Here is a 229,462-nt window from a genome sequence, read left to right as displayed (position 1 = left end):
GATTCAGTCACTCCCAAGGCCTGCACTAGACTGTGTTCCACTCTCAACCCAGGGCATCTCTTCTCTTTCCAATCTATCCTCCACACCAGCTGTCAAATTGATATTTCTAAAGCTCGCGTCTGGCCATATCACTTCCTTGCTTAAGACTAGAGCCTGTATGGTGTCTCTAGGATAAGATACAAACTCTTCTGATATTTAAAGCCCTTCACAATCTAATGCCCACTCATCTTTCTAAACTGATATACTCCCTCATATATTCTACTAGCCATATTGTTCTACTTGCTACATTAACTACTTTACATGACATTTAATTTACTGTCTTCTTGCTGTCCCCCATGCCTGTGCACCACAGAACCCAGTGGGGCTGGGCCACCTGACATCTCCTGGACCCATACAAACAGATGGCTTCAGTCCTGAGAGACTCTGGCTTGTAAAGAGAGGGGTCAGCCTTCCTGTGCCTCTTTACATCCTCATCCTACAGGCCCTGAAATAATTGCTTAATGCTCAGGTTTGGCTTTTATATAGAGTTTCCTCAAAATGGAGGAATAGAAAGCTATGCATAATGTAGATCAGGTATAGCATAGCCATTCATTTCCTTCATAGAAAAGAAATCCCAAGATTCACAAGTGTACATTGACCAAAAAAAAAAAAAAACCAACCCAAAAGTTACTAATTTAAAACTACTGTTATGCTTTCATGGGAGGTTGATACTTACAACATCAAAACATCAAACATTTTGTGGACTGCTAAATTGGCATTTCACCTTCACCTCCACTCTGTACTGTTTGAACAATTCTCTCCAGCTTAGTGTCTTCTGGTGAGCCAGGCAGGGGCTGGGTTCCCCCTCCCGCTGCTGGTTATATTTTCTAACAAATACTACAGCTGTAGCCAGGGACTCCTCCTAAGGTGCAGTCTGCATTGACTGAGAAACCAGGAGCTCCCAACCTCTCAAGGATATCTCCAAGGCTGGAAATGTCCATCTCAGGATTGATGTGTGGTCACCTATGCTCAGGGAGAGAAAGGAAACAGAGGAGGCCACCCCACACCCAGACTCAGGCTTGCCTAGGCAGGAGGAGTGTTCTCTGCTGCCATGCTACTGAGGCAGAAGTCAACTCCTGCTCCTCCCATTTTTAATAGGGAATCCCCCAAGAGGCATTCTCACCTGCTGTTTAATCTGTATAGAGAAAGAAAAAAAAAGCTGTCTCTTTTTATTAACTGATACAGTGCCATGGGCCCTGCCACCATCACAGAGTAAAGTGGAGAACCAAAGGGCAATTCAGGATTTTCTGGCCCCTAAGGCCAATTCTTCCAGTGCTGAGCCACATGTATCTGCAGCAGTTTCTAGGGGAGTTCTACAGATGCTCCATGGGATGTTCCATGGAGTATTTTCCAATCCACTTCCTGCTACACTTAACCTGCTCTCCATTATCACTTCTCATCCTTCTCTATGGAGACTCAGTTCAAGTACCACCTTTTTATTTGACAACTTTCCTGATCTCACCAATGAGTGCCCAGCCCTCCCTGCCTTGCTCCTTCCCCTCAACTATCTTGCTAGTAATCACTTTGAGTATTTACCAGGCATTGTGCCCTTAGGCACTAGAGATACAAAGACAAAATTAGGAGAAAGTCCCTGCCCCTAAGGAACTGGATTTCTACTGGGGGAGACAACACTTACATGTATGTATAAAGAAACATATATGCTAACTGGACTTAAATAAATTAATTTTTGGAGTGGATGGAGAAATTAAGGTAAGGCCTCATGGAAGTCCTGGTAGCACTTGAGCTATGTCTTGAAGGCAATTAGGGATTCCAAGGGACAGAGGTGAGGAAGAGAGCACATTCCAGGTATCAACAGACTCTGCAAAGGTATGGAAGGAGATGGATTGTTGTTTATCGAGAACAGTAGGTTAGTTTGTCTGGAAAGTAAAGTGCAGAGAGGAAGTAAAGAGATAATTTCACATTAGGAAATATAGGATGAACTCTATTCAAGAAACTCGGGGTCGCCAAGCCAGGATAAAGTACCACAGTCACAACTGTGATTCAGATGTGAGAAATGGTGGAAGCAGTTTTGTTTCCACAGAGTTGAAAGTATCTTCCCCACCTTCAGCTTTAGCAGAGTCAGTAAGTCAGGTGACTGGTTCTAATCAGAGCTGTGATCTAGCAGATACCAGACTTCTGATCTGGTGGAAGGTTAGAAGCTTGTACATATGCTTGATGAGCCATTTGAGGAGGGCATGAAGCAGGCAGAGGTTGCATCTGGCCAATGAAGAGCCAGGCAGGAGATTCAAATAGGGAGTTGTGTGGGATGAAAGACCCTCACCAATTAAAAAAGTTAATTTATAATAAGGAGCCATCTCAGGGTGGGAACAGAAATAAATTTTATTCAATTCTTGAGAATAGGGTATCCTCTGCCAGAACAGATCTAGAAAAGGAGGCAGAGTACAAGAAGCAAAGCACCAATAATTATACCTAAGGCAAGAGAATTTCCACCCACCTCTGACCCTTCTCACCATTGGCTGGGAGGTGGGCTTATAATCTGAGCACAGAAAAACTACACAAAGAACCGGGAAACCAAGGCACAGAAACTCCAATTCCCATTCCCTTAGTTAATGATCACAACTGAGGTGACATCTATAAATCTGAAGGAGAATAGGATAAGGGGAGGGGGAGACCCTCTCCATTCTTCTACAGTACTTTTACAGTAAAGGAAAGCAGGTCACAGTGATCCTATTCTTACTGAGCAAATCTTTAAACCAGAACCATAAGAAAGAACAAAAAGTTTCAGGGTAAACTTTCCCAGAGGCTGAGCAATCAGACTCTCATGGCCTCAACAGAATTTTTCCACTTCCCTATTTCTTGATTTTTAAACATTTCTAAGTATAGATATGAATAGATATAGATATATATTTATACATATCTTCCCTGTGAAGTCTTCACATTTTATTTACCTCACACAGAGTCAATGAAAGGACTGATGTTTGTTTGATTCTTTGTATCCTCCTGTACTCTGTTCAGGGGACATACCCATTTATTGAGAAGGAATAAATGTAAGACATAATTAAAACCTTCCTGGCTTTCCAGTGAGTATTGTTTATTCTTAGACTAAGCATGTTTCTAACACAGATATTTAAAAAACATATTTTGTTTGTATATTGTCAACCATTTACCAAAGGTTTGGTCCAAAGAAACAAACAGAATCAGTTTCCCCCTTAACCGAAGTATTTTGTCTAACAAGACACAAGATGTGAAACTATTCCTCTTTAGCCCGCACCGACAGTGAACTTAGTGACAGTTTCACAGTAAAGACCACACCCCCTAGTAACCTCCCTGTGGGCTATTTCGTAGAGAACTCTGGGTAATATGCCTGCGCAATATACTGAATGTGCATGTTCCTTTAAGAACTAACCACTCCTTGAACACACCCTAAACCACTCTTTAATCCCACCCCCAAACACCTAACTGACATGTCCCCCACCTTAATCCCCTGTTAGCTTCCATAAAGATTCCCCCTTCACCTCTGTATGGTTGCAGGTTCCCTAAGAACTCTTGCCCACTGAAAAAGTGTAATAAATCTTTGCCTCCTTGACTTAAAGAATGCTTGCATATGTGAATTCATTCCAGGTGGCCCCTTCCTGGGAACTTTGGTTTGGAATCCCTGCACCCCTGGGTTTCTTCTCCCCCTCTTACAGATGCTTTCCTGCTGATTATGAATTGTGATTTGGTCTGTTTATATTGTGTATGTTTGTAATTTGTATTTGCTCTGAAATTCAGGTTGTTGGTTTTTCCTCCTGAACTAAGTGAGTGATATTTGTATGTTGGATTAAAGTAACATTGTTAACCTCTCAAAGTTACCTTCCTTAGTTAAGTAGATCAAAGAACCTATGCCGGCAGCTGTTGTTGCTGGTCTTGTTGGGTCTTACACCCCACAACAGCTGCTAGCTGAATTGTTGTTACAAGGGGGAACCCCATTCTATTTGTTCTAGGGCAAACCTTTGGTTAAGGTGGAAGCTGATTCTGTTTGCTTCTTTGGACCAAACCTTTGGTAAATGGTTGACAATATGCAAACAAAATACGTTTTATAATTTTCATGAAAAAAATCAACCTAATACTTGTTTTGTTGAGGTTAGGGAACCATATGTTAAGGTTCAGGGGTGCTTGAGACCGTAAAATACTGTGTGAGGTAGTGAGAGAATAAAGTGTGAAGGCTTCACAGGGTGTATATATATATATATATATATATATATATATATATATATATATATATATATATATATATATATATATATCTATATATATATATATGTGTGTGTGTGTGTGTGTGTGTGTGTGTATGTATATATATATATATAAAATATATGTATTTATTTATATCTAAAAAGTTTGAGAATCAATATTTAGAGAAAAGGGAAGTGGGATAAATTTGAGTCTGTGGGAATCTGATTATTTAGCCTTTAGGAATGTCTTTCTCCCCCTCCTTCTTTAGGTTTATAGATGTCACCTCAGCTGTGAATGGAATACAAGATTGTGAAAGCTGCCCTATGAATAACTCAGGCAAGGCAATATTCAAATAGAGATAGTACAAATTTAGTTAGGATGTGAACCTCACCAGGCCTGAGTTTCGTTTTCCTGTAAATCATATGATTTCGGGGAAACCAGATGATATTCCCCTCTCCCCCTCCCCTAGCCTACTTACAAATGGCCATCTTAGAATTAAAGTTTCCCTATAAGGTAATTCTGTAGTTTCTGTGCTTACATTGGGTAAAAATTTATTCCTGGTTAGATTGTGAGGCCACTTGTCTCCGAAAATGGGGACGGGGATCCATCCTCTGGGGTAGGATTTCTTAGAATTGTTTGTACAAGGGTATATATCTCCCTGCTTGCCTTCCCTCCTTGCCTCTCTTCACTGCTATCTCCACCCTGGTAGTGGGAGATGCCCAATTCTGGAGACTTGATCAAATAAAGCTTCTGTTTTTTTTTCTGCCTTGAGAAACTGAGACACCTGTTTTTTTTTTTTAACTTGAGTCAGCGGTCTTTTGACCCACACGATACCAACACGCCAGGTCCTGCCAAATGAATTCGACTCAAGCCTTCTTTCAGCCAAAGAGAAAAATGAAGTTTATTAAAGATTCACCATATTGGGTGATCTGGCCAGAGGACCAGATCAATGTGAGCTCAGCTAGGTTGAATCTGAATATGGAGGCAAGATGGAGCTTATATACAGAAAGATTGTGGGAGGGACCTAGGGGTGGTTCTGGGGTGATGGGAGGAGGGGTTTAGGGAGGGTCTTGAGGAAGAGTCTAAGGAGGATCTTGATGGGACTGGAGCAACTAGAGGTCAGTTGCCTAGAGGTCATTACCAGGAATGAGATTAAGGGTGGGAAACAGCCAGAGGCAATCTGGAGGTAATCAGCCAATGGAGGTCTAGGCTAGTTTTAGGGTAAAGGATTTGGGTACAGATATAGGATCAAGGGTGGGAAGTAGCCCCACTTATCTTAGACTAGGTTAAGAGCAACAGAGCAAAGGCCTCTTTAAGTGGGAAGATTCAAGGAGAATTGAAGGGAGCACCCAGAGCCCCCCATTAGTTGGAAATGTTTCCTAAGCATAAAACACTGTTAGAAACACACTTGGCACAGGGATTTAGGTATCAAGGACAATTTATTATTGAGGAATCCAAAAGGGATGGGCTTGCCCAGAAGTGGGCTTTGCTCCTCCTTGGGAAGAGGAAGCAATGAATGCAGAAGAAGCAAGATCAGCTTTATACTGTTAGTTTGATGCAGCATCAGCACAGTACCACCCTTCAGAGAATGGATTGGCCCACTCCCCTTTGGGGTTACAATCTTCCCTACAGGCCCCTTACATGCCGTTCCTTGATATGTTCCCCACCTTCAATATATGTCCCATGTTCAAAAATGGTAGCAAACTCCTCCCTATGGGTGTGTAAGATAATATGCAATTAGCCAATTAAGTATGCATAGTAGCAATTTGACCCTGTTATCTTGCTGGTTTATACCAGTTCTGCTGATATCCTGGTCTGTGGTTTTCAGAAAACTAGTAGTTGTTTTCTGATTGGCTGGGCCCATCTGCCTTAGTTAATTTTTATTTCCTTGCTCAAACTGACACTTCACTAATTATTCTGTGGAAACTTAATTTTTTGTTAATCTCTCACAACACCAAACATCAATCACTTTATCTCAGATTTTCCCAGAGAATATCACTACCTCTCTTGAGGGATACTGTTTTGTGATTAATCTAGTTAGATGTGAAAGTTATCCAAGATTCTGAAAGGACATGTTATTCCCTCACTATTTTATACACATGATTTTTATCAATATTTAAAGTATGTCAATTATGCACTGATGATGCATGGCTTCAAAGGGACAGATTGCATAATATGACAAGGGTGTATCTGTGCTTTTCCTTTTAATCTGAAAAGAAAAATTCCTATTTGGTCTCTAGTAACTAAAGTCATCAGCTGTGCCGGAGTGTGGTCTTACCCAGAACCAGGTAATCTGTGGGTAAGCCTCTCCTAAAAAGGCTCGTTTATCTTCACAAACAAGAGAAGTCAAAATTGATAAGACATTCAGATGATATGGGTTAGAAATTTACTTTGCTTGGAATATACAGGACACATACTCAAAAATGTTATAATCTATGGAGGCTTGATATACTACAGTGCTATGAGCCTTGGTTCATAATACTTGTACTACACACCTCATAGGGTCATTGTGAGCAAAGCGCTTTGCAAACCTCAAAACACTATGCAACCATGAGTTATTATTCATACTGTTGCAAGGTCATATAGCCTAACACCTCTTACTAATGTGGGAATTGCAGCTTTTGCAATTGATCACTTCCAATGTCAGGAAGCTTGACTACTTCACTTTCAGGCAGTGCTGTCAGTGGATCAGCATTTATTAAACAATACAGACTAGGCACTAAGAATACAAAGAAAAAAATTAAAGGTCTTGTACTCAAGAAACTTTACATCCTATAGGAGGAGAGATACGTATATACATAAGTTAGCAAAACAATTATAAGGTAATTAATTGTAGTTTGGGGAGGTGGTGGAGGTATGGGAAGTACACTAGCAGGTAATCTGGGAAAGCCTAAGGTAGGAAGGAAACTAGGGACTCTAAGATGGAGATAAGTCATGAATTTCTTTTGTTGAACTAAATTCTATCACCGGAGAGCTTCAGCCCATTATTCCCAGGACATTCCCTTGGAGGTGAGCAGAATTCAACCACTCAATTCGACAAATATGTTAAACACCTACTATGTGCTTAAAGCATTGTGCTAGGAGATAAAATATTTCAGTCTTTACTGTCAAGAAATTTACACTGTACTGGGGAAAACAACATTTACGCAGACAAGGATTTAAGAGAATCTAGGTTCAAATCTTGCCTCTGATGAGATGCTGGATCATAGATTTACATCTGAAAGGGAAACCGATGGGATCCAATCTCTTCATTCTACAAAAGAGGAAACTGAAATACCGTTTAATTTTTTTTTCCAAAGCTAATTGAGGCAGCAATACCCTGCCCGCTCAGCCCTCCAGTCTCTTGGTCATATTGAATGATATAGTTATTATATATTAATATGCTACATAATTAAGTTGTTTATATATACCTATATACTCTGAATTATATATTCTCATTAGTGTGTGAGCCCCTCGAGAGCAGGGGACGTATGGCCAACTGTCACGTTCCAGTAGTTTAAAGAGAGAAGTGCGCCCCGAGCCTTGTTTCTTCCCAGCTGTGCTTCAGTGCCCCACGAGTGTGGCCTGCATTTCAGTCTACTCTCCATTCAGGGGAGTCCACTCCAGTGTCAGCGTCATTCCTAACAACTGACACCCCAAGCCGCACACTCTGGACCCAGTTGAGACAATAGAGCGCAGCTTCCGAGCCCCTAGTTCCCAAGAACACAGGTTTCTGACAGCAGGGCTTCGCTACAGGGACCCGCTACAGAGCCCCAGGACGGAAGCCGGAAGTTGGCCCTACAGGACACGCCCCCCGACGCTTTCCACGCGACGAGGTTTTGGACCGACCAGCGAAGCCGGTTCTGAATCACCCCGCCTCCTCCTCTCATTCTACCCATCCTCCCCTGCGCCGCCGGTGTCCCTATTTGCTGACGCAAGCCGTCAATCAGCATTTCCCTTGCCCGCCCCTTTCCGACGCCGTCAGTCTGGCCGGGCGGCGGGGCTGCGGGCGGTTTGCGCTTGCGCCGTTCCGCCGGTTTCCCCTCTTCTGCGTGCTGCCAGGCTTGGCGCTGAGGGGGCGGCCGGGGAACCCGTACGCACGCCCCTCCCGTGCTCGCGGTAGTTCGCCCCCACACGCGCGTCCCACCAGCCCGACGAGATGTTGCGGGTTTATCAGCTCACGGGCGTGAGCGCCGCCGCCCAGGTGAGCGCGGGGGGCGCACGGGGCCGTCAACGGAAGGCAAGGGGAGAAAAAGAGTCCGGCGAGGCCCAGGCGGAGCGCCCTCTGGGAGGCCCAGGAGCCCGCTCCGGGGCCTCGCGAGAGGTCGGGGTCGCGGTCGGCCGTTACTTGGGGAGAGTCCTTGGAGCAGAATGAATTAGGGACGATTGCTAGGTGGGGAGAGGGAAAAGGTGGCGGCCGGGCGGGCCGGCGGCAGCGGGGGTGGGGCCTCGGGGAGCTCCGCCAATCCACGCTCGCCGTTCGCTGATAAAGGCCAATGGAGGCCCTCCGGCGCCGGGGTGGCTGGTGTGCCGCGTGCCCGGGTGGCCTCAGCCAGTGGCTGAAGGTCGAGGGGCGGGCTCAGGCGTCCGGAGCGAGGCCGACCTCGGGGACTACAGTTCCCAGCAGGCCCCGGGGTTCCCGAGGCGGGTGCATAGCCTGGCCTTCGAGAGGGGGCTGCCGCAGTGGCTGTTGGGAGCGGTAGTTTGGGGGCTGTCGGAAGCAAGGGTGGTAGTGCTCTGGGACAGCTAGCTGGACTTTCCACTTTTTTCTGCGCAGTTTATTACTGCACCGGGGGTCGGCCCTTTTCTTACTGGGCTTACTTAGAGCTTCTAGCTAGCGTGAAACCCCAAAGATGGGGTCTCGGGGTCATTGCAGAAGTGGGAGGAGGACAGGAGTCGTGACCTTGTGCCAGGATAGGCTTCCAGGGCTGGTGTCAGGGAGCCTTCTGGCAAGAATGAGGGTTTTGCAAGTGAAGCTGATGATTAAACTTTAGTTAATTTAATTAGGGAGCGTTAATTGTCTAAAACTGCACAAAGACTTTGGGGAGACCCTGAACAAATACTGCGACGCAAGGTCTGGTCCAGCATCATAAAGGCAGCCCACACAAATGGGCGGTGGGCAGAGAGTAGAGCTTGCCCTGGAACGTGGTGGGTGAAGTGTAGTAGAGATCCGTTTCCCTGTTCTGGGCAGGTGCTGCTCAGGCAGTGTTTATTATTCGTCTTTGAGCCCTGTACCCCAGCCAGGCCTGGCCCTTCTCAGGATCGTCTGTCTCCTGCCCAGCTGCCAGCATTCTCTGGTTACCAGGGAAGGAGACGTGGGGACCCAGGTTCTGAGGTCCGGCCTCTGTCCAGTTGCCTGCCTAGCCCTCCTCCCTCTCTCCTTTCCCGTCCCTGGCCTGATAGCTTCCTTTATCCTTTAGGGTTAAATTGTTCTTAAATCAAAGGAGTTGGCAGAAATCTATTTGGTATAGATGTTTTGGGGCAAGGAGGCTGGCACTGCCGAGAAAGTAGTTAGAACAGTTTGCTTTTTGTTCTTTTTCCCTTTTCCTCCTCCCAGCTGACTCCAAAAACTCTTGTCAGATGCCAGCTCTTGGATTTCCTCCCAACCGCTCACTTCTCAGGCTTGCGCTTGCACACACCCACTTTTTTTGACTTGATAGGCAAAACCTTCACCCTAAATTTTTTTTCCTGGGGTTTTACTTACCTTGTTTCATCAGGGTGGTGACCTCCTGGTATAGAAACTCCAGTCCCCTGCAGACCTGGGGATTTAGCTGTATATAACTTTTAGTCCCAGGGAAATGCCCTGTGCTTGGACACGGAGAGATGAAGTGGACGTGCCCATAGTCACGCATCTTGTTTGTGTCAGCAGAAGGTTTTGAATCCAGGTGAACTTCTGACTCTGAGGCAGGCCAGAACAGCACTACTCCAGAAGGGTTTTACTGTATTACCCAGGGAAAAGATCTCTGGGCCCCCTTTGACCAGAGGTTAGACTTAGTGGGAGATGAGTTGCTTCTCTTGGCAGAGCTGAGCAAGCTTATCAGCCTATTGTTCTCCCTACCCCTTTAGACCACCAACTTGTAAAATTTATTCTAAGCTTAGAAACCTTCAACAAAAACGTGTTCAAATACAGAATTACAAAAAGATCCTTAAAAATCTAAATTCGGTTATGGATGATGTGTTTTAAAACACATTAGGCTAGAAAAATAAAATGTAATACTACTGTTTCATTCCAGGTTCCCTTCTGATTTTTTTCTTATGTATTTTTTTTTTGAATTTTGTTGCTGTTTTTTCATGTTTATAGTTAGTATATATTCTGATTTTTCTTTTTGCATTCTTCACAACATACTAACTTTTTATGTAGTTGGTTATTTAGTAATCTTTGTTCCTTATATAACTTTGTAAAATTTAATTTTGAAAGTTTAATGAAATTCTGTTATTGTAGGGAGGACTTTTGACTCTCACCTTTCAGAACCCTTTTCTGTGATGTCATGACAACAGCTCTACTAAATAATGGAATGTAAGGTTTGGTAGCCCAATCACATGCCTTGAAGTGTTGCAACAGGCCACCCACTTATTTGATGCCTACTGTTAGACTTGCTGTCACCCACACTGTCACTGGGCGCCTTCCAGCTCTTCTTACCTTTTGAAAAAGTTGTTCTAGGATCATTTAGAGATGAGAGCCATAATCACACAAAAGAGCTTGTTCTATCTGATTATCCACACTAAAAAAACAAGGTGGATGAGAAATACTATTGTCCAGACTCTTATTTGCAGTTGTTGGATGGACAGTCTGTAGGGAGTGAGTGAGAGTGTGTGTGTGTGTGTGTGTGTGTGTGTGTGAGAGAGAGAGAGAGAGAGAGAGAGAGAGAGAGAAGGGAGGGAAGGAGAGAGCGAGAGGACTAAGTAAACTCAGGCTAGATTTGAAAAGGAGTTTGGTCTTGGTTGCCTTTTGATGACTGTTTTTGATGAATTTATGGAAGGACATCGAGGAGAATGGATTATAATCTGCATTGTTTAAAGGGATACTCATAAGAATGAATTAACATAGAGATCCATTGGCATATTAGAGTTCATGGCCCAATTTTGGCACCCTGGACTCTTAACAACTGCTGCTTCACTTGAATGGGATGGGGGAAAACAGTGAATAAGTCATGACTGTTGACATTCTAGTATAAATATGCTCTTAATGATTTTTACAATTTTCAATTACAGTATAGATAAATGTTTTTTCTTTAAAGTTTTATTAATTTTTTAAAAAAATTTTATGAGTCATTTCACAATAGCATCCAGCTACAATCTATCCACATCTCTTGATTCTGTGTCATTCTTCTCTATGCCCTCCCATAAATTCATCAAAAGCAGTCACCAAAAGGCAGCCCAGACCAAACTCTTCCTTTTCAAATCTGACTCTTCCCAGTTTCCCAGTGCCTATTTTATCCTTCTTGTGGCAGAGGAATGTTCTATTACATTTGTAGACCATAATTTGTTGGGCCATTCCCTGATAAGTAGGTGCCTCCTGATTTTCCAGTTTTTGGCTACTGTGAAAAGAATTGCTATGGATATTTTTGTAAATATGGATTCTTTTCCTGTTTGTTTGATCTCTCTGGGGTATAGATAGGTAGTAGCATGACTGCGGCACAGTAAGTGCAAACTCCCGCTTTTTGGAGCTAGTTCTGAATCACTTTCTAGAATGGTTGGACCAGTTCACAGCTCCACTAGCAGTGCATTAGTGTAATACTTCCAAGCATTTGTCCTCTGCCAGGTGGATAGGTATGAAGTGGAACCTCAGAGTTGTGCTAATTTATGTGTCTTGAATTATTAGTGATTTTTCATGAACTTAACTGTTGATAGTTTACATTTCTTTTGAAAACTGCCTAATCGTATACTTTGACCATTTATCTACTTGGGAATAGTTCTTTGTCTTATAAATTTGACTTGTTTCCTGTTGTATCTTGTATATGAGACCTTTAGTACAGAGGTCTTCAGGCAGAGGCTAGTAATCAGTTATTGATCATGTGTAAATTCTTCTGCTGGGTGGACTAGATGACGACTGCTAAGGGGGTAACCATAGTGCACAGAGCACTGGGCTTGGAACCAGGAACATCATCTTCCTGAGCTCAAATTCAGCCTTAGACACTACCAGCTGTTTGCCTCAGTTTCTCACTGTGTAAAATGAGCTGGAGAAGGAAATGAGAAACCACTCCAGTATCTATGCCAAGAAAACCCCAAATGAGGTCACAAAGAATAGGACACAACTGAAATGACTCAGCAACAAAAACAGAACGGACTTGGTGGCCGCTGAGGTCCCTTCTGACTTACAAATTTCATGATTCTGTAATCCAGAGTCCCTTTCGTATTCCTAATACCTGACGTCCTCTGCTGAAGAGAACCAGAGGCCTGTCATTGCTGAAGCTCCCAGACTGCTCAGTCTTAAGGTAACTGAGATGTTGGGCCCTAAGTCACTTTTGTGGGTTTCACTTTCCTCATCTACAAAAGGAAAATGGGTGGACAAAATGATGGCCCTTCCAGCTTCAAAATTGTGTAATTCTTATGACTAAACTCCTGCCAAGTTCTTAGTCTTTCTTTCTGCACGCAGGAGAGTGGTTCTGACTTGTGTGAGAGTTCTTACATTGGTTGTTGGACATTACAGCTGCCTGCCAGGAGCTCTCTTGTTCACTCTTTCCTCTTCTCTCCAGCATATCTCTCTGTCTCTCCTTTCATTTTCAGTGTCAAAAACGATAGGGATTTCCCTCCTCCACACTGAAGCCTATTTTGTGTTTTAGATGCACCTCTTGAGAAGGCTTGCTTTCACGCTAGCTCTGATGTTTCTGTTTTCTCTTTGCCAGTCACCAGATTCTGCTTTTAAACAGGTACAAACCTATCCCATTTTTTGAAAATGAAAAATCTTGATTTGATTTATTTTACTATCCTGCGCTTTCAAGTTGCCATTCCATGTCTCTTCTCAAATTTTCCACGTCTGTCAGTTGGGACATCTTTCCCCTACTCACTTAGAAATCACTTTTTTTTTTTTGAAGAGGGAAGGCAGGGCAATTGGGGTTAAGTGACTTGCCCAAGGTCACACAGCTAGAAAGTGTGTCAAGTGTCTGAGGCTGGATTTGAACTCAGGTCCTCCTGACTCCGGGTCTGGTACTCTACTCACTGTGCCACCTAGCTGCCACTCCCCTACTCACTTTGGCCAGAAGCGTTGATTCCCCAAATCTGAATGAGACCCTGGTCTACTGTACTAAGTGTTGTAGAGAGGTAAGTTATGATCTGCCACTTTTTCTTTCAATTTTTGCTCAATATATCGTGGATTCCCCTCTTCACTCTTTGTACTGTTCCCCTTCCCCTACTCCCCTAACCACCCTAAATATTACCATCACTACTTTTTGCTTTCAATCTGTGTCTTTGTTTTCAGGCCTTTTCTTGATTTAGGTAAAGTGACCCATTAACGCTGAATGCTAAGCCTCATTCTGTCATCCCTCTGTTCAGGTATTTAATAAATGTTTCTTAAAGTTAGGGGACCTCTATAGCCTTAGGCTCCTCAACCCTATAGAACTCTTAGCATACTTGTCCAGAATTTAATCAGCTTAGAATTTTCTTTCTCCTCTTTTTGTCATACTTTTCCCTTCCCCTAAACACTGGAACATTCTTTTGTCTTTAATGTTTATAAACATGTATTTATAGCAAACATAAAAGGTAACTCCTATGTACATCTGATGGTTGTGGAAGAGTCAGTCATCACAGCCTTCTCAGATAACTCTTAACTCATGTTTTCTCTTGCCTTCCTGTCTAGCTTATAGTACTTACTGACCTAAACATACACATTGCAGCTTTTTTTCTGTAAGCTATATGAAATTATCTGATTATTTCATACGTGTAGCCATGTTTGTCCCACCATATGAGTCCTAATCAGCTTCTGTATTCTCCACTTAGTACTGGATGAGCAGGAGCAAACACTGGCAGAGATTTGGTAGCTTTGCCCTGTTCTAGAGCTGTGAAGGATATGGATGTAATGAGGACTCTGGGAACACAGTGTCCACCCCACCCAGAGTTGGAATCTGGCCTGCCAGAGCAAATGGAGTTTTCTGGTAATTCACATAGATTTTTGCCTGGCTGACTTGGACATAATTTTTGTGGCGATAGCGCTATCTAAAGATGCAAAATCCAACTCCAGTGATCCAAATGAGATCAGCGCAAAAAGCATGGTTTACTTACAATATCTACTGTTTTGAAGATTTAGTAATAGTTATATCCCACATCTGTGCAACACACATTTTCCATAAACTTAGAAACTTTTATGTTTATCTGATTTTTTTCCCGATTTTTATCTAGGGCTATCTAGCATCAAAGAACGTGCTGTGCTTTATGAGCAAATCAGAATTGCAGTAGCTCAAAAGAAACGTGAGATTTGCAAATTTAGAGCCTTCTGAGCTCCTATTGGTCTGATCAGCCGCAGTCGGCCCACTGTGCTTTGACCCCAATATAGTGATGTCATTTTGGTCTTCTTTGAGCATAGAGGACAACAACCAACCAATCTAGGGCTGTGAACTCATAATAATCAGTTGAAGGTAACAAAAAAAATAAAGGATTTTATCTAGTTTTTTCCCCCCTTAAGGCAGGTCAGCAAGCAAGCATTTATTAAGTGTTTACTATGTGCGAGGCTTTAATCAGTACTTAAGGATACAAATAAAGGCAAAAAACATGTTCTGTGCCTTCAAGGAGCTCCCAGTCTAACAGGAGACATAGCATGCAAACAATTGTGTGCATACATAGAGGATCTTTGTGGACTAAATTGGAGGTAAGCTCAGAAGGAAGAGCCATGTTTTTGGCTTTGTCTCCCCAGCACTTAGCACAGTGCTTGGCAAGCAGGCATAAATCTTACGTGCCTGCTATGTGCCAGGTACTGTGCTAAATGCTAGGGATACAGAGAAAAGGAAAAAAAAGACCCTGCTCTCAAAGAGCTAACAGTCTAATGGAGAAGAAAATATGCAAACAGCTAATAAATTAGAAATAAAAGAGAAAGTAGAATTAAGCCAGGTCAGGAAAGGCTTCTAGTAGAATGTGGCCTTTCTAAGTGCCTGATGATGATGATATGAAATATGAAGATCCTTTTGGCCCTAGTGAGCTCTGTGGTCCTTCCAACTCTGATATTCTATGATTCTGATTCTCTTTATTTCAAAAGGTCATGGGAATAGGACTGGCCTGAGGTGCAGGCATAGCCAGTGGTGGGCTTGGCACCCTGTGTTGGAGAGATTCATGTTAAAGAAATGTCCTCTTTTAATGATGCCAGTGTCCTGGTGTTCCAGCCGTAGCCCACCCCTAAAACTAACTCAGATGTCCACTGCCCCAGGTCAGGCAAGAAGCATTTATGAAGTGTTTATGATGTGCCAGGCACTGTGCTAATTTCTGGGGAAGCAAAGAAAGACACAAAGGCTCTGCCCTTAAGGAGATCACATTTCTAACAGGAGACAGTGTGTTGTAAATAACCAGGTACAGAAGAAATCAATAAAGTGGAATTTCCTCTCTGAAACAAGGCATGGGGCAAGCTATAAAGGCTCTTGTAGATGGGATTAGAGTTGAAGCCAGGGAAGGAATGGGAGGGAGGGAGGGAAGGGGAGAGAGAGAAAGAGAGGGCCCTTTTTAAATTTACCTTTTTTATCCCTTACACATATTTTTGTATTCCCAGTACTGCCTCCTGACATGCTTTACACATAGTAGTTACTTAGTTTTTGTTGAATTCAGTCTCATTCAGTCATAGAAGTGGAACTTAGATATCCAGTCCAGCTTTCTCATTTTAAAATTCAAAAGGACAGAGCAGCAGGAACAGGACAATGAACTCCTCCTACAAAAACTCCTTCAAACAGCTAAAAATGCACCAAGACAGAATTCTTTTTTAAAAAATATCAATTTATTTTTAGTTTTCAACATTCACTTCCATAAGATTTTGAGTTCCAAATTTTCTCCCCCACCCAAGACAGCATACAATCTGAAATGGGCTTTACATATACATTCATATTAAACATTTTCACATTAGTCATGTTGTAAAGAAGAATTAGAACCAATGGGAGGAATCACAAGAAAGAAGAAACAAAAAAAGAGCAAATAGTATGCTTCAGTCTGCATTCAGACTCCATAGTTCTTTTTCTTCATGTGAATAGCATTTTTCATCATGAATCTTTCGCGAGTTGGAAGACTGAATTCTTAGGGAGAAATCTGGAAAATATCTCATTTGTGAGCCATTTGTCTATCTCAGGTTGGCCTAGGGAGATGAACAGAGAGGTCTGCAGACCTGAGGCCTGAAGCAGGCCAGGAGTGTCCTGCCCACAGAGAGATAGTGTCCCAGGCACTGGGATGGAGATAGGCGCCTCCTGTCAGCTTTGGAGTGCTCCCTGACCCTGAGCCAGTCCCAGATCCAGAAGCCCTGTGTGGTGAACTAAGAAAGGAGGAAGTTCAGAAAGTAGTTGGAGGGGTGCAGCTCAGACCCCAGGAGCAAAGCAGGGTCTCAGTTGTAGCCTCTGGCCCAGCCTGCAGATGTGGAACATCCAGAGCCCCAATCACCCACTAAAGGGGAGCCTGTAGTTGGGTCTCTTGGAACCAGCAGAGCAGTTAGCTGTTGCTCAGACCCAAACCTAGGTCAGGAGCTTGCAGGAATCAGACCTTGCCCTGGATCAGAACACTTGGGGAGCAGTGAAAGCTTATGTAGCGCCCCTGCCTGTCCCTGAGATCCTGGAACAGAGGTGGAGAACCTGCAACCTCAAGGCCACATGTGGCCTTCTAGGTCCTTGGGTGTAGTCTTTTGACTGGATCCAAGTTTTATAGAATAAATCCTTTTATTAAGGGAGGGGATTTGTTCTGTGAAGTTTGGATTCAGTCAGAGGGCCCCACTTGAGGACCTAGAGGGCCACATGTGGCCTTGAGGCTGCAGGTTCCCTATCCCTGTCCTGGAATAACATGATATTTTTTTTAGGTGTTTTTTTTTTTTTTTGGCAGGGCAGTTGGGGTTAAGTGACTTGCCCAAGGTCACACAGTTAGTAAATGTGTCAAGTATCTGAGGCTGGATTTGAACTCAGGTCCTCCTGACTCCAGGACTGGTGCTCTACTCACTGTGCCACCTAGCTGCCCCCAGGAATAACATGATATTTAATATGCAGGAAAGCAGCAACAGGACCAGCCTCAGATTTTCCTTTCAGAATTATGAAGAGCCAAGCTCCAACATCAAGTCTGAAATTAGCAGGTAGGAAGAATGAGCAATGAGAAAACTTCACCACAAAGAGCTTTTATGATGGCGGGGATGCTCCAGACATAAAGAAAGAAGTAATGACTCGAAAACGTCTATGAGCAATGCCTCAGTGGAAAACATAGCTTGGGCACAAACTCAGAATTCCTGGAAAAGATGATGCAAGAGTTAAAAAAAAAAGTTAGAAATATTTTTATGAATGAAATGAGTGTGCTTGAGGAAAAAATTGGAAAAGAAGTGAGAGCTATGGAAGAAAGAATTGGGAAGGGAATCAACGGCTTGACGCAAGAGGTGCAAAACTTTAACCAAACAACAAACTCCCTGGAAAATAGAATGGACCAAATAGAAGCCAACGACTCCATGAGACCAAAAATATTGAAAAAAGCCAAGAAAGTGAACAAAATGGAAGAAAATGTAAGGTCTTCCATAACAAAAACTACTGACTTGAAACAGATTGAACAAAAGAGGAAAAAAATGTAAGACTCATTGGACTGTCATAAGGAGCCCAGATGTCATATTTCAGGGAATCAAAACTGCTCAGATCTTTTGGAACTAGAGGGCAGAGTGGAAATAAGAAGAATCCACAGGTCATCTCCTGTAAGAAACCCTGAAATGAAAACTGCCAAGAATAATCTAGCCAAAATCCAGAACTTCCAGGTCAAAGGAAAAATAGCGCAACCACCCAGAAGTAAAAATTCAGTTACTGAAGAGCCGCAGGAGGATCAGCAGCCACAACTCTAACTAAAGGAGTTGAGAACTCGGAATATGATATTCCAGAAGGCAAAGGTTATAGGCTTACAGGATAGTTTATTATTTCCCTTGGTGACATGGTACATTTAGGAAAAATTTACTCGGAACTTATGAAAGTAATTTTTTAGTGTTCCTAAGTTGAAAATTCAGCCAAGAAATATGCTTTATCTTTGCTGCCTTCAGTTTTGTTTTGGAGGAAATATTATTAGAAGTTCCAAGCTGACAGGTGGGAATAAATCTGAATGGCCATAATAAAACTTGCCTAATTGACTTTTGTCTGAGAGCTCTAAGACAAGGACTTTTTTGAACCTTTTTTGATTGCTTTGATTAGAAGAGGTCAAGTGATGCCTCAGGACTAGAGGAGGGCAAATGTCCCAGTTTTCAGAAAGGGGATTTTCATATTGTATAGGCTGATGAATTTGATCATGATTTCTGGTAAAAATGTAGAATTTATTAAATGGAAGATCAGTGAGCATTTAGAAAGGGAACTTGGCATCTCCAAGGGGCAGCTTGGTTTCATCTATTCAGAACAGGTCATATCAGACTAAGCTCATTTTCTTTTGTGTTGGGTAACAGGACTAGACATGGCAGCAGTCCTATAGACAGTATTCCCAGTATGTACACTAGTATACTTAGGCTTTACAAAGACACTTGATAAAAGCTGTTATTCTAGCCTTCTAGTCAATGGGGGCTAGCTAATGGGGACTGCTGGTTGAATGGCTAGAACCAGAGTTAGTTATTAGTGGTGTGATGTGATCTTGGAAGGAGAATCTTAGAACAATGCCTCAGGGGTTTGTCCTTGATTCAGTTATTTAATATCTTTGTCAGTTATTTGGTTGAAGGTATATATAAATGGCACATTTATCACATTTACGGAGTCTACAAAGCTGGCAGGGTTATGTATGTATGTTCAACACAACTGATAGGTTTCAAAATGATGTTGGTTGACTGAATTGAGTGAAACTTAATAGGCATAAATATTAAGTCCTATGCTCGGGTTCAGAAAAATCAGCTTTCTAACTACAAGAGGGAAGAGGTATGTGTTGGAGCACAATTCATGAGAAAAGTTTAGGGGTTTTTTTTTGTGTGTGAACTAAAACCTCACTATTAGTCCAGAGTGCAACAAGGCAGCCCCAAGCTAATATAACTTTAAGCTGCCTTCAGGGAGGTCCAGTGCTTAGCATGAAGGGGCAGTGATCCAATTCCCCTGTGCTCTGCCCTGGGTAGACTGTGTCTAGGGTCCTGTGTTCAGTTGTGGGCGCCATTTTAGGTAGGACATTGACAAACTGGGAGGGCAGGAAATTGGAGATAAGAAGATTGGGAAGAGGAGGAGAGAGTTGTCTTTAAGTAGTTAAAGGACTGTCAGGTTGAAGAGACATTAAAAGTGTTGTGTTTGGCCCTAGAAGGCTGAACTAGGGTCATTGGATGGAGGGTGAAGAGGCCCAAGTTTTCATGTGAGGAAAAGCTTCCTAATAGGGTGTCATGGTGGGTAGTATAGTGTTACACTTGGTGTCTTAGGAGCTGGAAGAGACCTCCAAGGTCATCGAGATCAGTCTCATTTTACAAATGAAGAAGCTGAGGTGTTCAGAGAAGGTAGGTAATTTGCCCAAGCTCAGGCAGGTAGTAAATGATAGAATTTGAGCCTGGATCCTGTCAATCCAAATCCAGTTTCAGCACCTTTTTAATTCTATCTCTCTCTGCCTGCTTATTAGGAAAATCAGAAAGCCATGGGTTAGACTAATGCTGTAGATAGATACAAGCTGTGTGACCCTAGAGGAATTTCTTGACTTTTGGGGGCCTCAGTTTCTTCATCTGCAAAGTGGGCATAATAATTATCCCTCTGGATTGTTGTGATCGAATGAAATCTTTACAACCCATAGAAATGCTAATCAGCGTTATTCTTATTAATGATGAGATCATTCCAAAAGTAGAATAAGCCTAATAATTTGGGAATGGTTATGAATGTAATGGGATAGCGTAAGACATAACAAATGGGAAGAAATCTAACCTATTCACTTACAGCTGTGTAAAGACATCAAATAGCAACAAAATCCATCTGAAATGAGTTAGATGACTTTGTTACTACCTTGGTAAAGCTAATATACAACTTGTTTCTTTTAATAAATGAGTAAACAACAAATGTGTTGTTACATGTCTGTGTATTCACGATGATGCATTCTTGCTTTCAACTCTTTTTGATACGTTAATATATTTGTTTTTAATAACTATGGAAGTTTAAATGAAATATATTAATAAAACCGTATACACATGTCAGTATAAAGAAGTTGAGTGGGCTGCCATAGGAGGTAATGAAAACTAGATACTACTTGCCTGATATAAAGTCAAGGAGATTTCGGTGTTGGTCCACGTTGGGTTTAGTGCCGTCAGAGGTCCCCAATTTCCAACTCTCTTTTCTGTTTCTGTGTCTTGCCCAAGATTGCTCAGCCTGGTCTCCTCCTAAATCTCAGGTAAATGTTCTTTCCATGACGTCACAGTGTTTATTTCATAGACGGTGGATGTTTGGGGTTGAACTCACTATTGAAAATCGTTTGAATTTTTTAAAATTTATTTTTACAAAATACATTTGTGAGATATGCTTCTGGTATACATAAGCTTGAGAATATATGTATTTTTAATTTACATTTCATTCTATATATTCTTATTCCTCCTTAGAACTGCCTTTGCAGAAAATTTATACTCCGTCCCTTGAGACCATGCCGCAGATATTCTACAACAAGAAATTCTGGGTATGTAGATGAATATTCATCATTCCAAATGGTTTCAATTAGAACAATCAGTAAGCCTTTTTTAATATAAAATTTTATTTCTTAAAAAACTAAGATCTGCCTTTTCTTTACCTCCCCTTTTCCCCAATTGAGAAACCAAGGAAAACGAAATCCCCTGTTAAAATCATGTATTGGGGCAAGTGAGGTGGCGCAGTGAGTAGAGCACCAGCCCTGGAGTCAGGAAGACCTGAGTTCAAATTCGGCTTCAGACACTTGACACACTTACTAGCTGTGTGAACTTGGGCAAGACACTTAACCCCAATTGTCCTGCCTTCCTCCCTCCAAAAAAAAAGTTGTTTAAAAAAAAATCATGTATCATCAAGCAGAACAAATTCCTGCTTTAGCTGGGTATGCTTCAAGTTGTCCTTGAATGAACCCAGCCTCAGTCAGGAGCCCTCATTCCTTGTGATTTCTCCAGAATCATGGTTGGGCATTGTGTTGATCAGAATTGCTAACACATTCAAAGCTAATCGTGGTTAGAACATTCAGGAAGCATTTATGAGGGGCCTTCTCTTGCAGTAGTCTGGGCATGAGGTGATGTGGGCCTGGGTCAGGGTGGTTGCAGTGTCGGAGGAGTGGGGATTGTATAGAAGAGATAATACAGAGATATAAACAATAGGATTAATGGCTCATTGGATAGGGAGTTATGACACCTCAGTTTCAGGTTTGGGTGACCAGGAAGATGGCAGGACTCTCTAGTGGTAGATATTGAGAAGAGAAGAGAGTTAATTGGGGCGGGGATGGGAGGACCAAGATAATGATTTTAGTTTTAGACATACCGAGTATAAGATGTCTTTGGAACCTCCAGTTCAGCCTGTCCAGTAGGCAAGTTGGAGATTCTGGTCTAGAGGTTGGGAGAGAGCTGAGGGTCATAATAATTGAAACCATGGGAGTGGATATGATCATCCCGTGAAATGATGAAGAGGTCCTGGGATAGAGCCAAGGGGGACCACCCCTTCCCATTACTGGATGTGACCTGGATGAAGATCCAGCAGAGGAGACTGAGCAGGAGAGGTCAGACAGAGAGGAGGAGAGCCAGGAGAGAGCTGTGCCAGGAAAGCCTAGAGAGAAAAGGGTGATTGGCAGTGTCAAAAACTGCAGAGACCTCAAGATGGATGAGAATTGAGAAAAAGCCACTGAGAGATCAGAGGTGACTTTGGACAGAGCAGGCTCAGCTGAGTGATGAGGCTGGAAAGAATTACGAGGCAAAAGAAGGGAAGTGGAGGCATGGGGTGTAGACGGCCTCCTCAGCCACCCAAGGGAGGAGAGAGCTAGGATGATCGCTAATAGGACTGGGTGGAGGGAGACATGGCCTGTTTGTAGGCAGTAGGAGGCAGCCAGTAGACAGAGAGTGAGCTATTGAAGAAGAGTGAGAGGGTCAGGCCGACAGAAGGATCAGTCTGCTGGAGAAAACAGGATGGAATGGGATCACTCGTGCACGCAGCGGGGTTGGCCTCGGCAAGAAGGGCCTCCTCATTGCGTGAGGGGCCGGAGGAGGAGAAAGGGTCTGAAGGCATGTGAGCATGAGAGCTGAGCAGGCTGGGAGAAGGGGCAGCTCTCCTAGCATGCTAAGAGATCTGGGGCACATACAAAGGAGGGACAATGCAGTCTTCAGGTAGGGGCTTCCTTCTTTATGTCATGGACTCCTTGAACAGTCTGGTGTGACCTGTGGATTCCCTAACTGAGTAAAATAAAATATATAGAATCACAAAGGAAACCAGTGATTGAAATGCCCCTCCCAGAATTAAAAAAAACAAAGCAAATTCCTGGTCCCAGGTTAAAAAAATCTGGAAGGGGGGGAGGGGGAGGCATGGGAGGGAAGGACCAGAACGGTGCTGGAAATACCGTGTTAGAAAGGAGAGATTTAGCTGAGTCTTGAAGGCAATAATAATGATACAATTTATTCCTATTATTACCGTTATAATAGCTAACGTTTATATGGCGCTCACTGTGTGCCAGGCACTGTGCGAAGTGCTTTACAGCGGTCGTCTCCTTGGATTTCACAACCCTGGAAGGTTGCTGCTACTGTCATTATTCCCATTTTGCAGATAAAGATCCTGAGGCAAGGGAGGGTTAAGTGATCTGCTCAGGCTGGATTTGAACTCAGGTCTTTGTGACTCTCAACCCAACACTCTTATGTTCTGCACTAGCCAGCTACCCCACATCAGGATTTCCCTGAGGTAGAGATGAGCAGAGAGATTTCCAGCTGCTGTGTCCCAACTCTGGCATGCATCTGGAAGGGGCAGATTAGGAGGGGCTTCACCTGCCAAACAGGAGTTTATCTTTGATCCTTAAGGGAATAGAGGGCGGTTTTTAGCGTCTCTTGGTCAGGGGACGCAGTCAGACCTATGCTTGATCAAAGTCATGGTGGTGACTTTGTGGAGTGGGGATGGCAATGGAGACCAGTTTGAAGGCTCTGACAGTAGTCCAGGTGTTGGGGCCTGTCCGTGTGAGTAGGAAGACAGGGTTATAGGTAAGAAGCGTGACATGATTAGTAACCAGATTGGCCAGCTGATTTGGGGAGGGAAATGAGTGAAGAGCTAGGAATCACATTGAGATTTTCCTTGCCCTTGCCCTTTTGGACATCTAATTGGCAAGATGGTGGTGCTTTGACACCATTGTGTGTGATGCCATAGCATGCAGTAGGGAAATTCAGAAAAGGGGTAGATTTGGTGAGAAAGTTCAATTCTGGACATTTTAGTCTGATATACCTATGGGACATCCATTTCTATATATCTATTAGGCATTTGGAGGGGGGAAGGCAAGACAGTTGAGGCTAAGTGACCTACCCAAGGTCACACAGCTAGTCAGTATGTCAAGTGTCTGAGAACTCAGGTCCTCCTGACTCAAGGGCAGGTGCTCTACTCACTGCGCCACCTAGCTGCCCCTCCAATAGGCATTATGGTGACATGGGACTGGATCCCAGGAGAAAAATGAAGTCTCGATATAGAGATCTGGAAGTCATTCCATCCAGGTGATCATTGAGCCCACAGGAGCTGATGACATCACCAAGTGTGAAAGAATATAGAAAGAAAAGAGACCCAAGAGCCTCGAACGGAGGCTTGGGGGGATTCTCACAATTAGTGGGCAGATAAAAGCCTGGCAGAGGAGACTGAGGAGATGGTGAGAGCAAACTCCTGATAGTCCAGAGAGGAAAGAGGAGGGAGGAGAGCAGCTGATCAGTGGGGCGTGAGTCTGCAAGGTTTGGCAAGTGAATGATCGTGGGTCACTTTGGAGGGCGGCCTCAGCTGAGTGACAAACCTCAGAAACCTCTGGGAAGAGAGTGGAGGAGGCCCCAGGTGTGGATGGCCTGGTCCAGGTTAGCCAAGAAGGGAGAATGGATGCCGGCAGGTGCGTTAGAGCCTGGTGAAGGTTCTTGAAGGTTGCTGGGGGCAGGGGGGGGTGGCGTGGTGATGGTGGTGGAATGGGACTAGGGCAAGCTTGTAGGCAGCAGGGAAAAAACCTGGGAAGATATTGATGAAGAGTAGAGGGAGATTTTCAGAGGTGGTTAGGTGGCTCAGTGGATAGAATACTGGGCCTGGAATCAGAAAGACCTGAGTTCAGATTCCCACTCGGACACTTAACCATCTGTCAAGTGACCTTGGGCAAGTTGTTTAAGCTCTGCCTCAGTTTCCTCAACTGTAAAATGGGGAGAGTAATAGTAGTAGCACCTACCTCCCAGGGTTATTGTGAGGATCAGATGAGATATTGATAGAGCCAAGCTTGGCAGCGTGCCTGGCCCATAGGAGCCTCTATTTAGACGTGCTAGTTGTCATCAGCATTATTATTGTGCTGGTTAAAGTCTTTTGCTTCTAAAATAAATGTGTGTGTATGTTTTTACGTGGGGATAGATATTCTTTATCTAAAGACTTTTTCCTTATTTTGGACTAACATACATCTAGGAGTCTTGCAGTGATGGCCTAGGTTCTGTGCTATGAGATTGACTCTAAAAGAAATCTCCTTCCCTTTGAAGCTTTTTTGGTTCTCTTTGTGAGGTTGTAACATTGACCCACCTTATGAGAAAGCTTATTCTGTAATGAATCAGGTTCCGTATATGATGGCTAGCATGCTGCCTGATACATAAAACAGTGAAAAAGTATTGATTAAGCCCTTGCTGTGTACCAGGCATCAAGTCTGGTTTCAGGGCTCTTGTGAAATGCTTTGAGTGCCACCTTCCTAAGCCACTGGAGGAGAGGCATCATTAAGTGGGGAGAAGCTTACAAAGCATTCCCTTGTAAGTTGATTTTATTGAGTGTCTTTAGGGTTCAAAACAAATCTCTCAACCTCTCCTCTGCTCAGGAGGAGGAACAGGTTCATAAATGGCTACTTCTTTGTCATCTTGGGATTCTTCAGGAGCTGAGCAGGCGACTGTTCCCTGCCATAGCATGTTAGAGGTATCAGGTTTAAGGAGAAAACAGCTGATTTCCTTATTCACAGTTTCTGAATTGATCTTAGGAAAATGGTGCTTAGAGAACTCGGAAGAGATGGTTGCAATGGAGAAAATAGTATTCTGAAAATGTTAATTATTTTAAATATTTTGTTTTATCAGATAATATTTAAAAGGAGGTTCTGAATATTAACTATTTGCTATTTCTTTATCTTAGGTTTTCTGCAGGCAAAATTGCAGGAGCAGGCCTCTTGTTTATTGGTGGTGGTGTTGGTGGAACGATTCTGTACGCTAAGTGGGACCAACATTTCCGAGACAGTGTAGAAAAGACCATCCCTTTTTCCGACAAAGTCTTTGAGATGGTCCTTGGTTCTTCCCGGGTAGCACCATTGCCAAAGAAGCCGGTAAGACCAAAAATTTTTTTAATAAAATGAATAATGATCAATACGAGCAAATAAACAAAAGAAGGGGTTACCTCCGATATAAAACCTTAACATTTAATGAGATAGAACCAAATGGATTTAGAAGCAGGCCAAGACAGTCCCTTGGTTTAGGTCTCCTTCCCCACACCAGCTGCCTCCGACTTGCCTGCTTCTCTGTCTCCACCCTCACTTCTTCCTCTCCTGTAGTTTATTGTTAATGAGTGGACAGCCTTGCCTTGGCTGATTGCAGTCGGCTTCTCATCCTTTTGTATTTCCTTGTATAGTTCATGGTTTGGGGTCTTTTATGACAACATTGCTAAGACATAATTAAAAAGATTTTCACAGGAAAAATTTTGTTCATAACAGATTTGTATTTGTCAGTACTATTTGAATTAGCCTAATTTCTCTGAACAGGCTTCTATTTTTTATTGATAAATCATAGAATCATAGAGCTGGAAAGGTACCTTCCTGATTCCCTAGTCCCATGCCTCTCATTTTACAAATGAGTCTCTTAGATGTTATTAATTGTCCCGTATCATGCAATGAGCTAATGCAGAAGTAGGAGTAGAAAAACCCTGGTCTTCTGATTTTTAGTTCATTTTCATTTCTACTCTACTATGCTGTTTTTATTTGAAATTCCACAGTTATTTAGCATGTTAAAAAATGCAATAAAAATTGTTACAATACCCAGAAGGTGATTAGGGGTTAGGGAGGATTGAATCTTGTGAAAGAAATATAACCAGAAATAGTCAATTCTTCCAGCTGTGGATTGGGGAGACCAAGGAGTATTCAAGACAAACAACACATACATTTTTTTTATAATTACTCTAAAAATTTGTTTGGAACCTAACACACACCAAATAAAGTGACTGTGGTCGTGTATGTAGTAAAACATAAAAAGAGGGTTGTATGTGAAATTTAAGGTCTCTGTTGTGTAGTTTGTTTTTCTTAATCTATAGATCCTTCTGAAACCTTGTTATTGCCGATAATGTCATCACCCTTTGTCATCAGATTAAAAAGTAAATGCTTTAAAAAATGTATTTATCAGCATTCTGTATTTCTTTGTCCAGTCTTCTTGTAAAATGTTTGAGGAATACGATATATTCTCGAAAGGCTGCCTAGGTGTAGGCTCTTCTCTCGTGCTGAGATGGGCATCCCCAGCCCCTTCTTGGGTTGTTGGAAGCTGGCATTGCCGGGGGACATCTCCTCTCCAGAGAAGCAGCTCATTCAGACTTGGAAGGTAGAAGGGCTGGCTGGGCTTCAATCTTGTCTTGGCTGTTTACTACCTGTGTGACCCTGGGAAAGTCAAGTGATTTTCATGAGCCTTGGTTTTCTCATCTGTACAGATGGAATACTAATGCTAATAATAGCACCTATCTCATAGGATTACTGTGAGGATCCAGTGAAATAGTTTGCTTGAAGCACTTTGTAAATCTTAAAGGACTATATAAATTTGAGCTCATACTATGACCCTCCCTAACCTCTAGTGGCTTCATGGGCCCCTAGCAGCTTAAAATAGCCATGCCTGTGTATATTGGAGACCAAGCTCCTCAGCTGTCATGGGGGCTGGGCTTGGCTGGCCTAGGCAGCCCTTCTATTTTAAGGTACACGGCCCCAGGGAATGGCTGGAGGAAATGATGAGCCTAGAATCAAGTTGAAAGTGGGTCCATCCTCTGCTTTCCAGGTGTTCTTTCTCGTGGATCTTGGCTGTAGCTCTCAGAGCTTTGAGCTTCGCCTCCTTTGTGTAACTTCCGGATCTCATGGGGCTGTTTCACTTGGGTGACCCAGTATCACTTCGGACTCCTCCTTGTATTTCTTGCTGTTGTTTTCATCGTGTGAATAGCCTCACCATTCCCCACTTCTCCCTGTTTGAATCCTCAGTCATCTTTTTCACAATCCTCTCCTGTCCCCAGTTTTTCACAAGTCACAAGTCCTGTCTTCTCCTTGACAGTGTGTCTTGCATCTCCTCTCCTTTTGTTCCTGTTGATACCTTTCCTGCCTAAGCTGCTGTCAGATGTACGTGTAGCTTCCATTCATTTTCATAAAACACTGGTTCTTTCCTCAGTGGAATGTTGTGAAAACATAACAGTATCCGAAATGCAAAAGTACATACTCTGGGGATCTTTTTGGTGAATCCTGGAAAGAAGATGAGCCTGGAGGATCAGGCCTTGGGAGACAGGAGTGTTTTTAATCCCAGCTCTGTCCTCAGCATGATGTGGTGGAAACAGCATTAGGTTGGGAATTAGGAGACCTGGGTTTCTAGCTCTGATCTGCTCCGTGTCCCTCGGGACAGTCTGCCAAAGCACTTAGCTGCCCTGGGCCAGTGGCTAGCAGCTGTGATCCACATCCGTGAGAAGCTCTGTGACCTTCTGGCCCTTCCCTTTCCTCTTTTAAGTTTGAAATGGGGTGGGGTGGATGGAGGAAGGAGGAGGTTTGCCCCCCCAAATACTCAAGTCCATACTAGCTCTAAGAGACCGATCCTTTCACTGATAGATAGATGTCTTCCCTTCTCCACTAAATTAGATTCTTGAGGTCAGGAATCATAGAAACTATTGATCATTTGAGCTGGAAAGACCTTGGGGAGATCTGCCATGCTCTTGGTCCTATGTTCTTCCTGCCACACCACCACACCACACCTGCCTCACCATCAGTGGGTACTTGGTCATATTTATTGATTAACTGAAAGTGACCTTTTCCCCAACATCTTTCAATGAGAAAACTGACACTGAACTATTGGTGTGATGTTTGGTAATGGGAATAACAGCTACACACATTTAAATGGTCCTTAGAACTAGCCTTACAACATCCCCAATGAGGTAAATAATGCTTGTTTTTCATGAGAAAACTAAGTCTCAGGGCAGTTGTCACTTGTCTATGGGCCCATAGCCGGCACCTGAACCTAGTTCTCTTGACTTCAAGTATAGTAATCTTTTCATTACATCATGATTCAATATCCATTTGAGGCAATGAATACAGCAGACATTTATTAAGCACCTGCTATATGGAAGTCCAGATACCTTATAGGCACTAGGAACAGATGCAATGCAGGGACTGCCCTTCCAAGAGCTTTTACTGTTCAATTTGGATACCAGCATTGCTTGACCAGGAGGTGGGACAGGGAGGGAGTAAACAGAACTATTTGTAAGGGGTACCTACTGGTGAAGGTGCTAGTGAATAGCACTGACCTTAGAAATTGCATGTAGACCAGCAAGTGGAGGGAAGAGGAGGGAGACACCTTGGATAATTCTTAAGTAGCTCATTTTCTGAATGATGGAATGGTGACTGAATATAAATTTCTCATGAAGCATGAATTTAAAAAAAAAAAACCCTAGCGAAAATTGAAATGATTTACTGATAATTTTTAGGTTTATTTTTTAAATTAAATTTTATTTTTTTTTTAATGAGCAAGCATTTATCGCCCCCCCCCCCCCAAATCATTTCAACAACAACAGTAGAAGAAAACCTTTGTAACAAGTACATAATCAAGAAAAGCACATTTCCACATGGGTCATGTCCAGTAACATGATTCTTCTTTGCATTTTGAATCTTTACCTGCACTTTGTTGGGAAGGCTGGGTCGTGTACTTCTGTGAGTAGTCTTTCAAAGGAAAATAAGATTGCTTCTCCGTCTCTCAGAGCTGAGTTCTCATTTTGTGATGTTTGTACATATGCTGTTGATAGTGAAGACACTAATGATTTTGTTTCTTGCACAGCTAGTATTTCTGGCTTTTTTTTTTCATTTTTTCCCAAAAGATTTGATATTTTTATTTTGCCTTTTTTAAAATAAATTTTTATTGATAAACTTTTGTTTTGGTATTACCTAGATATCGCAAAGCTCTCCTACTCCTCCCAGAGAGTCATCCTTTACAACAGGGCTGTCCAACCTTAGGTTATCTTAGGGACGAATTGAAATAAAGTAATAATTCAAGGGCCGCACCCAGAATAAAAAATGCAGTACACTAATGGAAAGTAGGGGAATGTGAGTCATCAGTAGGACAGGGGAAGGCATAAAGTGTGAAAGCAAACACAGAACAACAAAGCAACAACACAGCGGTATAAAGGTAGGTGCACGCTGACTAGTCTGCATTCCTACAGACAGAATGCATCCCACAGTTTGACTGAAAATTCCGTGCCATATGTTCTGTCCGTTATACTGGTTAAAAAAACCAAAGAAAATTAATATCAACGAGACTATTTATTAGTGATGGAATTTAAAAATCTAATACATATTCCATGCAAATTATTATTTTATTTTTTCACTCGTGAAAATTAAAACCCACAGGCAGGCCACATAGAGTCATACTGTGTGCCGCATTTTGGACAGCAGCCCTGTTTTACAACAAAGAATAAAAAAGAGGGGGAAAAAAGCTAGTTCAGCTAAACTAACTAACCAGTCCATGGAAGCCTGATTGACATTATCTGGAATGTTCTGTACTCATATTCTTCAACACCGCCGCCCCCCCCCCAAAAAAAAAAAAGGATCCTAGGCTTGTGGATTTAGGGAGGGACTTGAGAAGTCGTGGTGTCCAACCCCCTCATTTGACGTGGGAAGACCCTAAGGCCCAAAGATACTGGGTCTCAGTGGAGCTCATGTTCCTAGTGGAAACAAGCTGGCCGTTTAGAGTTTGCATGATTCAGTTGTTTTGTTGTTTTTCATTCACCTTCCTTTGTGTAGTCACTGTGTATTTGGCTTTTCTTGTTCTTCTCAAAGTTATTTATTTCAGAAGGAAATTGCTGTGCGTGCCGCTTCAGGACTTTGTACATTTTCTGAAACTGAAATGTTTTTTCTGTTCCCAAGATTCAACCTGGTCCATTAAAAATTTCTGATATGTCAGAAGTAACGAAAGACTCTAAACTCCAAAAACATAAGGGAGACGCTCCAAGTTCTGCAGCTAAAGAACAAGGTACTTACATTTTATCCTGTGATATTTTAAAGTTAAGTATGGAAATCAATACATAGACAGCTTTGATATTTTTGTGCCCGAAAGCAGATTGCCCCTTCCGTGAGTCTCTGCAGGTTCCTCCTGACAGAGGCCAGGGAAATCCTTTTATGATCCTCTGGGTCTCATGTCTGGGCCGTGGGTGGCCTGAAAGGAGGAGACCGAGTGCTGCTGGGCTTGTCTGGCTCACAAGAGCTTGGTGCTGCTTTGTTCTGCCTGCTTTCTTCCCCCAGGAAGCTGCTCTGCTTTTTCCCCTTTCTTTTTTTAAGCCCATTTGATTCTCTGCTCAGCTCCTCCTGCTGCCGCCGCTCACCAGGCCCCTCCGTTACACAGTATTTCTTTGGTTTGTGGAGAAGATGGACTCAGTTAAGCTCTCGGTGTCTAAGAAGCCCCGAGATTATTCAATTTCCTAGGCTCTAGCCCTATAATCAGAATGATGAGGAGTGCGGGAGCTGTCCTTGGGTAGAGCGGCTCCTTCTCCGAGTGTTGCCAAACCTCACGGTGGGTCAGGTTCATTTATGGTGTATTTTACACTAAAAGGTGGTTTTAGGTCATAAAACTTCCTTTCTCTCATGTTGCCTGTTTTTGTAAACCATTCCCCATTTCTCCCAGCTTATATCCCACAGCTACCACCTTCACTGGGGTGCCTCTGATTCGACCCTCTCCTGTGCCTGTTTCTTTTGTGGATGTATGTTACCACCTCAGAAACAGATCTCTTAATGCTTCTTCCTGCATTTTCAGTTCTTGTTGGGGTTCGTGTCTTCTAGGCAGTCTTGGGGGTAGAAAGTTCTCCTTAACTCTTCTGTCTTCTTTGTGTTGCTTTTCACCCTATAACTCCTGGTCTTATATCTTTCCCTTTTCAAACCTTACTCCTCTTTTTGATCTTCTTCCCTCCATCCCTTCCTTCATTTGCAGCCAGACAGGATGGAAGTGGAGAGAATCTGGGGTGCTGTTGCTGTTGCCACTGGCCTCCCAGCCTTGGACTCCAGTGTGCTTCTGTTCCTCTCTTCTCCCCACCATTTCACCCACTTATTCTCATCCATTCTTCCCACCTTCCTCGTTCCACATTCTTTTTTTCTGTCTTGCCCTTGGGGACTCTTGAGTGCCCGACTCTGTTCATTCAGCCTTCCTCCAGGCACTGCTGCCAGGAGCTTTTCCTTTCAGCTAAACACTTACAGGGCTAGTGCTGTGCCTGCTTGACACATTTGTTCCACTTCCTTTTCATTGGGAAGGCATCCACTATGAGGGGCATTTGTTTGGTTCTTTGAGCGCAGATGTTCTGCCAAAACATTCCCTGTATTTGAAGATGCTTGCCAGGTGTGTTGATCATGAATAGTTGCAGATATCTATGTGTTATTGAGGGACAAGCAAGGTCAATATGAATTTGCCTTGGCTAACATCTATTTGTAACATCTACAGAAGCAATTCTGATTATTTCTGCACCAGGTGATGCTTCGTCCACTCCGACTCCTGATGAGCAGCGTGAAAACTTTGTCCAAGTACCTCCTCTTGAACTGCTAGAAGGAAAACAAAAGCCTTATATTTCAGGTAGTACAATTGCTTTTTCATTTGTCTCTTGTAAACTAGGGCACTTATGGAGTAGCTACACACATTGGGATAGTGATAACCTCAGCTCTCTTTGAATTGTGTCACTTTTAAACGTTTGGTCCCCTTCAAGAAGGCTTTTGGAAGAGACTCGTGTCTTGATACTGAGCACATCTTGAAAACGCGGGGGTTAGCAGCCAGGGCCCTTCCGTCTCTGCCTCTGGAGTGGTGCTGGGCAGAGTGAGGCGATGTGGTCAGTGAGCTCTTCCCTCGCTCCAGAGTCATAGTATCTCACTGCTACAACTAGCCAAAGACCCATACCCTGGCAGGTAGGAAACTGGTGTTTTAAGCCCCATCATATGTGTCAATTCTGCATTGAAATGTGGTTCCTTCTGTTCTGTTGCAAGAGGAGAGATATGTGCATGACACATCGTCTTCTAGAACAGAGCAAGTTTCAGAAGAGGTTGCAGCTCGCCAGGCCCAGCGGGAAGCAGAGGAGCGGGACAGAGCGATCCAGTGTATGTGAACAACCCTAGCTCTAAGTATCGGCATGGGGGTCCTCTTTGGCTGCCGCCTCACCCAGGGTTCACACCTCATGACTCTTTGGTTCCTGTCTTTCCTGGGTGGCCGGAGGCTGCTTGTTCTTGATGACTGGGCAGTCTGTGGCCAGCTGGCCTCTCTTCGGCATCTTCATTCCATCATCCCTGTTCTTAGCATCTCGCCTGATCCCCAGGAAAGCGCCTGCTGGTCAGAGAGCCGAATTCAAATTCAGGAAGAGTTTGTGACATGCAGTTCACATGTCACATACATGCTCTGTTGGCACAAGTCACTGAGTATGTAATGTACAGGCTTGTTTCCTCAGTCATGAAATGACGGGATTGGACCACATGTACTACCACCGCTATTACTACCTAGCATTTATAGAAGGCTTTAAAGTATGCTTTACAAATATTTGTCTCATTTGATCCTCACAACAACTCTGGGGTTCCCATTTTACAGATGAAGAAACTGAGGCAGGGGATGAAGTGACTTTTCCAAGGTCACACAGCTTTAATAAGTGTCTGAGGCTCGGTTTGGATTTTGGTCTGACTGCAGGTCTTGCCCTCTCGTCACCGCTCTGTCTCCATCTTTATTGACCTCTCTGGCCCCTTCCATCTCTGCATCTGTCATCCTGTGTGCCTGTGACAGCCTTTAAAGTTCTGGGGATCAGAAGCATTGTTGTTATTGCTAACGGGGATAAGAGCTCACATTTACCAAGCACTTTTACCTTCACTTTGAAATTGGAGACTCATAACTACCTTGTGAAAGAACCCATACAAGGATCTGAGGCCTGGAGAGTGTAAAGGACTGGCCCCAAATCTTTCCCTGTGGGTGGGAATGAGGATCAGTAGCCCTGGCTTGAGAGCCAGCCCCCCACCCCACAGGACTCCATTTGGCCCTGGGCTGCCACAGAAGGGAATTTTCCAAGTGACTGAGGCGTGCCCCTTCAAGTGAGAAAACTTGGAAAGAATTTTAATGCAAATCTTTCCAGGCATATTCTGCACTTCCCTGCCTATTAAAACAGAACTTGTAAAACCATGATTAGCTTTTCTTGTTGCCTCATGAGCTGCTCCTGTGATCCTCAGAGAGTCTCTGGGGCTTCTTTGATTGTGTCTACTTTTTGAAGTTTTCTAGGCTTGCTGGCTGCAAGGATGCTTGCCTCTGACACTGCCCTCTCCCTTGCAACTCCTGGGTGTGTTACCAGGGGGCCTAGGGCCTGAGAGCTTCTCCTCCCCTTCTCTTCCAGGCTTTACTTTGGGGAGGGGTGGTGGTTGGACTGTCATCCCAAGCCCTCCCCTGCCCACTTTCCCCGTCTGGCTGTTTGAGGTGTCACTGGTCTGCTTGGCTTGTCACTGGGGCATTGGCTTTGGGTGTTCCAGCTCCTTTCTTTTCTTAGGAGGCTGTCACCAAGCTCTGCTGACACCTGTGTTGCTTCAGATTTCCTCTTCACAGCCCTTGTTAAAAGCTGTGTCTGCTGCTTTGCGATCACACATGCTTTTGCTCTTAGGACTTGATCCACTCACTTCAGTCAGCATTCAGCAAGCGCTTTACTCTGTGCCACTCACTGTCCTGGGTGTTGGGAGAGACTCCTCTCCTGGTGGGGAGGGCAGGCGGTGGGAGTGCTGCTAATGGTGGGCTGGGAGAGGGGACCTCAGGAGAGGCCTGCTGCATGCCCAGGGAGGTGGGAGAGTGGAGGGAGTGCTGGGCTTGCCCCTGGAATGACCTTGCGCAGATTCCCCTCCCTGAGAGCAGGACTGCTTTTGCTTTTCTTTGTATCCCCAGCGCAGGGCCTGGCACACAGTAAACCTATGTGCCATCTCTGATGCTTGCCAGTTGTGTGACAATGACTTTTCTCATCCTCAGTTTACTCACCTGTAAATTCAGATGTCTTGTTGGGATGTTGTGAGACTCAAATAAGATAATGTATATAAAGTTTGGTAGACCTTAAAGTGCTATATAAATGTCAGCTATTATTTTCCTTAGGCATGTTCTGACTCTAATACATTTTCCATGTTAAATTTAAATTATTTATCTTTTTCTTTAAAAGGATCACTGCTTGTTTAAATTTCTTCTTTTCTACTGTTTTTGTTTCAGTTAAGCATGTCTTCCTTTAAGTTCTTTATCAACCCCCATCTTTGGGAATTCTTCCATTCTTTCCCATGTTCCCTTAATGGCTCTTTGCAAGATTTTCCTCTTTGCCTTGAAATCCTTTCTCAAGACTTGTAAGTCCCAGGGCTTCTCAGGACCCCTAACAATGATGGCATATTAATGATGAATAATTAATGTTCCTAATCTTTATGTTATCTGTCTTTTCCAATGCACTTTCCAGGCCTGTCTCAAGGTGTCTTTTTGCACGGTCTAACACAGTCACTATATGGGCAGAATGCACTATCTTGCTGTGTATAAGTTCATCCACAAAATATTTGGGAATAGGTATCAGTCATTTTTAGCTGTGCCATCTTAGGGTATTTGTGGACATTTTCATCCTTTTGCATATCCCTAAAACTATCCTAAACCAATAAGATCTTTTCTTTCCTTAGCTGTGTCTGTGCTTTGAAACTTTGTAGAAAGAATTCCTGCTCTCCTACCTTCTGTCTGAACAGTTTTTCTTCCTTTTCTGCGTTTTCTTCTTCTGATGTCTCTTAGGTTAGAGAATTGTCATTTTTATTAACTGTCTTTGTTTGGTAGGGGATATATAGTGAGATTTTTTTTGTTTTGTTTTGTTTTTTCCTTTAGGCTTAGTATTTGTCTGTGTTGACACTGTTTCTAGTTAGCTGTGATTTGGGTTATCTCTGGTCTTCTAGGTCACAGCTTCATAAAGACCAGAAATATTGTCATAGGGAAGCCCTTCAGGCGAGTCAGTGTGGGAGGGAAGAGAGGTCATGATGCCATTGAAAAGAAATCCATTCCTCATGATGGGAGGATCCTGACAATTTTAACTCTGGGTTCCTTCAAGCTCTGGCCAAAAACTTGGAAGATTCTTTAAGCCACACGGCTCAGATCACCATGCAGGCAATAGCCGCCCAGAACGCTGCCGTCCAGGCCATCAACACTCACTCAAGCATGTTGAAGAAAGCTATGGACAGTTCAGAGGTAAGCCAGAGCTGTCGTTCAGATTTAATGGGCTGAACAAAAAATTTGTCTTCTTTTAGCGTGAAGACAGCTGAGTACCTGTCTTTACATTGGGTGAAGTCATCTCATTTCCTTTTTCAAGTTAAATTTAATGTCATTGCAATATTGATGATAGGCAACGGCAATATAATTACAACATGCCTGGCGGTAGAATAGGTGCTTAATGAACCTTTGTGGATATGCATTGATCATCTCTTTAAAGAGGGTTGGCTGGGAGTCATTCTTCCATGTTACATTGCAATGACACATGCATTACATTCTACAGTTTAGAAATTACAAATTACAATTAAACGTTCATTGAAGGGCACTTTTGTCTCTTTGTAGGGACACTCCTATGGTCCCTTTCCTAGGCCAGGGTGTTTTAGTTTCTCCTGATTGGAGTGTGTCTCTGGATGGCTCTTGGGCCCTGACAAGGGGTATTATATTCCTTTAAGGAAAAAGAGGACCTTTTTTTTTTTTTTTGATGAATGCTGGGGGAAGAAAAAGGACTCTACACATGTCTAAGCGGTTGTACTCATCCCTAAATTGTGATATAGTTAGGAAGCTACAACACAAAGCCTGGAAGGATGCACAGTGTCACAAAGCGTAGAATATGTAGCTTCTGCTCTGATACCAGGGCGTCCTCAGGGTCCTGGGGGCCTGTGTCGTGGAGTGCTGGCAAACTAGTTAGAAAAGCGTCCTCTTTGGTCTTGGCCAAGGACTGTCTGGGAACTAAGAAGAACCTTTTACTACAAGGTTGGCTCCTGAGGGCGATTTCTTTGATCTACAACTTATTCATGAATCAGCCTGTGCTGATTATAGCATACTTTAACTACATACGCATACCTACCGTGCTTACAGGAAAGTACTTAAGTGGTCTGAATCAATAAATGGCTGTATACTCCTTCAAAACTGTTTAGCATTTTGATGTCTTTGTACGTTTGGACACTTGTTACTTCTTGCTCAAATCTGCCTAACAATAAAGATTTTGCTTTCTAGGTTGCAAATGGAAAATCGATGCAGTGGCGGTCAGTGGAGGATGCCTTGAAGGATCGCAGAAAGGCTGTCGATGAAGCCGCCGATGCCCTTCTGAAAGCCAAGTAATTAATTACTCATTCTTTATGAAAAAAATTAGTCTAAGTAAGAAATCAGCCTGAAACTCCTAATGGAGGATTTTAGATGAAGGAATTAAGGTTTTGCTTGTATTGCTACTTGGTTCTATTGTAAAGCTGAAATTTACTGTGACTGTTCTCTGACCATAATGGCAGGTGTGGGAGCCTTTTGAGCATACTAGACAATCAGAATTGTATGTAGTAGATTTATTTTTATGCAGTATGTTTTATGTGGACTTTATTGAAAATTAACCAGGATCCTAGAAACTGGTGTTTACTTACTGAGAAGCACAGCACAGGAGCTGCTTCTTATCCCAAGATACTCAGGTATGTTTCTAGGCTGCATGACCCACTTGCAGGGATATTGTGCAGTGGCTGGGAGGACAACCTAGAGCTTGAAGGTGTCTCCCAGATCTATGGCTTGGGAATACACATTTTAAAATGTAAGAAATGATGGACTATTTATCTGGCCTGATGATAAACCTGAAGACAACCAATTTGTATTCCAGTGAAACTCTTCCACAGATAACCTCAGATTCTCATCATCCATGAAGAATCCAAATCTGGCCCTAGATTTTGCTGCCTTCCTTGATTTATACTCTGTATTATTATTCAGTCGTTTTTCAGTCATGTCCAACTCTTCCTTACTCCATTTAGGGTTTTCTTGGCAAAGATACTGGAATGATTTGTCATTTCCTTCTCCAACTCATTTTTTAGATGAGAAAACTGGGGCAAATGGGGTTAAGTGACTTCTCCAGGGTCACACAGCTAGTAAAATGTCTGCAGCAGGATTTGAATTCCAGACTTCTAATACTCCAAGGCCAACACTGGCCACTGTGGCCTCTAAGACCTATTTTGATGGATCTCTGATGCTCATCACTGGGTACTCTCCTTTGATACAACCTTTGTGAGACATATCTGTGTTCTTCCATAAGTGTTCCATAGGGTGATCTGGAGACCACCTCTTTTTTTTTTTTTATACTATCTTGGAGATCCAGTGTGTCATAACTGCCCCATTCTTGTTGCATTCTAATAATTGTCTTTTAAGCTATATCAGCTGTTCAAGTTGTGTGAAGTAACATGGTGAATTCTGTTCACCCACTGTGCATCTTGGCTCTTCCCTTTGGGTTACTAATTTTGGTTCTTCTTACATTGTGGTATTTTATGATGTTTAGCCAAATATCATCATTAGGAGAAAAGTGGCCCTGAGTTTTTTCAGGAGTGCCCAGCTTAGGGCTTGTTGAGAAACACTTTGAAATCTTGGGTACAGTGAACTGTCCATCAGTCATGCCAGTCTGAGAGGCACAGAATGAGGAACCAGCTTTATAGGCAGCTCCCATCTGGCTGCATCATGGCACTTTTGGAATTGCTAGGGATGCATGGAGAATACCAATGGTATTCTGGGATTCAGAGTTAGAATTTTAGAGAGTTGTCCGAGACTAGAAAACACCCTAAACTAGACCCAGAAGCCATTCCCCCCAGCAGCCCTTTTCTACTCATGGACACTTATACTGGTTAGAAATCTTTCCTCAGATATGGCTGAAATCTTGCCTATAACTTACGTGACTCCTGATTCTGCCCTCTCAGATCAAGCTGAACAACCTCTTCTTGCCCATCATTCCCTGCTTGGAAACAGCTCTCCTGTCCCCTCTGAGTGTCTTTTCTAGTCTAAATGGCCCCATTCTCTTCAGTAGAACCTCATGGCATAACCTGATGCCATTCACCCTCAGCCTTTCCCTCCCAGCTTATCCATATCCTGCTTCACGTGAAGGGCCCAGAACTGAACACAGTCCACAAGGTCAGATCTGACTAGAGCAGAGCATGGTGGATCTGTCACTTACCTTCCTAGACCTGTACACTCTGTTTTTCTTTCTTTATGCACACTAAGATTGAATGAAATGTTTTGGCTTTCCTGTTATACCACAGAGTCATGGAGCCTATGGTCCACCATAGAATCTGCCCCAGAGTCTCAGTTCTGATGAACAACTGTCTAGCTCCACCTTGTGCTTGTAAATTGTACTTTAACCCAGTCGTAACCATTTCATCTGCAGATTTGTTAAGCATGCCATTTTTAAAAAGTTAATTTACTTATTTTTAGTTTTCAACATTCACATTCAACATCCATAAGTTTTAAATTTTCTCCCCCTCCATCCCCAAGACAGCCTGCAATCCAATATGGGCTCTCCACATACATTCCTATTAACACATTTTCACATTAGTCATGTTGCAAAGAAGAATTATAACAAATGGGAGAAACTATGAGAAAGAAAAACAAAACAACAAAAAAGAAAATAGTCTGCTTTGCTCTGCATTCCAGCTCCATAGTTCTTTCTCTTGGATGCGGATGGTATTTTCCATCATAAGTCCTTTGGAATTGTTTTAGGTCCTTACATTGCTGCAAAAGGGGTAAGTCTATGAAAAGCAGTCATTGCATAGTGTGGCTGTTACTGTGTATAATCTCCTGGCTCTGCTTACTTCACTCAGCATCACTTCACAGAAGTCCAGGTTTTTCTGAAGTCTGCCTGTTCATCATTTCTTTTAGTACAACAGTGTTCTGTTACATTCATAGACCACAACTTGTTCAGCCATCCCTCAATTGATGGGCATCCCCTCAATTTCCAGTTTTTGGCCACCACAAAAAGCCCTGCTATAAATATTTTTGTACATGTGAGTCTTTTTCCCATTTTTATGATCTCCTTGGGATATAGCCCTAGAAGTGGTATTGCTGGGTCAAAGGGTATTCACATTTTTATAGCCCTTTGGGCATAGTTCCAAATTGTTCTTCAGGATGATTGGATCAGCTCACAGCTCCACCAACAATGAATTAGTGTTCCAACTTTCCCACATCTTCTCCCAACGTTTATCATTTTCTTGTTTTGTCATGTTAGTCAATCTGATAGGTGTGAGGTGGTACCTCAGAGTTGTTTTCATTTACATCTGTCTAATCAATAGTGATTTAGAGCAGTTTTTCATATGACTATAGATAGCTTTAATTTCTTCCTCTGAAAACTGCCTGTTCATATCATTTGACCGTTTATCAATTGGGGAATAACTTGTATTCTTGTAAGTTTGACTCAGTTCTCTATATATTTTAGAAGTGAGGGCTTTATTAGAGACACTAGTTGTAAAAATTCTTTCCCAATTTTCTGCTTCCCTCCTAATCTTGGTTTCATTGGCTTTGTACAAAAACTTTTCAATTTAATGTAATCAGAATTATCCATTTTGGATTTCATAATGTTCTCTATCTCTTGTTTGGTCATGCATTCCTCCATTCTCCATAAATCTGACAGATAAACTATTCCTTGCTCCCCTAATTTGCTTATACTATTAGCCTTTATACCTAAATTGTGTACCCATTTGGACTTTATTTTGGTATACTGTGTCAGAAGTTCGTCTGTGCTCAGTTTCTGCCATACTGTTTTCCAGTTTTCCGAGCAGTAATTGTCAAATGGTGAATTCTTATCCCAGAAGCTGGGGTCTTTGGATTTATCAAACAGTAGATTGCTATAATCATTGACTACTGTGTCTTGTATACCTAATCTATTCCATTGATCTACCTGTCTGTTTCTTAGCCAGGACCAAATAGTTTTGATGCTTGCTGCTTTGTAATACAATTTAAGATCTGGTATGGCTAGGCCACCTTCCCTAGCATTTCTTTTTGTTAATTCTTCTGGTATTCTGGACCTTTTGTTCTTCCAGATGAATTTTGATATTATTTTTTCTAGCTCTATAAAATAATTTTTTGTTAGTTTGATTGGTATAGTACTGAATAAGTAAATTAATTTAGGTAGAATTGTCATTTTTATTATATTAGCTCAGCCTACCCATGAGCAAACTGATGTTTTTTCCAATTATTTACATCTGACTTTATTTGTGTGAAAAGTGTTTTGTAATTGTGTTCATATAATTCCTGGGTTTGTTTTGGCAGGTAGACTCCCAAATGTTTTATTAATGTCTACAGTAACTTTAAATGGAATTTCTCTTTCTATCTCTTGCTATTGGGCTTTGTTAGTAATATACAGAAGTGCCGAGGATTTATGTAGGTTTATTTTATATCTGCAACTTTGCTAAAGTTGTTTATTATTTCATATAGTTTTTTACTTGATTCTCTAGGATTCTCTAAATATATCATGTCATTTGGAAAGAGTGATAACTTAGTTTCTTCATTGCCTATTCTAATTCCTTGAATTTCTTTTTCTTCTCTTATTGCCAAAGCTAAAAATAACAATGGTGATAATGGACATCTTTCTTTCACCCCTGATCTTACTGGAAATGCTTCAAGCTTATCCCTATTACATATAATGCTACCTGATGGTTTTAAGTAGATGCTACTTATCATTTTAAGGAAGGCTCCATTTATTCCTATGCTCTGTAGTGTTTTTAATAAGAATGGGTGTTGTATTTTGTCAAAATAAGCATGCCATTTAAAAAAAAGTTTTTTTTTTAACATTCACTTCCATAAGATTTTGAGTTTCAAATTTTCTCCCTCCCCCCTTCTCCTCCCCCTTCCCCAAGATGTCTTGCAGTCTGATACAGATTACATTGATATTAAACATTTTCACATTACTCATTATGTAAAAGAAGAATTAGAACTAATGGGAGGAACCATGAGAAAGAAGAAACAAAACAACAAAACAAGAAAAGGAGAGCAAATAATATGGTTTCTTCAAGCATGCCATTTTTGCATTTATCTAAGCCATCAGTGAAAATGTGAAGCAGTCCAGATAGCAAGTATAGATCCTTGGACAACTCCCCTGGTTGTCGACATCAATGTATTAATGACTCAGGGGAGGGGGAGGTGTCCGTTCATTCAGCCTGTTCTAAATACCCGTAATAGTATCTTTTATAAGAACAGATGTGTGACTGACTCGATGCTGATGCTTAGCTCTCCTTTTCCCCTGTTTACCAGTCTAAGAATTATGTTTAAAAGGGAGTGAGCTAAGTCTGACATAGAGCCTAGTGAGCTCTTTGTGATCACTGCTTCTTTGATAGATGTTCATTAACCATTCCTTTAAGAATATATTCTAGATTTGGAGCAAGCTCACTGGCCTAGTTTGCAGCCTCCATTCTCCTCCCTTTCTTTGAAAATCAGGACACTGGCCCTTCAGCCCTATGGTATTCTTCTTCCACAGTATCTCAGAGTTTACTGACAATAGCTTGGCACTCACAGATTGAATTTCCTATTGCCTGCTGACCTGAGAGGCATAAGCTACCCCTTTTCATGATGGGGGATGAGAGCTGGACCTTTGTCATTATTCACTTGAACATCAACATTCAAAAAAACTATTGTCTTTCTAGAAGGCTCTCTTGGAAGGTTGTTGCTCAAAACATTTTTTCAAAGTCATTTGGATGTATAAGTTGGATTGTGTTTTAAAAACCAACTATAAAGCTTGTATGTGGCTACATAATGCCGTATGATATCAGAAATTACTTCATTTGTAAATATTTTCTTTGACTAAAATACTTTGAGGTTTTGGTTCTTTTCACTCTTACACTTTTTAAAAAAAATTTTTTTAACATCCATTTTTAGAAATTTTGAGTGCTGAATTCTCTTCTCTTATTCCCCTCTCCCTTGTTGAGAAGACAATTTGATATAGGTTATGCATGTGCAGCCATGTAAAACATTTCCATATTAGTCATGTTGTGAAAGAAAACAGACCAAAAAAAAACACAAGATAAATAAAGGTAGTAAAAAAAAAAAAGGGTGCTTTGATTTGCTTTCAGTTTCCATCATTTCTTTCTCTGGAGGGTGATAGTATTTTTTTTATCATAAGTCCTTTGGAATTGTCTTGGATCAATTTCTTGATCAGAGTAGCTAAGTCTTTCACAGTTGATCATTGTACAATACTGCTATTATTACGTACAGTGTTCTAGTTCTGCTTATTTTGCTTTGCTTCAGTTCATTTAAGTCTTGCCCGGTTTTTTTTTTTTTTTGAAAGCATCCTGCTCGTTATTTCTCACAGCACAGTAGTATTCCACCACAATCATATACCCCAACTTGTTTAGCCATTCGCCAATTGATGGCTATCACCTCAATTTCCAATTCTTTGCCACCACAAAAATTGCTGCTATAAATATTTTTTATACATATAGATCTTTTTTTTCCAAAAAAAATCTCTGACATACAAATCTAGTGGTGATATTGCTGGGCCAAAGGGTATACATGGTTTTATAGCTCTGTGAACATAGCTCCAAATTGCTCTTAGGAATGGTTGAATCAGTACACAACTGCACCAACAGTGCATTAGTGTTCCAATTTTCCCACATCTACTCCATTTGTCATTGTCACTCTTTGTCCATATTAGCCAATCTCATAGGTATGGGGTAGTACCTCAGAGTTGTTTCAATTTGCATTTCTCTAATCAGTCATGATTTAGAGTGTTTTTTCACAGGACTATAGATAGCTTTGATTTCTTCATCTGAAAATTGCCTGTTCGCATCCTTTCACTATTCATCAGTTGGAGAATGACTTATATTCTTGTGAATTTAACTCCTATATAGTTGAGGAATGAAGTCTTTATCTGAAAAACTTGTTGTAAAAATTTTTCCATTGTTAGAAGTACTGTGTGTTTCCTTCCACCTATTTTTTTTCCCATTTATTTTTCTCTCTTTCTTTCCTTTCACGCTGTCCCTCCTTAAAAGTGTTTTGCTTCTTACCATCACCTCTCCCAATCCACCCTTCCTTCTATCAGCCCCTTCCCCCCTTCTCTCATCCCTTTCCCCTCCTACTTCCCTGTAGGTTAAGATAGATTTCCATTCCCGACTGAGTGTGTGTGTTATTCCCTCTTTGTGCCAGTTTCAATGAGAGCTGCACCCCCTCCCCCATCTTCCCCTCCACTGTAAAAGCTCTTTTGCCCCCCTTTTATGTAAGATAATTTACCCCATTCTATCTCTCCCTTCCTCCCTTCTCCCATTGGATCCTTCTTTTTCTCACCCCTTAATTTTATTTCATTAAATATCCATTTTTTTCCCTTGATGGATTATACTCAGTTTTGCTTGTAGGTGATTCTTATCTTTGCTCCTTTGCCCTTTGAAATGTCATATTCTGAGCCCTCTGATCCTTTGATGTAGAAGCTACTAAATCTTCAGTTATTTTGATTGTGGCTCTACAATGTTTGAATGTTTTTTTCCTGGCTTCTTGTAATATTTTCTCCTTGACCTGGAAGCTCTGGAATTTGGCTTCCTGGGAGTTTTTATTTTTGGGGTCTTTTTCAGGAAGAGGTGATTGTGGATTCTTTCTACACACACACACACACACACACACACACACACACACACACACACACAGATTTTACCCTCTCCTTCTTAAGATATCAAGATGGTTTTCCTTGATAATTTCTTGAAAGATGATGTCTAGGCTTTTTTTTTTTTTTTTAATGATCATGACTTTCTGGTAGTCCAATAATTTGTAATTTCCTAACTTCTTAGTCTGTTTTCCAGATCAGTTAACATTTCCCAATGAGATATTTTACATTTTCTTTCATTTTTTTTTCATTCTTTTGCTTCCGTTTTATTGTTTCTTGATGTTTCGTGGAGTTCATTACCTTTTGTTTCCTAGTTCTAATTGTTAAGCAGTCATTTTCTTCTTTGAGCTTTTGTTTCTCCTTTTCCATGTGGCCAGTTCTACTTTTTATCAAGTTCTTTTCTTCAGTTAATTTTTGTACATCTTCTTTCCAATTGGCCAGTTCTGCTTTTTATGTCATTTTTCTCTTTTGTGGATTTTTGTGCTCTCTTTTTTACCATTTGGCCTATTCTGTTTTTTAGGGTGTTACTTTCTTCAGTCTTTTTTTTTTTTTGAAGGAGCCTCCTTTTCCAAGCTTTTGATTCTTTTTCAACTTAGTGTTATGCCCACCCTGAGTAAATGGCTTCACTCTTCCAGGCATTCATAAAGTATTCTTAGTATATGAAGGTACTTCATAGAAGAGGCCATTAGGTCTGTTTCATTCTCTAATGGGTAGAGGGGATGTAGGAGGAGGGGTATGAAATAGATTTTATTTTTAAAGAAGCTTGTTTTGAGCTACTTCTGCAACTGACTCCTCGACAGTTACAATTGCTGTGGCTTCTTTCAGCTGACCATAGACCAAAATTGCCTGATGACAGGTGACTCTAGTTTCTACCCTGAATCTCATAGAAATCCTCTGTTGTAACACATGTCAGATTCCTTTGTAGTATGCTGCAGTGTGTCACAATACCAATGTTCCCTTTTTTTTCCCCTATGTCTTCAGAGAAGAGTTAGAGAAAACGAAGAGCATCATTGAGAATTCCAAGAAAAGAACTGAGCTTGCTGGGGCCCAGACTCACATATCTGCTGCAGAAGAAAATCTTCAGAACATGATCGTGGATCTGGATAACGTGGTCAAAAAGGTCAGTTTCCACTGTTCGCGTCACTCAGCCGTCTGGGCTTGACCATTCCTTTGGCGACTTCCAGGAGAAGGCTATGATGCTGAAGTATGTTTAACCCGCTTCCTTCACTAGAAGGAAGTTTTATACCATAATAACCAGCCAAGGTGAAGCTGTTGATTGAAAAAGGACCTTCGGATGCACATAGATTTAATTACCATTAGTGAAAATTAAAACAAAAGACAGGAAAACTTGCAAGTTCTGTGTATGGATTTGTATTCTGGGTTCACCAAATAGCTTTAAGTCCTGAGCAATTCAGTATTATGCAGGTTAGAATGTCGTTTAACTTTGAGGCTTACATTACCTAATGAGATAAAGATATGCCCTCTGTTTTTAATAGAGTATGCAAAGAGATCTCGAGTTCATTTTCTTCCACTCCTCATTTTTGCCACCCACATTAGATGATTTCTCTTGGCTTAGAAAATGTGGAAGCAGGTAGAATTTAGTTGAAAACAATCCTCTTAATGCCATGGAGGAAAAATACCTGACAAAAAGATAGAAAGGACAGGGTTTAGATTTTAGTCATTCTATTTGAATCACAAGGGCCCAGTTTAATTCCTGGCACATAGAATGAACTTAATAAATACTTGTTGATGGATTAATTTCATCTCTGTTTGATTTCTCTCGCTCACTGAGACGTCCAAACCCTGTACCTCTCCATGCTCCCAGACCATTACACCTGCTCTGACTTCACTTCCATTCCTGACCATGTAGTTAGCCATAGTAACATGACAGTCCTCTGCTTTAGAATCTTTCGTCCTCTTTTCTTGTGACCGTTCATCCCTTGCTAGGTTTGGGTTACTGCTATTATCTTCCTCCTTCACTTATACTCACCTAATGATGAATGGAGCAAAGGAGATTACACAGTCATGCTAATTGGGTACATTGTAAATGCACATTCTAAGATTCACCTGGGCTCTCACTGTGGCCAGCCATCCAAGGCAGTCTTTTGATTCTCCCCTAATTTATTCCCTGTTTTAGTCCCCACAAAAACTTTTCTGAATGTTTCTCTTCTATTCAAGCTTTCCACACCTTTCCTTCCTTCCCCCCTCAGCTAAGGACTTTGTCTCTTACTTTACTGAGAAAACTGAGGCCATTCTTCAAGCAACCATCTTCCACTTCTCCTTCTCTTTGTCTAAAAAACCCTTAGGTGTCGATCGTCCCCCACGCTCTTCTGCTCTCCCTTGGGTCTGATGACGAGGCACCTCTCCTCACCAGAGTCAGCCTCGCACACGTCCTATCCCCTTCTGACATCTCCTGTGTCTTGCCTTCTCTTTCCTTCTCTCTAATGGTGAAACTCTGTTGCTGGTTTCTCATTGTCTCCAGATGTGTCCAAGTGCTCCCCGTGCCTCAAAAAGCCTGCACTGAAATCCTACCACCCTCTTCAACTCTGGTCCTAGCTCTCATCTTCCTTTCTCAGTCAAACATTTTGAAAAACTATCTCTACTTGTCTCCACTGGCTGCTTTCATTCCTCTCTTCTAATGTACCTCACAGCCATTTGCAGTTTGGATTCTGACCACCTCCCATGACTGAGCCTTCTCTCTAGAGTTACCAGTGATCTTATTGCCAAATCTGCTGGTCTTTGTTCAGTCATGATCATCTCTTATGTCTGGAGCTTTCGGTCCTCTGGGCCGCCCTGTTGTACTGGATGCTTTCCTGTCCGCCCTCTCTCCTCGTTCTCCTCCTGCACGTCTGCCTGCTCCTTCTCCGTTTCCCTTGCTGGTTCATCACTCACATCATGCTTCCTGGTTGTGGCTGTGCTCCAAGACTCTGTCCTAGGACCTTTTTTCTGTGATTTCTCTTTCAGTAACTTCAACATCTCTGGCTTAGTGCTCATCTCTGTGCCACTAATGGCCAGGTCTGCATGCCCAGCCCCTGGTTTCTTCCCTGGTGATCCAGCATCACCAGTTGGACTTTTCAAACTGGATGTTCTGGAGACGTCTCAAACTGAACTCATTCTCTTTCCCCCCTCCAACCCATCCCTCTTTCAGACGTGTTTCTTTCTGTTGGAGGTGCAGACATTCTTTGGTCTTACCACATTTGCCTTATGGGTGCTCTCCTGACTTTTCCTCCAGTATCATTGCCCCGTGGTTATGTGTTATCAAATATTGGTCGTCAGAGCTTGCCATTTCTGCCTCTACCACGTCTCTCCAATCCAACATCTTGTCTCCACTCACGCGGCTACTACCTGAGTTCAGGTCCTCATCGCCTCTCGCCTGCATTCTTGTGCTAGCCTCCCAGTTGGATTTCCTGCCTCAGGTTTCTCCTCTTTCCGTCTACCCTCCACACTGCTGCCACTTTCTTTAAATTTGTATCAGACCATGTGCCTTCCCCACTCAATAAAGTCCAGTGGCTTCTAGAATTAAATATAAACTCCTTTGTTAAAGCCCTTCACACCACTGTCCCCCATACCCACCCCATCTCAGGGTCTATATTATGCCTATTTTTCTACTCTGTGGTCCTGCCAGCCCTTCTTTCCCTTTCTTGTGGCCACACAGTTTTGTACAATGCCGGGCAAATACACAGCAAACATTTAATAAATGCTTGTGGATCGCTATTTCATCCTTCAGTCCTCCCTGCCTGCAGTGGCCTGCCTCCTAGAATGCCTGTCTTCCTTCAGATAGCTCTCCTCCTACATGAAGCCTCTCCCAGTCACTTTCATAACTGCCTTTTATTTGACTTCTTTGTTCACATTTATTCCGTGTCTGTAAATCCTCCTCATCTCCCCGCCAGCACAGAGGCTCCTTGTGAGTAGCGATTGTTTCACTGGATTTGCGTCTTGGCACCTCTCCCAGGGCCTGCTGCCTGGGGCGTGCTTAGTTAACCCTGGATTGATTTCTCTCCAGTTTGGGTTCATGCTCCTGTGGGACACCTGCGTATTTGATGTTCAGCACTTGAAAACAGCCCGTTTCTCTTTGCTCTTTTTAAACATGAGACGCTTGCGTTTGTTCAGGTCCAGGCGGCTCAGTCTGAAGCCAAAGTCGTCGCTCAGTACCATGAGCTGGTGGCCCAAGCCCGCGATGAGTTTCAAAGGGAACTGAACAGCATCACCCCGGAGGTACTTCCTGGTTGGAAGGGGCTCAGTAAGTATGACCAGAAAATTGGAAAATCTTCTCCCAGTTCATTGTAATGGCATTAAACCTGTGGACTTTGGGGTCCCTTCATTCCCATTGATTGAATACCAGATTTGGCCCCAATGCTTGTTGTCAGGATCCCCTTGTGATGAATTCAGTGAACAAGACATGACTTGTTACCAGGTGCCACTTTATTGGGGAATTGGGGGTCATGGGATTTGGGGTGCTAGGCCGAGAGCTGTCAGAGTAACTAGACAGGTTTGGGTTAAGAGCTTGACCTAGGGAAGGTCCACACTAGGGCATATGGAATAAGTCCATGAGGTCTAAACGAGGTGATCTTGTACTGGAAGAGGATGCTAGAACAAAGCATCTACTGGAAGCTGTCTGATGAACATTTATTAGGCACCTTCTGTGTGCAGGGCAGTAAGACATACAGAGACCTAAATGAAATCGTCTTCTCTGCCCTCTGAGAGCCTTGGGCCTGTGGGTGACGTTTAACCATATAACATACACACAGATAAATAAATAGGCACTAATTCAAGGGAAGAAGGAGTGCTAAACCACAGAGACAGATGAGAGGCTTCACATAAGAGGTGGCATCTTGAATAGAGATTAGAGTTCTGAGAGGAAGTAGGAAGAGGAGATAGAGTGTGGAGCCCACAAAGGGGCTGATGAGAAATAGCCCAGCTTTGGAGCCAGATGATGCAGGACCTTGTAACAGGCGGAGGAATTGGCATTTTCCACAACAGCCAAGGCACCCTGTGCTTTGGGTTTGAGGAGGGTGGCTGGACACATGCCTCAGCAGGAAAGCTCCTTTGGCTGGTGGGTATCAGTCTGATGGGAGAGGGAGGAGACCAGGCTGTGGGCTCACAGCACTAGACCTGCGCCAAGACTGTAGAGGGCAGCAGCAGCCACAGGTGGGAAGAGGAGGACCGGACATCCCTGTCTGTGTCATTTATAATAGTTAGAGTGGAGGACACGGAACATGCCTCTCTCTGGGTGCCCTCTGCCCCATCTGGCACAGAAGTATCGCCCTCTGTCCTCCCTCTCCTCCATTTCCACTGCCACCACCCTGGTTTGAACCTTGGTTGTTCCTTACCTGGGCCATCACAGGAGCCTTATGGTTGTCTCACTGGTCCATGTCCCTGCCAGGCAGATAGCATGTGTTCTCTGCTCTCACACCTGAGTGCTTCCCCTTCTGCCTGATCATACTCAGATGGATCTGTCACCTTGGCTCAGAGGGGCCCTCCCACGGTGCAGACCCTGGCCTGGGGCACTCTTGTCCCTGGGAGTCTTTCACAGGAGCTCTGGCCAGTGTGTTGGAGGCCTCCCTCACCCTCCTCCTCTAACCAGCCCATTGTCTTCTTGTTCTGTCAGACTGCTCCTTGGTGACCTCTTTTATTCTTGTCCTTCAGACTCATCTTTGTTCTATACTGCTGCCTGCTAACACACGTGTGCACGTTTCTCTTGCCTTATGGTGAACACTCCTTTTTAATTCTTTGGAGACAGTTGTATTTCATGTCTGGCTGACATAGAGCAATGCAGGTTTGTTTTGGGTTTTTTTAATGGGTCTTTGTCAGTTGTCAGGTATTTACTCTAAGGAAATCACGGACAAAGAAAGTCCCCACTCCTGCCAAAATACTTGTAGCAGCCCTTTCCAAGCAAAGACTTGGAAACAAAGTCAGTGTCCATCATTTGGGGAATAGCTTAACAAATTGCAGTCCATGAATGCAGTGGAGTATCAGTGTGCTGTCAGATAAATCCAGAGAAACATGCTGGGTGAACAGATGCTGTGAAGTCAGCAGAACAAGAGAACAAGACACACAGTGCTTACAACACCGTCAGTGGAGAGACCAGCGGCCTGTGAAACCATTGAAATTCTTACAGCGTTAACTAAAAAGAAGAGAGCAGCACGCCCCTCCCCCACCCTTTCAGGGTCAGCATCCATGGATTTGGGTCAATGTCAATGTCGATCACTTTTGCTGATTTTTTTTTCTCTTTCTATTTTTATTTAAAAATTTTCCTTAAGGACTGGCTCTGTGTGGGGGAGAAGAGTTGTACAGAGGAAAGTGTAGGGGATGTAGAAAGAAGAGGTGCCAGTAAAAGTCTATGAAATAAAATGGGTCTTTGCTTTCCTGGGAAGCTTGAGAGAGTGAGAAGTGCTCCATTGTTTCTGAAGGCACTCCAGCCCACTCTTCCTTTTCTTCAGCTCTGGGTCCCACTTCCTGTCTGTCTCTATTGTCACAGTTTGCATCCTGATCCATAAGCTTGAAGGCTGAAGATCCGCATCCATGCTGTTCCTCTGCTTGGTCTTTCTTGTTGGGGGGAGGGGGACAGGCCAGATCCTTTGAGTGGTTACAGCTTCTCTTTCATGAGGCCCTGGGCCTGTATGTGGTCACTGCTGTGTCGCCTGGAGACAGTGGCTGCTGCAGGACCCAGCCACAGGGCTGGGCCTCCTCTTCTGAGGTTGGTGAGCACAGATGGTCATTAAACTGGGCTGTTTCTGTAATTGTGACTTCTAAGGAATTGAAAAGGGGGCCTGCTGTACTCTTTTGATGACTTTTCCTCATGAACATCCAGAAAGCACAGTGGCATCTTAAAGTGACTACTTCTTTTAGTCACTTGTAAAATGGTAAATAGGTGGTACTTTGAATATCCCTTGGAGAAAAGCCTGCTTACTCTCTGCTAATCCTCCATTGAGGATGTCTACAGCAATTGTGTGTGGGTTGTAGAGTAGGTTTAGAAGTCTGGTCATTCATGTTCCCTTGTGCCTTCCCCATTGGCTCGGCTTGGGTGTGGATCACTTTCTTGTATAAAGCTGTGATCAGGACTTGGTCCAGAAAGTCCTCCCTGGCCCTTCCACATAGCTCACTCTCAGAAACAGACCTGATATTAGTTATCAGTGGGACTGGCCCTGAGGACCATGGGGCCTTTCCAGCTGATGCCTTTCACATGGGCTGTTTCCCCCCATTAGAACATGAATCTATGAAGAGCAAGGGCTGTTTTGTCCTTTGTCTGTTCCCAGTGCTCATGCATTCATCAAAGCTCCACTCTGGGCTCCCTCTCCAAGAAACCCTCCTGGTTCCCCGTGTCATGCAGTTGTGGATATTTCTGGTCTGTTTAAGTAGAATTCATCCTTCTAGAATTTAGCTGGTGTAGACACTGTCTCCATCAGTTCTGCCCACAGGTCCTTCTGTGTCATAGAAAGATGCTCTTTGGAAAGTCCACCACCTCGTGTCAGCCTTGTGATGAACCTCTCCTGGCTTCATGAGGGTGGTGTTTGAGCATGAGATGGACAGCCTGGGCCTTTCTCCTCGGAGGCTTTACAGCTGTTTGTGGGACCTGCTTGGGCTAATGCTTCGTTGACACACAAACAGCTGCCTTCTCCTTTCCTCCCAGAGCTTCCCATCTAATGGGGCGATCAGTAGGAAGTCATCCAGAAGAGGGCCTGGGGTGGGAAGGAAGGAGGGCACGCATGTGCTTCATTGGCTTCAGCAGCTTGTCGAGGCAGCGTGACCAAGAGCACAAGGCCAGGCCAAGAGCCTGTCATTCTGGGCCACAGTCGCAGCCTGGGACGTGGTTGGTCTCTTTGCCCACGAGGTTGTAACATACTCTTAACAGATCCAGCTGTTAAATAGTGAGCCTCTCCTTGGGGTGAGGGAATAAGCATTTAGGTAGTGGCTGCTGTATGCCAGGCATTGTACCAAGCTCTTTATAAATGTGACCTTACTGCATCCTCACAACAGCCTGTGAGGTAAATGCCATGATCATCCCCATTTTACAGTCGAGGACATCGAGGCAGAACCTGAATGGCTTGCCCAGAGTCACATAGTGATTGTCTCAGGCTGGATTTGAACTTGGGTCTTCTCAATTCTGGGACCAGTGCTCTGTCCTACAGGATGAGTATTCTGGTGGGAAGTAGGGATGATCTTTCATTGGAGTGTAACAGAAAAGCATCTAAAAGACCTCCCTGCCTTTAGGATGCTTATTTTCAATGAGAGCTGTTCAGTAGTAGGCTGGGTGGCCTCCCGTGGTTAGTGGGTTTCTCCCTTTCTGGGGTCTTCTGGCAGAGTCTGGATGATCATTCTCAGGTGTGTGATGGTGGATGGTAGGGAACTCCTGAAGTTTCTCCCTGCTCTGAAATTCTGGGATTCTGTCTTTGGGAAGATAAGGCCATACCATTGAATAATTAACAATCCTCTTTCCTTCCGGCCCTCCCCGACTTAGAGACATTGTGGGTCTCAAAGCCTGGTGTGCAGGCTTCCCTTGGCTGTGAGCCAGAGGCACTGCGCCCTCTGGGGGTGGGGGAGGTGGGGTGGCGTCCTCATTCCCTTGTGCTGTTCGCAGAGGCCCCTGCAGTTCTGCTTATGGGTACACAAGCATCCCATCCCTCTCTGCTTCCCCCTACTTTTGTCCCTTGGCCCCCCTTCTGTCTTCATTGATGGACCCCAGTGACATTATTTGTGGCTGATAAGTAGAAGCGGCTGTTGGGAGAGAAGATAGGTCTGGAAGGGTCCAGGAAGGAGGGTAAGTCTAGAAAAGGAGGCAGGGGAAGAGGCAGTCATGGGTATATCTGTCTTTTTGTTGTTTCTTCTACTTGCTGAGCCCATTTAGGGGGTTCATGCTGACGAGTGGTGGCAAGTTAGGGTTAGGTTGGGAAGGGGGAGCCCGGTGATGGAGGGTCTGAGAAGGGAGCTATGAATCTGGATCTGCTCTCCTCTGTGTCCATTCTTCAAGGCCCAGGTGAAGGTGTGTTGTCGCACTCATCAGTCAGCACCTGAAGGCCCTTCTCCAGTGGGGGAGACAGTGAGTGTGTGGAAGAGTGGATACAGTCTGAGGACAGGATTGATAAACTGCCTCAGTAATGGTGGGGCGGGCTGTAGCTAGAAGCTGGGAGAGGGGTTGGAGGGGCTTAGTGCAGGAGGCGGTGCCTGTTGTGCATCTCTAGGAAGCAGACATTCCCAGGGGAGGGTGGGGGAGAGGGCAGCCTAGGCCCTTGGGCACAAGGGGAGGAGCTGGTATAATTGCAGAGAGTCCAGCCGGTTTGACCATATTGCTGTGATGAGAGGGGGAGATGGGGGGATATTGTAAATGCCAAGGTTTGGCAACTGATGCTACATGTGAGCTGAAGGGGAGTGAGGGTCAAGGTGAAGGCCTCTGGTAAGAACCTGGGAGCCTGACAAATAAGGCAGGTTTAGGGGATAAGACAGTAAACTCTCTGTTGGATGTGGTGAGTTCAGGATTTGTCCAGGCCACCCAGTTTTCAATGTCCAGTAGGGAGCAGGTAACATGGGGCTGGAACCCAGGGGAGAGTGTTTCAACAATCCGGCTAGCAGCTGCTGTGGGGGGTGTAAAACCAACAACAACCAGCTCACAGAATGCTGCAAGCCCAAGTTCTTTTGATCTGCTTTACTAAGGAAAGGAACGTTAAGGGGTTAACAATCTCAATTTAATCCAGCATATCATTCACTTAGTTCAGGGGAAAAAGGCAGCACCCTGAACTTCAGAGCAAATACAAAAAAATTACAAACATTAACAGATCAAATACAATCATAGCTACCAAGAAAACCATCAACATCTGAGTTCAGCTGGAAGGCCCTTGCAGCGGCTGCCCAGAGTCCCGCGCCTCCAGGAGTGAGAGCCTTAAGCAAGTAGTTCTGTTCTCCCCTTTTTATGCAGTTTCAGACATCATCAAACTGTCATCTGAGTGACCAGAATTTAGGCTCCTACAATTGGCTCTGGATTTACCACCTCCCTTCATTGGCCCCACCTGGAGCCCCACCTTAGTTAACAATTCACACCCACATAGGCTTAGCACCTAATAGACAGGGGTTGGGGCCTGGGGCTTAGCACCTAGTAAGACTCAATCAAAGACACTGAATTAATCAAAGGAAGCAAAGGCCAAACTCTTCAAGGATCCCCAATACAGAGAGAAAGGCTGAATCTAGAAATGTGGGGTCATCCCCATGGACCCTAGAGGGCAGCTCACCCCTGGGAGCTGTTGGAGTTAGCATGAGAGTGTAGGGGAGCCCTCAAGAGCCTTCAGCTTGTTTTCCCAACTAGATAGAATCATGCAGGTGGGAACCACACCTTCCATTTGTTTCTCCATCCCACCCCAGAACACAATTTTAAATGCTCAGTGAAGGTACGTCTTAGGGGCTTGTGTTCTGTGGGGGATCAGAGGCCATGAAAGGTGTTAAGCAGAAGAGCTGATGGCCACAGGGGCATTTTGGGAAGATGAGTCTGTCAGTGGCACACAGGGTGGAGAGACGGCGTCCCCAAGTCTGCCTAGAGAGCACGCCATGTCCCATGTGTGATAGCACTGGGCCCGTGACCTTAGGAAAGGAAGGGAAGGACCGTGATCCTTGAGAAATGTCCAGCTGAAATCAGAGGGCATGAGGCACGGCTATCGTCATTTCCCTGCAGTAGAAAAAAGTCCATTTCTTAAATCGAGAGCCCACTTTCTTCAGGGCCTTCCAGTGGAGGCGGATGGGCTGAGGTGTTTGCTGTTCAATGGTGTGGCCGATGCTGCCTTCTTCTACCAGGGGAGATTGAGAACTCCAGCAGGTACAGGCAGAGCGTTTGTTTTGTCCTTGAAGAATCATTTGTGCCTTTTAAAACTTTTTAAGTTGACTTAATCTTGACAGTATCATTCTCAGTCTCATGAAATAATGAGGGGAGACAGTTTGTCTTCATTACAACTCCCTGCCTACACGATAGGAGGCAGTAAAACAATGGGGACTGCATACGCAAAAGTAGATGGGCAGCTGCACAGAGTCAGGAAGGCCTGAGTTCAGATTCTGCCTCACCTAACAGCTGTCACAGAATCTTCTCCCAGCCTCAGTTTCCATGTCTGATAGAATCGTTGATCAGATGAGATTGTGTGTGTGTGTGTGTAAGGGCCTCTAGGCACCATAGTGCACACAGCACTGGGCGTGGAGTCAGGAAGACTCATTTTCCTGGGTTGCCGCGTTCCCCCTAGGCCTCTTCCAGGGCCGGGGGTCGCGGGCAGTCCTCCCCGGGGGACCTCTTCTGCTCCTACACCGAGCCTTCGGTCGTCACCGGCCGGCCTGGCCTCCACCCAGACCGGAATTCACCAGACAGAACGCCAGAGGATCTCGCTCACGGTCTTTATTGGTACATCTTCCACGGCGACTGCTCGACTCTGACTCTCTTCCCCTATCCCCGTACATTATATAACCTATTGCAGCCAATCCAGTGGCGAGAGCTATAACATTGCCTTATATGGACGGGCTTCATCCTAAGCCGGCACCGCCCAGCGATATACCCGGAAAAGCGTTATACCCGGAAAGCTGTAGTCCCTGCCCCACCCTCCACCCAGCCCTAAGCGGCGTCCCACCCCCACCCAAATCCCAACAATTCACCCCTTAAACTAAAATTAAAAGGAAGAAGGGGAAACATAGGGCAGTGCTCATAAAGCGGAATCAAGATCCAACCAACCTGAGGGGTCCTCCCCCACACCTACGGCCCGCAGGGCGCGGTAACCAACCCGCTGGCGGCGAGAAAGCAGGGAGATGCGGGCGCAAAGAACGCGGACCGCAATAAGCAGGGCGAGGAAGGCCGCCGCAGCAGCCAGGTAGGGCCACCAGGAGAACCACGGACCTGAAAGCCAAGAAGGCCACCAGGAGGAGAGGTTGGGCGGGACCCATGGGGAGACCCTAGTGCCATTGATGGCCTGGTACTCCCGCCGAAGGTTGTGCAGCGTGTCCCAAAAATCCTCATCCCAGGTCCCGGTCAGGGCCCGGGAAAGGTTGCGGCTGAGCTCGGCCGCGATAGAGGAGTTAGAATAAGGGGCATTCGTCACACAGAGGCCTTCGCCCACGCGACGACGACAAGAGTGATCTACAAAGGAGTCCAACCGCTCCACGACCAGATCGAGGCGCGTGTTCAGGGTGAGCAGTCCTCCCCGAAGATGGAGGAGGGATGTCTCCACAGTCTGCAGGGCCTGCGCTGTCTGGGCGGTGGCGTTGTTGAGGGCCTCGGCCGTGACCGCAGAGCCAGCCATGGCCGTCGCGGTAAGGCCAAGGGAGGCGAGAGCTGATAAGGAGTCCCACCACGAGGAGAATCACCCCCACCGCCCGCGGCTTACGCTGTTTTCTCCTCCCTGGCGGTAACGGGGAACGGGGGGGGGGCGCAGCCGGATTCTGAGAGGACAGAGGGATGGGGACGAATTCGGGGGCGCGGACCACCACCGCAGTCGGCGCAAAGGAGCCATTCCAGCAAGGGGAGAGGTAACATTCAACCTTTGAACAGTTGAGAAGGGGGGTCGGAGAGAGATGCGTTGATGAAGAGCCAGAAGAAAGGGGGTTGGACGCAAACGTCCTGGGGGGGAACAGTCTGAGGAGTCAAGGTCCAATTTTCTCCCTCTTTCTCCCAAGAGAGAACCGCCGCTCCCGGTGAACGATGAGGAACCCCCAGAGCAGGCGAAGTCCAGGTGTCGGGCACATGGGGCAGAAGTCCTCGAAGGCCTTTGCGACATAGGCAGGGCCATTGTCCGTCTTGATCTCCGTAGGAACGCCGATGTGTGCGAACGCCTGGTAGAGGTGAGCAATAACACAGCGGGCCGTCTCCCCAGGCTGAAAGGAGGCGCTGACAAATCCCGAAAACGTGTCCACTGAGACGTGGAGAACCCGGGAGCCAATGTGCGTCATGTCCATCTGCCAGAGAGCGTTAGAACTGTCCCCTCTGGGGTTGCGAGCTCTTTCAGGGATGCGGGGCTGAAAGGGGGCGCAAGAGGCACAAGCTTTGACAATGTCTCTGGCCTGCTGTCGAGATATTCCGTACAGATGACGGAGAGATCGGGCGGAGAGGTGCCAACGGGAATGGGCCAATTGGGCCGGATCTTCGGAAACCTCATCCGCGACAGCAAGGAAAGTCTCAGGCGGCGACCGGAGGGCGGCGTCCACAACAGCATTCCCCGAATAGATGGGGCCCGCGGTCGTCCGGTGAGAGTGGACATGGAGGAGGTAAACGCGGGCCGAACGAGTCTGCAGAGCCTGTTGGACCTGTGAAAAGAGTGGGTGGAGCGGTACACCGGGAGAAATAAAGGAGTCTGGGAGGCCAGAAACAAGCTCCACGGCATATTTGCTATCTGAAATCACATTAATAGGCGTATCAGGGAACAACTGGAGCGCCTGAAGGATCGCCCACAACTCACTGGGCTGCACCGAGGGATATGGAGAGCGCAGTCGCAGGCACTGTTGCAAATGGGGGATATACAGCGCCACTCTGTGGTCCTTAGAAGCATCGGTAAAAATCTGGGGCCCCTGTACCGGTTGCGGGCTCACCGGGGACGGGGCGAGGGAGATGGGGAAAAGGGGGATGGTCTCCAAGAGTTTGGGCAAAGGGCCGCCGCCCACCGGGACGTCAAGCAGTGTCACCGCCCACGCCCAGGACGCCTGCATCAGTTCAGGAAGGACGGGAACAAGGTACGGTGCGTCCAGGGTGGGCACACAGCCTAGCAACGCTAGGCAGCGACGCCGGGCTGCTATTACAAGGCGAGCCAAAGCGTCCAAGCGCCCCTCCAGCGAGGAGGCCGCGCCTGAAACATAGATCCACTCAATTACTCCATGGGCCTGATACAAGGCACCCCATGGTAATAGGCCGTCTTGCAGGGGCCTAAAATAAACTGTCTTATTTGGCTCATATCGTGTCAGCGCGGACGTGGCTCGAGCAATGATGCGATGCAGTGCATCGTGGGCTGCAGGGGTCCAAGCTCGAGGAGATTTAAGGTCCGTGGGTCCTCTGAGAAGGTCATAAAGGGGTTGCATATCCCCGGGGGGAATAGGAAGATAAGAGCGGACCCACTGCACCGAGCCCACAAGTTTTTGAAAATCATTAAGAGTCTTGCAGCGCGCCTCCTGTAGCACAGGAAAGGGGCGCCGCACGGAGGTCTCCCCCACCACCGAGCCAAGATACTTAGCCGGGACCGTAAGTTGGACCTTCTCAGGATCCAGGAACAGGCCCGCACGGTGTAGCGTCCTCCGAACATCTCTCAAGCAAGGGTCCAACAATTGCTGAGTAGGCGCCGCCACCAGGGTATCATCCATTTAATGAAGAAGGAGAGCTGAAGGGTGGTCCCGACGGACCGGTTCCAGCACCCCGTCCACATGTCTCTGGCACAGCGTAGGGCTGTTGGCCATTCCCTGCGGGAGAACCTTGAACTCGAACCGCCTGTGGGGACGAGAAACATTAGTAGATGGCAGAGAGAACGCAAACTTGGGGGTGTCTTTCGGGTGGAGGGGAATGGAGAAAAAGCAGTCCTTTATGTCCACCACGGCCAAAGGCCATCCAGCCGGAATGGCCGTGGGAGAAGGAAGCCCGGGCTGGAGCTTCCCCATTGGTAACATAATACGGTTGATGGCCCGCAAGTCCACCAGGAGTCTCCAGCGGCCTTTTCCACCGCGTTTTTTAATGACAAAGGCAGGAGAATTGTAAGGGCTAGTGGAGGGCCTAATTTGGCCCTGAAGGAGCAGACCCTGGACAATCTCCTCCATTACGACGAGCTTTTGCAACGGGAGGGGCCACTGGTCTACCCACACTGGCGTGGTAGATGTCCAAGTGATTCGGGGTGTGGGGGTGCCCGTGTCGCGATCAGTGGCCCTCAAGAGTTTAAAGTATCCGGGCCGGACAAGGTAACCTCGAGCTGTGCAAGGATGTCACGACCCCATAGTGCATAGGTGAGACCGGGAACGCACAAAGGGCTAAACTGGCCCTCAAGCGCGTCCCGTCTCCAAGTCATAGGCCTGGCGGCCTCCCATGCCTCCACTACTCCTCCCACTCCCTTTACTGGCTTGCCAGCTCGTCGGCGTGGAATTTGAGGAGGCCACTGGTTGCGGGGCAGCGCGGAGCGATCGGCTCCCGTGTCTACGAGACCCCGCACTGGCTGTCCCTCCACCAGGAGGATCATCATGGGGCGGTCCATTGTGATCTTCTCCATCCAAAGGCAAGAATCAGCCTCTGTGTCCTGGAACGGCACTGCCTGAGCGAGGACCTCACCTGGGAAAATATCAACTAGAATAGGGTGTGGGTTAACTACCAGTAACGGGTCACCGGGGGCCAGCACCTGGGTGGGAACGGTATAGCGAGACTGAAAAGGGTTCCCCGTGGCCAGGAGCACTCCTGCTGGCCCTTGGACCGGGATTTCTATTGCCCCCCACGAGGGAAGGGTGGTTGAGTCTCGGGCCGTAAGGACTGGACCCGGGGGGGGCGAGTTGCCCGCTTTCTCGGCCCCCCGTGCTCGTTTCCCGACTCCTGGGTGGGGTTCCTTTGGTCGGAGCGGCAAAATTTCGCCATATGGCCAGGCTTTCCGCAGCGGAAGCAATTTGGGGTGCCTCGTCCCGACCCGCAGCTTTGTGGACACTGGGCCCGAAAGTGACCCAGCTGACCACATTTAAAGCACCGACGGTCGGATCCGGAGTCCCGGGAGACCGCGAGGCGGTTCAAAGCCTCTACCAGGGCGTCATTTCTCGCGGCCTCCTCTTTCAAGCGATCCCTCCGGTCCCGTTCTATGGCCGTCGCCAAGACTTCCATGGGACAGGGAGGAGCGAGGGACATCACCTTTTCTATCATTTGGTCCGGGGTGGCGTCGGGGGGCAAGGCCGCCAGAGCTGTCTTCGCCTCCCCCCGGAACCCCTCTCGGAGGATCTGCTTAATGATGAGTTCCCGGCCCGGCCCTGCAAACGTGCTGTCCACGTATCTCCGCACTCGCGTGGCAAACTCAAGTGCGCTCTCCCCTGGCTTCTGGCGCATATCGGCCAGGCCAGCTGGGGTTCCTGCAGAGGTACGCCCCAGCCTTTGCCATGCCTGTTGATGCACTACCCGCACATCCTCCAGCTCCTGGTTACTAAAAGTGGCCTGTACCCGGGGATCACTGTATTGTCCCCGGCCCAACAACAGGTCTACCCGCCCCGGGGGCCCCTCGGTGCGCGCTTGGAGCGCTCTAGCCTCCGATTCTTTGATAGCCTGGAACGCCGTGTAGTCCACAGGGCTCAGGACCCCCAACGCGAGGTCATCGAAATCACGCGGGGTCCAGACTGTGGAGACAGTCATATTAGAAAGAAGGCGCTGTGCCAACGGGGAAGCGGGGCCATTCTCCTGCACCGCCTGCTTAAATTCCCTAATGGTCTTCAGCGGCAGGGGCTGAAAAACTCGGGTACCATTATCCAGAAATAATGGAAATGCCTCAGAGATTTCTGAGTCCACCACCTCTCCGGACCGCATAGCTTCGCGGATCGCGCGAGGTATCAGAGGAAGGTACCCGCCTGATCTATCCCCCGGGCTGAGCCGCTCATAGCGGCTTTCGCTTTCGCCGTCAGAGTGGGGAAAAGAGGAAGTAGATCTGCGTTCCTGTTCTGGAGGGCGGGGCAGTGGGCGGCCCTCTGGCACACCACCCCTCCCTCGCGCCTCCCCTTCCCCGCAGGAGGGAATCGCCCGCGACTCCTCCCTCGGCCGGAAACCGGCGCCATCTTTGCTGGGTGCGCCCACCGCTCCAAAAAGTCGAACTGCGCCTGAAGCGTGGTAGCAGTTCTCCGAGACTAGTCTTTTCGTCTCTAAAAGGGGCCATTGTCCTGTATGTTCCGCCTGAGGCCGCTCATTTCCCGCCTCCTGCATATCCTCCCAAGGGTACAACGGGGGAGCAGAGGCCGTGGGCCTTGGCCCAGTTACCACCACCTCAGTCAGATCAGTCTCCCCTCCCGGGCCCCCACCGAGCGGCCGGGTCTCCGTCTGAGTCTCTGCCGTGCTGGTGTCCGGAGGAGGCCTGGGGTCGAGCAACCCCTTAATGGCGGCCATCAAGCCAAAGTCCTCCGGAAGAAGAAAACCCGGGCACTGTTTTTGATAAGACAGCATTTGCTGCTGTAAGACCGGAAAACGGTCCGGCTGAAACCCCGAGTGTATGAGCCACGGAGCCACCACCAGCAACTTTTCCACGAGCCGCTTTAGCTGCTCCGTGGAGGCGGACAACCCCCGTTTAGACAAAGCAGTTCTGACCTGTAAAGTTAATAAGTCCCGATCCTCTGGCCGCAGCAAAGGGAGGCTGCGCGCTTGCCCCATCTCCGGGCCTTTCCCCCGTTACCTGCACGGAGAAGCTGTCTGGTCCGCCCTAGTCGGGCTAGTCCCCCCTATCACCGGGGCTCTTCCGGAACTCTGCAACGGTCCAGCCGTCCTAGGCTGGTCCCTGTTCGGGCGCCAACCTGCCGCGTTCCCCCTAGGCCTCTTCCAGGGCCGGGGGTCGCGGGCAGTCCTCCCCGGGGGACCTCTTCTGCTCCTACACCGAGCCTTCGGTCGTCACCGGCCGGCCTGGCCTCCACCCAGACCGGAATTCACCAGACAGAACGCCAGAGGATCTCGCTCACGGTCTTTATTGGTACATCTTCCACGGCGACTGCTCGACTCTGACTCTCTTCCCCTATCCCCGTACATTATATAACCTATTGCAGCCAATCCAGTGGCGAGAGCTATAACATTGCCTTATATGGACGGGCTTCATCCTAAGCCGGCACCGCCCAGCGATATACCCGGAAAAGCGTTATACCCGGAAAGCTGTAGTCCCTGCCCCACCCTCCACCCAGCCCTAAGCGGCGTCCCACCCCCACCCAAATCCCAACACTGGGTTCAAATCTGGCCTCAGAAATTTCCTAGCTATGCGATCTTGGACAAGTCATTTCACCGTTTGCCTCAGTTTCCTCACCTGTAAAATGAGCTAGAGAAGGAAAAATGGCAAAACCTCCAGTATCTCTATGAAGAAAACCCCCAGTGGGGGAGCTAAGAGGTGGACATGACTGAAAAGTGACTCTGAGGCACTTTGCAAACCTTAGAACACTAATATATGTGCTAGCTCTTAATAATTAGTAGGAAGGAGACTCCTCAGAGGCACTCCCTGTTTGGGTTTTCTCTTTGTAGGAGGCACTTAATAAATGCTTACTGAAGTGAAATGCAGTTAATTCTATTTTAAAATAAAAATGAGGAAGCCATAGTTATGCTAAAAATGAGGTATTCTTGGTGAGCTTAGGAGGACTTTGTTTTCTAAAAATCCCATTTCTTGCATCAGGGAACAAAATGAGAGAACTCTAATTGAGAATCTTCATTTTTATGGACATCCCTATAGAGCTCAATATCTTTTTGACAAAAACTGCAGTTTTTCTGTTATTTCAAATTTAAAACAACTCAATCCAAAAGGTAAACTTCTAACAAAGGTAATTTCTGCAATTACTAAAAAAATTATCTAGAACTGACATTAACGATGTAAACATTTTAAAGTCATCTGGTCTCTGAATGTTTTAGAATGTGCAGAATCCATCAGTGGCACTTCCTTTCCCTTTTACATTCATTTAATAGTTAATTTGTTGAAATGAACATGCATTAATTTTTCACATTTTTTCTTTCTTTTGCAGAGATCTCAGATTTAGGTGAGTAATTCAGTGTTTGGGGATCTTTAAAGACTTTCATTGGAAGACTTAAATTACCTTTTTGTAGATAGTTTGGACCTTTGGAAAAACTCACTTTGTTCTTCAGGCCAACCTTGATTTTAAGTCTCACTTGGATGTTCTGGAAATTCATGAGGGCCACACACTTAATATCCAGAATTATCTGGGTGACAGCAAAGTCTGTTGATGCGTTTACTAGGGGAGAAATTTGGGTTTTCTTCAAGGCAGTGGAAAGAGGGAAGGGAAGGCTTTTGGCTGGACTTGTGGGTTTTGATCAGCAGTGTTGATGAAAGAATATATGAAGGCAACCTCCATTCTGTAATAAACCTTTCTGTCTGGGAAGGTGTAACATGAGCTCTTAGAGAATGAGCCAGAAAGGCCTCCAAGATGGAAGGGCTGGAATTCCTGTCCAAGAAACACCACAGGCTTATCGCTCTAGAGGAGCAGGGCCCCTAGGCCCTAGACCCTTCCCTTGGGGGCTAATCCTCAGAACTTATATTAGCAAACCTATCACTGTTTGTTGTGAAGCTTGTCTTCCAGTGGTTATTTTTAAATTTCCTTCTCTAGCTGAGCAGCTGTCCACCGATGATCTCAACTCCCTCATTGCACATGCCCATCGCCGTATTGACCAGCTAAACAGAGATCTGGCTGAGCAGAAGGTCCGAGAACAGCAGCATATCGAGGCTGCCCTGGAAAAGCGGAAGCTGGAGGATGACAAGATGTTTGAGGCGGCAGTGGCCAAAGCACTGGAGCACCACAGGAGTGAGATACAACTGGAGCAGGACAGAAGAGTAAGGGAGAGGCGTGTGCGCACGCGTGTGTGCGTGTGTGTAGATACGCAGATATCTGTAGAGATATACACACACAGCTAGCTCAAAAATGGCTCTGGAGTCATTGTTTTCTCTGGAAATAGGCGATATCAATGCTCCGTGAACTTTATAACATTAGACTTAGGAAGGGCTTAAATTGGTGGCCAAGGAATCACCTCAGACATTGGATCAGTGGATGTCTGACTCTGGGCAGGACACATGACCTTTGTCTCAGTTTCCTCATCTGTGAAGCAGGAATAATAATGCCCTTCCATCCATCCCAGGCGGACTGTGGGCTCAAATGATGCACTTATTACTTCAAAGGATCCCAGCTCATCCCTAAGTTTAGGGCACCTGCACAGTGGAGACAGAATGACGGCCTGATGGTGGCTGGTGGGTTTGCCTCTGCTTTCAGGTTTGAGTGTCGGGAGAACCCTCTGTGCCATATCTAATTCCCACTCAGTCCTTTGGAATTATTTCTCTCTGATCAGGAGTATTAGTTGGCCTCTTAGGGATTATACCATCTGTCCTATGGCTGAAAAGGTAATGGCTCCTCATAGGATTCTTTTTCCTAAGAGATCTGTGACAGGATGCTCCCTCACCATTGGGCTTGATTTTACAGGTTGAAGAAGTCCGAGATATGATGGAAACGGAAATGAGGACCCAGCTCCGCCGACAGGCCGCAGCCCACACCGACCACCTGAGAGACGTTCTCCGGATCCAGGAGCAAGAGCTCAAATATGAATATGAGCAGGTGATGCCCCTGGGGAGTGCCTGGGCCCTGTGGCACTCCCGTGTCTTCCCTGGATAGCCATTGGGCTCCTGGGCCCTGTGCTGCTCCCATGTCCTCCCTGGATGGCATCCTGGTTTCCTTGATAGTTCCCCTGGCTGCTGTGGGCATGCAGTGGCTGTGTGCTGGGGGAGATGAGACCTGGGCTGTTCTGGGGGAAGGCAGCCAGATTGGCTGGTTTATTTTCAGTGTCTCATTACTTAAAGAGGCCAGTGCTTCTGGTAATGCAAGTCTGGGGCCATTTGTTTAGTAGAACGGCAGGTCTGACCCTGAGGCTCTGCTGGGAGATCCATGGGGCCAAGAGAACTTGCCCCATCCTGAGGCACCTCTTGGTGATTTTCCTTATCCTCAGCCAAAGTCTCCTTCTGTGTGACTCCCACTCATTGGGCTTGCTTTTGACATCTGTGGCCAGTCCTTAGCAGATGGTCCCTTGACTTGGAAGCTGGCAGGGGCTCCTCTCTCACCCCTGCCCACCATCTTGGTGAGGCATGAGCCAAAGTCAGCGCCCCCTCCCTTTCCCTGTGCAGTTCATGGGTACATGAAAGGCTTGGGCTTGGCAGCAGAAGCCTTGAGTTCAGATCTTGCCTCACACTCCTCTTCCTCACTAGACCATGTGGCTGCTCTCAGCCTTGGGGATGCCAGACCTTAAAGCTCCTGAGAAATGCTGCATAGTAGTGTTACTGTCTATACTTTTATGATTACTATCTATCATCTTCAAATAATCCATAAATCCCACTGGTGGGGCAGGCTGGTGCTCAAGGCTGGGTTTTTGGTGCAGTCAGAGGCCAAGATGTAAGGAGGTAGTGGAGAAAATGGTTCTGAGGGGCAGGTGTCAGGGCTTCCCTGCCAGGCCACCCTGCTCAGAGTTGCAGGTGCTACCCCCCCAGGTGGCAGCACATTCAGAATCCCCTCCTCTTGAAATACATCCCAGACTTGGCTTTTCTGGACAGTTGAGCCTTTCCTTCCCAACTTGCAGCTCCCACTTTCTGCAAGGCTGGTCCCTCCGTTTGTTGGTGCTGCCAGCCCTTATCCTGCTGTCCTGTTGCAAGAGGGACTGTGTGTGTTGCTGTGCTCATGTTGGGCTTTTCTGTGGTTGTTTCAGGGCATGACTGAGAAGCTCGCGGAGCAGGAGCTACAGTTCAAACGCCTCAGTCAGGAGCAGGTGGACAACTTCACTCTGGACATAAACACAGCTTACGCCCGGCTCCGAGGGATCGAGCAGGCCATCCAGAGTGAGCAGTGTGGCTGGGCCACAGGCCTGCTGCTGGCGTCCTGGGCATGGGGGGAAAGGACAGGGCGAGTGGGAGCACAGCCTAAGGAGTGATCGCTCCTTGCTTTTTGGGAAGGAAGCGCTTGGACCCAAGGGCCTTTAAGGGCGAGACCCTGCCTTTGTGGTGGATGGGGGTGGGGTGGCACTCACCCCACCCCCCTTGTTGACTGTGACTTCTCCTCCTTTCCCTTGCAGGTCATTTGCTGGCCGAGGAGGAGTCCCGCAAGGCTCACCAGCTTTGGCTTTCGGTTGAGGCCTTAAAGTACAGCCTGAAGACGGCCTCGGGGGATGGCCCCACGGTTCCACTGGGCACGGCGGTGGAGGCCATCCGCATCAACTGTTCGGACAACGAGTTTGCCCAAGCCCTGACCGCAGCCATCCCGACCGAGTCCCTGACCCGAGGCATCTACAGCGAGGACACCCTGAGAGCCCGCTTCCAGCACGTGCAGAAGCTGGCGCGGAGGGTGGCCATGATCGACGAGACCCGCAACAGCTTGTACCAGTACTTCCTCTCCTACCTGCAGTCCCTTCTTATCTTCCAACCTCAGCAGCTCAAGCCCCCGGCCAAGCTCAGCCCAGAAGACCTGAACACATTCACGCTGCTGTCCTACGCCTCCTACAGCATGGAGCATGGTGACCTCGAGCTGGCTGCCAAGTTCGTCAACCAGCTGAAAGGAGAGTCGCGCCGGGTGGCCCAGGACTGGCTGAATGAAGCTCGCATGACCCTAGAAACGAAGCAGGTTGTGGACATCCTGACCGCGTATGCCAGTGCCGTTGGCATTGGGACCACCCAGGTGCAGCAGTGAGGGCACCAGGGCTCTCCTACGAAGTTGTCTCTTTTGGAAGGTTTGCAGCAAGGCTCCTGGGGGCGGGGCTGAGGGAGGCCACCTGTCCGCATCACCTGCCGCCTGCTGCATCCTGTGTTTCCAATTACTATCATGTCAGCCAACTCCAGGCACTTTTCACACCTTGTGTAACATTGGACGTTTTCGGGTTTTACTGATGGGGCTTTTGATGCAATCAAGATGATGTTTGTGATCCCGACCTCTATTGATTTGGCCACTTGGAGCAAACTGAATAAAACACAGTGAAAACAGCTGAGTCGCTCATGTCACTTTTCCCAAAAAGGCCCTTCCTGGCTTCCTGTGGAGAACTGAGGGTGGGGGAGGGGGAGACACAGTGATGGTGTGATGTAAGGACACTGGGTGGGGGTTGGGTCTCACAAGCAGTGTCTACTCCTTGATGGGATGGGGTCCTCATTTCCTTGGTTAGAAACTGCATTTTGTGAGTCACCCAGGGAGAGGTTAAGCACTGGGTTTATGAGGACTCCAGAAACTGGACAAATCAGAAAAATAATTGACTATTCCACAGCTAGGGACATACCTTCTCAGGCTTATTGTATCCCAGGAGGCCTCCCTGTTCCTTACCCAGGGCTCCCCTGTTCTGGTGTTCAGGGTGGGTGGGAAAATCTAAATTTACGTGAAAGGGAGAAGTAGCCTGACTGTCCCTGGGCAGCTCCCTGGGATTTTTAAGTCTCAGAACAGACTCTGACCTCTGCTGGCCTAGGTGGCCTCCTTCCCTGAAATCCCAGGTCCTGTCCCCATCCCTAAATTCACACTGGGGTGTATCAGGGTATAACTGAACAGGAAACACATCATGCATACTGACCAACTTGGGTTCCAGTGATGCCAGCCGAGACACCCAAGAAATGCTCAGTAGTGCCACTGGCGCTCCAACCTCGTATCCCTTTCTCAGAGAGCTCCTGGTTCTCCGGGAGCACCTCGTGATGGATCCCTCTGTTGCTTTCTTTGACCATTGCGTGCCTGGTAAAATCCAGCTTGCAAAGTGACTGCCATCCCTCAATAAAAGTGGGGCATGGCCTCGAAAGGAAGAAAGCTCTTCCCAAGTCGCAGCCCCCTCCAACTCCCTCTACTTGGCCACACGTGCTTGGCTGGCATAGCTCTGGGCCCAGCATCCCAGGATGGGAAGAGCTCAGGACCAGCTGCCCCCGGCACTGGCTCAGAACTACAGAGAGCGCCGAGGCTCTCCCGCCTTTCATTGCCTTTCCCTCTCCAGCCTCAGGTCCTTACCCCCACTTCTGGTCTCTGGAAGAAGAAATTCACTTCCTCTTCCTCTTCAGGTCCCTTTATTCTATTCGAGACGTCCTGCCTTTTCAGTAGAATGGAAGCAGGGACTGTTTTGTGTTTGTATATACCTAGCACTTACTCCTTGCTTCGGAAATAGTTGAATCCAGTGTCTGCTCCTCAGTCTTTAACATAGGCCCTGAACCCTCTTGGATGTGGGCACTCCCCAGCTGATGAACAGTTCACCTTCCAAAAATCCATTTGTAACAGCTCGTATCCTGTCTGGTCTCCCTGTCACGGTGAAAATAATGCTTGAAAACACAAGTTCCTTGACAATAATACACAAGTAAAAAGTCTTGGTTTTAAAATGATTACTCACATGACTTCATGTGGAAAGAGTGTTGCCTTTGGAGTGGAATGACCTGAATTAGAAACCAGATGCTGCTGCTGTCACCTGTGTGACTCTGGGCACGTTAGTTAACTTCTCTGTAGGGGGAGGGTTGGAATGTATGGCCCCTGCCCGATGGTCGATCCAGTGCTAAATCTGATCTTCCCAGGAGGGCACAAGTGGTGCTTGCCTATTGGCAGTTTTATAAAACCAGGGTCAGCCTCACTCCTCAGCCTTTGGCAAACATCCCCTCCTGAAGCTACTTGCCGTAGGCCATAGGTAAGGCTGGCCTGGCAGCATGGCCCTCACCTCCCTTAGGGTCCCACATGGACAGCCCCACTTCCTTGGTCATTGGTGAGTCAATGAGGGTCAGGAACTGGGTTGTTACCCAAAGAGCAAGGAGCAGTCTGGGTCTTTTAAGCTCTAATAGTTGTATTGTCCTCTTGTTGAAGGTGGGGAGAAGGATGGGGTGGCATGCTGGGGTGGCCACGCTGGGGTGGGCCTGGGAACAGCACCTCATCTCCCCACCCACGTGCCTTCAGGAGCTTTGTTCTGAAGGGTGGCTCATCAGCTATCAGTTTTTGCCTTTCTGGCCTACTCTAGTGGAGTCACCCCCTGCTCCTATGTGTGGCCATCTTGTCCTCAGCCTCACCTGTTCCACTTTGGCTATTTGTCATCGGCCTGGTGCCTCTCTGCCCCTTTTCTACCCATGTTCTTGACAGTGAGGATGACCCCACCCTAGACTCATGCCTTATATTTGAGCATCCTGGATCTTGTGTTATCCTATACCTCATGGCAGGGGTCCTGACCCTGAGTGGCATTCACTTACCTGTGTATTGCCCTGCTATGTGGGCACAGGAAAAGGAGGAGGGCAGCCACACTTTGGGAAGTTAAGAAGCATGGGCCTCATCAGTCATCAGAGCGGAAAGAGAACCGACTAGGATTCCTGGCAGCCACAAGCCTGCCTCGGGCTCCTAGCTGGGTGATCCTGGATCACTCAGAGCCTCAGCCTCTCGATTCATCCAAGATCATCCTACCCATCTCACCACGTGCTTGTGAAGGAAGTCCTGTGAATGGGGGTCACTGTGTGCATGAATTCATGGGGCTTGAAGGCTTCAAGGCTGTTCTGCCACTGACTCTCAGTGGGTGAAGTTTTGAAAGTGACAATTTCAGCCCATTTTCTTATCTATAAAATAAGAGGTTGGCTTGTGATCTGAAAGGCACAGGAAAAAAAGGCTGGATTTGGACATGGGGACTCTGGGTTTGAATCTGCTCTTTGCCTCTTATCACCTCTGTGACTAGCTAGGTCACTCACTAACTCCCAGCCTCAGTTTCCTCATCTGTAAAATCAGGGGACCAGGCTAGTTGATCCTGAGGTCCCTCTGCTCTACGTCAGTGCTCCTGAGATTCTGTGCACAGGGTGCCGTGATAGGCTGTGAGGGATAGCAAGGGAAAGGAAACCCAGTGACTGAGTCCTTGTCTCCCAGGCTTTCAGTCACTTCATCACTGCTTGTTGCAGCTTGACCCACCTTCCCAACGGCTTCCAAGGTGAAGAGCACCATCGAGCCTGGATTTGCCTCAATATTGAGTGGGTCTGCATAGCTGTGGTTCAGAGGAATGGGTAAGGGCTTTGCTTTGCCTGTGATGTCTGCACCCCTTCCCCCACCCCCCATAGTATCTGGCCCCAGGCTACTCACTAAACCGTATCCCTTTCTCCTCCAACTCTCCTACCAATACACCGTCGGTCATTGAAGCCTCCCTCCTGGATGGTCCCTTGTAACACTGACAGCAATCATGCTTCAGCCTCTAGTATCTCCATTATGGCTTCTGCCCCAATCTGGGCCAAAGGGAGCTCCATGTGAACCCTGCTCATCCTGATTCAGGCCCACGCCCTGTCGGCAGCAGCCGTAATTCTTCCTCACCTCCTCTTCTGTTCCTTCCTTACTCCAACCCAGAGAGCCAGTAATCACTCCTTGGGATTGTAGCCCCAACTGTCTGCCGGCAAAAGTCATTGAGGGAAGGGGCGAACGGTCCGTATTGCTTCCCCTAGGCCACCTGGTGCATTGTCCAGCTCTGTCCTTGCGCCTGATCCAGTTCGGCCCAGATGCTCACCTACAGCCCTTAGAAAATTAATCCCTTTTGCCTCAGAATACTCTCTCTCCCTCCTTAAAAAACCCAACCAGGTCTAGAATTACTTGTTCTCGTTATTTTTTGAAGATAGATGCTCCCACTGACAATTTTTTAACAAAGAAAATACACATGGGGCAGCTGGGTGGCACAGTGGATAGAGCAGCGACCCTGGAGTCAGGAGGTCCCAAGTTCAAATTTGACCACAGACACACACTGTGTGACCCTGGGCAAGTCACTTAACCCCAATTGCCACCCCCACCCCCCAGAAAAAGGAAATACATGTAAGTCTAGGCTAGATCTCATTCTCTGTGCAATCACCCTGCAGGTGCCCATTCCTCCCCTTCCTGCCCAAAAAAAGGTCCTTAGGACTTGACCAAAAATGCAAATATTAGGATTTTGCAAATGTTCCTTGTGGTCTGTGGGGGCCATTGAAGGTTTCTGAGCAAAGTTAAAGTCCTGAGTAACCTTTTGAGCAAAGTGTTTTAGGAAGACTAATCTGGAAGGGATACATGGGAGAAACTAGAGGAAAAGAGGCCAGAAAGAAGGCAGATAGAAGTAGGTCAGGCATGAAATAATGAGGGCCTAACCCAGGGTCGTGGAAGTAGGAGCAGGTGCATGGGGTGGGAGAAAACTGACAGGATCAGGTTGGGGCAGGGAATTGGGAGACATCGATCATCACCTCGTTGACTGGGAGGGAGGTGGCTGCAGATGAGAACCAGAAGAGGGAAAGCGTGAAGAATGCCTTGTTGAGGAGGTAGCATTTTTTTCTGAAGCCCTGGAAATGGAGATTTTAGCTGAAGTCACTAAGACGGAGTTTAGAGTGGAGGGCCAGCCCCTTGGAAATTGCTGCATATTGGGGACAGGGAGGAAGAAGGCATTACCAAAGACAAGAGGCACAATGTATCAACTTCACTGCATCTTCCGTAGGTGGACTGCTAGCTCGCTGATGCGGGGACTCTCCCTCCAATGGTGTAGATTGTGATCCATCCGGGGTTCGAGTTTGTTTTAATTGGCACAATATGGGAGAATCTAGAGGAAACTCTTTTGTTCTGGATGATCCCCCACAATGGTGGCAAACAACTTGGCAAGTGTAATCTTTGTGCCCTGACTGGTATTAATAATCAAAAGATCATTGAGCAAAGTTCTCTGTGATGTCTTTCAGGGAATCTTGATTTTAAGACATCTGGGATTAAGGTTTTATTTTGCACTGCAGTGTCAAATTGCAGGATCTTTGAATAATTACTTTAAAAATGGAAGGGAGGGGTTAGCTAGGTGGTGCAGTGAGTAGAGCACTGGCCCTGGAGTCAGAAGGATCGGAGTTCAAATGCGACCTCAGATGCCTGTGTGACCTTGGGCAAGTCACTTAACCCCAATTGCCCTGCCTTCCCCCCCACTCCAAAAAAAAAAAAAAGGAGGGGGGAGCCAGAACACCATCTTGTTCATCTCCTCCTCCACCTTCATACAGATGGAGAAACAGAGGTCTAGGACCCTTAGGGCTTCAGAGTCCCCTCAGAGATCCACAGCCACTCAAGAGATGTTTGATGAAAGACAAATGAATGAGATAATGAAAGGGCTACAGGCGAACATAGGTAGGGTGGGAGACCTTGATTTTGAACCCAGGTGTGTACTCCAACTACAAATTTGTTTTTTTCCCTAATAGTCTCTCTTCTAAAAGTCAAGATCTTGCCATGGGTGATCTGACTGAAGGAAGTAGCACCGGTTAGCTTGGGGGTGGGGAGACGGCAGGGCACGGGGGCATGACAGCCTTTCAAACATAAGCCTTCAAGACAGCCATCACTACAGAAGAGGGATTAACTTTGTCTCCAGAGAGCAAAACTTCAGAGTGATAAGCAGTTATAGACTTTTGGTTTGATAAATGTGAAAACTATCAACAAATGAGATCTCTCCTAAACCCTGGGAGAGAGTGGGCTCCCTTTCCTAGAGGTAGTCAAGCAAAGGCTGGGTGTGCGCCTTTTTCAGATAATTGTAGATAGTGAGTAAGTTGGACTGGATACCAAGGTCCCTTACAGTTCTGAGAACTCTAGGAAGGTAAGAGAATGAAGGGACATTTCCAGGAAGGTCAAAAAGCCAATACTGCAAATACCCAAGCACAAGCAAAACGCTACTGGGCCTGGGGCCTAATGGATTATTTCTGATTGTCTTAAAAAGAGCTCCGAGGAGTCTCAAATCAAAATGTCACAGACATTAGGTGGTGAGGAAGCATGGAGATGGCAGATATTACAGGCTGCTTAACATGGTAGGGTGGATGAGAGTATAAAGCCATTCCCCAGTACTGGATTTGCCAATGGGATGGCAGCTAGATGGGAGAGGAAGTGTTGCTTTTGAGTTAGGAAAGAATATTTATAGAGAAAAGTGGGATGCAAACACAGACTGAAGATACTGAAGGCACCTAAGTCCATTCAATCAGTGAGTCTCACTGAAGTGGGTTCTCTCTCGATCAGTGCAGATCACAACCCACTGATGCCTGCCAATTCATTATCTGTGCCTTCATTAAGATTCTGGCTAAGATCCATTAAATGCTGCCCTCCCATAGGTCTTTTAATCAAATTAGCACAGTGCCAGGCACATAAATCTTTAGTACTCTTTCATACCCCGAAGGCTCTGGCAAAGCATTCAACTCACTTCTCTTACCCCAACTCCTTTGATACATTTATTTCCTGAATGTATTTTTTGCATTAGTTTTGGTTAAAACGTTGCAGCCTACTTATACCCAGCACTTTGAAGCCCACCCACCACATGCCCTTTCATTATCTGGGGACCACGCATTCTTCACCCCCTCGTCTATACCTCGTCACTTGCTAAACTCACCTGGAATGCCTGTGGATCTGAGGCGGCTCTGGAATTGTGCTAAGGCGACTGCTGAGTAGAAGGGTGGACCTGAATGAAATCTGTCTCGGTGTGCAGCAGGCCCTCATTGCTATTGTAGCACTGTCCAGCTCCTTTCTGGAGCTCCAGAGCAAGATGTGCACAGCAGAAAGTGAAGAAAGGTGTGGGGTTGAAGTATTTGTGAAGTAGGATGTGGGCCAGGTCATGACCAGTTTTGTTGGATGGCTGGTCTCTTCTGAGACAGAAGGGAGAGTGAATGAGTGTGTGTGGGGGACATCTCAAACTGCTACTGGTGCAATTTAGTCCAACTTCAGAATTTGTCCTTTTTCAGATACACTCCGTTACCCCAGACGGGAGGAACTGGCCATTTGTTTGGCAGGACATGTCTCCAGAGGGGCCCCTGATCAGAGCTGGTGGCCAGCACCATCAGTCATCTCAGGGATGCTCAAGCCAGGAATGAGCTGGTGTGACAGCTGTCTTCTCTAGCAGGAGACACCAGTAAATTTTTAGTGTTTTTTCTCTCTGATTTCACACAACACTTTCCTTGCTGCCAAGGGATGGATGCACACTGAACTTACAACATTAACTAAGTCTGATGATGACTGACTGATGCAGCCAGACTCCCAGAGTCTTCTTTCCACTTCAAAGAACGGGATGCATATTTATGACCAGTTTGTAAGACGTGCTAGCTTTAGCAACGAAGGACAGGAGTGGTGGAAAGTGAAAACGTGTGTGTGAAAGCAGTAAAGAGCCTAAGGAACCAGTCAAGTGAGGAACAATGGTCATCCTGTCCTTACTAACGAACACTAAAGAAAGGCTCCCCCCGCCCCGCCCGCTCCTTTCAGCAGTGACATTTCAGGCGGTGAGAGGATGGGCACAATGCCTTTATTCCCGTGCACCTCTCCCCTGCTCAACTCAGCTCTGGAACCAGTGGAACTTCAGGGGTTCAGGGAGTGATGTCGACCCTCACTCGCTGTCGCTGCTGCTGCTGTCGCTGTCACTGTCACTGGTTGTGCCAGATAAGTCTTCCAGGGCTTTTCTGCAAGGAACAAAACCAACAGTTTCTTAAGACTTTTCTGGGGGCTCCTGCCAACCCCAAACATGTGAGCTGTCCTCAAACATGTGACAAATCACAGTGGTCTGGGGACTTGGCAGTACATACAGTCAGGAGCAGTGCTAAGACTGGAACCCTGTCCATACCAGGCTGCCTCAAGTGCATGTTAAAATGCATTTTTTTATTCAGTTAAAAATGTATCTTAAAATACTACTGATTAAATGATGTGAGGACAGACACTGAGGGAAACTGTGGTAAGAAACAAAGACACCAATAAAAACGTATTTAAAAAATTAACTGCATAACCAAGGAACCATTAATGGTAGGTGAACAGGGTAGTCACCCACAGGGCTCCATGCCATCACAGCCAGGGATCCTGGGCCTCCACTGGCAGCTTTAGTCCTGCCCAAGATTCCAGGCCTAATCCTGGTCCTAAGCAAGGCATCTCTACTTACACAAGGTGTCTACACAGCTTGAGGCCAGGAATCTGTCACTTCCTTCAATAAGCCTTTCCTGATAAAAGGTCATAGGACTGAGAGAGTCAATCTTAGGGATCACCTCCAATCTGGCTACTTCTGTTTATTAACAACTTTGCCCTAAGGCCTCAGGTGGGGGCCCAAAGTCACAGAGCTCCCTGGTACCTGACGTACCTCTTCCCACTTTGGCCAGAGGATTTTATCTTGATTTCTGGCTGTGCTTGGGGCGGCTTCTCAGGTGGTAAGAGCCCAAGGACACGAACCATACTTTTTCCCTAGCAGCGCTCCCACATAGCAGGGGTTTAATAACTCTTTGCTGGACTTGGGGGAAAAGAAAAGAGGAAAGGGAGCCCTTACTTCTGCTCCTTGGAGACATCAAATTCAGTGAGCACTCTCTGGGTGAGGGGCTCGCAAATGGCTAAGCTCAAGGAGTGGGCCAACTTCACCAACTGCACAGCCTGGGCAGAATTGTGGTTTTCCTTTGCACTGCTCATGAATTCATTCATCAACTCGGTTCTGAAACAGAGAAGCTGGATGTGAACTGTTCTCAGGCCGGCCACGTCCATCCACTGAAGATGCAGAAAATCCCCGAGGACAGGTCACTGGGACTCACCTGGGGATTCTGTTCTGCTTCTTGAAATTCTCCAATATCTGCCTGTTTGGGAGAAGATTATGGCTCCTTCAGGGCTGGAATATCCTTCCAGGGCCCAGCCCAGCATTTCCCTAAAAAGCCTGCAATGGTATTTCAACGCTGACTGATGGGGATGGGAGACAGTTAAACAAGTCAAAGATGTGGAAACTCTGTCTTGAGAAGGCGGAAGGAAAGAGAAAGGCGCCCAGGCCTGGGGCAGGTCTATTTTGAGTTGGAATAGCTTGTTCACTGAAGCCTCAGCCAACATTTATTGAAGCCTCCCCTCTGTGGTAGGCATTAGGGATACAAGTACAATGAAGGAAACAACCCTTACTCCCAAGAGAAGTAGAACTCAAGGAGCTATGTAAAATGTGCTAGACCTGAGCTGTCAAATGTGCAGCACGATCTGACCCAGACAAAACTAGGAACTATTTCACCAAGCAAGCAAAAACACGCCCAAAGTCAGATAATATGCACGTTAAAACCAAGGCAATTCCCTGCCAGTTGTAGGTCCTCTGCTCCCCACCCCCCCCCCAACCCGGCACGGTGGCAGGACAGAAGCCCGCACTCGCCATCAGCATGAGGCCCAGGCTCAGATTTCGGCACCAGTCTCATGTAAGTGCTTTCCATCAACCTGCCACACGCAGGAGGACAGAGCCACACATACATTCAGCTCCCATGATTCAGCTGAGGTCCGTACCCCTGCGCCAATCATCACAGCCTGCCTCTATGGAGCTCCTGCTGAGGCTGTCTGCCAGACACGATGACTTGAGACCATCCTTGATGGCCAAAGTCCAGCTAATGAGCAGACCCCTCCCCCTCATGCACATGCAGACATACACACAGAACACTGGTGTTCCTGTGTGGCCCAAGCAGCTGATCCCTCCCTGCTCTGAGCCTCAGTCTCCCCATCTGTCACATGTGGCTAACGTTTGGTGACACAGTGTGGGAACCCTGGCGGACAAACGTGACGTCCAGCATGTGTCACGGACACACGGAGGTCAGCTGTGGGAAGCCTTTCTCTTGCAGAACTGTGGCTACTGAAGGAATCATTTTTCTGAGAAAACACCATACTCTCCGCTCCTACACCTGCACCTCAGCACCTCAGGCCCTCGAACAAGATGAGGGATCGTGTGCCTCTGGCAGGATGGAGAACACCAGCAGCTGGACAGACAGGGCTGTACTCACCAGGCCTCCTGGGTCCTGCCGCCCCGCAGGAGGAGGAGAGCAATACAGTTCATGGGGCCAGTGGGCCACTCCGGCAACATCTTGCCCTCGTCTTCATACGTGGATTTAATATCGGCAGCGCAGTCGGCAAACGCTTCCTGGATCTGAGAACAAGCGGTCATCAGCACAATCACCATGCTAGGCTGGCTTTGATCAGATAACCTACAAGTCACACCTATATGGCCCTTATCTCATAACCACTCTGGGAACGGAGTATCCTCACTTTACAGAGGGAGAAACTGAGATATAAAATGGTTATGTGCTGCCTGAGCCCTAGGCTCCACTGGCTTTAAGGCTGGCGTCTCACAAATGCTCTCCAACAGTGCTTCTGTAGCCAGGAAAGCTGAAGGCCCAGATTCCTCCGCCCTCACACGGAGACATCTACGACCACCCCGACCTTAGAGGGGGAAGCTCAACACTGCCATTCACACCCCAGACCCAGAGAAGATGGAAGCTAAGCTGGCGGCCCAAGAGAGACGCAGGACGCTAAAGCACAGACATGAAGAGCACGGCCTGGCCATTATCCTACCTCTGGGGGATGCTTCTCTCTGGTCATCAGCGTCAGCATCTCCTCCCTCACATCATTCCGTTGGGTGAGCCCAAATTCTCTGCAATCTTGGATAGAAATGAAATGATTGCCTGTCGTGACCATCTCCACTGTCTAAGCAGAAGTGCCTGACCAGCCAAACCCCACCAGCCCTATTCTTCAGGTGGGAAAGGGCACGAAGCAGCTAATTCAGTTTCACAGCCTGCTCTAAGTTTCCAGAAAAAAAAAAGGGATGGGGGAAAACTGAAAAGTATTAAATGCCTGAAATTTGCCCTTCCTCCTAGAGAGAGATGGGAATTGATGATGTGGCTGCATCATTTGGCAGAACGCTTCTGGACAAAGCGCCGACCTGAGCTGCTCCAGGCACCCGGCAGAGGACACCTAGGCCGCCCTAGACCCCAGTCTTGCACAACAGGACTACCAGATACTCAATGCTAATGATGATACCGCTGTTCGGTTGTTTCAGTCATGTCTAAGCGCCACCCCATCTGGGGTTTTCTTGGCAAAGATACCCGAGCGTTCTGCCATTTCTTTTTCCAGCTCATGTTACAGATGGGGAAACTGAGGCAAACGGTGGAGTTAAGTGACTTGCCCAAGGTCACAGAGCTAGTGAATGTCTGAGGCCAGATTTGAGCTCACAAAGATGAATCTTCCTGACTCCAGGCCTGGTCCTCTACTGCGCCACTTAGCTGCCCAACAACCACCACCATTTATTTAGGGCCCATCATTGGCTGGACAGAGAGGGCTAAGCCCTTGACACATTAACTAACTCAATCCTTAAAAACACCCTGGGAGGTAGGTGTTATCACCCCTCTTTTGCAGCGAGGAGGCTGAGGCAGACAGATTGAGGTTAGTCTGAGGCCACATCACAACTCGGGTCTTCCTGACTTCCGGACTGCAGGTCTACCCACTGTCCCACACAGCTACCATGCTACTTCAATAACTCTTGGTGGTCAGAGAGCATCACAGTAAGACTTTCACACCGGAAGAGCCCTAGGCTATCATCTAATCCAACCCTATCACCTTAGGAGGAAACAAGCCCAGAGGGGCTCAATGTCCTGCCCACAGAACTCTGGCTGAGCACTCTGCCTTCTGACAGGGAGCTCACTCTGTCTGGGGGCAGCTCACAGTATTCCATGACATCAAGCCTAAACCAGCCCCTCTGCCCAAACACAACAATGCAGAATTTCAGCTCTCTGAACACAGCCGTCAGCCCACAGCTGCCTGGTCACTCAGTCAGGGAGCAGGGAGGAAAGCCAGGCCCACAGTAAGACACAGCCATCCTGAGAGGACTTTTTTAGGTACCTACGTCTGGTTGTCCTAACTGAATGATGAGCTTTGTCTCATCAATGACAAGGCAGCTGGCTTTGTTCAGGCTGGCCTGCCTGCCTCCAGGAGCTCAGGTGGTGCGTCTCCCAGGCCTCCTCCCAGAGGCACAAGCCCTGTGCCTTGTTTACCTCTCCAGATCTCAGGGATCATTTCTAATCGACTCCCCACATCCAGGGCTTGGAGAAGACTCATCAAGAGGTGCGAGTGAGGAAAGCAGACCTGAGGAAGAGGAACACACCTTCATGTTCTAAGAGTGCAGGACACGAACAGGACATGAAGACAGAGCAAAAAATGCCAGAGACACTCTCTTACAGAAGGGATCAGCTCCTTGTACCACTCCAGGGTGACATCCATTTGCTCCATTAAGCACAACAAACTGAAGAACTTGTGACTGCAGGAAGAGAACGACACACTTGTCTAGGTGCTCAGCGCCACTCAGCAGGACACTCCTGGGATCCCCAGCTGCGACAACGGCCACCCATGCCACCTAGGACAGTTGTGTGCAGCACATTCTGGGCTCACTGAACCTGGAACCAGCCTGCTTGTTCTCACCACCAAGACAGAGGAGGAGATCCTGGACGCTACGGTTCTGTAGAGCTCAAAGCTTTCTACAAGCTCCTCAGGAAATGGTTCAAATAACCTCTGCATGAAGGGAGACCTTCAGGGACAAGGGAACCCCCCGCATTCCCAAGACAGCTACTTCCACACTTGCAGACAGTAAAGTTAAGCCTCTCCGGGGCCCCGTTCCTGCTCCCCCTCTCCCGCCCCAGCCTCTCATATGTTAACTTCTCCTATGATATGGTCTCTCTGCCCACCCTCTGTGCTCCCGCTTGCCCACCTGTTCCTAAGAGAACCAGAAATACAGAGAGCAACTCCAGGGGTAGTCTGGCTACGTTCTCAGCCAGGCTTTTTGCCCTTCTCTCTTGCTGCACAACCCTTCATTGTGCCTTTCAATCCCCCCTTCGTGCCCTGTCTCCTTGGCAGGAAGAATAGCTTGTCTGCCCTGACCCCATCTGTAGGACTGTATTGGCAATCAAAATGGGCTCTTAGCACTTAGTTCAACCAAGTGCCCTTGAAGAGTTTGGTCTTTATTTCCTTGATCAAATTAGGAGTCCTTGATGACCTCCTTGCCTCAAGGGAAAGCCTAGTTTGAGTGACATGTTTGTGATATCAGAGGCTTTTAGACCACATGGGTTTAAGTCACCTCTTTGTGATGATTTTAGGTCACGTGGTTGAGTCACATGTGTGACTCACCCTTGACCCTGAAAAAGATATAAAACCAGGGGTTGGCTTTCTCTTTTTTGGAGCTCTGACCCACAAGCAGTGGTGGCGTGAGTGACTATGGGCCAGCCATTGTTATGAGCTCCTGGGCTGAACTTAGATGTTGGTAACTATGAATTGTATTTGGTCTGTTTCTAATGTATCTTTGTATTTGTATTTGCTCTGAAGTTCAGGGTGCTGGTTTTTTCCCCTGAACTAAGTGAATGGTATTTGTATGCTGAATTAAACTAAGCCTGTTAACACCTTTCCTTGGTAAAGCAGATCAAAAGAACCTAGGCTTTTGCAGCGTTCTGTGAGCTGGTTGTTGTTGATTTTACACCCCCCACAGCAGCTGCCAGCTGGATTGTTGAAACAAGGACTGACAACAGTCTGCTTTAACCCTGCAGTACCATGTGCCTTAGCAGCAGAGGCAAATACACGAATAAAAGAAACACAAAAGAACCAATGTTCACATTTGCATCATCCAACTTACTAATAGAAGGAATTCTGAAAGGCATCCCCAAGTAGTTTCCAGTTGTCACCTGTCCTTAAGATGTTGTGGACTTGGTAGGCAAGGTCAAGGTCTTTCAGCATGAAGCACTGCAAAGAAGTGGGGGTGATGAGCACAGAGCTGCGGGAAGTATCTGCCTGAACCTTGACTAGCAGCACGTGTCTATAAGGCGCCCCCCACCCAAGGGAGTCTGAGGCCAGCCAGTCTGGAGTTCACCAGAGCCACATGGAGCACTAAGGCTGCCGAGAGAGGGCAGGCAGGCAGCCTGGTCTATTAGAAAGGGGACAGGCCTGAGGTGCTTCACTCATCAGAATGCTGTCAGACCCTGGGGCAGCCACTGTACTTCTAGCCTGGGGGAAGTGGGGAGACAGCCTCAGAAAAACAGAGCAAAACAGGCTCTGGTGGTGAAGGGTGTGGACAGCGCCCTGCTGAGGCCAGTGTTGGAGCTGGGCTTCTTCACACGGGCACAGCTGGCCTCGCACCAGAATCAAGGCCTGCCCAGCTGGGGACAATGGACCATAACCTGACCCTCAGAATTAGAAATAAACAAATATGGAAGAAAAACTAGCAATGGAAAGGGAAGCAAAAGGGAGGAAAGGTGGTGAGTCTGAGGGAGAGCAGGGTCTTCTCTGGAAATAGAAAACTTGCAAGAAATGTACTTACCACCTTCATAGCAGATGGAAAGAAACGGCCTAAAAGAAACATAAGGCTTGTATTAGCACCTGGTCAGCATAGACGAAATATCCTCTAAAATTTTTATTTAATTAAAAATGCTGTAGAATCTAGTGAAAATCAGCACAAGCTGCAGGACTTATTAATTCAGTTTATTAAAAATAATTCCTCCCCAGTGATCGTGATCTGAGACAAAGCAAAAGCAAAAACAGACCTAAGTGAGACAGATAATCATGGAAACTGCATTTTGCTAAAAGGTACCACAGACAGTGAAGCACTATGGAAAAATCTTAGTAAGTTTCTTTGATAAAAGTTTCATTTCTCAAATACATAGGGAACCAAGAGAAATTTATAAGAGCCATTCCCCAATTGACAAATGGTCAAAGGACACGAACAGGCAGTTTTGAGAAGAAATCAAAGCTATCTATAGTCCCATGAAAAAATGCTCTGAATCACTCACTACTGATTGTAGAAAAAGGCAAATTAAAACAACTCTGAGGTACCAGATGGCACACCTATGAGAAATGACAAATGCTGGAGGAGATGAGGGAAAATATGTACATTAATGAACTACTGATGGATCTATGAACTAGCCCAACCATTCTGGGGAACAATTTGGAACGATGCCCAAAGGGCTATGAAGCTGTGCATATACCCAGAATCACCACTACTAGGTCTGAATCCAAAAGAGATCAAAGAAAAAGGAAAAGGACCTATATGCACAAAAATATTTACAGCAACTTTTTTTTTGTGGTTCCAAAGAATTAGAAAATTGAGAAGATGCTCATTAACTGGAGAATGGCTGAACAAGTTGTGGCATATGTGACAATACAGTGCTGTGCTATAAGAAATGATAAGTGGGATTATTTCAGAAAAACCTGGGAAGACATACATGTGGTCATGCAAGGTGAAGTGAGCAGAACCAGGAGACCCTTGTACACAATAAGAGCAAAGTTGTAATGGTGATCAACTATGAAAGACTTGGCTGCTCTGATCGATAAATCAAGACAATTCCAAAGGACTCATGATGAAAAAATGCTATTCACCTCCAGAGAGAGAACTGATGAACTGAATGCAAAGTGAAATATAATTTTCTGGCTATATTTTATTTTTTTTTGCAACATGATTAATATGGAAAAATGTTCTGCATGACTTAAGATACATAATTGATATCACTGTTTGTCTTCTCAGTGGGTAGGGAAGGGAGAGAATCTGGAACTCAAAATCTGAAACTATTAAAAATTAAAATAAAAAAAAGTAGTTCCACCCTGATAGAACTTCCTCAGATGACACGCTCTAGTGGTGTCTTCCCTGCAAACACTGCTAAGTGGGGAGAGAAAGCAAACTGAGAGGGAGGTCACTTGACACCTCTACGTATGCACTTACCGTCATCCAGGTCCTGTACGCATAGCTTCTTGCCCTGGAGCTCACTGATGATGTCAGAGAAAAAACTAGAGGAGATTTTGACAGTTGGGGCTGCAGAATAAAAGCAGCATATGAATTTCTTTTAAGAACTTTGGCTGGTCCCTCCAACCTCATGGCACCAATTAAAATGGGATGTATTTCTACTTTTTTCATCTTAAGGAAAACACAAAAGGAGATTGTATATGAACGCTGGAATTCTGTTATGTAGCTTTGCCATTAAAATTTAATACGGTCCTGTTAATTGGGAAGGCACTGAATCCATAAAGGAATTCAGGTAGTTGTCATCTTGATCACGCTGGCATGGCCCAATGATGAGCAGTTAATCTCTCTCCAATTATGTGGGTCTATCTTTAATTCTATAAAAAGTGTTCTGTAGTTTTATGCATCTAATTCTTGTGTCTTGACATCTGTACTCCCAGATCTTAGATATTCTGCAGTTAATGAATGAATGAAACTTTTTTTCCTTAATCTCCTTCATATAGGGTTTTGTTAGTAATGTACAACAGGTAATAATTTCCATGGGTTATATGATCCTACTGAAGTTACTGCTTCCATTAATTTTTTCGTTTACTCTGTAGTTCTCTAAGTAAGTCATGTCCTCTGCCACAAGGGGTTGTTCGGTTTCTTCTTGGCCTATGCTCACTCTCCCAATTTCTCTTCCTTGTCCTACTGCTGTAACAAGCTGGGTCAAGTCAAAGCAGTGACAGTGGTCTTCCTGATTTATCCTGATGTTAAGGGCCATAAGTGATGCTCGGGAACAGGCTACCACTTTGTAGAGTATAAGCTGAAGTTGTAAACTCCACACAATCTAGTATTGCTCTGGGCAGCATCAAACAGGACCAGCCGGAGAAAATTAAGACTTTGCAGTGTGCACACACCACAAGATACTATTCTATGGAACTCAAAGTGAAAATCTCTCATTAAAAAACAAAAAAACTACTTTAATAGCAGGTCTAAAATTGTAATTCATATGCAAGTAAAGTCAAGAAACTATTTACATCTTTTGGCTCAGTGATCTCCTCTTTGGGCATATACCCCCAAGGAGGTCAAAGACAGGAATAAAGGTCCCTCCCCACCCCCCCACCTTAAACACACACGATGCAAATAGTCTTGACACTCGCACACTGATCTAGAAGTAACCACACCCTCAGAAGCCCACTGAGTCTGTTTAATTATGGTTTGCATTCACAGCATTTTTAAAGTTTCTACAGACAGACATAACACAAGGGTATACATACCAGATTTGTAAAACATCTCAAGTATATAGTGATACGTTGAAAGTGAAGGTTCTCAAAATTGCCAGAAAGGAGATAAAACAAAGAAGAATGAAGCTTTAATAGCTGACGTTTCTAGGACATTTTATATTTTACAAAACGTTCTTCTCACTGCCAGCCATGGTAGGTCACATAACTTACCCAGTCACACAGTAAGTGGGAGAGAGAAGACTCAAGGCCCAGTCTCTTGGCTTCTAGTCTAGTATTCTTTGCTTCCTATTCACAAAGTCTAGGCTGCACTAACCACACCATGAAGCTGGGACACAGGTAAATCTTAATTGTAAAGAAACAGCTATGAACAGTTGTATGTTTCTAGTCTTTAGACAGATTCCAGTCTTTAAATGAAAAGTTGGGGGGGGGGGAGTTTTATTCAATATGAATGCTTTGACCATAATTCTACAGCAATCCAGAAGGATGAAATAAACAACTGAGATGCTCTGTGCAAAACGCAAGTTGTTCTGGGCAGTACAACACAGCGGACACAATTCAGGACGACTGTACGGGATGTTATCAGTGAGGCAAAGCTGGTGGGGTTCAGGAGCCGGGCTGTGGCTTCTTCTTTGAGGACACCAACACTAGGCTGATGCTCTAGGTCAATGCCAGGCCCAAGGAGCTCTAAGTGCAACGAGAAAAGCAGACTCTGTTCTGCCAAAGCAGCCGATTAAGGCAGAAGTCACTACAGCTTCCAGATCAGAGAATTTCCAAGTAATCCCACATCCCCAGGAGCCCCCATCTGCTACAACACAGCATTTCTGTGGGTCTAGGACATGTATGAACCTGCTCATTCTAGCTCTAATGCCACAAGGTACCCTAAAAATACAGACACACATTCTGAAGCTGGTTTTTCAGTGTGCTGACTGCCTGGGAAAAGAACAGTGGGAGGACCCTGGGAGACTTATGGGCATGTTTCTTCCAGACTAGACCTACAATTTCCCTGTATAAAGAGCTCCTAAACAGGAACAGTTGCCACCAAGGCAGTCCAGGGAGGGCCTTCTCTAAAGCTTAGTCCTGCTAAGGGCAACAGAGAACTGAAAGGACAGAGACACCAGAAGCAGGCTTTCGACACTCTTGATCTACCATACCATGCCACATCACTTAGTACTGATTAACAACAGTAAGTCAAACCCAAAAATGATTACATGGGTTACATGGGACTACTGCATAACCAGACCCGGCTGCCAAAGTCTACACTATGTCCCAAACCCAGGCTCTTTGGGTCAACTTCTAGGACTCCCACTCACCTATCTTGAGCGCTTTCATTTCACACAGGGTCTGTAAGGCAGGAATTCTTCCAAAAGAACCCATTTTCCTAAGGGCCCGAAGAATGGCGTTAAACGTTTGAAGATTTGGTTTCACCTTTTGTTCAGCCATTTGTCTCAACAAATCCTAGCAGAATTAAAGACCAAGACGTTTGCAAATGAGAGAGTGCAGTTTTATGTTCAAGCATTATCTGAAGGGCTCTGGGTGATGACTCTACAATCTATGAAGCCAAACTGGTTCATCCATGAACAGTTTACTTTCTTTTTCTATATTTCTTGTGGTATTCTCTTTTCACCTACACTAAAAGTCAGCAGTGAGTATATCCCAAAGTTAGCATTCCACCTCTTAATCAGAATTTAGCAAGCCCGTGATGGCCATGCTCAAGAGTCCTCTCTACGCCCAATACACAGGAAGGGACAGCCACTCCAAACAGCAGCCTTTCCCAGAAAGGGGAACATGGGTGGGTTATTTTTTCCATTTCTATAATGTCCAGGATGGTACAAGTCCAATCATTCCATGTCAATGAGAGGAAACGAACTCAGTTTTTCTGACTCATGTTTTACTTCTTTGTTCAAGAATTCTCCGTTCTACTATCACCATCAGCGACTCTGTCATCAATCATCCGGTTCACCTCATTTGCAATGTAATTCATCATTATTACAATTTTAAAAACTGAAATGGAATTTTCAGGTCACCTACGGTATTTCACACAAACTGCTAGAAAATAAAACAACTTTACCAATATAAGATTCCATTTATCTTCATATTTCTCTCTCGTTGAGAATGAAGCTTCAATCAGTGCATTGAAAGTATGAACATCAGCTGCAAAGGGAAGAAATAAAAACCGATTTGGGGATGAAGATGGAAGGTGATGAGGGGATGACAGAGGAAGCAAAGGGTCATCTTGCTTGGCTAATCCTGTCTGACTCAATCCCCTCTGACCACACATCAACTGAGAAAGCCTCCTGAGCTTCTCCACCCCAACTCAAACCTGAGCTCAGACCGCATGCCTCCATCCAGTGCCTGACAAACTTTCTCTATCAGAGGTTTCCATGCTGGAGACACAGCAAGGACATGGCCCCCATCTACACCCTCCTGAGAAGCACTCACCCTGGAGCCGGCTGTTCAGTAAGTCTGTGTACATGCGGAAGGCCTTCTCGTCTGCCTGATACTAGAGAAGGGCAAGAGAAAAGGGAGGCTAGTGAGCAGGAGACAGTTAGCCAAGGAAGCAGAGAAAAGGGACAGCCCTGGGCCTACCTTGGCCATTCCTCGGATCATTGTGCAATAGGAATGAGCGTTTTTCTCTGGCATTAGGTTGAAAATTCTTTCTGCGTTGTTGTTTGCTCTAGATTAAAGAAGAAATCACACATGACGAGGCTGAAAACAGCAGCAGAGCCAAACAAATCCAGGACAGCTGTGGGACCGATGCTCAAGCCTTCTCCTTGAGCTGCTCCAAGCCTCCCCCACTCCCCCATGTCCCTGATGACTCTGGCCCCTTAGGTCTCATGTCAGGCCCTTGGTCTGCAAGGGTAGTAAGCTCTCCAAGGGGAGCAGCACTGGGCTTTGAATTCCAGTACTGACACTAATCAGCTAAGTGATTTGGTGGCCTCCCAGGGCCCTGGTTTTCTTATCAAATGGGGATGATGCCATGTACATCCTCTCTGCTTTCCCACAGAAGCTGTTTGAGGGTGGGGATGGTGACCAAGGGGAGAAAGCCTGGCATCTGCACTGTCAGGCCCTCCTGTGTGTATGGCACCAACTGGCACCAATGAAACTCTAATCAAGTAACCCAGACGCTGCACGTGCAGGGGGACATCAACGTGCTCTGGTTTGGGGCTGAGATCATAGGGCATGTAATGGACAGCACAGTTTAGAACTAAGGTCTCAAACTCTCTCAGAAGAAGGGAGGCAATTTAGAAAAGCCAGTGGTGCTGCTCTGTCATGGACAGATAACAAAGATAACAGTATGGGTGGAATTAAAGTACATTATCTAAAAAAAAAAAAAGGCCAACAGGTGCTTCAATCATGTTTGGAGATGCGCACCCTATCGGAAGTTGAAAAGGCTCCCAACGGCATGTGAGAAGCACTTTCAGAGATCGACAATGTGCCTGCGTAGCTCCTGATCTTTAGAACTCCCCTAAGTGCTCGGTCTTCTTCACATGTAAGTGCAGTCACCAGAGGCAATCCACCCACCTCCAGGTAATCCTGGGCTGTGATGCAACGGCTACCTTTTGTCTGGACCCCTTTCGTGCTGGCTTTTCTTCTGCTTCCTCCTAAAACGGACGTCCCAGAAATAAGAGTACAGGTCACAGCCAACACTGAGAGTAAGAAGCCCAGGCCCAGGGCTGGGGGAGCACAAGACTAGTGCTGGGCCTAAACTTCCTTGCCTGTAGAGAGGGTGTGAAACTTCTGTATTTCCTTCACTACAAGTTGTGAGATGTTTCTAAATCTTAAAGTGTGATCTCGCTGTGAATTCCACTAAAAAGTGGGGAAAAACCCCCAAACAAGGAGAAAAAGTGGCTGTAAAATGACTTTCTTCCTGAATATACCATCAAACTAAAAGGCTCCCAGCTGCTAATGCACACCCACTGGGTAAATTCTCATGGAGCTGGCCAAGAGATGACCGACCAGAGCAAGCCCAGCAATGTTGCAAGGAGAAGACGCTGAACCTGGGAGAGGGAGGAGGAAAAGGCAGAAAACCCCAGAGCTCTAGCAATGCTGGCCACCCAGCGCGAGCTGCCCAAGGCAAAGACTGTCCTGAGCACGGGGGAAGCTCTGGCTTGTTAGTGGAGAAGCAGGAGGGCAGAAGCCCAAAGACAAGGCCTACACCTGGGATGGTAGGTACAGGGAGGTCTGAGCTGAGAATGGCTTGGCCAAATGAAAAGAACTGAGGGAATGCCTCAGAGCGACTAAGCAAAAATGCCTAGTCTCCAAATCAGCTCTGTCTCTGATTATTTAAGTTCTGTTACTTTCAAAAGAAAACATAATTTTAAATGTTAAATAATGAAATCTTAAGATTCACACACTAGGTTCTGAGACAAACCAAACATGCCAGCAGAGAGGGCCATTGCTGTTGGCTGTTGTAGTGAGCCTGGGCATGGCCTCTGAGCATCACTGCATAGATACCACCAGGACAGGAGACAAGCAAACTGAGGAGCCGTCTCCGCTCTGTGCCTCAATCCTGCCTCGCAGTGCCAACCTGGCATCTGTGTCCTGGAGGCCCAACTACCCAAAGCTCTTCAGTTTAACACCCTTCCCTCACCTGCCAGCCACCCCTAAGGATCCCTCCTCACAAGGGTCCCAAATTCAAAACCACATCTGCTTTACCACCTATTTCAACTTCTCAGGTCCTCATTTCAGTCAGGTGTCAAAAGCAAAGAAAACAGATTAAACTCAACTTGTATTTAAATGTCTGAATCAGGTTATTTACATCTTTAGAAGACAAAGGAATCTCCCCAGTCTGAGATAATGTTCTTACAAGAGGGAGGTATATTTTGATTTGTTCAGTTTTTTTGGAAGGGAAGAGAAGAAGGAAAAAATGAAAGAGGACTTCCTTACTGCTCCAGTGACAAAGGCACTGGCACTGACAGCAAATCTGCAGGCAGGGAAGCCTCCTATTTCAGAGTGACCAGCAGAAGCTGGTCAAAAGCCAGTCTGTTCTGGGGTGTAAAGCTTGTAATTAATGCTGACACAACTAAAAAAATTCTCAATTGCTCAAAGCAGTGATATAAGGCAAGGGAAAATGGTGCCTTTTTCTGGTTATAAAGACAAGGTGTCCCAAAAGTCTTATTACAGATTAAATTAGTCTTAAACGCTTAAAATGGCATGAAGACTTCTGGGACACACTGTATAAAGAGACTGAAGCACAGAAAGGAAATGTAACCTAAGGCTATGTGACAAATTCATGGCAGAGATGGAATCAGAAGCACAAAGTCACAAGATCCCCTGCTTCACATAACTCTGAGATGCCCAACGAGGCTTTCCCCAAGTCAGCAAGTCAAGCCTAAGGCCTCTGCAAGAGCTCCAGCCCCTTGTGGCTCAGGTCAAAGCCCAAGCAGAGCAGGGAGTTATTGCTACTTAAAAACTTTGAAAAATTCCAAAAGCAATTCTAGAGAAATATTTGCAATTGTACTCGTAGAATTTTTAAGTGTTATTTAGTAGTCTCTCAGAAACTTCTGCAGCATTTTGTAGTTATACTAAGGTTTCGTTTTCTCACAGATTTTATTCCTGACATACAGAAATGCTATTGATTTTTGCAGATTTATAGATTATCTTACTTTACTAAAGTTATCAGTTGTTCATTTAGTTTCTTTAACGATTCTGTGGTTTTCTGAGCAAGCCATCGGCTCATCAGTGAAAGGGCTCATTTTGTTTGTTCTTTTTTTTCCTCTTAGTTCCCCACTACCACTAATAAAAGCTGTGTGTGTGGGGAAGTGGTGTCCTTGCTTTACTTTTGTACTTACTGAGAATATAACTGAGGTTTCCCCACTGAAAATAATGGCAGTCCCCAAGCTCCCCCAAGCCCCAATGTACTGATCTTTACCAATGCTTCTGATTCATCAATTTGATGAGGTTGTTCTTCTCTTGGGGGCTCTTGGTCACCATAGTAACACAACAGATCTAAGAGGCTGTTTGTTGTTTCCAAAGATACACAAGTCCCTATAAGCAAAGAAAAGAGGCCATGAAAGGTGGAAGGAGCCAAGTACCTGCTGCCAACTATGCTTGCTCATGACGACCTTTTGATAACTGTCTTTTAACATTTGTAAAGCATTTTCCTTGCGATGGTCCTGGAAGTTGCTATGTCCACTCCATTCTATGGGAGGCCTAAACAAAAATCATTCATTCAGGTCACAAAATGATCTGTCCCAGAGCAAGAACCCAAGTGTTGGTCTTTCTGACTCCAATTCAGCATGGTTCTAAGACACAAATGAGAAGCAGTCCCTGTGATGATGGAAAAAACAGCCAGAGAAGCATCCTTCCAGAGCTCAAATTACGTTTCAAGGCAGGAACCGCACACAGAATTTGGTGCCTAATTCACAGAGCTGCTATTGTGAGGCTCAAATGATGTGCAAAAAGCACAGCAGTTATCATTGGCTAAAACTAGCAATGCAGCTGGGGCTAGGGGAGTATTCCTTAAATGAAAAAGGGAGAAAGGAAACTGTGGAAGACTATTTAGATTACATTTACTGAAAGGCAGGATCAAAATCAAGGCACCCAGAATGAGGGAAGAAATCATCTCTGGTAAAGGCACCCAAGACATAGATGGAATTATCACATAGAATCAAGAGCTCATCTCCAGCAAATAAGTAGTCAAAGAATGTGAACAAACAGTTCTCAAAACGAGAATTATGAAATGGTGAAAGATGAAAGACAGTACAAATCTACTAATAAAACAACTAAGAATTCATCTCCAAAACTCAACCCATTGGTAAAACTGACAAAAGATGCCCATAGACAACACTGGAGGGGATCTCAAAAAGACAGGTTCACTAATATAGTGGAGGACCCCTCAAATGGTCAGATTATTCTGGAAAGCAATTTGGAGTGATGCTAAGAAAGTAACTGAAAATCATCCATAGCCTTTGATCCAGAGATGCCAGTCTAGGGATATGAGTTCAAAGACAATCAAACAACCAACATGCATTTATTAATAGCCTAATAAGCACCAGGCCTTGAGTACGTAAATATAAAGAATGAAACAATCACTACTCTCCAGGAGCTGAGAATCTAATGGGGGAGTCAAAAAGTACCTAAGTATGTGCAAAATAAATCCATGGAAGGGCACAGGAAAGACTTCCTGGTGAAGGAGGTTTCTGGACCACATTTTGAATGAAGAGGCAGTGGCTAGAGTTTGATAAGAATACTGGGGGAAGGGGAGAAGGCCTGAAGCAGGGCAGCAGCTGAGAGAAGGGAAGGCACATGAGAGATGTCGTGGAGAGAGAGAACCAACAAGTCTTGGCACCTGATTAGATAAGGGGAGTGAGGGACAGGGAGGAATTGGAAAGGTCTCTGAGGTTAGGAACTCAACGTATGGAAGGATGGCAGTGCTCACAATAGACATCATCGTGTTAAGAGGAGAGGTGGGTTTGGGGGGAAGGTAACAGATTCCTTTTTGGATGAAGGAACGTAAAAAGGAACTCAGAGGTCATCTAGTCCAATGGTGTCCAACTCAAATAGAAATAGGGGCCACTGAACAGTACCTAGGGATCCCTGTGAGCACATACTATTTCCCATTTACACTTTAATCTGGCTCAATCTGCACCTGGGAATGATTTGGTACTTCCTGCTCCCTCTAAAAATGCAGATGGGAGGGACAAAGGAGTTAGGTGATTACTCGAGTCACCATAGAGAGCTGGGATGCCTGCATGAAATCTATGAAGAAATGGACAATAGCTGGCAGAGTGGGGCTGGAGCTCAGGAGAGTGACATGGATTTAGAGGTTCTCTGCACAGATGGTAAATGAATCCATGGGGACTGATAGGTACACTCATACACTGTTTGTGGAGCTGCAAATTGGTAAAGCAATCTGGAATTATGAAAGAAGGAATGACAGAAATAAGCATTTTCTTTGGGGGGGGGGGAAGCAGGGCAATTGGGGTTAAGTGACTTGCCCAAGGTCACACAGCTAGTACATGTGTCAAGTGTCTGAGGCCAGATTTGAACTCAGGTCCTCCTGACTCCAGGGCTGGTGCTCTACTCACTGCACCACCTAGCTGCCCCTCACTAAACATTTATTAAGCACCTCCTGTGTGCCAGGTGTCATGCTAAGCACTAGAGATACAGAGAAAGGCCAAAGCCAGTCTGTGCCTGGAAAAGCTCACAATTCAAGAGTTATCATAGGAGAAACTGGAGACTTCTCCAAAAAACCATGCCAGCACACTAACTTAGGGGTGAGAAAAGGGTCAGCAAGAGGAGCTTGGGGCCCATTTCTAAGAGCTGAGATCAGTTTAAATACTGTTACCTGCTTGAAGGAGCTGGTCAAACATGTCCACAGAAGCTTTGACTTTGTGAAGCCGGATGCGCTCCCGGAGGGCAGCCTCACTTACTTCCTCCAGCTGAGGGTCCAAGTACTCAGGCGTCAGGCACTAAAAACAGGCCAGATGTTAGGGGGAACAGAACTGCCCAATCAGGCCTCGGGGGATCAACTCTCCAAGAACTGTCAATGTTTCCCTCTCTCCTCCATCAGACAAGGATATTGGAAAAGGACCTTGGGGCAACATATTTCTTGAAAAGTTGCTGAGAGTAACCTGTAGAACTATTTGCTAGATACTAATTACCTCATGTTGCCTTGTAATCACACCACCCCTTGTTTGTTCTTAATACAAAAGAGGAAAATAAAGTATTTAAAGGTAGAAGAATCTCTCTTTTGCACCTTCTGCTTCAGCACAATGCTTTTAGAAGATTTCTCCTCAATGGCAAGGCAAATGTTGACCACCTCAGAGAAAACCTAAAAATAAACTTATCTAGAGTGGGAAATGACCAAGCTCCACTTACCGGTATATGTGGTTCAGCTATGTCCTTCTCAAAAAATTTAGGATACGTATTAATAATATATTTTGCTGCCTTCTTTCCAGAATCCTTTGCCAATAAAAACATACGCTGCATTAAAAAAGGAGACAGATTTAGACATTAGCTGGTATTCATTTTTACTTGGATTCAAAGGGTTAAGGAGGAGAAATTGATAGCATTTTTCAGTTTCTTTTTTCTATCATTCATTATTATTAATACAGTATAGGAAAAAAAAATACAGGACCACCTTGATTGTAATGCAGAATGAAGACATTTTAGCTAAGTTTAATTTTTATTATAAGTAATTCTTATCCCCCCAAAGTTTCAACCAAATAAGTCTGCATGTGAGATTTAAAATTCAAATTTCAACCTCTTTGAAGTCAAGGCAGATTCTTAAAACTTGTCCAGAAAAAGTTTAAAAAAGCACAGCCTGGCCACACAGGGAAAAAAACCAAAAACAAACCCAATGCTTTCCAGATGAAGTGGGGAGACTGCCTGGGGAGGTGGACTAGGGGCTATATTGAGAAATGAATGTGATGTTGGCACTAAGGTACTAACACACCCTGATACCACCCCCCTATCCCATGTACCTTATAATTTCCACTTTCCTCACTTCCCCTTCTCTAGCTGACTCCAAAAGTACTTGGTATTCAGTAGATGTTCTCACCCTGTGATAGCTGACCTGACCACGAAGAAGCCTTCTCACTCAGTCCCTTTCCCGATCTTCTCTACCTTTCACACCTTTCTAAAGCAATCACAAACTGGAATTTACCAGTCAACACCTGTACATGTGGGTAAGGCTGAGTGACAAGTCTTATTACGCACCACAGCCTGGTCACCACCCCAAGGACTGGGATACAACAAGGTTACAAGAAAACACTCACAGCTTCTGAAGATGTGACTGGGATGAGGAAAGGATCATCCTGGAATGTGTAATGGGCAGCAGTGGGATCCTGGGGAGAAGACAGATTAAACCTCTTTAGTTTCACCATTCTGGTGATGGTCAAGAATTACTCTGAAGGAAGATTCTAAAATTTTTATTACTCTAAAGGAGAGGACTTGGGACTCAAAGTAGAAATTTCCAGTGAAGTGCAAGGTCAGTGAGCATGGCCTAAAAATTGGCAACCATTAAGCCAAGCAGTAAGAACCATTCAAGGCGAGGACACATTTTGGGGCACAAGTAGTTATGCGATGGCATATAATCTCTAAGTGTTTGCCTTCACCGGAGAGGCCAAGACATTTCAACATGGGCAAGTATTGGGGCTCTCTGGGAAACTGGGATTCCTAAACCTTCCCTTCCAGGGTTTGGGGCATGAACTTTCTCAGGACTTCAAAACAGACTTGGCCTCCCTGGTGTAGTACAGCTCTTGGCACTACATGAGAAGCAAGGGAAGCCTGAACTCTGTTATGCTGGGAAACACTGGACATTCCCACAGCAGAACTGGTTGGGAACTAGGCTAGAGTAGTCTGGAACACTAGGTATTTTTTCTGGGGCAATATTCAAAAGGTACCTAGGTACACTTTGTAAATCTTTAATGTGAGGACGTAAAGTAACATCCAGGCAAAAAAAAGCTTCTATTAACAAGTCTCAGCAATTCCACTTTACTACAAGTAAAAATCAGCCTGTTAAGTTGCTGTAATGCTCCTCTGTGGGAAAGGTGGCTCTCCTCCTCAGGGCCCAAGCCAAGAGCTCATCAAAGTCCTGGGTCAGACTCAAGTTCTGGCTTTTCTACCATGCACAAAGACCTTAACTCTTCCAGTGCTGCTCATCACTGAAATGTGGATGATACTTCAATTACTGACCCCTGTACCAGCAATTTAGATTTGAAGATCTTTCCCACCAATTAACAGGCCATGTAACCTGCTTATGTCACAGGAAGCCTAAGTCACATGTGGTTGGAGGAGCTTCCTGACAGAGGGAGAGATGGGAGGGAGAAAGAGGGAGAGGAGAGAGGGAGGCGGGGAGAGAGATGGAGGGAGAGAGGGAGAGAGGGAGAGGGGGAGAGGGACAGAGAGAGAGAGAGAGAGAGAGAGAGAGAGAGAGAGAGAGAGAGAGAGAGAGAGAGTCTATAGCTCCTAATGGCCATCAGGGGATGGGAGAGGTTTTGGGATGGCCGGGCTCCAGTCTGTTATATGGTGTTTTAAGTTCCTTGCTGTTATGATAAAGTGGGCTGACTGGCTGTGGGAGTTGAACATTTGGTTATGGGATATGGTTCTCTGGTGTCTGAATAAATGTTATACTTCTTTTACCTTCCTTATGGATAGTCTCTCATACCTGCAATATAGGACTACGTAGGCATTTTGACAATTATCATCTACATTATTATTATTGCCTTACCGTTTCAACCCCACAGGCTCAATGAGGAGAAAGTGCTTTATAAAAGGGATTGATTCTCTATTAGATGTGGAAATAAGCTCATGAAATGGAAATCTTACTATTACTAAAATAGACAGCTTAGATGAAGCATCCAAAAAAGACTACTTACCCTCTGGATAGTGGATGCCAGAGCTTGAAGAACTGCTACATTGTCCCTAAAAATAAGAATTTAAACATGGAAAGATGTAACATGAAAAAGTTTCGTACAGTCACCAAGTTATTTAAGGGAGTTTGGCCTTAGGTCTGCTCCCATTCATAAGGCAGAAGTGGTCACAGTATCGATCTACTCTCTGAACTACAGCCACATCTCATCTGGCAGTAATACATGATAAAAAAGGGCAGAGAATGCAGTAAGTGAAAAAAACAATAGGAAAAGTGCCAAAAGGAAGCACTGACAATCCAAAAACAATTTCTATGGGGAAATGAGGTGGCAGAGAGGATAGAGCCCAGAGTCAGGAGCAACTTAGTGTAAATCCTGCCTCAGACACTTTCTTAGCTGTGCAATCCTGGTCAAATCACATAGCTACTCTGTGCCTCAGTTACCTCATCTGTAAAGGGGGATAAGAATACCACCTGCCCCACATTATTATTAATACTGGAACCAATTGTGAGACACATATAGAGTCGCACGATTACCTCCTTCTTCATCTGAGCTGGCAAGCACCTTAGGGGCACAGCAGAATGAGTGACTTATACTAGGCAATTTCCAGCCACATCCCACCCCAAATTTTCTTTTTTCTTTTTAAAATACTCTTGATCAACATCACATGTGAATATATCCATATTCGAACAAGAAAAAAAGATTACATAGCAAACTGTAAATCTATTATGTACAGTTTGTTTTTTTAAAGTATGTATTAAACATGGTAGTACCAACACTACCTTGCTTACCTTCTAAAATTGCCTGTGTGCCCACCTAAATTTTCTTTATGCTTCTCCTATCACAGTGACCTCTCACTCCCCTCCCCTCCCCTCCAAACCTTCCCTTGTAACTAATAAATTTAAATCAAGCAATATAAACATATATACCAGTTGTAACTGATATTGTCCATCTCAGTCTGCACCTCTGGTCCATCATCTCTGCCAAAGATGAATTTGGCAATCTTGTACACAAAGGGAAAGAGATCAGACCTGGGATTTCACTGGTGGACAGAGGTCCCAGGTGAAGAAACTCCCTTCACTAATGCAGTTCAGCACCTTCTTTGAAACGTCTAGTCTTAAGAGACTTGCCTTATCAGTGACTTATAGTACAAAGTAAGCATTTAATAAATGCTTGTTGAATGGATAAACAAAATCTACCAAAATCACAAATCCAGTAAGTTGGCTCACCCCACCCTTGCACTGGGAGACCCTGGCCCTTTCAGTTCAGGTTTTTTTTTTTTGGGGGGGGGGGCAGGGCAGTTGGGGTTAAGTGACTTGCCCAAGGTCACACAGCTAGTACACGTCAAGTGTCTGAGCCCAGGTCTGAACTCAGGTCCTCCTGACTCCAGGGCCGGTGCTGTACTCACCGCGCCACCTAGTTACCCCTCAGTTCAGTTCTTAAGGCTGCCTCTCACACCTCCTGGTTGTTAGGCTCCACCCTCTGACCTATCTCCTTAGCACTCACTTAATGGCACTAACTGCTAAGTAGCATGTGTTGAACTGATGCCTTATAGATAAGCTAATCACCCTTGCTTTTGACATGAAATCTGACTCTAATTTCTTTTGATATCCCCTTTCAAATTCTATGTGTAAAGCAGCTTTTTACAAATATGACACCAGGCTAAGAGGAAGGTCTAAGAAATGTAGATAATTATAGGTAAACTATATTTCTTTAAATCAGCTCACAGTTTACTAACTTTTCATTACATCTCATCATGCTTTTCTCAAGAAAAAAGTCATTTCTACGTTGTTTCAGCTTGGCAATAAAAAAGTGTTACCTTAGCATAAGTATCAAAGCAAATTAGCCATCTTTTCAGGTTGCTGTAAGGATATACTTGCAGCCAATGATGGGGACAGATGGTGAAGCTAGTATGGATTATTGCCACCCTAGCTTAATTAATCTCCTTGCTTCCAACCTCCTTGATCCCACTCCATTAATAAATTAATCATTTCAAAACTGAAAGGGCCGGGTCTCACAGTGCTTCCTGGGCCATCTCCAGTTGTCCTGGTGAATTATCAGGCCGCTAGACCCAGATGGCTCTGGAGCAGAAAGTGAGGCTGGTGACCTTGCACAGCCCTCCCTCACTCCCCAAATGAAGGACAAATACACAATCATTTCTGACATCAGCTTTCATTATGTTATGACTGCATGGAAGCCTACAATTCCTAATGATGAGAGCAAACCCACCATCACAGGCCCTACTTTACCTATGTAACCTCGCTTCTCTTTTATTTTTCTAACATAGTGGCCAGCTCAGCTTCATTAGTCCACACCCCACCACGCCCATCCTAATTTTTACCTCCTTGGCTTTACTCATGACATTCGAGGACTTTGAGAATGAACAGAAAAAAGCATTTATTATGTGCTTACTGTGTGAAAAGCACTTTGCTAAGGCTGGGAACACAAAAGGAAATTTAAGACATTCTAATATGGAGACAACACACATAGAAGGTTTAAGCTTCAAGTAAGATTAAAAGGGCTTGTGGCCTTATAACAACAAAAATAATCATCACACATTTCAAGGTTTACAAAATGCTTACCTCACAATGACCTTGTAAGGTAGGTAGTTCAAGCAGTATGGATTTCATCTACAAAATGGTAAACTAAGGCCCAGAAGGTATAAGTGACTGGCCTAAGGTTACAAAGCTAGTAATTATCAACTCTGGAATGCAAACCCAAGTCACTGTGCTGTAGCAATTCAAATTCTAATGGACACCCACCTCCCCATCAAGGACTGGTTTGAGCTCTATCTTTTTCATGAAACCCTTGGCCTGATGTTATCTGATAGGACCAAGCACAGTACTGGTCACTCAGCTGGGGCTTAACTTGGCTCTACTTTAATGTTATGAAGTCAGAGCGAAAGATGCTTATGCTTCAACCCATGTCTCAAGGAGAAATAGGGGTCCCAAGCTGGGTGATGGTCAAATGGATATCATGAGGTCAAGCCTGGAAGGAGCCTGAATCACTAGGGCATTCCCAGAAATAAACTGGCCTCTCAGGATATTTTAAACTGGGTTTACTATACAGCCATTCTCCTGTGCTGGGACTACCAAATGTGGCCCAGTTCCCTTATTTTCAGAGAAACACTGGGTCAATGAATGGCAAGATCAGCACCAGAAGCTAATTCTTCTGATTCTTTGTCATGCAAGACTCTTACACGGGTATCACCACTACTACAGAGCAACAAACATCACACAAATGCTGATACTATATTTGATTCCATAGATTATCTTGTCATTTCTCTCAAGTTAGAACTATCACTATTTTGAGATAATAGCATCACTTACCATGTTTTTCTCTTTGGAATGACCACTTCTTCAGAGCCTTAAAGAACAGAATGAAAGCCGATGATTTAGTTTTTCTCAATAAAATGGCGAATTACAATTCCAAAATGCCTTGGAGCCAAAATGATGCCACTGGCACACTGAAGGTACTGTACCTGGAAGATCAGCTCCTGCTGCTTCTGGGAGGGCACTTCCAGAATAAAACCTGTATAAAATACGTAAGGCTGAAATGTTCATCACTGAAATACTGAGTTCAACTATGCCAAATACTCCAGTCTGAAGTTATCTCCATGAACATGGATGACAGAACTGCTCAGCTCCCAGAATGTCAGTGCTGAAACAGATCTTGGTAAAGTCTCTAATCCGACCCCCTGATGCCCAGAAAGGAGGAGTTCTTTCTCCCAGATGGAAGAGCCTGGACAAGAATTCTGCTTTCTGAAGCCCCTACTACTAAAACAGTTTGGTATGTCCCACACTGACTTCGGTTTATTTTGTGCCATATTCATCGAACCCACATGTTTTGAGTTATTAGTGTGATTAAAAAATAGTAACATAAATCTTGCTATTCAAAATTTGGAAAGGTGATCTCATTAGACAAACCAATAATAAAACCAAAGAATGTCTTATTAATATTTATGACAGTAGAGTGATTTAATCAGTGGGTGAAAATGCCCAATTTACTTCTGGGATGTGAATAAGTTGATAAAAGTACTACTGATTTAGTTCAGATTTAAAGCTAGATAATAACTCAGAGGCCATTTAATAACAGCTAAAATTTATATGGCCTTTTAAGGTTTGTAAAGCACTTTACACATATTATCTCACTTGATCCTCACAAAAATACTGTGAAATAGGTACAGTATTGTCATCATTCCCACTTTATAGATGAGGAAACTGAGGGTGGGAGAAGTTGCCGGTCACACAGTTAGTGTGTGAAGCAAGATTTGACCTCGTCTTCCCGACTTCTAAGTCCAGCACTCTGTCTAAACTCCCTCATTTTACAGATTAGGAAACTGAGGCCAGGAGAGGCTCAGTACCTGACTCCCAGGTCACAGAGACAGTAACAAAGAGGCAGGGTCTCAATGCAGATCTTGCTCCAAATCCCAAGTTCTTTCCACTGTACTATGATGCCTTTATGCTCTGCTATTCCAATGAAGATGGTACCCTTATCGGACTCTAACATCTGTAATAAGTCACTCAGGATTACCCACTGCATCACACCTATTAGATTCTATGGAGCAGTTACATTCTGATTGAGGGATAGACTTCCTACTGCTACAAAATTTCTCCTTGTAACTTTGTTCATTCTAGGAAATCTTTCACCAAAAATTGAATGTCTCTACACTGTGGGGACGGCCTGGGCAGATTTAAGTGGTGGGGCTCCCAGAAATCTCAACCTACTGTTAAGAGAATCTGTTCACTTAAAAATATCAGAGCATACATACTATTCTTATTTCTCATCCTTTATACCTAATGGCATCTTTACAACTCAGCAAATTGTTGAGTCCAGGTGGTTGCTTATATGTATGATTTTGATGGGAGTCAGGAGTCACTTCTACCATAATTCCAACATTAGAAACTTATTTCTTTCAGCACTGTGGCTTCACGTATAGATATAAGATGTAACAGCTCAAGTTTACTTTACAGTTTACAAAGCTTTTTCCTTATAACTGCCCAGTAGGACAGCTACTATAAATAGTATTATCCTGATTTTGTCCAGTCATGTCTGACTCTGTGACCCCATTTGGGGTTTTCTTGGCAGAGATACTGGAGAGGTTTGCCATTTCCTTCTCCAGCTCATTTTACAGATGTGGAAACAGAGGCAAAGTTGAGTAACTTGTCCAGGGTCACACAGCTTGTAAGCGTCTGAAGCCAAATTTGAATTCGGGAAGATAAATCACCCTGATTCCAGGCCAAGCGCTCTTATCTGCTGCCCAGATTTAGTCACTTTAAAATTGTTCTTGGGGCTCTTCTTCATTGTATCACCAGGAAAAATTAAATCTCTGGCCATCCCTATGTTGAAGCCACAGTACTAAGTTTAGTATTAGAAAGAACCTCCAGGAGATCAGCTTGTCTCTTTTACATACAATTCAAATCAAGCCAACTTAGGACATATGATGCCCTAAGTACCTGCCATGGTGGAGCTCAGTCTAATGGTAAGAACCATATGCAAACAACCAAGAGACAGACAAGGGAAGGCAATCTTACAACCCAGCATTTCTCCTCCTACTCCCCTGCCCAGAGTGTCTGGAATTCGAGATGACCTTGATAAAAAAAAAAAAAATCACGGTTTCCTTTTTCAGTCCACAAAATCGCTGTTAAAGAGTTCACAATTTAATTCGGTGCTTAATGAGGCTCCTACCTCATTGAGTGGTGCTCAGTCCTAGGAAGGAGAAAGGGCCAGCAGGATGAAAAAGATTAGATGAGTAATTACATCCAGGACTGAGGCTATCTTTTGTCTCTTTTTATATCTCAGAGCTGAGCACAGCCTGGCACATAGTAGGTGCTTAAGTACACATTTACTGAATTGAACAAAACATGCAACAGTAGCGACCCTCTGTGTAGGTAAGCAAAATGTCCTTTGTTTTCTTTGAGTAACTCAGTGTATTTCATTAAGCCTTACTAGGTGCTAAGCCCCAGGCCCAAAGACCTATTAGGTGTGGAACCTATGTGGGTGTGGACTGGTGACTGGGGTGGGGCCCAAGGTGGGGCTGGCTAAGGGGAGGGGCCAACTCAAGATTCGGACAGCACTTGATGACATCAAAAACTCTGTAAGAGGAGAGAAGACAGCTTGAAGATTGATTTTCTGTTGGAGCCAGAGACAGCTACAGCCAGAGCTGACCCGCCTGTGGACCGAGGAGGAGTGCTGAGCAAGGACTTGAGGCCAGTGGGTAACCTTCTTACCGGAGAGGGGAAGCATGTATGTGATTTTGTTTAATACCATCATGCTTCTCTGTGGCCTCCTGGTTACTCTTGTAAGGCGGACTTATTGGGCCTGGAAGCTTTTGATCTAAATATCAAAATGGGGACGCTGGTTCGTGGGTCTGCTACTTTGGAGCTTGAATAAATGCTTTAATTCTTCTGCCTTCTACTTAGAGAATTCCTTATATCCTGCGGTTCTGAACCATTCAGACATATATATGATTCTCTTTGAAATCATAAATCCTGCCTTCATAATACACCCTCCAAGACTGGCTAACCAGCAGAAGGATGAGACAAAAGGGCACTGGCTCTGGACTCAGGGTGACGGGACCTGGACCCTGACTCTTCCACGCATCTGGCCCAGCCCACCTAGATCACTTAATAACTTACTTGACATTCCTTTCACAGAAGCTCTTCCCCACCCTGCCCCCGTCCCCCCCCATATACCTACTACTCCTTAATCCCATCTAAACATTCTCAGTCTCTTTTTCTATATATGTATCAAACTCACCCCATCGAGGCGCAGATTTACTAGAAATCTGCCCACGCAGACTCGTCCCGTCCCCTGACATTTCGGGGTTCCAGCACCCCAAACCGCAACAGGACCAGAGTGCAAAACCTAACTAGGTGATTCCCCAAGTGTGACCCCACCAGCTCGTGGCCGCCAGGTCACCTTCCCTGACCCACGTGCCAGTCACGGCGCGCATGCGCACCCCAACGCTCTTCCAGCTCGGGCTGACAGTCATCTATTCTTCCCTTTCCCACCACAGGTTCGAACCGACCCTGAGGGCCACTTTACTTCACAGGCCCATTCCTCATACCTGTTTCCGGTAACTCTTCTCCTTGCATCGGCCCGCCTACCGGTCAACGGCAGCCGGGACCAGCTGCAACCTACGCGGAGGAAACGACTACTTGCTGCCGCCGCCATCTTGGACTTACGCGCAAAGCATGTCGGGAAGAGGTGAGGCCGGGAAAGGAGGAAGTGGACAGAGAGAAAGATACCACTGGGCGGAAAAATAGGGGAGGGATTTAGTCGGGGGGGGGGATGTTCATATTTTTAAATTTTTCATTACCTATTCCTAAAAATTTCGTTTAAATACACAGTAAACTCCGTATGAATCAATAAATATTGTGATAATTAGTATAGAGAGTTAGGTTCTAAAAATTCTTTTACTCCCCCCCGAAAAAATAGTCTAGTCCACTTACTCCTCCCCCTATGCACGTTTCTTTTCGCGCAAGCGTAGTTTGAGTCGCGTGGTGGTTGTGACTGTGAGGTGCTTTTGAGTCGCTGTTGGAACGCCGTGGCCGCCCGTCTCGGCACACAGAACGTGGGCGAGCTACGAAGATGCTGGTCTCCAAGGAGGTTCCCTGGCGGCGCCTTCGGGGCATTTCGTTCGGGATGTACTCGGCCGAGGAGCTCCGGTAAGAGGCTTGGTAGTGGAGGCTGCCGGGTCCAAGGCGAAGCGGGCCTGGGGAACTACGGCTCCCAGTAGGTTGTGCGCGCCGCGGTCCTCGGGGGCAGACGCCGGCTCCGCGCGTCGCCTCCTGGGAGCGGTAGTTCGGTGACCTTGGTGGTGGGGAGGGCTGCGCAGCCGGCGCGAACTTCTCCTAAGTGGGCTCGTGGCTAGCGAGCCGCGTGGGATGTGACCGGATTGATCCGGCCGGACACCTCCCCCGACATCTCTCCCTCAGTGATAGCTTGCTGCGGAAGTGGCTGGAGCGCTGGACCAGGTCTCCGGAAGGGCCGGGACTCCCGCTAGCGATCTGCCCGGGCAAGGCTCTTCAGTGCTGCCTGCCTCCATTTCCTCTTCCGTGAAATGGGCATAGATAGAACCCCTGCCTTCCAGGGTGTCTGTGAGCAAAGCAAGCACCTTGCAAACCCTAGAGCTTTCTGTCAATGGGAAATACTGTTATTGTAGAGAAATAACAAATTCCAGTTCTTGGCAGCTGGACAGTATCAGGTGGTAAATTCCAAGTCAGGTCCCTCCTCGTCTCTCCCTTGTCCTTTCCCTGACCCCAGTGCTGCCCCTTAGCGCCTGATGCATCCCTCACCCATGCGCAATCATCACCGGTCATTGATGGATGAATGAACGAATTAATGAGTAAAAGTCCTAGGGTTGTCATACTGGAATATAAAAGGAAAACTCTTTATTTTCTTCCGAAAAACTGGACCAAGCCACCTAAGTTTCACACTTATTTCCTTCAGTATTTCACACGAAGTCTCTGTAATTGCATAGAGAGGGGCATTGTGGCCTAATGGAAATAGCCCTTAGTCAGGCTCAGATCCAGACAGTGACCCTTCGTGCCTGAGAGGCCGTGGACAGGCCGAGACTAGGCTGTCAGCCCCAGTTACCTCATCTGTAAAATGGCTCATAACCAGACTGCAGGGCCAGACTTACAAGGTTGTTGGGAGGAGGGCGCTTTGTCAGCCTTACAGTGGTAGAGACACGTGAGCTGCTGTTTTCTTTACCTGTCCTGTGGTCTTGAATGTCAGAGCATTGTGATGATTATTGAGAATCCGCTGGAGGGGGGAAAGGGCCCTGGGATGCTTCAAGCCATAGAGCTATATGATCATAGATCTTTATGGAGTTTCGGAGAGCCTCCAAGCCAAATTTACCCAAGATTTGGTAGGTAAATCAACAGCCCCAGAAAGCTACGTGACTCTTGGGGTCGTACAGGTGGTAGGTGGCCAAGTCAGGGCTTGAGTCTTTTCTCCTGTGTTCTTTCCACTGTGTCATTCCTCGAATGCACATCAAGGAGGAGGAAGCAGTGTCCTGGATTCAAATCCAGGTTCTCTTACTAGACAGGCTCCATTGTACGTTGGCAGAAGGTATAAAGGATGAGGACCCGAGAGACGTATCAGTTTTAGGTGATACAGTTTGTGAATTGTCTCCATTGAAGGAGCTGAATGGGAAGGGTGCCTGACATTATCTAGGCCACCCTCCCTCTTTTCACAGCTGAGCAAACATGAGGCCAGGTGACAGGTCAGTCTAAGGTCCTCACAGGTAGTAAGTGCCAGAGTTGGGATTCAAAGCTCTGGCCTCTGGCTCTGAACTTGGCCGGCACACTTTGCTTTTCACCTTCTGCCTCCCAGGTTAACTTTCCCCTAATGCTCATCTCCTCCCCATCTGGTCTGCCTCTCCTCTCTCTTCCTACCCCCCTCCACCTCAAAGGTGGGGGTCAGGGGAGGGGGAGAGGGCCCAGGGAATGCAAACTAAAGTTCAGCTCCTGCAAGTGGCGTTTACAAGAAAACGGGGGAGGGGAGAGATGGAGTTTCATGTGTGTGAGAAATGATCACGGGTGTCATTTTGTGCACATGGTAAATATTCCCCCATGTTTGAGTGTGTTGAACTGCGTGATGCAATTTACAAAGCAAAACCCAAATCACTTACCATCTGTAAAAAGCCAACAAAATTCCCAGGGTCTTTGTGAGGGTCAAATGAAGAACGTGCAGAATCCTTGAAAACCCCCATTTCCTTGTTAGCTGTTATCATTACCATTATCCAGGGGGAGGAAATGGTCCCTGGGAGCTTGTGTTCTACCTGTGGGAGAGAGGGGAGCCTTGGTTGTTGAGGCTGCAGTAATGACAGAGATGGCAGTAGGAGTGGGCAGAGCAGGGTGGGGTAGTGGCCAGCTGATGTTCGGTTTGTCTGCAATGTGGGAAGGGGAGTGTCAGAAGGCTGCAAGCATGCATAGGAGGGCCCCCGCCACCGGACCCAGGAGGTTTCTTGGAAGCTTTTGAGCAGGGGGATGGCCTGGTCAGATGCAGATTATTTTGGCATATTTGCTGAACTTTGGGCTTGCTCTGTTTAAGATCACCATGTGCTGGAACCTTGGCAAAGCAAAGAACGCTCCCTTAATCGGCTGGAAACTGGGTATGATGGCTGTAGCACTGGAGGGGACTTCAGAGGCCATTTGGTACTCACCTACTCTTTTTGCAGATGAGGAAACTGAGGCCCAGAGGTGATAACTGGCTTGCCCAGAGTTAGCAGATAGTCTTGGTAAAATTAGAACTCAGGTCCTCCTAACCCAGTGTTCTTTCCACAGTTTGACCGTCCTGAGTTATGTTCTTGGTATCCTTCCCAGCAGCCAACTTGTAGGATATGGAAAATAAATAGTGGTAGAATGAGTGACAGCAGTCGGTTTTGTAATTTTATATAATGGGTTTCCTTAAAATGAGGTTTACCTGGCTATGAGGATGCGGCGGGGGGGGGGGGGGGGGGGGCGGCAGGTTAAGAGCAGGCCCTTACAAATGGTCTGCTCATTTACACAATGTAGCAGTTAAGCTCCTTCTGTATTATAAATAATACACAGGGCATCTTTCACATCTAACCTGGAAAACATTGGTCTTACCTTTCCCTTCAGGAAACTGAGCGTCAAATCCATCACAAACCCTCGCTATGTGGACAATGTAGGGAACCCCTCAGTGAACGGGCTGTATGATTTATCCCTCGGACCAGCCGACTCCAAAGAAGCATGTTCTACCTGTGTGCAGGACTTTGGCAACTGCCCTGGGCACCTGGGCCATATCGAGCTCCCTCTGCTCGTCTACAACCCTCTGTTCTTTGATGTATGTATGTCCAGCTCTGCTCTCTGAATGCTTGACAGGCTTTACAAGTCAGGCCATCCACAGAACAATAGGCTTGGCTGAACGCTAAAGCCCTTTGGACTAAAGGCCTCCTTAGAATGGGCCAGATTCTTGGTGGAGTCAAGTTCCCCATGGCTTTTGTCAATAACTGAACGAATTTTCATCCATTTCTAACTCATAGTCAGTTTGTTTGAATCCATTCATTTAGGGAAAACAGCATTGAAGGTGACTTAGGCTAAGCTGTAGCTTGGTCTTTGTTCAGCCGACTTCATCTAGATGTGGCTTGTGGGATGAGCAGTCCGTGCAGACAGGAGGGGAGGAGGCTTGGTTCTGAGGGGCGCTTTGGTTTTCACTCTCATGACATTAGATGGCATCTGGGCATGATGAAAGGCACGCTGGATTTAAAGTAAGAAGAGAGTGGTCAGAACCCTCTTTCTGGCCCTTGTGTGATCTCATCTGTAAGATGAGAAGATGGCCCTCAAGGGGGTACCTGGAATGTGCCTGCTGGCACATTATAAAATAAGTGATTCACTCTTTGCTTTAAAAATGTATCTCTTTTGTTTTTGTATCTTGTGGATCCAACCTGCTCCATCCTCTACCCCTATTCTGTAGTAAAAGACAATGAAAGAAGGCAGTTCAACAAAACGACCAACCCATCCGCCAAGTCTGACAGTCCAGGCCATGCTCCGCACCCAAAGTCCCCCAGCTCCTTCCAGGGGGTGGAGGGGGGAAGGGAGGTGTCTCCTCTTTTCTTTGGAGACAAGCTTGGTCAGGGTAATTATTCAGTCTGCTTTTGTACATTTAAGACTTCAGTGCTCATTTCCTACAGCTCTGTCATATCGTTAACTTTGAAGTGAGCTGTTCTTCCTGTGGATTAGAGGAAAAAGGAGCATCACATGTTTACCAACCCTTCAGTGTTGTCTGTGCACACTTGGCCTTACCCATTAACACAGTATTCTCCTGTTTTCTCTTCAGAAACTCTACCTGCTGATCCGGGGCTCTTGTCTAAACTGCCACCTGCTGACTTGTCCCCGGCCTGTGGTTCACCTCCTCTACTGCCAGCTGCGGGTCCTTGAGGTTGGGGCACTTCAGGGAGTCTATGAACTTGAGAGTACCTTGAACAGGGTAGGTGACGTGGCTGTCCCAGAAGTCAGAGGAAAGCCCAGGCTAGAGAAGGAGCGGGGTCCACAGGGATACTCTTTGGGGAAAGGGGTGGGGTGCGGATCTGGAGGAACATGTGTTGTGTCCCACCCTTGGGTTTGCCAGTATATCAGTAAAGCATGGTTCAGCTTTCAGTGAGAAGTGGCTCATGGGTGTGTGAACACCAGACTGCCAACATGGAACAAAGGCCCTTCCTGCTTTCATTTTGTTTTACATTGAGACTTTGAAATGATGACTGTTTGTGTCCCAACTGATGCTTCAAAGAAGGTTGAGGTTTGTGGCCTTTCCCTAGACCGAGGAAGGCCTGTGGGTCTTTTCACTTTTATGGTCGGACCCTTGGGTTCATAGAATAAGCCTTTGAGGCTTTTCTTTTATATCTTCTTCAGACACTAGAGACAGGGCCAACCCAGAGCCCTTGACATTCTTCTGCACTTCCCGAATTTGCCTTAGTCTGAGACATGTGAGTTTTACTCATCTGTTCTCATTCGTGGTAGAAAAAGTCATTGTTGTGAGCATTTGTGCTTCCTTGATCCACAGGGGCCAATAAAGAGGATGGTGAGTGATTGCTCTAGAAGGCTTGTGAAGTACCATCATGGAATAGTAGAAAGGGCCCTGCCATGGGGGCTAGGAGGGTCACTGATTTTCCTTTTATTTTTCAGTTTCTAGAAGAAAACACTAATCCTTCCATCCATGAGATTCAGGAAGAACTAGAACAACACACGCGGGCAATCTTGGAAAATAATCTGCTGGGGGCCCAGGGCTCACAGGTGAGACAGTGCAGCTCCCCGAGCCTTGGCCCTGTGCTCAGGGCTGGACCCTCTAGAGCCACATAGGCAGGAGGCCGCTTTCTGAAGTTCTTTGTTCATGTGTCGCAGGTGAAGAACGTTTGTGAGAGTAAGAGCAAGCTAATCGCCGACTTCTGGAGGATGCACATGACTTCTAAGAGATGCCCCCACTGCAAGTGAGTGGCCCCATAGGTGGGTCTTTCGCACAGCCGTAAACCTCTCTGTTGCCTGGCATTGAAGGTGCTCTCCTTTTTTCTCCCCAGAACTGGGAAGTCGGTGGTTCGGAAAGAGCACAACAGCAAACTGACTGTCACTTACCCTGCTGTGGTTCACTACAAGGCCAGCACAGAAGAGGACAAGGCCAAGAAGACAGCAGGTAAGGCATCCTGGCTGCCTTGGGGGTGGGGGTTTGTCTCCCCTGGAGGAGCTTTTGTTTGGGCAGTTTAACAATTGCAGACTTTTAAGATGGACCCCAGGTATCCCAGGGCTGGCAGAAGCCTCAGAGCCAGTTGTGTCCAGCTGTGACCATAAGCATCAGTCTTGTCTGGGTTTGTCTCCCCTGAAGGAGCTTTTGTTTGGGCAGTTTAGCAATTGCAGACTTTTAAGATGGACCCCAGGTATCCGAGGGCTGGCAGGAACCTCAGAGCCAGTTGTGTCCAGCAGTGATTGTAAGCATCAGTCTTGTCTGGTGTGTCCCCAACTGCAGTGTCATCTAGCTTCCACTTGATGCTCCCCAGTCATGGAAAATTCTCTGTTTAGTCTGTTTTATTTCTGGACAACTCTAAGCATTATCAAAATTTTCCTCTCTGCCTTCCTGTAGCTCTGGGTTGGGTGGGTTCAAATCATGGGGTCAGATCATGCAGCTTTATGGGCCTTGTATGAGGAGCCGGACAGTGGCGGCGGCAGCAGCTGATAGCCTATTTCAGCGGCTCTCTCACAGCCCTAGAACGTAAGGAGGGTGGGTACAGGAAGAGAACCGAGGCCCAGGTGGGTCATCACACCCTGTCGTGGTCACCCAGCTAGGAAGTGTTGGAAGTAGCATTCAGATTCAGGCTTCCTTTCTCCCAAAATGGGTACTCCTTACCCTCCTCCCCATCCAGTCAGGGCATAGCAAGGTGATTGAGCTCCCTGTTATCTGCTCTTCACTTCTAGCCGGAACCATCCCCCTCACCAGGTCCACACCTGTCATCCATGTACTGTGCTTACTGCCCACCCCCTTTCACCTGTAGATGAGTCCCCTCTCCCCAAAAGTGTGGCCAGGAGTGTACAGCTCTGTGACCTGATAATCAGGATAACGTGGGGGCTTTTCCAAGTACTGTCCAATGATAAAGGGGAGGCAGTGTACTCTAGGGCAAAGGGCCTAGCTCTGGGATTAGAGGACCTGAGCTCCGATCCTACCTCTGCTGTCTGTTGAGGTCAACTGTAAAATGAGGGGATGGGCCTGAACACTGTGGAGAGGTCTGTGCCAGCTGTGCATCTAGGATTGGAAAAGGTAAGTGTCAGAGAGCTTGGCCACCCTTAAATCTTTATCTAAATACTTGCTCTTAGCAGTGTTCAGAGTCCTTCTGTATCACAGATACTTTTCCTTAATATTTCCACCCATTCTCCTTCCTCCTTTGCACTGTATCTGGCTAGAATGTGAAGGAATATCCCTCATGGTTTTCAGAATCTCTTGTATTTTTGTGTGCGTGTGTGTGTCTTTGTGTAGAAGTGGTGGGGTGGGCAGAGAGTGTGGACCTCTGGGGTGAGATCTCAGCTCAGATGCATTCTGGGTCAGTGAGCCCAGCCCAGATTCCCTTTAGGGCCTTGGGCGACAAGACAGTGCAGTATATTTAGGCCCAGGAGGAAATTTCATGACAGAGGGCAGGAGAATGGTCATGAGTAGGAAGGCTGTAGGATCAGCCTGTTAAATCATGGAGCAGTGTTACCTGCATGGGGGAGAGAGTGCCAAAACGAGTGGAATCATATTCTGCCCTGCCTACTCTGCCTCCCTCCCCCGAAGTGTGCATGAGCACGAGTGTGTGCATGTGGAAGAGCGTTTGTTTCCTTGATAAAGAGAACAGTGGGAAATGAGAAGGTTAAAGGCAGATGTTTAGTGCAGTCTCATTTGCAGTATCTATATGTCATGGGCAGAGGAATGGTAGGCACCATCCTTTTTGAATTCAAGGACCCTTTGTACAGTTTTTCTGTTAGTATCTCTTGGTTGAAGTGACATGACAGTAGGCTGCTGTTAATTCAGTAGTGTGTGTTAGGCTATGATCCCTGCCTGGGTGAAGGCAGCATTGAAGAAATCACAGATCCTTTGCCATGTACCTTTGTATATTTGTGTGATATATATGAAATGAGATCTGTTCAGTCTTCAGAAGGTGTGTTTGCTTTGTATTGTCTTGTGTCATTTAATGAGTTGGACCCCCTGGGAATCACCCAGGGGCTCTCAGCTGGGGAGCCACAGGTAGAGTATTTGGAAGGATTGAGCCTGTGGATGGCCCAACAGCATAGGTGTGCTCGAGATGAGGAAGGAGGTGCTGCAGATGAAGAGAAGGGTAAGGGCCTGTCATCCCTAGACTTCCTTGTGCTGATTTTATTGTTTGTTTTTGGTTTTCTCTTCCTATCCCCAGAAATCGACGAAGCCCATTTGGGGAAAAGGGGCTACTTGACCCCCAGCACTGCCCGAGAACATGTCTTGGCCCTTTGGGAGAATGAAGGTAAAGTACTCTTCCTGAGAAGTCTTAAGTTCTGTGCAGTCTCTTGCTCATTTGTTTACCAGTGACCGTTGCTGTCCTCTACTGAGGTCTGTCCCTCATGTTGGATCACCCCAAGCTGAAAATTTACACAGCCATTATGTTCCTGAAAAGTTGAATGCTGCGTCCTTGAGGAACATGCTGTTTAAAACCGTTTTGTGCTAAATAATTTTCTGTAGCTGCCTAAGTGATTCCTTGTATAAGTTGGGGTTTTTATATTTTAGTTAAGTAGCATCTGCGGTTATTTCCACATCCTGACTGTGATCCAGTCAGAACCAGCCCAGCCAGGCGGCTCGCTGTGTTGTGGGAGCCTGTGCTTTCAGTAACACCTCAGATTTCTTTAGCTCCTTGAGAAGGGCTTTCCTCACAACATCACTCTGAGGTAGTTTCTGCAAGTAGTAGTATTCCCATTTCGTTGATGGGAAAACCAAGGCCTGTGGAAGTTAAATGACTTGTCTATAGAACAGCCAGTAAGGGTCAGAGCTGGGATTAGAACTCTGGGAAGAGTTTACAGGTGAATCGTTGGCAGTTGGCCATTAAATATGTAGAAACAAAACGTTTAGAGATACATGCATACCTTGCATGATGTGGCATTGCCCTTACCAAATCATTTGTCAGTCCTGCTGTTAATACCTGTTGATCAAACTTCTTTGGAACTACAAAACCCTGCTATAATGTTATTTGGCTTATCATCTATTCTTCTTGTGCCTCCTTAACAGAATTTCACTTAATATGTTTTCGTAGAACTAGTTAACAAATGATGCTGATATGAAAGCAAAAGGAAAATAGACAAAAAAGCTAAAGGCCTTTTAATCGGCAATTCAGAGTGAGAGCATTGGATTTAGACTGAGAGAATTCCTGAGTTCAAATCCTAGCTGTCACTGTGTGACCTTGGGCAAGTCACTCCCAATCTCTGGGCCTCAGTGTCCTCATTTTAAAAGTGAGAATTGGATTAGGTGATATATAAGGCCATGTTCAGCTCTCAGAAGTATCACTTATGGTAGGCAAAAGTAGTACACAAAAGGTCACTTAATTGAATAGGACATTTCCAGTTTTAAACAGCTCTTGTTCATTCTTGTTCACATTAGACGAGACAGACTTTTTTAGGATTCTAAAATAGAAATGGGTTTTGTCAAAGAATTTTCTGCATTTGTTGAAATAGTTTTGTGGTTTCAATATCTTGTTTGTGTTGCTTATGCTGATCCTGATGTGGAACTATTCTTGTATTCCTCATGTGAATCCAGCTTGGTTATAGTGAATTATCTTCTGGCTATATTGCTGTAGTCTCCTTACTTAAAATTTTCATATCAATATTAATTAGTATGATTGGACTATAGTTTTCTTTTTCTGTTTTATCTCTCCCTTGTTTGGAAAGCAGAACCCCAAGAGGATGTTTTGGCAAATGCTTTCATTCTCTCTTTTGGAGAATTATTTTTGTGGCACAGGCATTAATTGCTCTTTGACTGTCTAATAGAATTCACTTATAAATCTGTCTGGTCTGGCTCTTTTTAAAAATTTGGCACTTGATGGTCTATTTTTTTTTTCTGAAGTTGATTTAAGATCTTTATTGTTTTATTCGTTGTAGTATTTTGCATTTTTATGGACTACTTATCACCTTCCTTTGAATTCTTATTGTTGCTGTATAAATTTGTACAGTAGTTTCTGATGGTTCTTTTTGTTTACTCTTTGCTTGTTGTGAATTTACCTTGATAATTTGATTTAGACAGCTTTCCTTATGTTGCAACAGGGAGATTAAATATGTGGCCATTAAGCTCATTAACCACCAAGAGTCTCCTTTCTGATTTGGCTCCTTTGTAGAAATTATTGAACAGTTCTTTTCATTTTAGTGCTCTTATATTTGATTTACTAAGTTTACTTGCTTTCAATCACAGGTTTCTTTCTGAACTACCTTTTCTTGGGATTAGAGGATACTGGCACGGAGTCCAAATTCAGTCCACATGTCTTCTTTTTGGATCTTGTGGTGGTGCCACCTTCCAGGTAACACCTAATTCCACGACAGCTAGTAAGGAGTATTGAATGATACTGTAGCACTTGGAGGGAGGGATGTATAACTCAAGTGTGGAGAAAGATGGCAACAGGCCCTCCCAAGGATGATTCACCAAATCAATAGGGAATTAGAATAAAGGCTTCTTCCATTCTAGACTCTGTTACTCTTGGAGGGCTGCAGCGTAAGTTAGTTGCTTTTTCAGTAACAAAGGTGAGGAGGAAGTTTCTGCTTTTCTTCCTTGCTGTGTTCACCCTTGTGTTGCATTGTAGGTATCGCCCAGTCAACCGCCTCGGGGACCAGATGTATACCAACGGCCAGACGGTGAACTTGCAGGCTGTTTTGAAGGACGTGGTCCTGATCCGAAAGCTTCTGGCTCTGATGGCCCAAGAACAGGCCCTGCCGAGTGAGGGGTTGGGAACAACAGAGAAGGAGATCCAGAACAGCTCCCCAGAGGTACCGTGACAATGCCTGCATTCAAGACCCACCCAGGTCTGGCCCGGTGAATTGTTGAGACAAAAAAGCTGATCGTGCAGTGAAGAAGATGTGGGGGAGTTCTCTGGAACTGACCTGAATTTTGTTTGCTTAGCTCTTTGGAGGCCTTGCACCTGAGAGTTGAGCCTTGAGTTAGACATTGGGGCAGAACGCAAAGAGCCTTGCACTGGGCTGGGGTTCTGGTCTTGCTCAGTTCATTTGGACTGACATTTAGTGAGCATCTGTGCAGGGTGAGGGACTGCCTCTGTCATCCTGGTCAAGGCAAGTCTGTTCTGCCCAACCTATAGAATCAGGGTTCAGTCTAGATTCTCCTGGAAGATTTCTCCTAGCTCTGCATCCCATAATGACTCAGTATGTGAATTAGTGGGCACATTTTAAACCCCATGCTGTCCTTGACCCTGGGGCTGGGCCACCTCTTTGGCCTACATAAGCTCAGGGAAAATACCAACCAACTTTTCCTTTGGAAAAAAAAAATGCTTCTGGTATCTTTTGTTTTTATATCACCTTCATTCCCAGATAGAGCCTCCTCACTTCCCCTACCCAGGAAGTTGTCTCTTGTAGCAAAGAATGAAAGAAAAAGACCGCAGAAGCAGTCCCAGCATCAAGTCTGACAGGGAAAGGTAGACAACATCCCTGGGCAGGAGGGGGAAGGCTCTTGGGCCCTGCCTGCCTGGGGACCTGCCTCCATGTTCCCGGCATTCACTTTAACTTTGTGGTTCTCTCTTCCCATTGTGGTCGTTGTTTTCCTGCACCTGCTTGCTTCTTTCCGTGTTTTCTGAACATTTTTCTTAGTATGCAGTAGCACTCCATGACATTCATGTACCACAGTTTGTTTAGCTTCTCCTCACTCGATGACATGTGCTTAATTTCCAACTGAAAAAACACTTGCTGTGAAATATATTTCCAAGTATGTGAGACCTTCCTGTCTGTGGCCTCTTTGAGGAGGTCTCTGCTTAGCAATGGGGTCTCGGGGTGAAAGGCCATAGAGTTTTCCTGCCGCAGTAACCATATGAAAAGATGAGTTCGTTTAGGCTGTTTCAGTCATTTTGGCAATTAAGAATTTCTTTTCTGAGTTCAGTGAGAGTTAGCTATTCAGAAATCCATTTACTGTTGGTCATATGATTAAGGATTTTGGGTTGTATGAGAATATAATAATACTAATAGCAGCAAACATTTATACAGCAGGTAAAAATCTGAAGGTCATTTATGCTCACCATTTGATCTGTTGTCTAGCCTCTTGTCTAACCCCTTCATTTTACACATGAAATGACAGCCCTCCCAGCCCCCCAGTTTTTAAATAAATTTCAACAACTTTTTTACAGTTTTTTTCTTGTGATGTAAATCAACACGGTGTGGTGAAAAACCATCACTCCACTGGACATCTGGTTACCTGTGTTTTAATCCTGACCTTCCTCCCTTCCCTCCTTCCCATTTTGCAGATCACGGAACACTGGGCAAGGCCCTAGGGTGGTACTAGGTTCAACTAAAACACGGTCCTTGCAGTAGCAGGTGGTTTTGTCAGTTTCTGTGTCCAAAAATCAGATCCTCATCTGGAGGCCAAGGGTCTGTCAAGGGGATCAAATGATATTTTATTTCTTTCTTTAAAAAAATGAGGCTCTTAACATCTCTCAGCAAAGACAAATATTCACATAAACATGAAAAAGATTATGAGTATACACAAAACCAAACCTGGGTCTTTTGTAGACTTTAAAGTTTTAATTTAATATTAACTCTTACCAAGGTAATAGCAGTGAGGGCATCCTGTTTGGGAGGGTCCCCTTGGAGCGCTTGTCATTGTATTATTTACGCTGTCTTGTTGTATATTGCTGTGTCCGTTTATGCTGCTGTAGCAACCACAGTTTGGTGCTGGAAGGAACCTTAGAGGCTCTCTAGTCCAAACTTCAAGGGTGGGGGAGGATGGTAAGTGACTTGCCCAAGGTCACACACAGTTAGTAAATATCTGGTCTGGGATTTGAACCAAGGCCCTCTGAACCTAGAGTGGTTTTTTCCACTTTACCTTGTTCTTTTGGTTCTGGTTTTTTTCCTCTGTTCTGCATCATTTCATACAAGTTTTCCCATGTTTCTGGGCATTCTTTGTGTTTATCATTTCTTATGCTACAATCCTATCCCATTTCATTCAGCACCCATTCCCTAAATGTTACACATCCGTGGTGTTTCTACCGTTTGGCTATGATGAATGGTACTGCTAGGGAGTTTTTCGTATATGTTGATCTTTTCCCCTTTCCAGTAACATTATTAGGAGTGTGGTCATGGTGGTGGCTGGCCTCATCTATAAGATTAGGGGCTGGGGTAGACTGGGAATTTGATTAGTCTGGGTCCCTTTGGCAGTCTGGAGAAGCCTACAGAACCCTTTTCAGAATTTAAAAAAAAATTCTTAGTTGAAGGAAATGCTGAATTCTAGTTAGAAGTTAGTGAAAACAAAGATGCAATTCTTGATGTTTAAAATTTATTTCATTTTTTTGGCGTCCGAGTTCACAGGCTCACTCAAATGTATCCAAGAACCCTCAAGGGAAGGAAGGTCTGTGGATCCCAGGTTAAGAGCTCCCAGATTAGGTGATTCTTGAGATTCCTTTCAGTAGTGATGTTCTCTTGTTCTACAAGCAGTAGCAAAATTGGTACCATATTTTTGTGAAACTGAGTGTTCTTGAAGGATTTTAATTATTATGACCCATCTCACCACTAGGTGGAGCCCATTGTGGTGGACTCCTGCAGGCTTTGGGGCTGTCAGGTCCATTCGGTGCCTTGCTCCAGAGGGATGCATCGGCCCATCCTCAAGCCTTGGTTAAGTGTGGGCCAGGCCTGCTTGGGCACTGCTGGCAGGGGATGTGTAGCACATCTGTTTTGGGCACTTTTTCTTTTGTGATGACAGTGTTTTTTTATAGTATGCATCCACTGCTCCCAGGTCTGGTCCTTTGGGCCAAGCAGAACAAGCCTATTCTAGTTCCTCAAGGGCTGCCTCTGTAATTCTTGAAGCTGAGCCTATCCCTCCCCCTTTCCATTGCTCAGGCTGCTCCTGGTGCTGGCCACCGTGCTTTGGACAGGCTGATGTTCTTCTCGTAGTGTGACTCCCACAATGGAACACAGCTCTCCAGATGTGGTTTCCCAGCGTAGACGGCAGCCAGACTGTCCCCTCTCTGGTTTGGACCCTGAGTTTCTCTTGGTGTGGCCTTGGGAAAGGCAGCATGGCTTAGGGGAGAGAGGGCTGTACGTGGAATGAGGAGGCCCTGACACTAGCTGCCTGAGGGGCCCAGAGCTAGTTTCTTTATCTGGGAGCCCCAGCCACCTCTCTGATGGGCTGTGATCTACATTGGTGGAGGGCATTCCTACCCTGGTCCTCAACCTAGTGGTGTGAAGATCACGGGAGGTTTTGGGGGTTGGTTGTCACCTCACACTTTTGGCTTATTGAGTTTTTGGTGTAATCAGTCTGTTAAACACCAGCAGCTGTCTAGTGGCATCTCCTTCATTCTGACCTTTGTAAATGTGGGACTTTTACGTCTACTATTTAATCTCATCTTAGAGTCTCCCCATTGTTCTGGACTCTCATGGACTTCTGGGTCCCCAATTACCCCCAGCAAGTGAGTTTGCTATCCCCCTCAGCGTTTGTGGGTTTGAAAACCTTGACAGCCTTCCATCCGTGCCGTCATGTGGGTCACTGGGACCGATGATTCTGGGCTCCTCTGAGGTGGACGTCCATCTGTCCATCTTGACTCCTTGGATCTGGTCATTTGACCATCTGCTGCCATCTGCCTTAGCCTGTGTCTGTCCATCTTACCCAGAAGGATATCACACGAGGCTTTGCCCAGAGCCTTACTGATAAACGTATTCTGGTTCTTTCTCTTGGTGTGCTTGTGACCACTGGGCCTGGAGTAAGGAAGTCCTGAGTTCAGATCCTGCCTCAGGCACTTAGGAGATGTGTGACCCTGGGCAAGTCACGTAACCTTTATCTGCCTCAGTTTCCTCAGCTGTAAAGTGGTGTATTGGGAATCAAGATGGGCTCTTAGCACTTATTCAGCCAAGTGCCCTTGAAGAGTTTGGCCTTTGTTTCCTTGATTAAATTAGGAGTCCTTGATGTCCTCCTTGCCTCAAGGGAAAGCCTAGTTTACATGGGTTCGGGTGACATGTTTGTGACATCAGAGGCTTTTAGACCACGTGGGTTTAAGTCACATTTTTGTGACGATTTTAGATCATGTGGGTGAGTTGCATGTGTGACTCACCTTTGACCCTGAACAAGATATATAAACACAGAGGTTGGCTTTCTCTTTCAGAGCTCTGAGCTGCAGCAGGAGTGGTGCGTGACTCTAGGCCAGCTATTGTTACTAGCTCCCTGGCTTTGATGTTGATGCTTCTCCGGTAACTGTATATTGTGATTTTCTCAGACAGAAATCTGTCTGTTGATTTACGTTTATTTTCTCTGTATTTGCTCTGAAGCTTAGGGTGCTGGCTTTTCCCCCTGAGCCGAATGAATGATATTTGTATGTTGGATTAAAGTAAGATTGTTAACCCCTTAATGTTGCTTTCCTTAGTAAAGCAGATCAAAAGAACCTGGGCTTGCAGCATTCTGTGTTCTGGTTGTTGTTGGTTTTTGACCCCCGCAGCAGCTGCTAGCCGAATTGTTGCAACAAGTGTTTATCATAGTAGCACCTGTTGTCTTGAGGATCAAATGAGAGAACTATATAAAGCACTTAGCATGGTGACTGGCACATAGTAGGTGTGTGTGATGAAGGCTTACCTCACACACTGACCCTTCCTTGGGATCATTGTTTCTTTTTCTAAATGCTCATGAATCAGTACTTTAAGAGTTATGTTCTAGAATTTTGCCTTGAAGTGAAATCAAGGTCATTGGCTTACACTTTGAGTAATTCCCTTCATTCCTTTTTTTGAAAATTTTATGTTTCTCTATTTCTAGTCTGGCATTCCTCTGTGATTTTTCTGCAGTCTCATCTATTTCTAATTCTTTCAAGCTGAGAACTTGAAATCATTGAGGATGGCAGCTAGGGCCCATTCTCACCATTTCCTCACTTATGATAGGTTTTAATTCCCTGTTAATCCATTTTGTTCTAGCTTTCCCTGTCTGAAGATCATTCCCTTTGGTAGGGAAAACAGAAGCAAAAGAGGATGCCGTTTCTACAGTATCTAGAGTTTCCCCAATGAAATCCTTTTCATTTGGCCAAAGTCTGGTGAGAAATCATTTTAGAGTAATGCTTAAAAAAAAGGCCAAATCCTCCCTTTTTAATGTCACTTAAATGAGATATTACATCCCTCCAGCCCAGTGGTGAGCAAAGTCCTTGACAAGCCCAGGTTTCCCCTGCCCACGATGACCATTTTAGTAATGTGGAATGACGGCACAGAGCATTGAGGGAGATTCCCCAGAACAGTCTGCCCTGTGGTCTTGTCCTTCCTCTGGCCCCTCCTGGCAAGGCCACAGCCCTGTTTTTCCCCAAGGGGCTTTCTCGTTTTCAGTAACTGCCTTCCCCCCCATCTCAGGTCCATCAGTAATGGGGAGGAGGCTGTTTGTGCTTGTCTTGTTGCTGTTCCCCATCACTGGATGAGGCCTCACTTTGTCCATTTTGCTCCCCTCACTATTATGGTTCTTAGCACCTTCGTTAACTAGACACTCTCCCCCCCCCCCATCCCCTTTCCTTTTATACAGAGAAATGGTGCACTTGTGTACTGGGTTCAAGTGCTGCCTTTAATATGTACTGGCTGTGGGACCCTGGACAAGTCACTTAACCTCTGTAAATTGTCTGTAACCAGATTATATAATCTGCATTGGTAGAAAGGAATTCTTCCCTGGGAGCTCCCAATACTCATCAACTCACAGGTTCTGTGCAAAAGACAAATGACATACTAACATTACTCCTGGTAGATGGAGGAAATTCCCAGACCTTTCATGTAGCCTCCTCCCTCTCTTCCCCCACAAAGCCCATGGAGACCCTCCCTAGCAAGATAGGATTGCTGATTGAGTGAATAATGGGGAGCATTCTTTCACTTACTACTGGGATGTCTAGATCTCCACTGATGAGGGCCTGGCTTTTGCCTTCCCCAGTCCCTCAGAAACTGAGGGACCGTCTCCCTCTGTATTTTATCAAGTGCCTTCTCACAGCTTCCCCTCCTTCCCGCCATGGCCAGCTTTTACTCCTCAGCATCATTAGGTGGTGCTGTAGGGCAGCATGTGATTGAACTCTTGTCTGAAGGGGTGTAGGAGGAGCTAGGACGCTGCTCAGGGGGATGAAGCATCTTGTACCATGCCCTGGCCTTTACACAGCAGCTTCCTTGCCTGGTATGGGCTTTGACATTAGGCAGACCTTGGTGCATCCTCACAGAGTTCATGTTATCTCTTGCCACCCTTTTCTTTAAGCAAAAGGAAGACAGGTGATTAACATCTGTGCTGGACTGGTACAGTTTTTGTACTTATCCTTTGAAAAGGCTGGGTTGTGGAACCTAGCCTCCTTGGGACAGAAATGTCGATGGAAAGGTGAATCTCTGGATCCTAGATTTGGAGCCCAGTGGGCCTCACAGATCAGCTTGCCCGTTTCCTTCAGTGACCTGTCCAAGGTCACATAGGTAGCATGTAGCAGAGATGAGATGATAGCCCTCTCCCCTTCTGCTTTCCTACCTTAATGCACACGTTTGTATTTACTCCCTTAGAGACTTTGCCTTCTTGCATATCCTTAGGTTCCCTCCTAGATCAAAGCTTTCTCTAATTCACCAGGTTTGGTCCAGAATCATTCCTTTTTTTTTCAGGCTGCCTGCCTTTATCTTGTGCTTGATTAGGTTGGTGAAAGCAAAGCTTCTGTTCTTAGATCAGTCATTTCGAGATGCCTCCCTCCCTCCCCCCACCGAGCCTTCCCTTGTAACGAGGAAAGAGCACTTAAGCAAAATCAGCTGATACTGGAGCACATCTGAGAGCATATAATTACCAGCAGCATTCATAGAGAGCTTTAAGGTTCTCAGAATGCTTTCTAAATAGGATCTCATTTGACCCTCACAATAACCCTGGGAGGTAGGTGCTGTTATCACCCCCATTTCATAGTTGTGGGAAATGAGACTAACAGAGGTTAAGTGACTGGCCCAAGGTTAGATAGCCAGCTAGTGTTCATTAAGTGCGTACTATGTACTAGACACAAGAAGCAGCATTGAGGGTACACAAACAAGATAAACCAAAGCCCCTAAAACCAGCCCCGCTCTCAGGGAGCTGTCTCAATGGACTCCCAGGTCGCAGAGCTAGTAGGCACCTGAGGAAGGATCTGATCTCAAAGTATTTTTAAAAATTATTTTTGTTTTGTTAACTATTTCCCAATAAGTACATGTAAAAATTTTTTTAACAATAATTTTTAAAAATTTTGAGTTCCAAATTCTCTTCCTCCTTCCAGTCCCTCCCACCCTTGAAAAGGCAATTTGAGGTTGATTATCCATGTGAAGTCACGCAAACCATTGCTGTATTAGTCAGGTTGCAAAAGAAAAAATAAAAATAAAGTAAAAGGAAGTATGCTTCAGTTTGCATTCAGAGTTCATCAGTTGTCTCTCTAGAGATTTTTTCATCATGGATCCCTTGGAATTGTCTTGGATCATTATCATGATTAGAATAGCTAAGTGTTTCACAGTTTGTCATCCTTTAAATACCAATGTTACTGTGTAACAGTTCTGGTTCTGTTCATTTCGCTTTGCATGAGTTCATATAAGTAAGTCTTCAGTCTCCCCGGTTTTCCTGAAACCATCCAACATGTCATTTCTTATAGCACAATAGTATTCCATCATAATCTTATACCACAACTTCTTTCAGCCATTCCCCAATGGATGGACATCCCTTAAATTTCCAACTTTTTGCTATCACAAAAAGAGTTGCTATAAATATTTTTTGCACAAATAAGTCTTTTTCCCTTTTCTTTGATCTCTTTGGGATACAGACTTAGTAGTGGTATTGCTGGGTCAAAGGGTTTGCACAGTTTTATAGCCCAGTTCCAAATTGTTCTACAGAATGGTTGAGGGTATTTCACAACTCCACCAACAATGCATTAGTGTCCCATTTTTTTCACATCCCCTCCAGCATTTGTCATTTTCCTTTTCTGTCATGTTAGCCTATTTGATAGATGTGAGGTGTTTTAATTTGCATTTCTCTAGTCAATGGTGATTTAGAGCATTTTTTATGTGACTATAGATAGCTGAAAACTGCCTGTTCATATCCCTTAACCATTTGTCTACTGGGGACTGGTTCTTATTTTTATATTTGAGAAATGAAGTTTTTATCAGAGAAACTTGTTGTGAAAGTGCTTTCTGAGTTTCCTGCTTTCTAATTTTGGCTGTAAAGTTTTGTTTGTGCACCGAACCTTTTAATTTCATGTGTTCAAAATTATCTATTTTGCTTCTCGTAATGCTCTCTTTCTCTTGTTTGGTCACAAACTCTTCTCTTACCCATAAATCTGGCAGGTACATTTTTGCATGTTCCTCTAATTTATATTACCCTTTATGTCCAAATCGTTTATCCATTTTGACCTTATCTTGGAAATGGTGTCAGGTGTTGGTTTCTACCTAGTTTTTGTCAAACTACTTTCCAGTTATCTCAACAATTTTTGTCAAATAGTGATTTCTTATCCCAAAAGCTTGAGTCTTTGCATTTATCAAACATTGATCTTTTATTACTGTGTATTATGGACCTAATCTGTTCCATTTATCTACCACTCTGTTTCTTAGCCAGTATCAGATTGTTTTAATAATCACCGCTTTAAATTACAGTTTGAGATTTGGTATGGCTGGGCCACTTCCTTCACATTTTGTTTTCCATGAATTCCCTGATGTTCTTGACCTTTTGTCCTTCCAGGTGAATTTTGTTACTATTTTTTCTGGCTCTATAAAATAATTTTTTGGTAGTTTGATTGGTATGGCACTGAAGAATTTAATCTAAGTAGAATTGTCGTTTTTATTGTATTGGCTCGGTCTACCTCTGAGTGATTAATATTTTTCAGATCTGACTTTATTTTTGTGAAAAGTCTTTTGAAATTGTGTTTTTATAGTTCCTGGGTTTGTCTTGTCAGGTAGACTCCCAGATATTTGATGTTGTCTACAGTTATTTTAAATGGAATTTCTCTATCTCTTGCTGCTGAGCTTATATCCTGCAACTTTGATAAAGTTGTTAATTATATCTAGTTATTTATTTAGTGCTCAAAGATTCTCTAAGTATACCATCATATTGTTTGCAAAGAGTGATAGTTTAGTTTCCTCGTTGCTTATTCTAATTCTTTCAATTTCTTTTAGAACAATATTGAATAATAGTGTTGGTAATGGACATCCTTGTTTCATCCCCTAATCTTACTGAGAAGGGTTCTAGCTTATCTCCATTACAGGAAATGCTGGCTAGTGATTTTAGATGGACCACTTATCATTTTAAGGGAAGCTCAGTTCATTCCTCTGCTTTCTAGTGTTTTTAATAGGAATGGCTGTTGTATTTTCTCGGCAACTTTTTCTGCTTCTCTTGAGATAATCATATGATTTTTGTTGGTTTGTTATTGACATGGTCAGTTATGCTGATCTTTTTCTTAATATTAAACCAGCCCTGCATTCCTTGTGGTACATCGCTGTAATCTCCTTGCTAGTGTTTTATTTAAAATTTTTGCATCAGTATTTATTAGGGAAATTGTTCTATAGTTTTCTTTCTGTTTTTGCTCTTCCTGGTTTAGGTGTCAGCACCATATTTGCATCATAAAAGGAATTTGGTAGGACTCCTTTTTCAATAATTTTTCCAAAGAGTTTATATAGTATTGAAATTAATTGTTCTTTAATGTTTGGTAGAAGTTACTTGTCAGTCAGTCTGGTTGTGGAGATTTTTTCTTAGAGAGCTCTTTGGCCTGTTCAGTTTCTTTTTCGAAGATGGTGTTATTTAAGTATTCTATTTCCTTTTCTGTTAATCTGGGCAATTTATTAATTTCGTAAATATTCATCCATTTCACTTAGATTGTCAGATTTATTGGCATGTAATTGGGCAAAATAGCTCCTAATGATTGCTTTCATTTCACCTTCACTGGTTAATTCACCCTTTTCATTTTTGATATTGGTAATTTGGTTTCCTTTCTTTTTTTAAAAAAAAATCAAATTAACCAGTGGTTTCTCTGTTATTTTTTTTCTTCTTATAAAACCAGCTCCAGCTTTTATTTATGAGTGCAATGGTTTTTTGCTTTCAGTTTTATTAATCTCTTTCAGTTTTCGGGATTTCCAGTTTAGTGTTTAATTGGGGATTTCTCATCTGTTCTTTTCTTGTTTTTTAGCTGCATGCCTAATTCACTGATCTCCTCTTTCTGTTTTATTGATGTGTTTAGAGTGCTGAGTGCTGCTTTGGCTGCACCTCACAGATTGGGGTCTGTTGTCTCGTTGTCGTTATTCTCTTTAATGAAATTATTGATTGCTGCTATGATTTATTCTTTAACCCTCTCATTCTTTAGGATTAGATTATTTAGTTTCCAATTAATTTTAAATCTATGCTTCCACGGTCTCTTATTGAATATAATTTTTAACACATCATGGTCTGAAAAAGATGCATTTAATATTTCTTCTTTTCTTCATTTGGCTGTGTGGTTTTTTTGCCCTATGCATGGTCAGTTTTGTGAAGGTGCCATGTAGAGTTGAATAAAAGGTATACTCTTTTCTATTCCCTTTCAGTTTTCTCCAGAGGTTCTATCATATTTAACTTTTCTAAAATTCTATTCATCTCCCAGCTTCACTTTAACATTAGGAGGATGACTTTGTTTAAATCTGTGTTTAAGGCCTTGAGTCAGAGCAAACGGAAACATCCTAGAAGCTTTGGAAGACAGTCTGGGGCACATTGTGGCTCTTAACATAGGGGGAAAGGGAGGGCCAGGTCCTCTGAGTTGGGGGGCTCAGGCTTGTGGTCCCACTCGCTCTCTTTGATGTTTCCTCCCAGGAAGCAGAGTCTTCTGTTCCAATGGACCGTTCCTTTCTTGCCATGATTCCAGGCCAGTCTCTCACAGAGAAACTTTATGGCATTTGGATCCGCCTTCAGAGCCATGTCAATATTGTGTTTGACAGCGATATGGACAAGTTAATGATGGAGAAGTACCCTGGCATCCGGCAGGTGAGTGTCAGGGAGGAGGAGCCCACGTAGGACCACCTACAGTGAGGCAGCTGCTAACTCTCATCTGCTTCCTTTGTCTCCCTTACCACAAAAGATCCTGGAGAAGAAGGAGGGCTTGTTTCGGAAGCACATGATGGGGAAGCGTGTTGACTATGCCGCTCGCTCAGTCATCTGCCCAGACATGTACATTAACACCAATGAAATTGGGATCCCCATGGTGAGTCAAGGGGGCTGCTATGAGCCAGGGGGTGGGAGGTGTATGCAGAGGGTCTGGGATGGCAGGCCTTAGGCCATGGAAATCCAAGTGTCTGCCCACTTCTGCACAGATGGTCCACATGCAAGGACTATTTGGCTAGTTGTGACAAATGTGTCCCTCTTAATGCCTCCTTGGCCACAGCCCACTCACCATCTCCTAGAGGATACCTGTCCACACCTCCTTGTTAGAGCCACATGTGGTGGCCTGCCCTGCTTCACCTCTGATGGATGGCCTGCAGGCTTGGGAATCAAGGTTTCCAGGTGTCTCGCCAGCTCTTCCTCACCATGTGGCCTAGGCCAGTCCCTCTCCCTCCATAAAATGGAGACATTATTAGCTCCCTCATGGGATGATTACACTCAGATGAGATTGTGTTTCTGAGAAGCTTTGCGGACTTCAACACTCTCAGTAAATATCAGTTATTATTCACTTTGCTGCCAGAGCCCAGATGCACTAAAGTCCAGCTGGAGAGAGTCGGCGGGTGTGTTTGCGCACTTCTCCTTCTTTGTGTTCTGGCTTCTGGTGCATAGTAGGTGCTTCCCGATGCTTGTCCTTCTCTGCACCAAGCGTGTGACACTGGCTCTGTCTGGAGAGCAGGTGCTTTCAGGGTGATGCGCTGAGGTCCCTCTTTTCCTTCATCTGGCCCTCATAATAACCCTGTGCACTCGGGGGCAGGGGGTCAGTAGTGTCAGTCTCCACCCATTTTAGAGATGAGGAAACTAACCATGGGGCTGAGCCTCAGGCCCAGTTCTTGTCCAGGTCCTAGGTGGCAGAGCTGGAAGGGGTCCTTGACGTTGCCTGTTCCAGGCCTCCTGTCTTACCAGCAGAAGGCCATGTTGATGTAGTCACTTGCCCTAGCCTGTGTAGCTCATTCCCTAATTGATCCGATTTTACAGATGGAGAATTGGATACGTGACCTACTAAAAGTCACATATGGGATTAGTCACAGGCTCCTAGATCTAGTCCATTCCTCTCCCCCCACCCCCCATTTTACAGATATGGAAACAGAGACCCAAGGAGGTGAAGGGATTTACCCAGGGTCCCATGGGTAGGAAGTGCCACAAATAGGATTTGAACCCAGATCATCTTAACTCCTGAGGCAGCACCCTATGCTCTGTGCTATGCCAGAGAGGCCCAAAAGCAGGCACAAGGGAGTGGCCCCTCAGCTCCTCCCCAGGAGCTACCCTGGGGTCCAGTCACCCCTGTCTCCCCTTTCTATAACACTTTGTCAAGTTAGTGCCATCAGTCATTAACAGCCGCATGCCATCGGACTTTGGCTTCACTATACTTCTGGGTCACTAATGAGACGATGGTTTAATTCCCTCTGTGGAGAGCTTTATTTCCTTCCTTCCCTGTTGTGCTCTCTGGGATTTGCGGAGTGCCGATAATGAGCAGAGCTGAAGCCCTCAGATTACTGTTTGGATGCCAGCTGCCTCATCTCTCCAGAGGATGCTTAGCTTCCGTGGGGGAAACTTGGGAGAGTTAAACCAGAGAAGTCATGGCCCCATGCCAGCCAGACCCCTGGGGAGAAGAATCCTCTGCAGGAGGAGGGCGGACAGTCTGGAGCCACTCGGACACTCCTGAGTCTAGTCCATTGCTCTCTGTAGCAAGGCCTGGACTTTGGGCCAGCCCCAAGCCAGCCTGGTGGCAGCCCCCCAAGCTCCAACTGTCCCAGGAACTTGAACGATGCCGAGCATCACAAAGGAGAGATCTGGTTCAGATCGTGTGGTATGGTAGATGAAACTCCAGATGTGGAGTCAAGGACCTGAGGCTCATGCTGGCTGTGTGACCTTGGGCCAGTCATTTTATCTCTGAGAGTGTCAGTTTCCCCCTGTGTCACACTGAGCTCAGTGCCTACAGTAGCTCCCTCAGACTGATGGTGTGCTAGTCTGTGTGAAGCACCTCGCCGGCCTGAGGGTGCCAAACACATGGGGTGATTATTGTCTTTGACTAGACCTGTAACTCCCTTGCTAGAGGGAGGAGCTCAACCAATGCAGATTAGCACCTGTTCTGTACCTAGAGGGGAGCTGGCCTGCCATGGGTCACAGCTAGTAAGTGTCTGAGGTAGGATTTGAACCCAGGGCTTCCTAACTCAAGTTCACCACTCCATGCACTATTCTAGGGTGCCTCTAATTTGCATTGGTGCAGGGAGTTTCCTCAGCCGGATGTTCCTTATACTAATAAAGCAACAAGTCTGGTTTAAAGTGCCATCCACACAGCTAAGCACAGGGACCAAGGGTGCTGAGGGGGAAGCAGGCAGGTGCCATAAGCCTTGTATCTATTTTCAGGTGTTTGCCACAAAACTGACCTACCCTCAGCCAGTGACTCCGTGGAATGTCCAGGAGCTGAGGCAGGCAGTCATCAATGGCCCCAATGTGCACCCCGGAGCCTCCATGGTCATTAATGAGGATGGCAGCCGAACAGCTCTCAGCAGCACTGATGTGGCCCAGAGGGAGGCCGTGGCCAAGCAGCTCCTCACCCCTGCCACTGGCACCCCCAAGCCCCAAGGAGCAAAAGTTGTAAGTACCATCTACGTTTAGCCTGCCAACTCACTGCCTCTGTCCTTACAACTCCACTTATTTCCAAGGTCTTAATCATCCTCGCAAGTTGCTGCTGAAACACTAGTGCCTTCTTTGGTTTTTCTTTCCCTGGCCATGTTGCTCCATGGGGCGCTCCTTGTGATATAGGGTGGAGGGGAGCTGCACTTTTTACACTCAGTACCGGAGTTGGGAGTGGGGGAGGAGAGAAAGTAGATGTAAACACATCTAGCCCCCAGTGCCACCTCTTCCATCAAATTTCCTAGAACCCTCCCTATTCTTCGCTTTTTGTGATCTCCTGCCTCCTTTGTGATCAAGACCATCAAAACACTTGGCACTTGGCTGTACTTTGCTTTTGTTTTTTCCACAGGACCTAGCCTAGTTCTGGGCACACTGTGGAAACTCAATAAATACATATATACATAAGATGAAATACATTGGATTACAAAGGAAACCAAGTATATTGAAACACAGTTATCAGACTATTAAAAAAGAAAAAACAAGTTCCCAGATGGGCAGTTTAAGAATTTCTGGCTTAGAGGGAGGAGTGAGCTCAGCCATAAAGGAAGCTACGAGGCTAGTGTTGGAACAGGGAGTAGGAGCAGGGAAGGGGAATAGAGACTATAAGCTTCATGAGGACAGGGACTGTGTGCTTTTTGGTTTTGTCTCTCTAGCACCGAGCATCCATTTGGTAGGCGCTTAAAAAATGCTTGTACTGAAAGAGAACACTGGGGCGGGTTAGGGAGGGTGGTATACTTGTCCTGGAGAGGCCACATTGACGTTGGTGGTGATGGAGGTGCCCAGTGTGGCTGGCAGCAGCTGTTCAATTCACTAATTATATATTAAACTCTTATGTGAAAGGCATATAGGGAAGCTAGGTGGCCAGGCCTGGGGTCAGGAGGACCTGAGTTCACATCTAGCCTCAAACATGTCCTGGCTGTGTGACCTCGGGCAAGTCACTTCACCCTGTTTGCCTCAGTTTCCTCATATGTAATATGAGCTAGAGAAAGACATGGAAAGCCACTCCAGTATCTTTGCCAAGAAAGCCCTGAAAGCGGGACACAGAGTCACGCACGACTAAAAGGACTGCACAACAACAAAATGTGAAAGATAGTATGGCCTAGGAGATGGGGAGTTGGCTTCAGAGTCAAGAAGGCCTGAATCCAAGGCCCTGTGACCTTTGTAACCTCTACATTCTCTCAGGACTCTAGGCCAGAGCTCTTAGACTTGCATCTCCCTAATATGGAATGAACCAGACTTAAGTATCATTGGTAAATGTTGAACAAAGTAAAGAAAACTACAGTATAACACAGACAATGTTAATTTGTGATTTTCTAAGTGTCTCTGGCCAGCAGAGATCCGTTTCTGTTTGAGCTGGACCACTCTCTAAGGCTCTCAGTTTGAGAGGTTTTCTCCTTCATTTCCTTGCCTGGGAGGGCTTTCTGTATGTCTAGGTCCTCTCTCTTTGCTTATGCAAGTCCCTGGCTAGGGCAGAGTGCAAGGATTTAGCCGGTTAAAGGTCTCTGGGGATCAGTGATGTTAACTGGAGGCTGGCAGGTATGGCAGCTTCGGATGTCTGGGTTGGTTGGGGTAGTTCCTTTGCACAGGCGGAATTTGGAATGGAATAGAATTTAGTAAACGAAGGGAAAAGTGGTCCATCACCTCCTCACCCATGACCCGCCACAGATGGTCAGCCCTGGAGCCTGTGAACTGCTCCGCCCTGAGTGCTTTGACCCTTGCCTTCTTGGTCTCTAACTCCTGTTGGGCTTTGGAGCCCACTTGGGCTCTGTGTTTTCCCATAGTAATTCCCAGCTGCCTCATGTTTGTTTAGCTGTGATTCCATCTCTGTGTCCATGCAAGTGAGATCCTGGGCTGTGCTTTTGGTTTGGGGCCGCAGCACTGAGCAGCTTCTCTCCTGAGAAAAGCTGAGAACCCAGACCTTCTAGGTCACTTCAGGCCAAGTGACGCACTTGAGCTTCCAAAACCCTGGCTGGGGCACATGGGAATTTATGGAGTCCAAGTCTCCTAGGAAACCTGGACATTTTTAGCTAATTATGTCATCCATGTGGGTGAGTTCCAGGGAGCACAGAGGGCTGACCTTTATGGAAGGTGATTTTCAGAGCTGCCTGCTGTCTTCTGAGGTCGAAAATAACCAAGAAAAGTTGAATCAGGCCCAGAAAAAAGCCTATGGTATGCCCCAGCCTCTGTGGACCAAAGAAAACAGTCCGTGGACTTGATTGCCCGTGTTCAGTCTTCCTTCCTGGGCAGAAGCAGTGCCTCATTCTGTGTTCTAATCCCTAAATTGTGTCCTGGAGACTTGCCCTCAGTAAGGGAAGAAACGAGAACTCCCCCTGCTCAGCCTATACCCATTCAACTGAAAATCTTGCCTCATGTGTCACTGAAAAGTTTGAGGCCACTTGCTGAGAGTTCCCTCTTCTCCCCTCCTCCTTACATCACTCCACCCACATGAGGTGTCCTTGCCAAGGTCAGCCTCTCCATGTGTATTTATGAGGAATGCCATTCTGTCTCATCCTCTCCATTTCCTTGCTCCATGCTTATCATCCCTACTCTTACTTGTCTTCAGTCTCTCCCTGTCTACCGCCTGCTTCCCTACTGTCTACAATAACCCCATAGCTCTCCCATCTTTCCTTCCCTTTTCAGCCTTTACCCTCTCCTCACCACTCCCCTGTTGGCTCTTCTCTTTCTGAGACCACCAGGGTTTGACCATCTTTGTGTGTGGCTGAGGTAGGGTGGAGGAGCAGCTCATGGGAGGTGGGTAGGTTGAGGACCTGAATGGTTAAGGTATTTGAGGGAGATAGAATGTGTTTGTTGAAGTGCCCTAGTGTGAAGGCAGGAGTTGGAGAGGTGATGAAAAATGAAAAGCCAGGTATCGAACTCTTTGAGGAAGCAACGGGAGTGACCTGGGGCTCTGTAGACAACAGCTCCCAGGACTTTGATTAGTGGTGGATAAGAAGAAAGGTTACTGAGTGATGGAGGAACAAAGAACCTGGACATGGTGGTAGGGAGCAAGGAGCCTTCCAGCCCCCTTCCTTGACCAGTCAGCTTGAGGGGAATGAGTGAAGGTGCAGCCAGTACTGGAGAGGGAGGCCAAGGAGGCCGTCATAAGGTGGGGGCCTGCGAATCAATAAGAGCTGGCAGATGGAAGGAGTGAGAGAGGAGAAGATTTAGGCACATACACATGTATGACTTCATGAAGAGTTGGACACGCCTGATATGACTAAACACCAACAGCATTCTAAAACACACACACATAGAAATTAAGAGAGGGTGATAAGGATAAACCAATACGTTTTAGTTCAGCAGGTTGTGTGATGCAGGGGACATTCTCTGTACGGCCCGTATGCTGAGTTTAGCTTCGTGAGCCACAGATGCCAGCACTCTTTTGTATTCTACTTAGGTGTGTCGTCATGTGAAGAATGGGGATGTTCTCCTGCTGAACCGCCAGCCCACCCTGCACAGACCCTCCATCCAGGCCCACCGAGCCAGAATCCTGCCTTCAGAAAAAGTCTTGCGTCTCCATTACGCCAACTGCAAGGCGTACAATGCCGACTTTGATGGGGATGAAATGAATGCTCACTTCCCCCAGAGCGAGCTGGGCCGGGCCGAGGCGTGTGTCCTGGCCTGCACTGATGAGCAGTACCTGGTGCCCAAGGTAGGCTAGCTCCCTGGGTGCACAGTGGAGAAGCGTTTGTGGTGTCAGAGGTGCTGGGCAAGGCTCTGGAGATACGGGGATAAAGCAGACAGTCCTTATCCTCCAGAGAGACAGCATGTACATCAGTAATTATACCCAGGATCAGTGTGGTATGAGTAGGGGGAGGTCAGGAGAGGGTCTGAAAGGGCTTGTGTCGAAGGTGGCCTTGGAGCTTGGAGGCCGCCCAGGCCAGCTCCCTCCGGGTGTACAGAAACAGAAGACCAGCCCCAGGGGGAAAGGGACTGGTCAGCCTGAAAGTGGCTGAACTGGGAGCCGCCTTTGACACCAGACATTCTTCTGGGTGGCTCCAGGAACGTGGCATGGCCACGTGATTCAATTTCCTTAGCCCTGACCTCCACTCTTCTCTAACTTGGGAACCCCTTAGAGGATGTGTGTGTGTGTGTGTGTGTGTGTGTGCGCGCGCGCGCGCATGGGTGTACATACAGAAACACACAGAGCAAGGATCCTTCATGATTTCTCTGACCAGAAGGGCTATAAACACTACCTTGAGGTAAACAATATGGAGTTACACGCAGGCATATGTGTGTGTACATGTGCACGCGTGCACATACACACACAAAGAAGTATATGTGTGTGTATGTATTCATATGTACAGATCTGTCTGTTTCTATGTATAAATAGAAGGTATGCCTCTGTATCTCCCCCTCCCCTGCCCCCCTCCCCCCAGCTTCCCCTGAGGTGGGCAGTCCTGAATGTTTGCTCCTAGGTCTCTCTGTCTCCACAGAATCTCTTTAGCTCCCCAGGTCTGTCAGAAGCTGGGAAAGGTCCTTGCTTTGTCCCTGCATCCATCAGACAGCTTGGGAGGGGTGACCCAGGAGTCCTCAAGACATCTTAGAGAAGGGTCTGAGAGAATTTGGAACTCAAAACTTTACAACAAAAATTATTTTTATATGTAATTGGAAAAAAATAAAATATTCAAAACTGGAAAAAAAAACACTCCAAAAAAAAGCATTTGAGGAAGTGATAGAATGAGCCCTCTCCTTTAGATTTAGGTTGAGAAGTAGCCTTATTTCATCTGAAAAGAGCCTTTGCATTGTGACTCTGAAGGGTCATGGGGAAGTCAGATGAGTTGGAGTTTGGATGGCAGAGAAGAATGAGTCTTCAGAACCAGATAAAAATGGACAGAGAGGGGAGTGTATCTTATTCAGTCCTTTGGGGTTGGACCCTTTGTGGCCCTGACTTGTTTGCAGGCTTGGTTCTTCAGGCTTGACCATTCTGGGAGGTGCAGCTGAGGTCATGTCGTGGACAGGTCACAGAGCCACACTCATGGCCATGAATACCGAGTCATTCACTGGGATGATGCTCATTAGGTGCTGGAGGAGATTAGGGAGCTGAACTGGTGTGGTCTAGGACCAAACACTGGGGTGGGAGTCAGAGGGCCTGGGTCCAATCCCTGCCTCTGCCATTTACTACAGTGTTGGACAAGTTACTTAGAATTTCTGAGTCTTTTCTTCCCTCCCTGGGGAATGAGAGCAATCTCTGCCTTCCTTATTAGCAAACTGTAAGGCTCCGCATGAACATAGACTAAGCTCAGGCCCAACCTGTTCTGTTGTCCTAGCTAAGAATGCACTCATTTAAGCTGTGAATAGAGTGCTGTTAGGATGCTGGCCCCAGACCTTCCCCCCCAAACCTGTGCTTAGATCCAGGGATGCCGGCCTTCCCTGCCATTCCAGGAACCGGATGCTCTGTCTCTGCTCTGGGCATGCTCTCTGGAATCCTCCTCCTCCGCTTCCTTTAAGACCTAACGGAAACCCCCCCCCCAGCTACAGGAAGCCTTCCCTAGCCTCTTGGAGCCTGCCTCCTTTTCATTATCTCCTTGTGCAGCCTGCTTTTTTATCTTTGTCCTTTGTCTCCCTTCTTAGATTGTGAGCTCCTTGAGGGCAGGGACTGTCTCTTTTTGTATCCCCAGATCCTGGTAGAGTGCACCATGCAAAGCGGGTGCTCAGTAACATTTGACTAGCAGGCTGACTCCTTAAATGTAGGTGGGTCTGCTCTTTAGAGTCTGCAGTCTTAACTTTTTTTTGGCAAAGGAGGGGGCTGGGGGCTCTCTACTTATTCTACTTGAAAGTAAAAAGATGAGAATTTGGGTTTGTCCTTTCCTCTCCTCCCTTTCTCTCTCCCTCTCTACCCTTCTCCTTCCCTTTCTCCCTCCCCTTCTCCTTCCCTCTCTCCCTCTGTTGCTCCCTCCTGTCCCTCCCTCTTTCTTTTCTCTCTCTCACTCCCCCCAATCTCTCTCTTTCCTCCTTCCTCTATCCTTTCACTCTTTCTCCCTCCCTCCCTCCTTCCGTCCCTCTCTCCCCCCTCCTCCTTCCCTCCCTCCATTTGTCCCTATTTCTTTGTCTCTTTCTCTTTCCTCTAGTCTCCCTCTTTCCTTCTTCCTCTCCTCTTTCTCTTCCCCTTTTCCTTCCCTGCCTTCTTTCTCTCCCTCTCTAAATCTTTCTCCTTTTCCCTCACCCCCAGTTTATTTGTCTTTTCTTTTCCATTTATTGAATAAAGCCTCTCATTCTTCAGAAGAGGCAGAGTAGAACACTTGGTGGTGTCCATTCCCAGGATTGCTGTTCTCTTCCCCGTGGGGCAGTGGTTCTTTGAGAGAAGACTGTTTGCTCTAGGTCAGTGAATTCAGTCCAGCCAACATTGATCGGCTCCCCGTTGGGGTTGTGGAGTGTGGCTGAGATGTCCCCCACCCCTGGCACGGGGCTCACAGTTGAATAGACTAGTCAGATGAGGACCCTCCAACATGATACTTGGTAAACGACCATTCAGTTCAGATAATGTTCAGGAGGCTCCCTTCCTTTGGCCCTCTAGGGTAGATTTAGATCTTAGATTTGGAGCTGGAAGAACCTCAGAGCTCATTGCTCTCCCCCTCCCACACCCCTTCCCCATGATCTCGAGACATGGGGTGAGCTGCCCTGGGTCCCAGGGAGCCACATGTCCAGCCTCCTAGACTGACCCCGAACTGAAGGGACCCTTTGGGAAGTGTTAAAGTACGAAGGGGCTTCCTTGCTTCACACTCACTTAACCAGGAAATTCCTTTTCTGCACCCTCCAGTTAATCTTGGACTTTGATGGTAACAGTTCTCCAATATCGTATTTAGCAACATAAACCCAAGTGCTGGTGGCCATTCCCTGTCCTTTGGTTTAGGCATCTTTCTGGTCTTAAACAAGAATGGTGAACTGAGGCCTCTCCTGCAGGGCCTTCTGGGGCCCTCCCAGGGGGTCCTGATTATTGTTTGCTAGTGATTGACATAACTTAGTTTAGCCCTTAAGGTAATTGTCAAGGCATGGCAGTGCTGCCTGGCTGCAGCCTGTGGGGGAGCCTGCGATGAACCTGGGGGACCTGGTGATCAGGCTTGGTAAAGGCCAAGGCCCTTTGAGAAGGAGGGAAGTCCCATTCATTGGCAGGTGTATGACAAGGAGGATGTTGGATGCCAGCTTGACTTGACCTGCTTAATGAGGCCCTGTGAGGGGTTTTCAGAATCTCCTTCCTCCCTTGTAGAAAGCTGAGGCTTTAGCTGGGCAGGAGGGCCTCACGACCATGTCCTTTCCCCTGCTGGAGTTGTGCTGTCCCTGTGGCCCCAGGATTCAGGGTCTCAGATCTTGGGGTTACCATCTCCTTATGTGGCTGACTGTTCTCAGTAAGTGTGCTCTGGTGTCCTGGAACCTGAGGTCATGGGTTCCAGCCTCACCCCTGCCACTTAGGAACATAGGATTGAGAACTGGGAGAGGCCCTAGGGGGCTGCTTAGTCCAGACTCCTCCTTTTATCGTTGAAGAAACTGGGGTCCACAGGGATTAAATGACTTATCCAAGCAGTGAGAGGTTAAGTGATTACCTTCCATGGTACTTGGGAGCAGTCATATAGATACTGTATATAGAGGGCTTTAGCCACCTTAAAAGTCAGCTATTTTGTGTGGAGCCAGTGTTTTTATTTTATGTACATTTTTATAGACATACATTTTTATGCCATCTACATTTCCCCTCTCCGAGAGCCATCCCTTACAGCAAAGAATAAAAAAGGTGAAAAGATAGTTCCACAAAACTAACCCCAAATTGGAAAAATCTGGCGGGATCTCCAGGTTTCACCTCCCATCTCCTTGGGGCCGGCCTTGCCCGCGATCATATCTCTGCAGGGTTCTGGTTCAGTTGTCTTGTTGCTCTTTCATGGTTATTGGTGGGGTTGCTGTGCATGTGGCTTTGCTAGGTATGCCCATTTTACTCTCATCAGTTCATCTAAGGCTCCCCAGGGATCTCCAGAGTCTTCTGTCTTGGTTCCCTGCAACACATTCTCATATTCCTTCACATTCAACATCCAAGGTCCCTTCCGGCTCCAGAGCCATGATCCTGTTGGCCACAGATTGTCCAGGGGTGGGGAACCTGCGCCCTCCAGGCCAGGTAGGGCCCTCTAGGTCCTCAAGCGCAGCCCTTTGATTGAATCCAAACTTCAAAGAACAAATTCCCTTCCTAAAAGGATCTGTTCTGTGAAACTTGGATCCACCCAAAGGGCCGCACCCAAGGACCTATAAGGCCCCATGTGGCCTTAAGGGTACAGGTTCTCCACCCCTGACATTCCCTTGTTAATATGATTACACCGCACTGCTGAAGAGCTCTGACTTCCGGGCATGTTCCTCTGCCTTTCTGTGCCTCAGGGTCCTCATCTTTAAGCACATACTTCTCTCTTGGAGTTGTTGTGAGGAAAGTACTTTGCAAACCCTAATATACCGTATGCATGGTGGTTATTAGTTTCGTATTTCTAAAACATGATTATAAACATATGTTTTTAAAAAAAGAATAAAAATGCAGTCTCTAGATGTCTGAACTGCCCCCAACCATCCTAATGCCCATTAAAAAAAAAACCACTTGTGTGAATTGTTTTTAAACAAATGTCAGTCACTCCAGTGACAGTTTTTATTTTTTATTAGTTCATTTATTTGTTTTCAGTTTTCAACATTCACTTCCATAAGTTTTAAATTTTCTCCCCTTCCCTCCCACCTCCCTCCTCAAGATGGCCTGCAGTCTGATACAGCCTCTACATATACATTCCTATTAAACAGGTTTTCATATTAGTCATGTTATACGGAAGAATTAGAACCACAGGTTTTTTTTTAAAGTCATCTAAATACCTCACATATTACCATGAACAAACACCAGAGTCAGGACTCAGTTAACTAGCAATCAGAACGTGATCGAGGTTGAAAGCATCAATCAAGCTAAGCCCTTCATCCTTGCCCCATGAGGTTTCTGTGATGGATCTTGTTTCCTGTTCTCCTCAGCTGTTAGTGTTCCTGTCCCCAGCTATCTTGTGTCTTGTATTTATTCTTTGTGTGTTTACGTATGCATAGGTTGTCTCTGGAGAGATAGCCAGGTCCTTTGTATCACCAGTGCCTAGCATGTAGTGCTTAACAAATGCATTGATTACTTAACAAATGTTGGTTGGCCAGTTGATTTGGAGAGCCCTTTAGCCAACGTTCCCCAGGGCCTACTATGAGCTAGGAATGGTAATAACCCCTGTGGAGAAGCGACCTCAGATAACTGTCATCCTTGCTTTCAAGGGGATCATACTCTAGTCAATCAGCGAGCATTTACTAAGCACCTACAATGTTCCAGGCACCATGCTAGGCCATGGGGTTATAGATACAAAGAATGAAACAGCCCTGCCCTCGGAGAGCTCCCAGTCCGTGCTCCTGTTCAATGGGCAAGAGACCCACGGGATGCACTTTGAATGCTTGTGCCTTGTCTGGTGGCCAGTGGCCACATTTTATCTGCCCCAGTGTGTGCTGAGTATATACTGGTGAGACCGGGATGGGATGGCCCTAGAGTCAGTGAGTTAGGAGTGGCGGTTTGATGAAGGAGAAAAGGGGAAGCAATGACTGACAGCAAATCTGGAGATCAGTCGGTGGGGCCTGGCAGTCTACAGCTCTTTTGGTTTTTGGGGGGGGGAGCCGGGGTTTGGGAGGGGGGAACAGACTAGTCCAGGATAGAGTGTCATGGAAGAAAGAGAGATAGAGGTCACACTTGCTGGAGAGCCTTGAAGCCTGTGATTAGAAATTTAAGTTTGCCTCTAAAAATGTCTTCTCTTTCCGCTGCCCTCTGTGCTTCGGTCTGTCAGGATGGCCAGCCATTGGCTGGATTGATTCAGGATCACATGGTCTCCGGCGCCAGAATGACCACCCGGGGCTGCTTCTTTACCCGGGAGCAGTACATGGAGCTTGTGTACCGAGGACTGACGGACAAAGTCGGACGAGTGAAAATCTTTCCTCCTGCCATTCTCAAGCCCTGCCCGCTGTGGACAGGAAAGCAGGTAAAAATCAGCCATTTTTCTTCTGTCCTCTTCAGTCCAGGAACGTTCTCCTTGGCAGGAAAAAAACCAAAAAGTAACGGAAAAGAGCCAACAACTGAGAAACAAGATAAAAGCTAAGCAGTCTGACTTGTGTCTCCTCCCCATTGGCATCACTCCCTCCACCTCAAGCCGGGGTCCAGTCCTTCTGCGAGCCTCCTCTCTCTGTTACTGTTATGGTTCCTGGCCATACTGAACTTTGGAGTGGTGGGTGCTCGTTTTACGGGCTGCCCCACGTTGATATTCCTTGTCCTTTACCCACCTTGCTGTCATCTTTTGGACTTACCTTTTAAAAACTCCAAGTTGACTAGTGAGCCTTCCAGTCTGCTCCATCCGTTTTTTTAATGACTCCTCCTTTTCCTCCTGTTAGAATCTCTTTCATTTCCTTCTGTAGAATGCTATTCTTTAGAGCCTCTCTTCTGCCCTGACTTGATTTCTCCTATAGGATGTTAACCCACAAGATGGATGGATTGAGGGACTGAAGATCATGGCAAGGGTGAAGAGTACTGTTCTTGGAGTGGACAGGTTGGGGGGGGCGGGGCAGGGTGGAATGATGAGAGGCTGGGGGCTGGGGTGTAGTTTCAGGGAGAATTATTCTGAAAATGGCGCACCTCAGAGAGCTGGTGAAGCTTAATGTGCCATCCTGCTGGCATGTGGCTGAAATGCAGTGGAGGAGAAGGCCACTGGACCTAAGGATTAAGGATTAAGGGGTCACGTGGCAGGAAGGGCATCAGCATGAATCTGGAGATGATGGCAGGAGATTGGGCTGAGAATCAAAATAAGTCGGGAGAGTGACCTGGACCAGGGTGAACATATAGTAGCAACAAAGGCAGTCAGCGTAGATTGCAGAGGCCTTGGAAGAGGAGTCAGTGAGGTGGCGGGCCATAGAGGAGTGGTCTGCAGACAGTAGTGGAAAGAGATGGAGTGGGACCAGCCAGCCCTTCTTCTGGGCCTGTGTGTGCGGTGAGAGAGGAGGCTGAAGGAGTGGCTTCCAGTGAGTGGGAACGGATGTCTCCCTAGGGGAGAGCCAAGGGTCCTTTAAAAGTGACAGGGGCAAGTTTTGAGGATGTAGGGGAGTTGGTAGGCAGTGGCCAGGGGTTCTTTGGGGCACAGTGGAGTGGGTTAGACCCCAGGTGGAGATTGGAATACTACTGGGGCTGAGAAGGGCTGGTGAGAACAGGAATGATAGCGTTTGTAAAGTGCTTAACACAGTTGCTGGCACACAGTAGGTGCTCCATAAGTGCTTGCTGTTAGGAGGATTTGGGAGGCACTGCTCTTGGTGCAGAGCCCCAGGGGGTCAGAGCAGGTGGCTTTGCAGCCAGGCCCTAGTTAAGCCCTTTTCCCTTGGCCTTGGACCTTGGAGATGGGGGAGTTTCTGGTCCTGAAACAGGATTCTGCTTAAAAAGCAGGTTCCAAGCCTGGGAAGTTTGTTTACTGTTTCCCCAGCTCTTCTTTTCCCACTGGAAGCCATCAGTCTTTGTCATCATTTGTAATGGCTAAAATCCTGTGCCAGGAAAGATGGCTTGGCTTTTAAAGCTGCATGCATAGTGTTGCTCTTTGGCCTGGAAGTGGATGTCTCTTTGGTGCAGCTGGACTCTGGCTTGAAAGAATGACCTTGCACTGGAGAAGGCCAGCACCAACTGGGCAGCACCTGGCTGACAGCACTGGCTCTCTCAACTGCCATGGCTGGTTTCCTTTGCCTCCCCTGAAGCACCGCTTAATGTCCCATGTCCTAGAGCAGCTGCTGCCCCCACAGTGGCCAGTGATTGACCTTGGAGTGAGACCGTGCATTCAGAGAGGGCCTCGGGGCATGTGCCACTTGAGAAGGCACATTCCAGTAGTTCTCCGTTCTCCTGCACATATTAGCACAGTGCCTGGCACAGATGAGCTTGTGGACCACCTGATCCCTAGGAATAGGTGATAGGTAGATCTGCCACCCCTAGTCAGCCCTGCCTCCACATTGTCCATGTAAAGAAAGTCCCTGCACCATGGACCATAGGTCACAGCTTCCAGAGCCTGTCCCTGGCAGCTCTGCTTCTGAAACCTTCTTTGGTTGGTCTGTCTTCCACTCCCAGTGTGGAAACTTCCCCCACTGATGCAGATCCAGAGTTTAAAACTTTTGTCTGAGACCATTGCCTGGGGCTGTCACAAGTTCAGCCAGCTTTCCTGGGAAGGGCCAGGGACAGGACTTATCAGGCACTTTCCCTGAGAGTTGGACCATGAGCCCCATCCTGTCTTTGAAGCTGGTCAGTTCAGCCTGACTTTAATTTGAATTGTGTACACAGCCAAAGATGAAGTGTCCTGTCCCTTTGAGGAGCTTGTATTCTCTGAGGGAGTGAAGGGGATTATGCTTCATTATGTCACCGGAGCAGAGATTTCTGGCTAGAAGGGTCCTCAGGCCCCCTCATTTTGTGGAAAAGATAGCCAAGGCCCATAATGACGAAATGTCCAAGATCACGTGGGTAGAAATTGTCCTAGGTGGGACAGAGGCTCACCTCGTGACTCCAAAGCCAGTGCTCAGGCCACTGAGTGGCAGTTGTGTCCTTCCTGGCTCTGGCAGCCACACCTGAACTGCCCAGGCTTGGGGATAATGAGTTTATATTTACCTTGTCATTGGAGTGTAAGGTGCAGGATACTCTCTTAGGCCATGCTGGGTGAGGAGGTCACATGTCTTCCTTCTGTTAACCTACGTGACATTGGCAGGAAATAAATAAGTGGATGTTAGTTGTGAGTCTTCACCTGTACTCAGGTCCCGGAACAGCATGGAGACCACGTGTCCTGTTCATCCTTCCCTGCATCTCCTTCATCAAGTTGTGCCCCTGAGGCACCCACCAGGCTTGGCAGGGAGACTTGCTTCTCTCTGGGGCGTGTTAGTGCCTCCCCAGGGGTCTGGTCATTACATGCTTCTGGGTGTTTGTCCTTCTTGTTGCATTGATTCATCCTCATCGTCTCTCCTTCCTCCTCTGCCCCCTGATGCCCGTGGTCACTTCTGGGCAAGCAGGGCCACCACGAGTTGAACAACCCCCATGGAAAGGGGGGGAGGGGCTTCAACTCTTGGGTCCCTTCTCCCCCTAGGTCAGTCAGTTGTCTCTCATATTGCTTATTTCCCTTTCACTCCCACTTCTTGATCTGTTGTGTACATTTTCCATCTCTTTCTGGTCTCTTCTCACTGATCTCTGTTCTTGCGGCTGTCCAGGTCATTTTCCTAATAAACACGTCTGACCCTGTCCTTCCCTCTGGTCAGATTACCCCACATGGCTCCCTCTTGCCCTCGGGTTAAGGGGTCAACTTGATGGCTGTCATTTAGGCCTTTCCCGCCCTTTTATCCTATCATAATCTTGGATCATTCTGTCTCTCCTGTGCCTTATGACCACCAAACCCAAGTCAGAGTACAGGACCAAAGGGTTGGAGCGTGGAACACTTGAGACTGAGTTAGAATCCCATTGTGTGGCCCCACTATCCTTGATAGTGGAAAAAAAATGAGGTATACAAGCATTTATAGATGCTTTTTTCTGTTTTTTGTTTGTTTTTTTCTTCCTGGTCTCATCCTCAAGTGCCCTCGGGAAGATGTGGCTTAGTGGGGGTATCTTACCAAGTGTTCCTTAAACATGTTTTTTCTTTGGTTGCTTCTCACTGCCCTAGGAATCAGTACTTTCAATGATCTCCCCAGGGAGGTGAGGGAGAGAGAGGGAGAACGGCAAAGAAAGAGAGACAGAATTAAAATAACTTTTCTGCCCATTTGCAGTGCTTTGTTGATGATCCTTTCTTTCTCTAATTCTTACTTTCTCATTATGGCCTTTCCCTCTCCCCTTCCTTAACCATATGTACAGTCACAACAGACAGATCCACCCATCAGCTGTGTCAGAAGTGCACCTCGAGTCCACTCCTCACTCCCCTTTGGAGCATCTGTCTGGAGCACAGTTTTGCCTTTGTAGTGCTGTACTTATCTTAGCTGTTCTCCTGGCCCTGCTCACTTCATCCTGCATCTCATGTAGGTCTTCTCAGTTTTATTTGAGTCTGTCTCTTGCATCGTTTCTTATGCCGCAGGAATATTCCACCCCATTTATATGCCGTAATTTGTTTAGCCAATCATCTGCCCAACTGCTAGGCATCTGCTTTGATTCTGTCTTTGTTAAAACAAAATAGCTGCTACAAAGATTTTTGTACCTGTGGGTACTTTCCCTCTTTCTCTGATCTTTTTGCAGTATAAGCCCAACGGTGGTTTCGTCACTTTTGGGGTCTGCTGTCCAGAATGGTTGGGCCGCTTGGCCACTTCCCCTGCAGTGTGGTTCTGGCCTTCTCTCCTTCTGTAGCCCTGCCACTAATGGTTATCCTTTTTGTTTCCTTTTCTTTTCAGATTTTTGATGATCTGATGGATGTGAAGGGTTCTTGCAATTTTTATTTCTCTTCTTAATGATTTGGAACATTTTTTAATGGTTTCTTCTTTTGGGAACTGCTCAAGGAATGTCTCTTGTTCTAATGTAGTTGTATTAATTCCCTTATAGGTAAGATATTACACATTTGTCAGAGAAATTGACCTCATAGGCTTTTTTTAACCCTAGTTTAACTGTACTTTTTTATTCTAACTATTGATTTTGTTTGTACAAAAACTGTTCTCTTTTTATCTCATGTGGTCCTTTCCATCCCTTGTTTGGTCAAAAACCTTTTTCATATTCATAATTGCAAAAATGATATCTTTTCCTACTTTTTAAATGTATTTATGATATGAGCATTTAACTAGGTCCTATGTCTGTCTAAAACATTCGTGGCATATGGTGCAAGATGTTGGCCAAACCTAATTTCTGCCAGACTGATTTCTAGCTTTCCCAGAAGTTTTAAAATTTCTTTAAGAAGTAGTTAAAGTGTGCCAGTATTTGTCCTGTTTCCCATGGGGCAGGCGTCAAAATGTCATTTAAATAGGTTCCTGTGGAGCTTAACTGCATGCCAGGCCTTTTACTCATGTTCATTCTTCTAGTTTCTTATTAACTTGGGTCTTCGCGCTGACAAATCTGTGGTCTTGACTGTGCACAGACAGCTGGGTCAGGAAAGACTCCCAGATGATTGACAGCTTGTTTCCTGTCTGTTACAACATAATCCGTTTCAGGTTTTGTTGTGGTTTTGTTGTTCCCACGTCTAGTGGCTCCCAATCCTTTTCTTAAAGAAAGTGCTGTGCCGTATAGACATGAGGCTTCCCCAGGCCTTGACCTCTCTGTGCCACGGTATATGACATGTCCTTTTTGGGTTTTTGTTGTCCCCCAAGCTTGTGTTTTGGAATGTGACTTAAATGAGATGTGAGCCCGGTGAGTGTGCAGCGAGGTGCCTGGAGTGGGCCCCGCAGGCTGGTGATCTGCTACCTTTCTGCGGAGGACACTGGGGGCTGTGCAGAAATGAAGCCATTTCAAGAGGCTTACTATCTGCCCTCGATGGATGGGAAAGGAGCCGCCAAGCTTCCTCACGAATTTGTGCTGTCTTTGCTTCTATACAGGTGGTCTCTACATTGCTAATAAACATAATCCCAGAGAACCACATCCCCTTGAATTTGATCGGGAAGGCAAAAATCAGCGGGAAAGCCTGGATCAAGCAAAGTGCCCGAGGTGCACCAGGTTGTGGCTTGGATGCTATGTGCGAATCCCAGGTATGTTTGTGACTGTTCTTATTTCTCCAGGTCTAGAGGCAAGGCCTCATCTGGAGCAGGTTGATGAGAAATAGAAGAGGACAGGCAGGCAGATAAGCACAAAACTAGGCAATGATTCCTGAGAGGAAAAAGAGAGTTTTGGCCCAAAATGGTGTCGAGTGCTAGGTTACAAAGGAACATGGCTGTCATCTCTAGCATGTTGCCCCAAGAGTCCTCCCCCATGATGGAATGCTTCCTCCAGTCAATACCACTGAATGTCGCGCAGGAAGACTCAGATGAAACAGGCCTTAGGACAACCTCCATATGTTCCCATCAAGTTTTCTTTCTTCCATTTTGCCAGCTGCTCCTGAATACTGTTAAGCAGTGGAGCAAAACTGGTCCAAAGAATGAGATCCTCATGATTCTTGTAGGATTGTTTGCCCCTCTGGTAGACTCTCCATACTCTCCCCCTCAGCTTCTCTGCTTGAGTAATTGTAGTTCTCTGAAAGAAGTCCTCAGGGTTAGGCAAACTCTTACCCTGTTCATGTCAGCAGAAAGAATCAGAACCACCAGGGGTATGTTTATCAGACTTGGGATTTCACTGGTGGCGGGAAATCTTGGTAAAGAAGCTTGTGACATGGTAGATCAGCACCTGTCCTGCAGTTTACAGCCGTGGAGAGTTGCTGGGGACACTGAGGCTTGCCCGGTGACCTGCCTGGGGTCTTCTGGTTCTCATGAGGATGATTCAGTGTCCAGTACTAAGGTGCTGGGGAGTGATTTAGCACCCAGGCAATGGAATTCATGGCATAGTGAAAGGCTTTCTAAAGGGATTTTAGACCAGGGCCATATGCACCCAAAGCCTTCCTTCGTTAGATGTCCACTAGCTTGGGCTTTGTATCAGTCACTCAAGCCACAAGCATTTATTTTTCTCTATCTATCTCTCTAGAGATCTATCTGTCTATCTATGTGTCTGTCTATTTCTCTCTGTCTATCTATCCATTTATTCATTTATTATTGTGAGGCATTCAGGGTTAAGTGATTTACCCAGGGTCACACAGCTAGTATGTGCCAAGTGTCTGAGGCTGGATTTGAACTCAAGTCTCCTGGCTCCAGGGCCGGTGCTCTAGCCACTGTGCCACCTAGTTGTCCCAGTTATTTTTAAAGGTTGTATTTTTTTACTCTGAATTTAACAAATATCAAAAAGAACATCCTGTACACAAAGTAGACCAGAAAAAGAGGATTGGATATGGAACTGGAAATTTCTATTATCCACTGCTTGCTTTTTAAAAAAATAGGATAAAATCAACGTTATTCCCAAAGCCATTTGGTTTGTCTGTGTTTCTCTCTGAATGTTTTTCTGTTCTCTGAATTTTAAAAAAAACGTTTCAATGACTCTCTTTTCTTTCTTAACACTTTTTTGTTGGTAGTACTATTTTTCCCTACTTCTCAAATCCCTTCTCCCAAATGAAAAAAAGGAAAAATACAGTCCTTGTAAAGAAAGGAAAGAGGGAAGGGAGTAAGACTTTCATTAAGTGCCTATAATGTGCCTGGCACTGTGCTGAGTGATTTACAGATCCTACCTCATTTATCCTCACAACAGCCCTGGGAGGTAAGGACTATTATCCCCATTAAACAGCTGAGAAAACTGAGGCAGACAGCAGTTAAGTGACTTTTCCAGGGTTACACAGCTATTAGGTCAGTCTCTGAGGCAGAATTTGAACTTGAGTCTTCCCTGACTCCAGGCCCAGTGTTCTCTACACTTTAGCCACCATGTATAGAAATACATGTCTCGTTCTGCACTCTTGGCTCATCGTTCCTCTGGCATTAGGAGATGGGTAGCACAGTGGCCATTTATTAGGTGCCTACTAGGTGCTAGACAGGAAATATAAAGACAAAAGTGGAGCTCCGCTCCCCTCACGAGGCTTTTATTCTCTCTGGGGAGACAAGATGTACACGTCTAAGTACATGCAAGATATATGTGGCAGTTGTTTGGGGAGGTGGTGTGTGTGTGGGGGTATGTGGGTGTGGGTGTGTCTACGTCTACATAAACCCATGCTAGGCGGTGGGAGGGTGAGGTACGTATGAGGGCTTTGAAGTAGTTCTGGCATCATGGGTAGAGAGGTGGCCTTGGCATTGGGAAGACCCAGACTGGCATTAGTGAACCTCTTGGTGCCTGGGCTACTCTAGCTCAAAGATGACATTGTGAAGCTGGGTGCCTGCCTAGGTTGGTAGGAGCCTCATCTTGTGAGTGGCCTGCATAATGTTGCACTGTCACCAACTGTCACCATTGCCGTCCCCCCTTTTCCTCCTCGTAGGTCATCATCAGAGAAGGGGAGCTGCTCTGTGGGGTCTTGGACAAGGCCCACTATGGCAGCTCTGCCTATGGCCTGGTCCACTGCTGTTACGAAGTCTATGGCGGGGAGACAAGCGGCCAAGTGCTCACATGTCTGGCTCGCCTCTTCACAGCCTACCTGCAGCTCTACAAGGGCTTCACCCTGGGTAAGGTCCTGGTGCACCTGGAGGCCCAGACTGGATTATAGAAGTGGGCCCTTCACTTTTAGTTGACAGGTGGCTCAGCTCCTTCCTGGGGCTTTAGAAGGTGTTGGCTACTTGAACTCTAGTTCTGCTGGCCTGTCCAAGAAGCAGCAATGGGGTTCAAGTGCTTTGGAGGAGGGTGTGGGGCGGGGGTCTTCTTCAGCCATCTTGGTTGACTAGAGAGTATTTGTGAAAGGTCAGTCCAAGTCACCTAATACTGACCTCATTAGAGGGACCCAAATCTTCTGTAGCCAGTGAGATGCTTCTTTCCACTTTGATTCACTCGGGACCTAAAAGCCTCTTTGAACAACTTGAGAAATAATTTTTCAAACACAACAGGTTTTGTTTGCTTCTCAGCTCGGAGCCGGAAATGGGGCCCTTGCTTGTGGTTTAGTTGGTACTATTTTGTATCAGAAGCAGGAAATGCAATGGATAATGTGTGGCCAAGGGTCCACTTGCCTTTCTTGAGGACTCACAGCTTCTCCTGTGCCCTGGCACTCCTGCTTCCACGGCAGCAGGCCCCTCTCCTCCAGAAGGGGACAGGGTATGTCCCATCTGTGAGAGGGCGTGAGGCGTGCTGCCATAGGACTGCCCCTCATTCATCTTGTCTGGAGCCAGGCTCCTTGTCAGCCTTTGCCCTGGCCACTGTCTTGGTCCCCGGCCTAGCCTCCCGCTCCCCTTTATTAGTTTCTTCTCACGTTAGGTATGTCTCTTGAGAGCAGGAACTGTTGCATCTGCTTATGTGTGGGCCCAGTGCCTGCATCCTCAGACCAGCCCCTCAGTTACACTCTCCCCCCTCCTCGTTTTGTCCATCTTATCCCGTAGGCGTGGAAGACATTCTGGTCAGACCCCGGGCAGATGCCAAGAGGCGGGCGGTCATAGAAGAATCCTCTCGCTGCGGCTCCCGAGTAAGGCAGGCTTTTGGAGGGCGGGGTTCATGGCCAGTTGCCCTTGCCCCGCCTGCACTTCGGACTGACCCATCCACTTCTCTCACCGCAGGCTGTCAGGGCCGCCTTTAATCTCCCTGACACGGCGTCATGTGAGGACATGCAGACAAAGTGGCAAGATGCCCATCTCAGCAAAGACCAGAGGGACTTTAACATGGTCGATCTCAAGTTCAAGGAGGAAGTGAATCATTACAGCAACGAGATTAACAAGGTTGGTGTAGGCCCCCTCCTCGCCTGCTGTGGTCTGCAGGGATGGCCAGGATGGCATCACCTGGTATCCCTCAGCTTGGCCAGCCAGACTCAGAAAGGAGTTTTCTCCATTTGCAGTATTTATTAGGGGCCTGCTATGTGCCAGTCACAAAGGCAAAAGAGCCCAGCTTGCATTCTGCCAGGGTCATCATCTATGAGATAGTAGGAAGGGTAAGGAGATAAGGCGAGACCACCAGCACTTGGGGGTTCAGAAGGGCTTTCTGTAGGAAGGGGCATCTGATCTGAGCCTCAAAGGACACTGGGGGACCTGAAACGGTTACCAGAAGTCTGGTTCTTTTGAAGCTGTGAGGAAAGTCTGTTTGTTCGTTGATCTCATTTCACAGATGCATTCTGAGGGTTCTTTTGGCAAATTAATTAGCAAATGCCTGAATAAAATGGATGCCTGTGTAGGGTTCAGTGATGTGCGCTGCCACGTCTTGGCTTGCACAGCCTACCAGAGACACTTGGCACCAGCTGCTCCAGGCCTTGTCCCTTCGTGGGCTTCCAAAGCCGGTTTGCCAGGCAGGCGAGAGACTGAAGAGGAGAAGGAACATGTCCTGTAGTGTCAGGCCTGGAAGGAAAAGCTCTGACCTTGGATGCTCAGGGGCTTCAGGTTCTGGGACCCAGGCTGGGGCTGTTATCTCAATCAGTTAATCTAAGTTTGCCTTCGTCACCCCCCAGAACCTCCCTTTCTGGCTTCCTTTCCCATGTCTCGGAGGCTTCCAGTCCTTCCAGTAAAGGCATTTCAGGCTGTGGATGGGAGGGTTTTGGCTATATGGGCAGGAGTGCTCATCCCGTTGGAAAGCTGCTGACAGGCAGGGATCATGTCTAGTATCCTCCTCAGCTGACCCTCCAAATATTCTCTGGAGCCTAACTCCTTAAAGCTTTCCCTGGCTTCATTCCTTTGTTTTTCTAGAGTTTGAATGTGGAGTCATTGTAACCTTAGGGCCTCAGGCCTCTGCCTCTTCCCTGGACTGCACCTTAAGCTCTGGCACAAGCCCTGCTGTGCACCATCACTTTGGGAGAGATGCCTAGGGAGAACCTCATTTAGCATGGGGTTTGCTTTTTGGAAATTAGTGTGTGGGATTGAGGGCGTCGGCCTACTGGCTTCTCCCGTACGCCACCGTGCAGATATACTTAGTCTTTCCCCCTCCACTTTTCTTTCTTTCTTTGTTTAAATAGCATTTTATTTTTTCCAATTTTAACATTCATTTTTAAAAAAATATTGAGTTCTAAATTTTTCTCCCTCCCTCTTCTAAAAATGGTAATTTGATATTGGTTATATGTGTGTAATCATGTAAAACGTTTCCATATTAACTATGCTATATAAGAAGAAAAGGAAAAACTACAAAAATATTGAAAATAGTATGCTTCGGTCTGCATTCAGATTCCATTAGTTCTTTCCCTGGAGTTGGATAATATTTTCCATCATGAGTCCTTTGGAATCGTGTTGGATCACTGTATTGCTGGGAATAGATAAGCCATTCAGAGCAGATCATGGCACACACAATGTTGTTACTGTGTAGTGTTCTGGTTCTGTCCCCTCTTCACTTTTCAATGAACAAGCATAATTTTTCTTTATTGTCTTTATTAATTAGCAAATGAACTAGTCACATGACTTAAGATACTTAGGGGGTATGTGTACACACCCACGCCCATATATATATCTATACACAAACACATATATCTGCATCTCCAGTGCGCGCGAGTGCACACACACACATCTATCTACACGTCTTTGTGTACACACACACACTAACTAGCATTGGTACTAAGTAGGGTGGAGCCCCGTGGCCTTGGGCGTGGAGGAAGCCCTTTGGAGTATGTGGACTTGCAGGCCTCGTGTTGCCCAAGTCGCACTATTGATTAGCCCACCCTCTGGATGTCCTCTTCTTTATTCTTCTCCTCCCTTTTCCTCTGGCTACTTTCTGGCCAGTGCAGGACAGAGGACACCCCAGCTAGCTCTGTTGATGGTAGCTCCAGTGAAAGACTTGCTAGGGAGGAAGGTGGTCAACATCCCCCAGCATGGTATGGGAGTGTTGGTGCCAGGCGTGGGGCTTATGTGTTCTCTGTTCATCTTGGGCTGCCCTGACTGTCTCTTTACTCTGCGTAGGCCTGCATGCCCTTCGGTCTCCACAGAGGCTTCCCAGACAACAACCTGCAGATGATGGTACAATCTGGAGCCAAAGGATCGACTGTCAACACAATGCAGGTCTGACCCCGGGCGTGTCCAAGCTCAGACTTTGTTACTCAGTTGAAAACGTCTCCGTTGGCACAGTGCCCTTGTGTCCTGTAACCACACACTTAAGGAGGCTCGGATGGTTCTCGGAAGGCCTTGTCTTCCCTGTGTCGCATGCCTCATGTCCTTGGGTGTACTTGTGCCCCACAGATTTCCTGTCTGCTTGGTCAGATTGAGCTGGAAGGGAGAAGACCCCCCCTGATGCCATCCGGGAAGTCCCTGCCCTGCTTCGAACCTTATGAAGTCACTCCCCGGTCTGGAGGCTTTGTTGCCGGCAGGTTCCTCACAGGCATCAAACCTCCCGTAGGTGCTTTCGGGGACTGTCCTCTCTTTTGTTTCTACCTTTCCTGCTAGTTTATTTTGAAAATGGGTGACTCCCTGCTTGGGTGGGGATGTGCTAAGAGGATTCTAAGTATGAGCAATAAGCTAAAAGATTCCAGGATGTCAGCGACCCCTTATTTGAAGTCCCCTTGTTGAACAGGTGGGATGGGTTAAAATGATGGCTGGTGAAGAGAATGCATTTCCCCATTCCCAAGAGAAAAGGCCTCATGACTGTTTAACATGCTCGGCCACGCATCATCACGATGCCATCTAAGGGAAAGGTCATAGTAGGGATGAACATATCCTTATTGCTAGAGAAGCTGGCTAAACCACCTTCTCACCCCATTCCTGCCAACTGGTAGGACCAAAAGGTGGGCATGGAGGGCACTGTGGGAATCCCTTTTCTCTGAGCCATACAGAAAGAATAACAGACCCTTAGGGCTGACCCTCAGCCAACTTTCAAGGTAGCTTGAGTCAGGTCTATTTTGGTCTGCTTCTGTCACCCTCTCACCTTCTTCTGCCTGGGACCCAGGCTGAGATGAAGCCAGGGGACGGGAGAATTGTTTCCACCTTTACCCTTTTTGAGCATGGACTTTGGGTGGTTATTTGTTTCTCCCTGTAGTCTGGTATTTGGCTGGAATGATAACCTTTGCAGCTATGTCCGCTTACATCCAACAAAGCCAAGGATTGGATCACTTGGCTCCGCTAATGATCGCAGCCTGTTTTGTGGTCCTAGCCAGCCATCTACCAGTGATAGAGTGGGCCCTGGCCAGAGATAATGGGAGACCCCATGTAACATTCGTGACCAATTTCTTTTCCCATAGGAATTCTTCTTTCACTGCATGGCAGGGAGAGAAGGTCTGGTAGATACAGCTGTCAAAACAAGTCGATCAGGATACCTGCAGAGGTAAGGGGACCTTCTCCTGCCTGTGAAACTGGCTCATGGCCTTTGGGGGGGGATCCCTGGATTTAGTCAGAAGAGATCCAGGTTGAGTCCCTGCCCCCATGACCCTCCAGCCACCGGAGCTGTATGAACATGGGTAAATCATCTAACCACTCCGAGTCTAAGGCTCCCCAGCTGTGGGCTACCCCAGATTTGTGGTCAGAAAAGAATCCGTTTGTAAACCTCAAGGGGCCCCATGTCTAATAGCCAGGAGCTCAGAGAGTGAGCACATCTGTGATCTCCTGTGTCCTCTAAAGACTGTAAGCATATGGAAAGGCAGAAGGATAGGCTTTGTCACCACACTGTAGCTATAGATTGCAGGCGAAGGTCTCCTCCTTCTATCCCATGCTCTTGACTCTGTGGTCTCTAAGTTGGGGGCCATGCTCTCTCCCAGGGGGAGGGAAGCCATTCTCCTGACCCATAGCACTGATTTCCCTACCCACACTTAGTGACCACTCTCCAGCCTGTTGTCTCTGGATTAGCTGTTCTTTAGCCTGGCTGGCTGGCTGGCCGGCTGGCCTGCCTTCAGTCCTGCTGCTGGAGCAAGAAGGAGCGATCTGCTTGTAGGGAGCCCAGGCTGGCCTCTTGGAGATGCTGCCTTGTGGGTAGGGCTCTGGCTTTAGCCCTTGGTCCTCCCGAGCCTGGGGGAACCAGTGCTGTGGGCTGTGGGAAATGGCTTCCCTCCTTGGAGGAGGATACCAAGAGAATCTGTGCCCTTTGTGGAACCTATTGAAGCCAGTGTGCTTTAAGACTGCAGAACCCTCAGAGAAGTGGCTGTGCGGACAGGTTGGGGGGGATAGGAAAGAGAGGAGCGTGTCTCCATTCAACTGTGATGCCAGTGAGGCCTCCCAGAGGGCCCAGGTTTGTGCCCCAGGGCTGGTACTAGGCCTTAGAGACCCCCTCCCTAGCTGTTGAGGAGGGAAAGAGAAGGCTGAGACCCACACTCTGAATACCCACTTCTTTTGTTTACTTTTTCTTTTTAAAAATTTTAGCTTATTTTAATTTTATTTTTTAATTTTGAAGCTCAGTTGTATTTTAATTTCAGTTCCAGATTCTCTCTCTTCCCCCCTTGCTCTTCCCTTCCCCTCCTTTCACGAAGGCAAGAACAACAAAACCCATTATGGCTACTTTTAGGCATGCTGAGCCAACGTCTGCACTAGCCAGGTCCAAAGAGAAAGAGAATGCGTTCCCTTCTGTCTGAATCTGGGAGTTCTCTGTCTGCAGATGGAGAATGGGTTTTGTCAGAGCTCGGGTTATTGATAAGCCTTCAGCGTCCCATTTGTTTTTAAATACGCCCGAGTCTTCAGCTACCCTCCCAAACTAGACTCCATGGACCTCGTGGTCTGGTGGGATAGGTACAACACAGACCTGATGGGCGAGCTAACTGTATGGTGGGCATGGTGCACTGAGCCACATGGGTGGCCCCTGAGAGCAGGCACCAGACAGGTGCCTTGGGACTGGGGATGGTCAGGCAAGTTCTTGTAAAACTTTGCCTCTGCCGCGCTCACCAGTCAGCCATCTCCAGTCGGAGAGGGGCCGTCATCCTTGGCCCTCTCCTCCACCCAGTCAGTTGGCAGGGCTTACGCGGCATCTCTTCCATCTGTCTTCCTCTTCTCCAGCTGTGTTGGTTAGTCCAGGCTCTCCTCTTCTTCCCCCTCAGCTATTGCAATAGCTAACTGATTTTCCTCCCTCCAGGAAGCTCTCAGTGTCCCCACCCACCCTGCTGCTCTGACCCATACCCACATCCACTCACTCACAGACACCCAGATATTCTTGAACACTCAGAAATACAAACACTTGCTCCAAGATAGCAGCCAAGTCACTTAACCTCTCTGTAACACGAGGGTGTTAGACACGGAACTTCTCCAAGATTGCTTCCAGCTGTAAAAATGCTATGATCTATGAACTGTCCCTTCTCCAGTCCAGCCCAGACCTGAGATTGTGGCAGGCCTTAAATGTCAGGCAAAGGGGACCCTGGAGGATTGGAACAGAGGAGAGATGGCAAGGTAGTGGTTTGGGAAGGTCCATCTTATGGTATCTAGCACATATGGGAGAGACAGTCTGGGACAGTGCAGTGAGGACACAGAGTCTGTTCAGGTCTGGAGCCTTCAGCATTGAAGATGGTCAGGAATGGAATGGAAGGGAGCTGAGAGGGGCATGGAGAAAGAACCAGAGAGGGAGAAGCCACAGAATGATGGTATACAGTCAACACAGATGAGGACGTTGGAGGGGGTGGTTTGCCAAGACAGTATGAATTTGGTAGTATTTGAGATGACGAGAGGACAGCCAGGTAGAAATGTGCCCATGTAGTTTGAGCTCTCCAGGGAGAGAATGACAGAGGGCCCAAAGAGCAGGGTTTAGGACTCGGTTGGCAGGAGAGGGAAGAGAAGAGAAGGCCATAGATGATGCCCACAGGAGTCTGAGGCCTCCAGGGGATCCCCAGCACAACTCTCTGAGGCTGGGGGAGGGCAGAGTTTCCCAGAGAAAAGGCTGTTTATCCTAGTCACTCCAGAGCAGACAGTAAGAGGGCTGAACTTAAACCACTGGATCTGGGAAATGGAAATGCCTGTGTTTTTCTTTCAAATGTAAATTCCTCATATGCTCGATATGGGTAATGAGAGCCAGATTGGACAAGTTTAGGACTCACCAAAGCAGAGAAATGCCTGTCTTGCCCTAAGTCTCTTGTTGATCCAAAGAACATTGGTCCCTGGAGAAGCATGAAAGAACAGGCAGCTTCCTCGGCAGCTGGGATGGAGGAGGGGTGGGGGGAGCTGCACATCTGGCCACTGGCAGCTGCAACTCTTGGTTCTGTGGCCTGCTCCCCTCCTCCGAGAAGAGCTCTGGAGTTCAGTGTGGGCCCCGCAGCCTCGGCAGAGCGGCCTAGCTTTGGCCTGTGCTAGGAGATGATGGGTCCCATGCTGTTGGGTAGAGTGCTCTAGGATGAGGCTGGTCCTTCCCCCTCCCCCAGTTGAGAAAGAAATAAAGAACAAATATCTAGTTATCAAGTATGTCTATTTGTCAGTCAAAACAATCAGCTCCGCCCCCCCCAAAGTGTCTTAATCTGTACCTTCTCCAGAGTCAGTCATCACCTCTGTCTGGAGGTGGCTGACATGTTTGCATTAGTCCTCAGGGATTGTGGGGAGTCATTGTGTCGATCAGAATCCCTAAGTTTTTCACAGTTGTTTCTCTTTACAGTACTGCTTTTATTTTATAAGTGATATATGTTTATATATTAACAAATCATACATTCATATACAATTATAGGTTTATATAGCTCACTAATGTATGATATAGTAATAAATTGTGTGTATTTTATAAATCCTAGTTCTTCATCAGTTCATACGGGTCTTGCCAGGTTTTTCTGAAGCCGTCCCCTCCATCATTTAATTGAGCGTTTTCTTTAATTATTTAATAAGCTAATTTTGAGCTTCAGCAGACCGATCACCACAGTACCTCTGGCACACATCTGGTTTACTTCCTGATGCTCCCTTGAGACTAAAGACCTGTTTTGATCCCTCCCCCAGAGTGCTCCCCCTTCTGTCCGGTATCAGCTGGGCCAGGCCTGAGCACACCTCTGTTTGCAGGTGCATCATCAAACACCTGGAAGGGCTGGTGGTTCAGTACGATCTCACTGTGCGGGACAGCGATGGCAGCGTGGTCCAGTTCCTGTATGGAGAAGATGGGCTGGATATCCCCAAGACGCAGTTCCTCCAGCCCAAGCAGTTTCCGTTTCTCCTGAGTAACTATGAGGTACAGTGCTTTCCATCACTTTGGGGTGGGGTGGGGAACAGGGTGGGAATCTTGTATCCCTGATGGGGCAGAGGGAGGCGGCTTTGTCATGCCTCTCATCTGGAAAAGGAGGTGGCTCAACACTCACTGACTTAGAGGATCGAACACCTTGTAGCCAGAAGGACCTCGGGGAGGATTTGACGCCCAGAGAGGTGGAGCCCTTCACAGACCACCCAGGCCAGGGACAGAGCCAGGTATCGCACCCAGATACAGGCTCCTCCCTCCTCCTTGTCTCTGGGCCACGTTGGTAACAGAAAAGACTGCCATAGAATAATGGCAGTGATCACACATTGCATCTGCGTGTGGCACCTTACACTTTTCAGAGTTGTTTTATGTCTCTAGATCTCAATCTGTCTAGATTCATAGATACGGCTATATGTGACAACTAGGTGGGGTGTGGATAGAGCCCTGGGCCTGGACTCAGGAAGCCCTGAGTTCAAATCCAGCCTCAGCCTCCCCCTAGCCGTGTGACCCTGGGCGAGTCACTTAGCCTCTGCTTGCCTCAGTTTCTTCCACTACAGCACCTACCTCCAGGGTGGTTGTGAGGATTGGGTGAGCTCTACAGCATTTATTTAGCACAGGGTCTAGTGCATAGTAGGCACTGTAGAAATGCTTCTGCCCTTCCCTTCCCTTCCCTTGACTTGATCCTCATGACAATTCTTAAAGGCAAGAAAAATAGTTTTCCTCCCCATTTTCCATGTGACATCCTAGTAACAGCTTAGATCTCCAAAGCCTTGGCCTTCTCAAGCGCTTTCCCCACCATTATCCCCATTTCATGAGCATTTGATTTGTCAGATGGCTTGTCCGTGATGGTGCAGCCCCTAAGAAGTCTCACCTTCCATGAGGAGCTTTTCCCTGGCTCCTTGCTCTTCTGCCTTCCCTCCGAGGCAGCCCCTCCCTCCCCCCCCCCCCATTTATCCTGGTACTGTCTCCCCATTAGACCCGGAGCTCCTTGAGGACATGCACTGTTTTCCCTTCTTTTGTATCCAGAGCACTTAGCTCAGTGCCAGGAACATAGGGGGCGCTTGATAAATGCTGCTTGATTTGAGTGCTTGACTTGTCTGAGGCAAGGTTCAGCTTCAGCCTTCCGGACTCCCAGCCTGGCTTTCTGTGCCAGGCAGAGGCTCTCAGTTCTTGGGCCAGGGGCACCCGGCTAATAGCCAGGGCTACTAACTCAGGGTCAGGTGCTTTTCCCAGGGAATCTTCACTGCCTAAAGGTCAGGAAAGGATGTCCCCATGTGAGGGGTCAGCTGCCCCTTGCTCCTCATCTTCCCTCTTTCGGCCTGGCCAGGAATGACTTCCATGCCTTGCCTGCCCCTCCTCTGCGGCTAGGCCCACCCGCCTTCTGGCTCCGGTTTGAGCAGTGGTCCAGGGGCTATCACATTTTGGTTCACTGGTCTTGCTTTTCTAGGCAATACGGAAATCAAAGCATCTGGATGAAGTTTTATCCAAAATGGACCCCACGCAGGCTCACCAGCACTCCAAAGCCCTCAGGAAGTGGCGTGCCAAACATCCTCCCCCCTGCCCCAGACAGGGGGCCTTTCTCAGCTATTCCCAGAAAGTGCAGGCAGCAGTCCGGGCCCTGAACCTCCCTGGGGGGAGCCAGAATGGCCGCGACCCCAATGCACAGAAGGTAAGCAGCTCCCACGGGGCTTCAAGGTGACCTCGGACACACACCAGCCCACTCTAGGGCTGGGAGGTACCTGAGGCCATCTGGTTCAACTCCCTGATTTACAGATGAGGAAACTGAGGCCCAGAGAAGAAGTCAGCCTACCACAAAGCCCCAGAGCTGGGATTTGAGCCCCACCCGTCTGCCTCCCAGGGCAGCCTTTCTGCCTCCCCTACAAGGCCTCTTGTGTGTGTGGAAGACGCTCATGATTTGGAGTGGACTTTGACAACATTATCATCTTAATTTAAAAACCATTCTAATGGTAGTTTAGGTTTAGAGAGTTTGACAGTCACAGTTAATGTCCTTCTATAGTAAGGAAAAACTTCTTGATAGAGATTTCCAAAGATGGGATGGGCTGCCCCAGGAAGGTGTTTGTGTCACACACACGCACACACACACACTCTCACACATACACTCCGCACGTGTGCACGCACACACATTACCCCCATACACACACCTGGGTTCTGGTTATAGAGGGGAGTCTTGTTCAGGTGTGGGGTGGACTTGGCCTTTGAGGCTTCCCCCCAGCTTTGACATTCTGGGATATTCACAGTAAACCTAGAGGCAGTGAGGGCAGATAGTATTAATCCTACTTTTCCAGTGGAGGCACTAGGGCCTGGAGGGGTGCTGGAATTTGCCCGCCATCACACAGTAAGTAAAAGAGTATAGAGTCAGCGCTAGGCCCCTGCACCACCGCACAGCCTTTTCACCCATTATGGGCAGTCCTACCTCTGCTCCTAGGACAGGGACATTGAAATGGGCACTTGGATTCTCCAAGCAGTGGTCCCTGGGGGTTGCCATTTGGACAGTGGCTCTATATTGTCTTTTCTGTTCCAGATTTTGGAAATGTGGTCTGAGTTAGATGAGAAGAGTCAGAGGAAGTATGTGAAGAGAGCCCTACCCTGCCCTGATCCCAGCCTGGGCGTCTGGCGTCCTGACATCCACTTTGCATCTGTGTCAGAAACATTTGAAAGCCAGGTTGATGCATATGCCCAGGAATGGGTGGCTCAGGAGGAAAGGAGCTATGAAAAATCAGAACTATCTCTTGACAGGTAACATTTGGGAGTGGATCAGGGGAGGGGCTGAGGTGGGGGGAGGGAGGGAAGATGTGTGTGAAGGGTATCAATGGAGTCTTTTCTGTGTGAAGACCCAAGAGAGCTGGGGTCCGCAGAAGCTGGTGGCCTCAGTGTCAGGCCTCTGCGGACCAGGATCCAGAGAAGACAGGAGTGAGCAGGGCTGGGGGCTCCCCTGCAGTTGAAGACTAGAGACCAGTACCGGGATGTAGTCAGGAATGTACCCACACAGAAGCCTGCAGCTATGAGCCCAGGAAGTCACGTGCTGTCTTTGTCACCTGCCCTCCCTGCCCTCACCTTCCTCAGCTGGAAAACAGGGAGCTCATAGGAACTGGGTCATCATGTTCCTCACTGGCCAAGCCTTCCTCCAGAAAAGGTCCTGTGTGTGGGGCCTTGCAGCTGACAACGGGCATGGAGAATTGGGAGAGGCCCAGAGAGCTTAGCATGAGCCTGAGATGGCCAAGGGGACTTCCATTTCCCGCTTCATCTAGGTAATGGAAGAGAGAGAGAACATGGTGGGGAGGCATCTTCCAAGGTGAACAATCTTTTGGGACCAATTCTCTGGTTTCATTGATGCAAGAGAGCTCCCTCCACCAATGCAATCTGGCATCGTTTCTGCTCCTAGCATCTGACAGAGTTGCCCGATGGGTTTGTCTGGGGTCACAGAGGCAGGACCTGATCCTGATTCCAAGGTCAGCTTTAGCTAGCGTGTATGCCCGGCTGGTTCTCCAATGAACTAAATCACTTAAGATGCTTTGAGAAGCATTAGACCGAAGATATTTCTGCTCCCCTCCTGGGAATATGTCACTAAAACGGCATCCACTCAGCCTGTTGTAACTGACCATTACACTTTTATTGTGCTTCCTCCCTGTCACCTCTCCAGAGGCTCGTCCTGTAAGAACATGCAATTTGGGGGACTTGGCAGGTATCATAAGGAGCGATGGTTTCTATTACACAGCTGCCAGTGTGAGGCCCACAGCCTGCTCTCCTTGCTTCTCCAGTCTCTCCTCCCTGGGAATCTTTCCTTCCCCTGTCACACAAGGGCTAGAGGGCCCATGGCCTTTTCACCCGGCTTCTTCATCTCCCCCAGAGGGCCAGAGGGAGCAGAGCGGTTCAGTTTCCAGCTAGCTCATTTCCTGGAAGCAAGGCAGAGATGGTCTCTGCAAAACGCATTAGCTGCATGCCCCCCCGCCCTGCCGCCCCCAAGCCCTGGAGCCAAATCTTTTCAAAGGAGAGATCCACCAGGATTAAGCCCCACAAATGCCCACAGTACAGGAAGCACCAGCTCCAGTTTGGTCTCTTAGGTGTATTCAGATGCTTTCAGACATCGGTTATTTTTAGCTAGTTATGTACAAGGATAATCTGATCTAGGAAAAAATGTGGATTATAAATGAGTTCTTTGCATTTTTAAAAATTTCCCAACATTAGTTCACTGAAGGTGACTTGACAAAGTGTTGCCTAGTTCATGTTCTCAGAGGACTTTCTTTCCTAGTTAAGAATGTTTGTAATTAAGATAATATGTATACTGACTGCTTCTCAGGTGCTGAGCCACACTAGTTTAAATTTAAGAGAACAGATGGATCTTGTCTTACTTTTTTTGCATTTAGCAAAGCCTTTGTGGATGGCACATTCAGCCTGAGATTAGCCTGCCCAAGTTTACCCAAATTCTGAATGAATCGGGTCCAGATGAGTAAAGTTGGGATGCTATGTTTTGTTCCTGAGCCCTGGTGATATACCAAGGTGTTCCTGGGAAGGTAGACATTGATAGTATCTCCTAAGTGGGTTACAGTTGTACAAATGGCCCAGGGAGATGGGTAGGATTTTCAAAGTTATTTAAGTGCCTACTCCTCACTCAAAAGTGAGCGAATCCCTACCCCAAAGGATCTTTCATTCTTATCAGGGGAGATAGAACGCACTCTTATAAATAGATTAAAAACTATGAGGTCATTTCAGGTGGGCAGGCCCTAGCATTTGGGCAGGGGTAGATCAGGAATGGCCCCATGCAGGAGGTGGGTGGCAGTCCTTGATCTGACCTTTGAAGGAAGTGAGGGATTTTAAAGCAAGGTCCTAGCACAGGCACCTGGAGCCTCAGGGACTCAGTGCCTAAGGGTATCTTGGGAGCAGCAATAAAGACAGAAAGGGTTGTGATTACTGAGGAAGCAGGGTCTGTTTCATGCCCATGGTGCAGTATAGGGAAAGGCTCCACCTTTGGTACCTGGGAGGAGGCCTGTCTCCTGATGTGTCCCTTTGCCCCAGGTTGAGGACCTTGCTCCATCTGAAGTGGCAGCGGGCACTGTGTGACCCAGGGGAAGCAGTGGGCCTCCTGGCTGCCCAGAGCATTGGAGAGCCTTCCACACAGATGACCTTGAACACTTTCCACTTTGCCGGCAGAGGAGAGATGAATGTCACGCTGGGAATTCCGAGGTGAGAGGCAGGTGGCATTTAGCAAAGAGAATGGAATGAGAGGAAGCTGGAAGTGAGGGGGCTTTGGTCCTGCCTAGATTCCCCAGCCTTGTGAGCACTATCACCTGACCTGTGGCCCTGCCTGGTATCCTGGAGGGGGCCGCTTGTAGACAGGGCAGCAAACTCCTTATGCTCCCATGGCTGTATTCTCTGTGGAATTCCTACAGGGTAGAGATAACCACCTGTACACACCCCTGGTGTGGAGAGGTTGGGGGGAGCAGGGAGGGTGGTCTGAGGGTGGACTTCTACTTTATTATCTGAATACAGCAGTGTGCTAGGGCTTTTGGTGAGATAATAGTACCTATGGGCCATACCCTCTCACAGCACACTGTGGATGCAACCAGAGGTGGCTGGTCCCCAGCAATCCTGGGCCCTGCTCTGACCAGAAGGAGGCAGGATGGGCCTTTGTTAGGCTGAATGTTGTTAACTGACATCAGCTGGAGCTAAGCCTTCGTTTTCATGTTTGTAGACCTGGGCTGTTCTTACCTTTGTTGGCATGGGATTTAAACTATGGGCATGTGGCCCAGAGCTCCTCTTGAGGTGGTCTTGCCTTTGGGCCAACAGCACAGAGCTCAGTAAATGCAAAGTAATGTCAACAGCTGCAGGGAGCTGGAGCTGAGAGGAGCCTTGAAGGAAGGGAGAGGTTCCCAGAGGTGAAGGTGATGAGGGCAGAGTCACAGGACCAGTGCCTTTGAACCTGCCACAGACACCTGCCGTGGGCCCAGCGCTGTTAGACCCCAGGGAGGACAATAGCATCTGCCCCCGAGTCTAGATTCTATTGGGAGACATGTTCCCCTGGAAGTCCCCATTCTGATCCCTTCCCTGAACTCCCAAGGTCCTTTCCTGACTTGGTCACCCCCTCCCTCCTTGCTCAGTGAACTTCATTGGCTCCCTGTGACCTCTAGGATCAACTAGGAACTCCTGGGCTTCATTGAAAGCCCTTCATGACATCACCCCTTCCTTCCTTCGCAGTCTCCTGACATTTTACTCCTACTCCCTGTGATCCAGGGATGATGGCCCACTGACATCCCCTGCCTGGAGTTCTCTGCCTCCTCACCTCTGCTGCTGGCACCTTCCCCTGGGCCGACCCTCCCTCTGCTCCCTATGTGGGCAGCTTATGTGTACCAGAATGTCAGCTGCCCAAGGGCAGGGGCTGTTGGGGCACTTAGCAGAATGCCTGAATTGTAGTGAGTCTTTAACAGATGCGGATTGACTGACTGTACACAAAGTAAACACAGGGGCGGAGGGGGCAGTGAAGATCAGAAAAGACCTCAGGGAGAACATGGTGCTTGAGCAGAGTTTTGAAAGAAGACTCCCCCAGGAGTGACACCCCAAGTGCTGTCAAGTGTCCCACAGTGTGCTCAGGCCAAGGCCTCACCTTCTCTTTCAGATTGAGGGAGATCCTCATGGTGGCCAGCTCAAACATCAAGACGCCCATGATGAGCGTGCCTGTGCTCAACACCAAGAGGGCCTTGAAGAGGGTCAAGAGCCTGAAGAAGCAGCTGACCAGAGTGTGCTTGGGCGAGGTACCTAGCTGGGGGCTGGGGAGGAGGCCGCTCACCTTAGTCCTCTGAGAGAAGACCTTGCAGATTTGTCACCCCCTGGCTTTCACACCATGGTACAGTTACCAGACCTAGACACTGAGTTATCAGGGGATGCATCAGCTTCTTAAGTAATGATTAATCAGGTGGCAGTGAGCGCCTTAGCAGCTGGAGAGCTGGCTTCAGTGGCAGGAAGAAGTCTCTCAGCAGCATGGGCAGCATTCCAAGGTGGTATGAAGGAAGCCACCAGACCAGGTCCTCCGACTCTCCCCCCTCCTGGGCATTAATTACTTCACAGAGGGTTTCCCTTCCTTGCACAGCTGTGGTGGAGGTGCGCTTGGTGCTTGCAGCAGGGGATGCCACACTGGGAGGGAGGGAGGGAGGGAGGGGATCCAGGTGTGGTCGGTGTGGGCCCTGTGCCATCAGCTGTGCTCCTTGTAGCTCTTCCAGAGGCCTAGTCTCGTGTATCCTTCTTTGGATATGGTTGCAGGTATTGCAGAAAGTGGATGTCCAGGAGTCCTTCTGCATGGGAGAAAAGAAAGACAAATACCGAGTTTACCACATTCGCTTTAACTTCCTCCCCTACAAGTATTACCAGCAGGAGAAGTGCTTGCGACCCGAGGACATTCTGCATTTTGTAGAAAAAAGGTCAGCTTTGCAGCTGCTTTGGCTTTTATAATTATATTAATAGTTCACATTTATACGGCTTGGAAGATTGCAAACCACTGTTCTAAAAACAATGTCGTGAGGGAGATGATGCACATATGGTTACTTCCCTTTCACAGATGAAGAAACTGCAACTCAAGAGTTAGCAAGCATTTATTGAGCCTTTATTGTATGCCTGGCACTGTGCCAAGCACTGAGGGGACAAAGAAAGGTAAAAAAGTGAATATCTTTTTGTGCCATGCTTTCTAATGGGGATATCCTCTCTACTCATTAGGGCATGGGCTTTCAGTTTTGCCTCTGTATCCCCAGTGTCTGACACAGTGCCTGGCATTTTAGGGGGTATGGGGCGGGGTGGGTCTGGAGATGTGATTCTATCCACATGGGGAGTTGGGGGTACAGGTGACTATTCCCTCCTCTGATGCAGAGAAGCTACTCCTGTTACTGATCCTCTTAGAGAGTTGCCCCAGACTTGCCCAAGGTCACAGGAGGCAGATTCCATGGGTCTTCCACAGCCCCAGGCCAGCCCTGTAGTTCTTAGGATATCAGACCTATAGTTGGGACCTGGGGCCATCTAGTCCCACCCTCTCTCCTTCCCATATTTTAGAGGAGGGAGCTGAGGCCCATTGGCTGAAGGGTTTTGTCTCCAGTCACACGGGGAAGGGTTGTCAGAGGCCGACTTTGGACCCAGAACCAGGGGCCCTCCTTTGGTAACCCCTGCTTCCCTCTGCCCATGGCAACCCCTACCTCAAGTCCAGATTAGATCAGCTGCTTGCGTTGGAGGGGCTTTCATCTTTCATCATTTATTCTGAGTACCTGAGACTTGCCCTTTTTTGGCTTGTAAATGACCTTGTATTTTACTAATCACAGCTGCACCACCATGGGTTTGAACAGTCACCCAGAGGGGTGGCAGGCATGTGTTTATTCAGTCTTTGGAGGGGATATTGTGCAGGGCTCTGAGGGATGGGCTTGGAGTCACAGACTGAGTTTGGACCCTCACCCCATTTTCCCCCTGAGCCCCTCGCTGCCCGTCAACTTCCCTGTCTGCAGTGACTGCAGTGTTCCCTTCCCACTCCAAATCCACACTCTCCAGTGGAGCCTCCTGGTTTGGATTCCCTGCATACTGACCACTCATTCATCCTTATGCCCTTGGACTCTGGTCTCCTGCTATCTGTGACTCCTGTGTTAAAATGGTTTCTTAAAAGCACCAGCACCCTCCTGATCACCAAATCCTGCGAGCTATTTCAGACCTCAGCTTCCTCAACCTCTGGACAGCATTTGATACTGATGGACAACACCCTGTTAGGAGTAAGGCAGTGTTAACAATGTAGATGATAATATTCAAAATGTCTCTGTGGTTCTGGATCTCAAAGTATGGAGACTCTTCACATGGAAGGTAGAAGAAGAGAACCCTCTATGCAGACACTAGAGAACCAGATCCCACAAGCCATCTATCTAGTCCATCACCGCAGCAGAGCATTTGATACGTAATATCGCAGTGTGGAGCCTCGCCATCCCAAAACTTCTCAGACCCCCTGCTCAGAAACAAACTGGCAGTACAGCTGTCACAGTCTGTTCGGCTCTCAGAGGTCGACTTTCATTTCCTCGGCTCTGACTTTCAGGATGGCCATTAACAGCCATAACAGCTCTCTTTCTCAGCATTTCCTGTGACATAACTTCCTTTTCCTCTCAGCAAGCTCTTCCCACCACATGTGACTTAGGCTTCCTGTGACATAAGCAGGTCACACAGCCTATTAATGGGTGGGGAAGATCTTCAAATCAAAATCACTATTAGACACTGCTTCCCCCATCCTGGCCTTTCCCCCTTCTTGAAGCTTTCTCTTTCCTTGGCCTCTGTTAGACTAGACTTTCCTAGCTTTCCTGCCCTGCCCTGCTCTGCTCCTGTCTCCTTTGCCACCTAAATGTGGGGGTCCCCAAGGTCTTCTGTCAGGCATTCTCTCTCTCTGTGCTGATGACTCCCAGAGCCTTCGCTCCAGGCCATGTATATATTTCCAGCTTGACAGCTGCACCACGACCTCCAGCTGGCGTCTCCAGAACCAAACTCCCCCAGCCCAAACCCACCCATCTGTTGCTTTCCTTCTTCCTTTTCACTTCTCCCAGGTCAGGTTCCCACAGTCTCTCACCTGTCCCTGTGCAGGAGTTTCTAAACTGATCTTCTCTGGTCTCTGTTATACCCTCCTCTCCTCCCTCCTGGACATCATGGCCGGAGTAATCTCCCTGAGACGCAGCTCTATTCCTATAGTTCCCCTGTTTGGAGACCCTTCATGGGTGCCCCAGAGAACCCGAAGCCTCCCCTCCTCATCTGCCCCTTGCAGTTCCAGCTAACGTTTCCAGGTGACACTGTCTGCCATTCCTCAAACACATGCCAGGCTTTCCCACCTCCTCTCATTGTCTCTGCCCACCGTGAAGACCACTACACCTCCGCCTCATGCTTCAAGGTCCTGGTCAGGCTCTGTTGTCACAAGTCCTGCGGGAAGTGCTCCCCATCTCTCCCCAACCCGAGGGCTGCTGTTGGTCTTGCCCACCGTTCAGCTTCATTGGACTTAACAGATATTTATCGCTTTGACTCTCTGGCATGCATGCCATGGCGTATGCCTGCTGGCTGCCTGTTACTGCACGTCCATCTTCCCTGCCAGGCCACCTGCTCCTAGAGGATAGACTGCTCCTTCTGTGCCCCAGTGGGCCTGGCCTTCAGAGGTGCCCAGTATAACAGGGCATGGCCGCTGCTGGCTTTCAGCCAGCCTAGGATTGTCTGTGGGAGAGCTTGCAGCCCTTCCTCCCAGTCATATCATCTCAGCCTTACGGGGCTAATTTCATTCCTTTTGTTCCCTCATGTGTGTGTAGTCCAGGCTTCTGCTAGTATTAACCCCGCTCTCCGTCCGCCCTCACCCTTGGAGTGCTTTTCTTCCTACTCTGCCACAGGGTCAGTGAGGGCACCTCACACAGTCCTTTGCATGTAGTGTGTGCTTAATAAAAGTCTGTCTAACTCACTTGAAGAGACCAAGTGTGCCACCCTGTGAGCTCAGGCAGGCCTGTGCCTCTCTGATTCCTAGAAATTTATGTGTAATCTGTGTGTGTGTGTGTATAATGAAAGTCACGACTACCCTCCCTCTTGTAAAGATTGTAATTTAGATGGTCCTGTAGAGTTTGCAAATGGCTTTTTAGACAAATCATCTCATCGTATGACGTGTCAGCAGTTCATCAGTATGTTCTAATTCCCCCTGCTGGGCTTTATGCTTGTGTGTTCCAGCATGGTTCTGTATACAGTTTTCCCATTAATAACCGCAGTCACATGCACACAGGCTTTTCTCTCTCCTTGCACTGTTTCTTGTGGATCTTATGTGATATTTGTGTTGTTCATGTTGGTCGTTCTCATTGGCAGCATTGTCTCCATCCCATTGGTCTGCCAAACATCCTCTGACGCTTGGGCCCTCCTGTTCTGAACTGCTTCAGGGCAGCAAGGAGCATCTTTGTATGACTTCCTAACAGCTGGGAATGATCTGATGATTCCTGTTGCTGGACCACTTTCTCAAATGGTTGAACAGCTTAAATGGCCATGAGGTAGACAGCGAGCTAGATGCATCATTTATTAAGTGTGTCAGACACTGTGTTAAGCATCAGGAATACAAATAGCTGTTCATGGACAGTCCCTGCCCCCTAGGAGCTTCTATTCTAACGGGAAAAGATAAAACGATAAGAGGGAGGTGAAAGAGGCAGATGGGGGAACCAGAAAGTAGGAAGGTAGTCCAGAGGGTCAGAGGTTGGGCCAGAATCAAAGTCGCCATGGCTGGCACTGGTACTTGTTACTTCCTCAGATTGAGGTTCCAGGGAAGACCTGGCCATTGTAGGGAGGAGGAGGCGTTGTCAGCAGGAGGGGCTAATGGTGGTGGGGGAGGAGTTGTCCAGGGAGTGATCTACATTTCTCTGGTCATTAAGTTGAACGTTTTTTCAAGTATTTTTTTTTCTGATGAACATTTTTCTTTGAACTCTTGCTTCTCTTTATCTCAGTTTTACCTTGTTTTTCATCTCACCAAATGCTTTTCATTTTTGTACAGTCAGAGTGATTAGCCTTGTCCCACAGTCATTTTTCCCTTGCTATGATTTGAGATGACTATACCATTTTGATTCTAACTTTTTATGATATTATGATATTTTAAAAGCACTTTAACTCTTTAGAGATTAATTTTCTTTTTAAAAACCTTAAAAGCTTCTTTAAAGTTATTTCTGTGGCTTAGTGGCTATAAAAAAAATAGAGCAATGACTAATAAAGGAGAAATTTGCAGATTCAAGACCAATCCCTTGACCTGCCAGCCAGGTTGCGGGGTGTGTCTGATGCTACCAGTAAAGGGCCGTACATCCAAGGCCTCCCCCAGCAAGCCTTTGATTAGGCTCAGTAGAGGTTCGCTTCTTCTTGCTTTCCAATACTTATTCATCCTCAAAAGAATCGTCTCAGTGCCCAAAGCCTTTATCTCTGGGGAAAGGATTCTTAGCTCTTTTTTTTTTTCAAATATGTCATAAGGACAGCCGAACATTTGTGTGTATCATGTGTTGTGGACAGAGACCCGGCCTTGAGGCCAGGGCAACCTGGGATACTCCCAGCGGGTCCCCTCACGCCAAGTGCACTCTCAGAGGGGGTTCCTCGTACCACTGAAAAGGCAGGTGCAGAACTTATCCCTGATAACAGATCCGCCTGATCCCGAGAGGGTCAGAGAAGCTGAGGCTGAGTGCCTGCCTCTCCAGGTTGTTGTGAGGAGCAAATGAGGTCATTTATGTAAGGAAGAAGCACACGGCAGGCGGTGTGTACCTGCTCGTTCACCTCCTTTCCCCTTCTCCAAGTGACTGACCTGCCCTGTGACAACTCTTAAATGTCAAGCACCCTGCCCAGGGCTTCCCTGCTAGGTGGCTCAGTGAATAGAGTGCCAGGCCTGGGATCAGGGATCAGGAGGACCTGAGTTCAAATATGGCCACAGACTCTTACCTGCTGTGTGATCCAGGGCAAGTCAGTGAACGCTGTTTGCCTCAGTTCATTGGAGAAGGAAATGGCAGACAAGTCCAGTATCTCTGCCAAGAAAGCCGCATGGATGGTATTGTGCTGTGGTCCATGGGGTCACAACTGAACAACAACAGACATCTGGGGGAGGATGGAAAGGCCTCACATGGGAAGTGACCCATGAGCTGAGCTTTGAAGGAAGTTGGGATTTTAGAGTTTGGAGGGAGGGGGATTAGGTGGGGAGGGAGCGTATGCCAGGCACAGCCTGGGAAAAGGTTTGGATTTGGTGGATGAGCAATAACGGGAAAGCCAGTCAGGCTGGAACAGAGAAAAAAAATGTTTGCGAAAGTGCGCTGGAGCCTTGAAGAGCTAAACAGGATGTTTAAATGATCAGAGAAGCCCCTGGAGCCTCCGAGGAGCTCCCTGAGCAGAGGCTGGGATAGCTGAGGAGTGAGGAGGGGTCTGAGGTTGGTTTGGCCCTCAGTGGAGGCCTCTTCACCACGCCACCCCTCACTTCATGGCGAAGAACAAGACGTTAGAGCTTTTAGGAGCAGCTTGCTGATGGTGGCTCTGCTCCACCTGTTGAGGGGCCCTCTGCGCTGGTGAGAGGAGGGGGCTCCTGAGGAGCCTGTGGCAGCTGAACCTGGGGCCTTGGCTCCAGGGTGGCACAGCCAGTACCCAGCCCACGGCCCCTAACAGCTGCTTGTGGCTCTCTTGAGTATGGACTCCAGGTCAGGGCTGACCACAGAAGCTGCAGATTCATCCAGTGGCTGGGGGGCTTCTCGGACACAATGACTTGTCCTTCTCAGATTGGGGGCCTGTGCTGACGTGGCCCTTCTCTTGCTTCCTCTCCTCAGGTTCATTAAGCTCCTGCTGGAGGCCATCAAAAAGAAGAGCAACAAGACATCGTCCTTCAAAGCTGTGAGCACTCGCAGGGCTACTCAGCAGGACCTGGACGGCAGCGGGGAGATGCCGGGAAACCGGGTGAGGAGCAGGGTGGGCAGAGAGACCTCTGGGGGTGAGGGCTGAGGCAGGAGGCTGTGGTTGGATCCCGCAGAACCGTCCCGTGTTGGGGGAACGAGAAGCAGCCTCACCTGGGGTGCCCAGTCCCCGTCTGAGGCAGAGCTCCCTTCAGGGCCCCTTTTCCCTGTCAGAGCCCATGAGCAGGGGCCTGTTCTGAGCCTGGCCTCTGGGTTCTGACCGGCTGGAATCTCAGCTGCCCATGGTCAGGACTGGCCAGAAGGGAGATTTGGTCCTGTTCATTAGGAGCTTAACCCAGTGCTGCCTGTGCATCAGGCGCTGTGCTGATCCCTGGAGTACTGGATGGTCCCCATTCTCAAGGACCTTCCATGCCTCTGGAATACAGCAGCTTGCACAGTCAATCAGATCCACAATGTCTGCAGAGATAGATGAAAGGCCTTTGGGGGGTGGTCAGAGAGCACACTGAATGGGAGGGTCAGCCAAGGAGAAGAGCTGAGCTTTGAAGGACTCCAGTAGAGGCAGGGAGGCAGAGAGGGAAGGAGGGAGAGCCCTCTGGGTATAAAGATCCAAGAGATGAGATGTGGGATGTGGGGAATGACACTCTTCTCTTAGGGCTGTTCTGGAGACAGAAGTCTTTATTGGAGTGGTTGGGTTTTTTCCCCCCCGCATTTTGTGGGGAGGGGCATTGCTTTTTGGAGGGTGCTTGATCTTGCTTTTCACAAGGAGACAAGTGCAAAGGGGATGTGTGTTTGGTGCGTGGATTGGGGGAAGGAATTAAGGAGCCCGGGTTGAAGATGGAGCCCATCCTCCATGGGCAGTGCCAGGCTTAGAGCATCCTGTATCCCCACTGCAGGAGGATCGGGAGGGTGACAACGAAGGGGAGGAGCAGATTGTGGATGACGATGCTGAAGAAGGAGACGCTGATGCTACAGATAAGAAGTGGAAAAAGAAGCAGGAGGAAGAGGTGAGGGGTGACGGTGCTTCAGACTTAGTGGAGGGCGTGGATCGGTGGGAGAGGGGAGGGCTTCCTGATGGCACAGAAATGTAGGAGCAGCCAGTGCTGTGCAGTGCTCCGGCCTGAGACATGGGGACTTCGGGGCCCAGATGCCTTCCTCAGTTCTGTTGCAGGCTCCCAGCTTGCTGATTGGCTTTTCTGGCCTCTGTTCTTACCCAGGTAGATTATGAAAGTGAGGAAGAGGAGCAGGAGGAAGAGAATGAAGAGGAGAATGAGCGAGAGGAGGAGAGTGCTAATGTGGAAGGGGGTGGCACTGACCCAGGGCCCCCAAATGAGGAGGGCAGCCAGGGCCCGGAGACTGAGCAGCCAGAGCCTTCCTCACTCATGCCCAGCAAGAAACGGGTGCACAGGCACGGGCCCTCGGAGGAGCAAGTGGAGCTGAGGCGCCAGGCTGTGCGGAACATCCACTCGTCTGTCCAGGATTACACGTTTGATGTAGAGGAGAGCCTGTGGTGTGAGGTAGGAGCTCCGGGGAGGATAGAACAAAGACCCCAGACCCAGCTCTGTTAGACTTTGTATTGGGGTTCCAGCCTTAGAGCGGGCGGGCCCGTGAAGACCATCTGGCCCCAAACCACCCACTTTGGTGAGACCCAGGAGGAAGCCATTACTCAGCTCCAAGGTGGGATCCAAACCCAGGACCTCTTCTGTCCAGTTAGAAATGCTTATGTTGGATGGTCAGAGGAGAGAGGCAAGGACTCGCATGATCATTGAGGGGACATGATGAGGGGAGGCTGTGCAGAGAGATGGCCGGAGCATCCAAGGCGAGGGATGACAGGCAGTGTCAGCCACTCCAGAGAGCTCAGAAAGGCCACGGCCTTCAGCAATGAAGGGATATGGGGGACGCTTTGAGAGAGGACCTTGAGCTGCATGGGGAAGCTGGGTACTGGGGAGGAAGGAGGGGAGAGGCCACAAGGGCTGGGGCAGTGGGGGGTGGAGTGTGGGACTCGAGGCTAGGGTGTCCTGAGTGTGGACCAGGCAAGGCGGGTGGGGCTGGTGAGCAGGGAAGGGACTGACTGGCTGTCTGCTTTCTCAAAGGGGAGACCCCCTGTGGAGAGTGTGCACAAAGAGGCTTCCTGCATTGGAGTCATTATTGTTAGGCCTCTCCCACTCACACCTTCCATCTTGATGCCCTCAGAGAAATGTGAAATCTCCTGCTTCCCCTCTCCTATTCTTCCCAAACCTTGGAGCACAATGCCTCGCTCCCCTGGACCATCAGGGCTGAGTGGCAGGCCCTTGGCTCACCTGGAGCCATAGTTACGCCTTGCACAGACAGACGCAGACACACCCTCGGTCATTCCTTGGATGTCACACACACACACACACACCCCCACCCACCCACCCACCCACCCCTCTACCCCTCTTCTTCCATCCCCTGACCTGGTCTGCACCCTCTGTTGTGCTTCCTGAACAGCACAGAGGCCGTGTTTGAACACAGGGGCCCGCCTTCTTTCCAGGTAACACTGAAGCTGCCGCTGATGAAGGTGCACTTTGACCTGTGCTCCCTGGTGGTCTCCTTGGCTCACAGTGCCGTCGTCTATGAGATCAAGGGAATCACCCGCTGCCTCCTCAACGACACCACCAACAAAAAGCAGGAGAAGGAGCTCGTCCTGAACACGGAGGGCATCAACTTGCCGGAGTTGTTCAAGTATGCAGATGTACGTGATGCTCCCGCCCTGGTCCTGCTCTTTATGGGACAAGAACAAACAGTGCTGGGTCGGAGAGGGAGCCAAAGACATGCTCCCCCAACCCCCGCCCAACCCCAGGCGACTCTGATCACAGCCCCTTGCTTCCAGGACAGTTCCTTTGTAATTCTACCATCTGAGTCTGCTGCCTCAGTTTCTCCTTAGGCCATGGACTCCTGGGACTGCTTGCCAGCCTAGCAGACTCCCCCAGCCCAGTCTGCCTCAGGCCTTCTCGCTAAAACTTCCTTCTTTTTAAAGCTTCCCAGCCTAGGAACAGTGACAGGAGAGCATTGTTCAAAGCCTCCGCGTCCCAGGCACGGGTTATTTCACATCCCTCAAGTTATTTGTTTAAGTTAAGTGGCCACCAGGCTTCTTCCAGGCCAGACCGAGGGTCACAGCACATGCTCAGCCCAGGACCCGCTAAACAAGCAGCCAGAGCCATCCAGAGCCACTCTTAGACCAGAGTAGAAATGCCCATGGAATCAAGGCCCTTCCAGGGTCAGGGTCTGAGAGCTACATGTTAAAAAAAGAAAGCACCCTCTTTGTATGGAGTCATTTTGCTGCTCTTGTAATGGAGATGAGCCTCATCCTGGGCCGTGGCCAGCTTGCAGTCAGCAGCCTTGAGAGAGAGTGCGTGTGTGTGCGTCTGTGTGTGTGTGTGTGAGTGTGTGTGTCCCTCTGGCTCTGGCCTTCTCCCTGACATAATGGCCTGAGAACCAAAGGAGGGGCAGGGTATCCAGGGTTGTGTGTGTGTGTCTGTGTCTGTGTGTCCCTCTGACCTGGCCTGCTCCCTGGCATAATGGCCTAAGAACCAAAGGAGGGGCAGGGTCTCCAGGGTTGGGGCTGATCACCCCAAACACATAGTTCTCCTTCCTTCCTCCCGGTAGGTCTTGGACCTTAGCCGTCTTTATTCCAATGATATCCATGCCATGGCTAACACGTATGGCATCGAGGCTGCACTGCGGGTGATTGAGAAGGAGATCAAAGACGTGTTTGCTGTGTACGGTAAGATGCTGTCCCGGTGAGATCTGGGGTCTCTGCTGCTTTTAAAATGCACCGAAGGGCCTTTGAGGCAGGGAAGGGGGTGCGGGAGAGCTCTCCGTCCAGCTCAGTGAAGGGAATTAGCCGTTCTGGATGCATGGAAGTGCACTTGGAGGAGCAGCAGCGTTAGCGATCTGGATGTGCTATGTCGTGTCTTCAGCAGCCTGGGTTCCCTGAATTGTACCAGGGCTGTCTCCTTAAGGATGGGTCTCTTTGACAGGCTGGCACCGTTGCAGACTTTCAGGGACTATCCCCAAGGAAAAGCAGTACAGCCATGACTCCATGATCTCATTGTAGGTGCTTCCTCCCTCAGGACAGATTGCAGGCCATCCACCCTGTGCCCTTCCAGTCCATAGTTTTCTATAAACCTTCCTTGGAGCATCTGCCTACCTTACTAAGACTCTTCTTCATTTAAGGGTTCTAATATTCCATGGGTACAGTGCCCCACTAGGGCTGCCCGTCTCCTTTCTGTCTTTTTGCCCATCTTTTCTTCTGGCCACCTGTGGTCATACTGCTTCTTGTCCAGAAGTCGTCATGGATGACATGCAGTAGCCAGCTCATGCCCACTGTGCATCTTGGCCTTTAAGTCACCCAGAACTTTAGATCTCCTGAGATCACAGTGTTCCCTGAATCAGGACTGTATAGCATCACCAGGAAATAGATTAAATCTTCCATGGAGTTAGTTAGAAAATCAGTGTATAAAAGATGGGCCTTTGTAGCAGCAAAGCTGCTCCTTGGTTGCCCATCTGTCTGCATGCCATGCCTGGGCCGTGTGAATTACTCCTCTTAAAAGCTTCATAATAAATGATTATTGATGGATTGATTATTCAGGTGACTTTTCCTGCGTAGATGACCAGGCTAGTCCCTCTCAGAGACTCGGGGAAGTGGGGCACAGAGCAGAAGAGAGCTTTGTGTCCGAGGGGCTGTTGTGAGGTAGATCTTTCTGGTTCTTATTGGCCTTAGCCAGCAGGACTAAGAGCACTGGCTAGACTCAGTGTGAAGAAGATCTGTCTTCAAGTAGAAAAGATCACATTAGCCTTGGGTTGGGTTCTTTCTCATCAGGCGTCTTCACATGAAGCCTGGATGGCCCCTGCTTGGAATGTTGTGGCCACTTTCCTTGGCCTGTCTAGGTCAGGTTGGAATAGATGTTCTAGAGGTCCCTTCCCACTCTGGGATTCTGGGATCTCTTTGAGAGGGAAGAGCTTGCTGTATCCTAGGGTTCAGTCCAGCCACTATCATGAGGCTGCCCCAGAAAAATCTGCCAAACCCCCCTGACCCTTGAGCCAGACGTCCTGGGGTGGGCACGAACACCACTGTTTGACACCCTGTGGCTGTGAATCCTCAGTGAATCACTGAACAAAGGGATATCTTTTGTCATGTATGTCATGGGAGCTTTTAAATATTCTGCTGAGCTATGATTAATCTGGCCTCGTAACACCAGTGGGTTGTGAAATGATGCCTGTGCTGCTGACTCTTAATATTTAGATATTTTCTGTGTTTGTGATGCTGCTCACTGCACACACTGTCCTTTGCTTTCTGTTTCACGTTTTGGAAAAAGTATCTAAGATGTATAGGTGCGAGTGGCCTCCAAGCCTCTGGCCTTCATTATTTTTTTGCTTTACTTTTTTTGGATACATTGGTTGGTTTTACTGAATTGACTTTTCCCTCCTTTTTTTTTCTTTCAAATTTCTTTTGTTATTTATTTGTTTGTTTAGTTGCATCTTGAGTTCTGAGTTATCTCTCTCCCTCCTAACCTCTCGTTAGAGAAGGGCAGCATTTGATACAGAAATATATTGCATATTTGCACCTGTCAGTTCTCTCTGGAAGTAGGTAGCATCTTCTTTCATAGGCCCTTCATAGTTGATTTGAATGTTCATATTACTCAGAATAGCTTAGTGGTCCACCTTCCTCTTCACACAGTATCGCTGTTACTGTATACAACATTCTTTTGGTTCTGCTCATTTGACTTCATGTAAATCTTCCCATGTTTTTCTAAGATCACTGAACTCACCATTTCTTACAGCACAGTAGTATTCATCACAGTCATGTACCACAGCTTGTTCAGCTGTTTCCCAGTTGATGGGCAACCCCTCAAATTCCAGTTCTTTGCCACCACAAAGAGAATTGCTCTAAATGTCTTAGAGCATATACATTCTTTTGCTTTTTCCCTGATCACCTTTGGGAAACTGACCTAATAATGGCATTGCTGGTCAAAGATTATGCACAGTTTTATCTCTTTGGTCATAATTCCAAATTGGTCTCAAATGGTTAGATCAGTTCACAATTCCACCAATGCTGTATTATTAGTATCCTGATCTTCCCATATCCCCTCCAGCATTTGTCATTTTCCCCTTCTCGTTTTAGCCAATCTGATAGGTATGAGATGGTACCTCAGAGTTGTTTTAATTTACATTTCTGTAATCATTAATGATTTAGAGCATTTTTTCATATAACTGTATCTTTGATTTTTTTCTTCCAGTCACTGCTTGCTCATACCTTTTGACCATTTGTCTTTTGGGAAATGACTTATATTCTTAGAAATTTGACTCAGTTCTCTATATATTTGAGATATGAAGTCTTTATCCAAAAAACTAGTTATAAAAATGATGCCCCAATTTTTCTACTTTCCTTCTAATCTTGGCTAAATTGTTTTTCTTTCTACAAGAGCTTTTAAATTTGTATCCATTTCACATCCCATAATACTTGTTTATCTCTTTGTTTATTCTTAAATTCTTCTCTTCTCCATAAATCTGATAGGCAATATGTTCTGTGTTCCTCTAACTTACTTATGATATCTCCCTTGATGTCTGGGCCATGTATCCATTTTGACCTTGTCTTGGTAAATGATGTAAGATATTGGTCTATACCTAGTTTCTGCCAGACTGCTTTTCAGTTTTCCCAACAATTTTTTTTTTTTTTACCAAATAGTGAATTCTTATTCCAAAAGCTTAAATCTTTACATTTATCAAACACAATGTTACTATAATCATTTACTACTGCATTTTTTATATCTATTCTTTTCCACTGATCTATTTCTTAGCCAGAACTAGATAATTTTGATAATTACCACCTTATAATACAGTTTAAGATCTGGTTCTGTTATTTTTTTAGCTCAATAATATAATTTTTTGATAGTTTAAATGGGATGGCACTGAATAAGTAGATGAGGTAGAATTGCCATTTTAATTATATTGGCTTAGCCCACCCATGAGCAATTAATATTTCCCCAATTACTTAAACCTAACTTTATTTGTATAAAAAGTGTTTTATAATTATGTTCATATAGTTCCTGGGTTTGTCTTGGCAGGTATGCACTCCCAGGTATTTTATATTGTCTACAATCATTTTAAATGGCATCTCTTAATATCCCTTCTTGCAGGGCTCTGTTTATGAGATACAGAAATGCTAATGATTTATGTGGATTTATTTTATATCCTGCTACTTTGCTAAAATTATTGTTTCAGCTACTTTAGTTGAATCTCTAGGATTTTCTGAGTATGCCATCATACTGTCTGCAAAAAGAGATAGTTTGATTTTTTCATTACCCATTCTGATTCCTTCAGTTTCTTTTTCTTCTCTTGTTGCTGTTGCTGGCATTTCTAATGCAGTATTAAGCAACAGTACTGATGATGGTCATCCTTGCTTCACTACTCATCTTATTGGGAAGGCTTGTAGCTTACCTCCATTACATACAATGCTTGCTAGTGGCATTAGGTAGATGCTTCTTACATTTTAAGGGAAAATCCATTTATACTTATGCATTCATGGTTTTTAATAGGAATGACTTGTATTTTATTAAAAGCTTTTTCTGTATCTGTTGATATAATCATATAATTTTTGTTGATTTTGTTATTATTTTATGTTCATAGTTTTCCTTATTAAACCAGCCCTGCATTCCTGGCATAAATCGCACCTGGTCACAATGTATAATCTTTATGATATATTGCTGTAGTCTCTGACCTAGTATTTTATGTAGGTTTTTTGCATCAATATTCATTAGTGAAATTGGTCTAAAATTGTCTTTTCTTTGTTCTTGCTCTTCCTGATTTATGTATCAGCACCCTATTTGTTTCATAAGAGAAGTTTGGTAGGACTCCTTCTTTTCTTATTTCAAGATAATTTATTTAATATTGGAAGTAGTTGATCTTTAAATGTTTGATAGAATTGACTTGCGAATCCATCTGGTCCAGATGCTTTTTTCTTAGGGAGCTCATTTATAGGTTTATGGCCCTTTTCATCCTACACTGTATTTTCCATCGCTGTTTTCACAGTCCTGTCTTGAATCAGGAAAGATTCAGTTTGGCCCAAGGGAACAGAAACAGAAAGAATGAAGAAGGAGACAGTGCACACTTTTTCCGTTTAGCCTCTTTGTAAAGGCCCTGGAGTTGTCCACGGTAGAATCAGCTGCTTGGGAGACAGGCTGCTTCCTCAGTAGAGATATGGAGGTCAAGGCTAGGGGGTTATCCAGAGGAGTCTTGTTAGGGTGCCTTATGGCTCTGAGGGTCAGAGGCTTTGGACCTGCCTTTTCTCTGACGCCAAGCAGCAGGATGTGTGTTCACTTGGCGGGCAGAGACCTGGGATTTCTGTATTTGTTCAGCCTCCCTTGGTGACTGAGATTGGCACAGAATCCACCATTCTCTTGTTCAGCTATTGCGTGGGCAACACCAGGGCCAGGTGACCCAGTGTACCAGGAGATGGCACTTCTGGGCACATCAGGACGGTAGCACCCCCAGTCCCTCCATCTTCCCTCGGGCTGCAGCTTTTCTGTGCCTGTGGATCCATAAGCTGAAGTGTCTCGGAGGATAGGATTTCTTTATTCAATGCAGCAAAAATGATTGTGTGCCAGGGGCTGTGCCAGATGTAGATATGAAAACCAAAATGAAGCCGTCCTTGCCCTCGAGGAGCTGACATTCTCCTGGCAGGATATAGTGCGTGTGTAGGCGTACAGGTTACTTTGAGGAAGAAGAGGACACTACCAAGGGGGAGGATCAGGGCTTGCTTCAAAGAAGACAGAGAGAGATGGATGAGATCAGGCTGGAAAGGTCAGTGATGGAGGCTGTGAACCTGAGAGTGACCAGGACATCTCACTTAGTGTGGTCACAGTAGGGGAAAGGGAATCACCCTCCCTTACTCCCAAGAATTAGTGAAAGAAATGTGGGTGTGTCAGATGTCCTGTTCCTCCCCTCTGGCCAGTCTCTGTGATAATCCTTCCCTGTTTTCTTCATTCCCCACAGGCATAGCTGTGGATCCCCGGCACCTCTCCCTGGTGGCCGATTACATGTGCTTTGAAGGCGTTTACAAACCCCTAAACCGATTTGGGATTCAGTCCAACTCCTCGCCTCTGCAGCAGATGACATTTGAGACCAGCTTCAAGTTTCTGAAGGAGGCGACCATGATGGGTCAGTGGCTGGATGGGGCTCTGGGTTCCCTGGCTTCACCTGCCCTTTGCTTGGGGTCCTGCCAAGCTCCCCATATTTGTTCCTGACTTGCAGGCTCCTAACTCCCTCCTGGGCTATGCTCAGATGTATCGTGAATGAAATGAGTTAGGTTCTGCTTTGGGCAGGCAGGGTGAGAAGGAAGCAGAAATGGTATCATCTGAGGAAAGTCTTACTGGCAGCGTTCGTCTTGATGAGACGTAGAGAAAGCAAAGCAATTCTAGCCAGCCTGAGCAAGCAGCTCTGGTTCTTGAGAGACCAGCCCAGTGGGAGTCGGGAGCCTGGGCCCTGGGCGAGCTGGTGCCTTGGCTGGAATTCTCTGGTCAGCTACTGTATCTGGGAGGCTGCTTCAGGTAGCCGGTCTCTGGATGTCAACCCTATCTGTCCACACCTTTCATCAAACACAGGCCTCACTACCTGCTGATAGCACAGAGGGGACAGAGACAGAAGCGCCTGCCACCATCCACCCGCTTCTCAGCAGTTGGTCAGTCACAGCCTTTGTAAAGGCTTCCTCTGGGCCAGGCACCATGTCAGGTGCTGGGGGCACAGACATTTCCTGTCCTCAGTGAGCTCAAAGTTGTATGAGGGACCAGCTAGATGCAGAGGGGATGGAAGGTGCTCATTTTGGGGGGGATTGGGCAAGGCCTCCTTTAGAAGGGGCGTCTGATCTGAGTCTCAGGGGAAGCCAGCAGGTGGGAGTGAGGAAGGGAAGGAGGAACAGCACAAAGGCCTGTGTGCTAAATCATGCAGTGCACAGAGGGGCTGACGAGGGCAGGAGGCCACCAAGCCGGCTCTCTGTTCTGGGCCCCGCAAGACAAGGTGGCGCACAGGGCAGGTCACCCCCTTGTCTTGTCTGGAGTGCGCAGACAGTTGCGCCTTCCTCAGATGCATTAACAAACCCGAGGATCCCTTTGGAACTCTCACTCTTTACGAGTAAGCTCGATAAGGATGTGCACACTCGGAGGGTGATCAGAGTTTGTGCGGGACGTGACTGCTCTTGTGACTGTCAGTCTTTCCTGGGACCAGGGGGATAAAGGGCTCCAGGTGGCCTCCTGCTCAGTTCTTCCTCCGGCACATGGAGCAGCTGGACCAGAGCCACCTCTCAGGGCCTGTCCAGCTTCAAGCAGCTGGGCCTCTTATGTGGAATGCTGGACCTGAGCTCCAGAAGAGCAGGGCTCAGATCCCCCTCTGAGGATAGAGTGCTGGGATTGGGGTCAGGAAGAGCTGAGTTCAAATTTGTCCTCAGATACGTCCTAGCTGTGTGACCCTGAGCAAGTCATTTTACCTCTCTGTCCCAGCTTTCCCATCTTTTAATATTGGGATAAAAGTCGCGCCCTTCTCCCAGCGTTGTGAAGCTCAGAAAAGATGATGCATCTCAGTTCTTCACTTTCCGTCAGTGCTAACCCCTAGTCCTGAAGCAGACCAGGCAAAAGTCTGTTAGGGCCTCCCAGCCTCAGTCCCCTCATCTTGATACATAAGTTCCTTTGCCAATTGAAGCCTTAACATCAGCAGCAGCTGCTGTTGTTAGACCCAGCTGTGCCTGCTACTTCTTGCCCATCACACGGCCCAGGGAAAATGACAAGAGAATATGTTGGTCTCGGGCCCCTGATGGATGGGCCTGGCAGAGGGCAAGCAACATCTCAAGGCTAATCAACAGACTAGTAGTTGTCTGACTATTCCTAAAATCCTAGTGGCCTCTTGCCCCCAGGGTCTTCAGTGGGAGGGGTCTCATCTAGAGAGTCTCCTTTGTCATTGGAGTCAGTGGGGTCTCCCGGGGCTTTGACTCCCTTGCTGGGCCTCCTCCTGATGCTCCGCCATCCTCTCCATCCTTGGTCTATTCCAGGGCATCTCCCCAGTGTCCAGCAGAGCCAGCCCACTCCGTCACTCCCTTCGAAAGGGCGCAAAGGTTCTTTGTTTGGGTTGCGAAGCTAGGTGGGAGTGCTAGCTGAATCATGACTTAGATTGCATCTGCCCTGCGGGTCCTGTCCTCAAACAGGAATGACAGTATTTCTCTTGTGTTTGTACCAGGTGCCCATGATGAGCTGAGGTCCCCTTCGGCCTGCCTGGTGGTCGGGAAGGTGGTCAAGGGAGGAACGGGCCTGTTCGACCTCAAGCAGCCACTTAGATAGCCGTAGCTCACTCCTCCTTGGTGTGCACAGATAACCTGGAAAGGTGGAGGCTCAAGTGGATGCAGGACCTACCTCACCTACTCACAGGAAGGACACCTGGCCAGTGCATGGTGCTACAGTCGTGACCTTCCTGCTGTCCGGATGGCTTCCCACTAAGAGAGTCTGTCCCTCCTATTTGTTACCGTGGAGGAAACTCTTGGCCTCCCTTTGCTATCTTGACTTCATCCAGAAAAGGAGCATCAGTCGGTCAGTCAATCACCAAGAATCTTCTAGGCACCAGCTGTGGGCCAACCAGGCTCTGGGGATTCAGACACTCGCATTCTGTGGGACAGATGCTCTGTGTACATGCATAAAGATATTTAGAATAAATGTAAAGCTGATATACAAGGTGGGTTGGTACAAGGTGATCAGGGAGGGAGGACACCTGCAGGGAGCAGGAAAGGCTTCATGTAGAAGGAGCCATGTCTCTGAGGACGAGGGGGAGGACACCCTTTCCCTTCCCTGTCCCATAAGCTTGTGGGTGGTAAGTGTTGGGAAAAGTGCATCCAGTTCCTCAGAGGTGACACTCCTGCCTTTCCTGGAAGTGGCCTATGCTTTGCCTCTGGACTCTCCTGGTATTTTTAATGGTTTGATTTCTGAATCCACAAATAGCAGCTGATGGTGTGCCCAGGTAGGGGTGAGGGGCAACTGTGCGTGTGGGCAGAGGGAAGGACGCTGTGGTCCATGGGCCCATGTTTGCCTGGGCTCTGAGTCAGCAGGGATGGAATCTGCCTACCACGAAATGACCTTGACAGCAGTTATTCTAGGAAGCCTTGGGAGCAAATGAAACCACAGACTTCAAAAAATCCTGACCCTCAGATGACTCAGCTTCCTGCCCTCCATCTGTAGCGGCAGCCTCAGGCTGGCGCCAAGGACCACTGGGTTGGGCTGCAGGAGAGGAGCCTTGGTGGTGGAGGCCAGCCTGGGCCAGGGGGAGAACCGCTGGTTGGGCAGGGCTCAGTCTGTCTGACCTTTGGCGCTTCAGGGTGCGTTCCATGTTGTACACTTTGGTTTACTGTTGGAGGACCTTTGTCCTGGGTCCCACTCAGGGTTTCCGGGCCCCCACTGCCCACAGGCTGTCAGGCCGTTCCCTCATCACCTCTGAGCCTGGCCTCCATCCAGCCAGACGTATGTCCCTCTTCTCCCCTAGCCCCTTGCCAAGTTCAGACACAGCTCATCCACCTGGCTGGAGCATTTGAATGAGGGGACTGTGTGGATTTCCCTGGTTCCAGTCACTGCTTCAGACAACAACATGTCCCTCATCCCAGCCTTGCTGCCTTTTTTTTTTTTTTTTTTTTTTGGTCTGAATTGGCTCTGGCTCTTGGTTATGAACAGGGATCTGTGTTAGAACTACTGGAGTAGGGAACCTGGGGCTTTCAGGCCACGTGTGGCCTTCTAGGTCCTTAAGTGCAGCCTTCTGAGTTCAAATTTTACAGAACAAATCCTAAGGAGTCTGCCAAAGGCCTCTCTTAAGGATCTAGAAGGCTACAGGTTCCCCACACTTGGCCTGGAGGTTCACTTTCTCTTTTGGTCGAATGTTATTCTATCTCGGGCCAAGTAATACATGAGCCTGAGAAACCTCATGGGGGTGGGGGTTTCCCTCTTCTTGTGGCTCCTGATTTTGTGAGATGAAGATTCCAGGGCTGGGATTTCCCATCCTAGTCATTCCCAAACCCTGGCATAACAAGGCGGGGTGCATCCCCAAGTGTGTCCTCCAGGTCCTTGTCACTAGAACAAGAAGTTAACAGGAATGAGCATATTGGAACCGGGTTTGCCTTGTGCTAAAGCAGGGCTTCTGGGGTTCAAGCATTTGGGGGTTCTGGACCCCTTGAGCAATCTGGGGAAGCCTGTGGGTGCCTTCTCAGAATAACGTTTTTGAAGGCATCAAATAAAAAACAATTACAAAGGAAGCATGTAATTTCTAATGGACAGTTCTCGAAATCTTTTTTAAAAAGTAGTTCAGGGGCCCCCGGTTAGGAGGTCCCAAGCTAAAGGCACCACTGTGGCTAGAAGTGGGGCCAAGGCTACAACCTTCCCCTCCTTGCTGGCCCAGATGGCCACCTCTGGCCACCTCAAGTGGGAACTGAACTTCGGCATTGTTCTCTGAGACTCTCGGCTTCTAGTTTCTCCTCTCAGCCATCTGCCTTCCCCACAGCTGCTGAGATAAGTACAAGCCTGCCCGTGTCACTCCCGGCCTTTCCTATTGCTTCTGGCCATCCATTTTCAAATTGTTTAAACTCAACAAACACTTATTAAGCCTTCTCACGAGTCTGCATGCTGGACTCAGACTCAAGCAAAAACCAGTCCCAGCTGACTAAGGGTTTATATTTTCCTGGGGGTGGCGCACGATGCATTTACACAAAATAAGCAAGTGCGGTCTCCTCTCCCATCTGTTCTGATGCTGCTCCCTACAGACCTACAGACCTGAGACCATGCCCAGGGTGATTTGAACCACCTGGCTTTGAAACTCCTGGGGCCATGCTTTTAGCCAGCACAAATGCCCCTGGCCCTTTATATCTAACTGGGCCCATTCCCCTCCCCTGTCTCCTTGCCTCAGCCCTGCTGCCCCCAACCCTGCCCTGGCTCTGAGAACAGTGATTGCTTGGGGAATAAATGAAAAAGCATTTATTAAGTATTTACTAGATAACAGACACTAAATACATGCACGCACGCACGCACACAAAGTGTTTATAGATGCCCTGGAAAGGGTGTTGAGGCTCAGTTCAGAGCCCTGAGGCTCGGGCACAGTCCAAGGTTCTAGGGAAGGGATAATAGGGATGATAAAGCAGGGAACAGAGGAAGCATGTATTGAGTCCAATGCATGCAAGAAGGTCCCAAACATACTGCCTTTGCCTTTATGATCATCCCCTCGTCTCTATATTTGAAAAGCAATTTGGTGGGTAGAGAGCTGGGCCTGGAATCAGCAAGACCTGAGTTCAAATCCAGCCTCAGATACTTCCTAGCTGTGTGACCCTGGGCAAGTCACTTAACTTCTACCTGCCTCAGTTTCTGCAACTGTAAAATGGAGATACTGATGGCAATACTAAATAGAGGCTAATAATATAGCAATAATAAGGACCTTGCTCCCAGGGATGTTGTGAGGATCAAACAAGCTGTTTGTAAATTACTATAAATATTAATACCTAAGTCGCTCCTGAATGATAGCTGTTATTTGTTCAAAGCACACCACTAAGTGCTGAGGAATACAAAAGATTCCCACCTCCCCCCAAAAAAGTTCCTGCCCTCAGGGAACTTACCTTCTAATGGGGGAGGCAACAATTTACAGATTGTACGTAGGAGAGCTGTACAGTGTAAATGGGAGCTAATATCAAAGGGGAGGACCCTAGCAGCAAGTGTGTCTCAAGAAGGCCACCTCACTGCCTTGCCCCTTAGGTGGACAGGCTGTCTGCTGACTGCAGGGCTTTTAGGGATGGAAGAAATTTAGGAGAGTTGGGATTTAAGAAGTCTGGGGAGGAGGAAGGCAGCAACATCTCATGGAATGATTACGGGGTTGGGTTCTTTCTGGTCCAAAAGTGATTCTCCTTCCAGAGCAAAAGGAAGCAAAAGTCAGAATGGAACTACTTACCCCTCATCTCCCAGCAGTGCCCTAATGCCTTGTCTCATCCTCCGCATTAAAAAGAAAAAACAAAATCCCAGGACATTGTGCTTAGTCTTTCTTGCCAGCCTTATCTCATTCTGAAGCTTTATCACTCCAACACACACTGGATACTTTTTGTTTTTTATATGATTTCTCTTGACATCTTTTGTTTTCACATCCCCATTATTTCTGAATATATCCTTCCAACTTTTTCTGCTCCATGAGCCATCCCTTGTGGCCAAGATTTAAAAAGAGAAATAAAGGCAGTTCAGCAGAATCGCTCGACAAATCGATCACATCTGACAATCCACCTCTGCAAAGTTTGGAATTAGATGTATTGCCTCAACCCTTCTCTGTCTTCGAGCTTGGTCCTGACTCTCTTTTTAGAGGGTTCTGTCACACTTGTGTGTTTGTCCCACTCTACTTTCACTTGCTTCCATATTTTGTAAGATCTGAGTCGGCGGGTGGGTTCTCAGTGGATCCTCCTTGATCTCTTCATAAAATTCTCTTATTTCATCAGAATCATTTCCTTGTGTGTCTTCAGAACTTCATTCAGGAGAGTTGCCCATCTCTCAGCTGACCCCCAGGAGAATTTTCATCCATGGGATCCTGCCTGTCTTTCCTTCTGAACCCTTTGAAATCTAATCAATAGTTGGGGGTACCCCTAAAACCATGGCAGACCTTGCCCATATTTCCTCTCCTCTTTCTCAAACTCTAGGATGGAGTGGTCACTTCCTCCCAAGGTTCCCATCATGTCTACTTCAGCAATCTGTATTTCGCCATTGGACCAAGATGGCTCCAGAGGAGAGAGTGAGTCTGGTGACCTCGCATAGCCCTCCCTCACTTAAATCCAATTCACTTTTGAGTCATGGCATTACTTTCTTGGTGTTCTGGTCCTCTGAGAACGAAGGACAAACAACAACCGCCACCTCAGCAATCAGTCAACATTTATTCAGCACTTACTATGTGCTAGGCACACTGTGCTAAGCTTAACCACCAGTTCCTCCTGGTTGGTAACAATCGGTTCTAGAGTAATACAAGAGGGAGAAAAGGGGAGAGAAAAAGACAGTCCCTGTCCCCCTTAATGCAGGTGTCTTTTGTTGATTATCTCCAATTTATCCTGTGGGTACATAGTTATTTGCTTGTTGCCTCCCCTATTAGACTGGAACCCCCTTGAAGGCAGGCACTGTTTTTTGCCTTTCTTTGTATCCCCAGCCTGACACGTAGTAAGGGCTCCATAAATGCTTGCTGACTGACTGGTAAACCTGCTTTCCCAAAGGAGGGCTGAGGTCTAATGGAAGGCCTGAGCATCCTCGGACACTCTGTGACTGCCTCCAGGCTGCTAACCATGTGGAGGTAGTCAGTCATTTGGGGCCACGACAGCGGCGCATGGGGCCCTAGGAGCCTCCGCTGCAGGCCCAGACGCTGAGCGCAGGTCAGCAGTGGTCAGCGCCACCCTTCCTGCTTACTTGGGAAGCTCCGGCATTACCGTGGGATCACGGCCACTCACTCAGCCATATGCTTCCTTGCTGTTGCTTCCACTGCTACATCCACGATTGCCGCCCTGCCACCGTCTATTCGAAAGACCTTTAAAATGGGGATGAATTTGAAGGTTTGTTGGAAGAGAGGAAGCATTTCAGCGATCTGAAATATGCAGTGAAAGGCTATACACCTCCTGTCTCCTAGAGACTTTGCCCTTGCAAGTCAATAAAATTAAACGTGCTGTTCTCAGATCTGAGGAGGTTCAGAATATCATCAAGCAGATTTCCAGAGAAACGAACAAGTCTGCTAATATAATCCAAGAACAAAAAATCGGATGGCTCCCAGAAGCAATAAGGGATTTTTGCTTTCAGTTTGAGTAAAGTGTTTGAAGGCATCGACAAGGTGTGTGTGAATGAAGAAGGTATTCCGAGACTATGTCGGGCTGACCAGGAGCATCCGGTCCTTCTGCTGCCTGGCCATAGAAGTTATATTGACTTTTGGAAGCTGTCTTATGTTTTATACACCTAGGATTTACCGGTACTTGTCACTAAAGGAAGAATGGACTTTGGTGTGATGGTACTGGTGTTGAGCTGCTGAGAATGTCACCTGCCTTTTTCCTGCGACAGAGATCGTTGGGTGGAAATAAACTCTATCGACTGTGTTCTCTGAAAAACCGTGTTGCCAAATGGTTACGCTCCAGCTGAATTTTTCCTTGAAGGAACAAGAAGCCTTTCTGCTAAAAACCTTGACCCCAAAATTTGGTCTTCTCAATATCGTGTTGGAACTGGTTTTTAAAGAGAGAAGTTTTGACACTTACCTTGTTCCAATGACCATCAAAAATTTTATACGCATATGAACTTTTTAGGCATTCCTAAGCCAAAGGAATCAAACAGCTGGCCTATTGAAAACAAGGAAAGTACTGAAAATCATCAAAGCATTCACATGTCCTTTGGAGAACCTTTATCTCTCTGATCCATGGCAAATGGGAAAGTGAGTTGGGGTCCATGTAATTCCCAGACACATCCCCCAGAAAACATCTGAGGATATGCATGTTGTGTATAAACCAGAATGTCTGCAAATTGAAAATATGGTTCTGAGTGCATGAAATCTTGTAGCCACTGTATTTCTTCAGAACTTACCAAGAATGGACTTTGATGCTTTGGTTGAAAAGACTGTCTGGCTGAAAGGTTTAACACAGGCCTTTGGAGGATTTCTAATTAGCCCTGATAATATAGCTGCTGCTGAAGTTATGCATTCTTCCATTCTTCTGCATTTTAACATCATCAGTCTTACCAAGGATCAGGTAGAAGTGGTTGAGGAAAAGTGGAGAACCAAGAATTGATGAAGGACTTGTTTTCCCGCAGATCACTATGCACATTTGTGTGGCCTACAGGAATCAGTTACTTAATATTTTTGTCCATCCTTTTGCGGTGCTATCACAGCAGATGACAGAAAAGAGGACATCTATAGCTGCTTTGACTTCCTACGTGTTGTATTTTCAGATAAATTCATCTTCTTTCCAGGAAGTACCCTGAAGGACTTTGAAGAAGACTGTTACCTGCTTACTAAAATGAAACCATTCAAAACACTCCATAAGACATTTTAGTTACAGGCAAAGGAAATATTGTGGTATCATTTTTAGCGCTATTTGTTGAGCCCTTTTGGGAAGGTTGTTGGATAATTTGCCCGTATCTCCCAAAAGAAGAAAATGAGTGTTTCAATGAGTCCCTAACTGGACTCAGAATTAGACTTACTATCTTCTTGAATCGGGAGACTGTCAGTGTTATTATGAGCTGCTTCCTTTTCATGTGCACAAAAACACATTAGTAGCTCTTGTTTTACAGGGCGCAGAATCGAAAAGCAAGGCGACTGATGAGTATATGTTGGAGGTGAATGGTGATGCCACCATAGAGTTAGAAGAAATGCTTGGTGCCAAAACACCCACAGGAAAACCAGTGACAGCAAGACTTCAACTTTTCCCTGCAGCTGCATGAGGAAGGCTGTGTTAGAATGACTATTTAAAAACAAAGAGGGAGTTCAAAAGAAAATACAAGACCTCTCATCCCACTGACTCTGCTTCTTTGGAAGTATCTAATAAAGGAGAAAAAGGGGTTCTACTGAAGTAATGAGTGTGGGCCTTTGAATTCTGATGCCAAAAACTGCATTCTTACCATCTTACCTGGGTGTTTTTGAATAAAATAGTCTTTCAGTTACACAACTACTGCTTCAGTACCAACACTCAGCTTCTTACATAAGGTGTTTTGTTTCTGTAGATTTCTTCATTAATATGTAACTTAGAAAATAAAATGTTTAAATAATAGAAGAAAGGTGTTGATCAGCTTAAAAAAAAAAGTCATTTTGACTGACTGAATAGACAACTGGGCACGTACCAAAAGCTCTAACATCAGCCAGGGATATTCCCTTGCTACCTTTCCTGCTTTGCTGTTGTTTAGGTGATAGGGAGACACAGAAGGAAGGGGAGAAGCCTTGGACACTCCCACATTGGAGGCCAATGAGATGCAACTCTTTGCCTTTTTCCTATTTTGGGTGAAGGCTGTTGGAGATAGTCATGACCTTGTGAGCCTCAGGAAATCAGAAGATGGAGCCTCCAGAGTCTGGGGATTTGCTGTGATTTGCTGGAAGCCAAACAGTGAGGAGTGAAGTCCTTGGTGACCAGCCCAGCAGCAGGAGAAGGGCAGATGCATCCATTCATCAGCCATGTGGTATTTGGAAGTGAACTCAGTGGGGCAAATACAGAAACTGTTAAGTCTGAATTTGCTCTCAAGAACAGAGGATAGAAAGAAGGGGAGGTGCTTGCACTCCGTTCTTGCTGTATCTGAAGTAAGTACCCCCTTGTAAAAGCTAATTGATGTTAATTAGTCAAATGGAACTGGGGGGCTAATTACTGATGGCTGACAGTGGGGGCAAACACACCAGAATGGGGGCTCAATCTGAAAGCCTTAAGAGTCACCCCAACCTCTCAAGGGTACTCCTAGAACCCTGAGCTAGAGATATAGTTGGTGGCTCATTGCTGGGCCTGGAGCCAGGAAGATGAGTTCAAATCCAGCCTCAGACACTTACTAGCTGTGTGATGCTAAGCAGTCACTTAATCTTTATTTGCCTCAGTATTCTCAACCATAAAATGGGAATAATCAGCACCTGCTTCCCAGGGTTGTTGTGAAGATAAATTGAGATGATATTTGTAAAACACTTAGCACAGTGCCTGGCATATAGTTGGTGCTATATAAATGCTAGCTATTACGTAATGTTATCATTATTATTTAGCTGGCCTTGGTCTGGGAGAGTGAGCCCAGACAATAGAATCACGACGATAGAATTCTCATTGGTTTGTTTTTCTGCCTTTCCAAGGATGAAACTACTATCAAGGCAGGTCAAAAGATTATTAGGTGCTCTGCTTTTGGTAAAGAAGAGAGCTAGCTTCAGGAGAAATCAGGGTAACTGAAGTGCCCTCCCTATATGTCTCTGTGCTAACCTTGTGACCTGTTTCTCAAACTCATCTCCTTCTTGTTTACACCTTGGTCAAATATAGTATAATCAATGACAAAAAAAATTGCTTATTTTTTCCTTCATTGCTTTTCACCTAGATAATTTTTATTGCATTATTTGTTACATTTTATTATTATAAATATGTTTATACTTTTATTATAAATTATTATACTTTATTATAAATAAATAAAATAAATTTTTCCCCTGGTAATTGGATTTGCTCACATGAAGAATATACTTTCTTAATGTATAATTCCACTCCAACTTCCCTTTAATTACACTTTTGAATTAAGTGTACTCATTTCAAACCACATTCAAGTTCGGGATCTCATCTCACTCAATCCTAGTGATATCTTTAAGGTCAAATTTTCTTCCTCGCACTGGGTGCTCTCATTCTTCTTGCTTGTGGCTTAAACTTTATCCATTTGCATGTAGATATTTGAGGCTATGGGTTTTACGCCTGCCTCCTTTCTTGGATTTTGCCTCTGGGACCTGGGATCTGTCTCACCAGCCATTCTTCATAGTTTAAACATCAGCCATTTACTCCCTCCCCTACGCTTTTTAGTTTAAAGCTCTTTTAATTAAGTTTGCCAGGCACCAGACAAAGACATTCTTTGTGGTCTTTGCTTAGGCATTTAATAAATGTTTACTGAATTGAAATCTCTCGTACTCGTATATACTTAATCCCTTTCCCTCCAATAGAATGTTAGTTCCTTAAAGAACAAGAACAGTGCCATTTTTTAAATGCCTGTGTCCTTCCAGCTCCTGCCCTTGGGCTGTGGTTGGTAAGCATTCACCTTATACCACCCTGGCCTCAGACCTCCCTTCCCACTCCCAAGATGTCTCCATGCCATGTCGCTGTTGGAGGACCCTTCGTCCCCCCTCCCTAACTTTGCAGCTATCCCTCCGACTTCTCTATCCAAAACATTACCCCTTGCCTACCCCTGGTCGCTCACCTTTACGTGCTGGCTTCTATTAAAATGTATCGAATTTAAATTGTATTAAAATATATTTAAAAACTTCTCGAGGCATCATGTTATTTCCTGGGTGTTTAGCACTATACCTGGCATCTAGTCAGTAATAAAATGTATTTCCATTCCTTCCTTCCATTCCTTCCTTCCTTCCTTCCTTCCTTGCTTCATTCATTCATACAATCTTTCTTGCACTCTGGCCGTAGCCTACCTTTCCAGGCCGATTACACATTACTCCCCTTCGGTACTCTATGCTCCAGTCATATTAGCCTGCTCACTGTTCCTGGCATATAGTAGGCGCTTAATAAATGTTGATGGAGTGTTTTCCACGTGTAACATTCCATCTTCTGCTTCTGTGTGCCTATGCCTGGAATGCTCCCCTATCTCCCTTGCCACCGCTTCCCGGAACTCTGAGCTGCTTCCAAGATTTACCTCAAATGCCACCTCCTTCAAGAATCCTTTCTTCATTCCTCCTTGAAATCATGTGGTATTTGTTTTGCATTTGCATTTGCTTATCCATGTATGTTTGGTTCCTCCCCTCCTCCTATTAGACTGTAAGATCCTTGAGGGCAAGAGCTATGTCATTTTTTTTTTTTTTTTTTGCTTAGGACTAATTCTATTTACAACATCCACGACCTCCTCTCTCTGCTCTCAGGTTCCTCCCTCCTAACCCTGAAGATTTTTATCCCTGAAAAGCCTGATTAACATCATCCCGGAGAGTTTATTGGATAGGATTATAACATGACCACCAGGTGGCACTGTTGAGCAACAGAGGTCGAGCTGTCCATCACGGCTGGAGCTAGAGGGCCTATGAGAGCATGAACAAGGAAATTACCCACCCCCACCCCCCACCTCACTCCCACCCCCAGCCCTTGCAGGCGTGGAGGCTCCCTGGCAATTTCACACCCCCTTCGTTGGCCAGTCATCGACTTCTCTCTTCAAACCCACGACAAATGGCCATCTCCACTGGGCTAGCCCCTCGGCTTTTTTAATTGACTCTTCTCTGCTAGGGACTTAGTGGATCATAGATCTAGGATTGGGAAGGAACCTCAGAGGTCATTTAGGCTAACCCCTTCATTACAGATGTAGAAACTGAGGCACCAGAAGGATAAGTGACTTACCCAAGGCCACACAGGTGGTAGGTGCTGGAGGAGGCGCTTGGATCAAAGTCCTCTGACTCCCTTATACAATTCTGCCTTCTCTGGTTTCTTGCTTGTCCAAAACTGGTTCCCCCCTTTTCCCAAATGTCTCTAGCCCTAAGGTCCAACCCTTTTCATCTGAACCAAATATCTCATACTTGAAACAGTTAATGTACTCTCCTCCTTCTGTTTCTCTCTCTCTCTCTCTGCCCCCTGTCCCTCCCTCCCTCCTTCCTCCCCTTTTTCTTTGTCTCTATCTTTGTTTTTCTTTAGTTTTGTCTCTTTGTCTCTGTCCCTCCCCCCCTTCCATATACATAAGCAAGAAGTAAAATGCAATAAACAGCTTGGATTTATGTTGACCAATATTTTAATCTTGTGTTTTTGGTGCTGGTGGTACAGTGGAAAGAGCGTTGGGCCTGGAGTCCGGAAGACCCCAGTTCAAATCCAGCTGCTTACTAGCTGTGTGACCCTGGGCAAATCACTTAAACCCTGTTTGCCTCAGTTTCCTCATCTGTAAAATGAGCTGGAGGAGGAAATGGCAAGCCACTTCAGTATCTTTGCCAAGAAAACCCCAAATGGGGTCACGGAGAGCTGGAGGGGACTGAAATGACCCAACAACAACAACAAACAATGCCTCCAAACTGCCAGCTGCCCTTTAGAAGGAGCCTGGGAACAGAGGAGACAGGAAGTTAAAGTGAGTGATCACACATGGGGACGTTGGACTTCTCCAGAGAGAGAGAAAGGGATGAGGAAGACTGGGAATGGGACCCTAGCTCCTCCCCCAGCCCACTGGCCAGGCTCACCCTAGGGCTGGTGCTGGTTAGAGCTCAGCCACCCCTCTACGTAGCACTGCCCCCAGGTCCCCTGCACCTACAAACCTCTCAGCCTCTCCAGGATCAGGGCAAGAGGTGGAGCTAGGGCTCTGGCTCGGCCCATTCTGATTCAGCCACCCGGGCACCTGCTGTTTGAGTCACTGTCTTGAGCCTTGACTCAATCTTGCCTGTGGATGTGATATGGCCAAAGACATGTAGCACTAAAGGTCAGTGACGCAGCCAACATTTGAACCCGGATCCTCTGCCTGCAGAGTTGGCGCTTTTTGGACCCTATCAAGTCTAAACCTCTTATTTTATAGATGAATCAACTCAGGCCCAGAGTTGAATTGACCTTCCCAGGATCAACTAGACAACAAGTGGCTTTGAATCAGGTCATCTGTAACCATTATTCTCTGCAATGAATTGTATCACCTTTCCTAATTCACGGGCAGGAATTCCCAGGGATGTGCTCACATGTTTGGTTTTGTTTTTAAGTCATCTTGGCATCCCATCCACCCACCTTCTTTGCTCAGGCTCTCTGCTCCCCAATGATTATTTGGGGGACAGGAGTGGGGAGGGTGGTCAAGGAGGCAAAGGGGGCAAAGGAGAAAGGGGTGGTGGGGAGGCCTTCAGTTTGTATATGGCGCCCCAGCATTTTTCACGGGCCACAATGCTATCCCTGGCTCTAGGCCTAGAATGTGGTGTTTTCCCTGGACCCCAGAAGTCTGACTCACTGGGTCCTCCTAGATGCTCTGGCTCTAACGCAGACCACAGATTCCTCAGGCTGGAAAGGCTTTCCAGAGACTGTCTCATTCAGACAGCTGCCTCCCAGAATACACCATCCTTCGGGGAAAACATCCCTCCCCCCTCCCTTAGTGAATGGGCTCCTCCTTGCCTTGCTACTCAGATCCCAGATCTGGGCATTTTTCAGTCTTTTTCAGTCTCTTGTTTTAGGCTCCGGAGCCACCAGGCTCAGGAAATGCCTCTTTATCTTTGGCCTGAATATCAACTGCCCAGCAATTTAAACCCCTTCTCTAGTTCTCGATGGAACAAGAATATTTGATTACAGCTTGACCGAGAAAAACCTTCCCCATGCCTCCTGCAAGATGTGCTGCCAGCTCAAGACACCACTTCCCTGCCCAAATTCCACCCCCATCCCTTTCCGTTTTTTAATCCCTCCCAACAGGACTGTATTTAGTGGCTGACTTCTGAAAGGCTGAGCCAGAACCCTAACTAGCCGGGGGTTTTTTGTTTTTGTTTGTCTGTTTTCTTTTTCTTTTTGCTGAGCGGCACAAATACCCAAGTTGCATGGAATGCCAGAGGCCTTGGCATGCTTGCAAAGGAGCCAGGCTGGTCAGGGAGGAGCCGTAAGGGAGAGGGAGCCAGCAGGTAGCTTGCTATTTTAACTCATTAATCTTGATTACAAGGTGCTAAACTTGGTTGTTCCTTGCTGCTGAAGCATAGGTGGCACCCTCTAAGTGTCAGCACTGTGGGTAAAAGCTCCAGTCATCCTGGTACCAGTTCTAGGCTGAGCCCATGTGCTAGGAACTGTGAGAGACGGAAGAGGAGCATACGGTCTAACTTCTCCTTGAGAGCTTGTAGTCTTACTAGGGGAGAAAAGACATCAGTGATCCTATTTAGATGGTGCTGTAAAATTTGCAAAGCACTCGGCATACATGGTCTTATTTGGGTCTCACGACAACCCCGCAGGGAAGGTACTCCGGGTACTATCACCCAATTTTGCAACTAGGGAAACTGAGAATTGGGAGAGTCACGTAGTAAATGACAGGGGTAGGACCGGAACCCAGCTCCTCTTGAATTGATACTGCATGGGAAACAAAGGGGCAAGGCTGTCTTGCGCATCCCCAGCTGCGGTACGGCTCCAAAACAATCCGTTGTCCTCTGTTCCTCCCGAGGAATCAGGAAGAAGAGCAGCCAAGCTGACCCAGGACATCCTTGGAGTTCAGAACATAAAGAGTCAGCACTTCCAGCTGGCGGAAAAGCCCGGATCTCCTTCGATCTCTCCGGTCAGAGATCCGCTTCCTCGCCACCCCAGGCCCGGCTGTTGTGGGTCCTGGATGTGGAGACGGGAGGCTGAGATTTGAATCCATTCTCTGTGACACAGTTTCCTCTTCTACCCGGCACGTAGTAGGGCGCTTAAAAAATACTCGTAGAGAGACTGCGATTGGACCACGGCGTAACTCACGTACGGGCCAGCGCCCCGAAGTCTAGGCTTACCATGGATGGACTTCGATCGTGGAGCGGTCCGGAGTTTTCTACTGGAAATCTTGAGTCCAGCTCACCTCTAGGTCTTCACAGACAGGAGGGAAAGGGTCCCTGCGTCTCATGCAAGTCATCGAGGCAACAACACATATCAGGTAAAGGATGATCTTTGTTTCCCATCTCAGAAAATACATAAAAACTCATATTGACCCACAAAGGGTTGAGGTAATTCTCTCCCCCCAACATGAATCTTTCTATTCAGTGCCTCCTTCTCCCTTGGTTCTTATAGAGTCCTCCAAAATCGTAGCATTTTCCTATCGTAGGGACTCCTCTCAGAAGGAAAGCAAATTTCTCCTAAAGCATAGGTCTGAGTAGCTCACTCTCCTGCTCACTAAACCTCAGTGGCTCCCTATGGATCAAATACCAACCCCTCTGTTTGGCAATGAAAGCTATTCACAACCTAGCCCGTCCCTACTTTATTATTTATCACTAACTTTCTAAGTGCTAGGGTCCAGCCAAACTGCCCTTCTTCCTGTTCCTCACAAGTAACGCTCGTCTCTTGAGGCAGCTAGGTGGGGCGGTGGATGGAGAGTGGGGTCTAGAGTCAGGAAGACCTGAGTTCAAATCCGGCCTTGGACACTTCCTAGGTATGTGACCCTGGGCAAGTCACTTAATCTCAATTTCCTTATCTACAAAATGGGGATAATAATAGGATTGAAGGAGACAATATTTGTAAAGCGCTTGGCGCAGTGCCTGGCACACAGTAGGCACTTCATAAATATGTTTCTTTCCTTCTTGTCCCTGTGGGTTTGCACAAGCAGTCCCCTGTACTTCGAATACACTTTGAACACTCATGCATGCACCTCTTGGAATCCCTCAGTTTCCCTCAGGACTCAGCCCAAGCAGCCCCTTCTATAGAAAGCCTTTCTTGGTGTCTGAGTTTCTAGCGTCTCCTCCTCCTCCTCCTCCTCCTCAAAATCTGCCTTGTGTTATTCATCTTATAGATGTTTTGTATCTAATTATTGGTGTATGTGTTGCTTCCCCAGTAGAACATAAGCTTCTTGAGGCCAGGGAATGTTTCATCTTTGCACAGTGCCTGGCACATAGTAGGCGATATTTGACTGTTTGATCTTTGGATCTGGCTATGTTTGGAAGGGCTTCCAGGATCATGCAAAGCCGTCAGGTCCGTACACTCTTATCCATTGAGAACTAGTCCTCTAGTCTTTCGTAGTGTTGGAAACCAAGTCCTCAGAACCTCAGAACCTTCCCGGCTAAGCATGGCGCTGCTAACCTCCAGGCAGTTAGCTTTGCTTTTCCGTTGGATGTGGGAATAAACCGAAAGGATTCTCTTGGCTTGGACGTCGTCCTTTGTTTTCAAAGAAGACCAATGACGTCGAAGGTGGCATCTTTACTCGTTCGTGAATTGGAGTTAAGCGAGGCAGAACTGTGCAGAGTCATCAGCCTCACTCTCTCTTCCTGAGTAATTGAAGTCTAGCGGCAGGACAAAGGTCAGGACAGCTGGCTTTGGCCCAGGTTTCGGTGGACGACCTCGGCATTTTCGATGTCTGACTAAGCCCCAAAGCACCTGCTTCAGCCGCCTTCATGGCTGTTGGAATAAATTGTTCTCATTCACCTGTTCTACCGGGGGAAGTCTTCGCATGTTTGGGGTTGACATCCCCCTAACTCACCAATGAGTTTGAGGTCTCTTGGTTACCCTCAACCTGGTTTAGCCTGTCTGCTATGATGGTTTTATCTGGGTATGGTCACTGTACGTGCTACAGCTTCTTGGAACCACACAGCTGAGAGTTGGGGGAAAGGTGGACACCAAGGATAGATGAGCAGCCCTGAAAAGCGTTTGGCAAGCCCTCACACTCGATGTGTTCATCTTCCCTGAACACCCCATACACCCCTGGGGCAGATCTTAGTGGCCATTTGAAGAGAGGCACCCTTCTCAGTAAATTGGCAGGTGCTCGTCTCCTCGAATGGGACCTCCCAACAGGCAGCTGTGGCCAACTTCAAGGGCTGTGTGATCAATGTGGGAAGATGGGTGGCAGCCCATCCTCCCCGCAGCTGGCTCATCTCCCATTTAGCCATGCCTACCCTTATCCCCCAACCCCTTCCAACTCCACTGCCTCCCTCTACAATCTTTGCTCCCTCCGAGCAATCACGACCTAATTCTAACTGGAACACCCATAGCCACAAGTGGGCAGGTGCTCTTGGGAAAATTACAGACCCCTCATGGTTCCCCCACCCCCTGTTCCCCAGATCGCCTAGGACTCCTTTAGATGGTAGGCTCAGTGCTCCAGAGCAGTGACCAGCAAGAGCCCTGCCTCCCGTGTTTCCATTTTGGGTGGAACAGAGTGAGTCACACAGAATGAGTAAGAATGAGTCTTATTACGTTGTTTTCCCCCAAGACCTACCCTCTTTTGGACTTCTCTATTCTTGTTCTGTTGTTTTTGTTGTTGTTGTTTTCATTTTTTTGCATACAGGGTCTCCCTATCTTACCCAGGCTGGAAATGCAAAATATGGTTTCTGACTTGAGTCTATTTGCTCCTCTTTAGGTAGCCCCCTGGCCCTGCCTGCTCCTGGGGGCTCACTAGACTGAGGGCACCTGATAGTCTTTAACCCTACTACAGGTCAGAACTCCCCAACTGAAGTGGTCCACCAGTCCCCCCGGCCCCCAGTAACAGGGATCACAGGCAGTACCATCACACCCATCTTACCTGTTCTGTTCCCCCAGCTTCATAACCTCAGCGTCATCATCTTTGACTCCTCACCACCACTTTACCTCACCCATCCAAGCTGCCAGATTTTGTTGTTTCTACCCCCTCATCATAGTTCTCCTCCTCTCTATTCACACGCCCTTCACCCTAGCCTGAGCCCTCCCTCATCGACTCTGATCTGGGATACTGTAATAGCCTCCTAACTGGTCTTCCTGCCCCAAGTATCTCCCCACTTCCATCCATCCTCCACACTGATACCAAACACTTCAATGTTACTCACTCATAAACCTGATCATGTCACTCCCTCTCTCAGTAAACTGGTGGCTCCTATTACCCCCAGGATCCAAAATAAAGTTCTCTGTTTGGCACATGGGACCAGTTTCTTTGTGGTCACTTTACTTGTTTGAATGCTTATGTAGAAGTAAACACCTGTTGTGTTACTTTACCCAGTATGAATACTGTGCTGATTTGTGAAGAATGGATTTTGTATCCCTAAGATATTGGTGCCTAGCTCATAAATGTTCATTTTTTTCTTCTTTTCTCTTAAGCAGTCCTTGACGGCTCGTTTATTGGGACATGGCATCTACACAATTTGTCTGGATTCCTTATGGACTTGAGGCCCATTGAATATGATTTGTCTGATGGCCTAGAGACACCGAGTGGTCAACCCTAAGTGCTTAGTTCTTTCTGGGAGCCCCACACCTCTTTGAGGGCTTTTATCAGCATATAGTTTTTAAATTTATCTGCTTGTCCTAGTGAGGGGGTGAGTTAGAAACTCCATTTGGAATGTGCTTGCAGTAGGGAGGGAAATTTTATGTATATACCCTCTGGTATAATGACCTAGAAGAAATTTTTCCTGGCTGTCCAAGGGGATTGTCTATGGTAGAAGGACCTCTGGTGAAACTGTGGTGTGCCATTTATAGAAAGGGCCGACAGGGAGCACAGTGGAGAGATCAGAAAGAAGACAACTCATTTTCCTGAGTTCAAATCCAGCCTCGGATATTTACTAGCAGTGTGACCCTGGGCAAATCACTTAACTCTGTTTGCCTCAGTTTCCTCACCTGTAAAACGAGCTGGAGAAAGAAGTGGCAAACTACTCTCCCATCTTTGCTAAGAAAACCCCAAAATGGGGTCACAAAGAGTTGGATGTGACTGAAACAACACAACAAAGACAACAATTTATAGGAAGAGACATCAAGAATTTTTGTCTGGGCACCAGTTGGCTGGCCTTCTTTGCTGAGGAAATCCCAGAAGAGTTTTGTTTGCTTTCTCCCTAGAAGGATAAGGGAGTGACTTTCAGTACAGTTCAAGTCCCTAATCCCTGTGGGGAGATCTTGATATGGTCTTGGAGCTCTGTAGAAACCTGGTTTTTCTTCTGATAAGGGGAGCCTGATTTTCTTTTCCTTTTTGTGGGCTGGGGAAGGCCTTTTTGTAAGCACCAGGATGGGTGGTTAACGTATTAGAACTTTGTAGAATGCTATTTGCTTCTCGAACTGTATTATCGTCTTTTTGGAAGTGTGGACACATATTAATGAATGCATTTTATTATGAGCTGTGCCTCATAGACTTTTCCCAAGATTCTTTAGTATGAGGCATTGGGGAAAGTAGAATGTCCCCAAGTCATCAGAAGGATATCTAGGCGTTGGGACTATGGACTTTGCCAAACACTCTAATAGATTAGATAAGGAGTTAACTTGGGTGGGGATTGACTGAATCAATCAAATGAAAGTAACTACGTTAATTGGGACAGCTAGGTGGTGCTCTGGGTAGATCACTGGGCCCAAAGTCAAAGACAATTTCAAATCCAGACACTTCCTAGCTGGGTGACACTGGGGAAGTCACTTAATTCTGTTTGACTCAGTTTCCTCATCTGTAAAATGAGCTGGAGAAGGAAATGGCAAACCACTCCAGTATCTTTGCCAAGGAAACCCCAAATGGGGTTTTAAGAAGAGTCAGACTGAACAACAACTACCTTGATTTGGGTGAGAACATCTCTACTGAATTAGTCAAAGGCATTAAACCCTGTATGATAAGTCCTTAATTTGAAAGGAGTGAGAACCAGATGATGAGATGAAATGATGCTCCAAAGGAAGTAACATTGGGATTTGTTGAGAAGACTGGTTACATCTAGTGGGGCTTGCATAAATTAGCCGTCTGGTTCAGGAACCTGACATTTAAGCAGTGGGTGTCCTAGAGGAGGGAGCAGTCCAACCAAGGCCCTGGGAGGGAGTCATTGGTTGGAAGTGTGATGGGGGTGGGGTGTCCTCCCACCTTTTGACCAGAGACAGGGCTATGAGGGAAGAAGCCTTGGGCCTTCCTATCCAAAACCAACTTGTGAGCCAGTAAATGTGGGCTTCCAGTTCTTTGACTTGGTGATTTTTTTCTTTTATTGCTTATGAACTTTGAAGGTTTGGGGAGGCTTCGGACTTCCCACAGGCATCTTCGGTGTCCCCAGAACATCAGTGACTGATGGCGATGTCTACACCATCCACTTAGGACAAATTAGATATACTGAGGAAAGGTAGCTTCAGACTGTATAAGGAAAACAGAAATCGCCACCATATTTAAGGGGAATTCCACAAGGGGAGAAAGGGAAGGGGAGAAAAGGCTTCTAGCTAAAGGACTTATCCTTTGGCCACATATCTCTATAAACTTAGTTCCACTTTCCTCAGGGTTCTGTATGTGCTTGGAGGAGGGTGCACCCCAGTTCCATTTAGCCATTTAATATCAATTAGCTTTTACAAGGGGTATAGCAAGAAGAGAAGCCTTACCCTTTGGGAGCACATCCTCTCCTAGACCCCTTCAGTCATTTGGGAGAATGGGCTCAGATTTAATGCCGTTTCTGGATGGCATTGGTCCCATCAAATATGAAGCCAAATGTGCCATTTTACCCAAAGGGGCCTCATCTAGCTACTGCTGGGCCCTCCGTTCTTCACTCCCTGGGGCGCCAATGACGGCCTGACTGAAGCCCAGCATGGCCTTAGCTCCCAGACTCCCGGATCTTGAGTCACTAAAGGGTGACAGAAACTCATGAGGTTGAGAATTCAGACCTGAAAATATAATAAAGCTGAATTTGAAAAGCTGAATGGCCCCAGGCTTTGCTTAAAGACTCTCCAGGGGGAGATCCCAGCACTTCCCCAGGGGGTACGTGGCACTTGGGAACAGCTCCCCGAAGTGGGGGCCTTTCTCTTGTTATCAAGCATCACTTGGTCTTTTTGCAGCTCCAACTCATTGCTCCTGCTTCTGCTTTCTGGGGCCAGACAACTTCAAGCAAGTCTGTTAACCTGTTTCTCCATCTCTAAAATGAGAGTGCTGAATTAAATAGTCTCTAATGTCCCTAAATCTGTGATCTCAAATTTTGAGGTGGCTACGAGGTATAGCCGATAGAGTGCTGGGCCTGCAAACCCAGGAGACCTGAGTTCAAATCCAGCCTCAGATACTGCTTATTTGCAAAAGTCACTTAACCACTGTCTGCCTCAGTTTCTTCAACTGTAAAGTGAGGATAGTATTAGCACCTATCTTCTAGGGGTGCAACCAGGAGGCTCAATGGATAGAGCTCTGGGCCTGGAGTCAGGAAGACCTGAGTTCAAATCTGGCCTCAGATACTTCCTAGCTGTGTGACCCTGGGCGAGTCACTTAGGGTGCACCCTGTTACCTTATCTATAAAATGAGTTGGAAATGGCAAACCACTCCAGTATCTTTGCCAAGAAAACCCCATACGAGTCTGTGAAGCATCAGGCAGGACTGGAAGAACCGAATAATAATGACAACCACCTTCCAGGGCTCTCATGAAAATCAAATCAGGTAATATTTGTAAAAGCACTTAGCATAGTACATAGCACAGAGCATGTGTTAACAAATGTCTGTTCCTTTGCCTAACACTTAACCCTTTTACCCTGGAAGTCTTTTAAATACTTGAAGACAGCTACCCATTCCACTTCAGTCTTCTCCTTGAGACTAGGCATCCCTAGTTCCTTCAAACTGTGCCTCACAGGTACTATGAAAGTCAGTCTATAAACATTTATTAAGTGCCTACTATGTGCCAAAGGCATAAGACAGTCCACGCTCTCCAGGAACCCACCATCTAATAGGGGAAGACAACACAGTGCCCGGCTTATGGGCATGATGAAGCTGGGGGGAGAAATGATGGGAGGAGGGGTGAGGTAGCAAGGTGAATTCATCTTGCAGAATGATGAGTTTCTGGTGATCATGAAATCCAGGTGATCAGCCAGGTGGGGAAGTGTCAAAGGCAGGATTTGAAACTAGATCTACTCCTCCAGGCTGTAGAGGACAGAAGATGAGGTAGAGGCTGATTTTTTTCTTTTTCCCAGCAGAAACTCTAGCTACCACTTTGAGAAAGGTTAATTATATTTTAGGGGGAAAGAAAGCTGCTGCGATTGTAATTTGAGTGGATCCCCTGAGGGCCTTACTGTCTGAGCTCAGCTGAATTACCAGATGCTGTGCGAAGGTATTTCTAAAACTCCCCCAGCCCCCCACCAGGCTCTGTGCTAGGGATGTTATTTGTCATTCTAGGTTGAGGGCTACCGGTACCTTGAATAGCCCAGACCCAGAGTGGCTGCTCCACGGGGAATCTGAGTCCATGAAACAGTCACAGTCTGACTGTCTCCAGCCCCACCTTCTTGTTTTCCATGGGGCAAAGAGGATGAAGCCCATCCTCCCCTTCTCTCCACCCTCCCCTGCCACCGCACCTGGATTTTGAATGTGAAACAAATGGGTTACTGGGTCCTCCGGTCCTGGGGTTTGGGGGGTGGGGAGGGATGGATTTGCATACTAAATAAAGACAATAATCTAACCACTGTCCTGATATAGGCAAATCTTGGGCCTAAACAAGGGAAAGAGAGAGGAGTGTGTTCAAAGGGATAATGAAGTGCTTTGGGGGAAAGCATCTTGTCTGCATCATTTCAGATGTTAGCTGATACAGCAAGGCGGGCTATATTTGGGGATCAGGAAATCTGGGTTCAGGTACTGCTTCTGCTACTTACTCCCTCCAGTGACTCCGAGAAGGGGTGGAGTGGATGGTCCAACTTCTGAATGTTATGGTATCAATCAGTCAGCAAGCATTTATTTGATCTGTTGATATTTTTTGTTTGTAATTTCTACTTGTATTTGCTCTAAAGTTCAGGGTGCTGGCTTTTCCCTCTGAACTAGGTAAATGACATATATATGTTTGATTAAAGTGAGATTGTTAACCCCTTAAAGTTGCTTTCCTTAGAAAAGCAGATCAAAGAACCTGTGCTGGCAGCTCTTGTTGGGTTTTACACCCTTACAGCAGCTGCTAGCAAGATTGTTGTTACAAAATGGCATAGTCGGTAGGATCTTCAGACTAAAAGGAAAGTATGGAGTTTGGGGGTACTGAGATAGTGGTTGGATGTGTCTCAGTTATTGTGTTGCTCTTTATACTTGTGGTAGCTATGGTTCTGTGGAGCCCCAGGAGCAGCAGAGGCCTGAAAGAGAACAGGTAAGTAACAGTGATGGGAGTGGTCTCTTGGGAGCCCAGATCAGGGGCCCTGGGTAACCTCTCTTTTCCCCTCCCTACCCCAGTAGCACTCTGGAGGAGATAGGCCAGAGCAGTGGCTATGGGAGGAAAACAATCAGAGGCTTTCAGGAGGTGGGGATGGCCAGAGTCAGGGCTTGAGTGGATTAGCCCAGCTCCTGACTGTGCTGGAGGGGTAGATGTCCTGAGATTGTATTCTATGTGGAGCTTTGCGGCAGGAGCCAAGAACTGCCTTCTTACAGACTTGGCAGGAGCTGTTGGTGAAGCAAGAGAAAAAGGGGAGAATGGCCTTTGTACAGACTTGGTAAGAGCAGTTGGTGAGGTAAGACAACAATGGGATGGCTGGAGCAAAGGACTGCCTGCATGAAAACTTTGGAAAGGCAAGAGCAAGAGAGGGAAGCTGCCTGCATCAGGATTCCAGCAGAAGCCAGGAGCAGCCAGCAGGAGCTGGACAACCAGGAACCTAGGAGCTTGGAGTTCAGCCCTGTAACAAGGTAGAAACTTTGCAGCAAGGTGCTGAGTATGCTTTTTTGCTGCCTTCTCCTGAGACTGTTTGGGACCCAGGAGGGAGGGGTGGAGCTGTCTATGATGGATGGGGTCCTCTTGGCTAAGTTTCCTCATTGCATTCCTTTTGAAAAGGAACATTGACACATCGAGAGAGGCATCCTGAACAGCTGACTCCTGTTCTTGCCTAAGGTGCTGATGAAATTAAAGTTTTCTGTTGGGTTGGAACTTGAGTATTTGGGGTGGGGGGTGTTTGTCCTCTTTTCCTTGTGACAGACAAATAGCAATTTTCAGTTTTATTTTCATGAAGATCCAGATTCTCTCCCTCTTACCCACAATGCTTCTCCCCTTATTTAAGAAATCAAGAAAAATAAAATCTCTGATACTTAGTTTATGAAGTCAAACAAACAAATTCCCACATTGGCCAAGTCCAAAAAAAATCATCTCAATGTGCCCTCTGAATCCATTACTTCTCTAGCAGGAGGGCTTTAGAGCATTTTTTGTCATAGATCCCCTGGAACCATGGCTGATCATTTAATTAATCAAAGTTGTACAGCATATATTTATTTTTTACATTATTTAGGGAATATTTGATTAGTTTCTGTAATCAAATCCATGTAAATAAGACCTTACACATTTATACAGTATGTTACCCCTGTACAAATAGGAAAAAAAAATGAGTTTAACATGTCTGGGTTTTTTTTGTTTGTTTGTTTGTTTTTGGTTTTTCTCGATCATAATCTGTAAAAAAAAATCTCTCTAGAAGAATGTCATTAAAAATATCTCTTGAATAGCAGGCCACTGCTATGTATCATAAGGGGGTACAGAATACTTTACATTCACAGAAGTGTAACGTGGCAGCGTGCCATAGCTATGTTGCTGGAGGATTCAATTAAAAAGGGCATCATTGGGCTTGATTCTACTTTTCTAGCACAAAGTTGACATCGCTGTAATATAGAAACATAAGTATTTATTAGGGGGCAACGAGGTGATGTAGTGAATAAAGTGCTGGGCCTGGAGTCAAGAAGACTCATCTTACTGAGTTCAAATCTGGCCCCAGACATGTACAAGCTGTGTGACCCTGGGCAAGTCACATCACTCTGCTTGACTCAGTTTCCTCATCTGTAAAATGAGCTGGAAAAGGAAATGACAAACCACTCCAGTATCTTTGCTAAGAAAATCCCAGATGGGGTCATGAAGAGTCGGCCAGGACTAAAATAACTGAGCAACATCAACAAAAGAGGATTTTTTGAACTAGCCACACAAATCTAAGTGCTGGTTGCTCTGTGTGAATATTAGCTGAAAACCACTGGCTTCATACAAAGATGCAGATGTATGCAAAGATGCATCCAGAGGGCTGAGGGAAGAAGGATTTGTTTGACTTAATGTGCCAGTCTACCACATGGAGGGAGTGGCTGCTTTCGGGAAGGCAGAGGATGCCAAGTGGCACTTCACGTGGAGCATATATTTATAGTGGAATTGATGAGGCCTTCCCTAATCTTTGCTGGCCAGAGCATTGGTGTCGTTGTAGAGCTAAGTCGGGCTCTCACAGCCACTTGAAGCAACTCATGCAGCTTGGTGCTAAAAGACCAGCTCACATTTTTCAAGGCTAAAGCAAGGAAGGAGTAGCATGGTATTGTGGAAAAGACCCCACTTTCTGGAGTCAGAGGAGCTGAGTTCAAATCCCACCTATTGGGCTATCTTGAGCAAGACACAGCTTTCCTGGGTGTCAGTCTCCTCCCTTGTAAAATGAAGACATTGGAATAGATGAGTTCTTAGGTCCCTTTCAGCTCTTAATCTGTGATCCCAAGTTTATTTTTTTTTTCAAGAGCTGCTTAAGGTGGTACTTTATGGGTGGAGATCTGGATAGGACCCTCTGGCTGAAGGTGGGACCCAGGAGAATGTTCAAGGGCAGCCTGAAATTCATTACCCTTTTAAGTGACTCCTAACCCTTAGAGTAGGAAGGCTAGGTGACTCAGTGGATAGAAGCCTGGGAAGACCCCTCTTCCTGAATTCAAATCTGGCCGCAGACACTTACTAGCTGTGTGACCCTGGGCAAGTCACCTAACCCTGTCTGCCTCAGTTTCCTCATCTGTAAAATGAACTGGAAAAGGAAATGGCTAACCACTCCAGTATCTTTGCAAGAAAACTTCAAATGGGGTCGTGAAGAGTTGGACACAACTGAAAAATAATTCAACAACCCTGAAGCTGGTTCTGTATGGCTAGAAGCTAGAATACCGTATTTCCCCATGTATAAGATGCAGCTTAATTTTGGGGCCTGAAATTTGAAAAAAAAATGAATTACATAAAGTTATTGAACTCAAGTTTTATTCGTCTGCTCATAGCTTTCAGGCATCTTTTGGGCAAGTCTGGTGCATGTACGCATGCTTAGTCCATTCCGTTTCATGAACCTGAAGCACCGATTGTGTCCTCCTTTGAAATCAGTAACTTCTTTTTCATCAGCAATTCTTCTTGCCTCATGCTGAACAATCTTCGTGGACACAGGAATTCTAGTTGCCCTTTGCTCTTCAGTTCCCTCTCTAAATCAGGCCATTTTGCTGACCTGCCTCTCAGGGCCTTCTTCTGCCATGATGTTTTCAGTAGGGTTTCTTCTTCCCATAGCCAATCTCAGATTGTTTTCTCAGTTGGAGGAGAACCAAACTTACCTCCAGCAGCATGATTTCCATTCACTTTTGCAAACTGGATCACTTTTCACTTGAATTCAGCACTGTACAAAAATCTTTTCTGAGCCATTTCTGGGCAGAACGTGGCAAAAGGTAACCTAACATACTGGTAACAAATGCAAAACAATGAGTGCAAAGACCAGTGCAAAAAAGCAGGAAATGCAAGTAAAAAAATCTACAACAAGTGCAAAAACAATCATGAAAAAGTGGGAAATGCAAGTAAAAAAAATCTACAACCACTGTATAAGATGCACCCAGTTTTTAGACCCCAAATTTTTCAAAAAAGGGTGTGTCTTATACATGGAGAAATATGGTAGGTCCTTGGGCTGGGACCTTGGGAAAATGGACCTTAACAGGAAGTGGAAGGAAATCATATCAACTGTTTATGTGCTACTGTGAATCCTTTGTGCCAAAACTCCAACAGGGTGAAATTAAAGATGTCTTACATCCAATATGATTTCAGTGTTTGAAAGGGAGCTGAGGTCCTTTTACTGCCATCTGTGGAGATCAAGAAATGACCTATAGGTTGTATTTTCCATAGCAAATTCTGGACGAAGGCAAAATGAAACATACATTTCAAGAAAAGCATACATGCCTCCATAGGAAACAGTCAGATCCCAAGTCCTGAATCTTGGTTCAGGAAATACAGTCGCTGGACACTGTAGCTCCTCTCCAGAGTTCTCTTCTTTGTTCTTTTGTGTTATTGAATGATTAATTATAGAGTTTTTATTCAGGCTCAGGAAATCACTCTGATAAGAGGTGATTGTTAAAGCTTCGTGCCTTCAGACTTCAGATTCTCCCTACGGTACGATTTACAGACCAATTAATTGGGAGGGAATTGTTTCCAGAAGGAATTCGGTGGGCCTGCCCCCCTAAGTAAGCTCCTAGTGGAGGGAAATGAGGAAAGAGCCGTCCACAGCATCTTCTCTCTAATTAGGCTGAGGCTGGAACACAAAGGTCCATATTGAATGAATGAATGAGACATTTATTATGTACTTAATATACAAACAGACCCACAGTCTGTTCTTTCTGTCGTGATCACTTACTTCCTGATCAAAGGTCTGGGAATAGACAACCTCTTCTTTTTCAACAACAACAGCTGAGACCTGGCAAGGGGGTTGAGTGGCCTCAGAGAGCCAGAGGCAAAAGGAGCTATCTCCTGAATCTCTCTTCCCTTGTCCTGGGAAGTTAGGATGAGAAGAGACCATTCTGATCTTATCCCAGGCCACCATCTAGAGTGGTCTTTGTTTTCTAGGTTTCCTTTCTGTTCTACCTTGTTGATGTTCAATCATTCAGCCATGTCCTTGATTCTTTGTGACCCCATGGATGTAGCACACCAGGCCCTTCTGTCCTGCACTATCTCCCAAAGCCTGTCCAAGCTCATGTTCGTTGCTTCCATGATACTACCCATCCATCACATCCTCTGCCGTCCCCTTTTCTTTTTGCCTTCAAACTTTGCCAATAGCAGGGTCTTTTCCAGTGACTCCTGCCTTCTCTTTATGTGGCCAAAGTTCTTCTGTTCTGCCTTAAGCTTTCCTGACAGCTCAGATGACTTCAGTAGCCATTTGGGCAGTAGAGTCTGAGCCAATGGCTTCCCTTCACCTGGATATTCCATACCAGCCGTGTGCTCATCTCAGCAGGAAGGAGAGGGAGGGAAAGTGTCCAATGACATGCAGCAACCTTGATTTATTTCTGTGTCTTCCAATGGGTAACACGATGCCTGGCATGTAGTAGATACTCAATAAGTGTTTATCGATTATTGGTTGAACCAACAGACTTACCCGGTGATGCAATGAATCAAGCTCCGGATTTAGAGTCAGGATGACCCCAGTTTGAATCCTGCCCCAGACACTTGCTAGCTGTGTAACTCCAGGCAAGTCAACTAAGCCTTCCCAGACTCAGTTTCCTCATCTGTAAAACAGGGATAATAAAAGCACCTACCTCCCAGAATTTTGAGGAGACGGAGTGAGATAATGTGTGCAAAGCGCTTTGTAAACCTTTCAATGCGATACAAATGCTAGCTATTGTTATCACTATTACTGAGTGAATACGATGGGTTTGGCCTGTTCCTACACGAATTTGTCGGCAGAGAGTGGGGAGGAGGAAGTACACCCAGTTATCGTAAAGACAGGTTGAGTAAAACGGTCGGTTTGCCGCGCTCCCGTTATCCTGCCTCTGCTGTCCAATTCCCGCTTCAATACTGAGCTTCCGGTCCTCCTTCAGCCCTTTGAATTGCAGCCACATCCGTGCAGGTAAATGTCAGATTGGGTCTCCGGCCACAGTGAGCAGAGTGAGACACTGGACGGGAGTCACGAGGAGCCACTTCGGGCTCCTGGTCAGTTGCTGATGTCCCGTGAAGCTCCAGCAATGTGATACATACTCCCATAGCCCAATTGTGTCTGGTCTCATTCTGGCTTCTCTCCTCTCGTAGGAGGGCGACATGCCTTAGAGACTGGCCTCCTGGAGTCCAGGAGACCTTGGTTCTAATCCAGCGTGGCTGTATGACCGTGGGCAATCACTTCTCCTTTGTGCTTCTGTGGACCTCAGTTCCCCATTTGTGAAATGAAAAGGGCTGGGTGATACGACCTCTAAGTTCTAAATCTACGATCCTACATATCACAGATTTACATTTAACGCAGGTTTATTTAACATATACATTTAACACACGTTCACGAAGCTGGGTGGTACAGTGGAGAGATTGCTAGTCCTGGAGTCAGGAAGACCTTAATTCAGATCCTGCCGCAGACACTTTCTAGATGAGCAACCCTGGGCAAGTCCCCTCACCTCATCATGATAGCACCTGTCTCCCAGGGTCGTTAGGAGGATAAAGCGAAATAACATTTGTAAAGTGTTTTGCAAACCTTAAATCATTATAGAAATGTGAGCCGTCGTTATCCCAATAACCCAGTAATCCATGAGTTATTCCTCTACACCCTTCCGTTAGTCTGTCTTCCAGGGTTTAAGCAGCCTCTTTTCTTTCTATGAAGCCATCAGCCTATAGCCCTGAACTTTCCGGTGCTCTCCTCTGTGCTTCATATCACTCCAATACGGGCTTTGCAATTTAAAAAAAATATACTCTTTGTATTAATCGGTCTTCACGGTTCAGGGATATTCCGTGACATTGACACACCTGGAGAGGCAGCCTGAACAGCTGACTCCTGCTCTTGCCCGAGGTGCTGATGCCATTAAAGTTTTCTGCTGTGTTGGAACTTGAGTATTTGGAGGGGATGGTGTTTGTTCTCTTTTCCCTGTGACAGACAACTAGCAAAGACCTGGAGGCAGAGGGGCTGTCTTGCACATTTGGGGGCGGGGGGCAGGGCAATTGGGATTAAGTGACTTGCCCAAGGTCACACAGCTTGTGCATGTTTCAAGTGTCTGAGGTCGGATTTGAGCTCAGGTCCTCCTGACTCCAGGGCCGGTGCTCTACTCACTGCCCCTACATTTCTTACTAAGAGGCAGCGTAACAGTTTAACCTCTGCAGCCCCTAAGCTTCTTCCTCTGTAAAATGGACACATTCAATCAATAAGTCAATTGTCAAGCATTTATTAAATGCCTACTCTGTGCCAGGCGTTATGTTAAGCAGCACGTATATAAAGACAAAAATGAAACAGTCCTTGCCCTAAAGGGGCAGCAAGAGTAAGCTCTCTCTAGCTAGAGCCCCAAACCTGGAGACTCAGACACTTAACAACTAGCTGCATGACTTTGGGTAAGTCACTAACCTCTACCTGCCTCAGTTTCTTTAACTGTAAAATGGGGACCTATCTCATGACATTTTAAAAACTCTTCACACTGTGCCTGTGTAACCAGAATGGCCTTTGTTTTCTTTGAGTGACTCAATTTATCTCAGTGAGCTTTACTAGGTGCTAAGCCCCAGGCCCAAACCCCATTAGGTGTTAAGGTAATCCATGTAGATGTGAACCTCCCAGGGTCCTAAGGGGAGGGGCTAACTCAAGAACCAATCACCAGAGCCTGAGCTCTGGTGATTCAGATGACGTTTGATGGTGTCTGAAGCCCTATAAGAAGGGAGGATAGAGCCATTTGTGCGGGGCTCTGGAGATGGTGTTGATGAGGAGACTCTGGGCAGCTGTAGCTAAGGAGCCCTCCAGCTTGTAAACCCGGATGTTGAGACTTTGTTGAATTCTGGTAACTATGTGTTGGGATTGAATCAGACAAAGTCTGTCTGTTGATGTTTGTAATTTGTTTGCATTTTGTTTTGAAGTTCAGGGTGCTGGCTTTTTCCCCTGAACTAACTGAATGATATTTGTATTAAAAGTAAGCTTGTCAACCCCTTCACCTTGCTTTCCTTAATTAAGCAGATCAAAAGAACCTGTGCTGTTGGCAGCTTTCTGGGTGCTGCCTGTGGGTGGATCTTATACCCCCACAGAAGCTGCTAGTCAGATTGTTAAAACAGCCTGGCACATAGTAGGTGCTTAATAAATGCTTATTTCCTTCCTAAATAAGCTTACGCCGTCTCAGACAACGTGTACAAATATATATTATATGTGTAAATGTATATGTAATAAACATAGTATACACACATACACATACACACATATATACATACACATATGCACACACAAGCTAACTTAGGAGTAGTACTAATGATATGATATGATAATAATATCATATCGTGATATCAATATCATAATAATATATCATATAATATGTGATAATGATGTGACAATAATTGACAATGCCTACTTCACAGGATTGTTGTGGGTAAGGGATTTCACAAACTGAAGGATCTGTGTAAATTCCGATTATCATCATTATTAGAAGTAGTAGTATTAGTGTCGGTGTTGACATTAGCAAATCCACTGTGTCCATCAGAGCTGTCTGACGGTAGGGCTAAGCCCATCTCCAGGGCCGGCAGGTTTCACAGGGGCACCCATCCACCCCAAGAATTCATAACCTCGAGAACAGGTTGTGTCCAGCTTGTCGGCCTGGTGCCAGGGAAAACGTATCACGTGTGAAGGAGAGGGACAGGACTTCATCTCCAGCTCCGGCACATGCCACCTTGGCCAAGTCAGGAAACCTCTCCATTTCCTCAGCGGCAAAATGAAGGGGTGGGGGTGGGCCTGATCACCTCTGAGGTTGCTTTCGGCTGTAACACGGCACCCCTTTGACAGGACTGCTAACCAGAGAGATTAGGGAAATGCTGCAGCTACTGTTTATGTAGGTCTTGGCAGAGCATTTGGCAGAGTCTCTCGTATTATTCTTGTGGAAAGATGGAAAGATGTTAACTAAACGTAACCCAGTGAGAGATGCCCTATGGTGGACTAGACCACCTCCTTTGAGGACTCTGGGCAGAAGGTGGATGACTGCCGCTGGTTACATTTCAGAGGGGGTTTCTTGTTGGACAACGGGGTAGCCTGGATGGCCATGGGGATGGCCTTTCTAACTGTGATCATAGGAGCACAGATTTAAGATCATAGGATCACAGATACTGTCTACACAGACTTCTAACACCCTGGTTTTATAGATGAAGAAACTGAGGCCTAGAAAGTGATTTGTGATTTGTCCAGAATTCTACAGGTAACCAGTGATGGAGGTGACATTTGAACTCAGATCCTTTGACAGTGAATCTAGGGCTCTTTCTATAATACACTGAATTTATGATGCAAGTCCCATATTAATGTTGTATTGGTACAATTAATTAGGCTTCCTGATTGGTCCTTTGGTTGTTGGGATGTTCTTTTGTTGAAGGGCTCTGGAACCTGAGGTCTGCCTTCGTTGGTTAGTATTGCAAGAACCAAGAGGTTCTTTGGGGTCTTTGTTTATTCCCCTGGTCCTTTGCACATGACCTTCTTCCAAATACCACTGAGACAGAGAAAGGCCGGACAAATAGAGCGATTAAAGCGACAGACTCCTTGTTGGTGACTCCGCAACATTCAGGATGACTTCTCATTAGTCCAGAATCTCTCGAGGGCTGACTTCATATTGGATTGCTTCATATGACCAGTAGACCAGTCTCTGCATGTAGTAGATACCAGAGCTGTTGGATATAATATTTATCCTCTGTTTGACTCTATTTCCTTATCCACAAAATATGGAGGTTGGGATAGATCGGGGCTGTCCAAAATGCTGCCCACAGTGTGATTTATACGGCCCGCCTACAAGCATAGAAATGCACATAAATGCTTTAGTAAAGGAAGCCGAGCTACCATGGAGCTCTCACTAAAATGGCAAATCAAAATAGATTGTCTATTGTTTCAATAAAAACCTAAGGTTGGACAGCCTTGGGAAAGATAATAATAACAGATAGCATTTACAGAGTGTTTAAAGTTTTGCAAAAATAACATATACTTTATCTGTGTCATGATTTGATCCTTACAACAACTCTGGGGACTTGGTGCTATTATTATCCTCCTTTTTCAGATAAGGAAACTGAAGTAAACCTAGGTTAAGTGACTCGCCCAGGGTCACACAACTAGGAAATGTCTGAGGCCAAATCTGAACTCAGGTCTTCCTGACTCCAGGTCCAACGCTCTATCCACTGCACTACCTCTCTGACCTCTTGGAGTCTTCTTGCTCTAGATCTATGATATTAGGGTGGGACAACCTGAGTTCTTCTCCAGTGTGCCCGATGTAAAAATGACCATTGTAGAGGGCGGCCCCTATCGTCCTGGCAGCTTTGTTAAACTAGAACCAGGTGAAATAGGAAGCTATCCCTCTCACCCTGCCCTGCTCCCTCTCCTCCTGCTTGGCATTCTCCCCAGCAGTGACTTGCCCCAACATACTAGCACTACTTCCAGATGCAGCTGGTGGTATTTGCCCCTGGTGTCAAAATTCTTAGTTATAGCTCTGGAAACAGACACACCCAGTCTCTGTCATTGGCCAAATCATATGGATCACAGAAACAGATTTAGGGCAAGAAGGGACCTCAGAAACCATCTACTCATTTTTCAGATAAGGGAGCTGAGACTTAGAGATGCCATGTGACTTCTCTATGATGACACAGAAAATAAAAGGTGGGATTTGAACTCAGGTCTCCTGGACTCCAAGTTTCACACTCTACCCACTACAATACCCTTTCCCCTTGGCCACAAAAGTCTCTCAAATGTAATTCAGTACAACTGTAATAGAGGAAATGAGGGCCATCTCCAGTCGTCCTGATCTACATCCGGCCACTGGCACCAGGAGGCTCCAGAGGAGAGAGTAAGGCTGGTGACTTTGCACAGCCCTCCCTCACTTAAATCCAATTCATTTGCAGGTCATGGCATCACCTCCCTGACGTCACAGTCCCCTTTGAGAATGAAGGATGAACACCAGTAGAGGAAATGTAGACCAGGACCTGGAAAATGAAAGTGTGATCATTTGAGCATGCAAAGTGTTTTGCCTCCTATAAATTCATGTGGAGGCTAGGTCAGCCTACTTCCAGGCAAGCATAAGGGAAGGCCTCTATTTCCAGACTTCGGAGAGTTCTGTTTCTTGTCCACTGACCATGTTGAGAAGAGATGGACTTTTGCTAGACTTCAGCAAGTATTATTACCTGTGTCCATCAGTGAACATTTATACATTTATGATGCACACAGTGTCCAGCACATAGCAGGCATTTAATAATAAAATAATGCTGACTGCTGTAAGTATCCAAATGGGGAGAGACAGCTAGTGCCGGAGCCTGCTCTCCCACCTTGGCAACATGAAGCCACATGAACAAGGACTTACTCCTGATTCTGTCCTTCTGCTGTATATATTCTTCCTCCCTTAGGTGAAGGAGTGTTGGAGACAGAGCCGACTAAATCATAACCTTGTGAACTATGAAAGGTCAGAAATGTGAGTCTCCAAAGGTCCAATGGTTACAGTCCTTGCCAAGTTTTCAAGCAGCCAAGCCCTACAAAGACCAAATCCCCAAGGGGCCCACATAACCCAGCATAGCTGTGGATTAAAGGAGGCCAAGAGAGGGAGAAATTCATCCATTGCTATGCCACATTCAGAAGTGAAATTGGTGGAGTCATGCTTTGCAGAAACCCCACTAAATTTGAGCCCACTATCCCCAGGGACCCAAGTAGTAGAGAGAAGGGTGTGTCCCTAGGTTTTGGGAGGAAGTGTTTATACTTTTGTTCTTATGATATCTTCTCCATAAATACCCTTTTGTAAAAGTTAATTGGTATTAATTTGTTAAGTAATCCTGGGGCACTGATTACTGAGTCAAACAACAATGTACGAGTGATATTAACTGTGACCACTGATTGATGTTGGTGAGAAGACACCAGGAAGGAGAACAGGACTGATTGCATTAGAAAAAATATCCCTAACCCCATAGGGGCACCTCTAGAACTGTGAAGGGAAGATGTAATCTTGTTCTGGGAATCTGAATTGCCAGTGAGAGTGAAAGTTGGTCTAAAGAGTCTCAGAATTCATATAAGATTTTTTTTAAAATTTTCCCTTTTAGATTTATTTTTAGTTTTAATTTTCAACATTTAATGCCACAAGATTTTGAATTCCAAATTTTCTCCCCATCTCTCCCCTCCCCCCCACCCCAATACAGCATACATTCTGATTACCCCTTCCCCTAATCTGCCCTCTTTTCTTTTTCTTTTTTTTTTACTACTAATAGATGTACTCTTTATTCCTTTTTTTTTAGTAATAAATTTATTTTTTATTTTTAGTTTATAACACTCAGTTCCATAAGTTTTTGGTTCCAAATTTTCTCTGCCCCCCTCTCCTTCCTCCTCCCCACCCAAGATGACATGCAATACAATGTAGGTTCTACATATACCTTCTCACTGAGCTTGTTTACATAATAGTCCAGTTGTAAGGAAGAATTAAACCCAATGGAATAAATCATGAAAAAGGAGAAATGAAACCAAAAAAGGGGAAAAAAAGAGTAAAAAGTTTGCCTCAATCTGCATTCAGACTCCATAATTTTTTCTCTGGAAAAAAGCTATGGCTTTTTCCATCATGAGTCTTTTGGAGCTGTCATTGAAACTTGCATTGATGAGAGGAGTCAAGTCTATCAAAGTTAGCCTTTACAGATATCCTGTGTCTGTTATCATGTATGATGTTCTCCTGGTTCTACTCCCTTCACTCATCATCAGATCATACAAATCATTCTGGGTTATAATGAAGTCTGTCGGCTCCTCATTTCTTATAGCATAATACTATTCCATTACATTCATATATCACAACTTGTTTAGCCATTCCCCAATTGATGGGCATCCCTTTGATTTGCGGTTCTTTGCCACCACAAAAAGAGCTGCTATTTTTGTACATAAGGGTCCCTTTCCCACTTGTATGATCTCTTTGGGATATAGCCCTAGAAGTGGTATTGCTGGGTCAAAGGGTATGCACATTTTTATAGCCCTTTGGGCATAGTTCCAAATTGCTCCCCAGAATAGTGGGATCAGTTCACAAGTCCACCAACAATGTAGCAATGTTCCAATTTTCCCACATCCTCTCCAGCATTTATAATTTTCCTATTTTGTCATGTTAGCCAATCTGACAGGAGAGATGTGGTACCTGAGAGTTGTTTTGATTCGCATTTCTCTAATCAATAATGATTTAGAGCATTTTTTCATATGACTATAGATATCTTTGATTTCTTCCTCTGAAAACTGCCTGTTCATATCCTTTGGCCATTTCTCAATTGGGGAATGACTTGTATTTCTATAAATTTGGCTTAGTTCCCTGTATATTTTAGATATGAGGCCTTTATCAGAGATACTGGTTGTAAAGTTTTTCTCTCAATTTTCTTCTTCCCTCCTAATCTTTGTTGCATTGTCTTTGTTTATACAAAAACTTCTCGATTTAACATCATCAAAATTATCCATTTTGCATTTTGTAATGCTCTCTATCCCTTGTTGGGTCATGAATTCTTCCCTTCTCCATAAATCTGACGGGTAAACTATTCTTTGCTCTCCCAAATTGCTTATAGTATCAGCCTTTATTCCTAAATCATGAACCCATGTTGACTTTATTTTGGTATATGGTGTAAGATACAGGTCTATGCCCAGTTTCTGCCAAAGTATTTTCCAGTTTTCCCAGCAGTTTTTGTGAAATAGTGAATTCTTAACCCAGAAGCCGGACTCTGGGTTTATTAAAGAGTAGATTGCTATAGTCGTTGACTTCTGCCTCTTATGTACCTACCTTATTTCCCCATGTATAAGACACACCCTTTTCTGAAAAATTTGGGGTCTAAAAACTGGGTGCATCTTATACAGTGGTTGCAGATTATTTTTTACTTGCATTTCCCACTTTTTCGCACTTGTTGTCTTTGCGCTCATTGTTTCGCATTTGTTACCGGTATATTAGGTTACCTTTTGCCACGTTCTGCCCAGAAATGGCTCAGAAAAGATTTTTGTACGGCGCTGAATTCAAGTGAAAAGTGATCCAGTTTGCAAAAGTGAATGGAAATCGGGCTGCTGGAGGTAAGTTTGGTTCTCCTCCAACTGAGAAAACAATCCGAGATTGGCTATGGGAAGAAGAAACCCTACTGAAAACATCATGGCAGAAGAAGGCCATGAGAGGCAAGTCAGCAAAATGGCCTGATTTAGAGAGGGAACTGAAGATGTGGATTGAAGAGCAAAGGGCAATTGGAATTCCTCTGTCCACAAAGATGATTCAGCATGAGGCAAGAAGAATTGCTGATGAAAAAGAAGTTACTGATTTCAAAGGAGGACACAATTAGTGCTTCCGGTTCATGAAATGGAATGGACTAAGCATGCGCACATGCACCAGACTTGCCCAAAAGATGCCTGAAAGCTATGAACAGATGAATAAAACTTGAGTTCAATAACTTTATGTAATACATTTTTTTTTTCAAATTTTGGGCCCCAAAATTAAGGTGTGTCTTACACATGGGGAAATATGGTAACCTACTCCACCGATCCACCACTCTGTTTCTTAGCCAGTACCAAGTAGTTTTGATGACTGCTGCTTTATGGTACAGTTTAATATCTGGTATGGCTAGGCCACCTTCCCTGACATTTCATTAATTCCCTTGATAGTCTGGACCTTTTGTTCTTCCAGATGAATTTTATTATTTTATCTAGCATTGTAAAATAATTTTTGGTAGTTCAATTGATATGGCACTGAATAAGTAAATTAATTTAGGTGGAACTGTCATTTTTATTATATTAGCTCAGCCTAACCATGAACAACTGATGTTTTTCATCTCTTTAGATCTGACTTTATTTGTGTGAAAAGTGTTTGGTAATTGTATTCATATAGGCCCTGGGTTTGTCTTGGCAGCTAAACTCCCAAATATTTGATAGTGTCTACAGTAACTTTAAATGGAATTTCTCTTTCTGTCTCTTGCTGTTGGGTTTTGTTAGTAATACATAGGAATGCCGAGGATTTATGTGGATTTATTTTATATCCTGCAACTTTGCTAAAGTTTTTTATTATTTCAAGTAGTTTTTTACTTGATTCTCTAGAATTCTCTGAGTAAATCATCATATCATCCGCAAAGAGTGATAATTTGGTTTCTTCTTTGCCTATTCTAATTCCTTCGATTTCTTTTTCTTCTCTTATTGCTACAGCTAATATTTCTAGTACCAAATTGAATAATAGGGGTGATAATGGACATCCTTGTTTCACCCCCGATCTTATTGAGAATGCACCTAGCTTATCCCCGTTACATATAATGCTTGCTGATGGTTTTAGGTAGATGCTACCTAAAGGAAGACTCCATTTATTCCTATGCTTTTTAGTGTTTTTAACAGGAATGGGTGTTGTATTTTCTCAAAAGCTTTTTCTGCGTCTATTGAGATAATCAGAATTCATATAAGATTACACAGTCAATTAAGCCAATTGTGAACTGCGTGGAGACAAAATAAGAGCAACAACAATAATAATAACTGAAATAGTAATAATACTTTCAAAGTATAGAGCGTTGGGTGAGAAGATCAAACCCATGTGGAAACAGGATGCGGGACATATATCATCTCTGATGTCCTTCCCGCCACTGGAGTTGTACTGAAGATGCTTTCAGAGAGGCTACAGAGAATGAGCTTATGTCACAGTACTTTTTGTGATTCTCGTTCAGTAGTTTCAGTCGTGTCCGACTCTTCATGACCCCATTTGGGGTTTTCTTGGTAGAGATGCTGAGTGCTTTGCCATTTCCTTCTCCAGCTCATTTTAAAGTGAGGATACTGAGGCAAACAGGATTTGCTCAGGATCACACAGCTACTAAATGCTGAGACTGGATCTGAACTCAAGTTGAGTCTCCTTGATGCTAACCATTGTGCTCTAACCACTGTACCACCTAGCTGCCCTAATACTTTGATTCAACTGTAAAAACAGTAATTTTATTCACTTGTGCAATAGTTCACACAGATTTGGCAAAACCAGGATTTGAACCTAGGTCCTTTGACTCCCATCACCCAATCCCCCCATATCCTTTCTAACTGTAAAGCCATGATCCCATGAGTTTGAATCTCTGCTTTGCTTCTTAACTTGAGTTTGACCTCAGGCAAAGTTACTTCCCTACCCTACACCTCCATTCCTTCACTTGTAAAGCAAGAATGTTAGATTAGATAATCCTCAAGGTGTCCCTATGCTGAAAAAGACAGGCACTTCTCTAGGGGTAGCCTTCCAAGTTAACCCTGAACAGTCAATAATCCATTACTCTATAGGTCTGTTTCATCTAATTAATACATTACCTCACCCTCCTATAGTCTTGGAGATACCAGAGAGCTGGTGAATGTTTTGAATGGGTATAGAATAGAATACAAGCAGAATTTTCATTCCATTTAGAAAGCATCTATTAAGCACCTACTAAGTACCAGGCACTGGGAATACAAAGGCAAAAAAAAAAGCCAATTTCTGCCCTCATGGAGTTTACTTTCTACTCTGGCAGCAATGGGAAGAACCCATTGGTCCAGAGAGATACTAGAAGCAGGGAAGCTTAGGAAGGTTGTTTTATCAATTCAGATGAGAGGCAATATGGGCTTGGATTAAGATGGCGGCAGAGGGAATATAAATGAAGGGAGAAATAGAAGAGATTTTTGAAAGGCAAAGTATATAGGATCTGGTAACTCATAATGTGTTCTCGTGGATGTAGGGTTAGAAGGGAACTCTGGTCCATCCCCTCATGTCACAAATAATGACCCTGAGACAAAAAGGCTGAGTTTCCTCCCACCGAAGCTCCCCACAACAGTAAAGTCATAGGTGCCATCCCTCTCCCTAGCCTATTTAGTTGGAAATATTTGAAGATGCCCTCAAGGCTAGCCATACACTGTATTTCTAATGCTGAGAGAATCCTGGGATTTTAGAAATTGACAGGACTTGAAAGATAATCTTGCAATTTCTTCATTTTACAAATGAGGATGATGGCAATGAATCTACCTACTGGATCTGGAGTTATGGAGAACTGGGCTCAAATCCCACCGCTAATACTGATGATTGTGACTGTGGATAAGTCACTTGTGAAAATGGAGAGGACAACACTTCCACACCTACCTCATAGCGGTATTGTGACATCGTCTGTGAAATGATCCGCATCAAACTCTCTGTCTACTTTAAAGGGCTCTGTAAATGTCAGTTCGGGTTAGGAAACTGTTGCCCGGGGAAGGGAACGACTTCTTCAGAGTCATATGGGAAGCCTTTCTCAATCGACCTTAATTCTGGTGGCTCCTTCTGTTGATTATTTCCCATTTATTCTGTGCTTGGCTTGGCTGTACATAGCTGTACATCATCTTCCCATTAGTGTGGGAGCTTCTTGGGAGCAGAGACTTGTCTTTTACCTTTCTTTGTAGTCCGGGTGCTCAGAACGGTGTCTGGCACATGGTAGGCACTTAATTGTTGTTCATCCTTCCTTTTGGAAGAGGACCAAGGACATCATGGAGTGATGTCTTGACTCATGCATGAATTGGATTGCATGAATATTAACTCACTGACAGAGGCAATAAGTTGCCGAGTAGAGACTAAAGTCCAGACCGTCTGACTCCAAATTTAGGAATTCTTCTACCAAATTATACTGCCTCTCTTTTCTTTAATTTTTTTTTTTTTGTTAAGTGATTCAGTAGCATCTGACTCTTCATGACCATACTACAAATGGTTTGCCATTTCTTTCTTCAGTGGATTAAGACAAATAGAGGTGAAGTGACCAACCCAGGGTCACACAGCTAGTGAGTGTCTGAAGCTGGATTTGAACTCAAGTCTTCCTGACCCCAGGCCCAGTGTTCTATCCACTGAGCCACCTACCTGCCTGCTACCTCCCTCTACTGAGATGGTGCTTGAGTGAGTAGTACAGAAAAGAAGCAAAAATTCTAATCTGGGTTCACATCCTGGCTCTGTTACTTACAATCCGACTTTGTGAAAAGTAATTTAATCTTTATGGGCCTCGTGAAAAGAGGGAGTTGGCATTCTGAAGAGCAATTTGGAACTATGCCCAAAGGATTATAAAACTGCACGTATCTTTTGATCCAACAATACCACTGCCAGGTCCATATTCCAAAGACATAAAAAAGGGGAAAAGGATCTATTTGTATAAAAATATTTATAGCAGTTCACTTTGTGGTGGCAAAGAACTGGAAATCAAAGGGATACCCATCAATTGGGGAATGACTGAACATGTTGTGATCTATGAATGTAATGGAATATTATTGTTCTATAAGAAATGATAAGCAGGATGTTTTCAGAAAAACCTGGAAAGACTTATATGAACTGATACACAGTGAAGTGAGCAGAACCAGGGGAACATTGTACATAGTGACAGCAATATTGTAGAATGAAGAATTGTGAATGACTTAGCCATTTTTAGCAAAACAGTGATCCAAGACAATTCCAAAGGACTCTTGATGAAACATGCTATCTGCCTCCAGAGAAAGAACTGATACTGTCTGAATACAGACTGAAGCATGCTGTTTTTCATTTTCTTTCATTTTTTATTCTAGTTTTCTCATACAAAATGACTCATATGGAAATATTTTACCTGATTGCACATGTATAAACTGTATTGGATTGCTTACCATCTCAGGGAGTTGGGAGGGGAAGGAGGGATGGAGAGAAAAATAGAATTTAGAACTCAAAACTTTTTTAAAAATTTAAACTTTTTATATTTAAAATAAAAAAAATTTTAAAATGTAATTGGGGTAAAAGAAAATATTACATATAAAAAGAAAGAAAAGGGGGGGTTTGGATTAAATGACTTCTAAGGATCCTTCCAACTCTAAAGCTATGACTATAGTAAACATGAAATAAGAATCCTCAAAGGGAAGACAGATACTACTGGTTCCTCTTGGCCCCTCAGACAGGGTGGCATCCTTGGAGACACCATCAGTCCACCCCACCCAACCACCACCCACACACCCCAGGCTTTTGCCAGCTAAATTGGGAGTGTTGTTGAGGTGAGAAGGCATGTTTTTCTGACCCCCTGTGGTAACCAGATGAAAAGAACCTGAGAAATGTTATTTTTAACATCTAGCAGAGGCAGCCTAGGGTGATCCAGGGCTGAAATTTCAGCCTAGAGTGGCTGGCTTGTTTTTTTTGGACATTCCAGGCATGAACACTTTGCCCCAGTTAGAGCCAAAGCCTGAGGAATGCCACCCGATCAAGGACAAATCCAACTGCTGCCCAGCAAGCTATTTACTACAAACCTAAAAATTTAGCCATTTTGGTCCCACTCCTGGACTGTTTTTATGTAGCCCAGAGTTGCCCCTCCAGTGACCAGGACTGGAATGACCCCGGCCACATGTGCTCCCTAGGCATGGAAACTCTTCCTGCTGATGGCGTATGCAGTTCTGGGAGAATGTGCTCCAAGTTTTGGAGGGGAAATATTTTATTGCTACTTTTCTTAACATGATATTTTATTAAATGCCTTTACTGTAAACGGATCGTGTCCTTTGGCTGAGAAGTAAACAGTCAGCCATTCAGTCAGGAGACAGTTTAAAGCAAAGGCATTTAATGAAATGTCATTCAAAGAAAGACAAAAACAGCATCTATAGATAGTAAGCTTTTAGAGAGTAGGCATTATTTTTCATTTGTATTTGAATCTCTGGTGCCTAGAACAGTGTCTAGAACATAGTAGGCATTTAATAGATGTTTATTGGATTAGATTGGTTTGGTGTAATATCCAAAGGTAAGATTCATTTCTATGACTGAGGAACAGTCAAGGTATTAAGGGCACAGCTAAGGATTGTCATTCAGTTATGTCTGACTCTTTGTGACCTCATCTGGGGTTTCCCTTGCAAAGATACTGGAGCGGTTTGCCATATCTTTCTCTGGCTCATTTTGTGGTTGAGGAAACTGAGGCAAATAGGGTTAAGTGACTTGCCCAGAGTCATGCAGCTACTAAGTGCTGAAGCTGGATTTGAACTCAGGTCTCCCTGACTGCCGGTCTGGTGGTGCTTTATCCGGATGAGCCACCCTCAGCTAAGGATATCCCAAATACATAAACATCAAACTGAATCCAAGGAAAGCAGTTTTCTTTTTTGGACCTCTGAAAGGTTGACTGGGAGAACAGAAAAAAACAGTTACATCTCATTCCTTTCCCCCTTCCTCTACCTGTGCACAGACTTCCCCTTGGTGGTTAGATAATGACTGGTTAGTTCATGCAGACCTTTTTCATTTCTCATGTTTGGTTCCTTGGAGGTGCTTACAGATAATAGAGGCTGACTTTGATTTTTTTTAAGAGAGCAGTGGGTGAGGCGTGAGTGGGAGACTGTGGACTTTAGACTTCCTGTTGCAGCTGGAGTCTTTTCCTTCTAAAGAAGGTAATGCTGCCAGGGCCCTGGGAAATGCAGGAAGGAGTCAGGGAAGAAGGGAGCCTCTTAGTCTGAGGAGCAGGAGACAGGAAGGCTGGGCACAGCCAAACAGCTGCCTCCCTCTCCCAGTTAAGGTTGGCTGATAAGGGCACCCCTTTGGAAAGAGTTAGTTTGGGAGACAAAATATCCAGCAAAAACCAAGAATGTGTTTGGGGTTATTTTGTTTATTTCCCAGCTTCCCTACCTTTCCGTTGGTTGGGGAGTTTCCATGGCACTATCTAAAATTTGAGGAGGAATTTGTTTGCTTGGTCTGTGGTTTCAATGAACACTTTGTATGACCTACTTTAACAGGAACATCAAATGGTTGTCCTCTCCCACTCCCATCCTCATGGCTAGCCCCCACAGACCTAGTCCTCTGAGGCAGCAGGGTTGAATCCTTCCTTCTCTCTGGGGCCAAGAAGATGGAAATGGGTCAGGATTTATTTTTCCTTTTTCGAAAGTAAAGGCAGAGTCTTTGGGCTGCCGCCCTCAGGAAATGGTTCAACTCGGGCCCAGGACTTATAACAAAGACCCTGGCTCTGTTGGCTTTGACTGATATCCCTTTTTAGAGGGTTTGTAGGAATGGGAGCCTTCCTTTCTCCCTCCCAGAGCCACAGGGGTGTAATGGCAGGAAAGTTCAAATCCCACCTACTTCCTAGGTGTGGGATCCTTTAACCATTTCTTAACTTCTGTATGCCTTGGTTTCTTCATCTGGAAAACGAGGAGATTGGGCTTCTAAAATCTCTTCCAGCTCTAAGTCTATAATTCTTGCCTTCCTTTCTTCCAGTCCCAGGAATGGTAGGACATAATGGGTGAAATTCCATTGCTGCTCCAGGGGGGATGGCTTTTTCTGAGGACCTGTGAGAGGCAGCTGGGCATCATGGAGGGAGCCCTGGACTTGGAGTCTGAGGAGCTGGGCTCCAACGTCAGCTCTGACACTCACCATCTCTGTGACCATGGGTGGATCACTTTACCTCAGTCTCCCCATCTGTAACTCACTGACAATTATAAAAATAAACCCCAAATACTTTAGCTCCCCTCCCTTCCCACCCCTCGCTTAGTCACCCTTTCATGGGACACCCAAGCATTAACACACACATCGTGCTAAGTTAGCAACAGTTAAACATGGTTTTTTTAAATAACTAACGACAAAAGTGAAACTTTCAGACTCATGGAGAGATGAGAGTCACAGGCTACTTTCCCTTCCCAAGAACTACAGAAAAACAGAGGTAGGGTTACGGTTGTGTTGTGGGCCGTGAGTCCTTCATCATCGGGAAACCATGGTCCCTGCACTGAATTTTTACTCACATTTGTGCCCAGTGTGCTGTCCTGGGCCTGCTCAGCTAATGATAATAATAACTAACATTTATGTGGCACCTTCTGTGGGCCACCGTGCAAATATGATCTCATTCAGTCCTCACAATGACCATGGGAGGTAGGTGCTTTTACAGAAGTGGAAATTGAGGCAAACAGAGGTTAGGTGACTTGCCCAGGGTCACACAGCTAATAAGCGTCCAAGGCCAGATTTGAACTTGAATCTTCCCTGACTCCAGGCCAGGTGCTCTACCCACTGAGCCACCTAGATGCCCTCAGAACCCCTCTGCTTGGCTTATGCTTTGTATTCATATTCCTCCCTGTATGGTTGTCCAGAACCTCTGCTGCCATGGCTTCATACTGCTGCCCATCCTCCCAGCCACCCAGGCTGGCAACTTGGTTGCCATCTTTGGGGTCTTGTCTTATACATCCTACCCATCCAATCGGAATCTTGGATGGCCAAATTTTGCTATTTTCACCTCGAGCACATCCCACTTTCATGCATTCCCTCTTCTCCACTTACACAGCCACTGCCCTTAATCTCTCATCCCGTCTCTCCTGGAACTCAAGTCTCTCCTGCTCCAACCTATCCTCCACTCAGCTACCAAGGGGATTTTTCTAAAGTGTTGCAGATCCATCACCTTCTGCTCAGTGAGTTCCCAAGGCTCCCTATTACCTCCAAACTGGGTTCTTCCTACGTATCTAGTATTCTTACACTTGGTTCCTGTACTCACATACTGTGATCTAACTACTCTGGGCCTACTTGTGGTTCCTCAAATGGGACATTCCTCCTCCTCTTCTGTCTTTGCCTGGCTGTCCTCCACTATGCCTCCCTACCTCCACTTCCTGGATTCCCCACCTTCCTTCAGTTCAAGCCTCGAATTCTTCAGGAGACCTTTCCTTGTCTTTCCACCCTCCTCAGGCCTTGCCCAGCCCACCCCAGCTGCTAACACCTTTCCTTCTCGGTTAATTTTCCACCAAATATCCTGTCTCTGTTGTCAATTGGACTGGCCTCTAACCTGTGAGTGGCTGGAGCCAGACAGAGCAGGCTAGAGACAGGAGTGTCAGGAATCAAACAGAAATTTAATTTCAAAGTGAAAGGCCTGCAAGCAGAGGGGGATTTAGACACATGTGCCAGGGTGGGGAGATCTCCAGACTTATACCAATGGCTACACAGTGAGCTGTAGGCCTGATAATGTGAGCTGTAGGCCTGACAATAAGGGTGAGTAGAATGGCTGTCTCTCATTTAAGGAAAAGGATACTTAATATTTTAGCCTCCACAAAGCCTGAGCTATATCATAAAGTTTAAAGTTAACCCCCACCCACTCCGACTCCCAGCTTAAACTTGCACATATACCACATATACCCACATCCTGCATCATGCTTGTAACTGCTGTCTTTTAGTTTAGGGTTAAGGTGTTAGATTAAGAGTCTTTCCTTGTTTCAGGAATGGGAGGCCAGTTATCCCCACCGATGGGGATAGAGGTCCAGACTTTGGGGCATTTCTTAGAATTGTTTTGTAAGGGGGTTTTTAGGGGAATTTCTTAGAATTGTCTTTGAGGGGTATATAAACTGCCTGTCTTCTCTCTATTACTGGCCTCCCTGCCCCATTTCTCCCTGGAGTAGGTGATGCCCAGTTCTCACACAAGACTTGCAAATAAAGCCTCTGTCTTTACTTTGAGAGACCTTTGATTGTTGTTTCATTTTGGGGGAATTATTGTCCCACACAGGGCAGGCCTGACAGTGAGGGCACAGTGAGCTGCAGGCCTGACGGTGAGGGCGCGGTGAGCTGCAGGCCTGACGGTGAGGGCGCGGTGAGCTGCAGGCCTGACGGTGAGGGCGCGGTGAGCTGCAGGCCTGACGGTGAGGGCGCGGTGAGCTGCAGGCCTGACGGTGAGGGCGCGGTGAGCTGCAGGCCTGACGGTGAGGGCGCGGTGACCTGCAGGCCTGACGGTGAGGGCGCGGTGACCTGCAGGCCTGACGGTGAGGGCGCGGTGAGCTGCAGGCCTGACGGTGAGGGCACAGTCAACTGCAGGCCTGATAGTGAGGGCGCAGTCAGCGGCAGGCCAGGCAATGAGGGGTGACAGCAACAATGAGACACAAAAGTTTGATTCATAGGAGGGCTTCATGACCAGAACATGGATACAGCAGGTTCTTGTCCCAGCTCAGAGAACACCTGGTACTGGTCAAAGCAATACAACAATTTGCCAGAGGGTGAGATCATCCAGAGGGAGAGCACAAAGGATTATTGTTATGCCAAGCTCTGAAAAGCAGGGTGTCTCCTGATAGTATCTTGACACTATGAATATGTTGTCTCTCTATTAGAATGGAAGCTCCTTGAGGGCAGGACTGTTGTTGGCATCCTCAGTGTTAGCACAGTGTTTGGCAGGTAGTAAGTGTTTAATAAGTGCTTGCCACCACACAGTAGGATTATAGGCCTAGAGCTGGAAGGTAGCTCAGAGTCCATCTGGTCCAGTCCTTTCATTTTACCCATGAGGAAACTGATGACCCTATGACCCCGTGATGCCTGGGTTAAGGGAACTACCCACGGTCACACAGGTAATAGTAAACATCAAGCAATGCTCTTTGTGCCTTCTCCTTCTGTGACCAGACTTGGAAGAACCATGGTTCAAGGGAAGCTTCACCTTGTAAGAAATGGGAGGAGGAGTTTTGTTTCCACAGAACTAAAGGTGTGCTTCCCTGCCCTCCCCCACCCCAGCTTTAGCAGAGACCAGGCCTCAAGGTCGGTCAGGTGAGAGGTCAGAGGCTTCTAAGCATGTGCATGCTTTTTGAGAAGGCAGTCTGGGGAATTAGAGAGGCCAAACCCACTTGAACCTGTTCAAGCTTATCTAGGGTCTGGTCTTGGTCAAGAATCCAGGCCTACTGATTTGCATCATTTGCATATGTTAAAGAGGGAAAGTAGGGGAAGTAAAAGAATATAGTTTAATACAAGGAAAATCTAATTAACTTCACTTTTGCTTCTGTATCCTTATTATCCTATTTATATAAACTGTATAACCTAGGAAAACTATGTAAAAAACAAAGATTGTAAACTAACCATGACTCTAGCAGGAGTGGAGGGAATGGTTACCCCTGCTCCTGCAGCTGTATCAGTGTGAGTGTTCCTGTGAGCAGTACACCCACTCTCCCAGGGAGCGTAATAAAATGCCTTCCTCTGGTCCTGAGTTCTTTGGGTGTGAATGGGCAAATCACATGGGTTTTCCTAAGGTCAAGTGAAGGGAAGCAACAGGCAGCGGAAGCTCACCAGTCTTACTCCTGGATCTTGTCTTGGGGTGTCCTGTGATCCCCATTGCAGGTGATAAGAGGGCTACCACTCTGGATTCCCTTGGGTAACCCTGTGGTCTGCACGGCCTTCTTAAGGGGACATCACATGGGACTTCTGGCCCTGTCTCGGGAGCCTTGTGATCTTACTGCCATCCTAAGGGGCCATCACTTGGGTCTTCCTTAGGGTCTGACCCCTAGGAGGCCCTGTGATCCCCACAGATTAAGGGATGGCTACCACTTGGTCTTCCTCTGGGAGTCCAGTGGTCTGTACAGCCTTCCCTAGGGATTATCACAGGGTTCTTCTTCAGGACTTTGGCCCTGCCTAGGAAGTCCAGTGATCCCCAAAACCACGTTTCTCATAACCTGGGCTGCCAGGGAAGGAACCAAAGAGCCAGAGTCAGAGGCTGGAGGGAGATCAATTAAGGGCCTTGGAGATATTTAGAGCAGTGAGTGATGAGATAGATTCTTGACCAAGCTTGTAACAGTGAAGGGGGAAAGAAAGGACACATCTGAGATATATTAGGAAGAGAGAATTTGTCAGGATTTGGTGAAAGATTCAGTTTAGAGGAGGAAAGAGAACTAAAGTTTTATTGGATCGGATGGGAGAGGAATAACTGAGACAGGCTGCCCACAGTTCACTGCCCCCCAATATGGAAGCACATACTTGACCCACCTGACTCAGGGCAAAACTGTGGAGTAGCATCACCCCGAGGCCCTCCCATGCTCAATGGGCCTGAGAACCCATACCAACCAGAGCTCACAGCTGCTCCAACTTCAAAATAAGCCTGGCCTCCCTCGCATCCTTATTTTTGTGGCTTCAAGGCAGCGGGGTGCTGCTCAGGTCTTTCCATCACTACCTAAATGAGTCATTAGAGCCTTTGGGAGCTGCTTGCCATGGAAATTGGGGCTCCAAATGAGTGCTTCTTGACACAATGCCAGTTTGAGAGGCAGGGAGCCTACCAGCTATGTGACGTTGGGGAAGTCACTTTACTTATCTGAGCCTCAGTTTGCTCATCTGAAAAATAATTGAATGTCTAGACTTAGTAGCTTTGAAGGTGTCTTTCAGCTCTAGAGCTAGGATTCTGGAGTGCTGGGACCACAATCAGGAAGACCTGAGTTCAAATCCAGCCTCAGACACTTGACACTTACAAGCTGTGTGACCCTGGGCAAGTCACTTAATCCAGATTGCCTTGCCAAAAAAAAAAAAAAGAAAGAGTGGAAAATGATTGAATAACAAATTTGATCCTTAAAGGGATAAATCAATAATGGTGAGATTTCAAGCATTATCCACTGGCATAGTTGAGGAGGATTAGGGGGAGAACATTTGGCATCACTGAAGCTGTGGCCTTTGGGCATCTGTTACACATAAGCATTTCTTTTTGTCTTTTAATTCAGATTTATTGATAATAACTAATTTCAGAAGGTAAGAGAACATTAAAATAAAATATGAGTTGTTCACATATTATTATAACTCACATCTGTGTAGGCTTTAGGGTGAACAAAACTTTCCCTTCAAAACCCTTCAAACCATTTAACAACTAATTGTTAAACAAACTGATGAACAATGAAGGGCACTCTTTTGTTCTTGTAATTGTTACCTGGGTTTTTCTGGGCACGCCCAGCTCTCCTAACAGGGAGATGCCCTTGAGGGGCCTTTGGAGCATGTCCTGATTGCCTAGCGTGGAGGGCTCTGCCTTCCCTACCATATGGGCATTTTCAAAGTCCTCATGCTCTACGCCTCTGGGGCTCCTTACAGGAGTCACCTTCCTTGTTGGTGACTTGATTCAGCTTCCCTTTTCAGGACCTATTTTTTCTTGATCCCTAAAGAATCTCAAAGTTGGAAGGAGCCCCAGAAATCATCATGGTATACTCAGGAAGACTCTGGATTCAAAGTTGGGAGACCTGAGTTTAATTCTGAGCTGTGTAAGCTTTGTTTTCAAGTAACTTAACTCCTCTCTGAGCATCACTTCCTGTGGGCGTAGAATGAATGGGGGTTCAGGAGACAAGTTTTACAGTTCTGATACACTTTAGCTATGGGACTGATGAGGGCACAGTCTCTGGGAACCCCTTGAACCCTTGAACTCTCCTTGAATCTTCCCCACTCGACCTGGCCTTGGCCTGAGGCTATAACCATTAAGCCCAAATGCCTACCTTGCCCAGTCCTCTATTGTCCAGCTGTTTCCCATCCTTAATCCTGATCAAAATATCTATACCCTAGGTCTGTTACCCTAGCCCTTTATGGTCTGTCATTTCCATATAGTCCTTCAGCTATTTCCCCCACCCTGGAGTCTGACCTCATCCTTAAGTCCCTCCCTAGACCCCTCTTCTGGTCACCCCAGACCACCCCTCAATCCCTCCCACAACCTTTGTGTATATAATCTCCATCTTGCCTCCATGAAGGTGGTCAGAACCAATCTAGCTCAGATGGGTCTGGCCCTTTTTCCTTACAGGCGTCGCAAGGGGTGGGATCTCTCCGGGCAGGCTTATTTGGCTAACTCTTAATAAACTTTATCTTTCCCCTTGGCTGAGAAAGCTTGAGTCGAATTCTTTCGGCAGGACCCGGCGTGTTGGTACTTTGGGGTGTCGAGCACCTCTCACCCCAAACCCTCATCACTAGGATTTTGGAATCATGGTCCTTTTCCCAGCCTGATGGGTGGATTTGTCACACCCTGATGATCAGCCCTCCCAACGTATTAAAAGAAAATGTTAAGGTACCTATAAGTTAATTTATATTTCATTATGGGTGTCATGGCAAGAGCCCTATTGTTAGGACTGGGTTGGAACTGTCTACACACTGCTTTATGTGGGACCCTGGGCAAGTCACTGGCCATCTTTGGGCCTCAGTTTTCTCATCTGTGAAATGGGAAGATTGAAGTAAGATGCTCAGAATCCTCTGATTTTATAAAGATCAGATACTTTAAGGGGGAGTGAATAAGGTTGTTGAAAGGCAATATGGTACAAGTGGCGGGAGCCAGGAAGACCTAGGTTTGTATCCTGCTTCAGCTGCTTACTAGCTGTGTGATCATGGGAGCCGAATTGCTTAATTTCTCCAGGCCTCAGTTTGTATGAAACGAGATGACTTCAAAGGTCTTTTTAAACTCGAATTGTAGGATCCTGTGGATTTGAAATGTAGCCAGTGAGTAGGAAGAGAATTGGGGTGGAGGAGGGGGGAGGGGACATTGTTAGCATATACAGAAGTAAAACAATGATATTAAAATTAAATGAGCAATTCCTGGGAGGCATCCCAGGAGGCTCTGGGATAGGAGGATACGTGGGTGGAGATCTAAGCAGGAAGCCAGTGAGAGGGAGGAAGGGCCCTCAGTTTTCGTCAAGGTGACAGCCAGATCTGGAGGGTAGATAGAAAGAGGCAACGCCCAAGTCAAAAACTGCTCTGAATTCTATCCCAGGGGGCCAGAGCCTGAAGATTTCTTAATGCTTATTGGGATTTCCTTGTGCTGGTTATAGAAAATAACATGCCCTTCCTGATAATAATCCCACAGAATGTATGTGTACATGTGTGTGCACTGAGGACCAATCCGCTGTCTTTCAAGTAAGAATATTAGGGCCTTTGAGTCGTCCTGGTGAATATCAGGCCACTGCATCCATCAGATGGCTCTGGAGGAGAAAGTGAGGCTGATGACCTTACACAGCCCTCCCTCCCTCAAATCAAAGTCAACTGCAAGTCACGTCATCATTTCCCTGACGTCATGGTCCTCTTTGAGGATGAAGGTAACTAGGAGGGATGATGGAGTCTGTTCTAGGCCTTGGGTGTGGCAAGTGCAAATGCATAGAGATAAGAGAAAGCAAGACGAGACAAGGAGCATGGAACAGTCAGGTTTGACTGGAATGTAGATGAGATAAAGGGAAATCATGCAAAATAAGATTGGGAAAGTAGATTGTAACCAGATCACAAAGAGACAAATACCAGGCTGTAGAGCTTATCTTGAAGTCAATAGGGAGCCCCTGAAAAGCGTGTAAGTAATACAGTGACAATGATCAGACTTGTAAATTATTTTATTAAAATTTAAGTTTAATGAATGTGTTTTTTCTTTTGATGCCACAGTGTTTTCCTGCTGCCCCTTTAACTCTCTCTTATAACAAAGAAAAACAGTTAAGCAAAACCAAGCAACAAAATGACATCTGACAGCAAATGGAAAACCCTGTACCTCTAGTTCCCTTAGTATTCTACCTAGGGGAGGAAAGCACAAGTTATCATTAGCTCTTGGGACCAAGATTGGTCATTGCAACTAACCTGATTTCAATTTCCTTTAGTCACTGTTTTTTGTTGAAATACAATCATTGTATAGATGGTGTTCCCACTTTGTTCAGCATCAAATCATACAAGTCTCAGGGAATTAGATTTAGCCGCAGTTTGGCAGCAGTGTAAAGAAGGGTTGGAGAGAAAAACAGGGAGTCTAGGCAAAAGTTCAAGCAGACACTGACAAAGAGGTCATAATGAATACTTAAATTAGGGCTATATCTTTGGGTGGGAAGGAAGGAATGGATGTGAAAGATACTGGTGATGTAAATAGGCCTGGAAAATGACACCATGTGGCAGGAAGGCAGAGGGAAGAATCCAAGAAAACCCTTTCGACTTTCAAGCTTGGGTGTCTCAGATAGGGAGAGGGAGGAGTAGCATCAGCAGAAATAAAGGAGCTGGGTTTCTTGGAAAAGATGGGAAATTCAGTTTTGGATGTGACAAATGTTTGTCAAAAACAAAAACAAAATACCACAAAAAC

General features: G+C 46.3%; 3 protein-coding genes, 1 non-coding gene and 1 pseudogene across 7 annotated transcripts; 3 read left to right on the top strand and 2 right to left on the bottom strand.

Moving 5' to 3' along the window:
- The first annotated feature begins 8,168 nt into the window (after nt 1-8,168).
- On the top strand, nt 8,169-66,913 carry IMMT (inner membrane mitochondrial protein). Of its 3 annotated transcripts, XM_036749367.1 has the most exons (15): nt 8,169-8,398; nt 20,858-20,931; nt 25,575-25,761; nt 30,577-30,682; nt 32,165-32,266; nt 32,671-32,781; nt 35,760-35,896; nt 36,914-37,014; nt 45,252-45,390; nt 48,381-48,510; nt 62,916-62,930; nt 63,516-63,739; nt 64,380-64,511; nt 65,650-65,779; nt 66,013-66,913. In XM_036749367.1, the coding sequence occupies exons 1-15, from the start codon at nt 8,354-8,356 to the stop codon at nt 66,621-66,623; spliced, it is 2,244 nt and encodes a 747-aa protein (XP_036605262.1). In that variant the 5' UTR covers nt 8,169-8,353; the 3' UTR covers nt 66,624-66,913. The 3 variants fall into 3 exon arrangements, with proteins under 3 accessions (XP_036605262.1, XP_036605264.1, XP_036605263.1); XM_036749368.1 differs by lacking the exon at nt 32,671-32,781 and having other exon boundaries at nt 8,252-8,398; XM_036749369.1 differs by lacking the exons at nt 32,165-32,266; nt 32,671-32,781 and having other exon boundaries at nt 8,172-8,398.
- Nucleotides 66,914-73,077: 6,164 nt separating this feature from the next.
- Nucleotides 73,078-102,123, bottom strand: PTCD3 (pentatricopeptide repeat domain 3). 2 transcript variants are annotated; one of them, XM_036748542.1, is made up of 24 exons: nt 101,988-102,123; nt 98,400-98,449; nt 98,248-98,284; nt 94,928-94,973; nt 93,326-93,394; nt 92,427-92,531; nt 91,894-92,017; nt 89,476-89,591; nt 87,126-87,205; nt 86,190-86,277; nt 86,043-86,103; nt 85,672-85,754; nt 84,914-85,058; nt 83,637-83,687; nt 82,360-82,449; nt 80,965-80,993; nt 80,284-80,390; nt 78,843-78,921; nt 78,659-78,749; nt 77,184-77,269; nt 76,616-76,758; nt 75,410-75,451; nt 75,154-75,312; nt 73,078-74,305 (listed from the first exon to the last, which is right to left on the bottom strand). In XM_036748542.1, exons 1-24 carry the CDS (start codon nt 102,092-102,094, stop codon nt 74,233-74,235), a joined length of 2,061 nt encoding a protein of 686 aa, XP_036604437.1. In that variant the 5' UTR covers nt 102,095-102,123; the 3' UTR covers nt 73,078-74,232. The 2 variants fall into 2 exon arrangements, with proteins under 2 accessions (XP_036604437.1, XP_036604438.1); XM_036748543.1 differs by lacking the exon at nt 101,988-102,123 and adding an exon at nt 101,678-101,862 and having other exon boundaries at nt 74,138-74,305.
- On the bottom strand, nt 76,015-76,151 carry LOC118845205. The gene has a single exon (XR_005010069.1). It is a non-coding gene; the product is annotated as a small nucleolar RNA SNORD94 (small nucleolar RNA).
- Nucleotides 102,124-102,410: 287 nt separating the features above from the next.
- On the top strand, nt 102,411-178,618 carry POLR1A (RNA polymerase I subunit A). Its single transcript, XM_036748540.1, has 34 exons — nt 102,411-102,588; nt 105,532-105,736; nt 106,730-106,879; nt 107,575-107,682; nt 107,791-107,876; nt 107,964-108,076; nt 110,319-110,405; nt 112,334-112,439; nt 112,719-112,902; nt 123,875-124,045; nt 124,140-124,262; nt 126,587-126,817; nt 130,254-130,508; nt 136,672-136,863; nt 142,385-142,534; nt 144,829-145,012; nt 145,874-145,956; nt 146,048-146,206; nt 148,358-148,456; nt 148,634-148,786; nt 149,629-149,711; nt 153,332-153,497; nt 154,948-155,169; nt 156,043-156,257; nt 158,535-158,702; nt 160,132-160,267; nt 160,773-160,930; nt 166,814-166,940; nt 167,791-167,901; nt 168,112-168,411; nt 169,407-169,607; nt 170,522-170,639; nt 175,910-176,074; nt 178,139-178,618. The coding sequence occupies exons 1-34, from the start codon at nt 102,512-102,514 to the stop codon at nt 178,237-178,239; spliced, it is 5,187 nt and encodes a 1,728-aa protein (XP_036604435.1). The 5' UTR covers nt 102,411-102,511; the 3' UTR covers nt 178,240-178,618.
- Nucleotides 178,619-182,668: 4,050 nt separating this feature from the next.
- On the top strand, nt 182,669-185,039 carry LOC118842735 (annotated as a pseudogene).
- The last annotated feature ends 44,423 nt before the right edge of the window (nt 185,040-229,462 follow it).

Source organism: Trichosurus vulpecula, chromosome 3 (genome assembly GCF_011100635.1).
Source record: "Trichosurus vulpecula isolate mTriVul1 chromosome 3, mTriVul1.pri, whole genome shotgun sequence".
NCBI lineage: Eukaryota > Metazoa > Chordata > Mammalia > Diprotodontia > Phalangeridae > Trichosurus > Trichosurus vulpecula.
This window is presented reverse-complemented; position numbering and strand designations above follow the sequence as displayed.

Coding starts and splice junctions, on each gene's coding strand:
- IMMT (XM_036749367.1), top strand. CDS start 8,354: ATGTTGCGGGTTTATCAGCTCACGGGCGTGAGCGCCGCCGCCCAG. Junction 35,897..36,913: donor AAGCTATGGACAGTTCAGAG/GTAAGCCAGAGC, acceptor TTTGCTTTCTAG/GTTGCAAATGGAAAATCGAT. Junction 45,391..48,380: donor TGGATAACGTGGTCAAAAAG/GTCAGTTTCCAC, acceptor GCGTTTGTTCAG/GTCCAGGCGGCTCAGTCTGA.
- POLR1A (XM_036748540.1), top strand. CDS start 102,512: ATGCTGGTCTCCAAGGAGGTTCCCTGGCGGCGCCTTCGGGGCATTTCG. Junction 106,880..107,574: donor TTGAGAGTACCTTGAACAGG/GTAGGTGACGTG, acceptor TTTATTTTTCAG/TTTCTAGAAGAAAACACTAA. Junction 145,013..145,873: donor CTACAAGGGCTTCACCCTGG/GTAAGGTCCTGG, acceptor CTTATCCCGTAG/GCGTGGAAGACATTCTGGTC.
- PTCD3 (XM_036748542.1), bottom strand. CDS start 102,094: ATGGCGGCGGCAGCAAGTAGTCGTTTCCTCCGCGTAGGTTGCAGCTGG. Junction 92,018..92,426: donor TAGCTGAACCACATATACCG/GTAAGTGGAGCT, acceptor GCCTGTTTTTAG/TGCCTGACGCCTGAGTACTT. Junction 87,206..89,475: donor TTGATGAATCAGAAGCATTG/GTAAAGATCAGT, acceptor CGTCCGTTTTAG/GAGGAAGCAGAAGAAAAGCC.